Here is a 288,358-nt window from a genome sequence, read left to right on the forward strand (position 1 = left end):
CACATGCTCATAGAATATGTGTGTTTTTATCTGACATTAAAAGTACTTGTAACGCCAATATGACATCATATTCAACAATCGCCAGAAAAGAATGGTCATTTGACGTAACACTAGCTTCCAAATACTACCGGCAAGGAGTACTAGGGCAGTCAAAATTCACAACACAGCCAATGACAAGTTTAATACCCGACCAGGATAACTAGGTTCAATGATATTATACTTCAAGTGATAAAATTATGTCCGGCCACATTCACCTGTCAATCATTTCACATGGATCAATCAGAACGATTAATCTACTTCCGTGTTTTTCCGACGTTGTCAAATGGTGCCTATATATGAACTTGTCATTTTTCCTGGGGGTTAAGGGATTGAAGATGTCCCAGATAGAGGGAGGCCCTGTGGTAGTAAGAGGTGATTACATGGATCAGGTAGTCAGACTTGGAGATTTACCCGTGAAGACCCGGGGTAGAATAGGTCTTCAGCAACCAATGCTTGCCTTAAGAGGTGGCTCTGCTTGTAAGAGCCCCTAACGGGATCTGGTGGTCAAACACGCTGACTTGAGTCGATGCATGTCATCGTAACCCAATTACGTGGATCGATGCTCATGATGTCAATCACTGGATTTTCTGTTCCAGACTTGATTATTTACAGACCGACGTCATATAGCTGGAATATGCTGAGTGCGGCGTTAAACAACAAACAAACAAACACAACTTGGAGATATGGCTGATATCGTGTCTTCGTACCCCGACGGCGTGATGTTGCTGACACTAGCAATCACGGGTTTGTTTGGTCCAGACTCGACTATTTACAGGGCGTGGTGACAAACCTGGAATAATACTAAATGTAGCGTCGAGCAACAAACAAAAGAATATTACGACATTGAGCAAAAGAATAAATGGTATACTTAGAAACAGTGCCTGAAAAATATGAGGAAACAAAGGAACTTCATTCTGATAGTGTTTGTCCAGGGCCCAGTACCACGAAGCTGTCTTAGCTCTGAGGTGATCGGAACTCCGATACTTTGACATAGACTTACTTTACTCGTAACGCAAACATCGCTTTGTGGAACGGGACCATGGCATTTAAAGCACTAAATTTCAAGCATCTGCAAAATATTAAATATGTTACAGGCGCTATGACACAATCTCACAAAATCAGATCTAAGGTCTCGCTGTCGCTTTATTTAGCCATATCCCTAAGAACTGATTTTAATGAGATTGGCTATTACACGAAATGTTTACCCATCTTTCGGTATTGAATTGGCGTCATAAATAATCAATCTACATTGTTGGCATCGGTACATGGCTGAATGGCGAGTGCAGGACATGCATGCCCATTTGACGAACATCTGGTGTCATAACTGATTTTCAGTGATCCATTCATATAGTTTTCACGGCTTTATTGCCTTTTACACCCCAGGGAATCTGTTTCGTCCGATTATCGACTCTGACGTTGGCGTCTTATATTTAATCGATGCATGACAGATATTTATCATAAAGTATAACGGTGAAATATCCGTATCATGACACCATTTATGACCCACAAATAACCGAGTTTTAAAAATCGTATGTGCACTGCATTCGGCACCACTCGCCCCTTTCCGTAACCTGCGCTCTATTCGGCTTGTCCCGAATAACACGAGTTGTTCACGAAGATGTACACTGGTGCAAATATCACTTCACGCGCACTAGTGTATTGTTTACGTCATCCGGACGACATTCTTGACGTCATTCAAATCGTATTGTGACATAAGGTTGGAATGACGTCACACTAGAAATGATGTCATAGCTGACTTTCGTCGACGTCATTCAACATTTGTGTTTTTTCTGAGACGGCGGTCGTGTTGGCATTGCGTTTTATTAAAGGGGAGCTCAAAAGGATGAAGAAATAATTGGTGACGAAGTTTTATTACACTCGCATGTACGTCATAGTGATTAATCGAAACTCTCCCCGAAAAATACAAGGATTCTGACACCCGTTCCGTAAAATCAGTACTGCGACCCACATGTTTGTGTAAAAATCTCTATTCATGAAGTAGAGATGTCATTGCTGACGTTATGTGTAATGACGTCACAATATCACTCGTGACCAACTCGTGTTTTTCCGCCATTTTTGCGACTGGGTTCCGTCTACACGCAAACGGACATAGCCAAGAAAAATGTCAACTCGTTGCGTAATGAGTCACGTATATTTGCCCCATATATCATATAATATTCCAGATGCTATTGAAAACACATAGGGACTTACAGCATTATACAGTATGATTGAACACATTTAACTGTATCTTGGGTATATTCTTAAATGTATGGCATAATGTAAAATCAAAAATTATCCCTGAGGGATTCTTTGACCGAAGTACTTGAAGTCATACGCGCATTCTGATTGGTTTGTCGTATTTTCGCACTTTCGTCGATAGGGGGACGAGTCTTCTTTCAGGTTTCTGGAGCGAGTGTTGACGAATGGTCACAATATCTGAGGCGTCACAGCACAGAGTTGTTGACACTGGGTTTTTAGAGACGGTTTTACTGCTTCTTTAGTGCAGTCAGTCCTAAAGTGTGGACAATACAGAAATGAGCGTGTGCATACTCATGTTCAAAACTCGCCCACAACGTGATCTTGTCAAGGATCGCCACAGCTTATCGGAACGTTGATATATAGCCTGAATGGAAGCAATAACCAAATTGAAATTCATTGAGTCACGTCGTATATATTACGGCGATCCTACACTGTACGGTGGTGTTTTCTTTTGTTCTCTTGAAAAAAAAGTCTGAAAATGAGTTCGGACCAGATAGCATAACGACCCAGGCACGACATGACATATGAGCCAGGTGATACCATGACAATGTTATTATCCGATTTACGTCGGCTCTAATTATAGACTGATGAAATGATAAATATACAGCTCAAAAGAAGTTAAAGAACACACGATTTTTTTTTCATCATAACTATAATCTAAAAAAGCCAAGAGACTACTTCACTTTCAGGAACTCCATAAATCTAGACTTGCCACCTATTATAAACTTGCATTGGCTGTATTGGATATATTTGTTTCAGGGTCTGTATGACATACATGTGAACTGGTTTGTAGACGCCAAAAAAATGGAATATTTGAATAATACGGCGCTGGGTCGAAGCTGCAGTTGAGCGTACAGTATCTAGAAGCGTCAGTCCTTTTCAGCTGTAATCAGAATCATTCAAAGGCAGTAGATACAGCTATGTATAATGTACAATTGATCAATGCCATTCCCCGTGCTCGTCCTGTTGATTTGTCTAAAGCTGTGAACCAAATGTTTGTCACAAATTATTAAAGAATAAATCTGTTATCAGAAGGAATAGATTGTTTTCTCTTCTTGTTTTATAGTTATACATTTGTTTAAATTGTGCCTTTGTTTACATATGCATACATATTTTAAATTTTGTATGCATAGCCTTGTAAAAATACAAATACAAATGTAGTATTTAATTTTGTTGTTGTGTTCGCGCGATCTTTGAGCACATCTTCAAAGCAACAAATAACTTCCCTGTATATACCCACAGTTGAATATATTACGGAAAAATTTAATATTTTGTTTGTTAGCATTGGTTAAATCCAACATTGTTTAACGTTTATTGTGTAAATATTTGCATTTTTAGAAACGGTGATTTACATTTTGTTTACCAAAAAGTTGTAAAAACTCTAAACAAGCTTTCGTTGTAACATTGTATCGAAAAATGCAGTCATAACATTGTAACACAAGTAATGTCTTTGTCACGCTGATTCACATGGGCCTATCCCTCTCACCTGTATCTAAAAATAGATATTCAGTCACGTGATCACATATTTGTCACATCACGCACCTGATCGAGGCGACGTTGTGACCTAGTTGATTGCGAGATTTCAAACGAGAACACAGGTAACTGGATTCACGGAAACGGATCTGGGCAGGTAGACCCTCCGTGACTTACCTGCAAACTATGTAGAAAATACAGGTAAAACGATATGAAAACTACAGGTAAATCATAAATATTTACCGTCAAGCGAAAGGAAATATGGAGACTTCAAAGGGAATTACCTGTGTGTGGTTATTGTTTTGTTTATGTTGCTTCACGAGCGTTCGGATTTCCCAGGGTCAGGGAAATTTGTTTGTGACCCCCCCTCCGGACCTTGGTCGACCGGTAGTGGCAAATGGAATTGTATATTTCTTACACTACATCGACATCCCCGATCACTGCTTGGAACCTCGGGTGTCGAAGTACCCGGCTGGGGCCGTGATCAGGGACAGACGGGCGCTGATGCGAGTTGACAACCCCCACATCACGTACGGCAACCTGGAGATCGCACCCTCGGGATGCCTCTACATAGAACCAGGGGTGGAAATGAGGTTTGGCCCAGGATTTGGAATCATTGTGAACGGAACGCTCATATCCAGGGTAAGGGCATTCTAATGTCGTAATGACACAATCGATAACGGAAATGTTCAAAAGCAATAAATATAAACTTGGCAGACATGTTTATAACACTTGACGTTCTACAGTGTAGTCAATTGTTATTATCCACCATGACTTGTAAATGAAATATTATCAAGAATGCATCTAAAAGATAGCCCAGTAAGAAATATATACATGTATATATATGTATGTATGAATACATGTTTGGGGTGTTAAGTTTACTTTCATCAAGTTTTGAGCCCGAGTTCTAAATCTGAACTCTGTTAATAAAATGGATCTTAGAATATGTGTAATCCACTCTTCACTGATTCTGTAAATTGAGGCATATGGGCTGACTACAACAAGTACTTATCTAATGGAGTCATCGCCTTGTATAAATATCATACCTAGATGTAACAGTATTTGACAAAAATTGCAAGTATGTAAATGTTCAGAAAAGTTTATGTGGTATTTCACACTTTACTTATTTATTGTAAATAAGTCTTTTGTTTCTTTGGTTAAAAAGGTCATGAATAAATTGAATGCTTTGTTTCCTCACTGATTGACTTTTGCTGAGTGTTCAGTTTACTTGTGCATTTCATTACTTGTTGTAAGAAGCAACTAACGGGATTGGGTGGTCAGGCTTGCTGACTTGGTTGATGTATGTCATTGATTCCAATTGCGTGGATCGATGCACATGATGTCAATCACTGGATTGTCTGGTCTTGATTAAATTGTTTACAGACCACCGTCATAAAGCTGAAATATTGCTGAGTGCGGCGTTAAACAACAAACAAAGAAACTTAACATTTTATATACATATACAACTGCGTAATGATCAATTGAAGTGTTTGATAATTTTATTTGTGCTCATTATTTTTCAAATTTTACAGTATTTGCAATCAAAATCACTGAGATAGAGAACTTATGTTAATTTTGATATTATAAAATCTATATCTTTCCTTGTAATGCTAAATATGGCAGGAATCATCAAACACATTGAACATGTTGAACAAGCCCTGTGTATATTAGGGTGAAGGAAATGTTTGCACAATATGCTGTCATTAAGTGATTCCTGCAGGTAGTTTTATGAGGAAAGTGGTATCGGTTTTACTACCTCTGAATGTATTTATATAAATAAGCTGTAAGTAAGCAGTGCCTAACAGGGCATGCCACTGTTTACACAAGGAATTAAAGGTATGATCATAGGGGGCAAATCTCATTAAGATGAGAGGTTTGTTGGGACAGTGCCCCCCCCCCCCCCCCCCCCCGCCAGGGTGCAGGCAACAACGCCCTGCCAGCCAATTAATTATATAATTACCTGATTAGCTTAGGCAATTAAGATTAAGATAGTTGATTAAACCAGTGTTTCAGAATGCCTATCAGTTTTAAAGCTTATATATACAAACATTTATTTACTGTTTGAGTGACATTCTAGAAGTTGGTGAGTAAATAAGAAAGTTTATATTTACAATTATTATATTTTATGTGAATATGAGTGAGTGTGTGTAGAATAGGTCTTCAGCAACCCATGCTTGCCGTAACAGGCGAATGTGCTTGTCGTAAGAGGCGACTAATGGGATCGGGTGGTCAGGCTCGCTAACTTGGTTGATGCATGTCATCGTATCCCAATTGCTTGGATCGATGCTCATGATATCAATCACTGGATTGTCTGGTCCCAACTTGACTATTTACAGACCACCGTCATATAGCTTGAGTATTGCTGAGTGCGGCGTTTAACAACAAACCAACCAGCATTACAGGGCTAGATTTAAAAAAGTAAGGTGATATTCAATTTAATCAAACTAGCTGAAGGCCAAATCAGGGGCAGTCGGGTAGCCTAGTGGTTTAAGCATTCGCTTGTCATGCCGAAGACCCGGTGGGTACAATGTGTGAAGCCCATTTCTGGTGTCCCCCGCAGTGATATTGCTGGAATATTGCTAAAAGCATCGTAAAACCATACTCACTTAATCACTCACTCTCACGATTAAGTAACCTGTTAATTATATTTTATTTAGCTAAGTTAAGCCCTGCATTATCACCTGATAATTACAGGTAGAGACTGTTGGAATATTTTTCAAGGAAAGTGTACAATAGTCGAAATATTAAACTTACTCTACCTTGTGTACTTGGTTCCCATCTTGATGATGCCGCATCTCATCTCTGATGCCGCTGATAGCGGCCTGAGTGTAAATAAAGTTCAGTTCAGTTCACACAGAAGAAGTAAACAAAGGGATGTAAGTCTGGCAATAGGCAAGAGAGACTAGGCTTATTTCATTTACACACAGTAGAGTCCACATGAGAAAAGTTTTGTTGAGATGGGATTTGTATGAACTTGTTTTGAGAGTGATTGAAAAATGTAAGTAACAATAGCTTGTAGAAAGTGACAATGTTTCCACAAGATTAATTATGTTTTTAATTTCATGATGGCTTTCCATAATCAATGATAATGCATGTTACAGGTTTGTAGCAAATATATTCTCCTGCCATAAATAGCCTCTTTACCAAACCACAAAAGTAGAAAAATACTATGTGCATCCATAGACAATGATCATAATGATAGACAACAATTGATTGAAGAAAATATATATGTATAATTTTTGATTATTCCATTTTTTAATTAAGGGCAAAGCTTGGGTTACAAACATGACAAATGTTGCAAAACTTTCAAAATGGTAACAAAATCAAGTTTCAGTTGCCTTCAATTAAAATTTACGTTAAGATTAAATAATTTTGTAATATCTTTTATAGTCCTTTCAAGCCAATTCTCAGGGTGCTGACCTTAGTGCTAAGATGATCGTTAAGCCATCTGTAGCATAGGCTTACAACAATCATAATGCTAAGATCGCTTTGTGAAAGAAGGCACAGGGTTGCTATAATGCTAGCACAAATTTTGACTACATTCATGAAAATGATAGCATTGAAACAAACACTCCTGTGAAGATCCAGGTTGGAATGGGTCTTCAGCAACCTATGCTTGCCTTTAGAGACTACTAAGGGACCGGGTGGTCAGACTCAGTAACTTAGTTGATGCATGTCATTGTATCCTCCCATTGGTGAAGATCAATGCTCATGATGTCAGTCACTGGATTGTCAACCTGTGAAGATCTGGGTAGAGAATAGATCTTCAGCAAACCATGTTTGCTGTTAAAGGAGAATATGCTTGTTGTAAGAAGCAACTAATGGGATTGGGTGGTCAGGCTTGCTGACTTCGTTGATGTATGTCATCAAGGCCGTAGTTAACTTTTTTTGACAGGGGGGCAAATATTTGTACAAGTATCACCTGTCCCCAACTTGATTCAAATAAAACTGTTTTCTATAAAAAATCTGGGGGGGCAACTGCCCCCCCTGCCCCCCGGCTGGCTACGGCAGTGGTCATTGTATCCCAATTGCGAAGATGATGCTCATGATGCAAATCACTGGATTGTTTGGTCCAGACTTGATTATTTACAGATTACCAACATATTGCTGAATGCGGCGTTAAACATACAAACAAACACTGGATTGTCTGGTCCAGATGTTAAACAGCATTAAAAAACAAACAAACAAACAACAATTTTAAAATGCAGCAAGGTAACAGCCTGATTTCTCACTGGAACATCCCTTATAACTCCAGGGTAGCGACGAACCCGGGGGTCGTATCCTGATGACGAAGGACAAGGGGGAGGACACTGGGTACCCGTCAGGTGACTGGTACCATGACGCCCGATTGGTTGACGGAAACACCACGCAGGATGGGCAGCTCAACCTGTTATATCAGAACAAGTGGCGGGGAATCTGCACCAACTATGTCAAGTGAGCTATGAATATGGTTAAAGGGGCACTGTGCTTAGACGGATGGTTCCCAATGCCTGCCAAGTTCTAGAGTTTGTGATTAATACCCTGGATGAATCTGACAAGTTGTCTCTGTGTAATTTTGATCAACTTGATGACATACATATGTAGGACTGATTGCTGTGTCTGTCGGTAATAGACGTTGAGCTTACATGATGTCATCACAGGCAAAGAGTTGTGACATCATCTCAAGCATGACACCATAAAACAATTGAACTTATAGTCTGTTCATGGATAATACATCATTGCGAACAGAACGTCATGTTACAATGAGAATCTGCCACGGAACAGAGAGTCCGCCACGGATTAGAGTCCAGCAACAGATCTGAGTACTACATGTATATAGGAATTGGTTAAAAGTAAAGTGTAATATATTTTAAACATTTGGAAAAAAACCCCGTAACATGCATATTCAGGGTGATGTTAAGCTTCACAAATTTTACATATTATATTTCCAGTTTCACAGAAATGGATGCCAACGTAACATGTCGCCATCTTGGATTCCTTAAAGGCAACTTTACCTACCACTCATTTGCCAAGAACTACACCGACTACATGATGTTTGGGAGACCCAGGTGTTCAGGGCAGGAGAACTCACTGTTTGATTGTCCAGGCGTGACAAACATCCACCTCGGACAACACATTTGTGGTTAGTGTTGTGGTCCTGTTTCCCTGTGTTTTGTTACATTGTGTGTCCATGTTTGTTCTCCAAACACTTACTGAGGCAAGTGGAATGGCTGCGGTAGAAATAGATATTCAGTGTATGTCCTCGGTGTGTCGCTTCACCTGGGGTTCCTGTGTCAATGTGGAGGTTATGAAAGCAGATTATCACCACTGTGTGACCATGCTTGATCAATTGGTGAAAACAAAAAATTGGTCACAACATAAATGTTTGTGGTGGTCATCTTTTTAAAAAGAAATAAATATATTTTTGTTTCAGCTCTATGATAAGTCTCAAATGTGCTAATTTATGAATCTCATTAATGAATTAAATTAATTTTTAATATCTTTCATTGGTAATGAACTAAAAATGGATTGGGAAAATTATTAGTAAATCAACCAAGAAAAAAATTTTGATTATCATTTCTGTAAATTAAAATAACTTTTTTACAAATTATCCATTAGCTCCTCAATTTTGATAATTAAGTCAAATGAACAAATAATAAGTTGCTGTCTGCTTAACCTATTTATTGAACTGAAAGATAAAGATTGAAATGATGAAACTGGGATTCATTTTGAATATTTGCCTATAATGGTTCTCAGTAAGCAATAAGTTGTTTTTTGTATAAATTTGCCAGTTGCTACCTTTTTACAGAATATTGCAGAGATATAAGTCATAGTGTATGTTACTTTGAAAATATTGATTGTATTTTAACCCCATCGATATAATGAGTAAGGAAACTGTGACCGCACCAGTTCTGTTCTACTTAACTTCTTGGATTTTGTGAGGCTATGCTGTGCAGAGTTGCATCCCTTAGGCATGTCAGAATTCTATGATCATGGGTTCAAATCCCAGATTTGCTCTAATTGTGTGTATCTTGGTTCGTCAGCACCATACTCGTGCTTGTGGGTTTCATCAAAGTGGTAAACATCCAAGTTCTGCAACACTTTTGGCTTTATGCTTTAACATCGTGATATATATAATCTACTCTTCAAGTTGCTTAAACCGATTTCAACAACTCCTTGGTTTAGTAGTTGGGCTGGGATGGGTAACTCGGGTACTCGGGTTGGGTGGGTACTGAGTAGGACCCGGGTACCCACAGGACTACCCAGACCCGTGGCTACTCACGTGATATATTGTTTAATGAGCAAGCTTATCTAGAACTCCATAGTTACGCTACAAGCCACTGATGTTCGCATTTCTTTCTGTTTGTGCACACATTCCGTCCGACTTTCATATGTTTGAATAAAGATAAAACTTCTGTCAACTTCAGGGTATGCATGACCAGGGCCAACTTGCACAGAGCGATCTTAGCGCTACAACTATTGTAAGCCTATGTTAAAGTATGGGAGTTATAATCATCTTAGCGCTAAGATCGCTTTGTGCAAGTGGGCCCAGATCATGTTATACCTGTATCTAAATATATTTGCCAGGGCTACAGTCAAGCTATTCCCTATCGGACATTTAGTACCCATCTCTTGAGACCTACAGCAGGTACCTTGGTAGGGTCGGGTAAAAGGGGGGTACCTGGGTATTAAATTTGGACTCATCCCAGCTCTGTTTAGTAGGTACCATACAGACAAGCTAGTACTGACTTGCTATAATTCTTGTGAAAATTAGAAAGTATTGATCTAAACCTGTGTCTCATTTTACAAAGCACAGCGACTATTTAATTGTAAGTCTTTGTTAAAGTATGGGAGTTCTTACTCTCATACTAAATTACAGACTACTATAACAAGGTTTCAGCCATCACTGTGTTAATTTGTGAGTGTATAGACTATGAAGTATGACAAACATATGTATTTATCTAGACCTACATGGGTTTATCTAGACCTACATGGATTTAACTAGATCTGCTCCGACGCCAATATTCGGCCCAAAGTCTGAAGCATTTGTCAGTGAATATTCACAAATTGGAATAATAAATTTTAAGTAATTGGAGTTTCAAATTTTTGCTTTGAATGAAATATTAAAATACCGTATTCGACGTAATAAGCGCCCAAGGCACTCTCAAAATTAGAAATAGGGGGGCTCTTATTTTAATATTATTTTGGTGGAAAAAACAAAGTTGAAAGATAAATTTTGTGGTTTATGCTAACGGCCTGACTGTTTATATATGACAGATATATGTTTTAGTCTGTTTTCAGTCGTACAATTGGGTATCTCATACCTCTAGTCGCATGTTAAAAGGAAGCCAGAAGCTGGAATGTAAACAATAAACTTGTTTCCGTCCGGTTGCGCACGCACCTCCCGATCACATGCCACAAATCTCTCAGCGCGCCTCTGAGCTGGTCGCTCGAGAAGGACTTTCGCGATAGACTGCTAGTTTGTATTCTACTAGTACTTATCGTGTGTCTACAGTTGTTGTTCTAATACAGTAATAATACTATGTCTTACCTGTAGACTCCTGGAATGTAATCATTGGTAATCCATTGTTTGGGTTCGACACGTGTTTCACTTGATTATACACGTGGCAACATGTCGGGCATTTGTGCCTCGTGTCAAGGACAACTATCTAAAGTAGATCCTCACAAGTATTGTCCTTCCTGCATAAATAAGGACGGGTTTTCAACGTGTTCGTGGAATAAACGTTGTTAAGAATGTGAGCATTTGTCTTCTATCAACTTTAACTTGTATCTTCGTGCGTTGGCGAAGCGGGCTACTGACCAGCGCTACAGGCAGAGGAGGTCATCTGGTGGATCCTTGGACTCTGCACCCCCTACATCTGGCCCTGGGGGTGGCGCGTCGGCCACACCCAAGAAATCAGTTGAAAAAGACCCGCCTCAGTCAACTTATGTTTTTGACAAGACACGGGACCGTTCGCCTGCTGATGATACTACCCGCACGACTGATCTTCGTCAATCGGTTGATCGAGAGCGTCACTCAGCCACCCCCGTTACGACGGGACCGGGTGGTGACGAGGACCACGAGGGGACTACGGTCCCCAGTCGGTCCGTCTCTCGTCCTACCAACGACGATAGGAACGTCGTGCGGGTCGACAGTGAACACAGATCCCTCTCTAGAAGTCGTTCCCGTTCATGGGACGACAGGTCGAGGGCCTCGTCGAGTGACAGTAAACGACACGAGGACGTTCGTCGCCTTCGAGGTCGTCGGGAGTTCGATTCGGACGATAACTACGATGGGGATCGTAGTACTTCTACAGTTAGAGATCGTAGCCCTCGTCCCCACGGGGACGTGCGACGCCTTCGAAGGGAGTTTTTGGGAGATCAGCGTCGTAGAGATAATGATCGATCGTGACCCTCGTCTCACTTTCATATCGACCCGGCTTTGATAGGCCAGATGACGGCGGCGGTACTCGCCTTGATGGCGTCGACCGAGAAGGGTTCGTCTACGTCGGAGGTCCATGGACCATCGTCCTGTACACCGGTTCCTTCATCTACGCCTACACAATCGACGTCGACGATGGATTGTGACGACAGCGTCGTAGAGATAATGATCGATTGTGACCCTCGTCTCACTTTCATATCGACCCGGCTTTGATAGGCCAGATGACGGCGGCGGTACTCGCCTTGACGGCGTCGACCGAGAAGGGTTCGTCTACGTCGGAGGTCCATGGACCATCGTCCTGTACACCGGTTCCTTCATCTACGCCTACACAATCGATGTCGACGATGGATTGTGACGACAGCGTCGTAGAGATAATGACCGATCGACACCCTCGTCTCACTTTCATATCGCCCCAGCTTTGATAGCCCAGATCACGACGGCGGTACTCACCTCCAGGGTGTCGACCAAGAAGGATTCGACTATGTCAGAGGTCCATGGACCATCGACCAATACACCAGTACCTTCATCTACATCTACACAATCGATGTCGACGATGGATTGTGACGACAGCCTGGCTATGGCTTGGCTATCTCACTTTTCTGCCTGAGTTATCATGACGATGACAAACCGACGTGTGCTGGCTTAAAGGTTGGAGATACGCCGCAGTCTCTTCAGTCTCCCCTCCCAATGTCTTCAGAGCCATGGTTCACGATATGGACCAGAACTTGCCTCTGCTCTGCCGGGGCAGAGTTTCAGCAAACCACCTGTTCGATCGCGTTACCCGATCTATGGCATGCCGTTTTCGTCACCCATGAGTAGGGACTTGGATTGGGGGCTACTCTTCAAGAAACCAGCGCCCTCCAAGATTCTTGTAGTAGTTCTACCTAGACGAGCCGTCTCCTACAGGCGACAGGCTCACTAAAATACCGGAATTGCAGAAAATTCTACGTGCCTTCATGGTTGAAGATGAGTCACATTAATTCCGCCTGCCGGCCTGGGACCTCAATGTCGTTCTGCGCTACCTGTCTAGTTAGACTTACGAGCCTCTCGATCAGGTCGCCTTCGACATTGTCTCCGACTAGAAGTACTGCTCGTATTTTTTAGTTACCTTGTATACTGCGAGTTGCTCTGTAACTAAATTCTGCGCCGACCACACTTCGATCGCAATTCATCTGACGTGTGCAGTTGTCATGTCGCATCGATAATTTGTTGTGTGTCGAAGAGCATGAACCATGCTATTTTTCGTTACCTTGGATACGACGAGTCATTCTGAACCACTTTATATACCGTCCACACTTCGATCGCAATTCAACTGTCGTGTGCAGTTGTCCTGTCGCTTCGATAGTTACTTGTGGGTCGAAGAGCATTAAACATGCTGTTTTAGTTACCTTGTATACTGCGAGTTGCTCTGTAACTAAACTATACGTCGACCGCTTCGATCGCAGTTCAACTGACGCGTGCAGTTGTCCTGTCGCATCGATAATTAGTAGTGTGTCGAAGAGCATTAAACATGCTGTTTTAGTTACCTTGCCTACGACAAGTCGTTCTGTAACTACATTATAAGCCGACCACGTTTCGATCGCACCTCAACTGATGTGTGCAGTTGTCCTGTCGCATCGATACTTACTTGTGGGTCGAAGAGCATTAAACATGCAGTTTTAGTTACCTTGGATACGACGAGTCGTTCTGAAACTAAATTATATGCCGTCCACACTTTGATTGCAATTCAACTGTCGTGTGCAGTTGCCTTGTCGCATCGATACTTACTTGTGGGTCGAAGAGCATTAAACATGCTGTTTAGTTACCTTGTATACTGCGAGTTGCTCTGTAACTAAACTATACGTCAACCACTTCGATCGCCGTTCAACTGACGCGTGCAGTTGTCCTGTCGCATCGATAATTAGTTGTGTGTCGATGAGCATTAACCATGCTGTGCGTTCGTAATAAACAATTTGTCTCGTCCGTGCATCTGGTCGAATGTTCTATTGTCACTACAGGGGTGAGGAACTTGGTACATTCGACGTGCAAGAGGTCACTTCCGGATTACTTTCCAGACCCTCCTTCCAGTGTTCCGTCGAATTCTACCCAATTGTACGACTGAAAACAGACTAAAACATGGGTTTTTCAGATTAAAAACGATGTTTTATTGGTCTGTTTTCAGTCGTACGTTCCCACCCAGCCATCCCCACTGGGAAGTAATCCAGTCCAGTCCTGCTTGATGGCTTATTCTTCGAGATTTGTGGCATGTCATTGGGAGGTGCGTGCGCAACCGGACGGAAACAAGTTTATTGTTTACATTCCAGCTTCTGGCTTCCTTTTAACGTGCGACTAGAGGTATGAGATACCCAATTGTACGACTGAAAACAGACCTATAAAACATCGTTTTTAATCTGAAAAACCCATTTTTCCAGAATTTAATTGCCCATAATTAAGGGTGCATATAACCCACGAGTGCGTATTATACGCGAATAGATAAGTTTTGTGTACATTGATCAATAGGAAGGGTTGCTAATTGGGATTGTTCACTTGCCAATATACTGTAAAACGTGAAATTAATGCGTCTCCAAAAGAATGCGACCGCTGGCCCCTAGCCAAAAATGCGATATTAGCAAATATCGCCGTGGGCGCTTATTAGAGCGGGGCGCTTATTACGTCGAATACGGTACCCCTGAATTTACATCTTCCAAAGGCAAGGAAGTTAACTGACTATGAAAGTTGAGATTGCACCCTTGCCAAACTCAGCTGGAATTATGCAGTTATATTTTGGCTGTACTAACAAGTCTTTGCACATTCCAATCAAAATGGTGTTCGGGTTTGTAAACTGCCATGCAGATTTCGGATGATTGCAGAATTTGCAAAGTATGTTTAATCAAGATGCTCATATGACTTAATGCACTTTACGAAGTGACACTCGTTTTATTACAAAATTGATCTTGATTATCGATCAGATTGTTTTTACATGGTGACGCCATTTTATTTGAAGCAAATGCAAGTGATATGAGAGTTGGAATCTGATTGGTCAGTAGGAGGGACATAGAAGGGACATAACGCGTAATAGCCCCTGATGGTACTATGGTCAAGCCCAGACATTCCAGCCTAGTTTGGCAAGGGTGAAACTGGACTCCCTTGCCTCGTGAATATGCGGAATTTAAGAAAATAAGGACTTTTAAGGAAGTCCCAATTTTGAACAAAGCTGCATGGTTTTTTTCCTATTTGTCAGCCAAGTTTGGAATCCTCAATAAATATCCTGGTGTTCAGAATAGAGTTGATGCCATATATTTGATGAATGTGAATACCAAATTGTATGTTCTGCCTTCCAGATGGACAACAACTCATAGGATTTGAATGTGAAGGTTTACGGGACGGTCTCGCCATGGACCACTGGCGAGGACTAGAATTCTACAATTCCACTTCGGCATTAAAAAATATTGAGGATAATGTTTACACCAATTCCACATTTTCGTGGATAGAATACACAGATATTCTGTATGCCGGACTGGACATATTCCGGGGTAAAGGCATTGGCGTGAACTACCAGCGGGCAGCTATAAGTGCAAGTCCACATGTCCCGGTGTTCAACAATGTCACGGTCAAGTACAGTGCATACGACGCCTTCAACTTCACCAATATTGAAGGACCCATCCATGTTGCTAACTGCACTCTATACAGAAACAGAGGTTAGTGGTAGTTATGTCCCTTTACTTGGTTCTGCAGCAAGCTCCTTCCCAGCGCGTGACACCTTCGTTACACTCTCGGTAACATCGCTGCCACCAGTGTGGGCGCGGCCATTACAAGAATCTTGAAATTTGCCCTCTAACCCCAATATGGGAACGTTGATACTTTTGTTTATGTCTTTGGGAATGCCATCATATTCCATTTTCAAAAGGTGTACGACTGACCATGTTTTCCAGATGAATTTACTTTGTTGTTTTAATAATCAGATTGGTTCGAGATTGCAGACTAACGGAAAATCAACAAACTTCTCCCTTACATTCTTACTATATCAATAACACGATAGTTTTAATGAAACAGAAATTCAAATTGACAAACGAAGAAATTAATTTAGCAGCGATAAGTGTATTCGGCGTCACGACAGTCGTCGCTTGTTTGTAAACATAACGGTCATTCGGTTGCGAGTTCAACTCCAAGCATGGTTGTGGCCACAGTGGGGAGTTTTGACTGGTGGCAGCGATAGTATAGAGAGCTCCGCGAACGGGCTATTACTGTGAGGAGCTAGGGTTCTGCAGCACACTGGGGTGAGTCCTCTAGGCATGTGTTCCTGTGTACAACGAAGAGGTCACAGATCAGGTGAAGTTAGATAATGTTGGTTGCAGAGAGTAGGTGGAGGGGACTGTGTTTGACTCCTGACAATTTCTATGGCTTCAGTCCTGCCCCACACTGAAGCACATGTAGCACATGTGGATCTCCTTAGGCAAGTGACTTTGTTCAAAATGTGCCTCTTCACCGAGCTGTGAATGGGTACCTGGTAGGATGAGATGGGACCGTTAACCTTCTAGTGCCTCTCAGGCAGCTTTGGTTATATACTCCCCAGGGGGCTGAGACTTGGGGAATAATAATGTTATGTCTCTGTGAACAGCCTAGCTGGGACTTAGCACTATATAAATTTATTATTCTTATTAATACTGTTCTGATTATCATCGGGGCGGTCGGGTAGCCTAGTGGTTAAAGCGTTCGCTTGTCACGCCGAAGACCCGGGTTCGATTCCCAACATGGGTACAATGTGTGAAGCCCATTTCTGGTGTCCCCTGCCATGATATTGCTGGAATATTGCAAAAAGCGGCGTAAAACCATATTCACTCACTCTGATTATCATCTGACCATTAGGTGCCTAAATTCCACTGATCGGTGGTTCAAATCCCGGATTTACCGCAAGTGTGGTACTTGGTGATGTAACTGAAATGCCTACCTAGAGCGGAAGTTTGGGGGTTCGATCCCCGGCCCTGTCATACCAAAAAGGCATTAAAAGATGGTACTTGTTGATATCCTGTCTTGCCCACAGCATAAGGGGCTAAAACAAGGACTGGTCATCTCGGAGTCAGTAGACTGTGTCTGAGTGGGGTATTCATGTCAAAATGTGACATAGTTCCTCAGTGGGCTCGCATTAGTCTGGACTAGTATGAGCAGCCACACACACACATTCACGTCGCTATGTCAGTGCAATAGTCCTGAACACGACGTTACACCCCATTCACCTCCCCTCACACATCATTTAGAACAACCACAAACATAAATGCGAGTGAAGATGGTTTTACTTATTCGCCCTCTGTTGGCAATACAAAGCATTCTGAAAGGGGAGGTAATACTTCCTCATAAGGGTGGAATGATGATTGTTAACCAACTCTTCATAGTAAATTAATAATACTAATAGACTCTTCAATCTGCACAGGTTACGGTATGTACATACAAACTGCTGTCGGCAACGTCCTTGTCAACATGACCAACATCACTGAGAACTGGGGTGACGGCATCAAGATGTATATGTCAAACCTGACCTACTACGACTACCTGACGAGATTCCCACAAGAGAAGTCCTTCTGTAATACCCCAATCCTGACCGGCCAGACATACCCTGTGTATGTTTATCAGGATCTCGTCGACTTCGATGGAAACAAGATAGTTCCAGGCTTCTCATGCTCTAAGGTCAGCAAAACATTTGTTTCTATGTAAATTTGAAGGATATGTAGCAAATGTGGTGCCTCCTTTGGCCAGTGACTTTGTTTGAAATATACCTCTGTTCACCCAGCCTTGAATGGGTACCCAGTAGGAAATGAGAATGTGGCTGTTAACCTTCTAGCAGCAGCGCACAGGCAATTTGGGTTGTATACTTCCCAGGGAGCTGAGAATGAAAAATCGAATAGAAAAATAATAATGCAACGCCTTGAGAAGTCACATGGTGGATGGAATGTGTTGGTGCATGGTCCTGTGCACAGCACAGGTCTCAGTCAGGCGAAGTGTAAAAATGATGGTGTAGGTGTATGGGTGACTGTACTTGACAGCTTGACTCCTGAATTTCTAGGTCTTCTAAAGACCGCCTCCGTGGTCTAGTGGTAGAGCGTCCGCCTGGAGAGGGGAAGGTCCAGGGTTCAATACCCGGCCGCGTCATACCAAAAGACGTTAAAAGATGGTACTTGTTGTTACCCTGTCTGGTGCACGGCATTAAGGGGCTAAAACAAGGACTGGTCGGCTCGGAGTCAGTATACTGTGTCTGAGTGGGATATTCATGTTAAACTGTGGCATGGTATCTCAGTGAGCTAGCACTATAAATCGGCATCAGTCTGGACTAGTACAAGCACCCACACAAACACACACACGTACATGCACATCGCTATATAAGTGCAATAATCTTACGTTAAACCCCGTTTCACCTCACCTCACCTGACTTCACCTAGGTCTTCATGTTACATGATGTTTCCTTAGTAAAGTGAATTGTTTTGAAGTTTGCCTGTGTTCACCCAGCAGTGAATGGGTTCCTGGTAGGATGAGATGGTAATGTGATTGTTACCCTTCTTGCACTTGGGTTGTATACTGCCCAGGGAGCTGAGAATGACATTTTAATGCACACTGACCCAAAGGCGGGGGTAATAATAACATAGTGCTATGAGCATTGAATGGAATCTGACAGGTTATAAATGGCCATAATGTGTGTAGATCAGAAAACTGAAACAGAAGAAAACTATTTCAGAATTACATTGGATTTTTCCGATATTTTTGTGTCAGTGTCTGTATGAGAGAACTAGCTGGAATATTGCTGACTGCAGAATAAAAACATGGCTTCTTGCTTTGCACTACTATCTGATGTTTGATTGCGACAATACTAATTGTGATATTGGATGTCATTTGCAGAGCTATCAGACAACCGGGAACAAGAAGGTCGTGATTCACTTCATGGACTTGATACGAGACAAAATGGCCAGTGGCAGTATAGAAATACGAGAACAATCCAGTACGGGGACTCTCATTGGCACATACGATGTAACCAATGGCAGCTTCCCGCAATCAGTGACCACCAGATCCAACAGGGCATATATAGTTTTTAATTTTGATATTCCAAGGAACTACATATGCCACGACTTCAAACCCTGTGTTCGAATCCTCATGAGATTTACGACAGTTTTTGCGAATGGTAGGTTGCAATTGCCTATGAATGTTCAATTGAGTTGGAGGGACTTTTGAAGGACAGGATAGTTGGGTGGGGCAGTCGCCAGTGTTTCAACCATATTGCCAAGCATGATCACGCAGGCACCTATACTGCTAGCCGGAATCTCAACAGATCCACATAGGATATATATATAGGATGCAATACACAAATGGCATACGATGACATGCATCAACCATGTCAGTGAGCCTGACCACACAATCCTGTTAGTCACCTCTTACGACAAGCATGGGTTGCTGAAGACCAATTCTAACCCAGATCTTCACAGGGAGGTGCACATGTACTTGCTGATGAAACAGCCACCCTGAAACAACCTCTCTCTATGAAAATTCGCCCTGATTATGTTTCTAGGTTTGTCAGCACCATACCCGTGCTCGTGGGTTTCACCGAAGTGGTAAACGTCTGAGACCTGCATCACTTCGGGCTTTCCTCCCACATTAAGCTGACACGCCGCGATATAACTGGAATACTGTTAAAAGCGGCGTTAAACCCAACTCACTCACTCACTCACTCTATGAAAAACAACCAGAAAACACTCACCAACTTAGTACATTGACTGACCTTATGTGATCACTTTTACTTATGTACAGTGAACCAACCAGATGCAGTCACCATATGTTTAAATCTTCTTGTTTCAGAAACCGATGATGATTTCCAGCTGATCTACTCCGAGGTGTCAAATAATACAGGCTATGGCGTCAATATCCAAGACATGCGCAACAAGGTGTTCTTCAACACCAGCGAAGTCTGTGACAACAAGTACGGAGCCGGAATACGAATCTATCAAGGAGCAGGGGAGGTAACTGTCAACACCACCCTGATTGAGAGGAACATGGGTGCAGGCATCAACATTACATACTCTGGGGGCTTCCAGCTCCTCAACAACACAAGGATAATTGGAAACCATGGTTACGGTATCATCACTGAATATCTCCTGCTCAATCGGACCAGGATTGAGGCACATCAAAAGATGGAAATTGTCCGATCAGAATTTCAGTTAAATGAATGGCGAGCTGTGCGAGTCGGAAATTACTGTAAAGGAGGAAGCATATTGATAAATGAGAGTTCCTTCGCGTATAATTTTGATGAAACTATTGAATATCTGTCGTGTAATATCTCGACAACAAAACCAACCAATTTCAGTGTGGCATTCAATAAGTTTGACTCCAACTTTCGACATGCCATATTTGTGCGTCCGATGGTAAATACTGTCGGTATTATCAGCAATAATACTTTTCAAAATCACAGCCTGGGAGGGATATTGATTGACAATGGATATGATCTTCTTATAAGTCGATGGTATCAAAACTTTGAAGTCAACTATCACATTTTCCAGAACCTATTCACAGATAATTATGGACGCTATGCAACAAATATGAGGTTGACTCAAAACAGTCCGTTTCAGAAGTTGGAGTTTAAGTTTAACAAATTAGTTGAAAATAATATTCAGGACTCATTCATGTATCTGAACCCAAGGAGCAAGGCAAATGCAGTAGTGGTGGTGTCGTCTGGAAATGTCCTGGTGCAGCGGAACTGGATTCAGAATCCGAACTCTGTCCGTGAAATCGCCACCCATCTTGTGGATCCATCTATTACCATCAATGGCATGGAGAACTGGTGGGGAATCGAGGTCCTCAGTCAAGAACAGCTGGAACCGATCCACAAGGCTATCTTTGACCAGGATGACAGGTACAACCTGGCCAGGGTCAACTACTACCCTGTTCTGAAGACAGATCGTCTCTATGACAACATAGTCAGTGACAACGTGCCTCGGTTCCGGTGGCACTTCAGTCGACCTGGTAACGTAATTGGCGGAGTCTTGGAGGACAGTGACTTTACAGCGAATGAACGCACTGTGTATCATGTGGACAGAGATATTTTCATAATTCCCGGGAGATCCCTTGATCTTGGTCGAGGTGTGGTGCTGGAGTTTGAGAGTTCTGTTGGTATGGTAGTGCATGGTTGTTTGAGAGCAGACGGCCATGAAATTCCTAACACCATACAGTTTCGTCTGAGAGATGATCCTGACATCCTGCCTGTTGAGAACCGAACGGCTTCAGTTCGTCTGGTAGATGGTGAAGATGAATATGAAGGTCGTCTGGAGGTCGACATCGATGGTGAATGGGGTACTGTTTGTAATGAGGTCAGTAGCCATTAAACTCATATCTGGGAACACCAAACTGTTTAGAAAAGAAAAATTGTTTTAATATGAAGAAACATAAATAATAATTAGGCATGAGGACAGTGATTCTGTGATGAACTTGACAGTCTGTCTATTGAGTCTCCTAACCAGAACTGTATATTTTAGTGTATGGACAAGTATAATCTGAAATCATACAGGACCCAGTCTTCAGACTGATCGCTTAAGTCACAGACTGACATGATAATGTATTCAGAAATTGAAAACAGTACAACTGTCAACTCAGCAACAGTGTCCTTACGGTTCAAGTCCTCAGTACCTGAAAAGTCTTGGATAGTCTATCTGTAAAGCTACTATCTCCTGTGTAGGTGTATCATTGTGTTCAGTTTTGCTTGGGTCTTATAGATGGCATTTTCCACGTTGCCATGATCAAACTAAAACATTCACCTGAATATTCAACCCATGAAGATCCGGGGTAGAATAGGTCTTCAGCAACCCATGCTTGCTGTAAAAGGCATGAAGATCAACCTGTGAAGATCCGGGGTAGAAAAGGTCTTCAGCAACCCATGCTTGCTGTAAAAGGCGACTATGCTTGTTGTAAGAGACAACTAACAGGATCGAATGGTCATGCTCGCTGACTTGGTTGACGCATGTCATTGTATCCCAATTACGTGGATCGATGCTCATGACATCAATCACTGGATTGTCTGGTCCAGACTCAATTATTTACAGACTGCCGGCATATGGCTGGAATATTGCTGAGTGCGGCGTTTCACAACAAACAAACAGAGAAAGGACTGAATATTCACTCGCTCACTCAACAGGGTTGGTCGGAGCAGAACTCACTGTTGGCATGCCAGCAATTGGGCCTCGTCTACAACCCCGACATGCCGACAGCCAGACAGAAACTGTACAGCGCCACAAACCAGCCTATCCTGATGAGCTGGGTGAAATGTGATGAAGTGGACACTGACCTCACACAGTGTCGTGCAGTCCGAAATGGGGAGCACCAATGCACTCACAATATGGACGTCTTCCTCCGGTGTGAGCCGGCCACCTGGGCAGGTTGATAGCAGTTTTATGTTAGTGGTACTGGTGAATTATATGTTCTCTGTGGAGTGGAGACCTACCATGGGGATGGTCAGTCCAGTTGAACAAGGCACAGCAAGTTTGCTGTACTGGTAAACTGCCCGGATTGAGGTTGAGTGTAGTGGTCCCTTTATCCATGTATTGTTAAGAATGTGTTGTGTTGTGTTCATAATATCAATCACTGGATTCTTTGGTACAGACTTGATTGTTTACAGGCCACCATCATATAGCTGCAATATTGCTGAGTGCGGCGTTAAATAACAACAAACAAACAACAGGGATGCTGACAGTTGTGAAGGGGATCTCATTAGGTTTTACCCCTTCTCATGAGTATGTAGTATGGATGAGTAGTCATCAAGGGTAGGGGGCAGTCGGGTAGCCTAGTGGTTAAAGCGTTCGCTCGTCACGCCTAGGACCCGGGTTCGATTCCCGACATGGGTACAATGTGTGAAGTCGATTTCTGGTGTCCCCCACCATTATATTGCTGGTATATTGCTAAAAGCAAACTCAAACTCACTCACTCATTAATGGCAGGGACAGGAAAAATACATCTTTTCCCCTCTCCCCCACCAATAATCAATTATTATGATCCTTGGTTTGTGAGCACAATCCCTGTGGTGATGGGTTTTAACTATGTGACAATTGTCCACAACCTGCATCTCCATCAGCTCTCTTGCTGCCGTGATGTGACAAGAAATACTGTCTAAAGGGTCATGATATCTCACTCAATCACTTACTAAAAGTAAGTCTGTATCCAGTTGATGAATCCGAAACAAAAGTTGACATGAGAAAATATATTTACCAGTTTTTCAAGCTCAGTGGAGGGTCAAAATGTAGTCAAGGATAAGATGGCGGCCATTTGTCAGAATGAACAATATTGATGTGAAAATTATGAATACAAACTGATTCAGACTCATATCATGTACATGTTCTTGAGAAAAGTGAAATGTTTTACAGAGGTCGTGCTATAATATCCATGGATGGAGTATCATATGTTCATAATTATGTTTTTTGCTTTAACATGTTTGTTTATTTGTTTGAAAAAAACTCTTTGATTTTTGTTATTATTCAATATCTACTCTATTTCAGGTATAACGTTCCCTGCCACTCCGAAGGATGGCCAGTCCTGCACATCCCAGTTGCGCCACATCGCCATCCACAATGCAGGACTTCTAGATCACGCCACCATGGCACACACGCCTGCCCTCAGGATCGACTACAACTACTACCAGATCTCCTACATCACCATCACTGGTGCCCTGTCCGACGCCATCCACATCAAGTTTAACCACCCTCACACCGAGAACAAGCTGGAATATGGTAACATCACCAACGTGCATGGCAACGGCATCGTCCTGAGGAGCCCCCGGATGGACATCCTCTACACCCGAGTAACGAACAGCGACTACGCTGGCTTCTTATTTGACCCGTTCTTTACAGAATATGACTCTCTGCTTGTCCGGAACTCTATTTATGCCACCAGGCGGACATACATGACGGAAAATCCACAGTTGAACATTGGCGATAGAGGGATGATCTTCCTGCTCAGCAAGCCCGGGACTGCTATTGAGAGTAAAGCGTACTTCTGCCAGTTGTTTGTGACCAGCACGTTCCGCATCACACTGCAGGTCCTGGATTACTCTCCATTGACGGACATCGAGGAGGTGACCGTGTATGACTCAAGTCGGTCTGAGATTCAGCAGAGCACACACAGCTGGAAGATTGAGAAGGATCTGATTGATTTTCCAATTGTCTCCTCATCTCAGTACCTCACTATAAAGCTGGACATTAAGGGAGGGGTTCGTTCTGGCAGGCTGTCCTTTGCTGCTATATCATGTAAGTTCTCACTTTGTTGTTTGTTTGTTTCTTGATCCAGTTTATGCTTCTTGTAAGATGCGACTATGCTTGTCATAAGAGGCGACTATGCTTGTTGTAAGTGGTGACTATGCTTGTCGTAAGAGGTGACTATGCTTGTCATAAGAGGCGACTATGCTTGTCGTAAGAGGTGACTAACGGGACCGGGTGGTCAGGCTCGCCGACTTGGTTGATACATGTCATCAATCCAAATTGTGTCGATCGATGCTCATGATATTAATCACTGGATTGTCTGGTCCAGACTCAATTATTTACAGACCGCCGCCATATAGCTGGAATATTTCTGAGTGCGGCGTTAAACAACAAACAATCAAACAATCAATCTTGATCCAGTCCCTTGTCATAGCAGTATTTGTCGAAGGAGTGGAAGCTTGTTGATTAACCTTGCAATCAGCCTTATTCCAGTTATACAAAGGAGGATTGTCATTTATTGATTATAATATAATGATATTATGACCAATTTTCTAAGCCATCTGTACATGCAAGTCACTGAAAGTGACCACCTGTCAATTTAGTAACCTCGTACTTCAAACAAAGGCAACTGGAGAGCTATTTGGTTACCAGTTCTACCCCAGAATCCCCACATGGCCTAGTGGTTGAAGTGTCAGCTTGTTATGCTTGGTGTCCCCAGACATGATATTGCTGGATTATTGCTTTGTTTGTTGTTTCATGCTTTATGGCAGTCTGTAAATAATCAAGTCTGGACCAGACATTCCAGTGATTGACATCATGTGTGTTAATCTACGCAATTGGTATATGATGACATGCATCAACCAAGTCAGCGAGCCTGACCACCAAATCTCGTTAGTCGCCTTTTACGACAGGCACAGTCACCTTTTACGGCAAGCATGGGTTGCTGAAGACCTATTCTACCCCAGGTCTTCATGGGTCTGGAGTATACTGACAGCATACCATGCTCAAACTCACTATCAGAATAAATTATCAATATCAATTAAAAAAAGTTTCCAAAACCAACATTATTTTTCATATTCAGTTATTCCTTGAATTATTTCAATCATTGCCTTGACATTAGCAATACTATGACTTTGTCAGCATTCTGGAACTTGTTGAATATGGAATGTTGTTCATCATTATCAAGAGATAATATTTTTTCTCTCTGGTCCATTATGAAGATTATCATGTGCTGCAGAATTTCTGTAGAAGTCCTTGTTTTACATGTTTTAGGTCACTATTTCCATTTCATATCTGGTTAAAATGTTTAATTCACAACATATTCACAAGTGTGATTAGCTACAGAATCTCAAAACATGACCTGTGTGAGGATTACCACTAGAACAGGTTCTCAGTGTGATGCTTGTTTAGAGGAGGCAGCTGTAGTGAGTATTGGGTGGCCAGGTTCCCAGTGATTGATGCTTGTTAGAGGAGGCAGCTGTAGTGAGTATTGGGTGGCAAGGTTACCAGCGATGGATGTTTGTTAGAGGAGGCAACTGTAGTGAGTATTGGGTGGCCAGGTTACCAGCGATGGATGTTTGTTAGAGGAGGCAACTGTTGTGAGTATTTGGTGGCAAGGTTACCAGCGATTGATGCTTATTAGAGGAAGCAGCTGTAGTGAGTATTGGGTGGCCAGGTTCCCAGCGATGGATGTTTGTTAGAGGAGGCAGCTGTAGTGAGTATTGGGTGGCCAGGTTACCAGCGATGGATGTTTGTTAGAGGAGGCAACTGTTGTGAGTATTGGGCGGCAAGGTTACCAGCGATGGATGTTTGTTAGAGGAGGCAACTGTTGTGAGTATTGGGTGGCAAGGTTACCAGCGATGGATGTTTGTTAGAGGAGGCAGCTGTAGTGAGTATTGGGTGGCAAGGTTCCCAGCGATGGATGTTTGTTAGAGGAGGCAACTGTTGTGAGTATTGGGTGGCCAGGTTCCCAGCGATGGATGTTTGTTAGAGGAGGCAACTGTTGTGAGTATTGGGTGGCCAGGTTCCCGGCGATGATTGTTTGTTAGAGGAGGCAAGTGTAGTGAGTATTGGGTGGCCAGGTTCCCAGCGATGGATGTTTGTTAGAGGAGGCAGCTGTAGTGAGTATTGGGTGGCAAGGTTCCCAGCGATTGATGCTTGTTAGAGGAGGCAACTGTTGTGAGTATTGGGTGGCAAGGTTACCAGCGATTGATGCTTATTAGAGGAAGCAGCTGTAGTGAGTATTGGGTGGCCAGGTTCCCAGCGATGGATGTTTGTTAGAGGAGGCAACTGTTGTGAGTATTGGGTGGCCAGGTTCCCAGCGATGGATGTTTGTTAGAGGAGGCAGCTGTAGTGAGTATTGGGTGGCCAGGTTACCAGCGATGGATGTTTGTTAGAGGAGGCAGCTGTAGTGAGTATTGGGTGGCAAGGTTCCCAGCGATTGATGCTTGTTAGAGGAGGCAACTGTTGTGAGTATTGGGTGGCAAGGTTACCAGCGATTGATGCTTATTAGAGGAAGCAGCTGTAGTGAGTATTGGGTGGCCAGGTTCCCAGCGATGGATGTTTGTTAGAGGAGGCAACTGTTGTGAGTATTGGGTGGCCAGGTTCCCAGCGATGGATGTTTGTTAGAGGAGGCAACTGTTGTGAGTATTGGGTGGCCAGGTTACCAGCGATGGATGTTTGTTAGAGGAGGCAACTGTTGTGAGTATTGGGTGGCCAGGTTCCCAGCGATGGATGTTTGTTAGAGGAGGCAGCTGTAGTTAGTATTGGGTGGCCAGGTTACCAGCGATGGATGTTTGTTAGAGGAGGCAACTGTAGTGAGTATTTGGTTGCCAGGTTCCCAGTGATGGATGCTTGTTAGAGGAGGCAACTGTAGTGAGTATTGGGTGGCAAGGTTCCCAGCGATGGATGTTTGTTAGAGGAGGCAACTGTTGTGAGTATTGGGTGGCCAGGTTCCCAGCGATTGATGTTTGTTAGAGGAGACAACTGTTGTGAGTATTGGGTGGCCAGTTCCCAGCGATTGATGCTTGGTAGAGGAGGCAACTGTAGTGAGTATTGGGTGGCCAGGTTCCCAGCGATGGATGTTTGTTAGAGGAGGCAGCTGTAGTGAGTATTGGGTGGCCAGGTTCCCAGCGATGGATGTTTGTTAGAGGAGGCAGCTGTAGTGAGTATTGGGTGGCCAGGTTACCAGCAATGGATGTTTGTTAGAGGAGGCAACTGTTGTGAGTATTGGGTGGCCAGGTTCCCAGCGATGGATGTTTGTTAGAGGAGGCAGCTGTAGTTAGTATTGGGTGGCCAGGTTACCAGCGATGGATGTTTGTTAGAGGAGGCAACTGTTGTGAGTATTGGGTGGCCAGGTTCCCAGCGATGGATGTTTGTTAGAGGAGGCAACTGTTGTGAGTATTGGGTGGCCAGGTTCCCAGCGATGGATGTTTGTTAGAGGAGGCAGCTGTAGTGAGTATTGGGTGGCCAGGTTACCAGCGATGGATGTTTGTTAGAGGAGGCAACTGTTGTGAGTATTGGGTGGCCAGGTTCCCAGCGATGGATGTTTGTTAGAGGAGGCAGCTGTAGTGAGTATTGGGTGGCCAGGTTACCAGCGATGGATGTTTGTTAGAGGAGGCAACTGTAGTGAGTATTTGGTTGCCAGGTTCCCAGTGATGGATGCTTGTTAGAGGAGGCAACTGTAGTGAGTATTGGGTGGCAAGGTTCCCAGCGATGGATGTTTGTTAGAGGAGGCAACTGTTGTGAGTATTGGGTGGCCAGGTTCCCAGCGATTGATGTTTGTTAGAGGAGACAACTGTTGTGAGTATTGGGTGGCCAGGTTCCCAGCGATTGATGCTTGGTAGAGGAGGCAACTGTAGTGAGTATTGGGTGGCCAGGTTACCAGCGATTGATGCTTGTTAGAGGAGGCAACTGTAGTGAGTATTGGGTGGCCAGGTTCCCAGCGATTGATGTTTGTTAGAGGAGACAACTGTTGTGAGTATTGGGTGGCCAGGTTCCCAGCGATTGATGCTTGGTAGAGGAGGCAACTGTAGTGAGTATTGGGTGGCCAGGTTCCCAGCGATTGATGCTTGTTAGAGGAGGCAACTGTTGTGAGTATTGGGTGGCCAGGTTCCTAGCGATTGATGTTTGTTAGAGGAGACAACTGTTGTGAGTATTGGGTGGCCAGGTTCCCAGCGATTGATGCTTGGTAGAGGAGGCAACTGTAGTGAGTATTGGGTGGCCAGGTTCCCAGCAATTGATGTTTGTTAGAGGAGACAACTGTAGTGAGTATTTGGTGGCCAGGTTCCCAGTGATTGATGCTTGTTAGAAGAGGCAACTGTAGTGAGTATTGGGTGGCCACAATGGTCACACATCTTCGAAGACTAAGTTGTAAGCTATCACTGAGTACTATGTACAAGTATGTTTGTTCCAAGTCCAGCTGTCTCTGAACCCCCCAATCCTACTCTAATATTTTACAAATATTTCAAGCCCCTGTTGATTGCATTGTTCTGTGATGGAGTGGATATCTTTGTTCTGTGATGGAGTGGATTATTGCTCCTTCTAGCAACCACTGGTTAGCTTTAGCCAATATGTAGTTGAATGTTGCTAACTGGCATAAAATAACATTTATTCACTCACTTACAAACTTAGGAAAGGTAACGAGTGGTTAAAGTGTTTGTTAATCGAGAATGAAAATCGAGTGCAGACTGACCGGGGTAATAACGTAGCCAGGGCTTTGAGCATGCTTTAAGATGTGGATTTGGCACATTATAAATATGCTAATATGAATGCTATCTTTATTGTATGATCCCTAGGGAGCTGAGAATGAAATTTAAGTGCACACTGATCCATTGACCGGGGTAATAATGCAGTGCTTTGAGCATGCTTCAAAGTGTTGATTTGATGCATTATAAATATGCACATTATAATTGTTATATCTGTGACCTTGTCTGTTCCCTGTTTCAGATCAGTACGAGCCAACACCTCCAATACTGAGGACGCATATGCGTAACTGTACATTCAGCTACAACAACCAGGGCATCGTTACAAAGCATTACAACAACCCATCCAACAGGAAACTCGAGCTGTACCACAGACACAAGCTGGAGACGTTCGTCTTTGAAAGAATCAACGTGTTCCACAGCCGGAAGGAGGCCATGTACATGCCGAGCGTCACCAAGTACAACGAAGACTATGTCCCTACTTGGGAGGAGATGACCATTCCCCAGAAGGTGGCAACGATCGAGTATACCATTGACCAGTGCCACTTCCTCGACAATGAGTACGGAGTTCTGGCAGAGCATAATCATGTAGACTTTGCCAACAATGTCTGGCACTGGACGGTGAAGCGTTCCGACATCATGAATATTAACAATGGTGGGTTTGAGGTTGAACTGCCAAGGGTTAACGATGAGGAAGGAGGCGTGAAAAAACACAAGATTGTGTTCCAGGACAATATTGCCAAGAACAACAGGAAATTTGCTTTTACTGTTGCAGGATATTACGCCAATGTGAGCATTTTGAGTAACACCTTCATGAACAACTTGTGTCGGAAGGGTCTGATGACAATCTCAGGCATGGAGAAGGATATGCATCTGTACAGCAACAAGATTGAGTCCAACACGGGGACCTACATGATTGACTTGGACATCATAAGCCATTCTGAATACTCTAACCAAGTGTCAGGACTCATGGAGTTGAATGAAATATTAGGCAACAGGTACTATCAAGGACAGGTGGCTCCAGGCTCAGAATACAGCCCCAAGACCTTCACTGTTGCCTTCCGGGGCCTTCAGAGCATGAAGGCCAAAAAGAACCTGTTTGAGAATCCGGACCTTGGCTTTGAGCTGGTCGCTGCCACAACAGCCCTCTCCCTTGGGAACACTGTCGATGTGAAGGAGAATTGGTGGGGTTCAACTAACATTGATGTGATTAGGAAGAGAATCTTCGATTTTGATGACTGGAATAGCTATGCCATTGCGACCTACCATCCCTACTTGACCAAATCAGATGTTAATTCTGACGTAGCCACTGGCCCACCTGTGGATCTTCCTCTTGATTTGCGCCGTCTTGGTGGTCGAGTGACCAAATCGCTGAGTTTGCCCTACCAGACTACACCGTACACTGTTGTTGCTGACTTGACTGTCATGCCACAGGCAACACTGACTATTGCACCTGGAACCGTGCTGCAGTTCAGACCGAATGTAGGTATTCTCGTTCTCGGCAAACTTCAGGCTCGGGGACTTCCTTACAACAGAATAAAACTCCAGCCTCTGAAGGACACAACCTCACCGAGAGTGAAGAGAGAAGCTGAAACGTCGGAACACAGACAAAAGCGTCAAGTTTTGGGAGACGTGCACCTGAAAGGAGATGGAACTTTGTTCAACGATGAGGGATTTCTGGAAATGTACAACACTTCCACCCAGTCCTGGAATATCATGTGCGACAACCAGTTCAATGAGAAAACAGCAGAGGTCGTCTGTAGAGCTCTTGGCAAGGAAACCATCAATGTCCGGGTCCGATTCACTCACTTGTATGATCACTACATCTATGGCAAACCAAGCTATTTCCGAAAGGAGTTCTGGACATTTAGTTACTACTGTCGAGGCGATGAGACCTCGTTGGAGCAGTGTGAGAAACGATACAACTATAACCTCCTGCCATGTATCTATGCTGCCAACTACACCTTCATCACATGCGGGCCTAGGAACCTGGAGAGCGATGTGGACTACTGGGGGAACATTAGGTTCGCTACAGACAGCTACCAGGAGAAGTTTACTCTGGACCAGAACTTTTACCAGGACTCCTATGTGGAGTATATGGACATAGAAGGAGCTGGAATCCTACATGGGGAAAAGGTTGGGGCCATACAGACTACGTACGTCACTCCAGTGTTCAAAAACATCAACATAACCAAATGTGCTTCTAATGGCTATGACATCATTGCGCCCAGAGATATGATGGAGATTAGGAATCAGAACATATCCGGGAATCTCGGGTTTGGTGTGAATGTCCTAGTCCTAAACGGGGAGTCGAGTGCACGAGAGTCCTCCTTCACTCCGCTCGGCATCAGCACCATCCCCTACCATGTGTATGGACTGGTGGACATCTGTCGGATGGAGAAGGAGATCACGCTGGACAACAGGATGATCCTGTACTACAAGTATTCTCACAAAGCTGTTGACTGTGTCAAGATTATCCGCAGCTCCAACCCAAGGAAGACTGTCGGACTCCGCTTTCTGCAGCTCAATCTCTTCCATGAGGACTTCTCGTGGAATTCCGTTGAGTTGTTTGACGGTCTAGTAGTGTCCCAGGCTACCCTGCTGAAACAGATTCTGGCCAACACAAGTGGGTCGGAGGTGCTAAGGCAGTACACCAGTACAGGCGATACTCTCGCCATTCACATGCATGCCTCGGTCTCCTTCCAATATTATGGGTTTATTGCTGAAATCGTGACTGTGCCACCTACGGGACTGACTTATCCTGGTAAGTGAAAAATATTGCCCTTCATTTTTTTCAAAATTAACAACTGAAATAAGAAGGCATAGTTCTATTCAAAATATGATTTTATAAACACCTTTTGTGTGCATTTTAGTGGAAACTTTTATCTCAAGATAGTTACAATGTATTAAAGAAATTAACTTAATACACAACCCAGACATCATTTGGGATTGTTTAACCACAAGCCTCATTCCATATTGTTATACCAAGACATGTTTTCAAAAAAAGAAAACTTGACAGGTGATAAATTATATTTTCTTCACATGTTCTGTTGAACTTATATTGTTGCAGCTATTGTTTTACTGAAAGCTGATTTGTATTTAAATCATGAGAAAGGTTTTGATAACAAAGGAAATACCAAAGGCATAAGTTGTAATTTGCTGTTATAGCTTATGTCTTGAAGAAAGTTTGCAAGAAAGAATTTAATATTTTTTCAAAATGTCATATTTAGTTTTGAGTTTCTAAACAAATTTGAATAATCAAAAACCATTACAAGTGTAGTCTCTATTTATGATTGTAATATTGTAAATAGATGACATCCTGCTGGGATGAGAGAGATTTGAGATCATTTGTTTTGTATAACAGATAGCAACTACCGCCATGTGCTGCAGCAGACGGTCATAAGGAGTAACCAAGATGGCGCCATTCAGTACAAAAATGTAGGGGAGATAAATCCGTCACTCTTCATTGATCACTGTTGGCTTGAAGGTAATGGTGTATCCATTTTGAACCTGACATCTCCACCAACAATTGACATCTCGTTGCAAGGAACAGTTTTATTCGACTTCAGCCACAACTACATCAGTCAAAACAAGGGAGGAATGTATTTCTCTGCCAGGACGAAAACCATCGCAACTGCATTACGTGGAAACATTACTAATAACGTATTTGCATATGGCTCCCACGGAGAGGCTCTCAACATCTCAGGGCATTATTACCAGCGTGTTTTCCTGTTCCAAAACTACTTCTACAACTACACAACAGGGGACTACCGTGACGTCATCCACATCAAGGACGTCGTCGTGAACTTCACATACAATGTCATTACGAATAATGTCGGTCATTACATCCTGGCAGCCTATAATAGTCCCGATCCGCAGGCACGGCAGGAGTACACGCGGTGTGGCTTCAATGACAACAATGCGACGGCCCTTTATGAGAGTACTGTCAAGGTCGGCAAAGGTCGCCCGGTCTTCCACCATAACTATCTTGTCAATGAACTCAACGACTTCGAGTTTCAGTCAAGCTCAAAAGAAGAGTAAGAATCTGTTTTTTCTTTGATATACATATTTTTTTAACTGTTTTAAAGCTTCTATTTTTACATGATTTAAACTTTGTGACATCAGAAAATATATTTGTATTTTTATTCAAGGGAACAATTTTAGAGTATTCTGGATATATAAAAACTACACATTCTTGGAAAAGGATTAACCCTCTCTGTCTAGGTCCCATTTTGCTATGTGATCAGTGTACTTGCTGTCGTATGTCCTATACTTGAACATAGACTTACAGTTGTTGAAACTTAGATGGCTTTGTGAAGCAAGATGCTGTGGCTGTAATGAGGCATGCATGGCCCTGTGGTCTGTGGTCTGTGGTCTGTGGTGTTGCATCCCTTAGCTGTTCTGGGATCCGATGTGGGTTTAAATGCCACATTCACCCATGATATAATCCTTAGTCAGTGCCACTCACATGAGTACAAGACCTGTGACTTTCCTCCACTAGTGAGCTGGGACACTGTCATATAGCTGCAGCACATGACCTGTGACTCTCCTCCTCTAGTGAGCTGGGACACTGTCATATAGCTGCAGCACATGACCTGTGACTCTCCTCCTCTAGTGAGCTGGGACACTGTCATATAGCTGCAGCACAAGACCTGTGACTATCCTCCACTAGTGAGCTGGGACACTGTCATATAGCTGCAGCACATGACCTGTGACTCTCCTCCTCTAGTGAGCTGGGACACTGTCATATAGCTGCAGTACAAGACCTGTGACTTTCCTCCTCTAGTGAGCTGGGACACTGTCATATAGCTGCAGCACAAGACCTGTGACTCTCCTCCTCTAGTGAGCTGGGACACTGTCATATAGCTGCAGCACATGACCTGTGACTCTCCTCCTCTAGTGAGCTGGGACACTGTCATATAGCTGCAGCACAAGACCTGTGACTATCCTCCTCTAGTGAGCTGGGACACTGTCATATAGCTGCAGTACAAGACCTGTGACTCTCCTCCTCCAGTAAGCTGGGACACTGTCATATAGCTGCAGTACAAGACCTGTGACTTTCCTCCTCTAGTAAGCTGGGACACTGTCATATAGCTGCAGCACATGACCTGTGACTCTCCTCCTCTAGTGAGGTGGGACACTGTCATCTAGCTGCAGTACAAGACCTGTGTCTTTCCTACTAAAGTGAGCTCGGACACTGTCATATAGCTGCAGCACAAGACCTGTGACTCTCCTCCTCTAGTGAGCTGGGACACTGTCATATAGCTGCAGCACATGACCTGTGACTCTCCTCCTCTAGTGAGCTGGGACACTGTCATATAGCTGCAGCACATGACCTGTGACTCTCCTCCTCTAGTGAGGTGGGACACTGTCATATAGCTGCAGCACATGACCTGTGACTTTCCTCCTCTAAGTAAGCTGGGACACTGTCATCTAGCTGCAGTACAAGACCTGTGTCTTTCCTACTCAAGTGAGCTGGGACACTGTCATACAGCTGCAGCACATGACCTGTGACTTTCCTCCTCTAGTGAGCTGGGACACTGTCATATAGCTGCAGCACATGACCTGTGACTCTCCTCCTCTAGTGAGCTGGGACACTGTCATATAGCTGCAGTACAAGACCTGTGACTTTCCTCCTCTAGTGAGCTGGGACACTGTCATATAGCTGCAGCACATGACCTGTGACTCTCCTCCTCTAGTGAGCTGGGACACTGTCATATAGCTGCAGCACAAGACCTGTGACTTTCCTCCTCTAGTAAGCTGGGACACTGTCATATAGCTGCAGCACATGACCTGTGACTCTCCTCCTCTAGTGAGCTGGGACACTGTCATATAGCTGCAGTACAAGACCTGTGTCTCTCCTCCTCTAGTGAGCTGGGACACTGTCATATAGCTGCAGCACATGACCTGTGACTCTCCTCCTCTAGTGAGCTGGGACACTGTCATATAGCTGCAGTACAAGACCTGTGACTCTCCTCCTCTAGTGAGCTGGGACACTGTCATATAGCTGCAGCACATGACCTGTGACTCTCCTCCTCTAGTGAGCTGGGACACTGTCATATAGCTGCAGCACAAGACCTGTGACTTTCCTCCTCTAGTAAGCTGGGACACTGTCATATAGCTGCAGCACAAGACCTGTGACTTTCCTCCTCTAGTAAGCTGGGACACTGTCATATAGCTGCAGCACATGACCTGTGACTCTCCTCCTCTAGTGAACTGGGACACTGTCATATAGCTGCAGCTCTGTTTAAAGGGACAGTCAGCCTACTCATTCATTCGGCAGTAAGGGCATGACACAAGGAGAGGTCGGCTCGGTGTCTGTATAATGTGTCTGAGTACAGTGTCCATGTTAGCACTATAAAACTATCATTAGTCCGGCGAAGTACAAGCAGACAAACGTGTATGCACGTTGCTTTACAACTGTAATAGCCTTGAATGTGACATTGAACTCCATTCACCCAACTCATCTATTGGAAATAGCATGAAGGAGTCCTGTGGGTACTGCACCAATACACCAGTGTTCAGATCCTCACATTGGAACACGAACCCTGTTCTTGAATCCCTGTGACAGTGATATTCATCTGCCAACAGCAAAAAACCTTACCCAATCAGAAATTGTTGACGGGGTGGATGGGTAGCCTTGTGGTTAAGGCGTTCACTCCTCAGACCAAAGCCTGGGTCCAAATCCCCATATGGGTACATTGTGTGAAGTGCACTTCCACTGCGATATTGCTGGAATATTGCTGAAAGCAGTGTGAAATACAACTCACTTGGCCCTCTCCATCCAACTTTGCTCTCCATGTTTAGTGTGTTATTGGCCATGAATCGATGCAACATTGTTGATACACCATCAAGTAATGATCCCTCCTCTCTCTCTGTGTTACAATGTTGCTGTACCTACTGTTATGTTCTGTTTGCCAGTCCTTCAGAGCTGCCTGTGAATGCGACCCAGAACTGGTGGGGGTCGGACAGAATTGGGTACATCAACGGGAAAATCTGGGATGAATCCGACAACCCGCTGCTGTCTCCGGTAGCCTTCGTGCCACCTAAGCTGGACAACAGATCGGTCGTCGATGGTGAGATCAATAGAAATACTGATCAAACTGACACATATAAAATTCTAAGATATCTTTTAGATCATTTTCATACAGGAATATCTTTTCATATGCAGATTTGACACTGCAGGGACTTTGTTACTGACTTCCTAGAGTATTCTGTGAAGTGGCTACTATTCACATTTTATTTTTACTCTCTGACAGTTGCTTCTTTTCGTCTTACCCTTTCACCTATGCATTCTATTCCACATTCTTTCTGCATTTTCTTTTTTGAGTACAGTTATTCCTAAATTTTAAAATTAAAGGGTCCTCCCAGCCCTGAGGGTCCCTCCCACTTGGCTCTGTACCTTTTGATTAAAAATATGAAATATCTATTCATAAGTAGATTTTCCAATGCAGGGACTTTGTTAATGACTTTCTAGCACATTTCTGGTGTTGTGGCTATCTCTTTCTTTCTGTGGAAATAAAACTGCTATGGGATGACTGATGTGACTTGACTATGGTGTGTCTCCAGGGAAGTGTAGGCCGGGATGGAAACTAGACACAGGACGCTGCTACAGGTACATGGGCGGCGCGCTGCCCTTCTATGAGGCTAACGAGTTCTGTAAGGTAAGTTGTGGATGCTTCTACTTGAATGTTTGTTGGGACACAATGACATGCATCAACCAGTCTGACCACCCGATCACATAGGCATTGATCATCGGTTCTTGTTTTACGGGGGTTCTTGTAAATATGAGGTCTCTTTGCCTACATTTAAAGAACTCAGTTGTGAATAATAAAGCATTCAGAACTGAATTCCGCCTCTGTCGTTTCAGAACACGAAGAACATGTGATTGTTGAGGACAAAATATGTGTTTTTTAAATTTAAATTTAATGAAACACTGAGTTATTACCCAATTCATGATCATTAGACCTCAACAGAATGAGAATTGCCTGTGCACTGAAAAATGAAAGTGGCCAACTGATGGTGTAATTTTCAGGCTAATGGTGGTTTCCTAGCAGACCTGCGGGGTCGTGAGTATTTCCTGGAGTACTTAGTGCGGCTGATGCGTGCCGTGGACAAGCCAAAAATGCGCGTGTGGGTGATGGGGGACTTGAAGTCTGGGTACTGTGCAGCCCTGGAGGGGAACTACATGGTCATAGAGGATGACTGCACAAGACTCCTGTACCCCTTCGTCTGTGAGAAAGGTATGCAAACACACATCTTCCCGAGGCACCCTTGCCGAACTGGTGGCGCTTCTAGTGGCTTCTACCACTTATGTCCATCCCACTCTAAGGTTTGGTCTTGATCGAAGGAACATTTGGGTGACATGGTTTAAATTTAGGAAAAGGAAGGAAACATGGTTCAAATTTCCAGAAAAGATTGGATTGATTCATTAAAAAATTATGCATATTCAAATCGTTTCTGATATGTAATGTAATGGCATATAATGGTTTTGGCAAATGTCAAGGTCATTTTAAAGGTTATTCACACATGAAATGATTTAGTTATTTCCACTTACTTCAAGACAGTTAGAGGCGGTCATGATACAGCTGCAATGTTGTCAGTGGCTTAAAACATGCACTTATTTACTTCGGTCTTTGTAGTAAAGTATGTCGGGATATGCACACAAAGTATTGGATGACTCCCTGTGTTTTCAGATCCATACATTACCCAGCCTCCAGAGGTAACAGACTATGTGAAAGCAATAGCGATTGGTATTGGTGTTGGTATTGGAGGGCTGATTGTCCTTGTCATCCTCATCATCGCCATTCTGTGGTTCATCAAGTCTCGAAGACGAGGCAAGGAAAGGTTTGAGCGAGCAATGTCCATCAGGTCGTCAATCCGTGGAAGCATCAGAAGCAAGTCTCAGCTGACTGTCTTGTCCACTGGAACATCCAGACAACGGATGAACGACTTCAGGGATGAAGTGTCTCAACATTCTTATGCCTCAAGAACCTCCCGAGGTACAAGTCTTGGAAACAGTGTGGAGAGTATTCAATCTGCTCCTCGACCCGCTGTTGGCCGGACAATGGCTTCCCTCAGGAAACAGCCTCTTCATAACAAGGGTTATTACCATGATGAGAGCGTGCTGGAAGATGATGATGATGATGGTTTTGATGATACTTTTGATGATGATGATGATGATTTGGATGAGAAGGATGTGAAAGTGAGTCAGGAGAACATTGAAGGCCCTGTGTACAACTCGGGACATGTCACTCACCAGGGACAGGCTCCCAGGGTTAGGAATGGGAATCTACGTCATGTCGGGTCACAAGAAATTGCATACAATTATGACCATGGTGATGACGATGAAGATGATGATGATGATGATGATGATGATGATGAAAAGAGTTACCACAAACAGTCCTTGTCCAGCTTCAGTGCTCCCGAAAGTCCATCGACTCCCGTCAAGAGTAAAATCTTCCTGCCAAGAAGCACTCACAGCCTAGCTTCCCAGAGATCTGATCTCCGTTCACAGCCTCTACCCACTCCCCCACCAACCCCACCTGTCTCAGGTCGCTATAGCAACGTCCCAGGTTACAATTCTCCTCAACATAGACCTTCACCCAACATGTATGACGACGTTCCGTCAGAGACAAGCAGCAATCCAAGATATGGAAATGTCCCGGGCTATACCCAGAGTCCACAGAGAATGGCTGCAAGGTCCACTCCAGATCTGTACGATGACGTCCCATCCGAAACCAGCAGTGACCACAGATACAGTAATGTGCCAGGATATAGTCCCAGTAAACATCAACCACAAACAGCAGCCAGATCCACACCCAATCTGTACGACGATGTCCCATCGGAGTCTGGCAGTGACCGTAGGTATGGAAATGTACCAGGATATCAAGGTCCACAGATCCAACGGCCACAAGCCGTACCACGTACACGCACACCAGATATATATGACTACCCGCCAGGCAGTGATACGTCACGATTCAGAGAATCACCAAAACCTTCGGCGCGAGTGCTTACAGGTTCTCAGGATAGCCGTCGAGAGTCACCAGTCCCAGCAGCTCGTATAAAACCTGTCCCATCTCGTCGACCTGATCGACCCTCACCATTGACAGTGGCACCGTCGATGATCGCAGCATCGCCAACGGTGCTGCCGCCACCTCAACAGAGATTCTCTCAACCGCCCACCTACCGTACTGTGCCTCGGGACAATGTCTTGTACCTCCAGCAGAAACTCAATGCTCCCAATGAAGAGAGTGTGGAGACCGAGATCTAGAACATGGAGACAAAGAGGGAAAAGCCAGAAATAATCAATACCACTTACGTCACTTTGCACAGCCTGGTATAGGTGGTAGAAAGACAGATCAATAGAACATTGGACCTAGGTCTTGACCACACAGCAATACTTGCCACTTCAGGAATAGTAACACCCGAAGACCTTAACAAAGAGCTATGACAGATTTAGGTCTGTGATCACTTTGTGGAACAGATCCCTGAAACTAGAACTCTCATATAGAGCATTGTTTTAAGAAAAACTGGCCCCAGAACTTTGTCTTACATTGACCCGGATCGAGAAGAGACAGGAACTGTTCAATGAATCAGAACAATCTGATGGTATTTTGTAAAAAATTGAAAGGTTTGGCAAGTTATTTTTTGTCAGGTACAATTTCTAAGAAAGAGGATGTTGGGACCTAAGTTTTGAGGTGAATATTCAGGATAATGGTTATGTGGGTTTGTTTGTTTTCAAAGAGCCCGCACAGAGGGAGCATATGAAAAGCTATCCAACATGTGAAGAAGTGCTGTATCAGTTGTAATTATTTGCTGAGATTGGGAGGAGAGGTTGTTTTATTTTTTATCCAATATTTAAGCAAAAGTTGACATATTTATATGGGAAATGTTTTATTTACTATGCTCAAGTCTATATTTATGTATGGCCATTTCACAGTGAACTGCATGTAACGTGCTGAGCAAAGCTCGGTGCGCTGTTTGGTGCTGTCAAACATGAGCTGAACCTTCATACATACAAGAAGAAAAGGAAAAGATGTATTCTACCTATCGACCAAGGTTCCCTGATAATCCTTACTTTTAAGATATATTGTAATCAGCTTTTATAGAACATATGGCACATTCACTATCCTTTTATATCTGTTTAACCAGTATTGTACTTCTTCCCCTTTAATAATCTCCCAGTTTTCAGGGGCCCATTCCACAAATTTGTCTTAGCGCTAAGATGATCATAAACCCCCATACTTTAACATGGGCTTACAACACTCTCAGCGCTAAGATGGTTTTGTGGAGCATGGCCCTGGATGGAATATAATGGATTTGAATGTGAATTCCAATGTGAAATCACTTCTACCTCAGATGTGTATGTGATTAGGTAAAGTCTATCTTCTTCTTGGACAAAGTGTGCCTTAACAGAATGCAGTGTGTAGGGCATCATAGGACATGTGTAGAACATTGTAGAATATTGTAGAACATTGCCAGTGCCAGGTGAAGGCTACAAGTGCTTTGTCTCAAGGAATTGTTTTAATATCATTTTCCATGATTTTGTCATTTCAGATTTTTAAACTTATCACTTAACCTTTCCTCACTAAACCCTACTTCATGTCTTGTTCAATTCATTTTTAGCTATCCATACAAATAATATATTGTTTTATATATTTATATGATTCTTATCCATCAAATCAAAAAGTGCTCAGGTCATTCAAATAAATATTTTCTGTGAAAATAGGGAATTGCAAAAATTACATTAATAAAATGCCTGATGTTGAGAGGAAACTGATGAAGTTCTCTTTTGGTATTATAATTTGTCTGTTTTGTTTTGTAAATAAATATGGTGAAAGCCACATGGGGAGACTTTATTTGGATGGACAAGCATTTAGGTCACAAAAATTAATGACAAAAAATAAGGGGAAGTTTATTTGATTTCAGTGCAATAATGGATGAAAATCACCAGTTCCCCATATAACTAAACACTGCTTGGATAGGTTGCAAAATCATAATTATATTCCGTCTCAGTGTAGACATGACCTGATTTCTACAGTATTATCGTTAACGTGTAATATATATGGCGCATAATTAGTCTGCAGCTGAAAGGGGTGGAAAGTAGTTTGTACTAGCATTGTCTCCTGGAAAACATGTGAATGGTCACTTTGGGTGGGTTGAAACAAAAACAAGAATAGTTGTTCATGTCAATATATTTTATTCTAATTTGGAGTTACATTGTGTGGGATGGTATTTTTACTCGTTGAAAAATTAACAATAAGTACAGTGAAAAATGTATTTTGTGTGCCCTGATAGTGTATAATGAGAGAAATCTGTGACCATACCACAGCTTATGCAACTTTACATGTGTTCAACATGGATGTGACAATTCTTGAACCTAGTTTATTATTTGACAGCAACAGTTACTCTTTTAGGCCTGAACATGTTTACTATTTGAGCAGTGTAGACACTGAGGACACATAATCGTCAGCGTGAACACTCCTCACTCAAAGAACTTACATGGTTTTTCAATAATAAACTTCCCAGTGATGAAATTTACTGAATGCCATTTTGCCAAAATTAAAGATTTATTTGACCAATAAATCCACTTTCATTTCGAGTAGTGGAAATTAAAATTTTTCTGAATACAATTTTGTTTGGCAGATTTAAACTTGAGAAGACATCTTGTAATTCTGAAATACTAGATTAGTAATTTGACATCTTTACATGAAATTTGGTTGTGTTTGCAGAATTTCTGGAATAATATTTTGTTTAAATAATGGGCTCAAATGCTAATATCCTTTTCATCATTTATGTTACAGTTTAGAATTAGATTGGAACATTGATTACTGCCATGTGTGTTAAGCATAGACAAACTGTCCGCAGGTAAAGAGTGTGTGTATGTACATGTCCTATTGTCAACTAGCCTCCAAGGCAGCAGCAGCAGCAGCAGCAGCAGCATTTTAGCATTTTAATTTTGTACAGATACCTGATTCTTTCTTTTGTACGTTTTCTATGTGATTTTGTAAATACCATAATTTGTATGTGTAGATACTAGAATTCCTGGCTTCCTCAATGGTTTAGAGTTCACTTTGAAATTGCCTTGATTTTACTGTTTGAAAATATCAAAGGCATCAACCGTCAAAATTCTGTGTCGATAAATTGTTTGAATGTCTTAAAAACTAATTGGTCCTTTGTACATATGTTTGTGAAATTGTCCTATGTTCGGCAGGAGGGAGTCGAAATGTATGATTTATACTTTTCCAATTACATTGTTTCATTGACACCAATTGTTGAATGACTTGGAAACAACAATATGGCAATAACATATCACACATCATTCTGAGCACAAAGGGTCTTCTGCTTGGTCCTGATACTTTGTCCTAAGTGGCAGCCAAAACGGGGGGACAGGTGACTCCTTCAGAGCTGAGTTAGGAAAGCTGAAATTGAAGATAAGGAGAGACAACTCTCAGCTTGTTTTTTTTTTACATACTTCAGAAGTGAGGGTTATATTTCCATCTCACACTGGCTGCTCTTCCACAGTTCCTAACTACTTCTGCTTTACTTTAGGTAGATGTCATTTTGGACAGCATTAGTCCCAGTATTATGTAATTTCTGTCTATCAGTCAACACTGGACATTGCAATTCAGTGTAATGCACAAAATAACTCAACTGCAAAATATTGTTTATTTTCCATCTTTTTTTGCTTACTTAGTTTTCCATTTTTTTCCTTCTTTCTTTGTTTATAGGCAAGAATAGTTGTAAATATAGACACAAGTCCATTCCTGTTTCTATGTGATTCTGATTTAGAGTGTGATGTTATTCTTTCTCATCTGTATAAATTTTTCAAGCTCAATCATTCACAACAGAATCAACCATCATCGGGCGCTTTCTCCATCTTGTTATGGTATGATTTAGTCCACTGTGATCACACTGATCTCATTGTCAATTCCATTGTATATATGTCATTGTCTTGCTTGTGTCATCACTTTATGAAACGAGATCATTTATACATCTATTTGATAATAAACATTGAAAATAACCTAGTGTTTTGTTTGTTTGTTGTTTAATGCTGCACTCAGCAATATTACACCAATATGATGGCGGTCTGAAAATAATCGTGTCTGGACCAGACAATCCAATGATTTGCATCCACGCAAATGAGATACGATGACATGCATCAACCAAGTCAGTAAGCCTGACCACCCAATCCCGTTAGTAGCCTCTTATGACAAGCATAACCTAGAGGGGGCACAGGTGGCCCAGTCGTCTAAGGCGCCGTGATTCGCTATGCAGAGTTGTGTCCCTTGGGCATGCCAGAAATCTATGCTTGTGAGTTCGAATCCTGGTTTGCCCCGAATATGTTTCTAGGTTTGTTAGTACCATACCTGTGATCATGGGTTTCACCAAAGTGGTAAACGTCTGAGACCTGCATCATTTGGGCTTTCCTCCCACATTTAGCTGACATAACTGGAATACTGTTAAAAGCGGCATTAAATCAAACTCACTCACTGGTGTTTTCACTATCCGATACTAAGTTAAAGAGCCCCCAAATCAGAAATTCTGCATAATTCATATGAACGGACAAGGTAAGGAACAGCCTGTAAGAATATGTACCCAGTAGATAACAATTAAGTAGTGAGTTAGGTTAAACATTGCTTGAGTTTAGTACATAATCAAGGTCATATGTTTCTGGCAAGTCTAAGGGATGCAACTCTGCACAGTGAATTGCAGCGCCTGACATGACTTATCCACCCACGGATGTGTGCATGCAGTGTAAGAAACTGTTGCAGTTTGGAAATCTAAACCTATACTGGTTTCTACTATAGGACAATGAACCATTCTGCCAAGACCAACATACATCGTTCGGACAGCCTACTCAGATGCCAGTACGGAAAAACAAACAAAATGTTCATAGGGACATAAGCTTTAATGACCCATGTCATTGCATGATTCACATATACAAGTTAATATACACATAATATACACAAACATGTTAAAATAATCCACTTACGGAACAGTTAACAGGCAAACTGCATTTCAAAATAAAAGTTTCACTTGAATTGACAAGAGTGACATGACAAGAACATAGTTTGTAATTAGCAAACTTTTGAGCCAATATGTAACTATGGTGACTAGACTTGCTGAATGACTGACAAAATTGCCTTAAAAACAAAATAGATGTATATATATATATATATGTATATGCCTTGTAGCTGAACTGAAATTCAGAGAAGCCATGAATTATTGGTTACTACTTCTATCATGAATGTAATATTCTGTAAAGACCTGATCAAAATACATAAACATGCTTAAGATACTACAAGAAAAACTCAGTCCTCATCTTTTCATGATTCTTTTCACATATGAAATCCATGGGTACAGAAGCAATGCATGAATAAAAGTATGGAGGTCACAGAGACCAACCTGACATTAGCTCTCATGAAATGGACTCGATCATCTAATAGCACCTGTCCCCATGTAACTAAAAGATACAGAAAAACATACCAAACGAACCAAACAGTCTTTCTGCTATCAGAAAACGCATCACTGTAACCTGGTTGGTTAACTATACAGCCTAAGGTGTTTAACATCTGTACTTCCATAACCAACATAGGCTTTGCACTTCATTTATTAACCATAGGGCCAGAAATAAATGAGTTCATAAAAATCATATGTGCACTCATACAAAAATCACTTCTCGCACATCAGTGTATTGTTTCAGTCATCCAAATTGTATAATTGACATTATTCGAATCATATTGTGATGTAAGGTTGGAATGAGGTCACCCTAGAAATGACGTCATAGCTGAAGATTGTCGACATCATTGTGGTTTTCTTGGACAGCTGTGGTGGTCAGTGCATTTTTTTAAAGGGGAGCTTAAAATGATTAAGAAATAATGGCTAATAAAGAAAATATTACACTCACATGTGTGTCATACTGATTCTAAGACACCAGTGTACACTTGTTCCGTAACATCAGTATGACACACATGCTCGTATAATAATCCCTATGTTTGTCAGTGTGGCCATAGTATCAATATTAATCAAAACGAATGACTACACGCAAAACACATACAACTTTTTTTGTTTATATCCAGAACTAAACTAAATACTAAAATACACAGTGCTATTTGACATATTACAGTATATCTATGATTTAGTGTACCAAAAGTTGACCTTCAACGTGACTAGATTGAAAGCATTTCCCACAGATGGCGCCAATGAGATTACCATGTGTGCCAACTTTGTAGTGTCCCAACACTGCATGACTTAAGGCTAAAAGAATTAATAGTCTTGGTTCTCAGGCATCACCGGCATCCTCATAAAGTTCGTGCATTTTCATTTTTATTTCCATTATAAAAAAAACACACCAAAAGTCCATAAAGATTTCAAACTCAACTGAAGTCAAATACTGTATTTTAGTATTATACTCATCAAAGAATACATTTATGTAGGGAGGCCCTTTCCCAGGTTGATTGTACACAACTGTTTATTTGCTTACACAACTGTTTATTTGGTTACATACTAATTTGAAAAAACAACAACAAAAAACCAACAAAAAACCACAACGCCTTCCCACACTAAATTTTATCAAAAGCCATTACCTGAGAACCAATTCTTTTATCCTTTTAAGCCTAAGACAAGTGCCACACGAGAACACTCTCAAGACCTGTTTGTAATAGACTGTCTGAATATGCAGCAGAGAGACTTTGAAGTGATACTGTCTGATATATAAATCAACTGAATGGCCACACCTTCGTCTGAACTACCATGTTTGTTTGTTGTTTTGTTTTTTTGTTAAACGCCGCACTCAGCAATACTCCAGTTATATGACAGCAGTCTGTAAATAACTGAGTCTGGACCAGACAAAAAAGTGAGAGACATCATGAGCATTGATCCACACAATTGGGATACGATGACATGCATCAACCAAGTCAGCGAGCCTGACCACTTGATCCCGTTAGTCGCTTCTTACGAAAAGCATAGTCGCCTTTTACGGCAAGCATGGGTTGCTAAAGACCTATTCTACCCCGGACAATATGGGTGCTAAACTATGATGACAATAAAGAAATATTGTGTTGAGCATACCAGTACCATACATCACTCCATGTTTTACATGATGAAAAAGACTTTGCAACCATGTAACCAAGACAGCCATCATAATGACCATCAACCATGTCATGGGCACAAGCTGTCAAGACAACCTGGTCATGACTGCATTCATAGCATAATAAAACTCATTCAGTAGCAAGAACAGTATTATAGCTAAATAATGGCATATAAAATAGCATATTGACAAGTATATGTACAAAAAGAATATAAACATAGATAAAACATTATATACACATGACAACCTCTTATGATACAAAACATTAATTAGGGTAACAATGTTGTACATATATCGTATTCGACGTAATAAGCGCCCCGCTCTAATAAGCGCCCACGGCGATATTTGCTAACATATTGGCTAGCGAACAATCCCAATTAGCAACCCTACCGATTGATCAATGTACACAAAACTTATTTATTCGCGTATAATACCAACTCGTGTGTTATATGCACCCTTAATTATGGGCAATCAAATTCTGCAAAAATATATCCGTCGTATTTAAACATTTCAGGCTGTCAGCATAAACCACGAAATATATCCTTTAACTCTAATTTTGAGAGCGCCCTGGGCGCTTATTACGTTGAATACGGCAATGGAAATACACCCACACCTCATTGTAAACAGTCCTAAACTTATGTCGAGAAATGTAAAAACTATTGGTTCTCAGGCGATGGCTTTGGAAATGTTGGCCAAATTGATTAGCACTACGACTTTATCTTGACAGACATTCTTTCCTGGGTGTATTTTCACACAACTTAATAATGACATGCAAGCATGTTCTACTGATTCAGGATGTGCCTGAGAACCCATTTTTTCCCTTTCTGCACCTTGAACTATTCAAATACATACAACCAAGACTACAACTATGAAACTGAGCCAGGCTTGCTGGGAGGAGCCTGTCAGGACACTCGAGTAGACATCAGTGTAACAAGAGTCATAGGTGTGTCTTTCTTTTCTGTAGCCCATATTCAAGAACAAGCTCCTCTTTGTACCCCAAATAGACTATCTGTTTATTGCCACCTCTGTATGAACAAAGGCTTGAAACCTGTTTTCTGTTCAAAATGACAACAATACAATATCACATGGCAACAGTGAATTCCACATTTTCATGACATGATATTGTGATTCTTCTCTAAAGAACAGAGTAAATGATCGCAAGTCTGAATGTTGAACAATGTGGCTCAGAAGCAATGCTCACGAACAATATCAGTTTTCATCAATTTCTTCGGAGTAAGACGTTCAGCTCAAATGTGACATTTGAAGACTAAGTGCTGATCAGGACAGTTCAGTGGCATGCATATTTTTATTGGATTAATCAGGGTATTACTATTGAACATACTTTTATGTGTGGAGGCACTGGAACTATTTTTACATACAAGTCCTGGGTCATGAGAGGATTTAAACTCACAAAGTGAGTGAGTGTGTACGGTTTTACGCCGATTTTAGCAATATTCCAGCAATATCACGGCGGGGGACACCAGAAATGGGCTTCACACATTGTACCCATGTTGGGAACCAAACCCGCGTTTTCGGCGTGACGAGCGAACGCTTAAACCACTAGGCTACCCGACCGCCCCTAAACTCACAAAGAGTTTCAGACAAGTTCTTCAGTTACATCTGCTTATTTCCACCCTGCTGGTGCCATATATTTGGGAAACAATTTCAGTACCAATAAAAACCTTTCACAAAAAGATATTGACCTGTCATTGTTTCAATGTTCTCCAATAAACTAACTACTGTTCAAATCACTTACGTCTCTGTACATCAATCAAGTCAATGATGTTGAAGCCTCCTATAGCACTATCAACACATTACAGTGAAACCTGGTACCTTTTGAACATTATTTACGCAATACTGTCTCTGCAGAAACCTTGTCAAGTCATCATCATTTGAGCCAATGTACATCAAAATTGGATTGATTCTGAATTATTTGAAATATGGCCAGATAGATTGACAGAGTTCACTATACTAACATCTACTTGACAGGTGCTCACTGTTACTCTCAAGACATGCATCTGAAAATGCATCACATTTACACAGTATGAATACATCAGAGTGATAGCTCTACTTTATAGCTACCTGTAGATGCACCTTCACACTTTCATAGATCAAATGTGCTCAGTTTTGTACCTAGATAACTGTCTGTTTGAAATCCATGAAACATTCTTCTGTCCAGTATGATGATATACAGAAAACTATATTACTGCTGACTATATAACTGCCAATTAAAAAATGCTAATTCAAAAATGATTCTGTAACATGAAAACAGAAGTTCCTTGATTAAAGTGATCACATCGGATGTTTGTTTCAGCTTTCTGAGTGAGTGAGTATGGTTTTACGCCGCTTTTAGCAATATTCCAGCAATATCACGGCGGGGAACACCAGAAATGGGCTTCACACATTGTACCCATGTCGGGAATCGAACCCGGGTCTTCGGCGTGACGAGTGAACGCTTTAACCACTGGGCTACCCGACCGCCCTCAGCTTTCAGAACTAAGAGTCATCACTACCCTTATAATCGACAGGATAAAATAGATATTATTAGACGAGCATGTTTCTGTAACGTAAATATATGTTAGGAACACGAATTGTATTTTGCAAGCCTTTGGCGAGCATAATACAAATTTTATATTCCTGATATGATATTTATGATAGGGAAAATCATCAGGTTATTCATTTCTTCATCATGTCATTCCCAAAATAACCTTAGAAACCGGACATGAATACACTGTTGAGTGATTCACCCATCACGATATGCAGACATGGTTGTCTGCAGAAACACCAACACAATGGGAAACATCTATACGTACTGGGAATGTTAGTGAAACATTTATTGATCAGGCAGACATTGCATCGATGTATGGAGCTAAAAAGTAGTTTCTGATGGGGTACCTCAATTGTATATTTATTGGATTGTGAAACAAAGTTTATTGGATTGGTTTAACACACTGGTAACTCTATCCTTTATATTACAAAACTATGTATTAGTTTTAATTATTAATTTTTGGCATTTCAAAGAAAATACCAGTAAATCCTGATCCATTATTCATATTTGTATGCCTTCCTCATCTTGCCATAAAACAAAAATAAATATGACCTGGCCTCAATAAATATTGAGATGGTTATCAATAACAATGTTATTTTTTATCAATTTGTATTTTCAAATTCATCTTTCTCTTTAGGTACAAGACTCTTGAACAACTGTTGTGGTTTCTTTACATTGGCAACAGTTATGCAAGAAATAGCTTTGTATGTCAAGCCTGTGCTGTAGTGGTTACGTTATGAAAGGATTGGGAGGAGACCTATGACACCTTGATGCTCAAAGAAGGTCTCAGGAGACAATGGAGCACAAGCACCTGTCTCGATACTGCATAAGAGTATTTGTGGCATAGATTTAGTGAAAATATCTCCTCTGTAATCATTTTTTGTAATCATCAAGATTTTGTTTGCTTTGTTTGTTGTTTAACGCCACACTCAGCAATATTCCAGCTTTATGACGGCGGTCTGTAAATAAAGGAGTCTGGACCAGACAATCTAGTGATTGACGTGATGAGCATCGATCAACGCAATTGGGATATGATGAAATGCATCAACCAAGTCAACGAACCTGACCACCCGATCCCGTTAGTCGCCTCTTACGACAAGCATAGTTTCCCTTTGAGGCAAGCATGGGTTTGCTGGAGACCTATTCTAACCAGGATCTTCTTGGGTCCATGATAAGAAGCTTTATCACTGTAGATATAATACAGAGCAAATAATTTCACAAGGTCAGTTAATACCAATATATATTCCATTGGTGGATTAACCTGCAGTCATCAGTCTGTGCTTTCACTGCTGCAGCTTGCTCATGTGCACAGGTGTGGCAGAGAGAAGCCATATGTTCAGTGCTGGTATAGACACTGTATGGGTTCAAGGTCAGTACAGACAACTCAAGGACTCTTGGAAACCATGTAATCTCATTTGAGACAGACATGATTTCATCTTGTACAGACAAACCTTATCAACATCATCTGGTACAGACAACCCATATTGTCATATCTGGTACAGACAAGCCATGTGGTCTCGTCCGATACAGACAAGCCATGTGGTTATATCTGGTACAGACAACCCAATTGGTCTCATCTGGTACAGACAACCCATATTGTCATATCTGGTACAGACAAGCCATGTGGTCTCGTCCGATACAGACAAGCCATGTGGCCATATTTGGAACAAGTAGCCATGTGATCAGATCTGGACTGACCAACATGGTTTTATTTGGAACACACTAGCTATGTGATCACAGACAACCTATGTGGTCTCAACTGGTTCAGACAAGCCCTGTGGTCTCATCTGGTTCAGACAAGCCATGTGGTCTCATCTAGAACAGACAAGCCATGTGGTCTCATCTGGAACAGACAAGCCATGTGGTCTCATCTGTAACAGGCAAGCCATGTGGTCTCATCTGTAACAGACAAGCCATGTGGTCTCATCTGTAACAGACAAGCAATGTGGTCTCATCTGGAACAGACAAGCAATGTGGTCTCATCTGGAACAGACAAGCCATGTGGTCACATCTGGAACAGACAAGCCACGTGGTCACATCTGGAACAGACAAGCCATGTGGTCTCATCTAGAACAGACAAGCCATGCGGTCTCATCTGGTTCAGACAAGCCATGTGGTCTCATCTAGAACAGACAAGCCATGTGGTCTCATCTGGAACAGACAAGCCATGTGGTCTCATCTGTAACAGGCAAGCCATGTGGTCTCATCTGTAACTGACAAGCCATGTGGTCTCATCTGTAACAGACAAGCAATGTGGTCTCATCTGGAACAGACAAGCAATGTGGTCTCATCTGGAACAGACAAGCCATGTGGTCACATCTGGAACAGACAAGCCACGTGGTCACATCTGGAACAGACAAGCAATGTGGTCTCATCTGGAACAGACAAGCCATGCGGTCTCATCTGGAACAGACAAGCCATGTGGTCTCATCTGGAACAGACAAGCCATGTGGTTTCATCTAGAACAGACAAGCCATGAGGTCTCATCTAGAACAGACAACCAATGTGGTCTCATCTAGAACAGACAAGCCATGTGGTCGCATCTGTAACAGACAAGTCATGTGGTCTCATCTGGAACAGACAACCAATGTGGTCTCATCTAGAACAGACAAGCCATGTGGTCTCATCTGGAACAGACAAGCCATGTGGTCTCATCTGGAACAGACAAGCCAAGTGGACTCATCTGTAACAGACAAGCTATGTGGTCTCATCTAGAACAGACAACCAATGTGGTCTCATCTGGAATAGACAAGCCATGTGGTCTCATCTGTAACAGACAAGCCATGTGGTCTCTTCTAGAACAGACATCCAATGTGGTCTCATCTGGAACAGACAAGCCATGTGGTCTTATCTGGAACAGATAAGGCATGTGGTCTCATCGGTAACAGACAACCCATGTGGTCTCATCTGTAACAGACAACCCATGTGGTATCATGTGGTACACACAAGCCATGATGAAATCTAGTACAAACAAACCTTTGAGGTCTGAAAAGCAACCAGATGCTCCAGTCTGTCAGTCATATGGTATGGTCTTTATCAATAATAATGTGAAGAACAATCTTAGAAAGATGCTTGGCATAGCTAGAGTAAAGTTCCTCATGGCTTCCTATTGACTGTCCCATCATCCCAACACATGGCAGCCAGGCTTGATTCTCCTCACTGCATACAGGACTACAGCTGGGTAGTTCTTCCATTGACAGTCCTGCTGCTTTGGCATCTTATCACTGATATTTCACATGGAAACCATTCTGGTTTCAACGTCATCCTTTCTTCAGGTTTTCAGCTTCTGCTTTCTTTTTGCAATTGCTGCTAACCTCTTCTGTTCAATCTCATCAGGGGAGCAGCTGATTTTATCATCATTTGTCTCTAATTTAGGTTGTTGAGTTGCCTCATCTAAAATAGTAAGCATGGTTTGTGAACATCAGAATCAGAGATCATCAGAATCTACACATTGCATGGCAGTATTACCTATAAAAAGGTGATAGAATTTTGGTGCCTATAAATCTCCTCAGGTTTTATTTTAAGCTAAGCCATTAAACATTTGAGGCCATTGCTATCAATATATCAAGGATGAATTGTCGAGAAAAGCAAATATCAGAATGAACAACATTTGGGATACTGAGGCTGCTGAGAACGCTACATAAAGATATTTGAGAGAGTACCATTTCTGGGTGTCCAGTGCTAGTAAAGCTTTAGAGATATACTTTACTTACATTCCACCTCTTCCAGCATGGCAATTATCTGGGACTCAAACAGAGCATCATCCTTTAGGAACGAGTCATCCTCCAGTAACGTCTGAGTGCTCAGCAGATCTAAAATAATCAGTTTGAAAGTTCATGCAAATAGTTCTATGAGAATAAGATCACATTATCATAATCATTGCTTATACTGGGAGAGTGATGCTGTGTAATGCTGCAGTCAGCAGCATATCAGCCATATCATTGCGGACTGTAAATAATCACATCTGGAAGAGGCAAACCAGTGACTGAAAGCATGAGCAAAAACACTTTGCATGACCATCCAATGTTCTTTTGCCATGTCGGACTCAGAACCTATTCTTCCCTTGGGGACTAAGGGGACTAAGTGCCTCTTTCCAAACTTGGTCTATCCATCATAATATGGGTCCAGTGTCAATGATCCCTATGAAAACTATTTCCAGAATAGCAAATGAAGCAAGGCAGTGTTCTACAGTAAAAGGGTCTTGTGGACTACTACGCTATTTGAATCTAGGGCCCCCTTAGTCTTTAACTTTGGACATTGGGGTTATGACAATGATCCTTTGGCTTTTATGCTTAATTTTGAACATTGCATGGATTAGCAGATCGGATTCTTAAGCTTCCGGATTCAACATGTTCAAACTTGATGGTACTTCAATTTTGCCTATGACAAACCTACTTTCTATTTGGTCTTCATCTATTTAACAGTAAGTAAGTGTAAGAGTTTATATTTTGATGCAGTCACATCAAATATTTTACCAATGTCGTGGTTAGACTATAGCATTTATACACAACTCTTGCTTTCAGTCAAATCCACTTGCACAACTGCAAGGTTACTTTCTCCAGATATCAACAATGTTCTTCTACTAACCTTCTGTGGGGCCAGGTTTGTTGTCAGCCATGGCATTAGATCTCTGTGATGTCTGCGGTCTTAACACGGAACTGTTCATGGCCCCACTCTTCACTACTGCCGGTTTGGATGACGATGCACTTGCAGACACAGTGCTAACCACTGGCTGTTTTGTCTTTAACACAGTTGTATTGGACAGATTATTAGAAGAACTGGTACTGTTGCTGACACATGCACTTGTTTTCTTTGGAGCGGCAGACCGAAAGCTGTACCTGCTTTGAGTACTAGACTGGCTTGAAGAGGTCTTCCCAGGTGGAAAATATGTTTTAGTCAAGTTTGGGGCAGCACATTTGGAAGCTCCATTTGTTACTGGAACAAGATTGCTTGAGTGTTTGGGAGAGCGTTTTGAAGCTACTTGTTTAGTTGAAACATTATTTGTCAACTTTTGATGTGGAAATGTGTCACAGTTTCTTTTTGGTAATGTACTAACGCTTAATGTTTGTGCTCTTTTAGAGTCCAAACACTTTGCATCATTGGAATGTTTTGTAGTGTTTTCACTTACAATTGTCTCATTAATGCTGAAATCACAGTCAGAATCAAAGAAATCAGCATATTCTTCAAAGGACTTATCAGACACAACCTTGGCAACAGGGGCTGTATTCACTTGACTTTCCAAAACTTCATCTGGCTCAGCTAATTGTTTTAGAATTTCATCAGACCAACTAGTGTCAAGATTACTCCTCTTATAGCTGGGTCTAGGAGAAACCTTTTTGTTGGCAGGAAAAGTATTTTGTGGAGGAGCTGCTCCCTTAGGCATTTGTCCAGCTAGTTTCACTGTGGACTGTCTGTTACAGTTGCTCACGACATTAGATGCACTTGGAACACTCTTGGCTGCTGTCTGTCCCCGAAACAAGGAACTCTGAGCCCCACTACCACAAGTGGCAGGTTTAGAGACAGGAGCATGTGATGCACCTCTTCCAGAAAAGCTGCTGGTCTTCCTCCAGGGAGATTTGCTGCTGGTAGAGCCATTGCTTGCTTTGTCTGATTCGGCTTCTGTATTCTTTGATTCATACCCTGAGAAACTACTGTGCTTTCTGAAAGGACTTGTAGATCTTCTGGACACTCTCTCAGAGTTCTTATCACCCATTGTGGAAAAGCCACATGAAACTTGTCTACTATAGACCACATTGTTGTTTTCATTTATGTGTGTCTTACCACTCAGATTATGTTCATTATTAGAGAGGCCATTCTGATTAAGTGTGGACACTCCAGACGTGCTCTTTTTACCATGAGTCAAGATATTTGACCTTGTTGCACAGGTTGGGGGAATAACATCATTGCAACAGGACTCTTTCTCCCATTCTGGAGATGCAGCACATCTTTTTGTCTTATTCTTGGGCTGGTCTAACACTGGTGACATCTGTTTGCGTTTGCCTGCAAAGAGTGATGGTGTGAAGCGAGCAATCTTCTCCACTGGGAGTTGAGTTGCTTGAAGGATGAAGGAGTTGTCTTCAAAGAGTTCGTCATCACTCCACAGATCTTCCTCCTCATCCAACAAAGCCTGGGCTGCATCTTTTGGCAAGAGACTGGACTCCCCGATCGTGTGGGCAGGATTTAAATTATTTAATCTTCTTTGAGACTTGAGAACATTTTTGTTTTGATCCTCACTGTCAGTAGAAGACTTGCTGGACCTAACGACAGAGATCATATATTTATTAACACAGTTGACACTTGTTGTTACAGGATTGTAATGTGTGTGTTTCAATTAGCAGACTGAATAGCTGTCAGGCAAACAGTTCCAGTCTTGTAAAATGATCAAATTATCTATGAAAAGTAACTCAAGTGACCCAGTATATGTATATAGTTTATGGGTTTCTAAATTACATGATTCTATTTATCAGGAATCAAAAGATGCTAAATATAACACATGTCTGAGACCAAACAGAAAGACCTAGTTATCCTTTTTCCTTGTTAAATACTTAATAAACACCAAATATTTGATATTTTCTTTTACTCGTGAGTGAGTGGGATTGGTTTAATGACTCTTTGAACAGCTTAATGTGAGAGGAGGAAAGCTTGAAGTGATGCAGGTCTCAGACATTTACCACTTTTGTTTAACCCATGAAGACGGGTATGGTGCTGACAAACCTAGAAACATAATCAGGGGTGAACCGGGATTCAAAACCATAATCACAGGTTTCTGGCATGCCTAGGGGAGGCAACTCTGCACAGCGAATTGCGGCGCCTTAGGCATCTGGGCCAAACATGCCCTACTTATACTTTGGACAATCCTCCTGACAAAACACACAAGGATAAGAAAATACAAACCTTTGATTTTCTCTCTCATTTTCTTCATCTGAAAATGAAATGAAACATACTTTAATGCACATGAAAGAAACTATACTTCCTTGAAAAGAAACATTTACTGTGAAGGAGTATGTGCACTCAGGAACATTTAGGCTATATGACTGCAGTCTGTAAATAATCTAGTTTGGACAAGACAATCCAGTGATCGATATTCTGAGCAACAATCCACACCATGGTGATACAACGAACGCACCAAGCCTGTCCACCCAATCCATTAAGTCACCTCTTATGACCAGTCAAACATTTCCTAGATTTCTAGGGAAGTTGAAAGAGAGACAATATTGATTGTTTTTATATAAAGTTCCAAGGATCAATACATGTCTCTACAAACAAGGTGTATTTTGAGATAACCAGTAAGATTGTGAAGTACTTACCATGCGAACTAGAGATATTGATAATTTTAATTCCATCCTGCCTATAGATATTATTAACATCATAACTTGATATTGATGTACAACTATGAGGTCATGGACAATTGCAAAGCATCAACAGAGGAGTTTGATCAGTACATTACTCCTTTACACATGCAGACACTAATCGTATGTCAATCAAGTGTAGTCAGTATTAGCATGGGGAGTGAGTGAGTGAGTGAGTTGGGTTTAATGCCGCTTTTAACAGTATTCCAGTTATATCGCAGCTTGTCAGCTTAATAAGGGAGGAAAGCCCGAAGTGATGCAGGTGTCAGACGTTTACCACTTCGGTGAAACCCACGAGCACGGGTATGGTGCTGACAAACCTAGAAACATAATCGGGACGAACCTGGATTCGAACCCACAATCATAGGTTTCTGGTGTGCCCAAGGGACGCAACTCTGCGCAGCGAATCGCGGCGCCTTAGACGACTGGGCCACCCATGCCCCCTAGTATTAGCATGGAAATGATAAACAATTGAGAAATCGGTAAGAACACTAAACATGAATATGATTGTGTTACAAATACAAATGCTGCTTGGAGTTGCTCTCAGGGTGAGTTACCTCACTGGACATTCTCACATACCATCAAGTCTGTTTAAACACTGGTGGAGATTACTGAGAACATCATCAAATTTCTGAACATTTGATCTCTTCTTTTTCTTCACACCACTGAAAAAAACATGGTGGAACATCAACACAACATATGCTACATATATACGCAATATATTGAAAGACAGAATGATAAATGAATAAAACTGCTAACAGATTAACTTGTGATATGAAAAAATCAGGTGTTCTTTAACTCCTTTTGAGAACTAAGACAAAATTGTTGTTGTTGCATTAAGTGTTTAAAAGGTCGCCTTCTGCCTAGGCAATTTCGGCTGACCTGTCCCTCTTTGGGACTCCTGTGTGTGAGAAGGGTACACATATCTATTGTGAGTTCGGTGTTCACATAATTTCTGTTTTTGCATTGATATGATTTCTATTTTATCCTTGGCTGCTCTGTTTATATACGTTCGAGCAGCTGTCCATCTCTCAAAATTGTTATGGATGAGAAGTATATATAGGGCATGCACGGAAAAGAACAGGCTCACAGACAACATCCTGCCCACCATCTTGACACAAAGGTTTTTTTCTGATTGTTGTTTAATGCCACACACAGCAATATTCCAGCTATATGACTGTGGTCTGTAAATAATCGAGTCTGGTCCAGACAATCCATTGATTGACATGCACATCGATCTATGCAACTGGGATGCGATGACATGCATCAACAAAGTCAGCGAGTCTGACCACCCCAACCAATTTACAGGCCCCTTTCATTGGGGGGAAAAGAAGACTGATAAGGCCCATCTTCGAAAGTTGGAAGGTATGCTTGTATTCCACAAGTATTACCAGTAAAATTCACATATATATGAAGTAAAGAGTTGAGATGCCTAATTAATTTCTTGACTACAAAATACAATTCATACCGTTTAAATCTGTGGTTGCCCTTAAAGATTTGTCCTTCAAAAGGCATGTTATGGCTGGTAGCTTTATTGGCTTGGAGCCAGGAGCATAACAGAGGTGGAGTGCTGGACATTGTCTCAAACTCTTCACCCTGAAAACACAACATATGCTGGTTATTCAACTATTAGTGTTACACAAGAATAAGAAATACACAGAATCATTCAAGCGGGGACATTACTTGCAACTTACAAATACTACTGACGACTGATCAACAGATTTTTACCTTTATCAGACACAGAGATAGGGTTAATATTATGTACACATACTATGAGAAGCAGCAAATGATCCTGGAAGAAAGGAATCTTACATTTGCACCAACAGCTGGGGCCAGCCTGCATACAATATCTGACAAGTCATCCTTGTCTTGTAGAGATCCGGGTTTTCTATGAACTGGAAACAGAAGGATGCAAAATGCAATAAAATTCAACAGCTACAAGAACATGAAAATAATGTGAAGGATCGAGTGACAAAGAATCCGTATTCTCTTGACAATATTACAAACAGTCTGGACAAAAAGCTGATTTCTTCTTGCCTGCAATGCTTTGAGCGTAGTTGGCCTCAGACTGGGGAGTGAGAAGGTTCAGGGTAGTGTTGAGGATGCAGTTTGTACAGACGACATGCAAGATTAGTTTTATTGGACAGCAAACTTCTCAGACAATGTTGTCACCAATTCCCTTAACCATGTTAACATGGTAAATACTAGTGTTAACAGCTTGAACAATCAAATCAGTCAAGAAAGCAAGGCAGCATTCATTTAAGGTTGTATGTCGTAGTAACACTTCCAACAAAAGCACACATTTCTCAGAATCAGAATGATAAGCATCCTTTACTTCACATATGTCTTTGATATGTGTCAATGAACTTAAAAGTTTGGCCATGCAAAACAGGAAATAAACATGATAAAGCAATGAATGTCAGTGAAGTATTAGTGTGGGGCAAATTGTTCTGTTTGGGCAGTTGTAACCTTGCACTGTAGATGTTTTGATGTCATGAAAATGGTTAATCAGATTCAAATCCTTAACAGGCAGTCCAAAAGTGAATTTTACTTGTCTTGGGCTAGCTGATTTGTTTTAATCTCAAACCCTGGTCAATAAAATACTCTTGAAAAAATCCAGTGCAGACAATGTTCCCGGCTTGTGACCTTAGAATATCATCCGCTGATCAACACGAGCAAGTCAACATGGTCAAACTTCAAGGAAACTATGATTTTTGTTATGTTATTGGATTATTAGCTGAACGTACCTCTCTTCAGATGCTTATATGCATCTGGTGATGTATGATCCCATCGAACATCCAGTTGAGAGTCTGCTGCTTGTGATGATAGAAATTCATCTCGGAAATACCCTTTCATCCGAAGACCAGTTGGCGTATCACGCAGAGCAAGGGAGATGTCATCATCAGTATCTGACGTTTTGGCAAAATAGATACAAATCATAAATAACAAACAAGACTTAAACACAATGTGCTCAAAGCAGACAACTGAAGTTAAACAATTCTCTTCCACTACCCACTGGCTAGAATGTTATTTCTTTAGTCAAACATAAACAACAAAAATCATGTTGCTTATTTTTATGATTGGAACATTAATTTCAATGCACATATTCAGTTTTGTATGCTTATGTCACATACCACTATATACAAGTATTTTAGGAACATCAAACAAACATTGTAGTCTTTTAACAAGTGTGACATACATTCAAAGGAGGGCCTACTGTCAAAGTTATAGGCCTAGACATTTCTAAATAAACTTACATGGATCGGACGTCAGAAAAATGAGAGATAGTCAATTATGAACATACAACATTGAATTATAAGATTCCAAAAATTAATTACCACTTAATGTTGTATCATTACACGTCCTCGTTGACTGTTTAGCTGGAGTAGATGTTGTCACAAAAGTGAGCGTCTCGTCAGCTCGTCTAGACAGGTGCTTTCCTGTCCAACTATCTGAAGACTTGTTTCCACTTTCCACGGCATTTGAAGCCTTGTTAGATCTCGTTAATCGTTTACCTCGCATGATTTACATTTTGTGTCATGTACAAATACGTAGGTGTGTTGTTTTTACAAGGTTTATCGCAAATCAGCAAGAAATATTGCGAAAATATGACAGATTACGGTGTTGAATCTCTTCCTCCATGTTTTGTTTTTCCCTCTATATGAAAACGAGGCTCTGTTTTAATGATGTTCGCCCAGAATATTTTATAGTCATCAATATGTTTTATATTAATAAATGAAGCATGTATTAAATCTAATTTATCGACATAGCTTTTCTACAACGTATTTGTTATTTTAGGAGTATATTTTATTACGATTAACCATGTGAAAAGAAATCAATTATTGTATGTGCGAGATCATCATGTCAAAATGGCGTAGCCGGGAAAAATGAAAACAAGATGTTTGAAGACACCGATATTTAACAACTAAATCTGCACAAAAGATAAACATGAAATTAGAATTGTACAATGAAATTGTCAAAGCAATCCCCGTTAATACTTCTCGAGGTTATCTTTCGCAAGTTGCAGCAAGGTTCCCAGGGTAGGCTTAATTGATAATATAATGTTGATGTTTACGATGGCAATAGACTACAAATGGATGCAGAACACACAACTCAGAAAGATAGTCTGAGAAGAACAGGATTTCAGATTGTTCCATAATTGGTAGATGGGTTTTATTGCAAAAAAAGAAGAAATAAAGTTGGTAGAAAAACATTTTTTTGCCAAGAATAGAATCTAGATCATTTTGATAACATTGGTGTCTGCAAACCAGATTTCGTTCGCGAAACGGCACTACCATATATATTATGGTGAGTGGTAAAACATTCATGCATGGATTATTTTGTGGACATTTGTGATATAACAGTTGCTTTCCTCCTTAGGCTATTTAGATGATTGAAAACAACAAGTCTTTTTCAGTAAATTTTAACTTTATTTGATTACAATAGTTTATGTTTATACGATATTATTGATAACACAATTTTCATATCGATAATCAATAATATTTCTTCCCATCGACAATAATTCAGAATATCAATCTTTTTTAACCAGCCCTCATTTCATACTATAAGCTGAACCAATAACAGTCATGTGTTACCATGGTTACAGGGAGATATCTAGGATTCCACACGAAGGTGTTTGTGGCAGGCATATTTTGGGGGGAAACATGTCCAAAATTAGGGTTTTTCTCAAAGTTCTTAATTGTATGAAAAAATGTAAAATATTAAAGACAACCTGTGGAATAAAGGTTACAGTTTTAGTTAAGCAGGACCAAAGATCCAAGTGAAGTCACTTCATGGCACCTTGTCTGTTGTCATCTGTCCATCAGCCTGTTCATTAACTTCTCCAAAGAAGTGACATAAGACAAGAAGCAGAACACATTCAAACGAATCTATAGCTTTAGCTGAAGTCAAAATGAGATGACGGCGTTGTTACAGCAATGCCATATGTAATTTACCTGTCTGAAGGGAGCACTCTGTCTAGCAGCATTATTTTCTGACATGGAATATTAATGGAATTTTATCTACATAATATTATTTTCCAGAGTTCCAAAAAAGACTATAGGAAGCATCTTATCTCAAGAATACCAGGTTTGTAGTACTTAGTTACTAAAATTGTGAACATGTTCTTTCAGCAACTTGGCCCAGTTGTCTAAGGCGCTGCAATTCGGTGTGCAGAGTTGCATCCCTTGGGCACACCAGAAACATATGATTGTGGGTTCGAATCCTGGTTCGCCCTAATTATGTTTCTAGGTTTGTAAGCACCATACCCGTGCTTGTGGGTTTCACCAAAGTGGTTAAACGTCCGAGCCCGTCACTTCGGGCTTTCCTCCCACATTAAGCTGACACGCTGTGATATAACTGGAATAATGTTAAAAGCCGTGTTAAACCAAACTCACTCACTTACTCTTTCAGTATGTACTACAGTAAGCTGGCTTTCATTTATTGTTGAACTATCATGATATAGGCATGATAGGGAAACCCATTTTTGAGGTTTACATAATAACTGACAAACTTGACTCAGCTGGCTTATCCCAGATTGAACACTGTTATTTATTTCAAAGTTGTCTGCTCAATATGGTGTCTTGATATGATATGTGTCATGTGAGGCTGGGACGAGTCCAAATTACTACCCAGGTACCCGACACCCTATTACCCGTCCCTACTCGTGTACCAGTTGTAGGTCTTAAGGGTTGGGTACAAAATGTCTGAATGGGAATTGTTTTACTGCAGCCCTGGCAATAACTATTTAGATACACATATAAAATGATCTGACACTGAAGTTGACTGAAACTATCTTTACACAAGGATCTGAAAGTAAGAATGAATGAATGCAGTCAGAAAGGAATGTGAATATTAGAGATTTATTGTGTAATCATAGACTTTTATTGTTATTATCATTAAACAGTATATCATGTGACTAATCTCGGTCTGGGTAGTCCTGTCGGTACCGGGTCCTACTCAGTACCCTCTCAACCCGAGTACCTGAGTTACCCGTTCCATCCCTAGTATCATGATACAGAGAGGATGCAGCACAAATGGACCAATTGGACTTGTGATTGCATACATAGCCCAGATGACGAAAAAAAAAATATATTCAGAATTGATGAAAATACTACAACAATGCAGTGATGCAATGAAATTTACTGTGAACATCCAAAATACTGGCAGCATTCTGATAGATCTGTCTCATATCATTCCATGCATTGTTCTGTTGTTTGTTCCCAAGACAGTTTTGTGATGCTACAGTTGATCAAAACCTTATGTTTCATCATGCTTCAATGTATTGGTTAGTTGTCCCACCCTTATCTAATGACTACATATTTTTGGCCATTCGCACAAATAATGTAATATGTGCATTGCAGTGTTTTTTTTGTGGCTTGACAATACCAAACAGTCTGTGTGTCTTTGAGAATGTGATCAATCAACATTTATAGAAGCAATGGCTACCAGAAGAACATATGTTTAACCGTATTGAATGTACATTACAGAGGAAGACGAGGAAGAGCCACCATTACCACTCCAACCAAGATGCTCTTGAACATGACTACAGCGTGTATGTGTTTTACAAATAAATAGTTTTTGGTTGAATGATTCTCAATCTCATTAAAATCAGATCTAAGTTCTACCGCTAAACAAAGATCTGAGGACATCCTATTAGGGGTCACGTCAGACCGACCTTTCATCCGACCAATCAGAGCGACTCTTACCAAATCATGAAAGTGACAGTCGGAATGTGATTTCTAATCATGCAACCAAGAAAACTTTACACACAGGGTATTCCGAACGATAGTTATGGGTTAAACGACTGAATCCATACAATCTAGACCATCTATTAGCCATTCCTGAATGTCCTTTTGTTCAGGTTTCCAATTTGTAACCGATAATTTGTCAAAATATGTTTCGAAGCGTAGTCGCCAATTTGAAATTAGTGCCGTAAAGCACGAGAAAGCACCCTTCTGATTGGTCAATCCATTGGTCGGTCAAAGTTTGCGCAAGGTCAGTCTGACGTGACCCATAATGGGATGTCTTCAGATCTTTGTTTAGCGATAGCGAGAACTTAGATCTGATTTTAATGAGATTGAATGATTCTATTAAGACAATAAGGAGTGTAATGAATGATAGAACTATCGATGCAATACCAATTTGACAAGGCCAAATGGAAATGCATTGATGGCAAAATATAAAAGTAAACTTTGGTGATGTGCTGTGTTATTGACAGTACGGAGGCACGTATGGCCCAGTTGTTTAAGGCATCGCAAATCCCTGTGCAGAGTTGCACCCCTTGGTTGCTAGAAACCTATGATTGTGGATTTGAATTCTATGTTTGTCAGCACCATACCCATGCTTGTGGTTTCACCAAAGTGGTAAATGTCTAGGATGTGCATCACTTCGGGCTTTCCTCCCACATCAAGCTGACACTGGTTGATGTAACTGGATTAATGTTCAAAGTGGCGTTAATCCCAACTTACTCAAAAGTAAAAGAAATTGTTGACAGTACTGATATTATTGACATTATTGATGTTACTGGCAGTATTGACATTATTGATGTTACTGGCAGTATTGACAGTATTGATGTTACTGGCAGTATTGACAGTATTGATGTATGAAAGAAATGAAATCTATACTGGCAATCATAACATGTCGCTTTCAAACTGATTAAGATTGTTAGGCTTGTTTGAAATAACTCTTTGGTTCCCCAAACCATGCATGCAGGAAAACAACACATTTATTCAAAGTTCGACACTTTTTTGGTAGCAACATGAACAAAATAAAACAAATGTATATTTATTTAGCTTTTCCAGAAAAAATGGAAAATTGAATCATAACAAGGTGTGTATTGAGTATGAATTTTCAAACTTAAAGTTTGTTTTTGGGCTTTGCATCTACCCTGATTGGTCCAAATTAATAAGACTTCTGAAATATTTGTGTGTAAAATATATCATTGCAGTTACCTGACAGGAGTGGAGGCCAAACAGGAGCACATTCTTCTGACACTGGCAGACACGGTAAGTGAGGGATGTGGGTGGGATCAGATAGTCATCTTTGTAAAATCTATCACTGTATCAATGTCGTTTTCTATGAACTGTGTGGTGTAGAAGCCTAGTGGTTTAAGCATTTGGATCCCAGTTAGGTTCCCCACATCATCATGATCATGTGACTTGATTACTATGTGTGAAGCATATTTGTGGTGTCCCCTGCCATGATATGGTTCTGATATTGTTAAGGTGATGTCAAACCTACTCACTCAAGATCCTTAGAAGTGGTTTTCTGATGATGACTCTCTTCACGATCTTTCATTACAGACTGATCAGAATGCGTCAATGTTAGCCCGCAGAATTCTTGACAAATATTTGGCCGAACAAAATGGAGGAAAGAGTGGTAAATATTTACAAAGCCATATATTTAGCTGATTATGTTGACAGGTTAGTGAGCTTGTCAAGGTATGTTTATCAGGCACCGGCACTGGGAGCATCAGGATCTGTAAACATCTCTTTAACATCATAGAAATGAGGAGAGGTTGTCATTGATTCTGTGATTGTTTGGTGTCTGACTTAATGATAAATTCATTCTTTTATTCTTGTTTTACTTTGACTTGAATAAACAGATGACTTATAATGCTATTTGATCGTTTGATATCTTGTAGGGGAGACAACTCTTCAACGTGTGCTCATTGAATCTAAGAAACTTATGCCACGTTCATTGATAGAAGCAACTAGATGTGAATAAATATTAAATTTTGATCGCTTATTGTACATTACTACTGATTTGTCTTTTGGAAAAGTAAATTACTATTGTATTGATATGGATTCTTTGGGTGACATTTGAGACTGTTAGAAAAGTATGATGACATGAAATCAGGTGAGCTGCAATGCCACGACAGTCTACCACATTCATGTGCATAAACCTTACTCTTCAGTATCTGAATGTGTGGTATAAGTTGTCAACTCAAGAAATATATTCAATGTTTTTATGCATTTATGAAAACAATCATCATGAGCTAATAAAATTGATTGATGATCATGAAATGTTTATTCTGGAAAATAGTTATTCTTATTTTGTATGTGGTGTTGAAGAGTGTTTATGTAAAGAAATTTGTGTGTTCAGTTCACAAGAGCATCGTGAGTAGCATGATTAAGGACCCCAACCTGATTGATGACCCAGTACTGGCCAGGGAAGTGTTCGAAGTATGTATTTATACACTGCGTCAAGTTCATCCTTGATTGGAAGAAAGCCAGGGATTTATCTCGACCTGCTCAGAGGCAAATATTCCAAGTCTTTCATAAAATGACAGTATAAATTCCCAATCTGAATATGGAAAATGCCAAATCCTGAGAATTTTTGAAAATAAGAACATTAAAGTATTTCTAGTTTGAAAAATATCCTGTTTTCCCTACTTGCTGCCAAAGACACTTAGTTTGGAATCCTAGATAAATCCCTGACAGCAGTTTCAAATGATGAAACGAATCTAATTAAATTTTGTTTTCAAATGATTTTCAGAAATCATCACTTGTTTAGAGGATAAGGCACCATGGGTATTCTGGAATAGAATAGGGCCCCCATATTTGGAGCAAGCGCCAACTTAAATGGGTTTACCAGCTGGCTTATTCTCAGTCAGTTTTTAAATTTGGTACCAACTTTGATGTATAAGGGATTGTGAGATTTGTCAATTTCTTATAAAATTTCAACATCAAACACAGTGTCATTATTTAGTCTAACTATAGAAACATGGGACCAACATGACAGAGGATCTGTCAATGCTGTTTTCTATCTTCCAGTGTATTGTGTGTGATGACTACTATGGACCATACGTGGAAAGTATCAAGCGGTATCCTTCACCGGTTTGGTAAGGAGTGGCCCCACCACACTGGAGTTACCTCCCTTGGTGCAACTTAAACATCTCGCACTTTGTCATTTGTGGAACTTGTGAAGATAATCTTTCATTTTCGTGAAGAGATACTTTGGTTTGGTGGTGGTCAAAGTATGTCAATAGGTGAGGGAAAGTAAATTATTTAGAGTTTACTATTGTGAGCAGTGGGTAATAGATATATGAGCAAATTTGTACATTTGATAGACAATAGACATTTGAGTTCATTTACATGGCATACACTAATGCTTTCAAAGAAAACTAACTAATGTGACTAGATGTGACTTTTGTAGCAGTTAAATATTCGAAATGTATTACAATGACTAGTTCCATTTAACATCTTTATGTAAATTGATTTGAGATAAAACACATGGTTTGACAGAAGTTGTGATCCTTGATTTGTAAAGTTCTGTTGGCCATGAATACGAATTCAAGCTGACAAAGACTCTGGATGAGCTCGGCCTGTCCTACATTGGTAAGATTCTTCTTTTGTCTTTGTAACTGCTGCGTAGTTGAATTTCCAGTTGTACACTACACTTCTGTCCTGACCCCAGCAAATGTATGTTCAGTTATTAGAGTACTGGTATTTGGCCATAGATTCTACCGTGACAGTAAAGTTGTCATTGTCTCAGACAGTATGTCAAGACCATGACTTATGTTTGTGGTAGAGCAGCCAGAAAACAAATGTTTTGTGACTAATTAGTCATTATGTCTACCAGTAAATATCAAGCAAATTCTACCTTTAATATGAATTTGAAATAAAAATTTCCAAAAAGGTACATTGGATTCTATTTTTTTATACACATTTACTCAAATTGTAAATTTCAGTTATTTAGTGTTGTCTGTTGTCAGTTCACATGCCCTGCATGTCAGCACTAGATACAATGTTTGTCAGTACTATATACAATGTTTGTTAGTACTAGATACAATGTTTGTCAGTACTAGATACAATGTTTGTCAGTACTGGATACAATGTTTGTCAGTACTAGATACAATGCTTGTCAGTACTATATTCAATGTTTGTTAGTACTAGATACAATGTTTGTCGGTACTAGATACAATGTTTGTCAGTACTGGATACAATGTTTGTCAGAACTAGATACAATGCTTGTCAGTACTATATACAATGCTTGTCAGTACTGGATACAATGTTTGTTAGTACTAGATTAGAATGTTTGTCAGTACTAGAAACAATGTTTGTCAGTACTGGATAGAATGTTTGCCAGTACTAGATACAATGTTTGTCAGTACTGGATACAATGTTTGTCAGTGCTATATACAATTTTTGTTAGTACTATATACAATGTTTGTTAGTACTAGATACAATGTTTGACAGTACTGGATACAATGTTTGTCAGTACTGGATACAATGTTTGTCAGAACTAGATACAATGCTTGTCAGTACTATATACAATGCTTGTCTGTACTAGATACAATGTTTGTTAGTACTAGATAAAATGTTTGTCAGTACTAGAAACAATGTTTGTCAGTACTGGATAGAATGTTTGCCAGTACTAGATACAATGTTTGTCAGTACTGAATACAATGTTTGTCAGTGCTATATACAATTTTTGTTAGTACTATATACAATGTTTGTTAGTACTAGATACAATGTTTGACAGTACTGGATACAATGTTTGTCAGTACTGGATACAATGTTTGTCAGTACTATATACAATGCTTGTCAGTACTATATACAATGTTTGTTAGTACCAGATACATTGTTTGTCAGTACTGGATACAATGTTTGTCAGTAGAATGTTTGCCTTGTTTACAGAGGAGGACCAGATGCGGGAACGAGGCTATGACAAAACTCCTGATGTCAAACTGGAGATTCCAATAGGTAAATCTTTACTCATCTGTCCTCATGTTTGAACCCCGGGCAAAGAATAGGTTCTCAGAACTCAATACTTGTCATAATAGCTGAATAAGGTATCGGTGAATACAACATGTGACCTGGCTGTAGTTGCTGATGTATGTTGTGGCTAGTTGCTGATGTAAGTTGTGGCTAGTTGTTGATATATGTTGTGGCTAGTTGCTGATGTAAGTTGTGGCTAGTTGCTGATGTATGTTGTGGCTAGTTGCTGATGTATGTTGTGGCTAGTTGCTGATGTAAGTTGTGGCTAGTTGCTGATGTATGTTGTGGCTAGTTGCTGACGTATGTTGTGGCTAGTTGCTGATGTATGTTGTGGCTAGTTGCTGATGTATGTTGTGGCTAGTTGCTGATGTATGTTGTGGCTAGTTGCTGATGTATGTTGTGGCTAGTTGCTAATGTATGTTGTGGCTAGTTGCTGATGTATGTTGTGGCTAGTTGCCAAAAGAAATTAAAATTCTGCAGTCCTTTTTTGTAAATTCTTCAACCACATTTTGATAATTCTGCACACAGCTCTGAAAACTTTAAAGCTTAGTTTTCATGAATTAACTAGTTTAGCACCTGAAAGACTTGTGGCAGGCATTTTCCTCCATGGCTAGAAAAGCTTATTGAAGTGAATCTGGAGAACGAGTGTATACTTACAGACATGCACTTTTGGTAACAGTAAGCAATAATACAAATGTCAACTTCACATCTGTAGTGTATGTGACCAACTCTGCGGCAGATAAATGCAAATTCTTCATGTGATTTTCTGCAACACAGTTACATTTCTCCACTGAGTGGGCATTTCTGCACAATATTTTGCGGCCGCAGAATACAGTGATGACTGATTTACAGGCTTCATAGTCTGGAAAGCCTCTGCATATACAATTACCAATGGAATGTGACATATATATATTTCCAGCTGTTGATGGACATATTGTGAACTGGGTGGAGAGTAAGGCATCGTTTGGGGATGAGATGAGTCATCGAGGTTACCTCAAGGACCAGTTCTGGGCCTACTGGAATCGGTATGTTAATCATCTGTAGTGAAAATCATGCTATTACTAGTAATTCCTCAACTTGATGTGCTGGTTCATGTCAATAGGATCATTTTGATAGGACAGCTTGTGTTCAAATGAATGTGATAGATGATTGTCTGCCCTCTTCTTCTCAGGGCTTGGGCAGAAGAGGCAAGGCTGGCCCAGTCATCTTTGGCGCTCATATTTGCTGTTCTCTCCTCTAGGAATGCCAGAAACCTGTGATCATGGCTTCTGACCCATCTACCTGAGGCAAGGGTGATAACTGTCAATTAAAGTCCAGTTTCCAGTTAATGCCCTTGCCTCAGGAAGATGGCCAAAAACCTGTGACCATGGGTTCAGGTCTGTCTGCACCTATTCTACTCCGGAATCTTCACGGGGCATATCCATTGGGAAAACTGCCCCTTGTACTGGTTGAGGTCACTCACTTTGCTTGATTGTTTGAACAGATCTTAACAATTTGGTCAGAATAGAACCCCAGTATCTCATGCTTGTTGTAAGAGCTTCCTTAATGGGGAACAGGCTCACTGACATGGCAGGTAAAATGGGGAACAGGCTCACTGACATGGCAGGTAAAATGGGGAACATGCTTATTGACATGACATATTAAAATTGGGACCAGGCTCACTGACATGGTAGATTAAAATGGGGAACATCCTCACTGACATGGAAGATTGTGTGTCATTGCTTGCTCCTTCCAGTTACTAATTTACCTGATCCAGATGATTACCATGATATAGCTTGAATATTGCTGACTAGGATGTAAAACAATATTCACACGCTATTTAACACAGGAGAGAAAACATTGTTTGGGTCCTCCTCAGTCTTGTGGTGAACCTGACCTTGTTATTGAGCATCCTATCCACAACAGAAAAAACCCAAAACATTTGTCTTTAATTTCTTTCTTCTTTTGCATTCATTCCCACTGGAGAATTAAAAAAATATCATACAATTACGTAGTCTCAAGCTGTCAGCCTCCCTGCCTACTAAGGGACACGATGTACAGAATGCACCTTGGGAAAGCTTGGGACCATGTATACTAGAATTTCTGTATTTATTTTTCTTGTTAGATTTAAGGCAAATATTGTGTGAAAATGTTCAGTTTGTTTTGAAATGCATATTATTTTTGTTTATATTTTAATTGTTGCGATTACACTCTATTATTAGCTTTCTATTGTCCATGTTTCCTAGATTTGGCCCCGGCATGGTGATCTACTGGTTTGGATTTATTGACGAACTTGATGTGAACCAGGATAAAGGAATTATTCTGAGGGACAGTTTCCCCGAAAACATTGTTAAAATGAACCCTCTCCTCAAACAGGAAGTCACTGGGCAGGGAAAGAGCTGAGAGTTATCTCCCTTAGGAAATGTACCTGTGATGGATTGGAGTGACAACTTACTGTTACATACTTGCTGAAATAGATATTGGATTATTACATTTGATAAAGTATAGAAATATTTATAGTTTTATTTAACTAGTTTTACTGTAAACCCAGACGTAAATTTACTTCTCAATGATTGAGATGAAAAGGAAAATTTGTTTTGTTATATATTTAAAAACATACTTTGTTATTGTGATAAGCACAAAAGAAGTGAAAACACTACTTGTAAAACATTGGTGTTTTATTAATTCATAGCACATGAACAATAAGTCATTTTACACTTTTTTACAAATATGTACAAAATAACATTGAACTGTATCTGTATCATTGTATGTCCATATTAAACATACCTTGATAAAGGTCATGAGAGAGAAACTGGAATTCTTTGACCTATCTTAGATGACATGTTTTCATTATTCAGAAATAATAGTGCCCATTGCCATTGCTGTTCATCCTACACTGGTCTTTTCTTTTGCAATAATAATAATAAATATCGACATACCATATTCTCTGTAATAAGCGCCCTGTTCCCATAAGTGTCCTCTGACCAACTTCTAGACCAGTATGGAAGTACTCTTTATTCATGTATTAATTAAGCGTCCCAAACTAAGACCAAAATGTTACATGACGGTCCGTATATTTTTGTGTATATTTGCAGGATATTTACCAAAAATACTGTAAAAGGGGAATGAATATATTTCCCTGGTAACTATTATTGAAATCATTAGGTCCATTGACTTGGTAAGTTTGATCACTACCGCTCAATCTCTGACAACAAATTTAACTCCTTTCATAAGTCCCCCCCCCCCCCCCCCCCATCTCCCATATTTTTCAATTATCTAATTACCCAGGGCACATGTTATGGCGAATACTATAGTTGACAAGAGGCACATAAGGTACCCTTTCTGTATACAGTCTGTGATTTCAAGTGACCACTGATGGCAAGGCCAGACAAGACAAGGACAAAGTTATTCAGCCAAAAAACATATAGGCTTGAACATCAACAAGATCATTGACACTAACACAATCATTAGCATATTTTGGATGTATTCATTGATTGACTGTTCGTTGACACTTGAGATCATACATCACAACATCTAAACTTCTTATATATCTGGACACACAGTTTGATAACATTTCAATAAATATACTCATGTCGAGGAAGTTATCAGCCATACCAAACAAGACCTGACTTTTCCTTACAAATCAAGGTACAACTTGCATTCAAAACACACAAAGTGTAAATATTGGCCATGTAAGGAACTGAATGATTGAACTGAACAAGATATCAGTGTCACTTCTTTCGGGATGTCCTCTTGGATGTTCTCTGTGACCTCAACCTTCCGGCAGGACTAGGGGACTTGCTGCCAGTGCGGCGAGTCTTCTTCTTCTCCACCTCCTGGACATGCACATGGTAGTTGGGAAACTGTTTGGCATACTCCTCCAGGAGGGGCATGTACTGGAAGGTAGGGGTGGGGGTGGAGGACCGGTCCCCAGGGCTCAGTTCGTTGTCCTGCACCACCTCCTTCTGGACCAGGATGTAGGTGGTGTGAGAATCGAGGAACTTGGTGGCATACTCGTTCTTGTGGAGATCCAGATCTTTCACCAGGCCTGGAATGAACACAAGCAAAAATATGTGGGTTGTCTTTACAAATTACCAACTACACAAAGTTTGCTTTTAAGACTTAAGGTAATAACTAAAGAATATGTTTTCAGATGCATCAAGTTTTGATGATATGAAAAAAAAATATCCAACAAATAAAGATTGAAATATCCTGGTACACAATCATTAGGCAACCCCATAGGTCCTCGATTTCATGATGAATATGGACAGAGTGGAAGTGGAAGTGATTGAAAACCTGTGTTCGGATGTATGAATCATTGCACATCATTATCAGAGAGCACAACATTTGCTATTGAAGATTGCAACAGCTGAATGCATTTATTCCCCCTCCAGGTCAAAGATGTCCTTTGACAAACGAAGAATTAGCAGATGCATAGGCATCCTTGAAACTGGGTCAACACAAGGTCATGTTGCAGACCTCTTTTGCATCAGCCAAAGCATGAGGAACTCGACAAAGCTTTGCTGAAGAGTTGACCCATCTTCAATCCAGACACTGGGAGCATGAGATGGCGGTGCCAGGCTGTGATTGCAATACGCGGATCACATACGCGCTTCTGAGAGTTGTTTTTTTTATTTGTTTTTGTGGTGTTTTGAGGTTTCAGTTTTGGTCCAATACTCTCATTTTGACTGGTGATCTGACTGATTATTGGTCACGTGTTGTTGTTGGCGTTGTGTGGCACATGACCACGGACTTGTTCATTAAACATGTCTTCAAGCAATATTGTATTTGGCTATTTCAACAGATGCACACAATTTGACGTAAATGTATTATCTTTTAAACTGGTGATCCTTAGCTAACTTCGAGTAGTTAAAGCGTATACAGCTAAGATAAAGATATAAGGCAGTTTATATTATACCCATCAAGGCATAAGGTTTACAATATTCCTTGATACCCCGTTCATATGGGAAGATATCCATTAAAGATTTGACTTGTTCGTTGCCATCAACCACCAGTTTCATAAAAATCCCGTACATATAGATGCCCTTAACAAAGTGTGCTTGTTTACGCCGCAATCAGCTACATTCAAGCTTTTTTTACTGCGGTCTGTAAACAATCTAGTCTGGACAACCCAGTGATTGACATCATGAGCATCGATCAAGGCCATTGGGATACGATGACATGAATCAACCAAGTCACCAAGCCTGTCCACCCGATCACGTTAGTCGCCTCTTACGACAAGCATGGGTTGCTGAAGACCGTTTCTCTACCTGGATCTTCAGGGTCCAATTACAAAGTGTACCCTGTTAAATAAGGGCCTGCCAATGGCTCAAAGTGTTTTGGGTGACAAACATTAGACTGTAAACTGATCTTGACAGAATAATGCGTGGCAGAGAGGCGTGAGCCTCGCTTTAAGTCTTGATTGTGTAATACAGTCAACAAGTCGCATGCTCAAGCAACGCCGGTTAATCTCGATGTGCCATGTTATCGCATGGCCGTGACGACTGCATAACAAGCCCCAGTTTGTCGTCTAGCATGCACAGAGTTGTTGTGTTACGTAATTACTTCACTGTCGGCAGATATCGCCAATGTGACAACGTTCATACAATCGACCTTGATATTGTAAAATCAGAGGAGATTGTTTGCGCTATTTCCCCGTAGGAGTGGAAATAAATCCTGGTACGGATTTTCATGGAAAAGGGCATTTCTGTTGCGTAACACTATGCATAATTGATCCGAATATTGGCAGTCGCGGAAAGAAAATCAAGACAGGCACATATGTTTTTATCATTTGCTTCATCAATTAGGTTGGTTTTTTTGGTGAAAGTCAGGCCACCCAGAAAATTGGCAATTGTCCAAAGTGCACAGTCACTGTAATGTGATAAATCATTATACAGATATAACACTTCTTTGACTGAATCTGGTCTAGATGCAATTTTGAGGTTAAACCATGTGAATTTGTAGCTGCATGCAGACATTTTGTTTAAATACCTTACACAGAATGTGAACTCTACCCAAACCACAACGCCAGTGGGTCTCCAATAACCCGATCATCAATCAGCCATATTTGCTTCTTACACTGAACCCTGACACTGCCTCAAGTGAAGGCAAATATGCTGTCTGGCTCAGGGAAGCTCTATGTTAACACATTAACCTTTTATTCAAGCTTCTTAAGTGCCTCTAAATGGGAGACATGGATGTGTTTGAATTTCCAATATTATTTCCAAACAGTGCGAGATAAGGTATTCTCCGGTACATTTTAACAATGGCAGATCGTCAATCTGTTAACTCAAGTTTCAACACCGAGCAACAGGAGGTCCGTGTAAGCTGATATGGCGGTGGGGGTGCCGGAAAGGCATAACAATTGACTCACGATTTCATCTAATTCACGTGAAGCACGTAGACTTGCTTAATGGAACGAGGAAATAGAAACTTTATTGAACATAATAACAGTAGGAACGTATTTCAACTTCATTATTTGACAGGCAACTTTTGGTGAAAGACCCATGTCGTTTTATCTGTTTTTAGTGTTATCATATCTAGAGCATGATCACAGGACCTCGTTATTGGCCACCCGTGAAGATCCGGGTTACAATAGGTCTTCAGCAACCCATGCTTGCCGTAAAAGGCGACTATGCTTGTCGTAAGAGGCGACTAACGGGATTGGGTGGTCAGGCTCGCTGAATTGGTTGATGCATGTCATCGTATCTCATTTGCGTGGATCGATGCTCATGATGTCAATCATTGGATTGTCTGGTCCAGACTCGATTATTTACAGGCCGCCGTCATAAAGCTGGAATATTGCTGAGTGCGGCGTTAAACAATCAACTGACATCAATCGTTATTGGTCAGTAAATAAAATATTTACCCCCTCAAAAATATATATAATTGAAAGGATGGACCGGCAATGCATACATATATAACCTTTGGAGGGGAATACGGTCGTAATTCTTACCAGAAGAGTAAGTGAGTGAGTTTTGGTTTTACGCCGCTTTTTGCAATATTCCAGCAATATGACGGCGGGTGACACCAGAAATGGGCTTCACACATTGTACCCATGTCGGGAATCGACTAGGCTACCCGACCGCCCCCTTACCAGAAGAAGAAGAAGAAGTATATTCATGAATGAAGGCCAGAGTAAATATACGAGGTGCCAGACAGTCCCAGATAACTCTCTTGGGAAATGTGATCATGTGTTGTTTTGACCTTCCACGCATTTCTTTTACCATCGATACTGAAATGAACACTGCCGGCTCCTGGCGCTTTGAGAAATAACTATATTCTTGTTGTTAGATCCGGGTTGGAATTGCTCTTCAGCAACCCATGCTTGTCTTAAGAGATTAACGTTGGTCAGGCTTGCTGTCGTCGTATCCCGTAGATCGCTGCTCATGATGTAAATCACTGGATTGTGTGGTTCAGACTCGATTATTTATAGACCGCCGTCATATATATTAGTAGCTGGAATATTGCTGTGTGCGGCGTTAATCAACAACAAACACAAATCGTTGTTGCACGCAGGAAACATATGATCATGGGTTCGAATCCCGGTTCGCCCCGATTATGTTTCTTGGTTTGTCAGCACCATACCCGTGCTCTTGGGTTTCACCAAAGTGGTAAACGTCTAAGACCTGCATCACTTTGGGCGTTCCTCCCACATTAAGCTGACACGACGTAATATAACTGGAATACTGTTAAAAGCGGCGTTTAACCCAACTCACTCACTCACTATTTGTACACACTGGTCCTAAACATGTCCACCTTAATCCGTGGTTGGAAATTTACTGTTACCCATGGCACAACAACATCATTATTAACACACGGCGTTGTGACGACCCCCGTGTGTACGGCGAGGCTCCTCTATGGTGTCCCGCCACAAAGCACTCCTAAAGTTTGGACCAGGAAGGTGGACATGGCAATGAATAAACACTTTCACAGAGCACAAGGGAAGGTCAGATGTGAGATGGCCAATTTATTAAGCCTGTTGTTGTCCCGAAATATGCGGGAGTGTTTATTTATGTCCCTTCGACCTCCCGTGGTTTCAAAAACATTTCTGCGACGACATTAACAAGACATTTTCTACGCGGTAGTATGGCAGTTATAGTGCTTAGAAGTCATTTACTTTCAAAGGTTTGCTAATCTCTATGTGACGTAGGGCAACGAATCGGTTTATCATCGGGTTATGCGTACTTGAGTAGGGGGCAGCAGTACACTTGTACTTCAAATGAAGACATGTGTATACTAGTATATGCAATAAAGCCTCGTTGAAACGAACTCCATTTTCTCGATATATCGTTTAAGTCGAAGAAGAAACTTTATGATCCGTCACTAGGTGGTGTGGTAGCCAAGTGTTTACAGCGTTCGACAATTTGTGAAACCCTTTTCCGATTTATCCTGTCGTGAAATTGCTAAAAGCGACCTAAAACCTCACTCACTCACTCAACGTCACTGTGGTCTAAAGCGCAACTAACTGCCCTTGTCTTGGAACTATGGATATCTCGATTGTGGCAAGGACTTCGAGTAAACCAGGTCTCAATCTGCACTCTTCAGAATAATTCTGTTTGGTGTTCTACAGCGTAGACTGTCGTAACACCGAGATCGCCTTCATATACAATTGATTGAGCTGTGGATGTATTGCAAACATCGATGACAAAAAGCAATAGTTCACATGCATTGGGAGCCTATGTTGTGTAACGTCGCACTCGGAAAAAGTCACGCCATATGAAGGCGCCCTGTGAATAATCAAGACTGGACTACATGAACAAGATAAAAAATCAGTGATTTTATGAGCAACGTCCCACGAAATCTGGTTACGATGACACGCAAGTCACTGAGTCTGACCCCCCACCAACCCCAACCCCTACCCTCACGATCCATTAGGTCACCTCTTACGACCAGCATTGGTTGCTGGGGACGTATTCTAACCCGCATTCCCCATGTGCTGTTTCAATGTACGCTGGCTGATAATTACAGTCAACCAACACATGACCTTTTGGTTTTGTTTACAACATATCATGAAGACAACTTCATAACTTTACATCAATTTATTATTAGAGGGCAAGGTCGGTCCAATGCGTCGCATTTCACTGTGCAGAGTTGCGTCCCTTAGCCACGCCAGGTTACGCTGGTTGTACCCCGATTATTCATGGTCCAAGGTCTGTTGTGTGTTACACCAAAGTGGCAATAGTTACTTCCGCTGACATGCCGTGAAATACCGGTTAGAACACCATAAAACCACTCACTTACTCATCTTTGTTTGTTTGTTTGTTTGTTGTTTAACGCCGCACTCAGCAATATTCCAGCTTTATGACGGCGGTCTGTAAATAATCGAGTCTGGACCAGACTATCAAGTGATTGAAATCATGAGCATCGATCCACGCAATTTGGATACGATGGCATGCATCAACTAAGTCAGCGAGCCTGACCATCCGATCCCGTTAGTCGCCTCTTACGACAAGCATAGTCGCCTTTTACGGCAAGCATGGGTTGCTGAAGACCTTTTCTACCCCGGATCTTCATGGGTGTCACTTACTCATCTACACGTATATACGAAAACTAGCAAACGTGCACTTGAGCCACAAGGGTGCCTCGTTCCACAAAGCGATCTTAGTGCTAAGTCGATGGTAACTTCCGTTCTTTTACACAGACTTACGATAGTCTTAACGTTAAGATCGCTTTGTGGAACGGGCCCCCGGGGTCCCGTCGAAGCATGCACCCTTGTGTTATCATAAACAGGCAATGTGAAATACAACCCTGCATGTTTATGTTGGCTGGCTGAGGCAGATTTGAGTGTAGTGTTTTGAACGTTGATAGTGCACAAGCCTCATGGGGGGCGGTGTTTATTGGATTGCGAAGAATCTTTGAACGTTTTGGTACCAATCGATTGGTGATGCTCGATGTTTGCCAAACATTAGGATTTGGCAACCGTGGCTTGATATAACGGTGTCCTTATTAGATCGTATCGCCTTAACTTTGGTAACACAATGACGGCTACGTGCTCATGAACAGGTAATAATGTCATAGTGTTCAGAACATATTGGTTTAAGATAACTCGATAACAGTGCCCATGTTGGGATAACATGTTATTATGCCACTCATTAATGAGATAAAACAATGATAGCAGTGTGCTATATGAGATAACTCAATGGTAGCAGTGTACTACATGATATAACACAATAGAAGCAGTTTGCTACATGAGATAATGATATCAGTGTGTTACATGAGATAACACAATGGTATCAGTGTGCTACATGAGATATAACACAATGGTAGTAGTATGTTACATGAGATAACACAATGGTAGCAGTGTGCTACATGAGATAACACAATGGTATCAGTGTGCTACATGATATATAACAATGGTAGTAGTGTGCTGCATGAGATAACACAATGATAGCAGTGTGCTGCATGAGATAACACAATGATAGCAGTGTGCTGCATGTGATAACACAATGGTAGCAGTGTGCTACATGAGATAACACAATGGCAGCAGTATGCTGCATGTGATAACACAATGGTAGCAGTGTATTGCATGTGATAACACAATGGTAGCAGTGTGCTTCATGAGATAACACAATGGCAGCAGTGTGCTGCATGTGATAACACAATGGTAGCAATGTGCTACATTAATGAATTAGCATATTGATAACAGCGCACTTAATAACATAACACATTGATAACAGTATATGAAATAGCACATTGATCACAGTGTCATAAATAAAATAACACATTGACGACAGTCTTTAATGAGACAACACATTGATGACAATGTCCTCAATCAGATAACACATCAATGGCAGTGTCGAAGTGAAACAACACTTCGCAAGCAGTGTCACTACAGTGTCATTGCCGAGGCGACACATTGAAACACGAGCGTCCTGAACGCGACCACGCAATAACATTGCTGGATATGTCAATTGCCATTTCTTCTTACAAATGTATACTACTCAAAAAAAATTAAAGAACACCCGATTCTTTTCATATGACCTTAGTTAATCTGTCATGTCATGTTGTTTTGTTTGTTTGTTGTTTAACGCCGCACTCAACAACATTCCAGCTACATGATGGCGGTCTGTAAATAATCGAATCTCGACCAGACTATCCAGTGATTGACATCATGAGCATCGATCCACGCAATTGGGACACGATGACATGCATCGATCAAGTCAGCGTGCTTGACCACCCGATCCCGTTAGTCGCCTCTTACGACAAGCATACGAGTGTTCCTTGACTTCTTTTGAGTTGTATATATACAATCTGCTCAAGCAGGCCGATTGTTATCTGCGTTGTTGACGTTATTGATGCCAGATGTTGCACAAGGCATTTTTAGGATAAACACTTGCTTTAAACACTTGTTTCCAATTGACTGAATTCATGATTGCTATCCCTTACTTTTGAGTCAAACAATTGTTGACATTCAGGTGTGTCTTAATGCCTTTGTTTGTTTGTTGTTTGCGGATTCCGGGTAGAATAGGTCTAAAAGGTGACTATGCTTGTCGTAAAAGGCGACTAACGGGATCGGGTGGTCAGGCTCACTGACTTGGTTGATGCATGTCATCGATCCCAATTCCGTGGATCTATGCTCATGATATTAATCACTGGATTGTCTGGTCCAGACTCGATTATTTACAGACCGCCGTCATATAGCTGGAATATTGCTGAGTGCGGCGTTAAACAACAAACCAACCAACCAAGTTTAACGGCGCACTCATCAACAGCTATATGATAGAGATCAGTCTAGTGATTGACATCATGAGCATCGATCTACGCACTTGGAATACGATGACATGCATGAACCGAGACTGCGAGACTGACCATCCGATCCTCTTACGACAAGCATGGGTTACTGATGACCATTTCTAACCCGGTTCTTCACAGGTGTGTCTCATTGGTATGGTGTACGATTGTTACCAACAAAATATTCAGTTGACGTCAGATAAGTGCACCTGATGTAAAAGTATTACGTCAGACTGTTCTAGATAGTACATGGTTGACGTCTCCTAAAAGTGTGTGGCACTTGTGTGACTAGATATGACGTGCGGTTGTTAAATACTCTCCGTGGCCTTACAAATGTCACAATACACATCAGATCGTTCAAAAAGCATGTATCGTCAAGAATTCAATAAGCGGAAGAAAAACAAACAAGTTAATTCGTTTCGTTTGTAAGCAGATGGCAGCCATACATCTCCGATAGGTCATTCGGAACCTTCAGCAGAGAATGAACGTGTAACGGCAGCAGTAAGCACGTCGTGATTTATTGTGCCAATAATTGTTGGAAGTACATGCCATAAATCACACGAATTGGAAGTATTGTATACGTCAAGTGCACACTTTATGGTTTTTGCCCGATGTCGTATTACCTATTCGAAACATCTGGGAACTGGTCACACACCATTCCGAGATATACCGACATCCGGGTACTTTGACGTGTAACCTGTAAGGTTAGCTGCGTGGGATCACCGGTTGTATTGATGGCGCGGGTCGTGTCTTCGTGTATCTGGTATATCTGCTTCTAGCGACACTGTATGATCAACGGAGCATAGAGGAGACAACACCACATAGAGAATCGTTGGGAAGTAGTGAGTGAGTTGGGTTTTACGCCGCTTTTAACAGTATTCCAGTTAAATTACGTCGTGTCAGCTTAATGTGGGAGGAAAGCCCGAAGTGATGCAGGTCTCAGACGTTTACCACTTCGGTGAAACCCACGAGCACGGGTATGGTGCTGACAAACCTAGAAACATAATCGGGGCGAACCGGGATTCGAACCCACAATCATAGGTTTCTGGCGTGCCCAAGGGACGGAACTCTACACAGCGAATCGCGGCGCCTTAGACGACTGGGCCACCCGTGCCCCTCGTTGGGAAGTAATGAAGGGGGCGAACATCGGAATGAAGGAAAGAATCGACTCGTTTGGTTAAATATCGTCTTCACCGGCATACACTGATCTGATATAGCGACCCTTGATTCAAATTTAACGTTAGGGTCGTTTAACACCTTCAATTCACTCCATTCGGTATTGTCATGCGTATACGATTATACAGTATTCCAGACACGGTACGGAGACACTTATTAGTCTGAACCTCCATTAGTTTAACCTTACCTCCATATTTTCAACATGTCGGCCTGAATACGCGGGCGCATCCATGCCGCTTTTGTACGGTGACTTATCTATCGGCTTTTGTACGGAAACGTATCTATTGGCTTTTGTACGGGGGCGTATCTATATGTTTTTGTACGGAAACGTATCTATTGGCTTTTGCATGGAGGCGTATCTATTGAATTTTGTACGGAGACGTGTCTACTGGCTTTTGTACGGAAACGTATTAATTTGCTTTTGTACGGAAACGTATCTATTTGCTTTTTGTACGGGGGCGTATCTTTTAGCTTTTGTACGGAGGCGTATCTATTAGCTTTTGTACGGAGACGTATCTATTGGCTTTTGTACGGGGGCGTATCTATTGGCTTTTGTACGGAGGCGTATCTATTGGCTTTTGTACGGAGGCGTATCTATTGGCCTTTGTACGGAGACGTATCTATTTGCTTTTGTACGGGGGCGTATCTTTTAGCTTTTGTACGGAAACGTATCTATTGGCTTTTGTACGGAGGCGTATGTAGTGGTTTTGTAAGGAAACGTATCTATTGGCTTTTGTACAGGCGTATCTAGTGGTTTTTGTAAGGAAACGTATCTATTGGCTTTTGTCCGGAGACGTATCTATTGGCTTGTCACTTACGTACAGTGCTGCATTCTATCAAGTTTGTTTTAGTGTGTTAGTAAGTCTCAAATATCGGGACCAGTTTCACGAAGCGCTACGACTGTCGTAGTGCTGCGACAGTTTCGTGAAACAATATCCTGTAGAGGAACGTGGCATATGTTTGCAATTGTGAGTGGTCGGCTGGTATTAATTCAATATCCTATTTGGTGACAGATGTTATTCGCATTGCAACAGTAAACACCTAAAGCAGTGTCCTGCGAATCGTGAGGTGCCAAACATTCTGCTGGATCACACACATACAGTAAACTACGGTTATAACGAACAAGCATATAACGAACTGACCGATATAACGAACATATGTTTCAGTCACGACCATTTGTTGTATAAATGCTGTATATATGCTTATAACGAACTACGGTTATAACGAACTAAAATTAGTGGTCCCTTCGAGTTCGTTATAACCGTAGTTTACTGTAGTATTTAAGTAACTTCGTGTCCGAACACATGCCAAACATATAAACAAACTCAAAACAAAACTGTCAATAAATAATACCAAAATGATAATAAAGTGGTGTTTTGTTTGTAATTAATACTTTAGCATTCCTTTTATTTGATTTGTACCTTTGATTTGTTGCTCATATAATGATTGATATGATTCACTTAATAAAACATTACGAAACTACTGAAATAAATGGTGTGAGAGAGTCGAGAGGCATACCATAATGGAGGATAGGTACATGCTCCAGATGAAGCATACATTTACATACTAGCACTGTATATTTGAAGGCGAGGTGGACAAGCGGTCCAGACAGCCAGGCTAGCAAGCGCCAGGCGCTGAGTGAGTGAGTGAGTTGGGTTTAACGCCACTTTTAACAGTATTCCAGTTATATCACGGCGTGTCAGCTTAATGTGGAAGGAAAGCCCGAAATGATGCAGGTCTCAGACGGTTACCACTTCGGTGAAACCCACGAGCTTGGGTATGGTGCTGACAAACCTAGAAACATAATCGGGGCGAACCGGGATTCGAACCCACAATCATAGGTTTCTGGCGTGCACAAGGGACGCAACTCTGAACAGCGAATTGCAGCGCCTTAGACGACTTGGCCACCCGGGCCCCCGCCAGGTGCTGAGATCGTATCCCGTTAGTGACCGGGTTGTTATTCAACTTTGGGATCAACAACTGTACAGTCTTTACATGCAGTGTTGTTGATATCCCTAGTGGACAGTACATACACCTTGTGCACCAATTATTAATTACGTATATAACTTGGACACAAGGGTAACCGGACACTGGATAGTCATGTGCTATCTGAAATATGGAAAGAATGTTTAAAGCTTGTGTGTGTCGTTACCATAACAACCATAGGTTATCGTCTTTATTTCGGGTAATATTGTCATGCTAGTATTATTCATGTTCTTTTTATTATCGTAGTGTTTGGAAACACATGAAAATCAGTGTAGGTTAATGCCAATTCCGATGCTGGGATAGATGATGCAACTTGTCCATCGATGTACAACCCCTTGATAAGTGTGGGTCGCCGATGCAAATTCCGCAATCTGTTGATGGCTGGGTTTATAATGCTGCATATTCAGACACTAATGCCGAAGATTCAGTCAAATATCACTTAGATCCAAAGTAAACAAATGCATTAACGTATACACCTCTCATGGCAATAACACAGCTACTACTAGATGTAATAATAATATCATCATCATCTTTATTATCGCCAGCGTCATCATCATCGTCATCAGCAATGCTCATGATATCAATCACTGGTTCGTATTGTCTTGACTCTATTACATACAGAATGACGTGTTACAACTGGAATAATATTGCCTGTGTTGTAACACAACATTCATTTAGGTGTTCCCCGTGAAGTGAGGGTTACAGCTGGTCCTCAGCATCCCATGCTTGTCGTAATGCCCCCTTTCACTACAACCACGAATACCCCGAATCACCCCGAATCGAAAACTTTCGAAATGTTTCCTTGGTGTGAGATATTGATACTCACTGTTTCCTTGGTGTGAGCTATTGATACTCAATGTCTCCTTGGTGTGAGACATTGATACCCAATGTGGCTAATCGGGTTGAAACATATCAAGAATGCCAGGAATGGGTTAAGAAACATGTACGAATTACAAGATTCATGCACGGATCATGCACGAATTGTAAGAATCACCTACGACTAAGTTACGAATATGCCGAATGTTGTTCTTACTAACGTCTTATTATTCTTATTCTAAATTTTGACAAACAAAAACTTTCTCGTCGATTCGACGAACTCCCGCGAAGTGTACGAATGTTTGGGGATCAAATAAGATTCATTTAAGAACTTCAAGTAATGATTGAGATTTATCTACGAACTTGAAACATTTCCTATTCGGGGTGATTCGAGATATTCGTGGTTGTAGTGAAATGGGGGTCTAAGAGGCGACTGGGCATGTAAAAGTTGTTGTTGTTGTTTCGACAAGCATGGGTTCTACACCGGATCTTCACGGGTCGCTTGTTAGAGGCAACTAACGGGATCGCGTGGTCAGGCTCGCTGACTTGGATGATGCATGTCATCGTATCCCAATTGCTTAGATCGAATCTCATGACATCAATGAATGGATTATCCGGTCCAGACTCGATTATATACAGACCACCGTCATATAGCTGGAATGTTGTTGAGTGCGGCATTAAACAACAAACAAACAAAACAAACACATTTTGATGTCCTCTTCCTTCAGATTTGGCTATCGTTGACAAAGACACTTATAACGCTGAGCTTAAATTGACAGTTTACATGTGCATTCTGTACCTCAATCCTACATTCAATAATTCTATCGAACCCTTCAATCCTCTCCATACTAAATCAGTAAATTATTTATATATTTGACAAGATGGTAATGGCCACAGAATGACCAGCTTTGGCTCCTGAATAATATGTAGGTCAATGGAACTCAATGTAGATCAATATCGATCAATACTATCGATTAAGTAAGTCCCTGATTTGTTCCGAGATTGTCGATGGTATATTGTGCTGGGTACTGAAGCGATATTGGTTTCTTTATGTGACTCGAAGCCCCAGTGACATATTCAACAAACAGGCATTATATCATTCAAGTCTGATGGATAGACCGGTGACACGGCCAAGGCAATGCTATTCCCCTATTCATATGTCATATGTGTGTTTGAAGACGTACTGATAAGAAACTTGTCTTTGATAAAACAAAATGTTTCAATGGAGTTAAAGTTGGAAGTGGATTGTGGTGAGAGATTGGAATTCTACATGGGGTAGATGTTGGTTCTTTGATATACACTCAAGGTATAGATCTGTCGTCACCTGCATGTCACACAGTTGTGTGTTAACATGTACCGCTCAGTTAAACTATTGACAGGTATTGCTATGTCGAGGTTTCAACAAATTCGCTTCAGTTGCCATTGGGGGGCCTCTTGTTCGCATTGTTGATGTAATGTTTTAAAGGTTACTTTTTGTTTGTTTGTTGTTTAACGCCGCACTCATCAATATTCCAGCTATATGAAGGCGGTCTGTAAATAAACAGTCAATCCAGTGATTGACATCATGAGCATCGATCTATGCAATTGGGATCGATGAAATGCATCAACCAAGTCAGAGATCCTGACCACCAGAACCCGTTAGTCGCCTCTTACGACAAGCATGGGTTGCTGAAGACCTATTCTATCCCGGATCTTCACGGGTGGGGTTACATTTTAAAACTATGTTTACATAGTTTATTACCTGTTGATAAGACCTGCATTAATTCGGGCTTTCCTCCCACGTTAAGCTGACACGCCGTGATATAACTGGAATACTCACTCTCTCCGTCATAGTCCAGTTCCTTATGTACTTTTGTTGAAAAAAATTGGAGATTAGCAAAACTATACATATTCTGAAAGCTTTCAATGTACAGATGAAGAAAACCAATGTTTCCAAATTTTCCCATCATTCATTTGGCGGCCATCTTGGATTTCAAGATGGCGGCCATTTTTGCCCATATTTGTCAAGTCTAAGGCTTCCGAGGTGTTTATTTTGTCATTTAATTGTTTATATGTGATATTATGCTTACTCATATGTAATTTAGACATGCTTAAGGTAATGATTTCACATTCTTAACAAAAAACTACCTCAACTTTTCTAATATCTTAGTTGGATTTTGCAATATATTATCAGCAGTGTGGATAGAATCCTATACGTTACAACTGTCTTTCACAAAGTAAAATTGTTAAAGAATATATTGTACCTTAATTATCATATGACCCCTTAAAAACTGTCATTTATCCAATAATTACCTATGGTTATATGTTTCTCCAGCAACTCAGCAACATAAGAGCCATCTGTATCAATGCCTTGGCATTTAAATTTTCAAAATGTCACATAGAATTGTCATAGTCACTTTACACCAAAATAGGTCCCTTGAAGTCTTGAATAATAAAGTCACAATTTTTGATATGTGTCTTGATATCATATTCACAGAGAGTCATCAAACATGTCATTGCTGTCATCACCATCATTAGTTGACATATTTGTGTCATCGTCGTTCTCACACACTGAGGTGCAGAGGCAGAGTTCTGTACATGACAAGTTGTATGATCGACATGTACATCTTTGGGTCAAACAGTCTTTCCTACACTGACACCTCACCATCTCAATAGCTTTGGGGGCTGGGAGAACATCCATTGTTGTTGGTTGGATCCGGTTATCTTTGTCCTTATGGAATCCATGTAAAAGTGGATCTAATTGGATCTGATGGGCGATATTGGCTTGACCCCACACATAAGCTTGAATATGAACCCTCAGAATGTGCTGCTTTAGAGCACCCAGTGTTGGTGGTAGCTTGTCACTCTCTGCCATATGTTTGCAGAAGAGATACCATCTGAGCTCTGGAATATCTGTCACAGAGAGGACTTTTGGACAGTAAACACTGCATACAAATCTGGCCAATGTTGAAATTATTTGGTCACAGAGTTCATCACTTGTAGTCAGCACAAGGAAAGCATTAACAATATCATCATCCGTTTTCAAGTATTTCTGAAACCATGTTGCTTTTCCTACTCGGGAAAATCTGCCTGTATTGTCAGCTCCTGTGAAGGCATGGAAGGCTGGCAAAGCTGATGATTTCTTCACACCTAGGGCTGTCCAAAGAGGCTTTATTGGAAGAACATTTGAGGCCATTGAGAGTGTGGTGTTTTCCAGGAGACTGCTATAATTTGCAATGGTCAAAACAAGGACATCAGTGTCAGGAGAGAAGATTGTCAACTGCGAGTTCCTTGGATTGCGCTGTGAAGCTGAAATAGCAAGATATATCATGAGTATGTCAGCTTCTTGATGATTGTTAGCTTCAAACTCCAAGTCTCTGTTGCTCCTGGTACAGCCGGATGCAGATGCAATAAAGGTTTGAGACGAATCAGCATTATACTCCAGTGTCTTTTCTGCCAGGTAGTCTGTCAGATCAGCTTTTGTTTGGTCATGAGACAGAAAATGATTTAACATGATGTGCTTGACTTGCTTCATAGTTCATTGCTTCTTCATTTACAAACTTTGTAAGACTGCTGATCAACTTGGACTTGTCAGTGCATGGTAACAGCAATCCACTTGGTGAAAACAGTGACCTTGGAGTCAGCGTGAACTCAAAGTTACCAATTGCCTGTTTCAAGTCAATGTCTCTACTTGATCTGGCAAGAACCATCAGCCTTCCATACAAATCTTTTGTTTCTCTGAGATCCACATTCTTATCTCGGAGACGAACTGTTTGCTTTTGGCATCCTGACATGTACATCTTGTTGTTTTCCCTCTTCATTCGTGCCCAAAGACTCACTGGCCCGTTGATTCGTTGAGACACGTACTCTTCATAGAGCTTCTTTCCTGTTTCATCAATGTGTAGGATCTGAGACACAAACTCTTCAGGGACATAGGCGTGCGTCATTGAGTTAAAGATCTTGTCACCTTCAAAAGCAAATGGATTACCATGATCCAGAACAGCAGATTTGATCTTGTCAACTGCAGTGTGATCCCGACAAATGACTCCTGGTGAAAGGTCATGATGTTCTTCCATATCTTTGGCCTCTCGATGAAACTGACTTTTGTACTCACTAGCAAGATGAGAGAGTTCTGGAGAAAAAGAAACGCTGCCTGGCATTGGAATTGTTTGAGATACCAATCAAGCCTGAGTGAACTTGCATTAATCTGTTCAGATGTTCACATGCATGATCAGCTCCTATGGATGTAAATGGAATGTCATTCTTTGTAACTGATATGTTTCCAGCTTCAAACTCCTTCCAAGTCTCGGGGAAGTCGATCTTCAGGGCATGCATGTCAGCAATATATCGGGGCCACAGTCGTTTGTACTTGAGTCGGTCCATAGCAAAGAATAATCCGCTCAGTTCTTCTCCAGCCTCAAGATGAAGCTTCAGATCCGCATTGCGAGAAGCTGCTATGAAGAACAGAATTGTCTCAACTCGATGTAGATAATTCATCAGTGATTTGAACATAGCATTCTTTGATTTCTCAGTCTCCCATTTCAGAAATGATTCCATGACTTCTTCATTCTGAATTTGACCAATCAGATTAGAATGTTCATCTTTGACAATTTCAGCCTTTGATGATTTATCAGTCATGCTCTTTCGATTTCAGCTGCTGTTTCCACACAAACTTCTTGAAGTTGAGGATATTCCTTGAAGAACTCTTGCAATGCTAATTCATAGAGTGCCATGTAGGTATACATATGAGCCCGTGTAATGCGTACATGTAAGAACCTGTCTTGTTGTTGTGGGTCCAAAGACATCAGCTTCCATCCATGCACCATCAATGCCAGAGTTTTCTATTGACGTGCCTAAAGCTCTCAGCGCAGCCATGACAACATGCAGTTCTCCCAGTCGTGGCACAATGTTTTCTTTCACTTCAGGCTTAGCATCTAGGAGTTTAATTACCTTCTCATAAAGGGCCATGTTAAATGTGATGACTGTAGGATGTTCATTTCCAACTGCTAGTTCTTTCAACTTCTTAGCTTGCAATATGACAGTGAGCAGAGTAGACCATTCATGTGCGACTTCTGGAAGGAGTGGTAGGGCACCAACTCTAGTTGTTGATTGTCTCTCTGACAACAAAGACATATAGCCAGCCCATCCAGGAATCATGCTAGCTTCTTTCTCATCATCTGTTCTGGCTATCATGGAAGCAACAACCCAGCCAAAGTGTCAAGTGATAGGACTTTCCAATACCTGCTTTGTTGGTTATAAATTCTTTGTCTTTTGAATGTGGATGGTTTCTTGGATTTGGTTTTTCACAGTGAAGCATCTTGGTATGGTAGGGAGCCACAGAGAGACTGTTTGCTTCAGTGATCTCAAGGGGTGGTGATATCTGCTGTCCAGTTGCTCCAGTGCTCTGATATAGAGCAGTAATAGTCCCATGTGTGGTGCCTTTGCCATCATGAGTGTCCTCATCAAAGTCTGTGTTGTCAACAGCAAAAAAGACAAAGGAACCTTTCCTCAGAAATGGTGGAACATATAACCCTTGGAACTGTCTGGTGTTCTTCACAACTGCATTGGCCAGAGCTGTTTCCAACATTAGAGAACGTCTGTTTGGAATGCAATAGTTATGTGCACTGAGTAGATCCATGATCATCTTGTTTCTTGTGTCATGGTGGACTGTAAGGCCTAATCCTATTATTTGAGGATTTTCTCTTCCATTGTGAGATCTTAATGTTTCACATTCTCTTTTCTGTGTATATTTAACTTGTCTTCTTGACTTGAAACCGTACATTATGTTCTGGCATACAGTCAGTACTGTTCTGTCAACAACGCTGGCTTTTGCTTCATTCTGAAGGTTTTCAACAGTTCCCACCATCATCCAGCGTATCAGAGTGTACAACTCGATTGGGACGTCATTAATGTTACTTGTAACAGATAGGGGATTGTTGATTTTGTCATCTCTGTCAAAGGCTTCTATACTCTTTCGTACAAGCTGTGCTGACTTGTACATAACCTTCATGTTGTCCATGCCCTGGTCGTTTTCAATTGCAGCATGCACCATCTCTTTCTCGCAGGCTTCAGGGGAGTAGAGAACAGCCGGTTTTCTTCGGTCTTTTTGCAGAACAGATCTGACGGATGGTAATTCTGTAAGTATCATATCTTTCAGCCACTGCCTGGAATAAGTAGGTACATGGTCAGACAAGCAGTCTTTACCTCCCAGCATGTTGATATATGTAACTTCAATATCTCCCATTGACAGATAGGCCTTGTTGTCTGTCTGTCTACATACCAGATTAATAAGTTCGGTTAAACAGGCACTTTGATGTCCAGATTCAGATTGCTTGTTTTCTTTGTTGGCTTCCTGGCGCAAAACATGAAATACATTTGTAGTCCAGCAGTTTTTGTGGTATCTTACATCAATGGAATGGGCATCACTTGGAGAGATTGATGAATAAAGTCTGGTCTTTAAGTCAGGATTGTTTGAAATTTCAACGGCATATCTTAAATCTTCCCCAGCATTTAAGGTCCTTACATTAAAAAGTGGCTGTCTGTCCTCTTCCTGGCAAAAGAAGCACAAGTCCTTGACCAATGGCATTGAAGACGACCGTGTAAATGGTGCGGATGTTTCCTCATGGAGATCTGTTCCTTTCCTTTTACGGCCTCTCTTTTTTGAAGGTGTGGAATCATCAAGTATTCCTTTCTGTGTCCTGTCTCGTGCTCGCTGTATTTGATCGCTGTTGGTAGCATTGGAGTAGCAAGTCCGATGCCAGGCAGCACTGTGAGATGATAAAGTTTCTCTGTCACAGCCTTCAAGTCTTCGCCATATACCAGTATATTCACCATCATGGACATTCGCTCGTTCAAACAAAACATGGAGTAAGCGGTCGTAAGAATACAATCTTGGTTGCGATACTAGTATGGATGATCAATGATGGGCATTCTTTTGGCACAGAATACAAAGATTCCAATCTGTAGTGACTGATGTTGATATCTGCTGACTCACTTGCCCAAGCTGTGGTAATGGTATCATCATTTAGGTTGAAATGTTTCTGAAACAAACAATACAGATCATAAAGTAAAAATAGAAGAAAATAGAAATAGTATTTTTTGTTTGTTTTTATAATCAAACATACTTTATTAAAAATATATGTCCAGAAATATTTTTAAAAAGTGTTTGTGCTCTTTAGTAATTTAGTAAAAAGATTTATTTCAAGTCTTCATACTAGAATTTGCTATTATTCATAGTTGTTAGGAAAACATTACTAAAAATGTTTCATGTATACTACAATATCTTATGGGTTTTATTTTGCAAGTGAAATTACCAAAATATTAAACGTATCATCTGAGGTCTGCAAGCAAAAGTAATTAGTTGTCTGGACACAACAATATGTGACATGCACAGACCATTGCAGTGGGGCCCTTTTAAGGATGTATTGAAAATTGTTTTTAATGCAAGCATATAAAATAATTACCTGTACATTTAAAAGATTGGCATACTACGTAAAAGTATATAAATTATCTATGAAAAATTTAAGAAACAAGAATAATTGCAATATTTAACAAAAATAATTATACTGAATCCCTAAACGGGCCCCAAGGTATCAGACAGCATATAACTTTTATGTAGCATAACTTGAGCTAAATAGGATAGTTAACACTAAAATTGAAATTTCCTGAAACTGAATATAAGCTAGGAGCATTCTAGTTAAGTTTAACATGTAGCAAATGGTTGCAATATACTTTTAATGAAACAGATCAAGCCTATGTTGTCAGTCATGTTATTATGAAGAAATCATTGCCATTCAATTTCTCAATAATTATCAATGAACCAACATAGATAGCAAGCGTCATAATATTCTATAAATATTCACTTACCTATTTAGATGAATTTCAGCGGGTCTTGGTTGATGATAAGCCTTCCTTGATGATGGAAAAACTCTTCTTGTCAGAGTTGTCTCAGCCATGTTGACTTGAAAGGTCAATGTCACAAGGGGAGATAACTCATTTTCATAATATTTACCTACAACTAGTCATTATTGCTGTCATTTACCCTGGCATCAAGTGGTCAAGTTTGAGCGTCATTTATTCGCAAACTATGGACCCCAAAAATTGGAAACATTGGTTTTTATGTTGAGTAGCCTCTATAGTATGTAAAAATATATACAAATGCAAATCTCCAAATTTTTTGAACGAAAAATTAAAAACGTACACAATACAATGGACTATCAGTGGTGTGTTTTGACGACAATATAATATGGGTTATATAACTTATCTGTTTACGTCTTCTTAGTTACGTCTTTTCGCCAGTACTCTGGGATCAGCGAATGGCGTGCGCGACAGCAGTCGGTGGATGGGCACACCTCATTCCCTGGGACTGAGACAAACACCGCAATGTCTCCTAGGAGTAACTGAGATATGTACTGCTGAGTGTTCTTATTTGAGTAAGTGGGATACTTCCAGAAGGTTATCAGTGTTGCCTTTGTGTTTCAAATGTACTCAATCTTTCCTTGGTGAGAGACATTGATACTCAATGTTTCCTTGGTGTGAGATATTGATACTCAATCTTTCCTTGGTGTGAGATATTGATACTCAATGTTTCCTTGGTGAGAGATATTGATACTCAATGTTTCCTTGGTATGAGATATTGATACTCATTGTGTCCTTGGTGTGAGACATTGATACTCATTGTGTCCTTGGTGTGATACATTGATACCCAATGTTTCCTTGGTGTGAGACATTGATACCCAATGTTTCCTTGGTGTGAGACATTGATACTCAATGTTTCCTTGGTGTGAGACATTGATACCCAATGTTTCCTTGGTGTGAGATATTGATACTCAATGTTTCCTTGGTGAGAGATATTGATACTCAATGTTTCCTTGGTGAGAGATATTGATACTCAATGTTTCCTTGGTATGAGATATTGATACTCATTGTGTCCTTGGTGTGAGATATTGATACTCAATGTTTCCTTGGTGTGAGACATTGATACCCAATGTTTCCTTGGTGTGAGACATTGATACTCAATGTTTCCTTGGTGTGAGAGGGGCGGTCGGGTAGCCTAGTGGTTAAAGCGTTTGCTCGTCACGCCGAAGACCCGGGTTCGAATCCCGACATGGGTACAATGTGTGAAGCCCATTTGTGGTGTCCCCCGCCGTGATATTGCTGGAATATTGCTAAAAGCGGCGTAAAACCAAACTCACTTACTCACTTGGTGTGAGACATTGATACCCAATGTTTCCTTGGTGTGAGACATTAATACTCATCATTTCCTTAGCGTGAGACGTCGATACGCAATGTTTCCTTTTTGTGAGATATTGATACTCGATGTTTCCTTGGTGTGAGATATTAATACCCAATGTTTCCTTGGTGTGAGACATTGATACTCAGTGTTTTCCTTTCATATAAATTAAAGTAAATGGTTCGTTTGCTGTGTATATGTCTTGTTTGTTCCTTTTCCCGCTTTTTTATATATTATATATCCTATGTTGTAAACTACTCAAAAGTAAAGTACCACCCGATTCTTTCATATGACGAAAGTTAATCTGTCATGGCAGTCATAGTTATTATATGGCATGACAGATTAACGGTAGTAATATGAAAGAATCGAGTGCTCCTTAACTTTTTTAAAGTAGTATATTTTATCACCGTTGTGCACTCCACTGTTGAACAGTCTACTACTGGGAAACCCACCGTGTTCATACGCGCAACATTACTTATTAAAAAGTAGAGTGAAACGCAATACTCTAATATCGATCTAACAGCGATAATTTCCCTCAGTAGTTATATTTTAATAACCGAACACATACTTTGCTCTGCGTTAAATCAATACAGGAACTTAAAATGAAAACATGTATAATTTATGCAGCCAATATATATTTATATTGATATTTCAGAAGACGCTTCCTTTGTCAATGGAAATATATCGCGCTGACATACAGAGGTGACAGCAAGTCCACACACTGACAGCGCGTCTACACCCCATACAGCACAGCGAGAGATGATCAAGTGTGTGATCTATGCCTCTTTGATGACCTCAGAGTTAATAAGGAACAAGCAGAGCCAGGCGGTGGGTGACGCGGGACTCGGATGAGCGAGCAACGGTAGTGAATTCTCCATGGTTGGGTCCACTCAGCATAGATTTTAACAATTGTTTGTCGGATACTGTAGAAACTAACAGTAAACAGTGATGTTTACACACCGAGAAAGAAATGTAATTTGTATTATGTTTGGCTAACGGTTCAGAAAGGTAATGATTAAAAAGAGTATTATTGTCAAAGTGTTAAGTACTTATTCTGGTAAACATGATAAAAACATATATGTTGATCAAACGTATGTGGTTATATAATTTCACAATTATGTAATACAAGGCAGTAATGTATACATACCTACATAAATTCATAAAATATTTGGTATTAAATATACAATAGATACGTAATTTCTATTGCACACTTTCCAAACACAGGTAACTGTACTCTTAAAACTTAGGCTTGAACACGTCTGAGAACGGATCACAATCGTTAATACCAATGACCAGCTTATAATATACGGGTAATCCAAATAATGTCGTGTAAAACACGGGTTGTCCAACTATTGTAGTGAATCACCGTGTGTGGCCAACAGACATTAACCTGATCTACAACACCCGTATCAAAACTACCCATTTATCAATACTCCTGATTGACGACTTACGTCAAATGTGACTGATCGCTTTACGTCAGCTGGGCTCGTTCTTAAGTCAAGAGACTCCCAGTACCAGCATAAAGCGCACTTATTAAGTGCAGGTCAAATAAAACGCTGGTTGCTAATACTCTTACTGGTACATGCGGATCATAGTAATCCGTCGGCTTAGCTGCAACAGAGGCACGAAGAAAATATGTGACACCAGCGTTATGTGAGCATGTGTGCAGTAAAAAAACCTTACCTGTTTCGTCTGATAGATCGAGTATCAGTCCCGTGTTTCCATATCCTGCGCGCTTCTTTATACTGTTAAGCAGGTTGACCACGGCACAGCTAGGGTTGCACAGCAGTGATTCATTATTGCCGTATTTCACAATAATAAACATTTTTTGGGTATTTTTTCACTAAAAATATGATAAATCCACAAAGTTGTTATTTTGTGTCGTCAGTTGAATATAATGTTCTTTTTCTCACAAAAGACATCATTGACTAGACATGAAGAGTGTTACGGTGTCATTAAACCGTACATATACACAGTCCCATAGATAAAGTATTGACGGCCCGTCTCACGTCTCTCTCGCGTCGACCTCACACATGCTATGAGCTTGTCGCGTTGCAAGGGACGCTCTGGAGGGCCTAGCGGCCGTTGTAACGCCAGCTCTGATTGGTCGGTGCGTTGTCTGGTATCTTGAGATCGGCACTGCCTGACCCTCCAGGCAAGTTTATCATATTCGGTGGTGAGTTACACTCCGTGGGGGTGTAGATACGAAGCGAACTCTAAAACCAGTGTCGTGTTTACCCGGTGACCTACATTACTGAAATGAAATCAGTGACTGAAACAAATACATGGACTTCGAAGCTAGAGATAATATTACTCGTAACTTTTCAATCACATAATTAGATAGTATATCAATGAGAGATCGATTGTTCAATTTATTTCGAGTTATGGAAGGATGCTGACTCGCTTTATGTGTTTGTTTGTTGTTTATCGCTGCACTCAACAATATTCCAACGATATGACCAGGCAATCCAGTGATTGACATTATGCGCATCAATGTACGTCATTGGGATACGATATACTGCATCAACCAAGTCAGCGAGCCTGACCACACGATCCCGTTAGTCACCTCTTACGGCAAGCATGTCGACCCCCTTTAATTATTGCCTGTGTGAATGAGATTAATAAATATGTTTTCAGACGAGTACACGTAAAACATACTACTCAAAAGAAGTTAAAGACCACACGATTCTTTCATATTACTAAAGCTAATCTGTCATGCCAACTATAACATGAAAAAAGTGTGTTCTTTAACTTCTCCTGAGAAGTATATGTTATTTTTTTCATCACAAAAGATCAGTATGCGCCAGGAACTAAATATACACAGTACATATATCATAAGCGGACTAATGAATATGACACTAGACTTGCACAAGTCTCTAAGGCAATGTTTATTAGTACAAATCACAATCCATTTATTATATTAATCATAGAACCAGTTGTCCCTATAAAAGAAGTACAGCCTCCTTGGTCTAGTTGTAGAATGTCTGCCCGGAAAGCGGAATGTTCGGGGCTCGATCCCCGGTCGCGTCATACCAAAAGACGTTAAAGATATAGTACCCTGCCTGACGCTCAGATTTAAGGGGCTTAAACAAGGACTTGTATGCTCGGAGTCAGTATACTATGGCTGAGTGAGGTATTCATGTTAAACTGTGGCATGGTGGGCTAGCATTATAAGATCGTCATTAGTCGGGACTAGTACAATCACACACGTGCATGCACGTCTGTATAGAAGTGCAATAATCTTGAACGCGACATTTCACCTTACCCTATGAGTTAGTGAGTGAGTATGGTTTTACGCCGCTTTTAGCAATAATCCAGCAATATCACGGCGGGGGACACCCCAAATGGGCTTCACACATTGTACCCATGTCGGGAATCGAACCCGGGTCTTCGGCGTGACGAGCGAACGCTTTAACCACTAGGCTGCCCGACCGCCCTTACCCTATGAGGACTGGCGTCCGTAGAAATGTACTGTCGGTTTATCTAGACATGCCTGGGGCAGTGGGATAGCCTAGTGATTAAAGCGTTCGCTCGTCACGCCGAAGACCCGAGTTCGATTCCCCACATGGATACAATGTGTGAAGCCAATTTCTGATGTCCTGAAAATATTGCTAAAAGCGGCTTAAAACGATACGCACTCACTCTAGACATGCCTACTGTAAGGATAAAATTACAATACAGCCATGGACTTATCATTCAGTACAGACTTGGAGCAACTCTAACCGTGTTACGAATAGACGAGATTCTACCCTCTCTTTCCAGCTGACCGCGGAGCTATTGTGTTATTCATGTAATTCCTAGCGACACCATGACAGACAACAGTATATGATCATATAATTACTGTTCGTCTGTGGCATTGTTTGCTTCAAGGAAACGAATCATCCAATCTCGCGTTTTGTAAATACAATGTAAATAAAAAGCAGATTGCAACGTAATGCATTTCCGACCATCGCTCTCCGAGAAGCCGTCCCTTTGTATTCCTTGTGGGGATACCGACTAGAGGGGTCCCACTGGTCCCAATACATACCCCTATGATCCAAAGTTTGTTTGTTGTTTAGCACCGCACTCAGCTATATGACGGCGGTCTGTAAATAATCGAGCCAGACAATCCAGTGATTGACATCATGAGCATCGATCCACGCAATTGGGATCGATCACACGCATCAACCATGTCAGTGAGCCTGACCACCCGATCCCGTTATTCGCCTCTTACGACAAGCATGGGTTTTTGATGGGTTGCTGTATGGGTACGCCGCTTATAGTAATATTCCAGCAATATCACGGCGGGGGACACCAGAAATGGGCTTCACACATTGTACCCATGTCGGGAATCGAACCCGGGTCTTCGGCATGACGAGCGAACGCTTTAAATAACCACTAGTTGCTTCTTTGTTGTTTAACGCATCATTCAACAAAAGTATCGCTATATGACTGCGGTCTGTAAATAATCGAGTCTGGACCAGTCAATCCAGTGGATGGCATCATGAGCATCGATCTACGCAACTGGATATACGATGACATGCATCAACCAAGTCAGCGAGCCTTACCACCCGATCCCGTTAGTCACCTCTTACGACAAGCATACTCGCCTCTTATTACAAGCATGGGTTGCAGAAGACCAACTCGAACCCGGATCTTCACGGGTCTATATGCTTTATGTAACATGTACATGTGATAGAAAAAGTATGTCAAGTGTATGAAAGTTTAAGTGATTAAGTGAATCCTACAACGTTACAGCTGTCACACCGGCTAGCCCAGACAAACTTAGGGTTGATAGCAGGAGCATCGTCCACGCCGCCGCCGAATCCAGTCACATGTCATACATCAATAACTGACATTTGATATAATTCATTTATTTAGATTTAAATAATTATTGCGCGGAATAATCTTTTAAAAAAATAAACAGTAGCGCAGCAGCAGCAACAATAGATTCTGGCCATCGATCCAATCTAAACACATTCACAGATTCAGTAAAGCGGACGTAAAATATATGGATTACCGGTTCAAAAAACAAGCCTCCGTTCGATTCATGTCATATCATTGTGTGGTTTGTATGTAATTGTTAATTTGGAGTAGTTTATGTATCGATTGTATGTTTATTAATCTCACATTACCGTTTTGAAAAACCTTATCATCTTTATATGAATGTACAATTTGATAGATTATAATCCAATTAATGATTTTGAGTTGTGTTCTTGGCGGCCAAGATAATTGAGGGGGAGAGGTTGTGTGGATTGTGTAGAAAGGAATATCAATATGTAGATGTAATGGGCTGTTTAGCATTTACACGAGAAAATTATGGATATTGGATTATTGTAAATATCGAACCCATTACTAGGAGAAACCGGGATGAAAAGAATATCGTGGCCATCAGTTGGAGTAGCTTGACTCAATGTGGCGTTGGGGGTTTCGTTCCTCAAAGCGATCTTAGCGCTACAATGATCGTAAGCCTATGTTAAAGTATGGGAGTTACGATTACCATAGCGCTAAGATTGCTTTGAGAAACAGGGCCCAGGACTGCGTTTGGCAAAGCGATCTCAGCGTTACAATTAGGTAAGTCTGTGAGTGAGTGAGTCTGGTTTTAGGCTGTTTTAGCAAAATTACAGCAATATCACGACAAGAACACCAGAAATGGGTCTCACACATTGTACCATGGGGTAAATCGAACCAGGCGACCAATCGCCCTTCACGACCGTGGATACCCGTTAAGAATCTTGGTTAGAATAGCTCTTCAGCAACCGGTGCTTACTGTAAATGGCGACTATGCTTGTCGTAAGAGGCGACTAACGGGATCCGGTGGTCAGGCTCGCTGACTTGGTTAATGCATGTCATTGTATCCCACTTGAGTGGTGGACCAATGCTCATGATGTCGATTATTTACAGACCGCCGTCAAATAGCTGGAATATTGCTGTGTGCGGCGTGAAACAACAAATAAACACGACCGTTAAGTATTGACAATGTATGTGATGGAGGAACGTGGTGTATACACGACCGTTAAGTATTGACAATGTATGTGATGGAGGAAGGTGGAGTATACACGACCGTGAAGTATTGACAATGTATGTTATGGAGGAACGTGGTGTATACACGACCGTGAAGTATTGACAATGTGTGTGATGGCGGAACATGGTGTATACACGACCGTGAAGTATTGACAATGTGTGTGATGGAGGAACGTGGTGTATACACGACCGTGAAGTATTGACAATGTATGTGATGGAGGAACGTGGTGTATACACGACCGTGAAGTATTGACAATGTGTGTGATGGAGGAACGTGGTGGATACACGACCGTGAAGTATTGACAATGTGTGTGATGGCGGAAGGTGGAGTATACACGACCGTGAAGTATTGACAATGTATGTTATGGAGGAACGTGGTGTATACACGACCGTGAAGTATTGACAATGTATGGGATGGCGGAACATGGTGTTTACACGACCGTGAAGTATTGACAGAGTATGTGTTTGGGGAACGTGGTGTATACACGACCGTGAAGTATTGACAATGTGTGTGATGGAGGAACATGGTGTATACACGACCGTGAAGTATTGACAATGTGTGTGATGGAGGAACATGGTGTATACACGACCGTGAAGTATTGACAATGTGTGTGATGGAGGAACGTGGTGTATACACGACCGTGAAGTATTGACAATGTGTGTGATGAGGGAACGTGGTGTATACACGACTGTGAAGCATTGACAATGTGTGTGATGGAGGAACGTGGTGTATACACGACCGTGAAGTATTGACAATGTGTGTGATGGAGGAACATGGTGTATACACGACCGTGAAGTATTGACAGTGTATGTGATTGAGGAACGTAGTGTGCACACGACCGTGAAGTATTGACAATGTATGTTATGGAGGAACGTGGTGTATACACGACTGTGAAGCATTGACAATGTGTGTGATGGAGGAACGTAGTGTGCACACGACTGTGGAGTATTGAAGATGCCTTTATTCGTGGAACATTGTTAAATTCTTTGCGGTAGAGATTGACATTGACTCAGGTTTTATGGAAATTGGCTCGGGTCTTCTAGTGGAGATATATTGGGGTCTTGTGAAGGAAACTGACACGGGTCTTGTGTTAAAGATTTAATTGGGTCTTGTTTTGGAGTTTGACTCTGGTCTTGTGGTGGAGATTGCCTCGACTCAAATAAGCTTGTAATAGGTAAAGGCAGGGTGATACGTTGTTTTAGGTGATAGGCACGTGACTGTATGTGAGTAAATGTTGTTTTACACGGCATTCAACATTATAAAGCTATTCCAAGAAACAGTTGTGGGACCTACAATGTATTATGTATATAATGTATTTAGCAATGAAATAGTATAGTTATCTGGGGCGGTCGGGTAGCCTAGTGGTTAAAGCGTTCGCTCGTCTCCCTGGAGACCCAGGTTCGCTTCCCCAAATGGGTACAATGTGTGAAGACCATTTCTGGTGTTACCCGTGATATTACTGGATTATTGTTAAAAGCGACGTGAAACCATTCTCACTCACTCACTCACAGCGGTGTTTACTAAATTACTATATGCAAGTACATATATTTGTAGATTTGCACAAGACAAGAAACACAATTCAAGTTAAACATACATTAAATCTCAAAAAGAACATTTACGGACAACCTTATGACACACTGTAACATCATATACTACCGAAAACAAGTTATAGAACACCCACAATTATAAGATTGTATTTTTGCAAAACAATCAGCCATGACTAATTAACCATAGTCTTCTTAACTTCTTTTGAAAAGTATATATTTAGATTTTAACCTGATTTATTTAGAGCGTATTGCCATGATCTGCGACACGCTTTCGGCGTGATGGTCACATACAACTGAAGAGGGCCATAAATCAATCAATTACATTTTACGCAAAAATCGGTGGATTGTTTTAAAATCACCTACGTCTGTACAGTTAAATTATGTTTTAAGTAAATAGTGAGAAAAGTTCAACATTACCTCCCAATTGCAGCAGATATCACATGCGGCCCCTGTAGGGGTCGAGAGGGGATATTGCTTAACCGCGAGAAAGCGATAAAGCGATAGAGCGAGAAAGCGAGAAAGCGATGTCCCCTCTCGGCAAACATACATTCCTGGTGTCCCCCGCCATGGCATTGCTGTATTATTGCTAAAAGCGGCGTAAACCAATACTCACTCACTATAATAATCTGCAAATATGTAATTGAAATTTCATACGAGTGAAACAATATGGTTCAGTCTGCCTAGATGACACTGGTGACAAAAATCAGGAAGTAAATAAATAATAAATAGAACAGGTTGCTTTTCTTACGAAACAGCATGTTTAACTGCTCTCGTGGCCCAAAACTATAAACTTGTCGTGTCACTCGATTAAATAAACACACTGTTTGACAGTATCCTCTATATATGTTATGACTATGGACGTTGTTTGTTTCCCTTGGGCGTCTATGGTGGCCCCATGTACAGTTACTGTCTAGACCAACTGGTGTGGGCTAAATACAGCTAACTCTTTCCCACAATTACTTCCGGGTTTTTCAAGGTGTGAGTACGTGAGGTGAAATTGGGTTTAATATCACGTTCAAGATTATTGCAGTCACACAGCTACGTGCATGTGTGTGTGTGTGTGTGTGTGCGTGCGTGCGTGCGTGCGTGCGTGTGTGTGTGTGTGTGTGATAGTACTAATGCCGCAATGCCGCTTTACAGAGCTCGCCCACTGAAGATACCAACTGCAGTTTAACACATGGATTCCACACTCCGTGCCGAGCCGACCAGTCCTCGTTATGTGTTTTTTCTCTCTCCTAAATGACGAAGCAGGGTAACAAGAAATACCATCTTTACCATCTGGTATGAAGCGGCTGTGTATTGAACCACCGACTTCGTTTGTTCGTTTGTTGTTTAACGCCGTACTCAGCAATATTACGGCAGTCTGTATATAATCAAGTCTAGGCCAGGCAATTCAGTGATTGACACCATGAGCATCGATCCACTATATTGGGATACGATGACATGCGTCAACCAAGTCAGCGAGCCTGACCACCCAATCCCGTTAGTCGCCTCTTACAAGCTTGGGTTGCAAAAGACACAAAAAATGTAATCCTGATCTTCAAGGATGTCATCTTAGAGGATGGGGAATGGATGCTTCTGCCCAATAACTGTTCACAGGCAATTTAGACCATCCTTCCTCGGATCACAGGCAATTCAGGCCACCTTTTTCACAGATCACAGGCAATTCAGACCACCCTTTCACAGATCACAGGCAATTCAGACCATCCTTTCACAGATCACAGGCAATTCAGATCACCCTTTCACAGATCACAGGCAATTCAGACCACCCTTTCACAGATCACGGCAATTCAGACCACCCTTTAACAGATCACGGCAATTCAGACCACCCTTTCACAGATCACGGCAATTCAGACCTCCCTTTCACAGATCACAGGCAATTCAGATAACCCTTTCACAGATCACGGCAATTCAGACCATCCTTTCACAGATCACAGGCAATTCAGACCACCCTTTCACAGATCACAGGCAATTCAGACCACCCTTTCACAGATCACAGGCAATTCAGACCACCCTTTCACAGATCACTGGCAATTCAGGCCACCCTTTCACAGATCACAGGCAGAACAGACCACCCTTACAAAGATCTTAGGCAATTCAGACCACCCTTTCACAGATCACAGGCAATCCAGGCCACCCTTTCACAGATCCCTGGCAATTCAGACCACCCTTTCACAGATCACGGCAATTCAGACAACCCTTTCACACATCACAGGCAATTCAGACCACCCTTTCACAGATCACCGGCAATTCAGGCCACCCTTTCACAGATCACGGCAATTCAGACCACCCTTTTACAGATCACAGCAATTCAGACCACCCTTTCACAGATCACGGCAATTCAGACAACCCTTTCACAGATTACAGGCAATTCAGACCACCCTTTCACAGATCACGGCAATTCAGACCATCCTTTCACAGATCACAGGCAATTCAGACCACCCTTTCACAGATCACAGGCAATTCAGATCACCCTTTCACAGATCACGGGCAATTCAGGCCACCCTTTCACAGATCACTGGCAATTCAGACCATTCTTTCACAGATCACAGGCAATTCAGGCCACCCTTTCACAGATCACAGGCAATTCAGGCCACCCTTTCACAGATCACAGCAATTCAGACCACCCTTTCACAGATCACAGGCAATTCAGACCACCCTTTCACAGATCACAGGTAATTCAGATCACCCTTTCACAGATCACAGGCAATTCAGGCCACCCTTTCACAGATCACAGGCAATTCAGGCCACCCTTTCACAGATCCCCGGCAATTCAGGCCACCCTTTCACAGATCACGGCAATTCAGACCATCCTTTCACAGATCACAGGCAATTCAAAACACCCTTTCACAGATCACGGCAATTCAGACCATCCTTTCACAGATCACAGGCAATTCAGACCACCCTTTCACAGATCACAGGCAATTCAGATCACCCTTTCACAGATCACAGGCAATTCAGGCCACCCTTTCACAGATCACAGGCAATTCAGACCACCCTTTTACAGATCACAGCAATTCAGATCACCCTTTCACAGATCACGGCAATTCAGACAACCCTTTCACAGATCACAGGCAATTCAGACCACCCTTTCACAGATCACGGCAATTCAGACCATCCTTTCACAGATCACAGGCAATTCAGACCACCCTTTCACAGATCACAGGCAATTCAGATCACCCTTTCACAGATCACGGGCAATTCAGGCCACCCTTTCACAGATCACTGGCAATTCAGACCATTCTTTCACAGATCACAGGCAATTCAGGCCACCCTTTCACAGATCACAGGCAATTCAGGCCACCCTTTCACAGATCACAGCAATTCAGACCACCCTTTCACAGATCACAGGCAATTCAGACCACCCTTTCACAGATCACAGGTAATTCAGATCACCCTTTCACAGATCACAGGCAATTCAGGCCACCCTTTCACAGATCACAGGCAATTCAGGCCACCCTTTCACAGATCACAGGCAATTCAAAACACCCTTTCACAGATCACGGCAATTCAGACCATCCTTTCACAGATCACAGGCAATTCAGACCACCCTTTCACAGATCACAGGCAATTCAGATCACCCTTTCACAGATCACAGGCAATTCAGGCCACCCTTTCACAGATCACAGGCAATTCAGGCCACCCTTTAACAGATCACAGCAATTCAGACCACCCTTTCACAGATCACGGCAATTCAGACCACCCTTTCACAGATCACAGGTAATTCAGATCACCCTTTCACAGATCACAGGCAATTCAGGCCACCCTTTCACAGATCACAGGCAATTCAGATCACCCTTTCACAGATCACGGGCAATTCAGGCCACCCTTTCACAGGTCACAGGCATTTTTTAAACCCATTTCACTATCACGGATAATTATCGTGTAAATTGGTTCATTTTTATTTAATAGAGATCTATTCTTACTTATCAATCTGATAGTGTTTTAAAACACATCATTGTCCAGTTTATGTTTTACATAATAAACAAGGACTGCGTATCATATTACTGTAACATTTAAACTTCGTAACAACTTGTCAGACTATCTCGGACCATCTCGGGCGTTGCTCGATATTGTTAGGCAACTGTTCTCCACATTGTCTACATGTACAGTATTACCGGTTTTGTATAAAAAAAACCAACGAAACGAATAATATCGATTCACGAGAAATTACATTTCACAGAATTCATTTGCAATTCACTATGACAGGACTCTTGCGAAATAACGTATGACAGCTAATTCTAAACGTGAAATATCAAATCGCGGTAAATTAAAAGATCCAAAGATGCACAATTATGATCGATTTATTGTCTTTGGTGGTAATTTATACAGAAATAAAGATTTTTTTCGAAATAAAAAGAACAAAATCGAGTTTTATTTTTTAAACAAGAACCAAGAACTCTTAATGTCAGGAGTTATTGATGAAACTATATTACAATGAAATCTTACCTTGACATTTGTTTCGAATAACGGTAGTGTTGAAATTACTAAATCACAGAAAGTAAGAATTTACGATAATTTCATTTCCAGGAGACTTTGTCCAGGTTTGACTATATACTAAATAATGTCCTTTGTAAAACTGAGATAGTGTTCATTATAAAATTGGCACATAAACAAAGAAAATTGGCACATAAACAAAGTGGTATTGAAAGGCTTGATCAAGCTTGCAATGCGTGCCTACCATTTGTCCCAGCCTAGACCCTTGGGAATGTTCTTTACTTTTATGTATGTACATCATTTGGAGCTCAAAGTTATCTATTGAAATATATATTAGAAAAATCCAAACAATTATAATGGAAGACTTCATAAGCTTTTAATTCATGAACTTTCAGATCCTTTCAACTGTTTTCTTTATAACGGATTGGCTCCACTCGTAGTTGTAGATAATTGAACGTTTTATGACAATGACATCACATTTAATCATAATTTAATGTAGAGATCGTTGTATATTTCTGAATAAGCATATGACAAAGAACAAACATTGAATTTTAAGTTAGTTTTCTGCAAAACAGCCCAAACAAGTTATCACAGCGCGCACCTGCAAATCAATGTAATGAGCATGTGCGACAATCTGTGTACCCAGGATGCATTGCGTCTGTACGAGCACATGAGCCTCCATATTTGTTTACGATGTCAGATCGCCTCGTTGTTTTTCTGTGTGTATAGCTCTCGAATAAGCATTTTTAGAATTTTCTCGTCATGCGAAAGAGAAGAGATTGGAATACTACATGAACCGAAAATAATTAATTTCTAAGAGACCTTAGCCAATATAATAAGGCTAGACCACAAAGTGTTCAGCTGCCTAAGTCGGCTTGTTTACAACGTCAGACCTCAAGTCGAGCTCAGGAATCGGGACTATATTTACCGACCCATACAATTAAACTGGGTCTGGACAAGGTTTGATTATATTCAGACTGATCACACCTTCAGACGCATTGACATATTACAGCGATGGGGAACAGCAGTTCAGCGAAAAATCGCCATGCATCTGGAGACGACACAGCTCCAACACTCACTGCTGGGCGACTTGGAGACTCGGCGATCTCGGACGATGGAGAAATGTTTGCAGGCAACATTGGGACTTACCAATCAAGGCCTCAGGTATAAATTTTGCATTTCGTTCACATATCAATCATCATCAATGCGATCAATCAGCTGTCATCCTAATTGTTGTTGACTGTTGGCAGTGTTGCATCTATAATGTAGCCTACACGTTTTCCTATTTGTGTCTTGAAAAAGTCGACATTTACACTGTTTTTCAATGTGTATGATATTTTTTAATGTGTCTACTTTATTATCTGAATGCTACTTCACCGGAGCGGATGTGAACCATGGACAATGAATATGTAAATAACAATCCCCACTGAAAGTACATCGCAGCAACGACATGTGCTTGACCTCCAGGGGTCAAGGGCGCTGGAGACTGGGACTTGTTATTTGAATGCTTACGCACACAATAATTCGCCCAAACATAACTTAAAAAAAACCAACAATATTTTACACAACAATATTGTGTAGAAATGGAGATGTTACCTTTGTCTTGTGAAGATACTGAGGAAAGGGATAAACGTTTAGGTATCCTAGTCAAGGATTTTGTCGACAACAGAGACCAAGCCCAATACATTGACCTTGATCATGATGACTATGGCACTGCCCTTCATGTTGTGAGTTAGATGTAACAGGATATAAGTACATACTAATACCTGGCATATTTCTATACATTCACCTACAACTCACTTAGTCATTGATTAATGTGTTTATGTATTCATAACATGGCGTATGGTATGCAAAGTTGCCCTTTTGACATGGTTGAGGTCATCTTTTAAAATGATTATTTCCCCACATACCTATTCCACCTGTAGTTTTAGGACAAGGTAAGAATGGGGTATTTATCCAAACATTTTTATAGAAAAAATGATAGGGATCTATTTGATCATGTTGATAACAGTGCCTATCATCAAGGTTCACATGGCAAATTTAAATTTTAATATACACTACGGAGTATCCTTGAACTTTACCATAGTCTCTTGTCATCATCATGATTGTAAATAGTCAAAATGTGCCAGTTCAGCATGTTCAGTTTAAAATGTTTTGAATTTTTGTTTTCAACATAACTGAAATGTTCAGGTGTTGACAAGTTGTTATTGTATTTGTTAAGAGCTGGAAGTTTATCATGATATAATGTCTGTATGTTACATCAATTTCCAGAGATATTTATACAACCATGTTGCTTTGTTGTGCTGTACCTTCCCTCCACAGAATGTACAGTGTGGTTGTTTGATAACAGACAGACACAGAACTATGAAAACAAAATCACAAATGGTTTCCCTGTCTGACTCAGGCAAGTGATATATGCTGAATGAACTGTGAAGTTTTGACAGTGTTTGAGATGGAGCCATACTATCCATAGCTTCTGTTCGCTTGTACTCCAAGCGGGTGGCTCAGTCTACTAAGGCGCTGCAAGTCGATGTGCAGAGTTGCGTCCCTTTGGCTTGCAAGAAACCTATGATTGTGGATTCGAATCCAAGTTCATTCCAATTATGTTTCAACTTTTGTCAGCACCATACCTGTGCTCATGGGTTACCGAATTGGTAAATGTCTGAGACCTGCATCACTTTGGGCTTTCCTCCCACATTAAGCTGGCATGCCGTGATATAACTGGAATACTGTTCGAGGCGGTGTTAAAACCAACTCACACACTCAAATTAGGGAATTGCGAGGTGTTTTCCTCAATCAAAACAAGTTTTCAAAATTTATCTTATATTAGACTAACAGTTAGTCTATGAAATCTTGTATCACACAAAATCCTTCTCGACTCTAAAATTAAACAAATAATTTTCCCGATGCTGATTTTTGGGGGAATAGAGCTGTCTAGAGCAGGCTAGATTTGCTTTTGTATACATATCTAGAATGTTTTTTTTCCATAAAATAGATATATTCAACAGTCATGGTGCACGACTAACCTTATATATGTACTCTTTCACTCTTTAAGCATGTTAAGGTTTTCTATGTTTTATTGCCAACCTCAAGCAATGACTTACATTACAAGGGAACTTCGATAATTGATAATAGTATTATTACCTGTACTACATGAAAATCTCAAAAACTATGAAACATGGTTGGCTTTAAGCATGTTAAGTAGATTACGGATTACTTATGATACTTTGAATTAGCTATTTTATTAGAATTAAACTGTTTAATAATTGCAAAATATCATGACAATTTAACTTCAGTGATATGAAAGAAGCGGGTCTTCTTTGACTTCCTTTGCTTGAGTCGGTATTGGTTCTTCCTTCTCTTCATTGATGGGAATTTGGGATTGATGTTTATTTCGGAAATACTGTACATATTGTCATTCTAACTGCAAAATCACACAACTGATCATGATTGATGTTTAAAAGATTTGCAAGTTAATGATTTCTTTTGCGAGAACTCATTTTATCATGTTTATCAGTTTATACAGAATGCATTACTCCTTGCTCATACAAGGCAGTTGTGACTATTAATCACCATGGTAACACCAATGAAAAAGAAATGTGATAAGTTTCTATACATATTTCTTTTTTTGAGAATCTAGGATATACTTCATTTATAGTTGTAGGATTGTCTTCATTTAAACTAATGTTACTCTTCTTGGAAGCCAATAACTTTATAAAAAAGTGAATCTATCTCTAGATATGTCTTACAATAGGTCAAAATTGACTTCAGCATGTTCAGAGAAACTGTTCCAGTAAGTCAGTTGTCTTATTAAAATGATAATCTTATTTCTAGACAACGTAGACCTTAGCTCTAAGTTGTATCTTATCATGCATTTGCAACTACATGTATAACATTTTTGCCTGTCTGTGAGATGCATCACACAAGTCATTTATGTTGACACTTGTTTAGGCTTCTTGTTCTCATTGTTAAGTGTGTTAACTATATTTTTATTAACTACTGTTAGTGTCTTGAGCTTTTTTGTAGGCAACCATTATAAGACGTTCATCTTCAGTTTTGGAACTAGAATATGAAATACGATAGAAATATGTAAATAGTTATCAAAATAAGAACCTTGTTTTATATGCTTCATCATGTTAAACCATCATTACTATCTTCTGGTCATTGTCATGGAAACCTAACAGAATCCTGATACTTTTTATTTTTTGGCATTTTCTGTCTTCTTGAAACTTGCCAGATATATCAAGCATACTCAATGACAGCGGCCAGCATTACTATTGAAATATCCATTCTGAGCCAGAACCATTTGAGTCTACTCGCCTGCTATGAGTGTCATTTTCTGTAGATTTTGATGTTATTATTCTACTATTGCTAGCTGTCAGAGCTTACAACACTGAACAGCATTTCACTAGACTCTGGCTTCACAGTAGTGGCTAAAGTTGCAGACTGAATATCTGATATATTTGAAAGTTTTTACATTGTCAAGTTCAAATTGGCCTGGGGGGTTTGTGTCTTTTAAAGGATTACCATGGTTGCAGAAGTCTTTCAGACAGTTTATTGACATTGTCTACACCAACATCTTAACCATGCCATGTATGTTGTTCATTAGCTATTTGTTTTGGATCTGATTTTGCTGTATATTTCAATCCAACTTTGAACTCGTGACCTGATAAGGTTAATACTGCTTGGTTAAGTTACCCATGACTGTTTTTGTTACATAGTACAGGTGGGTGTTGTTTTCATCAGATTTGTTACTCTGTTTATCAGTTTTTATCTAGCAGCTGATTCTTACACAGGTTGAGACGTTCCAATCCATTGTCAGACAAATGTTAAAATATGTTCTGCTTTATCAATGTTAAATAATAAATGTAAATTTTAATATCACTGTTACTTTTATTTCTTATGTATTGTGCACATGGTGTAAGCATGGTATTACAGGTAAGTTATTGTCAAGGTTGGAACATAACATAACTTGTTTCCATGGTTGAGTGCTTCTGTTGTGTTGCTGTCTTTTCGACAGTTTATGACAGGAGAAATCCTTGACATGCATCAGAGTTTAATCAGTTTACAGCCAGGTGTCATGGCTGAACAGTTCTCATTTGTTAACATGTTTTGAACAAACCCACAAATAGCAGAAAGATGATACTGGGTAAACAGCTTATGTTGTGACTACCTTTGTTAAATATCAAATGCCAGAGTATGCCATCATTTTCAAGGCCTTTCTTAAGGAATAATCTTATCAATATGATTAAGAGTTTTGGAAAAGTTTTTCAGCATGTATAGATGATGAATCTGATCATTGTGTTGCAACTTGAGGAATGTCAATATGAATATAAAAACAATAATAGCAAGAAACCTCAGGAAACCCAGGTTCTACTAAATTTTAAGCTTAGCATTTCATGAGTACTTTAGTGTGTTTCTTATTGTTTAACACCACATTCAGCAATATTCAACCTATATGACAGTGGTCTGTTAATATTTGAGTATGGACCAGACTATCTGGTGATTGCCATTCTAAGCACTGATCTATGCAGCTGGGAAAAGATGACATGCAATCCACCAATTCACTGAGCCTGACCACCCAGTACATTCAGTCACTTCCTACGACAGACAAGCATAGGTAGCTAGAGACCTATATGTTATTCTTTTCCAGAATCCCCATGAGTACTTGAGCATGTGACCAGTGAAGATCTGGGGTAGAATAGGTCTTCAGCAACCCATGCTTGCCGTTAAAGGCGACTATGCTTGTCGTAAGAGGCGATTAACAGGATTGGGTGGTCAGGCTCGCTAACTTGGTTGATTCATGTCATCGTATCCCAATTGCGTGGATTGATGCTCATGATGTCAATCACTGGATTGTCTGGTCCAGACTCGATTATTTACAGACCGCAGTCAGATAGCGATACTTTTGTTGAATGCTGCGTTAAACAACAAAGAAGCAACTAGTGGTTATTTAAAGCGTTCGCTTTACAGACCGCCGTCATATAGCTGGAATATTGCTGAGTGCGGCGTTAAGCAAACAAACAAAAAACTTGAGCATGTGGAGACTCATAGGAAACCTGCTTATATTCTATGTTGTGGCACATAGTCCTGTGCACAGATCACAAGTCAGTCAAAGTGAAGCAATGTTGGCCGCAGTAACTGGGTTAGAATAGATCCCCAGCAACCTATGCTGGTCGTAAGAGGCAACCAAACTGATCAGGTGGTCAGGCTCTGTGACCTTGCTGATTGCATGTCATCATACCCCAATGGCGTGGATCGTTGCTCACAATATCAATCACAAAGTGTCAGGATTATTCTCAAATATCTTTAGGCTGTATATAGCCTGAATATTGCTGAGTGTGGCATCAACAATAACATTAACAAAGAGGTACAGTGTTGTACACTGAAGAATTTAGACTTGAACACAAACAGGAATCAAAGGGATGATCAGATGATAGCTTTATTAAACAAGTCCAAGGAATTTCTGTAGTCACCATGCCCTCATGATTCCATGCACAGCAAGGGGCAGGTCACTTTGAGCATGTTAAGTACTCCTCAGTGGAATGGCTTTATGGAAAGACACATATTGCTAGGTTACGCCTTGATCTGTCGTATAAGAAGAATGAAGTTGATCCGATTGGTTGATAAACTTTGAGTGCATTCCTTCCCAGTCGGTCAAATCGGTGTAGCTAGCCAGGCGTGGAACCTTCATGGGATCAACCAATTTATTTTGTTAGGGGTGTAAGACAGTAGTGAATGGTGGTGATTAGTGACCCAATGTTCATACAGCTATCTTTCACAATCTATATGTTCTATTATAACGAATTACAACTCTTTTCACCAAATATTTTATTCAACAATTTTAATAAATACTTTTACACTTATTTTCTTTATCTCTTAGTCATGCTCCCAACATTAAATATATTAAATATGAATAGGTGGTGATTGGCGACCTTGCCTCATTCAGTTTTAGTGAGCATGATTTGCAGTCTTCTCAAAGAAAAAAGAAAAAAACATCATTGCATTGATTTGGCTCAAACAAAAAACATCTTCTATTAGGCTTTCTGTTGCTATAATTATTACTGTTTGTTACTGAACATGATATAATTGTATTTGTTGTCACCAAATCCATATCATTTGGTTAACAGGTGTGTTAGAGAAGTACACCCAAAAGCAGTAAACTAGAACATGTGAACCATACGCCAGTCAGCAACATTTTCAAATTGTTTTTTAGCGTGTGGCCTATGACAGCCATGATAGGTTAGTAAGCGTGTGTTATTCTAACCCAACATGCCCAACTGGAGACGATCCCAGCATCCCGCGAGCTGACTGTAACTAGTCCACGTGTGTAAATAAGTGTCGTGAAGGCCCTTGTTGTAAAGACTCATACCTTATCATGCATCGCTGTCTAGTGTCACACCAACTGCCTTTCAGAAGGAAACAAAAACTTATGCATCACTGCACACAAGAAAGAGCTGTTTATAACAGAATATTTATATGTTGGAGTGTTTTTTTACTGAAAATATGTATGTTGCTATGTTACTTACAGGTATTTTGAATACAATATGTCATGTTCAATTCCATTCTGACTTAATTCAGTAATTCAGCCACATTTTGTTTTTCTACTAACAAAATACAATTTGGATGGAAACATTGTGTTGTTTGAGTATTCATTTGCATAAGCAAGTACTTCGCTGTGTTCATATTGATAATAGGGTCTTGCGATGATAGTAGTGTATTAAACTTCAGAATATTTGGAAAGATGTAAAATTTAGATTCTATGTAACTTAGCAATGCTTAGTAAGATGCTATAAGCTGGACAAATTAACAAAAAGTTGCATTCATTTTTTATATAGTTTAAGTTACCAAGGTTTCAAACTTGACATTTTCTGAATTTGCAAGGAATATTAAAATGGTTTATCAAATGTATCCAGTGACTCTGCTTGAACTGACACTAGCTGTATAAGCTTTAGTGGTATAATATCAACTACACCAACATCTTAACCATGCCATGTATGTCGTACAGTGGCTATTGGTTTTGTTTTGGATCAGATTTTGCTGTATATTTCAATCCAACTTTGAACTTGTGACCTGATAAGCATGATAAGTGGTTAAGTTACCCATGACTGTTTTTGTTACATATTACAGGTGGGTGTTGTTTCATCAGATTTGCTGCTCTGTCTGTCAATGTCTATCTAGCAGCTGATTCTGACACAGAGGTTGAGACGTTCCAATCCATTGTCAGACAAATGATAAAATAAATGTTCTGCTTTATCAATGTTAAATGTATATACAGGCACATTTTAATATTACTGTTACTTTTTTCTTATATGTTGTGCACATGGTGTAAGCATGGTATTACAGGTAAGTTATTGTCAAGGTTGGAACATAACATAACTCGTTTCCATGGTTGAATGCTCCTGTAGTTTAAACATGGACACTGGTATTATTATTAATACACAATGTATGGATCACAGGGTTTGAGATCAGGTTTCAAGATTTTGAAAGTGTTTGTTTTATCTCATTGGGACAGGTTACAGGGCTGGATTTAACTATATGAAACATGCACCAATGCAACCTATTATTGAAACCAAGTGCACCAAGTGCATGTAAAAAATAATATTTTTGTGTCTGACTAACCCTTACATTTTCACACAACATTGATTTGTGAACACAACACACTCTAAGCTTTCTGTACCATACTACATCCGTGAAGATCCGGGGTGGAATAGGTCTTCAGCAACCCATGCTTGCAGTAAAAGACGACTATATTTGTCGTAAGAGGCGACTTTGCTTGTCGCAAGAGGCAACTAACGGGATCGGGTGGTCAGGTTCGCTGACTTGGTTGATGCATGTCATCGTGTCACAATTGCGTGGATCGATGCTTATGATGTCAATCACTGGATAGTCTGGTCCGGACTCGATTATTTACAGACCGCCGCCATATAGCTTGAATATTGCTGAGTGGGGCGTTAAACAACAAACAAACAAGACATCACTAATCCCACTATTTGTAATTAGTCATGCCTTCTTGGGCTTGACGTCACCAAACTGGGGGTACTGCAAGATTGTGTGCACATTATTTTATTATGTTTTACAACAATACGTTATTAATAGATATAGAATCACGACACAGTCATCAGTAGTCTGAGAGATTTAATTTATTCAGACTAGTTAATGAATGCATCAGTCATGTCTTTGTTTCAAGTTGATAAATTTATTGGATGCAACCTGTCTTTGTCTGGTTTTTATGTCAACGTGCACCCAGTGCTCTTTATATGAAGTTCTTTAAATTGCATGTATTTTGCATTATCCAACATGAGATCAGATATATGTTGTTTATTCTTGAGTACAGAACCAAGCACTCTGATGCACATATTTCAATATTGTACATGTTGTAAGTGGGTCTGTTATTACACAAATGACACTTTTGATGCTTATAGCAATGTCATTGTATACTACTCAAAAATAGTTAAAGAACACCAGATTCTTTTATATTACTAATATGAAAGAGTCAAGTGTTCTTTGACTTCTTTTGAGTAGCATATATCGCATTATTGGTGTATCAATACATTTTTAATGTTGATGCTGTATCGATATAATGTTTTGAATATTGTTTCTTACCAGTAAGTAAAGATTTACAGCCGCAGAAATGGTTATGTTTATTGCGATTACTATGCACATGGACAATGAAAAGGCAGAAACTTCAATTTTGAACTTGTGATGGATAAATCTAGTTCATATTTATTTTTTAAAATGTTGGTCCATATTGTTAAATTTGATCTATACACATGCACAATACTAATTTTATTATCAATATATCAGGATATTTTTGAGTTGATATATTGCTATTTAAATTTCCAATGAATGACACTCCTGACACTACTGTCAATGATGGTAGTGTTTTGTTAGTGCAGTGGTGTGCCGTGTTGTAGGTTCGTGTGAACACCAGAATAGTCAGTGTGCAGCACTGTAGCCTACTCTGTGGTCTGGATAATTCCCCTCGGAGAAAGAGGGCCATGTACATGGCCAAGAAGGCAAGTTCGTACAACCCTCAGTGGGTTGTCATGGCTTTCAGTGTTGCTAGGTAACCACTGTATGTCATAACTTATAATAAATTGTTTGTCAGTTTGTGCTATATATTCAAGTCATATTATTGTGGGGCTGTGTGCTGACTCCTTGAAATAGCTTCTTCAGCAGTTAGCGAGCCACTAGTCCGAAGCCTGAGTGAAATCAAATTGTGATCAGTCTTGTACCCCTTATAACTCTTATCCCCTTATACCCCTTTATACCCATCCAAAGTGGTAAATGTCTAACATCACATTTGATGTACCCCCTACACCAGGCTGACACACCATAAGAAATAAGCCTTTTGTCGTGGAGAGTGGTTCAGTCCTCCAACTCAAATTACTGAGAAATTGGGGGGAAAAAAGAATAAAAATAAAAACTGATTTGAAAGACTTTTGTATATCCGAATAGAAAGAAGATTTCTAGAATTTTGTAATGCAATAGCGCAACAACTTTACCATGAAAACTCACCACTGTGCTGAAGGGAATACTTCTGCAATGATTTACGTGACAAAGCAGTGTTGACAGTTTGGGGTAGTATCTCCATCCACATCTGGGTATCGTACCTTGTCATGTCAGAATTTAAATATTTAATTTAATTATTTAATCATTTTTTCCTGCCTAACTGCTATAGGGAAAAATCCTTAAATCAATTTGAAAAAAAGGAGCAACTGTACTGTTATAAAATATTCGTGAATAGTGCTGAGATATTTATGGACTGACCACACCTACATCTGGTGTCTATCATCTGCTCACGGCTAGAAGAAATGTAAACCACTGGCTTTTCAAGTTTCTGTCAGTTAACAATGGTAACCTTGCGTATTCAACTTGTTAAAGAAAATATTCTCATACCCAGTGAAAGCAAATGTCATGTGGCCTACCAGTCTAAACCTGGGTCTAAGCATCATTTTCAGTAGATTATAGTGTTAAATATGGACTATTATTGCTGGACCAAACACAATGTTACTGGACTCAGGCTTCAGACGAGGTGATACATTTGCAGACTGCTACCATTTCTGTCAAAAACAACACCAAAATATGAGGTGATAGTCAACCAGATACTATGTACTCACAAAGGGCATTGTGTCTAATTGGGGAGTCCTGAACTTTGGTTCCTTATATTATATACCACTCAACTTTTGATAGGGACAATTCTGTATAAATCAACAAATAACAGAAATAATCATATCAAAAGTTCCGTGGTATATATACTTACTGCGGTATGTAGATTGTGGTGAGTGCAGATCATTGACTGTAGGGCTTGCATGCTGGACAGGGACTTAACAGGTGCACACTTAAGCTTAACATGTTTATGTGTTTATGTACATGGTGACTAAATGGTGATTGGATGGTTAAGATGGCTTTGAGTAGCATTTAGATCAATGACAAGATGGAGCCCTGTTGATTGTACAACTACCGCCTCCATGGTGTATCGGATAGAGGGACAGCCTGGAGATACCACCTGTGTGGTTGCCCGGAGATGGGTGGCCTTGTTGCAGTTTGCTGACCAGAGTCAGTTCGAATCCCAGTTCAACCCAATTATGTGTGTAGGTTTGTCAGCACTGTACCCATGCTTGGTTTCACCAAAGTGGTTAACATGGTCAACGTCCGAGACCTGCATCACTTTGGGCTTTCCTCCCACATTAAGCTGACACGCCGTGATACTGTTCAAATCGGTGTTAAACCCAACTCCCTTGTTCATGTTGTTCACTCACACTCTTGCTGTCATAGCACTTGATTAGCAGTGACAGTGTGTCTCTCTTGCACATATGTGTGATAAATTACGTCAGCTATTTTCAGCATTCTCACATGAATTAGACTTTTAACATGTCAAAACGAAGCTATGGCAGCAAAACGGTCCATACTATTTATCATAATTATGGTGATGTTTTACACTGGACAATTAAGGATCTCATTAAAGTAAGAAAAGTTCTATGGATGAACAACTTCTTTATTACAATTAGTGCGACGTTACGGTGTAGATCCTAACACCTTTATCGAGTGATCACTTGCTTGATAAAGGTGTTAGGATCTACACCGAAACGTCGCACTAATTGTAATAAAGAAGTTGTTCATCCATAGAACTTGTCTTACTTCATCACACCAACCTCTAAATGCCACTTAAAGAAGAAAGGATCTCATTCCCTGGCTATTTTGTGTTCTGGTCTCTGAAGTATGATGCGTGGAGATACAGCCACATTTATTTCAAGACCATTTAATATAAAAAATGAACGATACATGAGATGTGACTTTGTGTTTAAACAGACTTGACTTTTCATGAAAAATATTTTGTTTTTGACACAATTTATGTGACCATCATGATAAAGTCATGTGTATTGTGGACTGTAGCCTGATCACCATGGCAACAGCATGTATCATCTGGTTAGTATTCACATCCTTGTTTCCCTGGTATAGTTTGACTTGTTTGAAATTATGTGTATACAAGGAGAACAACTGTAGGAGTGAACCAGTATGGTGGCAGTTGTAGTCAAGAGAAGCTGTTGTTTCTGGAAGTAGGTTCTATGAGCCCTGAATAAGCCTGTTGATTCTACTTCTGGAATTAGCAGAGTCAAATTATTTCTCTGACTTAAACTATGTCATGGTTGATGTATAATTTTCCTATCATTTTGCATGATGACCTGTAGTTGTCAGGTTCATTGGTTTGGATTCACATTCAGAGTGATCAGTGAAATCCTGGTTTAAGCATGGTTATTCAGATCTATGTGGAGGGTGGTTGGGTAGCCTAGTGGTTCGCTTTTCACGCCGAAGACCCAGTTTCGATTCCCCCACATGGGTACAATGGTGTCCCCAATTGTGAAATTGCTGGAATATTGTTAAAAGCGGTGTAAAACCATATTCACTCACTCACTCAGATCTATATGGACAGTGAATATGCCATTTACACCCCCACTAAGCCACAAAGTACAGATTGGGCAGTATTCAATACCAACACAAGCCACATCAACTGATCCTTCACTTTGGGACCAGTTCAAACTTTTGATGTTGGATAAATATCTTAATTCCTTAAGTTTGGGGGTGAGGGGTTAATGGTCCTGCAAGTTTTCCCGCCGACAAGATCAACTTACCTTTCTCAAACTAAAACGATCCATTTTTCATTCACATGATGTAGAAAAATTGTCCTAAATACATCCAGTCTTCCACAAGGTAGGGTTTTATTGTCCATCTAGTGCAGTGCTTATACAGCATGGCCGATTTGACCTATACAAACCTTTCAACACTCAAGAATTTAGTCGATAAATGTTCGGAAAAAGCAGTGGTAGACACCAATATGTGTGACAAAAGAAGTCATGACTCCAGACTTCAACATCAAACTTTTGAACTCGTCCCTTACCTGGTATGTGTTAGCTGCTGCTGCTGCTGCTATAACATTGTACCTGTGCTTATCTACATAGCATGTGGCATGGTAAATATTACCAGTTTCATGGTCATGTATACATATATATATTATATACTGTTTTCATTGTCTTTCAAATGCAAAAACTACTTGTAATAAATTGTATTGTATGCATGATAAGTATAATGGACTCACAATTGTCTAAACATGATCAAATAGACATTTTCCTAATGAAATGGATACATAGCCATGATCAAACAGAGACCCTGCCTTGATCAAAATGAGACATTTTTGTCATCATCAAGTGGAGTCATGATCAAATGGTCAGGTGGTGATGCTGGGTCAGCACTACTAATAACAACAATGTAACACTTGATATGCATGTGTTAAAACAGTTGATTGGACTTGGACTTCATAAATTCTTGCCAAGAAATCTAATGTTTTGTTGCGTTATGTTTCAGCGAGTACGTTCAAGCACAATCACACCTGGGGGTGACCCGACACTTTCGACGGCAGGCCGTGCTCTCCCGACAGTCATCAAGTGGGAAGGAGGGGGGAAAGATGTGTATATAGCCGGTAGTTTTAACAACTGGAAATCTAGAATTCCTTTAGTCAAAAGGTAAGAAGTTTGATTAAATATTCTGATGTTGATATATGCAATGAGTAATGTTGTGGAAACCAGGTAAAATCAGAAAGAGACACACTGATGTAATGTTCAGTGGAGTTGAGTAAGCATGATGAAGATCATGTTTATCTTTCATAGAATGCAATATGATGAAGTGCTGATCCACTTCATGATGGACTTTGATAAACATGATTACTGCACACAAGTTACTCAAAGTAATTTTGAACATTGCATTTATACTTCTGACCAATTACCAGTAAAGATCCAGGTTAGAATTGGTCTTCAGCAACCCATACTTGTCGTAAAAGGCTACTAACAGGATCAAGTGGTCAGGCTCGCTGACTTGGTTGATGCATGACGTTGTATCCCAGGTGCGTAGATCGAAGCTCATGATGTCAATGACCGGATTGTCTGGTCCCGTCTTGTTTATTTACAGACTGCCGCCATTTAGCTGCAATACTGCTGAGTGTGGCCTTCAACAACAAACAAACTAGAAGGTTAGAAAACAGAAGGTTAGAAATACATTGCCTTGCCTTCACCTTCAATTTGTATCAGAAAAAATGCTCCAGTTTAATTTGTTCTTGTACTGTTTCCCATTTTTCCATTTCAGCCATGGTGATTTTTATACAATAGTAGACTTACCAGAAGGCGATCACCAGTATAAGTTCTATGTCGACGGTCAGTGGATTCATAATCCTAATGAGGTAAGACTCCCTTCCACATATCGAGAGACAGTTTTTGTTGTTTGTTATGTGTTTAATGGTGCATTCAGCTATATGATGGCGGCTTTTAAATAATCAACTCTGTCAACATCTTCCCGAGGCAAGAGAGTTAACTGACTATAAAAGTCCAGTTTCCACCCTTGCCAAACTATGCTGGTATTATGGATTTACATTTTGGCTGGACTAACGAGTCTATGCATAGTCCAATCAAAATCGCGCAACGAAATTGAAATCTGGTTCGTAAACTGTAATGCAGATTTTGGTTGATTGCAGGATTTGCAAAGCATGTGCACTGTCAACTCATCAACAGATATTTTCTTTTCATGTTTTTAATCAAGGTGCTCACGTGATTTGATGCACTTTGTGATCTAAGAACCGTTTTATCACAATTTAGACTTTGATTATCGATAAGATGGACTTTTACAGTCAGTTAACTCTCTTGACTTTGGAAGATGGTCTGTCATAGACAGTCCAGTGATAGATAGTGTGAGAAATGATCCATTCCTTCCGACTCACCATCAACCAAGTCACCGAGTCTGACCACCCAATTCACTTGGTAGCCTCTTACAACAAGCATTGGTGGTACCATCTTCCTAAGGCAAGAGAGTTAACTGACTGTAAAAGTCTAGTTTCCACCCTTGCCGAACTAGGCTGGAATTTATGGGCTTGATTGTAGCGCTACCAGCGTCTATTACAAGTTACATTTTTCTCTGTTCCTCTTATTGACATATAAGATTCCACCTCACATATCACTTGCATTTGCTTCAAACAAGATGGCGGCACCCAGTCCAGACAATCTTGTAGCTATTCAAAATCTGTATTGTGATAAAACGGGTCTCACTTCGCGAAGTGCATCAATACACTTGATTAAAAACATGAAACGATTGGAAAATATCTGTAGACGCTGAGTTGGCGGTACACATTCACAGACCAAAATCTGCATGACAGTTTACGAACCGGTTGTCGATTTCATTACACAATTTTGATTGGACTATGCATAGACTCGTTAGTCCAGCCAAAATATAACTCCATAATTCCAGCATAGTTTGGCAAGGATGGAAATTGGACTTTAATGGTCAGTTAACTCACTTGCCTTGGGGAGATGGGTTGTTGAGGACCTACCAACACCCGGAATCCCCATGGGGGTGAACCCTGACATTTCACAATATATTAGCTGTTTAAATATTAGCTAAACTTGACATTTGAATTTTGAGTTAATGTATTGCTTTGTGAATGATTCACGCAAACATGGACTGAATTGACTTGCAGTATGGTGGTGTTTGTGTTGAGACAATTCAGTGATAATGAGATTTGAAAATATTTTGATCACATAAAATACAATAATCCTTTGCATATGTATGTGTCAGACTCAAGCTTATTGCCTAGTCAATAAATATAGAGAATTCTGTTTCTTTTGTTTTTGAAGAGTTTATAATTATTCTTAGACACTCGTAAAGATCCGGCACTATGCTTGTCATAAGAAAATGACTGATGGGATAGGGTGGTAAGGCTCACTGACTTGGTTGATGCATGTCATCGTATCCCAATTGCATGGATTGTTGCTTATGATGTCAGTCACTGGATTTTCTGGTCCAAACTCAATTATTTACAGACAGCCATAATAAAGCTGGAATATTGAGTGCAGCGATAAACGACAAACAAACAAACATCTAAGAGACAACTAGAGACAATCAATGAAATATTTGATGTCTGAGTGGAACTATGACGTCTGCAAATGTTTGAGTCATAATGGAGTTGTCCCCCTTTGATCTAGCAGATTAACCTTTATGTGTTGATTTTGGCTTGTTGGTGATATCTTGTTTTTTCTTTTCAGCCTACATCAAATAATGAAATGGGTACATTAAATAATGTTGTGAAAGTAAAAAAGACAGATTTTGAAGTTTTTGAAGCACTAGCGATTGATAGTAGGACAACCAATACCTCCCGCAAACATCGTGAGTACTTGTGTGTCCTAATTGTCTCTCTGTCACTAGAAGTAATTTGTCTATCTAGCACCAGAAGTAATTTGTCTGTTTAGCACTCAATGTAATTTGTTGCCTATCTCGCACAAGTAATTTAAATGCGTCTGTCAGACTTACTGCTTGATTGTGAAAGTGATTAATAATGTTTATCATGTTGATGTTGGTCAAATGAAGAATCAGAGTTAACCTTTTGTCTCGCTTGATGTGTTGCAACATATGAAGATTTGAAATGTTTGAAAAAAACCCTGACTTTTTGCAGAAGAAACTCCTGACACAGGTTCGCCTCCAACTGATTACGGTCAAGACATTCCTGTACGGAGAACAGACATCAAACAACCTGGTCCCCCCATCTTACCCCCACAGCTTCTTCAAGTCATTCTCAACAAAGATACCCCAGCTCATGTAAGCTATTGTCACTTAACACTGAGGGGCAGGGGTGGCCCAGTCGTCTTAGGCTTCACAATTAGCTGTGAAGGGTTGTGTTCTTGGACTCGCCAGAAGCATATGGTTCTCGGTTTGAATCCCGGTTCGCCCTGATTATGTTTCGAGGTTTGTCAGCACCATACCCGTGCTCGTGTGTTTCACCAAAGTGGTAAACGTCTGAGACATGCATCACTTCGGGCTTTCCTCCCACATTAAGCTGACATGCCGTGATATTACTGGAATACTGTTCAAAGCGGCGTTAAACCTCACTCATTCACTTCACAATGTTCAAATTAGTGAAATGTTCTCAAGGCAAAGATTTCAAACTAAGTACTCTAGGCAAACAAATTAAGAGAACACTTGAAGTTTGTTCAAAATTGAAAATTGGTTTAACATTGCACTTAATGCAATGAAGTTAAATTAACCATCAGAGCCTCTTCCTATTTATTTGGCCTGTTGTCAGTGAAATACAAGTAAAGTCATTACTTTACTTATAACTATCAGCAAGAATTGGGAAATATTTTATTCTCATTTGGGAATATTTACTGGCATTCTCTGCAGACTTTGGGCCAAATATTGGCCTCTGAGCATTCTGATAGACTACTATTGTTTGAAGTGTAGATGTTGCCTTCCAAGTAACCAGTTGGCGGCCCAGAATAGGCTCACGGAACACCCTTGGTTGTCTTTAGGATGACTGCTGGTAAAAGTTTATGTGGGCAACACTAACTGTTGTGAATTTTAAGTCTATTGCTAAGATGAGTTGTTGTTTAATGCTGCACTCAGCAACATTCCAGCTATATGACGGCGGTCTGTAAATAATCAAGTCTGGACCAGACAATCCAGTGATTGACATCATGAGCAGCTATCTACACAATTGGGATATGATCACATGCACTAACCAAGTCAGCGAGCCTGACCACCGGATCCTGTTAGTCGCCTGTTACGACAAGCAGAGTCGCCTTTTATGGCAAGCATGGGTTGCTGAGGACCTATTGTAACCCGGATCTTGACGGGTTTGTTGCTAAGATGAAGAAGTGCATAGGTGTATGCTTGGTTGACTTGAGAGCTATGAGGATGAGTTGGTTACAATGTGACCAGGCTGATGGTGTGACAAAGAACCCTGGTGTTTCCAGGGACGGAACTTGGTACAAGTCCCGTGGGGACCTCTGATCCCAGCAACCTAAGTTGGTCGTAAGAGGCGACCAAATGGATTGTGTTGTCAGGTGACTTGGTTGATTGTGTGTTGTCATTACCCGACAGCGTGGATCGTTGCTCACAATATCAATCACTGGATTGATATATGGTCCAGACTTGATCATATACTGACTGTCTTGAGAAAGCTGGAATAACGCTGACTGGGGCATTTAACAATAAACAATATGTGTAACATTCCCACCCTAAAACGGTAATTTTTAAACTTATCCTATCTCACACTATGCATTTCTTCTTATTCATCGATCTTGGTGTGGAAACGTTCCAGCTTCAGAAACACTTTGTCCGAGGTAGTTTCCACACCTACATTGAAGAATAAGATGAAATACATTGTGTGAGATAGGATAAGTATATAAATGTACAATTTATTAGGAAAATTTACAAACTGTTTGTACATTTGCAGAGAATACTGTTTGTGTTGTAGTGTGAGCCAACTTTACTGCCAGAGCCCAATCATGTGATGCTCAACCATCTTTATGCCTTATCAATAAAGGTAAGCAGCATACTCAGTACATTCCTGTAGGATTAAACTCAGTACAGGCCTGTGGGATTAGATTCAGTACAGGCCTGTGGGATTAGACTCAATACAGGCCTGTAGGATTAAACTCAGTACAGGCCTGTAGGATTAGACTCAGTACAGGCCTGTAGGATTAAACTCAGTACATTCCTGTAGAGGTAAACTCAGTACAGGCCTGTGGGATTAGACTAAGTACATTCCTGTAGGAATAAACTCGGTACAATCCTGTAGGATCGACTTGATACAGTCCAGTACATTACTTTCAACATTTGCCACAATCTTGTTTATAAATAGTTTTCTTTAGAACTTTAAAATTCCTGTTTTAGCAAAATTTTAGCTTTGTACTTACCCTTGTCAAAGTTGATCGATCCATGGAACTGATAGAAAGAAAACATTAATTTTTGTAAATGTCAAAGTTCTCATCATTTTAGATTAGTTTATTTCAGTAAGCCAATTACAGCCCCTGTGGCTTATAATAGATTGTCCTTATTGTTCCAAATGCTTTTCTATTAGATATCTTATTTTGTAAAATTGTTTAAAAAAAATTATATGTGAATTAATCATATCTATTTGTGTAATAAAATGTATTTTTTTCTTTCCAGGATGGTGTGATGGTTTTAAGCGCTACCCACAGATTTAGGAAGAAATATGTGACAACCTTGTTATACAAGCCGATCTAGCACTTTAACTCTTAACTAGACATTTTAACATAGGATAATTCAAATAATATGGACAATTTTATGGAGTAATGGTGTTTTTCACCATGTTGAGTGATTCTTATTGTATTATATTGTATATAATGTAAAGTTAGCATTGATCAGTGACCTAGGGTCATCACTGTTTGCGTCATGTTTGTGTACAGATAAGTTATCACTATTGAAGTGTGCTGCTACTGAGTGCATACCCTTGGTATGTGGAGAGAGGTATGGGGTATGGAGAATACAGTCAGTGTATGAATGAGAATCGTCCTTTTAGTAAGTAGTTTCCCCTATACTTAATCTGGTCATTTTGTTTGTCACCATGGCAATAATGAGACGAGAGGTTGCCAGGCTTGTTTAGGACTTGAATGTTGAGGCCATTTCATGCTCCAAGTATGAACTGCAAATTGTATGTCATTGTACAGTACTTGTACTAATCAACAATTCCAACTGTGTGTTTGTCTTTTGAAATTATGTATTTGTGATTCTCCGATTGTTTTAGTCATGTTTTATTAAGAGCATCATTAACATTTCAAGGTTTTTATCTGCTGAGGAAAAAGCATCATAACCATTATGCCCCAATATCACTTTCTGAAACCAGAGGAACACATCTAGCTGCCCTGAAATATGAAACATATATTTATTTCATTTGTCAAGAACACCCATTATGGTGAGGATTCACATCTGTATTGGGCTGTAAAAGAGGAGGATCTACAATGGTAGGGTAGAGGGTTATGTGTTAGCTTGTCTCACTTAGGCCTGGGTTCAACTTCTCCACTTGGGTATATGTAAACCGTTCTTTGTGCCCTGTCGTTGTATAGCTGCAATGGACTTTGAGTTTTCATCACATACTTAAGGTCTTATTTTCTTAATCACTTAATTAGCAGATTTATTTTCTTAAAACATAAGGAAATGTTTGAAAAAATCTTTTTCATTGAGGTATTGTCAGTAAGGTGAAATATAGAGAGAAAAATCTACATCTTTGAAATTTTGGCACAAGAGCAAACTAAATAATAGAAATTAACATTAAACATTCTCTAAAAAAATGTTGAAATAAAGAAGTGAAAATGATTTCTAGTTTAATATAATTTAAACATAACTTAAATTTTCTTTCATTACTGTAATATGTTTACAGACTGCATGATTGTGAAATTTGTGAAAATTTATCAAAATTTGAATTTTGGATCCTTAAGCAAAGTAAATAACATAATTGTGAAAGTAACGTAAGATGGTTAATGGGTGGTATGCTTGATTGCCATAAATCCATGAATAGAGGCCATGTCCTTGAACTTCAGCTACGCCCTTGAACTTCAGCTATGCCCCAGAACTTCAGCTACGCCCTTGAACAAGCCACTACATGGTCGAAGTACAATGGATGCCCTCTATTAAATTTAACTTAAAATGTCAAAATAAGTGACAAATCAGATATGTTTTCCATTTTACTATAATAATTTGCATTCTGTCTTGTTTCTGCCTTTTCCCTGTAGCAGCAGTTTCTGTCCAAGAATTATCCTCTGGTTGAGACTTTTTATGCTACTGCCAAGTAATACATTTTATTTTTTCGCCAACATCAGATTTAAACATTGAAATGTTGTGATCTAAAAAAAATAATTTGTTTTGAAAATTTTAGTCTTCTGTGTATTCAATTGATATTGCTAAAAATAGTTTCTGTTTATTACCTGCATAATTGGATTATCTTTCTCAGGTTAAATTTTTGGTCATATTATCTTTGGTGCCAAAGTAGATAGAAAAAATGGGGTAATATGTTGTCACACGCTGTTAGTGATTTCGGCTAATTTGATGAAGAATGTAGGTTGCACCTAGTAATCGCTGTCGGCTGAACTGTCTTAAGTTGACAGTGTATGGCCCACCTTGTGGTGTCAAGGAAACTACTGTTACTAACCTGTTGTGTCAAGGCATTCAGTGGGGCGGTCGGGTAGCCTAGTGGTTAAAGCGTTCGCTCCTCACCCTGAAGACCCAGGTTTGATTCCCGACATGGGTACAATGTGTGAAGCCCATTTCTGGTGTCCCTCGCCGTGATATTGCTGGAATATTGCTAAAAGCGGCGTAAAACCAAACTCACTCGCTCACTCAAGGCATTCAGTTCATGGGGACACATGGTTTGTCATTTTCATTGATGTTACTAATCAGTTTATTCTCATTAATATTAGGGGGCACGGGTGGCCCAGTCGTCTTAGGCGCCGCGATTCGCTGTGCAGAGTTGCGTCCCTTGGGCATGCCAGAAACCTATGATTGTGGGTTCGAATCCCGGTTCGCCCCGATTATGTTTCTAGGTTTGTCAGCACCATACCCGTGCTCGTGGGTTTCACTTAAGTGGTAAACGTCTGAGACCTGCACCACTTTGGGCTTTCCTCCCACATTAAGCTGACACGCTGTGATATAACTGAAATACTGTTAAAAGCGGCGTAAAACCCAACTTACTCACTCACTCACTCTCATTAATGTTAATCAGTTCCAGAATGTATGTTTAGGTAAAGATTTTCTATTTCAGATATTGTGACCAGATATTTTCTATTAGGCTTAAAAAAATAAAAGAATTGGTTCTCAGGCAATGGCTTTAGAAAATATAGTGTGTGTGGGCGGGTTTTTGTTGTTGTTTATTGGGGGGTTGGGGTAGGGGGTGTGTTCAAGCTAGTATGTAACTAAATTTTGTTTACATTAATTTCGGCGAAATGATGTTGTTCTTAAGTATTGTAGCATTTCACAGCTGGGGTTGTGTGTTCGAGACTCGTAATATTTAAAGATTTATGGAAATAAATATTAAATGTGCAGCGGACTTTATGATGATGCAGATGCTGTCTGAGAACCAAGACTATAATGTTTTTTAGCCTTAATACCCCTTTGGGCATTCCGGGTTACTAGAGGTCCCCAGCAACCTATTCTGGTTGTAAGAGGTGACGAAATGGATCGGGTGGGCGGACTTTGTGACTTGTTTGATTGAATGTCATCGTACCCCGGCGGCGTGGATCGTTGCTTACGATGTCTGGTCCAGACTCGATTAGTTACAGGCTGCCGTCATATAGCTGGAATATTGCTGTGTGCGGCGTTAAACAAGGAACAAACTTTAATATCAGTGATCTGCCTCAAACCTGAATCTGGTATCAGTACTGTGTTCAATATTGAGACATACCTGCTCTCTCTACACAAATCTGACATGTGTACCTTATATTTGAAATGATATTCTACAGCTATTTGAACATAATGTTTCGTTGTAGGAAGATGAGTTAATTATGTATAGTCTCCGAATGTATCTTGTCCTCAGGATGTCATGTTTGTCCTGATATCAGTGGATATCTGCCACATCTACTGGAGCACTGTACATACTCGCATGACTCAACAACTGATGTTGCACTGTAGAACTGTGCCTTTGATGACGTAGTGATTGCTTGTGATTGTCTATTGATTGGTGATGTTGTATGTGTGCCAAACGAATATTAAACAGATTTACAACAGTTCTATGTATGTTAGAATAGTCTTTAGGTAGCCTTCTGAAGATTAATTAAGGATAAGACTGAAAAATGGCATTTTTTAGAATATTTTATTAAGAATAATTGGACTTTTTTTTTATCACATTTATCCAAGACACAGGCCAGTTGAATTCTTTTCAGTTTTAATGCCTTTTAAGTGTTGTGAATTGTTTAAGTGTTTGGTTGCTATTTGTGTAAAGGGAGTTAAAGGCAGATTAAGTTAAGTGGACGGAGAGTGAGTGAAAGTAAGTCCTTAGTTTAGGTTTTCATGTCGGTGCACAGATTTTAGAAGAAAATATATGTCATTTGTTTTACTGAAGATGTTTGCAAATGATAATACTATTATTTTGTTTCCCAGCTGGGGAGATGTTGTGTAGTAGTGGACCAAGGATAATCATCTTCTTTTAATACAGTGACTGCTGAGATATTTCCGGGTCAACAATTATCTCATGAACATGATGAAAGATGTGAAAAAATAAGACAGGAATCAGGAGGTGGGTGCCCCGAGGCAAAACTGCTGGGCAGCCATTGATAGATTGTAGGGGGATGTGTCATTATACAAAATACATTAAATGAAATAAAACCCATGGGTAAGGTCATGAAGTTGGACCAGAATTTCAGGAGGGGCAGTGTTGCAAAGATATTCATAGGCAAGTCATACATTTAGCAGTCTTGATAATCCCTAGTCCACACCTCTTTGTAGGTAATACTTGGTCCTTTAGGAAGTCCCTGTTTTTGTACGGACACATTTATTCAAGGCTGATAAACCGATCACATGCTGCATGTCAAATAGCCCTCCTGGGGTGTGGTTCTTCCCTGTTATTTCATGTGAAGAGTCTATTTTACCCAGAAGATAAACAGATAACTATCTAATATTTATTAACACAATGTGCTTCATCCTAAGCTGGATTACCAACATTCATGTACAAGTATTCTTTATTGACGTACGGCAACCTTCCCAGGTCATCACAAAGTGCTGTTTTTATGAGTTGTTTGGAAACAATTGTTTTCAAGCTTTTTAGCCCCCGATTTGAGGATAGATCGCCAAACTCGATGTTGATTGCCCAAACTGTTGCTGTCTGCCACCTTCTTTATTTCAGCCCACTACATTATGCTGATGGACAGATTTCAAGTGGGTCAAGAAAGGCATTTATTTCAGTATCATGAAGTGTTGTTTAGAAATCTGTGGACTGATTTGGAGAGTTGGTCAATTCTTGGTAGGGGAAGGAGGTGTCAGAATGTCAACTGGACAAGGAGCTGATTCTCATGAAAAATATGAAGCTCAGAAATTCTAGTAGTGAGCTAACAGAGATCAAAACACAGAGTATTGCAAACTAATTCATGAATCAGAATTCAAAAGTTATAAATGGTAACAATCGCCCAAGCCGCCTGTCCACTGCCCCACTTTATGTTCTGCCTCAGCAGAATCTTCCTGTGAATAATTCAATTCTTTGTTGTATATCCCATGTGGAGGATTTAATTATACCAGTTCTTCACCAAGAAAAAACAATTTACCTGTCAGTGTATGTGTCTATTGTTTATACCACTGAAAGTATATGATGCAAGACATCGGAGTTGCACATGAACGCACTGTCCGGTGTTGTTGGCCTGTTACTGATCGTATCAGGGGTGATGATAAGCAGGATCTGCCGATCTCCATGGTAACGGCTCTGAAGGACTCTTTGGCATCACAGAATCCTTACTGATTCACAAAAATTATTGTATATTTTTGCAATGCTTCATACACTTTTGAATAATCAGTATGTGCACCTCAAGTCTATTTCCATTGAATTTGGGGACTGGTGGAGTGGGAGGGACATCTGGATTTCAGTTGTCAGGCCAAGATTTTTCCTGAGTTTGTTTGGCAGTGATACACCTTATTATGTTTCAGTCTTGAGAGAATCCACACCTTACACATCAGTAGTCTGCATTCATGAATGAAATTTCATCATGGAAACACATTTTAACAATCAGGACTTTTGTTACCATTTTCAGTGCTAATCAGTATAAATTGTCTCAGTTGTATTGGAGGGCATGACTGGCTTACAGATGATTTTAATCCAAATGGATTTTGTGTACATTTGTTCCTAATTTTAATGTGAACTTTAAACATTTATTTGCAACAAAAAGTTGTTATTCTTTTATTTTTAACAGAAAACACAAGCATGTCTTGCAGAATTCTGTGGAATTATTCTTTGCTGCAGAATTCTGTGGAATTATTCTTTGCTGCAGAATGCTTCAGGGACCTACACTGTCATGACTTACCTCCCTTCTGTATTGTAAGGTGGCTATTTCTGATTTCTAAGGATGTCGTCAGATTGTCAATGTAGACGTTTTAGCAGCTTGTGCTTTTGTTCATCGCATAATAATATTTTTTCTCCAAGGAAAAGTGCAATTCCACACTCTTTGAGAAGAATGACTTTATGTTGCTTTATTTAAGGGTGGGAGAGAGACACCGTCGTGTCAAGTTTTAGAAGAAACCTACTATTTTCTTAAAGCTGGGTCAATAAGAATCTCCTTGCTTTCATTGCAGTTGTCAGACTTGAAGATTATGGTTGAGTCAGGTGATATCGTATGTCCTGCAACATCTGTTGTCCTGCAGTTCCTGTTTTCACGTGTAACTGGGTGGGTTGTGTGTGAGGATGTCATTGCCTTGATGGTTCTATTGTACCAGAGAAAGGCTGTGTGGGGCGGGTGTGCTTGGAGATTTTGAAGTCACAATTTGCATACAAGTTTGTGAAGACACAGTGCGTCGGGTTCAGAAATTGTCTGAATTCTCAACCTGATCTGTAACAATCCTGGCAGTCCACCAAATGATCTCAGTGCTACTACAGTCATAAGTCTATATCAAGGTATTAAGTTATGGCAGTCCATGGAGTGAGAGGGTCTGGCCTCATCCCTCAAAGTGATCTTAGCGCTCCCCTACATAGATTTATGGTAATCATTGAGCTAAGATCGCTTTGTGGAACAGGACCCTAGGGCAGAGGTGATCGTAGTCCGGTACCATAACATAGGTTTGCGATAGTTGTAGTGCTAGGATCACTTTGGGGAACATTACCCTGGGCCTCATTCCATAAAGCGATCTTTGGTGATTTTAATTCCCATACCATACCATAGATTTACGATAGTTGCAGCGCTAAGATCCCTTTGTAGAACAGGACCCTAGCAATGAGGTGATGGTAGTCCGGTGCCATACCATAGATTTACGATAGTCGCAGCGCTAAGATCACTTTGGGGAACTGATCCTTATTGAACAAAATTATCTTGGCACAAGTCTATGTTAAAGTATTTGAGTTGGGATTACCTTAGCGCTAAGATCGCTCTATGGATTGCGACTTTGGACTTGCAAGGTTGCACTGTAGTCCTCGACAGCTTGTCATGCCAAAAAGACCAACAAGTCTCTTGCCAGACTCCCTTCAAACAACTGCTGTGAGGGTCACATGATCGTACTTCGAGAACTGTCATGTTGTAGTACCACAACAGCTGATGCAGCAATAGCCATAGGAATTGGTACTACATAGGTCCAGTGTTTTTATGTAAAAGACCAATATAATTATTGTAGTGAAGTTTTGTTTCCTATAAGCATGGTAAGAATGAAACCTACTGATCAAGATAATAGGATTTATTTGAATAATACCCCAATATTTATCAAGTTTGTTACTAAATGTTTGATTTTATGAATTTAATATCTTTTAAAGCTGAAGTCATCGCGATGTTGAGTAACGACAGATCTCACTTTTAGCGTGACAGCGCAAAAGTAGTCCTAGAGCCAGGATAATATATGACAGTGCAATGTGTATATTAATATTAACACTATTTGATGCTGGACAGTTGACGACTAGCAGAATGTGAGATTCACTCACACCGATAAACCAATATGTCATCCAGCATTATTCTCGTGTCTGATTGGTTGAGAGATAATCGCACAAAGAACACCCAGATCTGAACACACCTGTAATAATATTTACCGCTTAATAAATTATGTTCCTGTTAAATATTTGCCGTGAATAGCATGTACAGCAATATCCAACCTTAATATAATCAGCAAATTGTAGAGCTAAGTGAAGTGCCATAAAATATCCACTTGTGATATCGGGAGACTGACAATCTTAATTGTATACACAAAATTATTTGTGCACAGTATACATGATCACCATAGTAACCCAAGATGCCAGTTAACTTGGCAGTAGTGTTGTTCCTGTACACATGACAAGGTAAACATACTTACTTGCATCAGAAACAAATATTTATCCATCCAAATATAACCCACAATGGAACTCGTTTGCAGAGATTCAGTCTTGTCTGAAACTTAAGCCAGCCATGATATGAACCATAGTCGGGTGGCCCACAAGATAATGTGTTTCGTCAAGCCAAGACCCAAGAACCGAGGTTAGGTCACACATTTTTGTATTTTTCGTTTCACAGGCCCAACGCCCCTAATGAAAAACAGCTGGAAAGGAAATAAATTAAACAAAAAAATATTTATTTTTATTATGTCTCATGCAAGTAATATAGACCCCTTTATACAATATAAAACAGAATATATAAATTTCATGTCTACATCACTATCGGTGATTCAAGAAGCCAGCTGCAGCTTTAACTCCACGGCAGAATGATTTTCATATAAATAAATAAATGATTGACTTAGCTATTTATTTTCACCGACCTTGCATGAAAAAGCTGGAATAAATCCCTGAAACATCAAATTAGAAAAGTGTGGCCTCAACTTACCAACATGGGTACAGCATGTCAAGCCAATTATTTGCGTTCCACATCGTATGGCTTAAATTTTGCCGAAACAAGGCCTAAATCTGAGGGAAAAAATGGTAAAATTTCAACAAGACTCGAACTAATTCTAATTTGAATATTCGATACACAGAATTGTCTTCTCTCTACACTCCAATAATAATGTAAATTTGAAATCAAGCATATTCTAAAATCAATTCCTTTCATTTACCGATAAAGACAAAATACACATGAATTCTTATATGACGTGAAACATGATTACCCTGTAGTTGGCCCAAACTAAGCATGGATGTATTTATTTAAGTCTGTGATAATGACTCTGTTATCCATGTTCTGGGGCCAGGGTGTCAGATCTGGCTGTTCATGGCTTTTTGGTGTAATGTAAGACTGACCAAAAATGTATTCTATATATATGGGATAAGACAACTTTGTTCAACAAGTACCATGTACAGGATGTAAGCTTAATATCATCTGCTGGATATGTTTTGTACTCTGTGTACAGAAATTGGAATAAAACTATGCAGATAAGACAGTTGTGTTGTTGTCTCTGATCCCTTTGTAAATGTGACTCAGCAATAGTCCAGCTAAATAATGGCGGCATGTAAATATTCAAAACTGGACCGACAAGGCAATGATTTATATTATGAGCACAATTAATAATATAATTCCCCTAATACTTTCCCTTTCAAGCAAACAAGCATTTCCTCTTTTCTGTCATTTGTTAAAGTGGCAGGTGTAACAGCTGTTATCTTGAAAGTTTGATAAGTCATAATCACCAAATGCATAACTTCTGTCATGTTTTGTGATGTAGTTTGTGTTTTGGAAGGTTTCAATACCCTAACTTAATGACACAATAATGAAAGTCACATCCATCGTCAATGACAGTATAATCATAGATTTGGACACCTCCATAGGTCAGCTCAAGTGAACCCTGAACACACCTTGACTGTCCAATCTGGAGGAAGGATATGAGGGTTCCAGAGCCAATCAGATGTCAGTTTTCTAATACGATTCAGCTTAATTTCTTTCCCATCTGAATTCAGCATAATAGGCAGATCCTTAGGGTCCGGACCCCCACTGACAGAGGATTTTGATATTTTGGACCCCTCCCTTTTGAAAATGCTGGATCTGCCCTTGAGCATGGCCACACTAACAACCATTACCAGATTTCCTTTGCCATAGGAAGTACCACCTCCAATCTTCCACAAGCAGTTTTTATCAGCGTGCTCCAGTGGCATTTCCTCTTCATTTTTTTCCATCATCAAGGAAGCCTTGTGTAGGGTCCATGCAACAACCATGTTGTATTACAGATATAGTTTTGTTTATTTAATGCTGCACTTGACAATATTCAAACTATATCACGACACCTGTGAATAATCAAATCAGGGCCAGACAATCCAGTGATTTATTCATAAACACCGATCTACGCAATAGGATACGATGACATGCAAAAACCAAATCAGCAAGTCCGACCACCTAATCTTGTTAGTCGCCTCTTACGACGAAAATGGGTTGCTGAATCCCAATCTTGTAAACACGGATCTGTATAACTGACATGATTTGACTAGAGGGAAGTAATGAGTGAGAATTACATCGCTTTAAGCAATATTCCAGCAATATCACGGCAAGGGACACTAGAATTGGGCTTCACACATTGCACCCATGTGAGGAATCGAACCCGGGTCTATGGCGTGACGAGCAAACGCTTTAACCACTAGGCTAACCCACCCCCCCCTGAAGGAGTGAGTGAGTGAGTATGGTTTTACGCCGCTTTTAGCAATATTCCAGCAATATCACGGCGGGGGACACCAGAAATGGGCTTCACACATTGTACCCATGTCGGGAATCGAACCCGGGTCTTCGGCGTGACGAGCGAACGCTTTAACCACAAGGCTAACCCACCACCCCCTGAAGGAAGGAGATCATGGTGGATTGTTGTGGCAGGTGATCAACATGAACTGATGTACACAGCCACACTTTTCTCACTACTAATTCTCACATTCAATCCTTTGTCTGGCGTGTGGTGTGGATGTCATCCACTTCACACTACAAATCAAACAGATTAAGATTACTTGAAAACAAAACACATTTTCTACATTAATAATTTTAATATTACAATCTTGTAAGACTATCACCCTGGAAATTTCAAACAAACAACTAGACATTTGGAAATGTGATCAGAAGATGTGTGATCAGACCGGCAAGTATCCACAAAAAAAACATCTAAAATTTGGATTTGGAATTGTCAGCTTTAAGATCTTTATAGATGCTGATAAAAATTGTGCATAAAACATGAATCACTCCATAAGGGTTTTTCAAGAAACATTGAAAAGTCATGTCCAACATTGTAACATCATGTTCCCATTGGAAACTGATTAGATATGGCAGGCTGTCCAATTGATATCCGTGACATGAAGAGTTATGTACACTCTAACAAAATATCAACATGTTTGTTTATTCTGACTGAGAGACACACATTTTTTCCCAGATACATACTTCCAGATCCTTTGTGCGATAAAGGTATATGAAGATCTTGAGTATAAAAGTCAAACCAAGGAAATGTCGACTTGAAATTCACAACCTGTAAAATGGCTGTAACAAAATCCCAGTAAATTAAAACCAGACACAAATGTGTTTAAATAAAGTAAGCTGGATGGAACGTAGAGACGACAGCTAGGGAGTTGTGCAGGGAGCACTGATAAATTAATTAAACAAAAAATTATCTGAAGGACAGGTAACAGTAAGGATAAATGTATCCTTCCAACATCTGGAGGTAAAAACAGACTGCCTTATTATCCAGATGAATAAAATTACTTCTAAATTCTGTACCTTTTATTTTTATGAAACAAAACATCTCTGTCATAAATACAACTTCACTTCTGTTAAATACCGGTAAGTCAAATTTGCATTTGTCAGAAAACTAAAAAAGTACTTTGGAGACTTGATGTTTTCTCCACTTTCCATTTCTTAAGGTCTTGGAATCCTTAAACCAAATGATGAAAAAAGCCTGGTCTCACTGTCACCACACGAGTGCTTCCTACAAGAGCCTCGTCACCTCAGTAGCAGTGCTTCCTACAAGAGCCTCGTCACCTCAGTAGCAGTGCTTCCTACAACAGCTTCATCACCTCAATAGCAGTGCTTCCTACAACAGCTTCATCACCTCAATAGCAGCACTGCAGGCAAGACCAATGTTGTCCGGCTCGGCCTTGATGGCCTTCACAACGCCATCCTGCACAACCATCGCATACCTAGAGGAAATCATTGCAGACATGGCTATTAAAAAACATAGCGGACAGAATGGCCTCTAACTACTGGCAAATTGTATCAGTTACTGTTGATAAATTACAATTGATAATTTTGTATAGAAAAACAAAATGCCTTATGTATATAGTTATAGAGTTATTTTAAATAACAGGCTTTGTTCTTGTTAATAAATTTCATTCATATATTTTCATGTCTTAATGTTAGTATTGTTAGAAAAAGTAGTGTTAGTTTCCAGACTATTTATTCAAGAATTGCTAAACAGATGAAAAACAATGAAAAGTACAGACCGTGAAAGTGAAGAAGTCAAAAGTTAAGAAGCCAACAACAAACCACATCTACAAGGACAAATCTTCTAAACTCTACCTTGATACCTTTGTTTAATAGATTAATACTGAAAAATCCATATCCCTTGTAGGTTCGTCAAAATAGCAGGCCAGTCAAACTAAGCTGGCTAAATAAAATTTTATTAAAAAAAAAAAGATAACTATAATCCTCATGGATATTCAAAATAGAAATCATATTAATGTTAATATTAAATATTTGGTGATGTTATATACCAAACAGAGTTAAAAGCTGCCACAAATCCATTATTCCAAGACCAGTAAATATCTAGCTGTTTCACATTCCACACTACTTCAAAATTTAATTGACTATGTTGGATATGACCAATTATACTACTCAAAGAAAAAGTTTAGGACCACCAAATAATTAATCTGTCATGGCTGATTGAAACAGATGTTCCCGAAATTATTTGAGTAGAATACGTCTCCGGATACTCCTGCCAAAGTGAGAAACTTTGTCCACTGATTATCTGACATCAGTCTTATCAAATACAATGCTGGTTTCATGTTAAATCTTACCTCATATATCTTATCACTACCTCAGAAAGGTCAGGGTTTAGCTGGTTATGGAGTTTAAGCTGTAGAACTTAATGTAGTTTTTGTCTCATATTACCCTGATCACTTGTGCAAAACACAATACTAAAGAACAGACAATAAAAGAAAACAGGTAGGACAAAATATTAGCATGCATGTGGTGAAGATTAAATACAGTGTACGAGAAGAGTATGGACACTAGGACTGTAACAATACAATCTGTATCATGATAATAAGGTTTGATACACCCCCTCATCACACATCCCATCCCACCCCATCCTGCTCCACCCCGCCCCACCAGACACACACATCATGTCGTATTGTTACATGTATGACACTGTGATGTGTAGTAATACACGGATACAGGAAGTTATCACCTATACATCCCACCATGTTGTATTGTTACATGTAGGACACTGTGATGTGTAGTAATACACGGATACAGGAAGTTATCACCTATACATCCCACCATGTTGTATTGTTACATGTAGGACACTGTGATGTGTAGTAATACACGGATACAGGGAGTTATCACCTATACATCCCACCATGTTGTATTGTTACATGTAGGACACTGTGATGTGTAGTAATACACGGATACAGGGAGTTATCACCTATACATCCCACCATGTTGTATTGTTACATGTATGACACTGTGATGTGTAGTAATACACGGATACAGGAAGTTATCACCTATACATCCCACCATGTTGTATTGTTACATGTATGACACTGTGATGTGTAGTAATACACGGATACAGGGAGTTATCACCTATACATCCCACCATGTTGTATTGTTACATGTAGGACACTGTGATGTGTAGTAATACACGGATACAGGGAGTTATCACCTATACATCCCACCATGTTGTATTGTTACATGTAGGACACTGTGATGTGTAGTAATACACGGATACAGGGAGTTATCACCTATACATCCCACCATGTTGTATTGTTACATGTATGACACTGTGATGTGTAGTAATACACGGATACAGGAAGTTATCACCTATACATCCCACCATGTTGTATTGTTACATGTAGGACACTGTGATGTGTAGTAATACACGGATACAGGGAGTTATCACCTATACATCCCACCATGTTGTATTGTTACATGTAGGACACTGTGATGTGTAGTAATACACGGATACAGGGAGTTATCACCTATACATCCCACCATGTTGTATTGTTACATGTAGGACACTGTGATGTGTAGTAATACACGGATACAGGGAGTTATCACCTATACATCCCACCATGTTGTATTGTTACATGTAGGACACTGTGAGTGTAGTAATACACGGATACAGGGAGTTATCACCTATACATCCCACCATGTTGTATTGTTACATGTAGGACACTGTGAGTGTAGTAATACACGGATACAGGGAGTTATCTCAATACATTCCACCATGTTGTATTGTTACATGTAGGACACTGTGATGTGTAGTAATACACGGATACAGGGAGTTATCACCTATACATCCCACCATGTTGTATTGTTACATGTAGGACACTGTGAGTGTAGTAATACACGGATACAGGGAGTTATCTCAATACATTCCACCATGTTGTATTGTTACATGTAGGACACTGTGATGTGTAGTAATACACGGATACAGGGAGTTATCACCTATACATCCCACCATGTTGTATTGTTACATGTAGGACACTGTGAGTGTAGTAATACACGGATACAGGGAGTTATCTCAATACATTCCACCATGTTGTATTGTTACATGTAGGACACTGTGAGTGTAGTAATACACGGATACAGGGAGTTATCTCAATACATTCCACCATGTTGTATTGTTACATGTAGGACACTGTGAGTGTAGTAATACACGGATACAGGGAGTTATCACCTATACATCCCACCATGTTGTATTGTTACATGTAGGACACTGTGATGTGTAGTAATACATGGATACAGGGAGTTATCTCAATACATTCCAGAACGTTGTGTTGTTATCTCATCAGATAGTGACGTGTAGTTAATCATGGAAACAGGAAAGTGTTACAGTCCCATAGCATGGAAAAGACAGAGTTAAAGGCAAGCATCTACAACAGCAGCTACGTCTACGGGAGACACTCCCAGGCGACATTTTACACTAACCTCTTGGACCTTACTCCCCCTAAGACTGCCGTCAAGTCAACATCCATCTCAATTTTCTGAAATACAATGAATTCATTAGTTTCCTCTAGTGCCGAACTAACCTCTTGGATCTAATTCCCCCAAGTCGTTCGGTCCGGTCCATGTCCATTCCAACTTTCTGAAACAGTTCAATAAATTGAGAAGCGCCCAACCAGACTGCCATCTTTGAGGCACACATATCTATGTGCCACCTGTATTCATCAATAATGCAGCAGCCATTTGATTTTCAGGGTCAGGATGTTTGGTTTAGATCATATACTTTATTATATTTAGGAGCTGAATAATTTTTTCCAACATAACAGGTGCTCTTTATTTTTATGACAAAAACTATTAGCACGTTCACAGTTAGTAGTTTTAGTGTTAATAAAAGAAGTTGTAAATTATAACAATGTATAATTTCTCTAAATATTCCAATATGTCTGCAAGATAAGGACACATTATTTGTTTCCTACTCAGCAAGGTATAGGAGTTTTTTTCCAGTAAATCTGGAGCTAAATTATTATTTTTTAACTTTTAAGGCTGCATCAGAGATGCTTGTGTCACTGATGACAAGGAAATGCCCTGATAGTGAAACAGTGACGCAGTGAGAGTAGGAGGAAGTATGGAGGGTTCACACTCGGCGTTATCTCCTGTGTTTCCTTATTGAGCCATCACCACTACCTGACTGGTTTGGGAGGACACAATGGCTTCTACAGGCCCACAATTCAATATCTCTATCCACTTATTGTGAGGAATTGTGCAAAATTGAAGTTTAGATAAATTTTCTTTCAATTAATTTTTTTACCTGAATTTGATACCCCTCTTGTCTCAGAGCAGATATGTGTTAATTTCCAAGTCTGATTTATACAAGATTTCTTTTATTGTTTGTTTGTTGTTGTTTAACGTCGCAATATTGACAGTGGTCTGTAAATAACCAACTCTGGACCAGACAATCCACTGACTGATGTCATGAGCATCAATTAATGCAATTGGGATACGATGACATGCATCAACCAAGTCAGCAATACTGACCATCCGATCCCTTTAGTCGTCTCTTATGACAAGCATAGTTGCCTTACAGCAACATTGGGTTGTTGAAGACAATTTTATCCTCAATCCTCACTGGGCGATTTTTACAAGAATTCTAGGGTATTTTAGTCATTGGTCCTAATGATGCTAAATCCTATGTCCCCTGTATATCTTATCCATTATTTGATGTTGGATTAGTGTCAGATTCTTCTGTCAGCTATCATAATGATTACACTGTATGCAAATACTGAAATATGGGGTTAAATAATGCATAACGTGAAGAGAATATATATTTACCGTATTCGACGTAATAAGTGCCCAGGGCGCTCTCAAAATTAGAAATGGGGGGGAGGGGGATTCTTATGAGAATATTATTTTGGTGGAAAAAAAACAGAATTGAAAGATAAATTTCGTGGGTTACGCTGACAGCCTGAAATGTTTATATACGACAGATATATTTTTCCAGAATTTAATTGCCCATAATTAAGAGTGCATATAACACACGAGTGCGTATTTTACGTGAATAAATAAGTCTTGTGTACATTAATCAATCGGAAAGGGTGCTAATTGGGATTGTTCACTGGCCAATATATCAGCAATTATATCGCTGTGGGCGCTTATTAGAGCAGGGCGCTTATTACGTCGAATACGGCATCTGAAAAAATTAAATTGACATCTCACTGAAGCTGAATAACAATTCAGTAGAACAACAGAGTAAGATCCTGAAGACCAGAAAGAAAATACATAATACAAAAAACACTAGTCAGCATTCTTATCAAATACCATGTTTTACTCATCTCGTGATCCGATAAAGTTCTCTCGTGAAATGGACCACCCATAAAAATATCAACTTTGCAGGTCATTCGATGGGACATCTTCCCTAGGCAAGGGAGTTAACTCACTTTAAAAGTCCAGTTTCCACCCTTGCTGAATGAGTCTATGCAAAGTACAATCAACATCACATAACGAAATTGACATCCGTGCATATTTAGGTCGATTGCAGGATTTACAAAACATTTGTACTGTAAACTGGGCATCCACAGATATTTTCCAAACATTTTCATATTTTAAATCAAGGTGCTCAAGTAATAAGATGCATTTTGTGAGGTAAGACCCATTTTATAACTGAATAGATCTTTACTATCGATCAGACTGCCTGTACTCGGCTGGAACAATACACCAACTTTGGGATCCAATGTGTATCACAATACCTTGCTCACAATCCAATACGTATCAAAATACATGCATGTGCTATAATCTGTGGTGCATAAGCCATCTTTTTCATAGACAGGATGGCCAAATAACTGGCACACTAACCATGCTAACGATCTACCGTTGACAGTGTCAAGTGTGGCGAAATGGATAAAAATATTTACATTTCCACTGCTTATTTTCCCTAGTAATAAGTGTTTGGTGTAACATTTATTAAAGAATACATTTAAGGTAATAATCAATACTTTTTACTTAGTGTGTGACTGTGATCGATACTTGTATCAAGAAGTAAAATATTGTGATCGACTGATGCATCTGTGTATCATCCCACAACCAGCAAATACATTATCATACTTACAATCATCATCACACAACTACCAAACATACCTTAGTGAAGGTAGCGCCTGTGTCTGCCAACATTCGCACCTGTAACCCATTTCAGACAAGTGATGCAAATGGAAGATCAAAAAGCTGTTTATATGATTAGCTTAAAAAAACAATTGTTCATACAAGTCTTATATATATTTAGTAATGGAAACTCGGAACTATGGACAATGTTGGTTGGTTGGTTTGTTGGTTAACGCCGCACTCGGCAATATTCCAGCTATATGACGGCAGTCTGTAAATAATTGAGTCTGGACCAGACAATCCAGTGATGAATATCATGAGCATCGATCCACACAATTGGGATCGATGACATGCATCAACCAAGTCAGCGAGCCTGACTACCTGTTCGCTTTCGTCGCCTCTTACGACGCTCTTAGTCGCTTTTTACAGCAAGCATGGGTTGCTGAAGACCTATTCTACCCTGGATATTCACAGACAAGGGTCAGCAAGTAAGTGCATGTGGTTTTACGCCGCTTTTAGCAATATTCCAGCAATATCATGACAGAGGACACCAGAAATGGGCTTCACACATTGTACCATATGGGGAATTGAACCCATACTGTCAGTGTCATGAGCGAACCATTTAACCACTAGGCTACCCCACCACCCCTTAAGATTTGAGGTTGTTTTAACGCCACTCTCAGCAATACTCCAGCCAAATGATAGCAGTCTGTAAAGAATCAAGTCTGGATCAGACAATCCAGTGATTGACATCATGAGCATCAATCTATGTAATTGGGCTACAATGACATGCATCAACCAAGTCATCGAGCCTGAACACCCAATTATTCACCTCTTATGACAAGCACAGTCGCCTTTTATGGCAAGCATAGGTTGCTGAAGACCTATTCTAACCCGGACCTTCACGGGTGTATGAAATACATCATAAATCATAATAATATCATTTATAGTTTGGATACAACATTATCCCAAACAAACATTTCATAACAATGTGTCAAAAAGATTGGAACACCATGAATAATCCATTTTCATTGAACAGGGGACTGCCATGGAGTGCTACCTTCCATCGCTTCTGAATCAAGGAAATGCCAATACTACCCTTTCAACAAACCATGGTGTTGTGTATGGTCAACATTTGTTTTGTTTTACACCATTATACCATACTCTCCATTATAACAGACACAGAAAGTGTGTAGCATAGCTACTTTGTAAGCCAATACGAAGTTGGCACCCCTTAAGAAATGAAGAAAGCCTTGCAAGGTTTAGTTCTACACTGCATGCAACTATAATAATGCAGAGCTCCAGATAAGCTTTTGGTGCTGTGGGTATTTTACCCATGCATTTTAAAATCATTGGGTATCAGTAATTGTATCTGGGTATTCAAATTTCTGTTGCCCACTAGTTTTTACACATGTGGGTATTTAAGGTAAATATTTAAAAACACTATTCATCTAGTCCCTGCAAACTGGTGTCGTGTGGGTTCGAGAGCTTTATAGGACTCAAAACTACCACGATACTTCCACAAGAAAGTGTGATGGCAAATGATCATGATGTAACTGTCATCGTGGAGTTTGGCAAGGTTGACGAAATGTCCGTTTATAATTTCAAAATAAGTTGCTGTTTGCTAATCGAATACGCAGGGTTACTTCACAATATTTTGATGATAGGCACAAGTTTTATTTTTGTAGCGTATCTGTAATGTTCGTTGCGTATTTGATACGCTTGGATTGTATTTTACTGCATATTTCTGCATTTCTGATGCGTATTTTACGCAGATACGCAGCTTATCTGGAGCTCTGATAATGGTTTTAGAGTTTCAGTCCATATATTTTCAATTTTAGTGATGGTATGGAATAACATCCCATCAAACTTTGCTGAAATCATGAAAATGACCTCATTACATTTGCCTCCAGCAAAATCCCTATACATCACCCATTGTGACACAAAACATATGATGTCACAGTCGGATATAGAAAGGCCCCAAAGTTCATTGTTGTCCCTCCGTCAATTTCTATACTGTTTTTCTTCCCATCATCTATTGCCACATATACTTTAAACAAGTGAAACTTATAACCTGTCACTGTACATATAATTATTTCACACTTCCTCCCAACAATGATTGAGAAAGAGGTTCTCTTCTTCCACAGTGCTGCGCCTGTTTCAATCAGAGGTGGTTATTGTGATTTGATTGACCTCTGATTGACAAATCCGAATTGAGTATGTTGCAAATTCAATGTAGAAATAGCATTAATATGCATGACAATAATATTGCTGCGTTAACTTGTCCCAGATACTTTAAGAGTTGTGCACCTTGTCATCTGCTCCCAGTGCCTTGCCCCAGGCGCCCATGACGAAGGGGTCGTTGACACCTATGCACGCCACTGTTGTCACTCCCTTGTCCCTCAGCTGGGAGATATTCTGGATAAAGCCAGGAGCATGTTTCTGAAACAAAAACATGGTTCATTCTCAATACCGCATTTTATTAATTTACTTAACAAAATATGGTACCACCGAATTCTTAATATTACTAATAATACTACAGTGAATCTGTCATGGTGCACAGTTTCAAACACAATGAAACTTGATATATAAAACAATGCACTTGTAACATAACCATTATTTCAACTAAAACACAAAATTCAAGATGCTTGTCACGACCCAAGTGTGGTTAAGCACCTCTTTAAACAAGGTTTAAGTTTCATCACTGCTTGTCAGCTTGTGAGAGAAAATCCTGAAGTGTTGCAGGTCTCAGACATTAGATGTTTACTACTTTGGTGAAACCCAGGAGCACTGGTACCGTGCTGGTATCCACAGGAGTTAAACTGGGATTCAAACCCTCCCTCATAGGTTCCTGGCACTCCAACAGAATGCAATTTTACAAAGACTTCAAGCAGCTTAGACGACTTGGCCATATTGTTTATTGTTTAACGCCGCACTCGGCAATATTCCAGCTATATGACGACAGTGTGTAAATACTCGGGTCTGAACAAGACAATCCTGTGATTGACATGTGCATCGATCCACGCAATTGAAATACGATGACATGCATCAACCAAGTCATCGAGCCTGAACATCCGATCCCGTTAGTCACCTCTTTTGACAAGCAGAGTAGCCTTTTTTACAGCAAGCATGGGTTGCTGAAGACCTATTCTGACCCGGATCTTCACAGGATTTGGGGGGATGCAAAAGGATGTAAAATTATATTTGTGTTTGTCATTCTGACACACCTTGTTAAGGAAAACTCCACCTTTTTATCACAAGAGGGACCCTCCTTTTCCCCCAAATAGAATGAACACTAGATACATAGACAGTGTAATCATGTACAGACTTTTCATGTTGACCAAAGGCTGTGTAAATTACTTTCGATAATACAGCATGTTGTATGTGATGCACCTAAGTTACAGTGACATTCAAGGTGCAACTCCCTCTTGAATGACGTGCTTGTTGGCTACAGCTTTGCTAAGTGGATTTTCTTGGTGGGATAGGCGTTAACCAAGAAAGTCTCCTATCCCGAATTGTGACAACATGCAGCAATATCCCCCAAATTTCTAAAAATTTTACCAGCCCTGAGGATACCTTTACATAAATAAAATTGGCCTGGGCTTGCAGGCTAGTGTTAATTTCTACCCCTGTAAGACTTGTTTTCTGTCTTCAATTATTTGTTTAATATTTACTTTTACTTGGCCTTAAAAACACATTGGAGTTTGTATTCAGTAAGCCTGTGATGGGTAACTCAGGTACTCGGGTCGGGTAGGTCCAGAGTAGGACCCGATTATCCACAGCACTACCTGAACCTGCTGTTAGTCACGCGATACATTGTTTAAAACATGATAAAAACTTACTATAGCTCAGTGGTTACACTACAAGCTAATGTTCGCATTTCTTTCTGACGACACACACAATCCTTTTGACTTGTATATGTTTGAGTTAAGATAAGGCTTTTGTCAACTTCAGTGTACACATGATCTGATCGCTTGATAAATGTAACTAAATTCCCAATCAGATATTTTGTTCCCAACTCTTGAGACCTGCAGTGTGCCCCAAGGTGGGGTCAGGTAATAGGTGGTTCGATACCAGGGTAGTAAATTTGGACTCGTGCCAAACCCTGGTATACGGATATTTTCAAATCACAATAATAAAAAAAAGTTATTACATAAATGGGATGACATTTGCCTGCTGTGACCTGTACTTGGCATTTCCTCACTGCATCCTCCCAGCCCTTTCCCATGCTGAACAGTGTTTTAATGCCCCCCCCCCCCACTGTAGTTTTTTAAAGACTTGCAGTCACTGCCACCTCCTCCCCATTTCGCTTATGTATGTGCTGATACTATAAGAGGCAACTTCCTGTTTTAGCTTCTGAAAAAAATATTTATGCCCAGGCTGTGTTTAATTGAAATGACCCTGCTACAAACATGCTCCGATGAAAACTGCAGTATGTAAATTTTATATTATTCTAATATTGCATGGATTCATCCTGTTTGTAGGTGGTGTGCGTCCTTTATTTCATTCTTAAGGGTCTGGGAGACTAATGTTTATTACCCCTAAGGTTGAAAATAACCAAGTTCATGAAAATGGTATGTGCACTAGTGCAAATATCGCTTTACATGCACCAGTGTATTGTTAAAGTCATCATCACTGACCTCATTCAAATCTTATTGTGATGTGAGGTCGGAAGCACTAAAAGGTTGTTGACGTAATTTGACAATAGTGGTTTTCAAAGACGGCGGTTGTGATCATTACATTATTCTAAAGGGGAGCTTAAATCATTAAGAAATAATGAGTTATAAAGAAATTATTACACTTAAACGTGTGTCATAGTGATTTCACGAAACTCGTGTAACAATTAAATGAATTAATGTATTATCCCATTTCATCCCATTGTGACATCAGTATGACACACATGCGTCACGTGACTAATTCATGCGTAAAGAAAAATCCAATAACACGATGATGCACATTCTGTTCTGTCATAGCTTACTACCTGTCTGTCATATTTTCCCAAAATTACAATTCCAAAACCAATTTGAGCTGTTTTTCAAAAAATATATAACCCTGTATATATCGAGAAATCCATAGCACATAGTGTGGAGGATAAGCATGTGTAAATCAAATCAAATTTGGGTGTACGTCAATTTGCAGAGGACAAATTGTTAATAATTGTAATGAACATAAAAATTCCAGTGTGAGTGCGTTTCCAGAGAAAAAAAAAAAAAATTGTATAAAGGAAACAGTGTGCGTGATCATGTGGCACTTGCTGTTTAGACGATGGCAATAAATGGTACAGTTGGTCAAAGGGAAATTTCCATTTACACTGTTCTGATTCCCTATTGTCGCGTTATACCAGGGCCCACTTGCACAAAGCGATCTTAGCGCTAAGATCACTTGCACAAAGCGATCTTAGCACTAAGATGATCGTAGCTCCCACACTTTAACATAGGCTTACAATAGTCGTAGTGCTAAGATTGCTTTGTGCAAGTGGGTCCAGAAATCTACAGAAACTTTTTCCACGCACAGAAATAAGCACATTTGCTCAGTTTCACACAAATAAAAATTATTGGCAGAGTTAACTTCATGCAGGGGGAATATTTTAGAAATAACATGTACAAAACTGGCAATAACTGGTCATATAACTGGCGATAACTGGTCATATACATGTATATGAGACTCCACAGAGAGAGCAGTAGGCAGTAGGTCTATTGATATACAAATCCCATTAACATTAACAACACATTCAGGATATGTAATCTCATCAGGAAAGTCATTGTGTTTGAAAGGGACCTGAAAGTGAAAAACACGTGAACATAATGAGACATTACAGCCAAAAAACCTGTTGAGGAATGTAAAGGGTACCGGTAACGTATTTACAACTGTATATTTATCTGCAATTAGTTCAATGTTTGAGTGAGGACCTGAGCTCTTTTCTACAAAGCGATCTTAGTGCTATGATCATTGTAAGTTTTTGTCAAAGTATTTCAGTTACATAATCGCCTTAGCACTAAGGTTGCTTTGAAGGGGGGACCCAAGGACTTATGACCAAATGAACTTTGTCAAAATATTCCAAACTGTTTATCTTCGACTGCATTTACCGTTTTGTTTGTTTGTTTGTTGCCGCACTCAACAATATTCCAGCTGTAAAATAATCGAGTCTAGACCAGACAATCCAGTGATTGACCATCATGAGCATCGATCCACGCAATTGTGATCGATGACATGTATCAACCAAGTCAGCAAGCCTGACCACCCGATACCGAAAGTCGCCTTTTACGACAAGCATAGTCGCCTTTTGCGGCAAGTATGGGTTGCTAAAGACCTGTTCTACCCCGGAATCTTCACGGGTTCTGCATGTACCGTCTCAACTGTCTCCAATACAAGCCATACACAGATATTGTCATGATCAAAACAGTTTTGAATTTGATCAAAATAGATCAGATGTGTCAATGCATTAATACATTATTCCTAATATTAAACACTCATTTGCAAGTCTCTATCAAGATTACAAACTTTTACATAAATATGTTTGGACACTCCAACAAAAAAAGATATATTCAAAATTAACAAAACCCTTGTTGGTTTTACAATATTTTAAGGTAATAAAATTTGACAAATCTCCAGTGATATTTCAAGGCAAGCTCAAAGGCCGATATTCAGCTCCAAGTCCTCAGCAACGAAAATGTTTGCAAAAATTCCCAAATTGGAATTACAGATATCCAAAGTTATAAGATTATCATAAACTATAACTTAATATTTCATAACTGTGTACATGTGACTTTGGTATTACTGCATTCAATGCAATGTTACAATACTTCCGAATGCAAAAATAGCATTTAAAAAAATTTAAAAAATCATAATGTTTTTGCTTTTCCAAATTTGCTAGGGCTGTACATAGACAACATCTAGTCTCTGAAATGAACATATTTTACAGAAAAAAAACCCAGTTCTTAAATTATAGTTATTAAATATAATAAAAAGGAGCCCAGAGACTTTCTTCATTTTCAGATACTGCAGTAATCTAGACTTGCTAAACATTATAGACTTGCATGGGCTGTATTGGATATATTTGTTTCAGGGTCTGTATGATAGGCTAAGCTGCACAGTACTACCGGTTTACCAGTACACGGTGATCGAAACCTTCAACCATACATATTGCGATGTGCTCTAAACATGCCAAATGGGTTGGAATATTTGGGCAAATATGTAAATAAAGCTATTTCTTTGGGTTCTTCAATAATGAAATAAATGCATTAAATCCTGGTGATGCTAATCTCTGACGAATAATATTTCTGGTATGCACTGCTATGTGTCAATGTGTAAACTCCCTTGATTGAGCATTACTATGGTTACAAATGGCAGCCAAGCCCATTGATTACCAGATCATTCACAACAAAAGCAGAAAAGCCAATATATGGCTCTATTTTGGTCACGAAACAAGAGCAAGTCGAAAGTGGAAGAAACAATAGCACTTGGTGGCAATATATTGCAATTCGAATCACAATACAGACCTGAGAATCACAATAACTGCATTGTTATACAATCGAATCAATACACAGCTCCCCACCACCCCCTCCACATAGTCTGACCCCTTGTAAATCCTTCATGCAGACATGTAGAAAGATATTTTGAAAGATGCTTCATGTATACCAAGCTATCACACCTCAGAGCTCCAGATAACTTTTTGAGCAATTGAGTTTTTACTCGAGGGTTTCTATTTTAATTAAATTATTACATTTTTCATTGGGTAACCAATATTTTTTCACTCATCTATATATCAATCTACTGAGTTTTTCCCCAAATTAATGAACATTTTAAGATTTTAAAAAAAAGGAAATAATGTTTTAGATGTATATAACTGTTCTAAATATATAGGCTTGACTCGGAAAGTAAATTAGCTCGTAATTGTGTTTTGGAAATTATCTCCTTTGTACGCCTTCCGAAAAAGCTTCATTTTGTATTTATGCGCTCTGTTTTTATACATTTGAGTTCTTCATTTAATGCATGAGTTTCTGTACGCAAGTTAATTGAAAGTAATTGAGTTTTGAATATTTTTTGGGGGGTGGGTGGGGGTATTTTACACAAATAAGATGCTTATCTGCAGCTCTGACACCTGCAGACAAACCATGGATGTCTTACCTCTGAACATGTTGGTGTGAACGCTCCAGGAACAGCGAAGATGACACTCTTTCCTTTACCAAACAAGTCCTTTGTGTTCACCTTGGTGCCAGGGTCACCTTCATAAAGGTCAACTGCTGGGAGTTTGTCTCCTTCCTGGAATGACAGACAAAATGAGTGACAACCAATATACCAGCCATTGTTTGACAACTCGGAGCAAGCTCCTTCCCAGCAAGTGACAACTTCGTTACACTCTTGGTAACATCGCTGCCACCAGTGTGGGCACGGCCATTACAAGAATGAAATTTGCCCTCCAACCCCAAATGTAGTAATGTTCATACTTTTTGTCTTTGGGAATGCCATCATAGTTCGTTTTGAAAAGGTTTACGACTGACCATGTTTTCCAGATAAATTTACTTTGTTGTTTGTATAATCAAATTGGTTCGAGATTGCAGACTGATGGAAAATCGATCAACTTCTCCCTTACATTCTTACTATATCAGTTACATGATTGTTTTAATGAAATAGAAATTTAAATTGACAAACAAAGAAATAATTTAGCAGGGGTAAGTGTATTCGGCGACACAACAGTCGTCACTTGTTTGTAAACATAACAGTCATTCGGTTGCGAGTTCAACTCCAAACATGGTTGTGGTCATCTTTCACAGTGGGGTGTTCTGACTGGTGGCAGTGATAGTTTAGAGAGCTCCGCGAACGAGCTATCGCTGTGAGGAGCTTGAACTAGGAGTTACCATGTAAGAATATACGGGTCACTAATTCTTTAACAATGAATGCAAAGACACTCTGGGCAAAGACACAATGTACAATGACTCCTGCCGGACTTTGCCGAATGGTGACGGAAGCTGGAAATTAAAGGAGGGGAGCAGTGACTAGACTGGATTTTTCGACCTGGGGACAAGGATCTCCTGAAGCCTTTTCTTTAGAATTCAGAAACCATCAATTTTACAAACACTTCACTACATCCTGTGACGTTATTTGTGAACTATTGTGCATGAAGTACAAGCAACAAAAAAACTCAGTGATGTGAGCCTAGCAACAGGGTTGCTGGGGACATCGAGTGCATAAGCTGCACTGAGTCATATATTATCTCTACAAGCTATGTCATAAATCAGCCGAGCAATGTGAGGTTGCACATTTCTGCAAAACCAAAATGGAATGGATTTAATGTACAGGATACATCAACAAATTCACACCGAGACAATAACTGTATAATTACAGACTGCATTTTTTAATTCACTGAAATATGACACAACATAGACATGACATGAAAGTTAAGAAAATAAAGACACAAGGCATATCATATCTAGGATCATGCATACAAAGTTTCAGCTCCATAGGCCTTGTAGTTTCAGAGATTGAAAATGTCAAAGTTCACAATGGATGGACAGCTACTGAACGGACAATGTGCAAAAACTTTCAGTCAGTCTAAAAATACATACAATTTTATTGTTTAATCAGAATTGTTGCTTGACAATCAGAAGGTAACAGTTTGAGATGAGTTGAGGTGATAAATTCTACATATGCTATTGGGATACTTACTTGGTATGAAGTTACTATGATTCATGGGAGAGACATTATTTGGTGTCAAAACTGCCACATCATTAATATGAATAAAATCTCCAAAGTATTCAAACATCAAAATGAAATTATCTTGATTGTGAACCACCACTGGGAGTTTGGTCAGAACAGGTATGTGCTTGTCAATGAGAATCAACTAGAATTCAACAGATATTAGATCAAAGGGGTTGAGTGAGTGAGTATGGTTTTATGCCGCTTTTAGCAATATTCCAGCAATATCACGACGGGGAATACCAGAAATGGGCTTCACACATTGTACCCATGTGAGGAATCGAACCCAGGTCTATGGCTTGACGTGCAAACGCTTTAACCACTAGGCTAACCCACCACCCCCTGAAGGAAGGAGATCATGGTGGATTGTTGTGGCAGGTGATCAACATTAACTGATGTACACAGCCACACTTTTCTCACTACTAATTCTCACATTCAATCCTTTGTCTGGCGTGTTTGATGTGGATAGTTATCTTGATAGCCTACCCCACTTGAATTAAAAGTCAGATGGGAGTAGGTGAGTGAGCAAGAATCGGCTCATTGACAATATCTCAGACTGGTAAACCAGATTATTTCTGAGGCATAAGGACAGTCATTCATCTAAATTATGTCATCCATCACACTACAAATCAACAAACAGATTAAGATTACTTCAAAAACAAAACATATTTACTACATTACTAATTTTATTATTACAAACTTGTAACACAAACTTGTAAGACTATATCACCCTCAAAATTTCAAACAGTAGGTGAGTGAGCAGAGTTGTCTCATTGACAATATCTCAGGCTGGTAAAGCAGATAATTTCTGAGGCATAAAGCCTTTTGCATCTAGGCAGCTAAGGTTACCCCACTGACCCGGATCCAAGTGAAGCAAGGTTATAACCTCTTGATATGGGTGTATGTCATTGTACCAAAATGGCCCGGACCTCAATTCTTTATAATTTGCTAGCTATGGAAAATTGCTGAATCACACCTCTCTCAAATCAATAATACACAGCCCACACTTGCCCAATCAATAATATAGGTCATTACTGGAGAGTATTGATAATATCGTGTATTGCATTCGTCAAATATGAATTGAAAATTATCGAGACAATCACTAAAAATTCATGGAAGTATTGGGTAATGAGTTTTCTGAGAGACATGAATGACTCGATCCTATACCGTTACATTTGTATATATAGATCTATATATCCTTTAATCAATGTTATTGACACATGCACACTATTTGACGTATTTGTGGTATGAAATATCAGTATCCGTTACAAACTTTACTATCCCAATTTTAAACACAAGATCTTATAGTAAGATTTATTACAAGGAAGTCATGACACATTACTGTAGACACTTCATTTGCATATCAACTCAGATCCAGGTTCACCTGTAAGGAATGTTCGATGCAACGGGCACCTGCTAAAAACAAAAGCCGAGCATGACCGGTCTACCCCTATTAGGGTCTAAAAAAAACTAACTGCATATAATAAATAGAAATGTTAAGCGACATCAAAGCGTCTTTACCTTGATTGGCATATTTAACGTTGCTGTCGTTGACAAGTACCGGCCCGTTACTGCTCGTGGAAGCGACGAGATAACGAAATGCCGTATGCTCTGCATAGCGGTAACTTTCAATGTCAACGAAGAGGGTTTTCCTAACAACAAGTTATCATGTGTATGACTTAATTTGTTTACGCTTTTGCGAAATAGATTTCTGAGATCAATTAACACCTAAATGCATCTATTAACACTTAAATGTACCTTTCTTAAATATTTTCATGATACAATATCTTAAATATAAACAGAAAACAATTTTCTGAAGCTGTTACACAATCTGAGGAGAGACTATCATTCGTCACTTGTAAGAACTGCCTTTCCTGGGTCCATATAATCAATCGGTGGGGGTGATAGTTGGCCAATAACATGTTTGTTTCAACGTGCGTGTCACCTTGACAAAGTTAATATTTTTATGACTTCCGAGATACCATACGTTCCACACATATATGTATGCGATATTAGTTAAAGAAAACATAATATCATATAACTTCATGTTGGTTGGTTTGTTGTTTTACGCCGCATTCAGCAATATTCCAGCTATATAACGGCGGTCTGTAAATAATCGAGTCTGGACCAGACAATCCAGTGATTAATATCATGAAGCATCGATCCACGCAATTGGGATCGATGACATGCTTCAACCAAGTCAGCGAGCCTGACCACCCGATCCCGTTAGCCGCCTCTTACGACAAGCTTAGTCGCCTTTTACGGCAAGCATGGGTTGCTGAAGACCTATTCTACCCCGGATCTTCACAGCTTCATGTGCTTAATGTAATTATTCATTTCACAATATCAGGAAATGTATAACCAATGTTATATTAGGGATAACACTTTCTTCGTAAGGTACATATTCTCGTACTTTTTGGGGGGCGAGTCCCGTCCGGGATTCTAACCAACACTGCCAGAGCGAGCCACCTAATCGCCAGCACACAAAGTCAGCGATCTAACCCACTCAGCCACCGAGGCTTCGACTAAAAAATGAAAGTCCGACAACTAGTAGTCTAGATAAAAAAAAAAGTACGAGAATCTGTACTTTACAAAGAAAGTAACATGTGTTACATTTGACAACTTTGTAAATAGCATTGTGTGTTCATAGGAAATGTATACCTTTTAACACTTGTATGTGAGATATTTAATCTACAATGTCACCTAAGGACGGGGCAGCGAAACTTGTTCAGTGTCAATTATGAAATGCACGAGTAGGCTAATTTTCGTCTGCGCATAATTTCCGAGGCATGGATATTCAATTAAACAATTCTTTGAGCGAAACCATACAGTTGAAGTAACGTTTATTTTCCAAATTTCCCATGACGCGACATACCTTGTTTTGGAGCTGAACACGCCCCCTACACTCCCCGAAGAAAACGGTCGACATTAATTCATAAGCGAAGGCTGGAAAGCTTTAACATGTGTTAATGCCAGTGAATGTACTGCTACTATCTGGTTGGAATTAACAGTTGAAGTATTAAATAAGGATTTAAGGAACTTTAAGTAAGATACGATTGAGTTGATGCCCAGAGTACATTGTGAATGTGTATTTAATGAGTGAGTGAGTTGGGTTTAACGCCGCTTTTAACATTATTCCAGTTATAACACGGCGTGTCAGCTTAATGTGGGAGGAAAACCCGAAGTGATGCAGGTCTCAGACATTTACCACTTCGGTGAAACCCATGAGCACGGGTATGGCGCTGACAAACCTAGAAACATAATCGGGGTGAACCGGGATTCGAACCCACAATCATAGGTTTCCAAGGGACGCAACTCTGCACAGCGAGTCGCGGCGCATTAGACGACTGGGCCACCCGTGCCCGTGTAATTAATGACGTCCTTAGTACATGTAGTAACAACCGGTATTTCTGTCCGTGTTTGAGAATTGTTAACCCTTGATATTCTACATACAAAGGAAATTAACACTTTTAAGTAATGTATGATGATCATTCAGATAAACTGTCGAGACAGGATTTTTGTGTGTTAAGATTCTTTTCGCGGTTGGATTAAGTTTTTTCTTCTAAATTTGAGGGGGAACTACACAAACTTGTTTATCCAGAATTTGTTGTGCTGCATGATTCTACCTTAGATTAATTAAATACAGCAATTACACATGTATTTTAAACAACACGTAGGGATGTTGTTAAGTGAGTAGGTATGGTTTTACGCCGCTCTTAGCAATATTCCAGCAATATCACGGCGGGGGACACCAGAAATGGGCTTCACACATTGTACCCATGTCGGGAATCGAACCCATCGAACGATTACATTTGACGATTTTGTAAATCGGTCTAAAAATATCGGCACTCAAAAAATGTTTAGGAAATAGGCAAAGAAAACTGACATGTGCATAGTGAGTGATGGTTTCAGCACGCAATGTCGTACAGCCTTAGGAAATTGGACCTCAGCGCTAACGTTGACACACCGAATTAAGATTGAGCTACGGTTGCTTTGTGAAACGTGTGTAACTTCAGGCTAAGGTAGTGGTTAATCTTAGTTGTTAAGGTTCACATAAGCTTAGATTACTTTGTGTAATGAAGCCTTGACTGTCCACAAAGAGGTCATGTGTAAATAATTCCAAGAATGATTCATATGATATACTAACAAAAGGGATGGGGAGGTCTGAGCCTGTCTTAATGGTTTTAAGGATAATGTTTAAAAAAAAATTAGTAACAAGTGTCAATCCTGCCATATCATAGTAGCAAATACAGCAACGATAAACTGTTACAACAGCAATTTATTACATCAATGAAATGCTTGTATTTTATATAAGAATGTATAACAATATTTCTTTTGTATCCACGCAAATGTTTTAGATTTGTAACTGGGTTCTTCGAAAAATGTCATTTTCCTTCATATTCTACTCTTTCTGTAATTGTTCACTTATATCTTGGCGTGTTTGCACATGTTGCCATTCTTTTCTTTTAACAGCTAACGCACACAGAATTGGAAAAAATAAAGTTTGTGTCTTTATTACTTTCAATCGACAGACGGTCTCAATGTTGGACGTCATACATTTAATAAGTTCTGTTGCTAACAGTTTTTCATATCAAAGGTGAAGGCAGAAAGCAAGGCTAAAGTTTGCAAAAAGAGCAGAAAACTACACTTTGAAAGACAAAGAAATGAAATATTTGCCAACTTGCAGCTTATGTATAATGTGCATAACGTAATGTGCATAATTACTTGTATTACACTCTTAAAATTGATTAATACACTAGTGTTTTTACCGAAGGGCATATGTCCGGAAATACTCACTGCGCATGTGCACGTCAATGGCGGAATCTTCGAATTGTCAGAAAGTGTTTTGAAGAAATAGTAGGGCCTATTTATCCTTGATAAGTGAGTAAACATATAGGATCTTCTGTCAGTCTGACCCCAAAATGCCAATGTTAAGTTAGTAGGGAATTTGGGAGTAACTCTTACTTTTAGATACAGAAACGCAATTAATCAGATGATTATTTCAGGTTCAATATTCAACCGATCTTTGTTGACAAAATGACATTTGAAAGTGAAAATAATTTTCTCTGTTTGGGGTGTGATGCTATTTTGGTGCATGCTCCAGCATTGAATGTATCCTTCACTGCGTCGTTCTATCTACCCACGGCCATAAAACTTATAGATGTTCAGTTTCGCACCCTTACACTTCCGTAATAATAGAATTATTATCTGGCCCTGATATGTATCTAATAGTAATAAGCAGTGATCAGGGTGGAATGACGTGACCAATGTTTCATAAATGTGACCAAGATATTTAAAGAAAACAACTAGTCACCCTGGATTTTCACTAGCAACTGGCTAACAGACCAGTGGTTCCTGATAATTATTTATATTTTAGACATTTTCATTGTAGATTTGCATAGGGACAGGAATGTCCCAAGTCAACTAAGGTGTTGCAATTTGCTCTGCAGAGTTCTGTCCCTTAGGCATACCTGAAACCTATAATTAAGGGTTTGAATTTAACAGGCATGACATCACTCTGGAATGCAAGGACATCAGTTACAAGGGATGACCAGGATTTTAAATTAAGCGTCATAGCAGACAAATTGTGAATAATTGACGCCTCTTCAAAGCCATTGGTCATAAATATAACAGCATGAATTGGGGAATCTTTAATTCTAATTTTGGATATTTTTCTGACATATGCTTCAGATTTCGGTCAGAATACTGGCATCTAAGCAGGCCCAGATATATCCCTGATGATATTCTTCCGTTAAAAGATGAATTTCTGGTCAACAGAATGTCGAAAAAACTAGTGCCTTCTGTTCTGATAAAGAATGATTAAGATTGATTCAACTTGCTATTTAATTTATGTGGTATCCATTTCCCCAAGCCAAGCCAAGATGGCACTTTCTTTCAAATTTGTCATATATAAGAAGGGGCTTATCAAGAAAAGTATTCATCCTCAGCAAAAAATCCAAAATGTTCTGCGATCAAATCCTATTAATAACGTTTTTCAACCATTCAGTTTGCTTCATACACTACATACACCCATTCATTTTACAAAAAATATGTACATGATGTAGGGGAAAGGTTTCTATTCACGTTGAAATGTGAGCAAACATGGCAAATAGATGAGGTTAAATGGTAACTTATTCATACAATTTACTATAATCGTTTTCAATGGCCTATGCCTCTTAATGCTGTTCAAAATGTTCAAAATGTGTTAAATTGTTCACAACATTTAGCAATTAAGTTTACTTCATTTGTTAATTCATCAGTCTAACAAATTTATTTTGAAAAGTTCATATTATTGAAATAGATGAGTTCTTCAGCTTTATGTATATTTAGCAACCAATCTCATTGCTGCAGAATACAATGGACACTGTCCCAGAGAACAATGAAAATGTTTGGTAAGTTTTCATCACATTGTGCATTGTAATAAACGTTTTTGAGATTGTTTTTTCAAAACTGATTATGTTGACATGCAGGAATGTGATTTTGTCTTGAAGAGAGTTTTATTATGCGTTCTATTTTAGAATAAGTCACCATGGTGAACATAAATGATCCTTCCCAATTTTTTCAAGCATGACAAGTATATGTTACCTTTTTGGATTTGTCATTCCACTGAATGTATGCTTGCAAATTCGGATTCCATCTGAAATAATTAATTATTTTAGTTGATGTATATGAAGATGATTTCTCATTTTATGTCTTTTCTGTTTCAATCAGTAACGTCTTCCGTTATGATTCTCTTTTACAGGAAAAAGAAGTCTAGTAGTAGAAGATCATCAGTGAGTACTATTACTAGTGGATAAACCCTTAAGCATGAATATGTTTTATGCAAACAGATGATACTTAAATCGTGATAATTAATATAATAATATGTGACCAACCACGAGATAAGAGACCTTATCGGTGCAAAATCACATTTTGACTTCTTATTATATTTTAAAACTACAGTATCTTCCGAACACAAAATTACAATTTGCAAGCTTCAATTCATCCTTATTACAGAGATACATGACATCAAATATTTGGACTCATTGTCTGACTTATTACTGTTTTTGTAATAATTGCAGTTTTTAGACATAATGTCGGATAAATTGAAAGTAGACATGTATTCTGGAAGGTTATGAAATAATGTTTTTATTACATTAAGAACTTGCGAGAGAAAATATGTTAGTTTTGTACGTCCTCACATCTGGCGATCTTCACTGAAGTAAGTTCAGGTCAAATGTCTTATCAGGTCACAATTGTATCCTGGTGTCCATAAGGACCCTTTTCTCCTGGGGAGTCACATATAATCACATTTATTCTAATGTCACACAAATGCTGTGGGGAAGCCTCAACACTCAGTATTGATGTAACTCTCAAAATAACTGACCAAAACTCTGAACATGCAGCAAACATCGATACTTATGCTTCAAAATGTCCTAAATAGGGTTATTCTTTCGTTATTTAAGTACAAAATACATACATTGTCAAGTATCGCGATGCAGCTTCTTATGTATTGTGTATTGTATCGAAGCCCGCATCAAAGTTCTTTGATGGTTAACCATTATTTCACCCTTTGTATTATTCCCATAGTATGAAAATCTGTTTAAAACAAAAAATAAAACCCCTTCCCGCCCACCCCTGACCCAGATGATGTGATGCATGTTAAATGACCTGAAAAATTCTCTTAAAGCTTCATTAATAGGCACAGTGAATACTATTCATAACTTGTATGCCATGCAGTGTGTATGTAATGTAACGTGTAAATGCTTTAAACTTTCACAATACTCACAAACAATAGAGAATTATTTCTCTTTCTACCGACCTTACATTTTTATACACATGCACACACAGGCACACACACATACTCTCTCCCAAAATATTTGAATGATCTAACTTTTTGTTATAGCGTCCACTGACAAAGGTTTTGAAAGAAAAGTCTGTAAACCTGCTAATGATAAAAACAAAATGACCACAAAACTGACTAACATGTCCTTTCCAGATTTTGAAACTTGACCGTCCTACATTAGCAGATCTGGATGTGAACAAGAAGGTGAGAGACAGTGTCTACTCAAGTATTTTAGCTGTTGACATGTGACATACTCACCTGTATGTGTGTACTGTGTAGTTTCTGTAAAATTGTGACAATGATTCCAGACGAGTATAATTGCTTTACATTGGTAGCCTTATTGGACATGATTCTTTCAAATTCTTTTCCGACAAGGCAAAGGGGTAGGATGGTCCTGTCGCCGAAGGTGCTGCAATTTGTTTTGCAGAGTTGCATCCCTTGGGAACGCCAGAAACCTATACTATGGGTTCAAATCATGGTTCGCCCCAGTTATGTTTCTAGGTTTGTCAGTGCCATACCCATGGTCATGGGTTTTACCGATGTGGTAAACATCTGATACAAATGAACCTGCATCACTTTGGTCACTAACTCACTCACTCACTCACTCACTCTGGTTTTTGATTTTGACAATTACTGTTCCTGGCTTCTCTTTGTGATTTGTGTTGTTTTCTGATTATATTATTCCAGACAGAGACAAAACTTTCAAGGAGATCTTCTAAAAGAGTCAGTTTTGCTGAGACCTATCAAGTAAAGTGAGTAGGATACTTTAAACCAATTACTAACTTATTAAAAGCAGGCCCATGTAAACCGTCACCTGATCATGTTTCTTCTACATGGAATGCAAACACCTGTCTGGTTCATTTCTAGCTCACCAGGCCCATTGTAAGACAAAACCTGTGTAGTACTGACTGTGACCGTACATTTCTGCAAAATATTACACAGGCAAGGAATCTCGGAATGCAGCGAGGTCTGACTTTTGGTGTTGCATAGATCTGTCCAGTCGAGACACTCCACTCGTATTATTAGAAGTTTCTGTAGTCCAAATAGAAAGTAAGCTTTAAAATTATCATTCTGCCCTCTCACATCAAACAGACCAAGTCAATTAGTATCCACACTCTTATTGTGTGATGGCTGAAGATTTCACTTTGATTGCACTATGGGAACTGGTAGAGATTCAACAGGACCAGTAGATTTTTCCATGTGCTGAAAAACAGTGCCTTGGTGGTAGTTTTATTAATTTAAGGGCATCCTTTAACTTGTTTTATAGTCCATAAGTATTGAGGAAGCTTTTGCAGGAATTTGTCCAGGATTTATAACTAGGTGCCCTTAGGAAAGAAAATTGTTATTTTGCTCAAATTGGTCAGTGAAAAGCATGTCACATTAGTTATAACAATGTATAACAATGTATCATGAGTTTGTAATTCCAGTTTGGGAATGTTTACTGAAATTTACTGCAGACTTGGGGCCGACTTTCAGCTGAATCTCAAATTAGATAAATCCCTGTTATGTTGAGAAATGATTTTACGAATAACATATTAAGTCTGCCCCAAGGTATTGATCATTTGTGTCAGCAATGACTAACCAAGTACATGTATATTTAGTATTTCATATTAATGTGTTCCAGAGAATTTCCAAAGGATTCTCCTCAGCGATGGCTCCGAGATCTTCAGACTGACATAAGCTCAGGTTGTTGAAAAGTGATAATGTTATTTCTGTTCATCATCATGCTCATTGTGTTACAAATATCTGATCATTCCCAAATATTTCTCTATTTTTACATGACCCTCCACGATGGAGACTCTGGGTTAGAACAGGTCCCCAGCAACCTATGATTGTTGTTAGAGGCGACTTAATGGATCGGGGGTTGCTCACAGTATCAATCACTGGACTGTCTGGTCCAGATGGATTATTTACTGGCCAGTATAAAACAGCACGCACACGTGTGTTGAAACGTGGCACATGTGTAGTAAGCAGTGGGGCCCAACGCTATCTAATGTTCTTACCTTGATTAATCTTTTGCTCTTTGACCATGGCAGCCATATCAAAAAAGCTATTTATTGCCATTACTCAGTCATTGTTGTTGAAGACAGAAAGACGTTTGGTACATGGGTAGCTAGTGGTGGGTCTCAACAAATGTTTTCTTTTATTTAACAGTTATTAAACTTTAGAGCTTATATTGACTATGTTCTTACATTCCCTCAAAGGCAAATCGTCTCGGAAGCTTTCTTCTCTCCAACTGAACTTTAGCTTGCAGGGGTGTTCAGTTAGCTTGCCCGACCTAAGTGCTGGGCAAGTGGGAAAACATAACTGTATACACTGAATAGCTCCTGTAATATTAGTGTTTTGAGATGGTTCATATGATCATGACATGAAATTTCTGTTTCAGGCAACGAGAGCCTAACAGAGGATAAGAGGTTTGTATTTATTGTTAAAAGATATTTACAACTTTAGCTATTTTATCAGAACGCAATTACATTAACTTACATTTAAAAGACCAGTAAATATGAACTTAAAATGCTTGCATACTAATTAATCTTTGTGATAAGTTGTCATACTTTTTTTTATCTCAATTACAGTAAAGTGCTAATCAGTGATTGTACATGTTGTAGATGGATGTGTTACAAAATGATTTCAACAAAATAACCTCAGAAACCTTTCTCTGTTACAGTTCAGGCAGTGGCCAGACACCTACTGGACATGAGATTCTAGGTGAGCTATGAATAGTATTTCTTTCACTTGTGTCAATGTGTAATGTTCAACATGGGTCCTTGTACCAGTATTGTGATGCCAGGGTCACAGTGTTATCTAGTGGACACAGGTGTCCCAGTCTTTTGATGTACCAGTAGTGTGATGCCAGGTCACAGTATTATCTGGGGGACACAGGTGTCCCAGTCTTTTGATGTACCAGTATTGTGACGCCAGGGTCACAGTATTATCTGGGGGACACAAGTGTCCCAGTCTTTTGATGTACCAGTATTGTGATGCCAGGGTCACAGTATTATCAAGGGAACACAGGTGTCCCAGTCAATTTATGTACCAGTATTGTGACGCCAGGTCACAGTATTATCTGGGGGACACAGGTGTCCCAGTCCTTTGATGTACCAGTATTGTGATGCCAGATCACAGTATTATCTGGGGGACACAGGTGTCCCAGTCTTTTGATGTACCACTATTGTGACGCCAGGTCACAGTATTATCTGGGGGACACAGGTGTCCCAGTCTTTTGATGTACCAGTATTGTGATGCCAGGGTCACAGTTTTATCTGGGGGACACAGGTGTCCCAGTCTTTTGATGTACCAGTAGTGTGATGCCGGGTCACAGTATTATCTGGGGGACACAGGTGTCCCAGTCCTTTGATGTACCAGTATTGTGATGCCAGGTCACAGTATTATCAAGGGGACACAGGTGTCCCAGTCCTTTGATGTACCAGTATTGTGATGCCAGGTCACAGTATTATCTGGAGGACATAGGTGTCCCAGTCCTTGGATATGTGCCAGCATTGTGGATTCGAATCCTAGTTTGTGATCCTTGGTATGTCAGCCCCATACCCTTGATGGTCAGATTCATCAGTGTGGTAGACATGGTAAATGCCAATGATCTTCATCACTGAAGTACTGTTGAAATTGGCATGGAGCCTCCTGCAACACAAGTAGTTAGTTAATACTGTTAGGACACAAGCGGTGAATTTGCTTGAAAAAAATGGCATTAAGACACTTTTATGACTTTATCACCTTCTGTAAGAATAACTTTTGAGATCGTAAGTTTGGAAAAATTAGTATGTCATTGTCATTGAAAATGAACCATGCTAAAATCCTGTTAAGCAAACATGATACATTATCAGTACGACTGATGCCATTCTATGAAAGAGTTGTGCCTTGGAGTACTTGATCATGTCTGATTGTATTTCAGGGCTAGAACAGCTCCTCAATGGCCAGATACAAATACAGGGACAGGAAGAAGATGCTCAAGTAAGTATTGCTTGTCTATCATTTAACTAAAATCAGATTTAAGAAAGTGTTTAATACCACCAAAACTTTCATAAATACAAGATCTACAGTCAGTCTTTATGATTGTGTGATATGCTTTTGGGGATGAGAAGGTGGGAATCACACTCTTGGGGCGGCCGTGGAGCCTAGTGGCTAAAGCGTTTGCTCATCACGCTGAAGAATCGGGTTTGAGTCCCGACATTGGTGCCCCAGGCTGTCATATAGCTGGAATATTGCTAAAACCATACTCACTCACTTACACACTCACTGAAATCACACTCATTGGATAAGTAGAATCAGGATAAGCTTGTAAGTCAACTAAAATGGATTGGGTTGTAAAACTTGGAGATTTATTGTATCCTCATAATAATAATCACGGTTTTATCTGGTCATTACTTGATTATTTACATGTTGGTGTCATACTGAAGTACATGTAACACATGTGGTGTCTCCTTGGGCAAGTGACTTTGTTGAAATGTGCCTCTGTTAACCCAGCAGTGAATTGGTACCCAGTAGGATGAGATGGTAATGTGGTTGTTACCATTCTAGCACCTGGGGCAGCTAGGATTGTATACTCCTCAGGGAGCTGAGAATGATTGTTGAGTGCACCCATCCATCCATCCATCCATCCAACCATCCAACCATCCATCCATCCATCCAACCATCCATCCATCCATCCATCCATCCAACCACCCACCCACCCACCCACCCTTCCATCCATCTATCCATTCGGGGTAGAATAGGCCTTCAGCAACTCATGCTTCCCGTAAAAAGTGACTATGCTTGTCGTAAGAGGCGACTAACGGGATTGGGTGGTCAGACTCGTTGACTTCATGTCATCATATCCCAATTGTGTAGCGTTAAACATCTAACAAACAAACCAAAATCTATCTATCTGTTATTATATAGCAGGAATATTGTTGACTATGGTGTTGAGAACATTCACATACTCCGTGTGTAAGATCTTTGAGGCCTGCTGTATGTGTATGTTGAGTATCCCTAAGTGCTGTGTTGTGTGTCTACCAGGGCATTAACAAGACTGTCTTGGATGGTGCAGACATGGAGGAGACCATGTGTGCCAACACAACCATCGCACAGAACACCACCCTGTCCAACCCAAAGTATGACGAGGATTCAGACGTCGAGGATAAGAAAGTGGACACTCTTTCCTTCCTCACCAAACTGATGAAGGCCCCCAAGAGGTAAGAAGATGCCGTTTTCACCTCATCAACAGTTCCAGTTATGATTCTTATTAGTTTATTGTGTTTCATTTCATTACAGCGTATGGACATATGAGATATTTATTTTGCTTTTGAAAAACATTTCTATTTTTCTAGTTCATTGATGCTGTTTAAAAGGTTTAGTGAAACAGTTTCCATTTTGAGACATTGCAAATGTTCTCAAGAATGTGGAAGCAGGTTATATGTGCTTGAAGACATAAATGTGTCTTAGGATATTTGAGTAACAAATTTTCCACCTTCTAGACCAATCTTTATAAGTGTCCACTACTAACACTGAAACTGTTCATCACAGTCCATGTTTTCATGTGTGTAGTACAGACTTTTTATAGAAACTATCCTTGAAAAGTTTTAGTTTCATCTACTTTTGAACTAAGCTTATTCACTTCTGCTCGATCTCTGAAAGCAAATTTAACTTGTTCTGTGTTTAATAAACGCCTTCCTCCCTCTCAATTTTCTAAGCGTCCAGGGAGCTTATTACAGTGAATAGGGTATCCCCTGAGTTAATCATCTGCATCACATCTGATGCAAGTAGATTACCCCAGGAATGTGAATTGATGAGTTATAAGTGCCTGAAGGACTTATATTAATGGTTAAAAGACTTGTGAAAGAGATGCCTGACACATTTCAAATAAAGTATGGACATGTAACACTGTTATTAACTGATGATCTATTTGTGTGGGAGACATTGTGACGTTCAGAGTCAAAGGCGAGAACATATCCTGTAAAATATAGTAGTAGCAGTTTTTGAAGAATATAGATCCCCAGCAACCCATTGTTGTCATAACTGGCGAGTAAACAGATCGGGTCGTCCAGTTTGGTGACTTGGTTGATGCATGTCTTGTAACTCAATTGCATGGATCGATGCTCATGATGTCAATCATTGGATGTTTGGTCCAGATTCAATTATTTACATGCTGCTGTCATATACATGTAGCTGGAATATTGCTGAGTATGGCATTAAACAACAATCAACAGAAAGAGGGAGGACAAGATAATTCTTCCTTGAGTGAGTTACCCAATTGAACCGGAGACTTAAGCTCCCTGATAAACTGGCCACATGTTTACAGTTGTGATAATGAGCCACTTATCAAGGCCCTGGAAGACTCCGATGATGAGGAGTACAAAGCTAGCAGCTTCTTCAGAGGCGGCAAAGGAGGCTTCTTCAGCAACAACGTCGACTCTGATGACGAGGAGGAACCAGTGGGCAAGATCGACAACAAGGCTTTCCTCTCTAAACTGAAAAGTATCACAACAATGTCCAAGCAGTTTGCACACGAAGAGGAGAAGAGAAAGGAGAAAGAGAATCGGACAGTTATTTTTGATGGTTTGGATGATGATATGGAAGTGACGGCTAACTTCACAGGCATGTTGCAGAGCATCAAGAAGCGGCAGAGCACGGGGAATGTGCTGGAGTCAACACGTATATTTGCAGAGAATGACGATGGCATGGAAATGACAACAAATTTAACCTCGAACCTGGAAGTGGTGAAAAGCAATTTGCCAATATCGGAATTAAACGCAATCAAAGGTCAAGTCAGTCAGATAAGTCAGTCCAAACTTGGAGCAGGCACCTCGATGGGGAGGAGCACTAATCATGGTCTTGAGGAGACGAAGGTGTTCACGGATTATGAAGATCCAACCACACACATGGATTTCACAGTTGCAGGAGGTGAGTTTCAACTGTCCACAACAGCTAGCAGAGAGATTTAATACACAATTAACACTTGAAGGAACTAAAAAGAAGGCAAGAGCATTAAATTGTTTGAACTTTTCCCATGGTTATAAAGTGTGAAGTCTATGTATGGTTACTTCCTGATACAGTGTCAAAATTGCGTGACTCACTCATTCACATTTTCACTGCATTGACTGCATTTTGTGCTTCATGTTGTTAGGTTTCTAAAAGCTCTCAAGGTGAGACAGTCAATCAGAAATGACAAACAAATTCTCCACATACACAGCACATGATAAAGAGGCTTCTTCTCTTTTTCCTTAACCAACTTTTTTCTGGTCTGTTGGGTATAAGTTTGAGGGCAGAATAAGAAAGAAAGTTACAGTGAGCGAGTTTGGTGAAACCTGTAAAAGATGAAACCCCCAAATGGTTTTCAAACCTCTACAAAATTTATTCCAACACTAATCCCAGATTTGATTTTAAAACTCATATGTGCAGTCAGTGACCAAAAAATTTAAAACCACTCGCCCAAAATTGTCCCTTAGCATTATTTTCAGCATCTTCCCGAGGCAAGCGTGTCCACCAACCTGTATCAAAGCCTAGTTTCTACCCTTGCCACATCAAGTCCACTTTCTTGACTCGACCCTGGTGCCACCTCGAGTAAATCACAAGGTGTGCCTCTTGTACTGAAAATGTAATACCCAATCAGATCGCTGTTATGTCGTATAGCTTCACAAGGATGGCGACTACCATTGGCGACGACCTATTCCATCAGTTAACAAAAACATTCACGATTTCATCCCTGACACAAAAATATAGGCAAACGTTGGGTTTTTTAAAAGATCAAAAAGACATATTTGTGTCAACAAAGACAGGCAGCTGTAAATCATTTTTATACGAAGGTGTACCAGTCGTGAAAAATGATTTTGTGAATCGTTCTCTGATTGGACTATAGATATGTGCGATAGTCCAATCATATTTAGCACAGGAAAGTGGGCTTGATGTGGCAAGGGTGGAAAAAAAACTTTGATAAAAAGCCTAGTGCACACTCTTGCCTTGGTAAGATGTATTTGCAGTAAAATTTAGTGTTATTATGTAGACTATTATTAGCTGAGGTTACGAGACCAATCAGAATTTTACTAGACTATGTTCAGACTGGCGAGAAAAGTTGCACAGCATGTGAACCCAAAAATATTACCTTTGTATCCCCTGTTATCCTTGTCTGAATGTCTGATTTGAACATCCCCCATCCCCACTGAACATCCCCCAACAATTCAAAATGTGAACCAGTCACTTTAAGAAATTCTCGATCTGCCTCTGCTGTGTGCTTTTCGTAGGTTTTAGCGGACCCACCCTGTCATGGTGACAATTATTGTAGCAAGCGGCATTAACTCCAACCACTTGCTGACCATTCTATCTGTCTGATACAGGGGTGATACTGAGCGGCACCCACAGTGCAGCTGCCGGGACAGAGGGAGCTGGCCCCCAGGAGGGAGGGGACAGAACTGCCAGTAGTGTGCAGGGCACTGCCACACCCAAACATGGTGAGTTACTCTCATGGGTTCATGCCTTTAAAACGTTACCAACCCGTGAAGATTCAGGGTAGAATAGGTCTTCAGCAACCCATCCTTGCAGTGAAAGGTGACTCTGCTTGTCGTAAGAGGCTACTAACGTGATCGGGTTGTCAGGCTCTGACTTGTTTGATGCATGTCATCGTTCCCAATTGTGTAGATAGATGCTCATGATGTCAATAACTGGATTGTCTGGTCCAGACTTGATTATTTACAGACTGCTGTCATATAGCTGGAACATTGCTGAGTGCAGCGTAAAACAACAAACAAACCAGCCAACTAAAACATTACCATGCCAACCTGAAACCTTACAACAGGTGACTAACGGGATCGGGTGGTTGGTTGATGTCAATCACTGGATCGTCTGGATGATTTACAGACTGCTGTCATATATCTGGAATAATGTAGAGAGCGGCGTTAAACAACAAACAAACAGATCAATGTGCTGTATGTTTGCCTTGTAGAAAACCTTGTCTGTCAGTGATGAGTATTAAAATCAAGCAAAATTGGAAATTTTCATTGACAACATTTCATTTGCTCAGAAGTTTTCGTAACACTTGCCTGAGAACTGATTTCATCATGTTCATTTTCTGAACACAATTGTTATAAGTGTGTGCAGTATAGTTGGTATACCGGTATATTGCAATACGTCCGTCAGCAATACAATTTTTGCAATACAACGCGTGTATATCAATATTTTCTGATACAGTTACAGAAGAATAAATATTTAATTATATATATTACATCTACTATCTTGGATGGACTGGTTTCCAATGTAAACCATGTAAACAGCACATGCTTCACACTGTTGACATTAACATTCCATATTGATGACATAATAGGAAGTCTCGTTTATCCATACTACTCATCTTGCAATCTAAAGTCATGATTATTGAATGAAGAAGTACTATTTGAAAAGTACAAATATATTTAATTGGACCCCAATACGTATTGCAATATGTATCGCTATACAGCTCTCCATATTATGATATATTGATATATGATCTATGTGCCAATATGCCAATCGTAAATATTATTTTCTCATTATTCTTCAGCAATTGTAGCCGCAGGGAAGGCTTCCTCTCCGTCTGAAGTTACCATACGCTTCGGGCATCAGGAGATAGATGCCGACATGGAGATGACTGAAGCATTAGACCCAAAACTCATCATCAGCAGCAATGGCGGGGGAACCACCATTGTGAAAAAGGCACCAGATCTTTTATCCAGATCTCATAAGAGAGCTCTGACGGATGTCACAGCTGATTTTGGGGCCGATGGACTCAAGACTCGGAGGGATGAGGGGAGGCGAAGAATACCAAGTATCTCTCCCGTGGACATGGAGAAAGAAAACATCACTGTGCATTTCAAGACAGCAGACACGCAGGGGGACATGGACTTCACCTCATGTTTGACCACACAGGTGGAGCGGCAGGACAAAGAGGGGGTGGTATCTCAGGAACACCCCACCACCAGTGTCTGTCTTGAGAAGACCCAGATTTTTGGGGCCGCAGGCGATGTTGGCAATATGGAGTTTACAGCTTGCCTTGAAACTATTGAAACAGCAAATAATGTGAGACAGAATGTTACCACTCATATTGATGACACTGTATCGTTTAAGCAGAAAGTACCTCTGCCTGATGGAACAGGGAAGGCTGAAGGTAGGGTGGCTGTCTCGAGTTCCACCTGTCAAGATGTGACGAGAGTTTTTGGTAAGGAAGACATGACCGCAGCCATGGAGTTGACAGGATGCCATGGAGTGCTGAGTGTCAAGCAACAGAACCCTGATATTACATGTTCAGAGAAGACCAGGGTTTTCAACACCGAAGATGTGACTGCAGCCATGGAGTTGACAGGATGCCATGGAGTGCTGAGTGTCAAGCAACAGCAACAGCCTGACATTACATGTTCCGAGAAGACCAGGGTTTTCAACACCGAAGATGTGACTGCAGCCATGGAGTTGACAGGATGCCATGGAGTGCTGAGTGTCAAGCAACAGAACCCTGATATTACATGTTCCGAGAAGACCAGGGTTTTCAACACCGAAGATGTGACCGCAGCCATGGAGTTGACAGGATGCCATGGAGTGCTGAGTGTCAAGCAACAGAACCCTGATATTACATGTTCCGAGAAGACCAGGGTTTTCAACACTGAAGATGTGACCGCAGCCATGGAGTTGACTGAGTGTGTCAGTGCTAAGGTAAAGAGGGAATCGTCAGAAGGTAAAACCGATGATAAGACTATTCACTTTGAGCGACGAGGAGGATCTATGGAACTTACATCATGCCAGCCAGGAGTAATGTCGGCAACCCAGGGTGATGTTCAGTCTGACACAACCAGAATGTTTGGTGCCACGGATGTGACAGCAGCCATGGAGATGACAGAGTGTGTCAGTGCAGTCTCCACAGCAACAGCAGCAGCAACAGATCAAGATGATGTTCAAGAATCTAAGGATAAAGATAGTACCAAGGCGGAAGTGACTGAAGATGGCAGGGAGGCTAGGAGAGGTGAGAGTGGCCGTTCTTTGCCAGGAGAATCGATGCCAGCTGACAAGAGCCTGCAGCAGAGGAGGAGTCAGTACAGTGGGATGGTGAACGCAGCTCCTCCTCAGGTGGATGGTTTTAGCACACAGAGCCTCAAGCGCAAGCTCTACAGCTTCGACATGATGATGGCTGGAGCGAAGGCCAAGACGGTGAAAGTAGCCAAGTTAAATAAGGAAGAAAATTGTGGTGACAAGGCTACAGAAATATGTTCAGACAATAACACAAAGGTTGGACAAAGTCATGAAAGAGAGCCTCAGATCCCATCTACAGACTCAGCACCGTCTTCCACCAAGACAGGAGACATGTCAGGAAAGGATATGCCTAAACCATCTCCTGTTGGCGCCACAGTGGACCAGGCTGACCTGACTCACACAGCTACTGACATCCTGAAGCTGGGTGTTCCCGAGGGTGAGTTGAGTGCCCTGGAGATGCTGAAGATGGCTGCCCTGGAGGAGGACACAGACATGCTGGATGACACCAAGCTGCTGGAGCTCCACATGATGGCCAAGAACACTAAACACAAGCCGAATACTGACTCACTCTCGCAGAAGTTTCAGGCTGATGATGGTCATGTCAGAGCTGAGAAAACAATCCTGGAAGAAGAAGAAGAAGATACTAAATCTCAGACCATCGACTCGGAGGAACCACCTGCCTTACTTCTTGATGAAGACATGAACCTCACACTACATAATACAACCACAGGACTGGCGTTGATCCTGGACAAGATGAACAAGTCAAGGGGTTTGACACAAGGGACATCTCCTGTCTCGGGCAAAACTCCAGCAAAAGGGAGGACGACAGTTGCCGTGGGCAAACATGGCAGTCCCGAGCCGATCTCCTCTGCTGACAAAAAGAGACCTAAACTTGAAGTGGCGGACCCTACTGAGGTGACACAAGTTGGTAAGTGGTCAGGTTGGCTTAGTTGGAAAATAATTTTTTGAATAGATTGTATGATTCAAGGAAGTAATCATGGTCATTTATTCTTGTTTCAGGATTTATTTGAAGTGTGACTTTAACTTCTCTACAATATTTGTTCTATGGATTAATGATGCTGAAACTACGCGTGCGAATTTCAAGACAAGACCTCTGAATATTTTTCTCATTTTGCTCAGCCCCGTTACTTTGTTTATTATAATGAAATGATCAAGGTCAACCTGGTTTTGACTTTGACTTTCAGATTCACAACCTGCAGATATTCTTCCGATTGGTGACAATGACACAGTTACCTCCCTTGATTCTGCCAATTCGGAGAGCAGTGAGGAGCACACTAGGGGGCACCACTCACAGTCTGCCATATCTCTGTCCCAGTCGCTGCTGTCATTCAGTTTGCTGGACAAGAAGGTGAAGTAGTGTGGTTGATACCAACTTATGTAATCTCTTAGCATGCTGAGGGAATGCCATATTTTTTAATTTCTGAATTACATCACCTCATTGTTGTTGCTATATACAAAAGTTGTGCATGTTGAAAAAACAGTGATTAATGCATAAATTACCAATCTATATTAAGTGACATTCTGAAAGGATTAGTTGTTTTCTCATAAAATCATTATTGAATGGTATTAACATTACAGATTAGAACCCATGCAGTAAATGTACTTTGCTCACAAGGTAATATTCTGCAGTGATGGTTCCATTACATCAGTCTGCTGCTTGTCTTGTAGTATGATGAGAATGATGGTCCCTGGGACTTCGGAACATTCTGTGAGAGGACTGGAATATCTCAGTTCAAGCCCAAGTGCAACAGAAGAAGTAGCATCAATATATTACCGGTATGTACAGAACATCCAGGTACCTTGAATTTTACTTTGCTTAGAAAGGCTTTTGGGTTGGGGTGATAGAAAAGTGGTTTAGACATGTTAGAAGAATAGATTAAGTTTAATAGTTCACAATGTGTGGATGTTACAAAATAATGAATCCGTGATCATGTGGACAGTGGTCATGATTGATGGATGAAATAACAGACACCTATAACTGTTCTTGATCATCTTCCCGAGGCAAGAGTGTTAACTGGATATAAAAGTTCAGTTTCCACCCTTGCCGAACTAGGCTGGTATTATAGAGTTACATTTTGGCTGGACTAATGAGTCTATGCATAGTCCAATCAAATTCGCGCACCAAAATCGAAACCGTCAAACAGTGCAAGTGATACAAGAGGTGGAATCTGATTGGTCCATAGGAGAGGCTTAGAAGGGACAAAACTGGTAATAGCCACTGGTAGCGCAACGATCGAACCCAGGAATTCCAGCCTAGTTCTGCAAGGGTGGAAACTGGACTTTTAGTCAGTTAACTCTCTTGCCTCGGGAAGATGGCTCTTGATGAGCTGTAGGTACAATGAATATAACTTTGTGTCCCTTGGGACGCAGTATATTTTTTTTCTACCTATCTTTAGTGATATGTTGAACCTGCTTGCTTCTCAGCACAGTTCCACATGACAGCTATTGTGGTTATTAAATGAAATATCATATCCATATGTGTATTGTATTGTGTATGTGTATTGTACAGAACTTGTCCAAATCCATATTTTTTTCTTGTTGTCCCCCGCCGCGCGAAAGCGCGAAGCGGGGGATATAGTATTCACGACCGTCCGTCCGTCCGTCCGTCCGTCCGTACGTCCCACCTGTTTGTTGCCGCGATATCTCAAGGACTAAACTCTGGATTGTCTTCGTATTTGGAACTATGGTGTATATACAAGTTCCGCAGACACCAGTCGGTTTTGGTGACCTTGACCCCATTTTCAAGGTCACAGCAGGCAAATCTGCTTTTGGAGTTGGAAAACGGTGTTGCCGCGATATCTCAAGAACTAATCGCTGGATTGTCTTCATATTTGGAACTATGGTGTATATACAGACTCCGCAGACACCAGTCGGTTTTGGTGACCTTGACCCCATTTTCAAGGTCACAGCAGGCAAATCTGCTTTTGGAGTTGGAAAACGGTGTTGCCGCGATATCTCAAGAACTAAACACTGGATTGTCTTCATATTTAGAACTGTGGTGTATATACAGACTCCGCAGACACCAGTCGGTTTTGGTGACCTTGATCCCATTTTCAAGGTAACAGCAGGCAAATCTGCTTTTGGAGTTAGAAAACGGTGTTGCCGCGATATCTCAAGAACTAAACACTGGATTGTCTTCATATTTGGAACTATGGTGTATATACAGACACCGCAGACACCAGTCGGTTTTGGTGACCTTGACCCCATTTTCAAGGTCACAGCAGGCAAATCTGTTTTTGGAGTTGGAAAACAGTGTTGCCGCAATATCTCAAGAACTAATCGCTGGATTGTCTTCATATTTGGTACTATGGTGTATATACAGGCGGGGGACATTTCGTCACTTTGTGACAAATACTTGTTCTAACATTTGGGTTCCGTGAAGTTTCTGGGTTACAATTGTCCTTCAGCAACCCATGCTTGTCTTAAGATGCAACTAGCAGGATCAGGTGGTCAGATTCGCTGCTTTGGTTGACGCATGTCATCGTATCCCAATTGCGTAGATCGATGCTCATGGTGTCAATCACTGGATTGTCTGGTCCAGACTTGATTATTTGTAGACCGCCGTGATTTAGCTGTGATATTGCTGAGTGCAGCGTTTAACAACAAACAAACAAACAAATAAACAAACATTTGGACACTTGTTTTGTGAAATCAGTACTCCATGCAACATGTTTTGATCTGTATGGGTGTCTCCCTGCAGGCGCTAGAAGCAGACAGTTTGCAGGAGGTGCTCCGTCTCCAGACACTGACGGCCACCGAGACACAGGTGAAGGACGACATGTACGAGAGACTCCAACAGCAGATAGAAAGGTCAGTGTCTGCATTCAGAGAGATTCCAGCGTAGTGTTGATCCTCTGTACATGATGCTTGTCACAAGAGGCACAAAAAAAACCCATTGCATACATTGTTCAATGTATGAAACAACCTTTGATCTTGATATTGTTAATTGTTATTTTAATTAATCAATCTGTAACAAGCGTTTAATTACTAACATCCTGTTTGAGTAAAAAAACACCAACTTCCCGCAGCCCTATTCCACACAGTAAATGCCTGTCAGGGATAAATCCCCTGAGTAAACATGAAGGCATCTTCAGTTTTGTTACATAAGTTGTGGACATGGTAATCAAATGGATGTGCAGACAGAAAGAAGACATAATGTCTTAAAGAATCAGTGGCAGAAGCAGGCAGCCTTGCGTAGCGTGTCAAACATCGGGGAACCCATTTTAACACCACTAAGGGGAATCCCCACAGTGGCAGAATTTTTCATTTTGGGGACGTTTCCCCTTTTTTTCAAATATAATTTGGTCATGCATTTGTGATTAAGTATGCCTTAAAGTATCAAAATGTGCAAAGTGCTATGACAGAGTAATGTTGTACTGACATCAATGTCTCCCTGACAGGGATGAAGAAGAGGTGGAAGGACAGCAGCACATTGTGTCAGAGAAGGAACCGATGCTCTTCAGTCAGCTGAGAAACTCACAGATTACAAAGGTACAGTTGGTGGTTAGCCTCGAGAGTGACCCCTCATTGATATTGATTTATCAAATCTATTTCTCACAAGGGTACAATTTGTGAAGCCCTTGATGTCAAGCACCTTGTTATCTACTGCTTGGGTGCCTGTGTTACATGACTGCTTGCTCCGTTTGTCCACCCAGTCTTCTTGAATGTTTACCCGTCTTGATCCAGGTTCGAAATTGGTCTTCAGCAACCCATGCTTGTCGGAAGGGGCGACTATTTGGATTGGGTGGTCAGACTCGCTGACTTGGTTGATGCATGACATTGTATCTCAATGGATCGATGCTCATGATGTGAATTACTGGATTGTCTGGTCAAGACTCGATTATTTACAAACAGCCATTGTGTAGCTTAAATATTGCTGAGTGTGGTGTTATACAACACACAAACAAAATTTGAATGTTGGTCCTTGTTTCAGGAAGAGGTCCACTCCTGCTACAAGGCGTGTCAGCGCTGGGCTAAGGCCAAGATGAAGAGGGAGCGTGTTGCCATCTCTAAACAGTGTCTGCACAACCTCAAGGTAGGGATGTTGCCATTTCTAAACAGTGTCTGCACGTCCTCAAGCTAGGGGTGTTGGCATCTCTGAACAGTGTCTGCACGACCTCAAGGTAGGGGTGTTGCTATCTCTGACATTGTCTGCACTATCTCAAGGTAGGGGTGTTGCTTCTAAACAGTGTCTGCCCAACCTCAAGGTAGGGAATTACTATATCTAAACAGTGTCTGCACAACCTCAAGGTAGGGGTGTTACCATTTCTAAACAGTGTTTGCACTATCTCAAGGTAGGGAGTTACTATATCTAAACAGTGTCTGCCCAACCTCAAGGTAGGGGCGTTGCCATTTCTAAACAGTGTCTGCACAACCTCAAGGTAGGGAGTTACTATATCTAAACAGTGTCTGCACAACCTCACGGTAGCGGTGTTGCCATTTCTAAACAGTGTCTGCACGACCTCAAGGTAGGGGTGTTGCCATTTCTAAACAGTGTTTGCACAACCTCAAGGTAGGGAGTTACTATATCTAAACAGTGTCTGCACAACCTCAAGGTAGGGGTGTTGCCATTTCTAAACAGTGCCTGCACAACCACAAGGTAGGGGTGTTGGCATCTCTAAACAGTGTCTGCCCAACCTCAAGGTAGGGATTTACTATATCTAAACAGTGTCTGCCCAACCTCAAGGTAGGGATTTACTATATCTAAATATTGTCTGCACTATCTCAAGGTAGGGAGTTACTATATCTAAACAGTGTCTGCACAACCTCAAGGTAGGGGTGTTGGCATCTCTAAACAGCGTCTGCACAACCTCAAGGTAGGGGCGTTGCCATTTCTAAACAGTGTTTGCACAACCTCAAGGTAGGGAGTTACTATATCTAAACAGCGTCTGCACAACCTCAAGGTAGGGGCGTTGCCATTTCTAAACAGTGTTTGCACAACCTCAAGGTAGGGAGTTACTATATCTAAACAGTGTCTGCACAACCTCAAGGTAGGGATTTACTATATCTAAACAGTGTCTGCACAACCTCAAGGTAGGGGTGTTGCCATTTCTAAACAGTGTCTGCATGACCTCAAGCTAGGGGTGTATGCATCTCTGAACAGTGTCTGCACAACCTCAAGGTAGGGGTGTTGCTATCTCTAAACAGTGTCTGCCTAACCTCAAGGTAGGGATTTACTATATCTAAACAGTGTCACCCAAGGTAGGGGTGTTGCCATTTCTAAACAGTGTCTGGACGACCTCAAGGTAGGGGTGTTGCCATTTCTAAACAGTGTCTGCACGATCTCAAGGTAGGGAGTTACTATATCTAAACAGTGTCTGCACAACCTCAAGGTAGGGGTGTTGCCATTTCTAAACAGTGTCTGCACAACCTCAAGGTAGGGATGTTGCCATTTCTAACCAGTGTCTGCATGACCTCAAGCTAGGGGTGTTGCTATCTCTAAACAGTGTCTGCCCAACCTCAAGGAAGGGAGTTACTATATCTAAGCAGTGTCTGCACAACCTCAATGTAGGGGTGTTGCTATATCTAAGCAGTGTCTGCAAAACCTCATGGTAGGGGTGTTGCTGTATCTAAACAGTGCCTGCACAAGGTAGGGGTGTTGCTATTCTCTCTCATACCACTAGTGTGTGTTATGCCCATTGTTTCGGCAGGTTGTTAATCTATCTTAGTGACCCCATGCGTGCAATGTGCTGAGGTCAGGTAATTCGATTCCTATGAGAGGGGAGCAAGCCTCGGTTCATGGTTTTGCATCCTTGTATAAGGCACATCGCGGTTGGGGTATAAATTGGTTAGCCCCCACCTCTGCATGTGATATATCCATGTTACCCTTGAGGAGGGCGTTATGTATACATAATAACTGGCTTAATTCAACAGAGGTTGTTTATGATGTTACGCTTTGTTAAATATATCTTGTAGACTGAAACTCAGGCATTATTCTCTAGCCTCTGCTAATGACTCTCAATACATATATGACCGCCTCTGTGGTGTCGTGTTAGAGCATCCGCCTGGAGGGCAGAAGGTCGTGTGGTCGATCCCCCACTGCACCATACCAAAAGACTTTAGAAGAAGGTACTGGTTGTTACCCTGCCTGGTGCTCGGCATTAAGGAGATAAAACAAAGACTGGTTGGCTCGGAATCAAGATACTGTGTCTGAGTGGGGTATTTATGTTAAACAGCGGCATGGTATCTCAGTGCACTAGCACTATAAATTGGCATTAGTCTGGACCAGGGGTCCGGAAACCGTCATATGCGCCGGATTTGTCCGATTGGGAATCTCAAATGTCCGGTTTAAAATATTGCTTACCGGACATTTAAATTTTTCTGTCCGGACATTTTAAAAAGTATTGTCCGGACATTCTTAAAGTTTGACCGGACGTGATCAACAGTTAGGACTGAGCAGTTTCTGTCTGCAGTTGTAACACAATGAAGATTATCTACACTGACAAGCTTTGTTTGTTTTGATTGCTGTAAATACATTGTACCTACATGATAGTCCAATCGGTCAATCACTGTAATAGGCAATAAACTGAGTTGACACTGATTAATCGAGGATTAATTACTGAGAACATCTTGTTAATTTGAGTAAAATGTGTTAACAACTGTACATAAATACCTTGTATCATCGATGTACCTCATTATCCTCACAATGCTACGATACGTAACCTCAGACAAGAAGCGAAAGCGTGACGACAGCCAGTCGACTGATGCAAATCAGTCGAGCGGATCTGCCAAACCCTCAAAGTCTGAATGATCATTTTGTAAGTCGTGGCTAACGACTTTCACTTGGTTGACATACAATGAGGATTTGCAGATTTTATTGTTTTCAGTAGCTGGTCGTATATTGAATCTTGATTGACCGCCATTTTGCTTTCTGTGACGATCGATATCAAATTTTTTTATGGTCAGTAATTAAGAACAGATGAAAAAAGTATTCAAATAACTATTGCTATCAACGATATTTTAGTATTTATGATTATATTATCTGTCTTGTTTTTAAATAATCTTTAGTTTAAAAAAACCCTTTTCCCGTGAGGTCACGTGATAACCAAATATAGGATAATAGTCGTTATTATAACAGAAACAAACGTATGTTTTCCATATATATCTAAAATGATATTATTTGTTATTAATTGTCCGGTGAATTAAACAATTTAAATTGAAACAATTCATAATTCATCATATTATGAATACGTAACAACTTGTAATGTGTGTGTAAAAAGTCGTACTAAAATACGCTATTTGCAGGAGGCGTGGCCTAAATGCAAATGTCCGATTGGGATTTTAAATTTTCCGGACCCCTGGTCTGGACTATTAAAAGCAGTCCCCCCCAACACCCACACGTCGCTATGCATGCACGTCGCTATATTAGAGCAATATTCTTGAATTAAACCCCAACTAACCTCACCTCACCACAAGACACATGCAGGGAATTCTGATGACCCTGCAGTGGATCTCACATCTTTAACTAAAAATGTATGTTCTTTGTGTGTAGATTGCTGTGTGTTATTGCAGGACGAGAAGGAGAGACTTTGTATTGGGGTGAATGAGGTGGTGACGCAGGCAGAAAGAGTCATCTCCGACCTAGCATCTATAGACAACTGTGAGTACATACTACTGGTTGTGTCACATCAACATCTAGCTGAACAGTCTCACCAGGGAGGGAATTTAAATGCTGGCCCATATGCCCAAGGCTTGTAGAAATTACCTTGGGCTAATAAAATTATGATTCTACTGGCCCATTTTGCCTGTAAATGTTTTCACACATGCTATAAATTACATGTTGCCCTCTTGATTCCCACTGTCAAATCTCTGCGCTAGACATTTAGCACAATCTTCCGGGTCTTTCTTGTAATGAACAATGTTAAATATTTTTAAAACACTTGATGTATATGTTCAGACTGAGTCTTAATATTTGAATGTATTTGTCATAAATTAAAGATTGAAATTTGCAAGTCTTCTTATTTTATAAGTACAAGTAATATTTTGCAGGTCTTGCAGAAAACAATTCTGACAAGCCTTGTTAGTGTTTTGAGTTAACTTTCCTCCCTGATCCCTGATTGATTTTATGATGTGATTGGTTTGCCATTTTGGATATTAATGGGTACAAAGCAGGACACAGTGATGATAAATGTCATTGTTTTTGTGAGTTGCCTGTATATACATGGTTGAATGTGAATGTTTCCATCTTTTTACTTCTGAGATTGGTGTTATATCATAGGTACTCCTTAAATATTACATTATGTTACATTACAGTCTTTTGAAATTATGTTATGTGTCTCATGTATTTCACATTGTAGGCTTCAGGTTGTTTGCCTCATATCACATGTTTCACATTTTATGGGTTTCACATGGTATTTTTCACGTTGAGGGATTCACATGGCATGTTTCACAGTACATGTTCTTATGATGTGTTCCATATTGTGGGATTCACATGGTATGTTTCACATTGTGGGATTCACGTGGTATGTTTCACATTGAAGCATTCATGTGGTATGTTTCGCATTGTGGGATTCACGTGGTACGTTTCACATTGAAGCATTTATGTGGTATGTTTCACATTGCGGTATTCATGTGGTATGTTTCACATTGCAGGATTGACATGGTGTGTTTCACATTGCAGTATTCATGTGATATCTTTCACATTCACATTGGGGGATTCATGTGGTATGTTTCACATTGTGAGATTCACATGGCATGTTTCACATTGCGGGATACACGTGGCATGTTTCACATTGCATGTTCCAGTGCTGGCTGACATTGACAGTCAGCTGGAAGACCTGGGTGAGGAGCCTGCTGTGACAGAGACGGAGGCTGAGGAAGTGGCCCGCCTCAAGGAGCACCTGCTCATCCAGACTCAAGGTGACATACAGAGAGAATTCTATACCCATTCTCGTTAGATACCATTTTAAGAAACAAGTGGACTTTCTATGGTATCTCACTGAGCAAGAGTGAGGTCAGATACCATAGAAAGTTCATGAGTTTCTTTAAATGGCTGTGCAATCAAAATTGTTCGGTTTCCCTGATCTGTCAGCTGAATTTATATCCTGTCCGTACCATTTTGGAAGAAGGAAATCAGAGTGCTTGCCAAAGACGTTTATGTTAACTGTAAGACTATACTGAAGACATAGAAATCAACAAACTCATATGCTCGCATGTTAGTGACAGCTTTGAATGAAGTGCAAGGAATAAAAAAAGACAACCATGATCTACGCAAGAGATAAATAGGGAATGTTATTTTTCACATTTGGGGTGCTTTGGGCCACAAAAACAGACGACAGGCACACTTCCACAGAGTTTTCGAATGATTTGTATAGGTTCACTTGGAATGATCTGGTCGTGCAGTCGTGTATGTTTATTCATAAACAAACATCTTTGGAAGCAGTGTCACAAAATACGCTTCGAAGGGGACACTGATGGCACAACCGGAGCATCCAACGTAAGTCTACATATCTGTCCAGATAGTTTAAACTGACATCATTTCACCATGCTTAACCTTTTATGTTAAATCAAATTGAAAGTTGCGAAAGTGGTCGGGTGTGTCACGCTCATAGAGACCCTCGATCTATCAGGAGTCGTACATTGCAATGGATATACATGTAGCTCGTGTATATAACGTCTGTATTAGCTGTATGCATAACGAATATAGAATGCAAAGTGAAGTTGATGAGTGTGACTGTCTTGTTTGGTTTGCATTCATGAGATTCCTTTAGTTCTGCCTTGTAGTTGTAAAAGTTAATGACGTCTCGTAATGTTTTTATGAATGCAAAAAGTAATTCAGGTGTGATAAGGGTACCGGTTATCCAATCAAACGAAACAAAACGAGGTCAACCTTGTACAACACGTGTGATGTACGGATTTAGTATCTTACCACTTGTATATTCACCACGTGGGTAATAAACAGTACTCTTTTACCTCATACATCATGAGACATAAATCTGATTCGATGCATGTTTGGGCTGGAATGGACGTGGAAGCCTACATGCATTTGCACATAGCTCATACAACTCATTGTAGTGCCTATCATTCATGTTTGACACACTGTTTCCTGGATTAGTGTAAACCTTTGGTACATTTTCATGTAAGCCTTTGGTTTACAGTCTGCAAAAATCTAAAGAGTATTCCTAGCATTTTAAAACGAAAAATATCGATATTTCTGAGGTTTCTGAAGATGTTTATGAATCTCATCATGCCGATATCTTTGTATATGCTTCTGTGAGAGCGAAGAAGGAAACGTAATTCACTGATCCACCAGCCCCACATAGATCTTGTTTCAGTAGGGGCGGTCAGGTAGCCTGGTGGTTAATGCGTTCGCTCATCCCCTGTTCGAATCCCGACATGGGTACAATGTGTGAAGCCCATTTCTGGTGTCCCCTGCCATGATATTGCTGGAATATTGCTAAAGGCGGCGTAAAACCATACTCACTTGTTTCAGTTTCCAGTGTTATTAGTTGCCATCATGGCTGTAGGACAGTGATATAAATATATTTACTATTTTCAGAGTTGAGGAAGAGTGAAGAGGAGAAGGCGCTAGCATTAAGGTAAAGACTTTCTATGGTGTTTTGTTCAATAGGATTTAGACCGCCTCCGTGGTCTTGTGGTAGAGCGTATGCCCGGAGAGCGGAAGATCAGGGTTCAATCCACGGAAACGTCATACATAAAATGTTAAAAGAATGTACTTGTTGTTACCCTGTCTGGTGCCTGGCATTAGGGGCTAAAACAAGAACTGTTCAGCTCGGAGTCAGCATACTGTGTCTGAGTGTCAAGTCATTTTTGTGTGTGTGTGTGCGGTTGTGTGTGATTGTGCGTGTGCTCTTTGTCATTTTGGGGGGATCAGAATTATGTTTATATTTCTTTCTCCTTGCCTCAGAAATGTCTGAATTTTATTTAATTCCCATTTGTGAGACCAAATAAAAAATATAACTGAAACTTTGGCATGATTATCTCATTTCTCCATTCGATGATATTTTGTTTCCATGGCAACCATATTGCTATTTTGCACCATTTTTTTGTGTAAAGCTCAGTACGAATGATTTATGTAGCCATGGAAACAGCTTCCAGTGTTTTACTTGTCTGGTGACAAGCAGACTGGTGGCTGACTGTAACTCACCCTTGTGCATGGAATCACTGTTATATAACTTACATCTCACATGTCTCCAGGTGAAAGAAGAACGTATTGTTTGCTTGATTGATAAATGGTCATTGGTTAACAGTTAATGCAACCTACAAAGATCTTATGACTTTGATTGATTGATGTTTGATTCGTATTGTGCATGAAACGTAATTCAACAGAAACTGTATGTTATGTATGAAACATGAAAAGGTCTTCTAGTTGCCACAATCACACTACTTCCTGAATGTCAGGATATGCTGGTCAACCAGGTGACCTGTAATCCTCCATAAGCCAAACTGTCTGAATGTCAGACTTGTTATAGAAAAAAATCTAGTTCTGCTTAGAACCGACTTAAGAAGTTGAGGCCTGATTTGTTTTAGCTCTTTGGTTAATGAAAGTCAAGAGAGCTGTGTCATGGCCTGCTTGTCCAGAGTTATGTGTCGTCTGTAAAGATCTTCTCATAAAAATGACTGGACCAATGAAGCTGAAACTTGACATGTTTGTACTCACCACTGACATCACCTGAATCTGAGGCTCAAATTCAATTTTCAATATCCGAGCCATATTATATTGAAACTAACTTTCATACTTAGCTGACACCACACCACACCACACCACACCACACCACACCACGCACCGCACCGCACCACACCACACCACACACCACACACAACACAACACAACACAACACAACACAACACAACACAACACAACACAACACACAACACACAACACAACACAACACAACACAAATTCAGAAAAACAAGTTCATAGTAAGGTAGCACAGAGCTTGATTTTTATACCACTCATTGTATACTGCAAGTTTCTTGATACGTCTTTTTGCTATGAAACAGTTTGGTGTCATTATTTTCCTTATGGGTGCTTTTCTAATAGCTATTTTAATTTGTATTTCTCCCCCAAATGATTTTCTTGTTACTTTAAATGCTATGCTTTTTAAATTTCTTTGGAGTGATAAACGAGACAAAGTAAAGAGGATTAAAGTTTGTCAACCTGTTAAGCAAGCGGGCTTAGGTATGGTGAATATCTTTTCAAATGTAACATCTCTTAAGGCCACATGGATAAGGAGACTTGTGTCCTCAGGTGATCAAAAATGGAAGCACCTATTTAAATCTACATATCCTTATTTGTGTAAACTTGGTGAGTTTGGTGTGACGTTTTTTTAAAGAAAATTATCTTTGATAAGTAATGAGTTTTGGAAAAGTTGTTTTCAGTCATTTATAGTGCTTGATAAGAAAATCAAGCCAGAATCTTTCAGTAGTTTTTTAACTGAACCAGTTTTTTATAACCCTAATATTAAAATTAATAGGAAATCATTTTTCTTGAAATGCTGGTTTGAGAAGGGCGTCTCCCAAATTAATCCCAAACAGAATTCTCACCACTAATACTTCTCTGTATTTACTCAATTATGCTCAGAATGATTTGTGCTTCTTCTGTCACAATGAAAAGGAAACAATTACTCACTTGTTTTGGGAATGTGATGTAATAAAACAATTTTGGGATGAAATGTCATTGTGGATCGACCAGTGCTTTCATGTTTATAATATGACATTTTGTGCAGAATTGATACTTTTTGGAGTTAAAGAGAACATAAAAACAGATAAAGTGTTTGATTTACTTTTACTAATTGCAAAATACTATATTTATAGATGCAAATTCCAATATACAAAACCTTATTTTCATGTTTATAAAAAGGAAGCTTTTTCACGATACAACATTGAAAAAGATATTGCTTTCAAGACAGGTAATCAACAGAAATTCTATGGTGCTTGGATGCTGTATCATCAACTTTTCGAAAATGAGGAGCAGCTTTCAATTTAATTTTAGTTTTGTACTTAAGATTTTAATGTTTGAGACCATGTACTTTCCTAAACTGCAATATGATATATAAACAAGAGTGAATGTGTGAGTGAGAAGTATGTTATTTTCTGTAAAAAAAACAACAAAGTAAGATGTACTGATAAGTTGTGCTTTATGTCATGGGCTTTCTGCTACCCTGGGCATAAGCCCATTTATGTAACAGGTGCGTCTTTCTAAAAACAATAAAATAAAAAAAATAATAAAATTGTATTTCTGCTGACCAAACTAAAAAAACTCAAACAAACATGGTTGGCATACAAAGAACCTGAAGTAGTGCAAAAAGTAACTTGCCTGGGTTGTGAGAAAAGGTGGTCCCTTGGATATGCCAGAATCCACAGAATTTGGGTTTGAATCCGATATTTGTCCTCATTATGATTTTTGGTTACCCTTCCCTATGCCATGGATGTCAGCAAAGTAGTAAATGTCGAGGAGCTGCATCACAAAGTTTGCCTCTTCCATGAAGCTGAGATGCTGGGATGTACCTGAAGTATTATTCAGTGTAGTGTAAGAAACAACTCACTGTGACATAAGACACATAAAGAAGTTTATTTGTGAGATGGTTCATGGAGCCATTTGATTATGAACAGAGGATATTATTTTGAGGACAATGAGATTGTTTGTTTGATGTCGATCATCTAGGAAAACATTTTCAATGTAAACATCAGAATCATGACATTAAATTGAAGGTTGATTTTACATGTTCTAGACAGTAACTTGTTTTATTTTGCACAACAAGGTTTTCAATTTATATTAACACAAAACCTTATTACTTGTAGAGGTTTATACTGAGTGTTCTTGCATCAGATTTTTGTTGCTGTGACTTTGCAAAACTTAGGGAGACATCAATAGAAACAGGAAAATAATTTGTTTGCCCTGCATCACAAGGCTGCTATTCTTTACCAGCAGTAAAATATAGATCAGTACACTATAGCCCCACATAGCCCCACATAGCAGGGCTTAAACGTGATGTTAAGTAGCCTAGCTTTCAAGCTGGAAACAGAGGAATGTTTTGGGCTTGACTGTGTCTATAAATAGCCCATTGATATACGAGTCCCCTGACAGGTGCTTGTTGGCTTATGCTATCTCAATGAGAAAACTGACATGAAGGAGAACCATATCATGCTGTTGCCTATTATAAAATAGCAACTGTAATAAAATTAAATGTTGAAATTGTGCCAAATCCAAATCGGTATACATGTACCAGAATAATCCATTTTTTAAGGATAAATATGGAAAACAAACCAACGTACTGATCTTAGATATGTGTAAGTAAAACACTTCAGATCTCTCCCACAGCTTGGCTTGTTGGTCTAGGGGTATGATTCTCGCTTTGGGTGCGAGAGGTCCCGGGTTCGAATCCCGGACAAGCCCGAGTAATTTTTTATTGGCACTGATGTGATTTGTTCCTAATTTTCACAAAATCTAGTTGACATGCAGTGAAACCTGAATAGTCCATGTTATGTAAATCTAGTATGAAGAGGTTTATTTTTTTACAAGATCTTTGTTTTAGAAGGTTTATGAATGTTAAAAGCTCTGTAGCTCAACTGCCATTTTGTGGTGTATTTGGAACATTTAATTATAATGGTTCACTATTCAGGGTAATGATCAATCTCATTAAAATCAGATCTTAGTTCTCCCTAACACTAAACAAAGACCTGAGGACATCCCATTACGGGTCAGGTCAGACCGACCTTGCGCGAACTCTGACTGACCAATGGAATGACCAATCAGAAGGCAGCTTTCTCGTGCTTTACTTCACTAATTTCAAATCGGCGACTTCGCTTCAAAACATGTTTTGACAAATTCTCGATTACATATTTGAAACCTAAACAAAAGAACATTCTGGAATGGCTAATAGATGGTCTAGATTGTATGGATTTTGTCGTTTAACCCGTAACTATCGTTCACAATACCCCGTGTTAAAGTTTTCGAGGTGGTATGATTAGAAATCACATTCCGACTGTCACTTTCATGATCTGGTAAGCGACGCTCTGATTGGTCGTTCTGATGTTACCCCTAATGGGATGTCTTCAATTCTTTGTTTAGCAGTAGTGAGAACTAAGGTCTGATTTTAATGAGATTGGGGTAACGATAAATATAAAAGTTGAAAGCACAGAACATTCTGTACCACATGCCAGCAATATGCATGTACATGGAATAACACAAAACATGCATACATGTCTCCATGGACGAAAATAATATTTACAATAAGGCTGCCATTTTTAAAATAGGATCTGAATTCTATAGACACCACATACTTGGATCATCAATGCAAAGTTAACTTTGTAGCCAGAGTGGTTTCAGAGATGCACGCATGTCACTATATAAGTGGTTTATTGGTCTGCCTACATGATGTCATTTAATATCAGTTGTCAAATTGAGAACTTGAGCAGCAGACAAATGACCTGACAAGAATAGGCTAGTCTGATGAAACAGGAGGCTTCACAATGGTTACCCGTGAAGATCTGATTTAGAATAGGTCTTCAGCAGCCCATGCTTGTCTTAAGGAGCAACTAACGGATCGAGTGGTTAGACTCACATATCATTATATGCCAGTTGCGTGGATCGATGCTCATGATGTCAATCACTGGATAGTCTGGTCCAGACTCGATTATTTACAGACCGACGTCATATAGCTGGAATATTGCTGAGTGTCGCACATGAACAAAAAACAAACAAATTTCAAAATGGTCCTGGTGTGTTATCCACAATGGGATCTTTATGGTAAAGTATGTGATTTATGATCTTAGCACAATGACTGTGTCTGTCTCTGCAGTCAGGGTGTGTAAGCCAGTGCTGTGTATGTATTGTATCTCCAGGCAGCACAGTGAGTTGAGACAGAGGCAGTCGGACCTGGAGGCGGAAGGCCAGAGACAGGAGCTACAGATGCTGGAGGGCACACACACTGCCGCCGCTGATGGAGTGGACGAGTTGGACAGGCTACAGCACAGGCTTGGGGCACTCCACAGGTCAGTCAGTGTCATGGTTGTATCTTAGGTTGAACCGTAAAACAAATGCCCTGTTCATACTTTTAGCTCACCTGACTGAAAGTCAAGTGAGCTTATGTAGTAGCATGTTTGTCTATCGTGTATTGTCTGTTGTAGTCTTCTTCTCAGAAACCACTGGACCCACCATTGCTTGTCTCCACCAGTGATGTTAGAATCCGATTTTCATTATGGCCACCTAGGCAGCCTTATAATGATATTGAAAAACCTCTTTATGGACCTTTCTCTGCCATTTTTGTACAAAATGTAATGATATTTGGTACATGTGTAGTTAGCATGCTTGGTAGTGGGGCTCAATATATGTGTTCCATTTTTCATAGATTTTTGGTGACCATGCTCTTAAATTCTCCCAATGCATATTTGGCCCAGTTACTCTTCTCGCAATGAGAGAGCCAAACTTGAACTGGCCTCTATGTTTTAACTTTTATGATGATATCACGTTTTGTTCAAATCATGGATTTAAGTGTTAGCTTTACTACAGTATTTACAATGAAAATGATTGAATATCAATGCTGACAGCAACTTTTGTTAAGTGGCTAACTTTATTGTCTACATATCCAGGTGAGCTACAGTGGTACAACATTTTATGTTATCATGTCTCCCAACACCTGGTGTTCCTCCCATGTTGCAGGGTGCTGGAGTGGAGGGTAAAGGAGCGGAGTCCTGCCCGAGATGTATTCCTGTTCCTGTACGGCGGAGTGGAGATGTCTGTCACGTACGACGTGGTGCAACACAAGACAGTAGACTCTGTGGTCCTCACAACGCATCTAGCAGGTACCGCTACTCATCAGACACTTGGCTGTAGCTACTGAAGTATTCAAAATAACAGATTGTTTTATCAATATCGTTATTCATCAGGAAAGGTTGTTGATATATTTTGCTCTACACCAGGGGTGTCATTGATTTGAAAGTTTAGCATTGATATCATGACTCAAAAGTATCATAATATATCGATATATCAATTAATAACAAAATTAGTTATTCTGTATGTGTATAGATACAAATATTCCTATCTAGACCTTCAATTAAGCAACTGAATGCTAACTATGAACTAGGCTGATCAGTCAAATGTTTAGGTATGAATTTTTGCGTTGTATTATTTAACCATGGTTATCTTAACAAATGTAACAGTGGTTGTGGCATTGAATTAATAATATAGTTTTGATATTCATAAATTTGTATTGATACAGTAAGAACATTGAAAATGTATTGATACATCGATATTGCGATATACGATGACATTCCTACTCCATAATTGTCACTAGATTCCTCTTCACCGTGGTCGCACCTAGCCGGTCGTCTGATTGTGGACGGTGTGGACTGTGCAAGACTGAGGGACAGCTACTCCAGCAGGGATAAGCTACCACAGGTAGGGCAAGTTGGCCATGTGGTCCACTCCGACAACGAACTGCAGAAAATTCAGTTATTATTTGCATATGCTATTTCAATAACCTTGTGCTGCAATGTTTCCACCTACAGATGCTGAATGAGATCTCTAGGTTGACAGCAGGGGCTCGAAATCTCGCAACCCAGATCAGTGATGCTGACCTCAGGCACAAAGTGGCCATTAATGATTACTGGTATGTAATAGATGATGATCCTGTGTCTGTGGTCGTACTTTGTTGTGTAGATGCTGGAGTTACAATCTTACTTCTACATATACAAACTAGGCTATGCGACATAGAAAAGAATGTCAAAATACTTCTACAGTCTTGATACTTAAGGCCCAAATACAAGCCCTAGTCTTGTCAAATTTCCTTTTGGTAAAGATTCTGCTGATACTGGTAGTATTCCAACCCAATCTATATTAGAATCAGATCAAAGTTCTCACCACCTGCTAAACAAAGATATGAGGACATTCCGTTACAAGTCAAGTCAGAACAAACCTTTCGAGAACTTTGACCGACGAGTGAATTGACAAAAAATCAGTTGACATTAGCCAATCCAAAAACTTCTTTCTCTAGCTTACTGCACTAGTTTCAAACGGGTGACTTCCATTCCAGACTCACTTTAAAAAATATTTTGACAGTGTTTGATTCAAAATTTGAAAGTGGAACAAAAGAACCTTCGGGATATGTCTAATAGATGGCCGAGATTGTATGACAGTATTTCCCACGTGCTTTGGGAAGTCTCCCGTTTCAAATGTTTATCCCATTGAAACGAGCGATAGACAATGATTTTGATGATCGGAATCGGTCATCGTTCAGCATACCCTGTGTTAACCTTTTCGAGGTTGCATATTTGGAAAACACATTCCTACTGTCCCTTTCTTGATCTGGTAAGTGATGTTCTGATTGGTCGGACGAAATGTCATAATGAGACTGTATTTTTTACATTACAGTAGGGTTATGGATTTGCATGCTTAATTACCAACGCTGCCATATGATAAGACTAAATTTAATGAGGAAACACGCACAAAGTTGTATCTTGTTGAAAGAAATGTATTTGGCACAGAATGCTTCTGTGATTTTGTTACCGGTAGGTTAATGGAGGAAATGTTTGACATTGTGCTTGTTCCTGTATGATGCTGGCTGAGATGGCATCCTTCTCCTTCCAGTGTGAGTGTCTCGTTCCTGAACACACGGCGGGTACGGAAGGTGGTGATCACCTTCCTGTTGGAGCCTAGCACCTCCTCCTGTAAACCAGTGGACTGTTCTGTGGATGTTGTCATAGGAACGATAACGTGAGTTAAGAAATCTGCGGATGTTGTTATTGGATTGCTGACAGGGACCAGTCTTGACTTTGCTGTTGGTTCATACTAGCTTACTAACTTCAATCAAGTTTCACTTTAACTGTTTGGTGGTTCAAGAGTTAGAATTTAGAAAGTGAAGTGAGTGAATGATTTCCACTGCGACTGAAAGGCAGACAATGACTGAAAGTATGACACACAATCAGTCACAGAAGCTGACCACAAACCACAGTTAACTTGAACAAACACCTGTAGGTTAGGACATAAGCAAAGGACCAATTCTATAGTTATATTCAGCACTTCTCCTCCATCTCAAATATTTATCATCAGGTTTGGTATGAAGAAAGACTGTGTAGTTGTACAGAGTTCTGTTTGAAATAATGCATGGCTTGGTTCCTAAACCGCCCCGTGAAGATCCGGGTTAGAAACGGCCTTCAGCAACCTGTGCTTGTTGTTAAAGGCGACTATGCTTGTCGTAAGAGGCAACTAACGGGATCGGGTGGTCAGGCTCGCTGTCTTTGTTGATGCATGTCATCGATCCCAATTGCATGGATCGATGCTCATGACATCAATCACTAGATTTTCTGGTCCAGACTCAATTATTTACAGACCGTCATCATATAGCTGGAATATTGCTGAGTGTGGCGTTAAACAACAAACAAAATACAAACAAAACTGTCCTCCACCACCACTGCTATTACTTTCAGAAAAGAGACGATTGCAGATGTGATAAAAGAGACGATAGGCGGACCAGAGTTCCTCACGAAGAGCATTAGCCGAGTGCAGACATTACTGGACAGCTGAACACACCTTGTACACGTGTTGTTACCCATGATTGTGCTCAGGCTAGGGACTTGTAGGGGCCTTAGCAATATGGAATAATCTTCTAAGATTATGTTAACTTATATGTCATTGCTGTGAATAGAATTTAATGTAGATAATTTTATTTCTCAAAACATGTAAACTAGAAAACATGATTTACGTAATGAAACATGATTATTATTTTGACAAAAAATGTAAATTTATAAAGTGTCAACGTATTTAGGTCATGATATATTCACAATTTTAATTAGGGCTGTAATGATATACTGCTGTTTTAGTTTACCATTATACAAGTATCATGAGGTCATGTATCAATACAATACATGTACAACACAACAACACAATACAATACAATACATTTATATACTGTTATGAGGTGATTCCCAAATTGAAATGCAAAGGTGTAATCCAGGAATAGGTTCGTACAGAATTAAATTGTGAGGTCAGTAAATGACCACATAAGATCAATGAATAATCAATAAATTAGTTTTAAATACAGTTTTAGGATACAATCAAAAAGGCATGACAATGGGTCAAATAAGTGCCAGGTGCAATAAGTAACAGACCCTAGAAATTATTAGTGCAGAATGTCCAGAATAGTGTCACTGTGGAATGTCTTGAAACAGGCCGGGCTCAGGTCTTGAATCCAGAATAGTGTTGGAAGCTGGCAGGAATTCAGTGTTTCCAGATCACCTTGGCAAGGAAGTCAGAAACAAGTTCAAATCTCCCTCTTGGCACTCTTATGTATGTCTTTTGGAAACGGTATACCATATATACACATACAGTATGTCCAAGTGTTCTCAAGCCACTTTAATTAATTCAAATGTACAAAGCATGTTTTGGTTGGGCCTCCACTGATTTTAGATGGTGATGGTGATGGTATACTGCACCATGGTAACAGGACAAGTGCAGAGTGTTTATGGATCATTGCATCCTTACCATTAAGATATATATTGTATCTAGACAGTGTATCATTACAGCCCTAATTTGATGACTTTGGACATGATCAAAGAGGATTTATCTGTCAATGAACAGGTGTATCTTAATGAAGGGCATCAGATGTCTAAGACTAGAAATTAATTGTTGTATTTATTATGCCTTACTAAAATATCACATGCAAATAACAGGCAATCCACATGTGTACAGAATGTCCCAGCTGTTAGTGCTTGTATACCCATGCCAGGAATAAATTCACTGTCATTCACTGTGTTCTTGCGTTGTTTTCATCACTGGACAAGATTTTGAAACATAAAAAAACTCTCTCTGTCCTTGTGAGAGAAATTGAATGAGTTATGTTTTAAATACTTCTGATTACCAGAATACTAATGGTGACGTGATCAGTTACCTGCGATATATGATGGCCATCTGTAAGAAGGTTAGGGTCAAGGGAACCAATATAATGCTCACAAATGTTTGTTCCTGTTTTCATTGGTAAAAGACCTGGATACCCCGTAGGTAAAAGAAAACTACTACACGACATACCAGCCATATGTCTTCATGGAGGATGGAGGAGATAATTGGAAACAAACTAGGGGCAACTATCGAGGCTATTTTCACTATGAGATAGTATTGGAATAGTATGAACCCAACTTTTAGGCTTGATAATTATACTTATCAGTGACAAAAATGAATAAAGTATTGCCGACAATGTCAAAGTTGACCATATATTTTTCCCTTTTTGCTACTCAAACCAAAGGGAAGTAACTCTAATCCAACGTTGTCAGTCATTGCTTATCAACATAACAGGTTTGAAATTAGACTGTAAAAACTGAGTTTTCTGACACAATGAATGTTATATATACAAAGGCAAAAGTTACTGTGAAGTAAGTTTGTATGTGAAAAGAATCCACAACACAAGAACTTTTGCCTTTGAGTGTACTTATATAACTAATTGCAACTTTTGATTGTGGTGAATACTATTGACAATACCATCAACTTTTTAAATTTCCAATCTAGTATCTACATAGTACAATCGTAAGGCAAACAATTGCAACACGTGATATATAGATAGTTTGCTACATCACCACACCCCTAAACAAACCCAAGTAGACGATGTATGTATTGTTAGAATCACTTGATGAAATGGGGCTGAGGAGGAATAATAATTCATAAAACATTAAAGAACAAAAAAATGTTTTGATTTACCAATCTTTTTTATCATTCACTCAACATACATTCTGCATGCTACACTATCATCATTACTGACGAAAATCTAAACAAATCTAGTAGCGATGGAGAGAATCTTCGTAAAGTCCCCTGATTTCCCCCGCAACACGGAGGGAACTGGTACAGCTATCCTGGTGCCAGTGGGGGCACCATTGTCCTCTATCAGCACAACATTATTACTGTCAAATCGGGGAACGTTAGCTCTCTGTTTCTGTTTCACGCCCACAACATAGGCACGTTTCTTCTGCCCTTTGATAGCCAGGAGAACTTTGTCTCCAATGGTTGCAACCTCCTTCTTGTTGTACACATGAATGACGCGAGGTGGTTTTCCTGAGGCCAGTGCAGCTTTCCCCAGTGAGCTGTTGTCCACTACCCTCATCCGGGCCATCTTCCTGATCTCATGCAGACAGGCCGTAGTGCTGTAACACACACACACAGCACCTTAACAAATATGATGCATCAACCTTATAAAGTGGCTTCTATGTTGATATAAATGAGATAAATTGGTGTATCACAAGCGGTGTATCATAAGCATTGATCCTTGCAATTTGGATACAGTGAGTGAGTGAGTGAGTTGGGTCTAACGCCGCTTTTAACAGTATTGCAGTTATATCACGGCGTGTCAGCTTAATGTGGGAGGAAAGCCCGAAGTGATGCAGGTCTCAGACGTTTACCACTTCGGTGAAACACACGAGCACGGTGCTGACAAACCTAGAAACATAATCGGGGTGAACCAGGATTCGAACCCACAACCATAGGTTTCTGGCGTGCCCAAGGGACGCAACTCTGCACAGCGAATCGCAGCGCCTTCGACGACTGGGCCACCCGTGCCCCCTTTGGATACAATGACATCCATTAAACCAGGGATTAACCAAGAAAGTCGACTAGCACGAACAGTGATAACATGTAGAAACACCTTCAAAACTTTTGAAATTCTACTAGCTCTTAGAATAGCTTTAACATTAGTGAAATTGTCTCATTCTAGCTGTCTTGTGCTAATTTCTATCCCTGCCAAGTCACCAAGCCTGACCACCCAATCCAGCAACCAGCATAGGTTGCACGGGACTAATTTAAACCTAGAGTCCCAACAGGGTAGCTACTTCTTATGAGAACCATAGGTTGCTGGGGACATATGATCCTTAATATATTTGTCTCCAAGTACCTACAGATCATGTGCGTTGACTTATTTCTTTCCCGATGACCATACACCATATTGTTTCACAAAACATTCATACTTAGTTTATCTAATTGAACAACAGTTCATGTACAGATGCTTTGAACAGTTTGAAAAACTAACAAGAATACGAAGTCATCTATAAAAGACAATGATATGTGCAATCAAATGTGACATTGTCAATTATCAGATTGTCCACCTGCTTGTGGAAGAGGTTGAATACAAGAGCTACTGTAGAGCATCTCCATAAAACTTTGTACAAAACGTTGCTTTAGTAAAACAGTAATTATAAACAAAGGTTATAATCATCTTCCAGTATATCAAGGCTATACTTGAGCACTGCACAATTCACTCATTCAGACATTTTCATGAACTGTTAATGTAGAGCATTGTCATACAGGCAGGTATTGTTGCAGCCCTCCAATTACGGGCTAGTTACCCGAGTAAGGTTTTGTTTGTTTAACGCCACATTAAGCAATATTCCAGTTATATGATGACGGTCTGTAAATAATTGAGTCTGGACCAGACAATCCAGTGACTGACATCATGAGCATTGATCCATGCAATTGGGATACGATGACATGCATCAACCAAGTCAGCGATCCTGACCACCTGATCCCGTTGGCCGCCTCTTACAACAAGCATAGTCGCCCCAGAGTAAGGTAAATGGTTAAGACACTATAACAGCCTCAGACTGATATTGTACAAAGTTTCATAGAGAGTCACATAACAGAACTGAGGTAAAAAAATTAAGATTGCTTCCAATCAAATCAAGTCCAAATTTATAAAATTTATATAAAAACAAAATAATTGGGGAAATCATAGGTAGCACATGCATCTACACTATATGGTGAATGTGTTTACCAAGTTTCTTAGATACATCTCTTAAATGATTTTCTAGTTCTGCTCCGGAAATGAAACCCACTACTTTCATTCAGTTCAGGCACTAAGTACAAATTTATAAAACTTATATAAAATAAAATAAAAAAAAATTCAGAGGAATCATAAATAGCAAAGGGAACATCTACATTATATGGTGAATGTGTGAAGTAAGTATCATAAAGATATCGCTAATAACTTTGAAGTTCTCTACTCCGGAAACGAAATGTGACAGACGGACAAAGCCTGTTTCTATATCCTCTGCCACCTTTGTTGGGGCAGGGGATAATCATTAATGTACATGAATGTGGGATTATGTTAGTATGTGCATATATACCTATGTCAAGTGATAGTCCCACCCACCTGAAAGCAAGACTCCCTGATGGTACTGCAGCCTGGACAGCAGCCTGCTGCAACACCCGCTGTAGTGCGCTGGACATGTTTACTGAAACACCATAAGTGAGGTGAGGTGAAATGGGGTTTAATATTGTGTTTAAGAATATAGGGATTTCTCTAGGATTCCAAATTAAGTTGCCTGTTAAAACAAGCATAGTCGCCTTTTACGATAAGCATTGGTTGTTGAAGACCTATTCTAACTCAGATCTTCATGGGTAGATGTGATAATGCACTTATGCTCATAATAATTAATTTCACACCCAACATGCACCTTGTTTGAGTGAGTGAGTTAAGGTTTTACATCACATCGGCAATATTTCAGCCATACTGTGACTCACCTTGTTTGAAGAGGCAATTGGCTATCCATTAAGAATTTGTTCATAACTTACAAACTACAATATTCAGAGGTACACTGCTTAACTTCATAAGAACTTTCCTGGAAATCTACAAAATCTAGGGAATGGGGAACATGTTAGGTTTTGAAATCACATCAAATTATGAAAGGAAATGTACAGTATAGATAGATACTTTGGAAAATAGTTATTCAAACATTCCTCCAACAGTCCTAGAACAATGCATGCATATCAGCAAGTGGGTCTTTACAATCGGGTTCCCTAACTTTGTTCTGTGTTATGGAACAAGTAGATCTATCTCAGTATTAGCCCAGAGCCGCGATGGGGTCCTCGTCGAAAAAAATGTTCTCGGCGGTCTCAAATCCGTACTGTGCATAACAGACACCAAGTGGCCCGTCCACACTTCCCGTCTGCAGCATTTGTATCACTTGTAACTCTCAAAGTCAAATGTTTTACGCTTTAACATACACTTATTATTATTGTCTATGTTTCAAGGGTAGCGAGGAAATAAGATTGAGGTCTTAAACTCAGCCATAGATGTTTGCTCCTGCAAGTTTGATATTTTCAGAAAGTATTCTTTCCTATGGCAATGCTTGGATAGACATTATCAATATCTTGACGACCTACTATCAAAAAGTCCACCATGCTTTTTCCAAGCTCCTCACAGCGATAGCCCGTAAACTGGTTCCCGGCTCTCTATGCGCATCATCAACTTGTGATATCAAGAGACGGGGCCCAACGTGTCACGCGTTGGGAAGGAGCTTGATGCTTTGACTGGGCTCCTGGCTACGTAAACTAGTAAAAGCGTCAAGTTCGCAGCGCGTATCAACAGTGGAACCAGTTTATCTGTTTTTCGAAGGGAGATCACTCTCAAATAAGTGATATCGTGAACGAAGCTAAAGATATCTCCAATGATAAAGTAAGATAGCAATGGACGATAATCAACATTTTGTTTCCATGTCATGACAATTCCCAGAAATAATCTAAAAGTGAGGTATCTAGTACATCTATATTGTTTCGCAATATTAAGAATAAAAATGGATTATGGCATTTTGAATACGCTCCACAAGAACCACGTGTACGGTTAGAAACAACACGTTTTACAAGATACATGCCGCTATCCTTAATACTTCAATACGTAGCCCAGGGGTTTTAGATGTAAGACTGAGCCAACTCACTTATTGCGTTAAGTCGATATCCGTTCATTTATTTATGTTAAATACAGCCTGGAAAATGTGAACCAAGCGGTCGTAAAATATCTAATCTTAAACATTTCGCACAACAACGTTATCCTTCTTGGTTACCCGCGAGACTCACAGACGCTGCTATATTTGTTCTGGATATTGCGCGTTGATGTGAATCAAGTTAACAGAATCATAACAGTAGCGCATTACCGTGTCACTCACACAAGCAAACACACATGAATTATATACTTTATTTCATATACCGGGACATATGCACGAAGCTGGCTCTTGTATTGAAATACCTGTCGCAGTGAATAATTTGATTTTAATGAGATTGTGGTTTCGCCTTCCTCGATAAAAAAATCGTAAAGCTATCTACTCGTAAACGTAAAATCGCATGTAACATCAAAGCCAGCGCAGCATTTTTTTTTAATTTGCACTTTTCGATATTAAGCTACACATATAATATTTCCATCAACATATACTAATACCAACTGCATATTCCAAAAAGATAACTGTCCCTATATGTATTTTTATGCTGGGACATAATTCATTCTTCGGGGACTCCAAATTGACAAAGCAATTAGTTATCACATGCAATCTGTATCGCTAGGGGACTCCAAATTGACAAAGCAATTAGTTATCACATGCAATCTGTATCGCTACGAGAACTAAGATCTGATTTTAATGACATTGTTATCACACGCTTATTGTTAATATGTTCATATCGAAAACAGGTGCACGGATAACCCGGTCGTCTAAGTTAACCAGATTAGCTCCCGTCACAGTTGTTTTCCTTAGGTGTGTCAGGATGCTATGATCCCCTGATATACGATGAGTTTCATTCTTGGTTAGTCAGCGCTATCGTCTTGGAAAGTTGGAACATTAGTGCATAACATGTATGCTTGTTTGTTTGTTGTTTAAAGCCGCACTCAGCAATATTCCAGCTATATGACGACAGTCTGTAAATAATCGAGTCTGGACCAGACAATCCAGTGATTGACATCATGAGCATCGAATAAACGATGACCTGCATCAACCATCAGCAGCGAGCCTGACCACCCGATCCCGTTAATCGCCTCTTACGACAAGCACAGTCGCCATTACGACAAGCATGGGTGCTGAGGACCTATTCTACCCTGGATCTTCACGGGTCGTATAACATGTATGCATTCATGTTTTTTTATTTCACAGTTAGTCTGTCATACTGACCTGAAACAAATATACCCAATACAGCCCATGCAAATCTATAATAGTTAGCCGAAACAAATATACCCAATACAGCCCATGCAAATCTATAATAGTTAGCCGAAACAAATATAGATTTGCATGGGCTGTATTGAATATAATAGTTGGCTTAAACAAATATATTCAATACAGCCCTTGCAAGTCTTTTATAGTTGGCTGAAACACATATATTCAATACAGCCCATGAAAGTCTATAATAGTTGGCTGAAACAAATATATTCAATACAGTCCTTGCAAGTCTATAATAGTTTACTCTGAACATGAAGAGTCGCTGGGCTCCCTTGTTTATTACACTTCTTAAAATAACTTAACTGGTTTTTTCTGTAACATATTTATATTTCAGAGACTAGATTTATATTTCACAGTGATAAAATACGACTTCATGCATGTGATTGTTTTTTTTAATTCTGCAAAAATTCTTATGACTGTACAATGTCCCCCTCTTGTAATGTAAACATTTCATTCCTCTTCCAACGATTCGACAGCTCCCGTCAGAAATCACCTAAACGTGGGTGTGCAACGTTCTCAGTTCCATCCTGCAAGGACTAACCTGCCTTTTGTATATTGTTTTTCGCGAGCGCGGCTGTGATGCGTGCCCCCTGCCGGCTCCAGTTTGCTTCTTCCTGTTGTGTCAAGTCATAGATTACCATCACACACCTCTTCTTTGTAGACTTCTTGTTGGAGTCGAGTGGTGTAGCAGCGGCTTTGGTCTCGCCTCATTGGGGGCGGGGTGAGCGATACCACAGCCTCCACCGACATGGTCGCAATACTACATAGACTACTTCAGATCACATCATGGCACAGGTGTAGTGAGAGCGGTGCTGGCGTAGAGGAACCGTGGTAGTCTCGCTGCGATACCGTAGCCGCGAGAAGCTCCCCCATGACTGTCGGACATGTATGCTCGAGATATATTGATGGGAATAAATAACGGGACATGTATAAATATATTGCAGAAATAATGCAGTTTGTCATACTGAAGATGAAATCTTTTTGTTTGTTTTTTTGTTTTTTGTTTAACGTCGCACACGGCAATATATCAGCTATATGAGGACGGTCTGTAAATCGAGACTTTACCAGACGATCCAGTGATTGACATCATGGCATCGATCTACACAATAGGATGATGACATACATCTACCAAGTTAGCGAGCCTGACCACCCGATCCCTTTAACCGCCTCTTACGACATGCATGGGTTTCTGAGGAACAAATATAGACAGATCTACACGGGTCTAAAAATGCTTGGACTAATATCACGGGTGGGCGTCGTGTCGTATAGTTGGGCATGTCTAGATTTCGTCAATTCCGGGAAAATCTTTGTTTAACGCCGAACTCTATATGACGGATGTATATCATGAGCATGTATCAACCACAACAGCGAGCCTGGCCAACGTTAGTCACCTCTTACCACAAGCATGGGTTGCTGAAGATCAATTCTAACCCGGCTCTTCACATGCAGGGGTCCGTAAAACGAACCACCAGGGCTTCCTTCCATTACATATTAATAGACACTTTAATCATTTATTTTTCATTTCAAATACTAAATACTAGACTAATTGCAGATTAACGTTTCCGACTTCTTTCAGTAAAACGCCTTCTCGATTATTCCAATTATCATAACTGGATTCTATTTTGATATTGGACCATGATAATATAATACTCTGGATACCCAAGGATGAATAAAATGTCACGGAGTGTTAATGTAATGCGTTCACTCCACTACCGAATGAAATCGTGATTGCTTCGAGCTACTGAAATACAGACCCTGATATAAAAACCAAAACAACCAACGCAAGCCTATGGTATTTGGCAAGTCTAGATTATTGCAGTTTCAGTTTCTGAAAAGGAAGAAAGTCTCTTGGCTCCCTTTATAATATTTTTTATCATAATTCAAAAATTGTAAAATATGTTTATTTCCGAGACTAGATGTTAGTCTTTAGAGCTACATAATGGGTAAATATCCCATTTAAGACAAGGTCAGCATACAAACGGATATGAATGATGAGAAAATCCGCGCCACGGCTACATCAGCCACAACCTGCAGACTCTGCAGTGGACTACACATGCTCCTGACTTAACTCTCTAACATATTCTTGTGACAGCGATATGCACGGCAGCATGAAGAAAGACCCCAAGCTGCGGCAACAGCAGTTGCCATCAATATAAGACAGCTTGCTGTTTCAATCATGGTATCAAAAACTGTGTGCATCTCATTGTTCGCAAACTGTGGGACTCGTTACTCGAAATTATTAATTTTTTCCAAATGTTGCTATGGGAGCCAACGTAAAAAGCCGAACCCTGTTATCTCGAACATGATGGGAAATGGAAATATCATGCATTCTGAAATCATAGCTTTATAGTTCACGATTAGTTCTTTGTCATGTACCAGCAAACATAACCCTTGTTAATCAGGACACCGTTTATCAGGACACCCATCCTGTCGATAATTACTGCTATGGTCCATATACGATAAAAGGGTGAATATTAGGCATTGCATCCAAGAATCATTCATCCAAACATTTGTTAATTGGGAAAATGTCATTGGTCAGGGTATTGTCCGGATATAAGGAGTTTAATTATGCAAAGAACCTAGTTGTACACCGTTATATGTCATAAGACAATACCATCAACCTATCAGGGGTTTCGTCATACATGAGACGCTTTTCAAAACCAATAGCAAATTCCCTTACATGGTAAATATACACCATCGAATATCAGCTTTAGCATGTTACGCCACACACATCTACACAGATCACCGTTTGACACAGGGGGCTCGGGTGGCCCTCTCGTCTGAGGCGCCGCGATTCGCTGTGCGGAGTTGCGTCCCTTGGGCACGCCAGAAACCTATGGTTGTGGGTTCGAATCCCGGTTCGCCCCGATTATGTTTCTAGGTTTGTCAGCACCATACCCGTGACCTGCATCGCTTCGGGCTTTCCTCCCACATTAAGCTGACACGCCGCGATCTAACTGGAATACTGTTAAAAGCGGCGTTAAACCCAACTCACTTACACTCACCGTTTGACACAAGGAATTATGGAAAGATATACCGAATACGGGACCATCAAATACAAAACAACACATATGTGAGATAATAAATTATCCAGTGTAATTTAGAAAGCAAGCCTCTGAAAAAAGTAATGTTTAAAAACGAATTTCACGGTCTGCCACAGGTACGTAAGTCGCACTACTGGCTGTGAAAGTTCAAAGATTCGGAAGCTGCCGTTCATAAAAACATACGTCTTCAATTTTCTACAATCCCGGGAAAGTGAAAAAGCTCCACGCAGCGTCTCTAGTGTTACACGTCTCCCGAGAGCACTATAGTCTAAAGTTACGAGTTGTGGAGAAGAAATGGCTTGCAATTTGTTAAGAGCGTTTGTTTTTTCAGTAAAAGTGGGAATGTTTCCTCTTTCCTAGTATACAGTTTCAAGATTATCTACTTCATTTTTCTCCACGACTCGGACGATAATCATTGATTTAACGTAAAATCTGTTTGATATATGTAGCGTGAAATGTTATTCTGGCACATGCGCTAAAAGCGAAAGAAACGTGGAGTTTGTAAGCAATATCAAGGAACCGTCGTATATCTCATTCATTCATCCATATATCCTTCCTTCTATCCTTCGATCCATCCATCTACCGCAGCCTTGCATGCCGACACATATGGTGGAAGGGAAAATGCAAGACGCACTGCATTTTTCTTGGAATCGTTGTATAAAGCGTCAACCAGTCTTACCTGTCTACGCAGACTGGGCTCTTGACATCACTGTACATTACAGTACTGTTGTATATGCATGTAGGACGACATGACCTGTTCTGTGCTAGGACTGTCTACAGGACGACATGACCTGTTCTATATGTAGGACGACATGACCTGCTCTGTGCTAGGACATTCTATATGTAGGACGACCTGACCTGTTCTGTGCTAGAACATTCTATATGTAGGACGACACGACCTGTTCTGTGCTAGGACATTCTATATGTAGGACGACATGACCTGTTCTGTGCTAGGACATTCTGTATGTAGGACGACATGACCTGTCCTGTGCTAGGACATTCTATATGTAGGGCGACATGGCCTGTTCTGTGCCAGGACATTCTATATGTAGGACGACATGACCTGTCCTGTGCTAGAACATTCTATATGTAGGACGACATGACCTGTTCTGTGCTAGGACATGCTACATGTAGGACGACATGACCTTGATATATGTAGCGTGAAATGTTATTCTGGCACATGCGCAAAAAGCGAAAGAAACGTGGAGTTTGTAAGCAATATCAAGGAATCGTCGTATATCTCATTCATTCATCCATATATCCTTCCTTCTATCCTTCGATCCATCCATCTACCGCAGCCTTGCATGCCGACACATATGGTGGAAGGGAAAATGCAAGACGCACTGCATTTTTCTTGGAAACGTTGTATAAAGCGTCAACCAGTATTACCTGTCTACGCAGACTTGGCTCTGTACATCACTGTACATTACAGTACTGTTGTATATGCATGTAGGACGACATGACCTGTTCTGTGCTAGGACAGTCTACAGGACGACATGACCTGTTCTATATGTAGGACGACATGACCTGCTCTGTGCTAGAACATTCTATATGTAGGACGACATGACCTGTTCTGTGCTAGGACATGCTACATGTAGGACGACATGACCTGTCCTGTGCTAGGACGTTCTATATGTAGGACGACATGGCCTGTTCTGTGCTAGGACATTCTATATGTAGGACGACATGACCTGTTCTGTGCTAGGACATTCTATATGTAGGACGACATGACCTGTTCTGTGCTAGGACATTCTATATGTAGGACGACATGACCTGTTCTGTGCTTGGACATGCTACGTGTAGGATGACATGACCTGTCCTGTGCTTGGACATGCTACATGTAGGACGGCATGACTAGGACATTCTGTATGAAGGACGGTTGAGGACTGCTGTACTATGGTGCTAGGACCACCGTACGTACATCGTTCAAGCATATGAGACGATAATATTTGATAATGTAGGAAATGTGTTCATGCATAGATAAAGAGGAACTCATTGTATCGGTGTGGGAGATGGGAGATGGGAGATGGGTGTGTGTGTGTGTGTGTGTGTGTGTGTGAGGGTTGGGGGGCGGCTATGTGGTGGGGGGGGGGGGGGGGGGGGGTATGCATAATATTAAATTGTGGGTCCGTTAGGTCTACACGTGCATGCATATATGGTACTGGTGCTCTGGGAACACGCACGTGCGTTTGACGACAATCCTGTGTACTTGCCGTATAATGTTCTTGGACAACACGAGTGAGTGAGTGAGTAAACCACTTTTAGCAATATTCCAGCAATATCACGGCGGGGACACCAGAAACGGGCATCACACATTGTACCCATGTCGGGAATCGAACCCGGGGCTTCGGCGTGACGAGCGAACGCTTTAACCACTGGGCTACCCCACCGCTTTTGGACCACACGAGGATGCATATTGGACGAAAGAGCGCGATAAGAAGCATCGGCCACACGTGCATGCATGTAGGAGGAAAGAGACTGATAATATGCCAGGAACAAGTACATCCACATACTCCTATAGTGCTAAAAGTGTTCATCTTCCCCCCATTACCGCATTACCCTTTCCATGTGTTTATGGTTCGACACGCAGTCGTGGCATGCAGTCAAATACTAGTGAGTGATTAGTCAAGGCAGTAAGGTAGTCGATGATCTACTGGTTGTACAGCCGCCTGCGGGACACAGGGAAACCAACTGCCACCGTATTTCACCGCGGTGCATATCCAGCAGCATCTTGTGTGCGTTCTCGTTACACGAACAATGCCTACAATGGTGTGCGTTTACAATGCGTACATGTGTTCCTCTCATCTATCTCACACACGGGAGCTAGGGGGACTGCTTGGCTCAGTCTTTTGTCAGTAGAACCTTTATATTTGTTCCCGAGTGAGTATGGTTTTACGCCGCTTTTAGCAATATTCCAGCAATATCACAGGGGAGACCAGAAGATGGGCTCCACACATCGTACCTACGTGGGGAATCGAACCCGGGGCTTCGGCGAACGCTTTAACCACCAGGCTACCCCACCGCCCTTGTTCTTGACTGGATACTGACCGAATGTGCTACTGTCCACTTGTCACCGACTATACAGGTGGAGAACCCCCATGGGCGGATACAGCTTTTTTGAAAAGGGGGGGGGTGCACAATTAAGATCTATTTATTGTCTTTGGTGGTAATTTATACAGAAATAAAGATTTTTTTCGAAATAAAAAGGGAGGTGGGGTGTGCACCCCCGCACCCCCCCCCCCCCCCCCTCTGTATCCGCCCATGAACCCCCCAGTTATTTCTACAGACATCCCTAACCCCAGCCCACCCCACCCGCGACGCTCATACTCCCCATTCCCGTCCCCCTCACTTCCTCAGCCCCTTAACATCCCAACACATACATCCCCACCCTAACCACACAGATCCCCTGTACACAATTCGCCCTACTCCATCCCAGTATATTGCTATACACCACCTTCCTCTTCTATCTCCTAGGCCCTGGAAAATGAACAAAAATTCCAACTCTAGTTATAGTTCACATGGGACTTCCTTTGATTTGATTTTGCATTTTGTAGATTTATATTTTTAAATAAAATAATTTTATTCCTGAAACTAAATGTTCTTCCAACTCAATCCCTCAGTTCCTCCTTCCAAGACATATACATAACTGCTCCTTTCCGACCCCCACCCCCCACCCCCATCACCGGGACGCCCGTCACCCCCCTGCTCAGATCCAGCCTCGCTTTCCTATCTTTCAACGTTTTGACAGCCCCGTTGAGTTATGGTGTGGCTGTGACAGGACGGGGTGTTGTCTCGCCTCTTCTGTCGCTCACCCAATCAGGAAAGTAGAATACCAGGCGAGTGCAGGGAGGAAGGAATTTGCTTCATTACCTGAAACACGCGCGTCAACTTCAGCAGCCTCGGCGACCCCTCCCCCCCCCCCCCCCCCCCCCCCCCCCCCCATCGCTGCTACAGCTCCACCTGGCGGAATTCCTCCCCAACATACGCCAGAATTATATAATTACTGTGATGACAAATTGCTCCATGTGACTGGTTAACATATCACATGCCCTGGTCCATAATGCAATATATGTCTACTTGACTTGGTTGTTAAGAGCAGAATGAAATGCATTAACAAGTCACGACATAAGTAGATCCTCTTAGAACTTTTTCGCTCCTTTACTCCTGTTTAAAACTGAAATACAGACTTCGGGTTATAACAGATATGCAATAAGTATTGAGATCAATGGCGTAATCAGGATCCCGCGCACTCAAAACAGAAAACCAGTCAACAGACGTTTATCTGTGAATCTCAGCCTCCCTGCACATATCCCTGCCCCGTGAGTGCGTTCTGTACAATACATATGTTATATTCTATCAAGACAAATATTTGCGTATAAAAAGACAAACACATTGGAAAATTGTTCAAACAGATATATTATTTGGAATTTGTTACAGGTTAACATTAATTTACTTTATTCCATAACGAAAGTTCATTTTGTCCAATGCAGCGGCTCATAGGTCATTCAGCCTTCTCGTATGATATTCACGTAGACGTTTCAGCTGAATATTTGGTGGTTGTACATTAATCATCAATATGCCTACATAATCCCAGCCAAAACATACTACACGTGAAAGCTGAGACTGCGGAGTAGTTCCACTGGTATGAGTTTGGGGGCTTATATGTTTTTCCACGCTCTTGGGTTACTAACCCTCGGCGCAGAGAATTAGTGAAAAGTAAAATGAAGAGTGTTAATTTGTGAAATGGAGCGGGGTCTTAGAAATCATATATGCTCTGATCCACCCCAACAGGAAACCGTATCTCGGGGACGGGAGCGTAGGGGAGTGGGGACGTATTTTCCGCGGATGCCGATGACAGGTTAATCCTGTTAAAAGTTGCACAGACCAGCAGACCGTATTTGAGAAAGATTCTCCCGACAAAAAAGCCCCGAGTGGTAGCTTAATCCGCTGGGTCTAGAGTTACAAGCAACTTGTCAAAACATATCAGGCATTTTGTTCCAAGTGTGAAGAAAGCCGCAATGGACATTTGATACGCTTGGTAAGGTGTTCGGCAGGGGTGCCTGCTACTTCGGATCGCTTTCCTTTCCACGGCGCATGTATATTTGTGTTTAGCCTCCCCGATAGTCCTGCACCATGACCGTGGAATATATTTATTTTATGAAAAAATAATAATCTAGAAATGCATACAAAAGCAAGTCTAGCCATCTCAAGCTAGCTCTATTCTGAAATCAGCATAGAGAATTGTTTTTATTTTTAGAGTCAAGAAGGATATTGTGTAATATAAGATTTCAGAGACTAAATGTTAGTCTACCTCCCCGACAGCGTCAAGGGCTGGATAACGTTGTCATTGCTCACGGGATTCTGAAATGGGCTATTAAAATGCATTTGGCGTGAGAATAAACTTTTAATAATTCATTTTCGTTGCTGTTTCTTCCGACGTGTCAATCTTGACCGGTCATCGCGAGGCCATGCTGGATGTCAAACTACATTCTGACAGGAGGTATGACATGCTTAATGACTGCCATATTTGCCTTCTTCAGCTGAAGACGCTTCACGATATCGCACAAGTAAGAATGTCATAAAGCCTAGTCTATTTGTACATTTTCAGTATTTTTCTAAATCGCTTATAAACGATCGTTGGTTAAACATGAATTGAACATGAAAAAGATATTAGCGATCTACTGCACATATGGTATCATGGTAACCTTTTAAAAACAAACAAACAAACAATACGCTGGAAAACATGAATACACAATATGTACAGAAACAAAAACAGGCGAGTGATTTAAAAACTATAACATCATGTGGAAATATTGTGCTTACAAAAAATAATGCAAAAGATAACAAAGACAATAATTATCACTCCCGAAAATATCTTTAGTTATAAATGTTAGACGCGGTGTTCGAGAACATTCCAGTGCAATTCCCGTTATGACTGCATCTTTGAATACTGCGCCTAATTCGACATGTATAGGGTGTATAAGACGTCGAGTTAGCCTAGTGGTTAAAGCGTTGGTTACTCACATCGACGATCCGGGTTCGTTTCTACACATGGCTACATTTTGTAAAGAAGATTATCGGCGTCTTCCGTCGTGACATGGCTTGGGCTTTGCTAAATGCGGCGTAAACCCATACTTTCTTAATCACTTTATAGGGATAATCGTTAATGATATCCACTTGAGGACTCCTGGTAAGAACAGCACCCACTTTAAAGATTCTCTACCTGATTTCCTCATGCGGATAACACGGCCAAATTGCCCAGTAGCACCTGCATGCCCGACAGAATGTGTATCAGGTAGGTGCATCATGTCACATGACTTATGTTATCGCTGGTTGCTCATGCTATCAACTACTGTTTTGTCTGGCCTAGACTCGATTACTTACAAGCCAATTTGATATACTGTAGTTGTCATATTACTGACTGCAGCATAAAGAACAAATCGCGCACTCACTCATTTGCCCATGTAAATTATTGAAGAAGGTTGAAAACCTGTAACCTGAGTTTATAAATCACTGAGTACGTGTCAAAATCCTAGATTCGTGGTGCTGTATATTAATGTGAGGTCATTTGATAATGATGCAGTGGGCTAGCCAATTACCTACAGCGATGTCTAACCGCTTACCCGGGATAACCCGGGATAACCGGGTCTTCAGCATCCCATGCTTGCTGTAAAAGGCCACTATGCTTGTCGTAAGAGGCGATTAACGGGATCGGGTGGTCAGGCTCGCATGTCATGGTATTCCAAATGCGTAGATAGATTGTCTGGACCAGACTCGATTATTTACAGACCGCCGTCATGTAGTTAGAATTTTGCGTCGTTAAACAACAAACAACAAAACAAGCAAGCTTACCCAGGTACGATTCCCTTCATGTGTAAAATGTCTGAAGGTCGTTAGTCGAGTCCCCTGCCGCGACATACATTTCTCCCAACAGTGAAATTGACACGCCCTGATCTAAATGAAATAATATTCAAAACGGCGTCAAACCAAACATGCCAAACTCACTCACTCGTTATTAGCCATAGCTGAAGCGGAGGCGTTTGGCTTCCAAATATGACCGACTATTTAAAAAAAGTTTCAAAACAAGATCAAAGGACGTTGGCATCATAAAGACATCATGGCGGCGATTACATATAAGGTCATTATCAGCCAATACAATGGCGCTCCGCTCTCAGACCTGTGAGGCCAACAGTACTTCATCAAAAACAACCAGTAAGACAATAAATAGGCTTTCTGAAAGCATGTGTGCTCTACCCCAACCCAGATGAAGAGGTTTTTCTTTGTAGAACGCCATTGATTGTGTTTCCAAGTTTGCTGTTCTAGACTTACAACGTCAGACATAGTATGATACAAAAACAGCCTTTCTTTGCTGTAATATATTTGCCACGCGTCTCCAGCTCTCAATCGTGTTGTTTTTCTATCTCGAGTTGAAATGTAACTTTCAGGGTTAATTTTTTGCTTTGTCGTTTAAACACGCAACAATGCCGCTGGAAGCCAGACTACAACTCTCGCTCTCGTGAATGAGATCTCGCGAGACTCGAGGGGGCCAGAGGGTATGACGTGTCTGCCTTCACACTGTCCCGAGGTGGCACTAGGAACACTGGATTCAACATATACCCATGGGTATTTTTTAGATAAAAAGGCAAGACGAATAGGAAAACTGAAATGTTTGAAATTATTTCAATTCCTTCCAAATGTTTTTTGTGCCCACAATAGATTGTTGTCACGAAAGAGAAAAGTTTAAGGAGAAAGACAGCAGCGTTGTGTGGGATACTAGGAAAGACTGCGAATGGAAACAGTTTGGCATGAACACGCATCGTCACAAAGAAATAATGTATCATTTTTCAATCCTGCCTCGTCATCAGTTTTACTTTTAAACCTAATTTTACTTTTTGAGTGTGTCAATGTTAAAACCACTTGCGGCAGCTTAATGTGGAAGGAATCCCCATGTGACGAAACTCAAGCACGGGGATGGTGTTGACCAAGGAGGTGAAATTAACGTCGCGTCCAAGATTATTGCACTTATATAGCGACGTGCATGCACGTGTGTGTGTGTGTGTGTGTGGCTGCTTGTACTAGTTTATAGTGATAGCCGAATGAGATACCATGCCGCAGTTTAATATGAATACCCCACATTCAGCCACAGTATACAGACTCCGAGCTGACCAGTCCAGGTTTCAGCCGCTTAATGCCGAGCGCCAGACAGGGTAACAACAAGTACCATCTTTTAACGTCTTTTGGTACGACGCGCCAGGGGATCGAACCCTGGACCTTCCGCTTTCCGGGTGGATACTAGACCACAAGACAACGGAGGCGGTCGTTGACCAATGACCACTTTGGAATTGGAACCACAACCTCCTCACCCTTGATAGACCGGCTGCAACCACGATCTCCCTGATGGACCGGCTACAACCACGACCTCTCTGATAGACCGGCTACAACCTCGACATCTATGATCGACTGGGCCCGGGTTCGATTCCCAACATGGGTACAATGTGTGAAGCCCATTCCTGGTGTCCATCACCGTGATATTGCTGGAATATTGCTAAAAGCGGCGTAAAACCATCCTCACTTACTCACTATGATAGACTGCAGTCGAACATGCAGATGCAGCGAGCGTTTGTAATCATGCAAGAGCTGTCTAATAACAGCATCTTGACGCAGATGCACTACTTCCTCCTCGGTCCTGCTTCGGCCCCCTATGCCATATATTACCTGTTGAATCATGCCGGAGAGGGTCTGTAAGGAAAGGTGAGGGCTTTTTTTCTTAAGTACCCACGTGAAGTCTAAAGTTGGAGACAAGCCAGAAGTTTACCATATGTTATTAAACCCCCAACAGACAGGGAGGCTATTACAGAACAATGTGCCAGCATGGTTATACATTAAAAAAGGAGTAAAGTTTTTTAATGATTTTTGAAGTGCAGACACATGTATTATGGTTTGAACGTAAGACGTTATGGCGTTGACGGTAAAAGGAATGAATAGATTAAACTGTACTTCAGGTTCCGTTCGATAATCCCATAGTTTTCAAATTTATTTATAAATGTCTATGAATATTACTTGAGAGATAAAAAACGTTTATTGACTGGTAAATGGTACATAGCTTAACGCGAACAAAACTGTACCACCTCTTAATGACACTGCCGTTTATTTCGCGTGAGTGACGTCGTTGTCGGTAACGTCATGCGTTGACCCCTTGCGACGTTCACGCTTCGGTGTGTGGCAGACGTAAACCCATACAAAATGCCGAGTCACACACTGAGATAGATGTCACGTTGCGCGGAAGAAAGTAGTTATTGCGCCATATTGTTATCGCAAACCTATTAAAAAGAATTAGCAGATTTCATAGCTAAATGCAGCCATCTTAATGTTCAGGTTCCCGGCTGTGCGACTGTTAGGAAATCTAACAGTGTGATTAATGTCTCATGAATATTCAATGAAGCTCATTATAAGAAAATACAGAGTTAACGTTGTAAATCCTCCACGGGTGTTGTACATGATAAAGTCCATTTGAACACAAAGGAATACGACCTTGCCTTTATGAAGTCGAGAAGTCCTCTTATCTGTCAAGTGGAAACGATGGCCAAATATCTCCTTGCCCAACCCCTACCACCCTTGTGACTTCAGTTTGTGATGGGGGCATCAACCACCCGTGTCCTTCCGCCGCGGAGTGATCGCCCAGACTACCAGCATGCGCATGACCCCCAACCTTACCCCCCGCACTAACGAGGCAGAACGGAGTAACCTGCAGTTTAATGTCGTTCATTTGCCATGTCAGAAACAAATTACTCGTCATGCCGTATAGTTTCGTTTTTTACAGCATGTATTTAAATCAGATAAAGACGTTTTTCATTATCATTTATTTGACAGAGCGTTGATTACTGACTGCAGTTGATGACATGACTTCAAGGATGGCGAAACCAAAAATGGTGATTTTGATTTCTCAAAGCAAATTCCTCTTGTAATTCGCACGTTAACGATTGTTGAATTGAAACATAAAATGAAACTTGTTATCAATATGCAAATAAGAATCCCGAGATAATTTAATAGAGACAGTTAAATTTACACCCGATTGCATATTCATAATGATTTAAAATCTGAATTTCTTTCATTGACTAAAGGGGTCAGGGGTGGCCCAGTCGTCTAAGGCGCCGCAAATCGCTGTGCAGAGTTGCTTCCCTTGGACACGCCAGAAACCTATGATAGTGGGTTCGAATCCTAGTTCTCCACGATTATAGGTTTGTCAGCATCATAGTAAAGTGGTAAACGTCTGAGACCTGCATCACTTCGGGCTTTCCTCATACATTAAGCAGACACGCCGTGATATAACCGGAATACTGTTCAAAGCGGCGTTAAACCCAACTCACTCACTCCATTAACTAAAACAAGATTCGTCGGCTTCTCACGGGTCGCAATGTTTTACGCTTAAACCACTTCTGGGTGGGTTATGTAGCCTACTGGTTAAAGCATTCACTCGTCACGCCGAAGACCCGGGTTCGATTCCCAACATGGATAAAATGTGTGAAGCCTATTTCTGGTGTCCCCCGCCGTGATATTATTGGAATATTGCTACAAGCGGCGTAAAACCATACTCACTTACTCCTACCCACCACCTCTTAAACAGCATGAATCAACTTGCAGTTGTTCACCTATTCCAAATTGTATATCATCATAAGTTGAACAGAACTGTACCCACTGTCATCATGGGAACGTGGCACTTCTTATTAACAATTTCTTCATTGATACAAGGAATACAGAAATTGTTATCCATAAAAAAGTGTCATGTCCTAATGTTCTTCCAAATTCGAAATGCCTATCAAAAACTAAACTTTCATCAATCTCATTAATATCAGATCTTAGTTCTCGCTACGGCTAAACAAAGATCTGAGGACATCCCATTACGGGTCACGTCCGCACGACCTTTCATCCAACCAATCAGAGCGTCGCTTACCAGATCCTGAAAGTGACAGTCGGAATGTGTTTTCTAATCATGCAACCTCGAAATATTTAACATAGGGTATTCCGAACGACAGTTACGGCTTTCGTGATTATATCCATACAATCTAGGCCATCTATAAGCCACTCCAGAATGTTGTTTTGGCCAGTTTTAATTTTTTTAATCGAGAATACGTCAAAATATGTTTCGAAGCGTAGTCGCCAGTTTGAAACTAGTGCCGTAAAGCTCGAGAGGTTAACGTGTACATTTGGAATGTATTAAGAAATGCTTGAAGACCTTCGGGATTTAGTTATGACATAGTTATATTCACATAAGTGACAAGTGATTAAAATAACACTTCATCAATATCCAAGTTCAATACAACACAATATGGCTTTAATAGGCTATTCATACAGAGCTACAGATAAGCAGCATATTTGTGTACAATAAACCCCCAAAATATTCAATACCCAATTACTTTCAAGTGACTTGCGTACAGAAACGCATGCTTTAAATGAAAATCTCAAATGTTTAAAAACAGCATGCGTAAATACCCAGAGAAGCTTTTTCAGCATGTCTTCATAGGAGCTAATTTCCGAAACACAATTACGAGCTAATTTACTTTCCGAGTCAAGCCTATATATTTATAACAGTTATATACATCTAAAACATTATTCCATTTTTTTTAATCTTAAAATGTTCACTTATTTCAGGAAAAAAGCAATAGAGTGATGAATAGATGAGTGAAAAAGTATTAGTTACCCAATGAAAAATGTAATAGCCCAATTTAAATCGAAACCATAGAGTAAAAACTCAATTGCTCAAAAAGTTATCTGGAGCTCTGATCCATACATGTGCAATTGAAAGACAAGAACAAAGCGCCTGCGTTGTCTCGTGAACATGGCAGGTTTAACGTCATAACAAACCTTGTAAAAATAATGGCGAAAGAATGATGGTGATGATCACGTCATGGTCTTTGTAGACCGAGACAAAAACATATACCAATGATAAAACACATGCATGGATAGTGTCCAGATTCTGAATGATCAAAATACATTGTATATATCATTTGGAGGGCACTTAACTAGATATTGTATAGATTCTGAAGTGAGTGAGTATGGTTTTACGCCGCTTTTAGCAATATTCCAGCAATATCACGGCGGGTGACAGCAGAAATGGGCTTCACACATTGCACCCATGTCGGGAATCGAACCCAGGTCTTCGGCGTGACGAGCGAACGCTTTAACCACTAGGCCACCCGACCGCCCTCCAGATTCTGGAAGAACAAAATACATGTATATATCAATTGGAGTGAGTGAGTGAGTGAGTTGGGTTTTACGCCGCTTTTAACAGTATTCCAGTTATATCACGGCGTGTCAGCTTAATGTGGGAGGAAAGCCCGAAGTGATGCAGGTCTCAGACGTTTACAACTTCGGTGAAACCCACGAGTACGGGTATGGTGCTGACAAACCTAGAAACATAATCGGGGCGAACCGGGATTCGAACCCACAATCATAGGTTTCTGGCGTGCCTAAGGGACGCAACTCTGCACAGCGAATCGCGGCGCCTTATACGACTGGGCCACCCGTGCCCCCTATATCAATTGGACGACACATGCATGGATAGTGACCAAATTCTGGAAGACCATGAAAAAAACATATATCAATTGAAGGACACATAAACGAATAGTGTCCTGATTCTGGAAGGCTGAGCTCAATCAATGTAAACACACAGGCATAGATTGTGCAATGCTTGTTTGAAACTGAGATCTCTTATCTATGCTAGTGATAGAACAAAGGATGAGGTGAGGTGAGGTGATATTGGGTTTAACGTCGCGTCCAAGATTATTGCACTGATATAGCGACGTGCAGGCACGTGTTCGTGTGCGTGTGGCTGCTTGTACTTGTCCGGACTGATGCCGATTAATAGTACTATGTCACTGAGATACCATGGGGTGAATACCCCACTCAGACACAGTATACTGACTCCGAGCCGACCAGTTCTTGTTTTAGCGAGCTTAATGCCGAGCGCCAGACAGGGTTACAACAAGTACCATCTTTCAGCTTTTTTTGGTATGACGCGGGCGGGGATCGAACCCCGGCTCTCCGGGCGGACGCTCTACCACAAGACCACGGAGGCGGTCTCAGAACAATGGATGAAGCTATACATGTATTTGATAGTATTAATTGCCACTCTCCTAATACATCATGCAAACAGTTCAGATTGAAAGCAAGTGTAAAGCAAATTAGTGTCAATGTGTGAACATGTTTAGCTGTGTTAAGCTGTGTTAAGCTGTTTAGTCGGAATTGTTTGAAAATTGTTTCACTTTGTGTTCAGTTATAATTTCTGAATGTTTTGAGCACCACCGTCACAGTGTCGTGTCATGTCTCAACAATCAGGCAAGTCTGTAGCATGACATTGCCTTTGTGTCATGAACATGTCCTCGACCAGATTGAACAATAACTACAGCATCTGCAACCCTGACCTCTGGTGTCGTTGACACTCCAATCAGCCTCGTTCTGATTCACACTAAGCCATTAGCTGCACGCCCTCATTAATAGCAACTCTTTGTTAACAAAACCAGACAGGCATGATCTAGTAATCGGGCTGAATAAATATCCACACTCTGACGCAGCGAACTTATACCAATGGTAACAGTCAGCTAGAAATAAGACTTTTTTTTAGGAGATTTCGAGACCAAGTTCAATGACCCGTGTCATCAATTACATTTGCTCCTTTGTTCAACCGAGTCTGTCTCGAGAAGATAAAAAGACTATATTCCAGACGACTGTCAAAATAATAAAGTAGCATGTGTAAGACTTGAGCCCTGTTCGATCATGCGTAAAGGCACAACAATATGAGGGGCGTAGGGATAATACTTAGCAGCATTTACACGGGTCCACGAAGGCCAGTGAATGTACAGCACATCTGCCGTCCTTTGCTGAACGTCAAGTAGTCGACACGCAAGTAGCATTTATGCATCAAACCAGTGTGCGATCTGTATATTGGTAGTGTAAAGGTTGCTTTGTGAGGTGAAGACTGCTTGTGCAGGTATCATAATAAAGGTTTGAAAGCTCTGAGAGGTTTATCAAATATGAAGAAGAAATTAAACGACAAGTTCAAATACCTGCTGGTAGGGAAAGGGCACTGCCTTTGTTAAACGACAATACGTTGGAGGTGAACGCGGCGTTGACTAAACACTGGGGACTGACTAGCTCCTAACTTGTTGCAATACTGTTTACACAGTGTTGTTTAGGTGTAGTAAAAACACTAAATTAGATTTGGTTGTTGTAAAACATTAGATAAACTGACCTTTGAGCATAAGGCTTTCACGAGCGTTTCCGTGAAGCTCTTGAAAGTGAACAGGGACGCAAACTAGAGGCGCTTCCCATCACGGGTATACTTGCGCACAAGGCAGCTAAGTTGTTGATTCAGAGCGTACAACGGCAAACAATGCCAGGTCTCGGGGGGAAAGAGCGGCGGGGGTGGGGGGGATTTGTTCACGATCGGTACACAAAATTAGTTCAGGTGTTAAATGTAATTTCCAAATGGGCAGTGCCCCCGAGAGCAGTCCCTCAAAGTATATTTGTTGCCAGTTAAATAGATGTTGTTTTCGAATTTTGATCGATGGGGAAAAAAATCTCACCAGAATTGTGCCGGACTAATGGGACATAAGAATGAGATACAATCCGGCGTCTAGATAGCGTGAGATACAATCCAGTGTCTTGATAGCGTGAGATACAATCCGGCGTCTAGATAGCAGGAGATACAATCCGGCGTCTTGATAGCAGGAGATACAATCCGGCGTCTAGATAGCGTGAGATACAATCCGGCGCCTTGATAGCAGGATATACAATCCAGCGCCTTGATAGCGTGAGATACAATCCGGCGTCTTGATAGCGTGAGATACAATCCAGCGTCTTAACAGTGTGAGATACAATCCAGCGCCTTGATAGCGTGAGATACAATCCGGCGCCTTGATAGCAGGAGACACAATCCAGCGCCTTGATAGCAGGAGACACAATCCAGCGCCTTGATAGCAGGAGATACAATCCAGCGCCTTGATAGCAGGAGATACAATCCAGCGTCTTCATAGCAGGAGATACAATCCGGCGTCTAGATAGCAGGAGATACAATCCAGCGCCTTGATAGCCTGATATACAATCAAGCGCCTTGATAGCCTGAGATACAATCAAGCGCCTTGATAGCAGGAGATACAATCCATCGCCTTGATAGCAGGAGATACAATCCAGCGCCATGATAGCAGGAGATACAATCCAGCGCCTTGATAGCCTGAGATACAATCAAGCGCCTTGATAGCCTGAGATACAATCAAGCGCCTTGATAGCAGGAGATACAATCCATCGCCTTGATAGCAGGAGATACAATCCAGCGCCATGATAGCAGGAGATACAATCCAGCGCCATGATAGCAGGAGATACAATCCAGCGCCTTGATAGCAGGAGATACAATCAAGCGCCTTGATAGCAGGAGATACAATCCAGCGCCATGATAGCAGGAGATACAATCCAGCGCCTTGATAGCAGGAGATACAATCAAGCGCCTTGATAGCAGGAGATACAATCCAGCGCCATGATAGCAGGAGATACAATCCAGCGCCATGATAGCAGGAGATACAGACCCTAGATAATAAATTAAGAAATAAATCCAACGTCTAGAATGTTTGGCAAGTCTAAATTAATAAGTCGAGTCTTGAACTTAAGCATTGCTCTGGACTCCATTTGGATTTGATTTTATATTTTTTAGATATATATTTTCAAATACGATTACTTTATTTCTGGGACTCAGTATAGCGTACAATGTGTGAAGCACATTTTGTGGCGTGCACGCCCCCCCGATAATGCTGGAATATTGCTTAGAGCGACGTAAGACTATACTCATTCACTCATTGTTTAATGGGCGGTGTCTTGTTGGGCCAGTGGATGCTATCTTCAGAAATTCTCAAAAACGTTTGTTGAAGGTGGAAACATTACGCTTTTTTATATATTATTTTAAGCAGCCAAATGTTTGGCATGATGTTTAGTTCAATTGAGGGTTTGGAAAATCACAGGTACAATATACTATGGCCTAAAACTCGAGGTGGAGTTCCAATCTTACCCATATTGAAATCATCTAAAGTTGAGTCTTTGATATAAGTAGAGATGACCCCTTGCCACTTATCCGTTATCAGGTAAATTCGACACTGGCAGTAATTCAATCATCCCTGTGGCGCGGTAAGCGTTCGAGGTTTGAAATAGTAACGTTTTGTTTTCTTGCTCACCCTTTCACGGCCCTTGCGTGTCGGCCTCTATCGCTGGCATATCACCTTACACCGCAGGCGTTATCAAACGAGATCTGGGGCCACGTAGGGGTGGAAGAGTTACTCCTGGTTTGGATCAGGTGAAGTATAGAAACATTCCAATTGTTCGGACTCCTGATTCCGTTAACTGATGTAACCCGGCACCCAGTTTCCATTGTAAGGTATGTTGTCTCAACAATGGCTGCCGAGGGAGCGTTTTTTACAATGGTGTAGGATTGCGTGTCGCCACGTTGAAGAAACACTAATGATAGTGTCAGATGACAAAACAACTATTATGAAATAACTCGGTCCATGAGATGTTATCTTGACGCAAGTATGGAGATGATGTACTTTGTGGAAGTCCCGTTGTTTCGTCATCTCTAAGTCATAGGTCAACTTGACTGCACGGATGGGTTGGCGTCCTATTAGTATCCTGTGTTAAATTGGAAAGATGTCTGTTTTTGATTAGAGTAACCGGTTCTTGTTAGATTAAACAGTTAACTTTTGATTTGCAGACGAGGAAATTGGTGTATGGATAACCGGGGATCAGCGAAACAGGTCAAGGTTACTGGCGAAGATTACAACGTGGTTCTCTTGGCATTCTGCGCTGCGCTCAACACTCAGCGCGTCGTACGAGTGCAACAAGACTGGGTATAGTCCTCTTCTCTGGCAACAACCACGAATCGGCTTCCATACAATCTAATTAAAATCAGATCTTACTTCTCGCTTCCGCTAAACAAAGATCTGAGGACATTACATTACAGGTCACGTCAGCACGACCTTTCGCGAACTTTGACCGACCAATGAAATGGCTAACAAGAAGTTGGCATTAGCCAACCAGAAAGCGTCTTTCTCTTTCTTTAGGGCACTAGTTTCAATCCAGCGACTTCCATCCCAGAAAAATATTTTCACAAAGTTCGCGACTCAAAACTTGACACCTAAACAAATGAAAATTCTGGAGTGTCTGATAGATAGCCGAGATCGTATGGCAATACTTCCCTCGGGCATTGAAAAGTAACTTCCGTTTCAAATCTTTATCCCATTGAAGCGAGAGATAGCCGATGATTTCGACGTTATCAGTCGTACAGCCAGTAACTATAGTTACTATAGTCATATAGCTGGAATACTCCGTGTGAAACTTTCCGAGGTTGCATGATAAGACGGATGAAAGGTCGCGCTGACGTGACCCTTAATGGGATGTCCTTAGATCTTTGTTTATCGGCAGCGAGATCTAACTTTAATGAGATTGAGCTTCTACAGACTAACAATTAGTCCTAGAAATAAAGTATTTATTTAAAAATTATATATCCACAAAATAATAATTAAATTCGAGCCCAGATCAATGCTTAATCTCAGACCTGAGGCAATCTAGACTTGCCTAATCAGTCTAGAGCTGGGTTCAATTTCAATTTATTCTCCAGGATCTGGGAGGCAGACCAGCTTCTATGATGTGGTGCCAGTTTGTATGTTAACATTTGCTGAGGGTAACACATGTGAATCCTATTGTACACACGAATAAGCCATAGAAGGGGTCTTCAAACGCTGGTATTAAACTTCCCAGACCAAGCTTACACCAGGTCTTCGTCTAAATAGATTCGTAACCATAGCTATTCATATGCAGGAACACATAGAAATATAGCCGCGAAAGGGTTACTGCTACGTTCAATATCAATGTTTCATAAGTATTTAAAATAATAAACATGATAAGACACAGAGTGGAATATTACCATCTGATATGTCACATTATATCACATAATATCATGTATGTCATCATCTGGTTACCTTACCGTAGGTGCCTCGTATCATTTCAGATTAATTCCTTCCGCGTTACCCGTTCCCTTAATTCTTGCAATCAGTAAGTCATTTTAATAGAATCCTTGTCGGGATTTTAGTATTATATCGGCACTCTGCTTGTCTCGAGCTCGGATAACCCGACATACCGTGACACCTCGTTCATTAGAAGTCATCGGTACATCAAAACGACACCGAGTTTTCTCGAATTCGAGACTCGCAAAACTATTGTAAACATACCATAAAGTTAAAACTTCGAGTTAAAGGGGTTCGAGTAAAAGAAGGTTGTACTGTATATGTCCAATGGTCCCATAGACTTCCAGTTAACGGGTTTCACAGTCTGATGACCCGAATGCTGTCCACAAACATGCAATAGTATGTATATTGAAAGTGCTGCGTTAAGTACTGATTCAAACTACGCCCTTCTTCCGGTCTGCTGAAACCAAGTCATCTCCACGTGCAGCACGTGGTGAGATGGATCCCCAGGGAGACCGCATCCGACTCCCATAACAAGCCTCTCCACTGAGACAAGACTTCCTCCCGCAGCCAGACGATGATCCATATAGTGACCTAATGTACACAGCTTGCAGGAATGCATGTAAACATTATTTAATTCATTTGTCCTCGTTATGTCCTCCACGTGTCTCAACTGGTCCTCCGGGATCTGCCCTCTGCCCGTGACCCCTCCTAACGGTGCATCCAGATGCAAGATGAAGGTGCTTGTGTTTCTGCAGCCGACCTTTGGATGGGCGCCAAACGCCATGTAGGTAGTTATTGCCTTGTGGCGTCCCCTTGGCGCCCCAAACAAATCAACTGCTAGTCATTGATCATGGTATGTGCGATTGCGCATGCAGATATCCCTGTTTATATAATGTTCAGGTTATACGGTTGTGTATGCATGGCACGAACCAGCAACCTATGCCTGCCGTTTTATGCAAAACTTAGGGACCGACCATTTTATATTCTGGTTCGGGGCTGGGGGAGAGTTTTGGGGATTTTGTTTGGAGACTAAATCTTTTTTCAGATACAGCGGTGGTTGTTAAATGGCTCGCTTGTTTTTGTCTGTTCACATTGTATATTCACGTTTTCCAACGTATTCGTTGTTTGTTGTCAAAAGGTAAACATGATGCGGTGTGCTGTAATCCTTTGCGATTTTTTTCATGTTGATTTCATTATTAGCCAGAGTTCGTTTATAAACGACCGACCATTTGATATTCGGGGTTGGGGGTGTTTGTTTGGAGACTATTTATGTTTTAAATTTAAACTATAAACCTAAACATTTCTTTCTAAAAAACAAATTGCATCAAAGTATTTTTTCTGGAAGACAATTTTATTTCAGCATGTATATTTGTTTCGAGAATTTATGGGGACAATTTAGTTTTTTCGTAGGTATTTGACTGATGCTTATTTAATTACGTAATTGGAGACGTGTGAGTGAATGCTCCTTTACGCCGCACTCAACATTCCAGCAATATCACAGCAACCTGTACATAATCGAGTCTGGGTCAGACAAACCAGAGATTGAAATCATGAACAACGTCGGCTCCTACGACAAACATGGGATGCTGAGGACATATTCTTCCCAGGAATTCCCTCGGGGCACCTGGAGACGATGTGTGGGGGATTATATCAGAAATCTACTCACAATAGTCACAAAGCAAATTATTGTTGAGGCATAACTACCACATGTGACAGACCAGCCATGAATAGCATGCCCTAATGCATTGACGTTGTCATTGAAGTTGTCGCATTAACAACTCGTTGTGAAACGGGGGCAGTTATCGTCCTCATCCGTCAGCTTTAATCGCCATTATCTTCTGCCTGGTCTGAAATGCACCAACGATTTTTTTACCAAATGAATTCATTTAAACATTCAAATATAAGAGACGATTAAATTTAAATTGAGTTTTAAAGAGGCAATAAAAAGTTTCTGTATAACCCTTGCAGCGATTTCTCGATACCACACCACCGTGTTACGGTTGAAGATTTGGAGACCACCGCGATACGTGTTCATGCTAATGCAGTAACACAAATAATTATTTACCTCAACTGCTGGCTAAATTACCGTTTCTTCTTCACGTTGGACCATGTTTCCCAGCAGAATGAGAGATTTAAGACTAAATGTCCCGGACCGCACCATCACACTTCCATCTATTTCCTTCGTGTATTTATTAGTTTTCAGCCTGTGGGTCTTTATCACCGCAACACGGCACTGAGGTAGCTGGGCATCCAACATGGCGCATAAATACAGGAGACGATCAACGAGCGTGGCGGGACACGTGGAACTGCTCCCCACCCGTACACGCAGTGCTCCAGAGTTCTACAGTGTTTAATTTTCACGCTAGGTGGCGTATTAGTTTATCAGCGTGGTGTAAAAGTTCCGCCATATACCAGATCCTTGATCTGCACGTGCTCAAATGTCACAGAAACATTTCCTCTCCCTCCGCTGCCAGTACTGTGAGGATCCGGGTCTTCAGCACCTCGGGTGGTCAGGCTCGTTGACGTTATTGATGCATGTCATCGGATCTCAACTGCGTAGATCGATGCTCGTGATGACAATCATTGGATTGTCTGGTCCAGACTCGATTACTTACAGACCGCCGTCATATAGCTGGGATATTGCTGAATGCGGCGTTAAACAACAAACAAACAAACATGCACGTTACCATTCGTGACCACTCGTGTCATTCCGGGACAAGTCGATTGGTCACGGAAAGGGAGCACATGTTTCAAGAGTTATTGTATTCCCCATGGACAAGTAATTTCAACTCTTTTTCATAAGAAAAAAAATACATGGCCTCGTTTCGTGAAGTTCCCCGTGAAGATCCGGGTAAAGAATAGGTCTTCAGCAACCCATGCTTGCCTCAAGAGGCGACTATGCTTGTTGTAAGAGGCGACTAACGGGACGGGATGGTCAGTAACAGTAACAGCTTCTTTCGGCATATTTCACAATGCATGCATGCATTAAAGGTCAGCGTGTCCTCGTTACCCGACTGGTTATATTTTCTTTAGACTTGTGAAGATCCGGGTTAGAATTGGTCTTCATCAACCCATGTTGTCGTAAGAGGTGGCTATGCTTGTTGTAAGAGGCGACTAACGGGACGGGATGGTCAGTAACAGTAACAGCTTGTTTCAGCATATTTCACAATGCATGAATGCATTAAAGTTCAGCGTGTCCTCGTTATCCGACCGGTAACGTGTTTTTCAGACCCGTGAAGATTCCGAATTAGAATTGGTCTTCAGCAAGCCATGCTTGTCGTAAGAGGCGACTTACGGGATCGGATGGTCCGGCTCAATGACTTGGTTGATGCATGGTAGCATATCCGAATTGCGTAGATCGATGCTCATGATGTCAATCACCGCAGTGTCTGGTCCAGACTCGGTTATTTACAGACAGCTGCAATATTGCAGAATGTGACGTTACAAAAATCCAAAACCAAAAAGAAACGTTTTGTGAAAAAGGTTGGCCAGCTTGTTTTGATCGGGTTCGTGCTTATTAACTGATGGTTTGTCTAGTCCTATCTCGGTGACTTGGAGACCGGTGCGATAATGTTGTATTGATTTATTGAATTTATTCATTTGAAATACAATATTTGGCACATTCTGAAATGACCTCCCTAATTAAGCCTACAATACATGAGGTAGTTGTTTGGTAAGGGTAAAATGATGATTGACACATAACGAAGGGCATTTCCTGCACAGTTATTGACTAAAAAAGACTCATGAAACCAGATAGCCCAAATAAACCGTCTCCACGAACCATGACGGTTGCTATTTTGGGCATTCTATACATGACGGTCATTAAAAAAACAGACCGAGTATGAGGTGATATTTATTTAGCGTTGTTAAAATATTTTAAAAAGCTAAAAAAAATTTAAAAACATTCCCAGCAAAACGTTTGCACTTTTAAAATATCCTAGTTCCACAAAGCAATTTGTTGTTACCGTCCGGGGAGTGGGACAGAAGCAGGTCTAAGGAAGCTTGTGGAACGAGTCTCGGCGCGAAACACATGACGCCCTTGGACAACAGGAAATGGGCACCGATCCTCTTCTGTAGCAACTTTAACGTTCGTGGATGGTGTTTCAACCTGGAGAAACTACACATCCCCTATTGTTCGCTAGAGTGCAGTCGACATAATTATGTGAATGCACGTGTTCCCCATTCACACCACACTGAAATAGCTGGCCAGTGAGTGAGTGAGTGTTAACGCGTATTCCAGTTACACAACGGCTTAATGTGGTAGAAAAGACAAAAGTGATCTAGGTCTGGTTAGTAATAGTAATATACACCCGTGAAGATCCGGGTTACAATAGGTCTTCAGCAACCCATGCTTGCCGTTAAAGGCGACTATGCTTGTCGTAAGAGGCGACTAACGGGATCTGGTGGTCAGGCTCGCTGACTTGGTTGATGCATGTAATCCTATCCCAATTGAGTAGATCGATGTTCATGTTGTCAAACACTGGATTGTCTGGTCCAGATTCGATTATTTACAGACCGCCGTGATACAGCTGGAATATTGCTGAATATTACAGTGAAAAGTACCCTATGGATCTTACCCGGACAGTAATCACGTGATAAAGACTCAATGATGATGTTTATCGCTAGCAAAATGGATATTTCTTAAAGGCGCACTTTGCTCATTTGTCATTGCTGTAAGTAATATTACTTATCGGCGGAATGGGTGGCTTTCACTTCATAAGTACTAGTAAATGCAACTATCTTAATTAATTAATCATGGCGAAATTTCGTGATTCTATTTCAATTGGCGAGGACTAGTACTCCATGCTTGTTACTATAGGATCCGTGTGATGAGAATGGCGTGGTCTATGTGATGTGACTGGGCGTCATTGTTCCCTGTGTCGTGGACCGTTCTTATCGTATTTCCTCTATTAGACGCCGGGTAAATTGTTCAGTGCAAAAAATAGAAGCCGGGCCTCTAATAGACGCCGGGTCGATCAATTAAAATATTTCCATTTCGTGACGATTCGGGACATTCGTGGTCATAGTGAAATGGGGGTAAAAATAGAAGCCGGGCCTCCAATAGACGCCGTGTCAAAGGCTTGTCCGAAATGAATAGAAGCCCGGGCGTCTAATAGAGGAAATACGGTATGCTTTCAGTCACAGGTTTGCCTGGCCCATCATGGGTTTCTGAAGAGCAATTCGAACCCGGATCTTCACGGGGGGGATATCCAGTGGTGAAGGAGGACATATTTTCGCCGTTAATACCTTGAATAATGCCGAGTGCGGCATTAAACAACACTCACAGAGATCATGTACAACCATACCACAGCGTCTTCTTTACCCTTTATAAAGCACAGTTCGGAAATTAGTTCGCTCAAGGCCGTTGACAAAGCTCGGACGTTATGTTCTTTGACACCACAAACTAAATTCAGTTGGAGGACGATGCGAGTGCACGACAAGCAGGCAACTGGCTCATCTCACCTTGCTGTAACGGCCATTAAAAAATCGATTTACGTCCCAGTTTTCTATTTACGACAATAACTAAGATGCAAATCTTCAGTTTTATTGCTGTGTTTGTTTATTTTCAAACATATGCCAACAATATAGTCATGCCATCATGGATACCCGAAGTGAATACTGAATTCTACACGATACTGATCTTCCTAATTCGACCATTTTTTCAAATTCAGAAAAAACGGATGTCTTTGTTCTCTAAAATAGACAGGGACGGGCACTGTTTGTGTGCACCTCTGTTCTTGATTCAGACTAAAGCATTGCTACAAACGTAACAAATTAAAAATATTGGCGGACTGGAGGTAACACACCATTAGAAAACAGATACCTGGCATAACCAGTCCCTTTGCCCTCGAGTGCTAAATAGTTAAATATGAGCAATTTTCATTCTACGAATTCTATTTAGCGTAAATGTGAAATAAAAAACGTCACATATTTGCTCGCTTTTTTCAATGTGAGCGCCATGCATTTGACCTTGACGGGATGAAGCTCTGGCTGTTGCGCTCGTTCAACATCAATGGCACGTCGGGCTTAAAACACGGGAGAGACGGGGCATACTTCCATATTTAAAAGCCTGATAGTAGCAAGTTGAGCCCAATAGTGCCGCGAACCGCCGAAATATTTGTTGTCGTCATTCTCTCACGATGAGGCCGCATGTCGCAGCTAGCTGGCGACCTAGAGATCCCCCCAGAAACACTGGTATGTTGTGCCGCCACACAACAAACCGAGAGAGCATATAGACTGAGGGGCCCTGCTAAAGACCTGTTGGTTTACTGGCTTGGTCAAAGCCCGTTTTGGTCGAGAAAAGGACGGAGATGTTGAAAGTTGACTTGCTTCCCGACCTTATTCAATATTGACACAAGCGGGGACTCTATTGTCGGCGCAGGCTGCGCCCTTTTATCTTCTCGCGTTTGGCAACACATATTTTTTGTGGGTGGGTTCCAGATTCAGACTCGGATTTACCGAGCCTTTCTAACCATCACGGACCACGGGTATTTAATGTGGGTATGATATCCGCGCTGGGTGAGGAAAACGCGGCCAAAGACGACGCGGTAAATTAGTGCCACCCAGCAGGTGCTTGTGACACGGTGTTGACCAGCCATTGCCCAACTCGCTGGACAATAGGACAATACAACAGCGACATCTCTTCCTTTTAGCCCAACCAGTCTGACAATACAACAATACAACCATGCTGTCCTGTCCCCAACACAGGCACGATCCTTAAGCTCTCGGAACATAAATCTTACAAAATATGAATACACGATATATTTGTTTTCATAACGAATTACATGATGTAGCAAATGGTTCTATTCCTTTGAGAAACTTTTAACAGCGTGTAATACGTTTTGAACACGTTCCTGTCGGTGATGGTCTTTAAAGTTCGTCTAAAGCTTAATTAGGTCTACAATTTTCACAAACGTCGGCACCAGTTTGTTTGAGTTCAACTGATTTATGCATATATCGCTTGTGTGTTGACCGGTGCATTTGCGAAATGTACAAACACATGCGCTTTAACAGGATACTTGTCGGCAAATGTAGAAAAGGTTCAAAAACAAATAAGTAGAACTAAAGATTCTAAACACCGGGACTGAAGCTCACCTGTCTTCATATATCCGTGAATAAACCCACTCGGAAATGACATTAAAATTTACAGTCTTTCTCCTGCAGTATTCAGGTTGTCTATAGGATTTGATTGTTGACTGTAAAAGTTACGTGATTAAGACACTAGAACGTACATCGTCTTTGGTATAGCAGTCATAAGAGACATGTTAGATGCTTTGTTCGTATCGACCCTGTATGTTCAGCAACGCCCAGTATATTCTTTATATGCTATGTAAATAACGTCTCCCAAAATGTTTGAACAGTTTTCATGTTTGGGATATATATACATGTATTGTGTGAGAATGCTGAAAACATTTGATCGCTGTTCAGTTTCCATTGAGTGGTATAAAACACGGGTGGGTGTTTTTTTAACACCTGTACATTTTGGTATTTTAAAAACGTATTTTTTTCACGTTAAAAGGTTCAACACATGCAGTTTGTATCAACAAGTCAACAAAGACACGTGCATATCGGTCGAGTGACATGCAGGTGTTCGTATAGTCCTGCGCCATGACTGTGGAATATATTTATTTTATGAAAAAAACCCAACAATCTAGGTATGTATACAAAAGCAAGTCTAGCCAGCTCTAGCAAGCTCTTTTTCATAAACAGCATCGGGGAAATTATTTGTTCAATTTTAGAGTCGAGAAGGGTGTTGTGTAACATAAGATTTCATAGACTTAATGTTAGTCTAGTGGTCGTAAAGGGGTACCACATTTTAGCTTTTGCATTCGTGTTAGGTCGTAGTCAACAACATGACGTAGCCTCATCATAAAAATGTTCGATCTTAAGGCAGAATAAAACATGTTTGATTCCGAAAATGGGTTTAATGCGTGAAGTTATTTTTTGGTGTTTCCGAGAGTTGGGATACTAAAATGCCGGTCAAAGAAATAATACACTTGAAAAATGATTTTGCCAAAAAAATTTACAAACGTCATCAAAACGTTCCTAGGCTGAAAACTGTCGCCGAAACACTTCAAATTTAAGGTCTAAAACACAAGTTTACCCGTAGGATATACAGCGACTTCGAATAACCATTTCTTGTTTGTTTCATTTTTAGCCACCATCAAGCATGTATGTATACTTTCTTTTGCCCGGTAGTGTATAATATTCTTTATAAAGTCATTCCGAGTGAGCGAGTTAACATTTTTCTCCTCATCAGCATTGTTTCAACAATCTACCGACGTTATGGATTTTCTTTTTAAAAGCTGTAAACAGTATGATGTAGTGAGTGAGTGAGTGAGTGAGGGAGTTGGGTTTGACGCCGCTTTGAACAGTATTCCAGTTATATTACGGCGTATTAGCTAATTGGGAGAGAAAAGTCCGAAGTGATCAATATGTTATAGTGGAATCCACATCAAGAACTTAGACAAGTTCAAAGTTACCATACCAAGTGCTCCTTTTCAGACATATTCTTTCTGTTGTTTTGGAATTCTGTCGATTTTGGAAAAGGCTCCAAGGCACAGTGTGAAGGAATATTTGTTTCATCGTTTGTTCCGTCGTGCTCCCAGGTGCAGGAAGGCATCAATTAAACCAGCAGAAACTGATGATGTATCGCACGAAAATAGAACCGTTGTTTAAGAACTCCATCTTTTTTCTTTTTACTTTTAAACAATAATGTTCACTTAGTTTGCAGACTGGCGCATCTAAGTGCAGATGCGCTAAGACCACTCGTACAGCGTGAGAACTTTGGATGGAAACTAATATCTTAAAATAAATTCCAATCAATTCGTTCGTCCTAAAGATGCTAAAAATACATTCAAACGAATAAGAATTCGAGAAGTGTCGTCATAGTGTTGATAATTCATGCTCGCTTTTCTGTGCCATATTTTAAAACAGCTGATTTTAACCGAAATCATCTGTGTTTACATAAGCTGCCCTGTGGGTAAGGCATTTGGGCGTGAATATTTCTCGGTAAAGTTTACCTGTCATAACGTCTATTGCTTAGTAAACTGAATTTGGAATAAGCATCAACAGTTCATTTATGAGAAATGAAGGATTCTGCTGGGAAGATAAGATGTCCATTTAGGATAAAAAAGGATTCTGTTGAGAAATTAAGGTGTCCATTTATGATAAAAATATAGGATTTCGCTCGAAAGATTATGGGTCAAATAACAAAAAATTCTGTTGGGAAGATTATGGGTCTAATTTTAAAGGATTCTGGTTTGAAAACTATGTGTCTAATAATAAAGGATTCTGCTGGGAAGATTATGGGTCAAATAAAAAAATGGATCCTGCTGGGAAGATTATGGGTCAGATAATAAAGGATTCTGCAGGGGAAATTATGGGTCTAATAATAAGGGATTCTGAACAAATATCCTCACTCACTCTCTCTCGTTAAAGGAACGGTGGGCTAGCCTAGTGGTTAAAGCGTTCGCTTGTCACGCCGAAGACCCGGGTTCGATTCCTCACACGGGTACAATGTGTGAAGCCCATTTCTGGAGTCCCCCGCCGTGATATTGCTGGAATATTGCTAAAAACGTCGTACAACCATACTCGCTCGCGCTGGCTCTCCCGTTAAAGTCGGGCCAACACTCACATCGTTGGCAAAAAAGGCCCAGATGGGCTTTTAATTTGTTACCTTTTTGTAGTTATGTAATCTACTCGTTTATCTGTTCCAGATTCGACCCCATCACTTTCAACAATGACATAATTCACCTTTCGCGCTGAATTCAGACTGTTCTGCAGCCGCATCAAGCGCGACTCTGTAATCTCCTATATGACGTCTATATACACACATGTTGACGGTTACAGAGGAGCATTGTATAACACAACGCAGCTATCAATCGTTAAAGTTGGTAAATGTGGGCCTCTTTTCTTTCTTATGTACGACTATGGGTGTTTGTTCACGTGTGTGTGTTTAGGGCGCGGATTCTGTGGAAATGTTGCTGTTTGTTCCCGCTCTTAAGGCACTTATCAATAAATTATGTATTGAACAACCGCTATTTCAGGAAGAACAAAGCTTAACTATGCCTTATGCTATCGTCAAATGAAAACCGTGGGGCTTGGCACCACCTCTTCTCTATTTTTGTATTTCCGAACTTCCTTGTGTCCCGATCTTCCATCTGACATTGGTCTGAGTTTGATAAATACTTGTCATACCATCGATACCTAACACAAGGCTGGTACAAGAACACTTAGACTAACATCTTGTCCCTGAAATGAAAATATTTTACAGAAAAAACAGTCGTTAAATTATTTCAAATAAATATAATAAAAAGGAGCCGTGACATTCTCAAGCTACAGTCATCTTGACTTGCCAAATATTATAGACTTGCATGGGCTGTGTTGGATATACTTGTCTCGGGTCTGTATGGCAGACGAAAGAGCACTGTATGGTTAGTGATTCCCGTTTCTGTGTTTCGATGTGCGTATCTCACTCCATAAAAATAACTGTGTTTTGTCAGAAAACTATTACTAATATTATATTCCAAAACATATCGCGATACTTGTCACTTTACGCCTACGTCAGTATCGGTACATATCGCGATACTTGTCACTCTACGCTTACGTCGTCAGTATCGGTACATATCGCGATACTTAAGTCACTATACGCCTACGTCAGCATCGATACATATCGCGATACTTGAGTCACTATACGCCTAATTCAGTATCGATACATATCGCGATACTTGAGTCACTATACGCCTACGTCAGTATCGATACATATCGCGATACTTGTCACTTTACGCCTACGTCAGTATCGATACATATCGCGATACTTGTCACTTTACGCCTACGTCAGTATCGATACATATCGCGATACTTGAGTCACTATACGCCTAATTCAGTATCGATACATATCGCGATACTTGAGACACCATACGCCTACGTCAGTATCGATACATATCGCAATACTTGTCACTTTACGCCTACGTCAGTATCGGGACATATCGCGATACTTAAGTCACTATACGCCTACGTCAGCATCGATACATATCGCGATACTTGAGTCACTATACGCCTAATTCAGTATCAATACATATCGCAATACTTGTCACTTTACGCCTACGTCAGTATCGGTACATATCGCGATACTTGAGACACTATACGCCTACGTCAGTATCGATACATATCGCGATACTTAAGTCACTATACGCCTACGTCAGCATCGATACATATCGCGATACTTGAGTCACTATACGCCTAATTCAGCATCGATACATATTTGGCAATGCACTGTTTATGCTTGAAAATCTCAATTTTCGACGTGACCTGGTTCATCTGAAGTTTTTGTTATGAAGCAGTTTAAGTTTATCTCGAGTGATCTGTAAATTTGGGTAGTTCTGATAGTTTATATTTGCAATTGTGGCTCTTGTGTCTTCAGCAACCCATGCTTGTCGTAAGAGGCGAGTAACGGGATCGGGTGGTCAGGCTCGGTGACTTGGTTGATGCATGTCATCGTATAACAACTACGTGGATCGATGCTCATGATGTCAATCACTGGATTGTCTGGTCCAGACTCGATTACTTACAGACCGCCGTCATATAGCTAGAATATTGCTGAGTGTGGCGTTACAACAAACAAACAAACGTGTTTCATGATTGGCAGTAGTGTAACACTGGCCCGAGTAGTCAGGCCTGATTAATGCAAAAATATGAAAATGCATGTATTTTTGTTTTATATCCACACAGAATTAAAACAAGAATCGATACATGGGTAGGCATGTCGTATATCTATTGCCATGTGCACATTTGTGATAAATTGGGGAATCGTGACACCCTAATGTATATCGACGTAGCGTCAAGATATCATAATCAGTTCCTCAGAAACGCCTACCCATTTAGCGGGTTCTGCCTGTCGAGAGTGTTGGGACAGGCCGATAGCATATCGCTATGCGGGAAACATTGACCCAGTTTCCATGTAGCGAGATATTAGCACTTCTGGACGCTGTAAATAATTGACGTGTCAGGCTATAGGAATAAACATATTACAATTAGGGAGGTAACGCTCATGGTGAAGTATAGTTCATGGTTACAAATAACGAACGCACTCAATTTGGGTTTTCAATTTTAACAGTACCTGCATGTCCCCACAGATTAACTTCGTTTTAAAATGATATTACAACAATGTAGTTATTATTTTGAAAATATTAATTATGAAATATATTAATGACGTCAACAGTTTCATGTATACCACTATTATTGTGTCAACTTAATACCCCTTGTTCCTTGAAAACAATATATTTTCAGGAAGTCATTGTTGTGAAAACATATTACAAGTTCGTTTTCATGTTTGTTTTCTACTTTTATATCACATAAATATTTAAACCATATGGATATTCTAATTCCTGATTCTGAAAGTACCACATGCAAATGTCTTATAGCATTGAGTTTCGTTTGTTTCTTAATTTTTCTAAATAGTTCTCATATCCCTATAGTTAATGGCTAGTCATTCTTCTGCGAAGTAGGAAATATTTGAATATTATAAACTTCACGTGGTTAAATGGATGACGATTTTAAGAAAACATGGTAATTCCATCGTCCAAATGTCTGTATTCAACACTTAACTTAAACAGAATAGTCAATCACTTTCTGATCGAAAACTTAAGTAGGATATACCATATCGTAATGAAATAAGTACACGTATCCATGGCAACGGTCTTGTGACGTCATTTTGACATAAAGGTGTCGATTAACAGCAATAGAAAACCACAACACGGACGAAGATGAGCAAGATTGTCATTTAATAGACGTTCATCATCACAGTTACCACATATGTACAATTCAGAGAACACAAGTTCTCTCACACATAAAATACTGCTCCGTCTCACATACACCAGCACGGTTTTCACCCACATTGTAATACAATACAAAGTTCCAACAAAGACATTCTTACTTCGCCAAAGTTACACATACTGTTTCTTTGTTCAGACCGCCAAACTTCTTTTTAAAAAGTAAATGGCAGCTACGGTTTCGACTATAAGCCCAGCACGTACTGATTGTTCTGTTTATTAATAAAACATCTTTACGTATTGCGTGAGTCATTAAAAATCCATTGGTATTTTTTTTCCAAGATTTGGTTGGCCGTTTTTACCACCAGCCGTCACGATGGCTGGGCCCAAGTCTCGTAAAATCTCGAAACTTATAAGTCACATTGCACTTGTTGTGTGTACATTATCCCCCTCCGCACTCGCAGTGAAGGTCAATAACCAGTCATTCGTCATCCAAGTCCTTTTCCTCACATCCTAACATTTCCAAACCGAAAATGCCAGTTCCCCCTAGCCACAGAAAGTTTCCTTCTATCAAAGAGAATGTACACCATATGGGAAGGATCTAAAAAAACTATTGACTTTTTCTTTTATGGCAGCGGAAAGGTTGCTGAATCATGTTAGAGGCAAAAAGTAAATGTTAATTTTCAAAATCATGCTTTACACTTACGCTGAGAAAATTCGCTAACAGCACAGTTCACGGCGTTGCTATATGGAAAGGCCGAAACATCACAAACTACATATTTAATACATCAGAGAATTCGTCAAATGCCAGTTTTGGGTTTCTAGAAGCATGTGTCAAAATCGTAGTGTTTCAAGAGTTCTATTTGACGTGAAAATGGCAAGCTGGTACCTGCCATAGCGCATACAAGCACCTGGGAAGTAAGAACAGGCATGTTACACGTCGCCGGACTCAGTGACCTGAGAGCATGTCAAAAGCACACAGCCTGAACACTGCATATCAGAATACATTTTGCTTCTTGCTTCCGACATAAAATGTTCAAGACAAAAGACTATATATATCTGTTAACGCTCGATAAAAAACATTGCCATTACAGCTTCCATTGTTACGGTGTGTAAACCTGTGCTGTTATGAGCTTTTGATGTTAAAAATCACATCAAAGGCGAGGTGGAGAGCGATAACGTCTTAGCAGCATAATGAGCGTAATTCAAGGTACAGTTCTGCCGAAATGGTTTGATAACTTTGGATAATACTTAGGTCAGAGGTGAAAAATATGTTTCGGGTCCCGTGATAAGTTGAAAAGTGGCCGTTGAAGAAGTTACAGATTTACATCACAAGGCACAGCTAAGTCGCTGTGTTCTCGGCATTACCATAAGAAGGGAAACTTAATCCTTGGCGCAAGAATGGGCCTTTGAATCCAAGCGGGTAGCAAAACACTGGCGGGGGGTACATGTAAACCAACACCCCCTTCTGGTACGGAGGGGGTGATAAGGGGAAGGGGTCAAGACTCCACCCAGCTATGGTCCTCGGGGGACCCTGTGTGGCAACAGGATTTGTGGACAAAACTTTTCACCTCGTACACAACTGCTTGCAAGTCCCCAACTTGGTTGGTCTTTTTAACAGATGCACTGCCATTGTTACCGCATGGCGTCGTTGGTTTATCAAGTTTAGTAGTTGGTGCATTGTGGTACAGCAGTATGTTGGATGTGTACGTCTTTTGAAGTACATTATTAGCATGGAAAGCACGCTTCTCCATGAACTTTTTAGTCTGTTTTGGTGAGGCTAGATTGAGCGTATGCGTGTCCTGGTCAACGTGAGATTGGGATTTGTGTTTTAACTTTTCCCTTTTCCCCGTACCTGGCACTGTTATGATTTTCCTTCTGGGTCCTTTACAATCACATCGTAACGCCTCCCAAATCATCCGTCCATATTTGTGTTTAATCCGACCGTTATGCTGGGCATAGATGTACGGATCCAGAGCACTATTGAGGAACACTAGGGCAATACCACACAGCTTTACCTGATACAGAATGATAGATTCTCCTGTAATCAACTCCACGAACTGAGATATCACCAACGGGCTCCAGCACAACACTATAGTCAGAATAACCACTAAACACATTGTCACCGCCTTGTTCTCCTTGTCAAGGATAGCTTGGTTGCTGCAACACGGGCAATATCTTCCGGGATACAACCTCTTTCCTTTGTCCTTTGGTACCAAGGCTAACGGCCGTTTGTCTAGAGGTTTCTTGTCATTGGACTTTGGTTTCGGCGGTCTGTATATGGTGGTCTGAGTGCCAGGAGATTTTATTGCTCGGACTTGACTTTGGGTCCTCACAGCCCGTGCGATGATTAAATAGGATACGATGATGATTGCAAAGCCAAGTAAAGCCACGGGGCTGATGAAAAACAAGATGAAGTTGTGGGTTTTCAGATTTGCACTGTTGATGATAACTTGGCAGTTGTGGAAGGAGTCGTTCCAGTTTGAAGTCACATGCATAGTGCCACCTAACGCTGTGGAGAGGCTAATAAACCACACTGTTCCTAGAATAACGGCGGTCTGGGTGGGGGTGAGCGTCCCCTTGGCGTGTCCCACAACACGGGCCTGTCTGTGGATGGCGATGGCGACTATGGTCAGGAGAGACAACATGCCACACGCTGTCCCGAGGAACAGGAAGCTCCCGCAGAAGAGTTTCGGTGTGGGCGGGTCTGTGAACAACAGGTATAGAAACACGGGCGACAAACAGGTACACAATATAAAGTCCGTACCCGCAAGGTTCACAATCAGCAGATCGAAGTTCGATCTCAGTTTTCGACATTTGATGGCCGACAGGATGACGACTCCGTTACCCACAGATCCAAGGATGAGCACAAACAACACAAGGACGGTACACACGGCCAGGGAGGCGGTATGGACGGACCCCTGGAACACGGTGAGCTCCATAGCCGGTCGAGTACAGTTGTAAACACGAAGAACTGCCATCACCCACGTGGCTAACCGTCAGGGGTGGGGATCCAGGAAGAGGTGGGATGCATCATGACGCCATCTTACTTTTGTATGTCCATCTGAAGCATGTATAGGGCACACTTTCTGTATATATTCTGCACAACTGTCCCGATCCTCTATCCACAGTCCGCTCCTTCTTGTTGGGAGCGCCTAGCGTTGGCCGTCTCGCCCGTACTGGTGTAGTATATCGCTTCTGCTTCAGTGGTACTCAGCAATAAGTCCGGCCGGGCTCGGCGAGGCTCGTCAGTCGGCACTGGAGCGTGTTGCGGCTTCTATAGTCTCGACTGTAAAGCCTGCGAAAGAAAATGAATACATGCAATCAACTGGAAGTATCTCTTAAGAACTCGCCAAAAGTTTTAGCCTTAAATTTCCCACAACTTCTACGTGAGCGCGCGAGGACTGCACCCGTGCACACCCTCGAAATTTATCGTCTGCTACAAGCTCCAGTCTCGTGCTGGGATGACTGACCGAATTTCTTTCAGGATCTCAAGCGCTTTACGTTATTTCTTCAAGTACCAAATATACGAATAATTCGGCCTATGCTTCACATGCCTTTGTTGACGGTTTCATTGATGATATTCCTGCTGAACATGATACAAATAAGCTCAATTCAATCTGTAAATATAAGCCTTCTCAATGGACACACAACAGCTGATATAGAAAACAGGGACGCCTGGTTTTCAAAGCATTTGCTAAAGGGACAAGTATCGATTCCTAAGACGAGTTAGAATAATATTTTGATTTTAAATGTTGAAAGCGTACTTAATTGATGTGTGTGTTAGTTTCAACAACAATACACAAGGACGCTAGTAGTATCGCCTGTATGGCAAATACAGGACACAAACAACTAAACATTAGTCTGGTGATGCTAAGGTTGGAGCGTATTGGCTCCAATGTAACATGTATTTAAAGCCTGTCAATATTGATCACTTTCTGAATAAAATCGTTTACCTGAAAACTCAGCCATTTTAAAAAATGCCCCCTTTCTGTTATACCGTTTGTCACGAGTTAAACTGTTGCACCTTAAAGCCACGTGTGTTTTGTCTCCTCTCCATTACTGTCCTGTGATCGAGTTTATTTATTACTTATTTTAATATTACATACTCCCTTTCACTGAAGACCGGACAGGGAAGCAAGACTTGCATAAACTATTTTTAAAAGTGAGTTTTTTATGCTTTAATCAGCATTATTTCAATGAGTCTGGGCAAAACATAAAACAGTGGTTGATAGCATACACACCAAGCCAGGTGTCAGGGACGATGACATGCTATTGCCAGGTCTCATACAGCAACCCCACAGTCATCGTGTTTGTCGACTTACACAAGTAGGAGTACTGGCAACTATTGTTTCCAGGGTTCATCACGACAAAGCGTTCAAGAACTCAATAAATATATTCGGTGCTTCTGAGACACAATGTTGTGTTATGTGGTTTAAAATATGAAATATTAGCTGCGTGTCAATCTACCTTAACAGATCATAGAGCCTTTTCTTGTTTGACTATAGAATAAATGATTGAATTATTTCCACGACACTGAGCGAAATACACAAATATACAATTTTAACATTTTCGAAAAAACCCGTTCTCTTTGATAATTAACATGTTAAACTGTCTGGACAAGATTTTAATAAATAAGTTTGATATTGTCTAAACCTGAAAACAGCCCAAAAGGGACAAAAGCATGATACACAAAGGTCGACCTGTTATCCTTGTTATGTATGCAGAGTGCCTCCATAGACTGCAATTCTCTTCACGCAGTGTTGCCCCGGAAGAAATCACTGTGTCGGGACTCCAGGCGAGCCAGATTACTTTTGGCGTCAAAATAACGTCGAGTTAATACTGGTACACTTAGGCTTAGACTTAGGGGACATACGTATTATTCCTCTACAGCTCACATGAACGTACACTGAAGTAACTGTTTTCAAAATGAAGTTTGATGTGTGGTTCATCCTTATCTTGCCCTGACGTAAATACTGGTTCAGAAAATACATGTTTTCTTGTACTGATAATATTTTCAAATTGATTCAAATAAGATATTTCAACGGCTGCTGCATACCGCACGAAGAATTGCACTCATTAGTACTGTGGTTAACATACCATTCGCTTGAAAAGAGGCAAGATGGTTGTATTTGTCCATAAATATACCAACATTCTTCCTGTCCACGTTAACGGGTAAGCAATTAAACATAACCTTTAAAATAACATGTTTTCCTAAGGACGAAAAACCAAAGAGACTGTCCCTACAACGGAACAGTACCTCGAGAATTATTGGCTTCGAAACAAAAGAAAACAAGCGAAGTTCACAGTTCCTTTGTCCGTGTAAACACTAACACCACACCTACTTCGCCTATCTTCATGTAGAAGATAAGTAAGAAGTTAAAGTATGGAATATATATCATAATTTTGATAAAAAAAAAGTGTTCACCGATCCTACCTGTTTCAAGAAAAAGTCAGAATACACAACATTTGACAGGTCACATCCTAGTTCCAGTCTCGTCTGCTATCCATTGACGTCTGCTCTGATGGAGCTCGTGCTGCACGAGACATGGTGCTGAGGTCGTGCACTCTTGAGCTCTCAATACCTGTGTCCGTTCTATCGCTACAATCTCTGACAGGTTGTCATTATCGCCCTTAAACTTGCATGGAATTCAGAAAAAAATAGTTTTCCCGTGCCTTGGCCCTCTTTCAGTTCATATGCATAATTATGGCGGAAAATAACAAGTGAATACCCTCCGTCCGGGCCCTTTACAAAGAAATGACTTTAAAAAATAATGATCTCTCCCTCTTCTTGCCGCAAAGGCTGAGCCTCAATGGGGTAGGGAATTTGATCGTGTTCCTTTTGAAGCGCGACTCTGCTGAGAAAATTGCTGTTCATTTCTACCAGCTCGAAACTGCCCTCTATGAGGTCGCTGGTGCTTGGCTGGCGATGAATGGCAGAACGAGAAGGGAGAGGACTGCGCCGTGACAGGCTGTCATTAGACTGAGGGATAGAAGGCAATTTGATATACGGGGAAACTAGTCAATAGACGTTGAGGCTAGGGCTCCCCCCATTGTGTCCCGACAGGACAGGACAATTACCGGACTTCATCTTTAACATCACCTCTTCTGCTACATTAACTTCGCTCCCCCTTTGTAGGACTAAATACTTGTTTCATGCACCAGGACTCAGTGTTAAAGGGTGGTAATGATAGCAAATGAAAAGTGGCTCGGGTTTTGTACTAGGGCTTGTTCCATTCACGACAACGACAAAAGTGCTCTCTCAAAATATTTGTCTATCGTGCGTTCTGAAGCAGAGGGGATCTGCACTATGTGCGCCGCTGCACTTCCATCGTATCAAGATTCGTGGATATTGTCGGGACAAGCCTCCTTTCTTCCACACGGAAGAATGGATTCTTTTAAATTTGTAGTCAATTAGAGACTCGGGACATGATCTGCAAGTTCTAATTATGTCTAAATGAAATTAAAGAACCGATCGATCCAAACCCGGCGCCACGTTGGAGCTTGAAGCAGACGACAGACCATCTTGATCAATCTCAGTTCATACTGCCTTTGTCTAGTTTCAGTTTAGTTCACTGGGACCCCCACCTCGTCTTGAAGATCAATTGAAGGGCATACCCTCCAAGATTTTTATGTCGCGACATTCGACTAATAACGCAAACAGTTCTGATTGATAGAATTACAAGATGGCCCCCTGCTACAGAATGATACAAAATGGTTTGATCGGTACGTACCATCTGGCGATTCCTGTGAAATATCTTCAATTAAAACCTTTACACGCTCAGATGTGTGACGAATGAGTCCAAGTCGTAAACTGACGTGGATAAAAACGTAACACTAACTTTATATACCTTCCACATTTACGGTTTGAAGTTAATCCACTTTAACGAAAACACAGAGATCAACTCGTTTAATTGAATAAAAAGTATTCCTTGAATCAATAATGGAAAGGTTAATTACAAGCGATTGTCCATACGCTTATGCGGGATTGAGTAATTAGCAGGAATGCAACTCTGTCTCGCGCCCTCTGTTACCACAATAGCAGTTTGTACGAGGGAGGTACTGCACGGCCATGCTTCGTTAAACCGGCTTACCTTGATGGGATGCAATCGGTATCAACTACACTAATTAGCTTTCTGCTAATTAGCGCTCCATTTCAGCAAGTGTTGGTTTAGCCCACGCATCGTGTGTTGACCTAGTGTGTAGAATAGTACTGATGGTTGAATTTTAATTGTTCTGAGTTGTAGTACATTATTTATTTATTTATTTATTTATTTATTTATTTATTTATTTATTTATTTATTTATTTATTTATTTATTTATTTATTTATTTATTTATTTATTTATTTATAATTTATTTGTGAAGTACTTCATTTTGCATAACGTGCGGTTGGTACTGGTCACATGGCCTAGACACTATTAAAACATGCTTTGCTTCAAGTGAATCAACGAAATGACGATCACTATATACACATTTAAAGGAACGTGAAAATGCGTTTTCATTTATTTTCAGAATAGTTAAATCTGCACAAAACATACAATTTGACTGAATTAAAATTAATAATCAAAACAGTGTCATAGTTATGTATTGCCCTTAAATGAAAACAACGCTGGGGGTAATGGAAACAGGATGTAAAATAAAAATAAACGAAAAACGATCCGATGTTTGGCATTGATCTGCTCAAGTGGAGGGTCAATTCATTGTCTACCCAAATGGAGAGTCATTTTATAGTCTACCCAAATGGTGTGTCAAATCATAAACTATTGAGGATAGTGACGATGAGACGAGAGTCTGAGTGATGGCCCAAACAGCATCTACCTGGTGAATGGGATGGGTTCTAGAGCGATAAGTACCATCTAAAGTTGTGTGAATAGAGGAAGGATGGGTTCTGTAAACCCGAACGGTACGGAGAAGATCGGCAATCTACACAAAACTGATGGATACACGTACCCTCCATCTACGGGGGACGCTGGGAGGGGCGCCCTCCCCCACCTATGTAGATGATGGTAGTATGTGATGTGATCAATTAGAGATGGGAGATGGGTATTTACAGCCAGCTACGTGAGGGAAACAAAACCGAGCTTGCCCGCTTTTCTCTCCTGTTCGTCAAGCTTGTTTGTAAACATGGTGGGATGAAAACACGTCAAATGGCTGCCGTAAGCACCGGGTCGGCTACAGCCACTCAGCAAACAAGTAGCCACCTTTGAACAAGGCACACCGGGCCTCTAACATAGCCCCCTTTCACCGGTCCTCGACTTCTCTGTTTGTTTCCAGGCCGTGTACTCTACCTTGGGTCGCAAGCTTTTGTTACTCGCCAGAAATGCAGTTTGCAAATGAAGTTTTCGAACCTTCTGTCCAAATTTTCAAAAATGCTTAAAGGTTGATGGCCTTTTGAAACCGAACATGACACAGGTAGATGTCTGTTTGGCGTGATATCAACAAAATAAAATTGCTGAAAAAGCATGTTTGCCTGTCTCAAAATTTCCATAGACGTTTGTCGTTGATCTGGAGAGTTCGGAACCTGGTATAGTGTGTGGACTTAGATAAAGGATGATTCCGGGACGACACTGCTGCAGTCTCCGCATTCATTTCCAATCCTCCCCACACATCTACGGGGCTATTTACTCACATAATTCTCCCCCATTCCCACGAATTTATTCCCCCGGAGACGTCTCCACTGAACGCTAGGGTGGCAGATCAAACAATTGTACTGTGTAAATCATGAGAATCAACTGATAATTATATACAAAATGACAATGTTAAATCTTTTAAAAACTGCAACTCATAATTCTTTTTCAGATGAAACATATATTTCCTGTTCAAATGGCCGGTCGTACAAAACGCAATGGTTTTGATATGCGACAAGATGTTCAAAATAATATCAATGTTTGATAGGACATTCTTGAATACTATTCCCAAATTTTAAAAGAATGTTGGAGAATATATTGATTCATGACCCAGAACATGAGTGAGTGAATCTTGTTTTTATGTGACTTTTAGCAATATTCAAGGATAGTGAACCAATCTATAACCTAGACTGAGTGGGAGAGTGAGTATGGTTTTACGCCTATTTAGCAATATTCCAGCATTCTCACGGCGGGGGACACCGAAAAAAGGGCTTCACACATTGTACCCTTGTTGGGAGTCGAACCCAGGTCTTCGACGTGACAACCCAACGTTTTAATCCCTAGGCTACCAAACCGCCCCTAGAGTGGTCTGACATACGTCCCGATAAGGTAAAACACTTGCCATGGTTAAGCAGATTCTAGGTACAATGTATATATTTAGTTTTAGATTGTATCCGTCCCTGGTGTTAAAACAGTGCGGCGGCATAATGGCTGTGATACCTTTAAATGTCAATCAGGATTACACTAGTTTCAGGGCGGGACTGGTTTAATCCCGTCTAATGTCTACCAGCTGGGCTTCAGTTTCTGGACAGGACTGGTTTAATGTCTGTCAATGCTCTTTTTCTGTAAAATGTTACTAAATAGGGTGGCCCCATAGTCTAATGGATCGCAGGCCACTGAGCCTAGCGGTGTTCGTCCACTGGTCTAGGATCAAGCTTTCCGCAGGAATCCTCATGATCATGACTGTCAACTTCCTTGTTCTGCGCATGCCAAGTTTGGAAAGCAGCGGTCTATGTGTTTTAGTGCTGCCGTTTCCATGTTTTCGACAGCGTGCTCTCAGATTTATGATGCTGTTTCTTAGTTTTTGATTACGTTGTCATTGCTTTATGTTGCCGATTCCTCGTATATGTAGGCATATGACATACATATTTTCTGTTGCAGTCTGTCAGTTTTCATTGGTAGGCCTGATCATTCTCCAAACAATGAACCTTGTTCGACCAGCAATATACTGGTATCCGCGCTCGTCGGTTTCAAGAAAGTGGTCTGTGACCTGCATCACTCGCCTCCCTCACCTAACCGACATGCATTAACTAAAACACTGATCGATGCGGCGTTAAATCCAACACACCCACTCATGTATCAGAACTACGTCTGTCGAGATATCTGGCTCGGTGCCAGCACGTGCCAATCAGTCCTCGCTCTCTATTTCTGCACAACCTATTACGTCCTTCCTACCCTGCTTCACCTCGGGTTTCACACAAGCCTGCTTCACCATCGCCAAGTATTGTCCCTCTACACACTCGAACCTCGGGTCCTACACAAGCCTGCCTCACCATCGCCCATTATTGTTCACCCTACACGGTCGAACCTCGGGTTCTACCCAAGCCTGCCTCACCATTGTCAAGTATTGTTCCCCCTACACGGTCGAACCTCGGGTTCTACCCAAGCCTGTCTCACCATTGTCAAGTATTGTTCCCCTACACGGTCGAACCTCGGGTCCTACACAAGCCTGCCTCACCATTGTCAAGTATTGTTCACCCAACACGGTCGAACCTCTGGTTCTACACTAGCCTGCCTCACCATTGTCAAGTATTGTTCACCCAACACGGTCGAACCTCTGGTTCTACACAAGCCTACCTCACAATCGCCAATTAATGTCCCCCTACACGGTCGAACCTCGGGTTCTACACCATCCTGCCTCACCATCGCCAACTACTGCCCATCCTACAGTCTAACCTCGGGTTCTACATGCCCGTCTCACCATCGCCAAATATTGTCAAAACTGACCTACCTCCGCAACCGACCCGAGATACGTCTACAGATATATGGGGCTGATTATCGTCATGTGGCAAGATGGCATTCATAAACTCAGCATACTTTTTATGTTAAAGATAGAATTGTGGGGCGAGTTGTAAGTTATTTTTGAGAACTTGCTAAGTGCATTTTCCCCATTGCATAACTTCTTCCGGAAATGCAATCATCTGGGACCAATATCAGGCTACTCGGCGGAGTCTTGCTCCCGTGTCTCAGTCTGGCTCGCCTTGTGGGCCTACGCAGTCGAACGGGCCTCTACATCCATCCGTGTATTTTTTACATACTGTTCCGACAGTTTTTTGTAATGACAATTTTATTTTTATTTCTGCCCTTATTGGGCGTTTCTCTTAAACATATACGCAAATATCCATATTTTGAATATCAAAATAACTTCACGTTTGTAACATACAATGAATGAAGTCCGTATTTTAAAAGATTTTGTTTCCATTAATATCATGCCCAGTAGGACCCAGGTTAGATAGGTCAGCACCCTTTTGCTGCCTGGAATAACCACTTAATTGGACCCTGTGGCGATTATCTGTGATTGGGTGCGCGCCATCGTGCACAATGTCTTGGCTCTTCGCTCTGGCTTTCAGTCATTGGTTTGCCTAGTCTAGACACGATTATTTATTTATTATTTTGTGGCTGGCTACGAGTGAGTGAGTATTTTTTACGCCGCTTTTAGCAATGTTCCAGCAATATCATGGCGGGAGACACCAGAAATGTAGTGCTGACTACGGCGTAAAACACGTACTTTTACACCAACACGCATCTGCAGTGAACAGTGCAGGGAATATGCACAGGCCCCCCTTGATTCATTTGGAGTGCTGCTTTAACACTTTAAACACGCGTCGCCCTTTCTAACTACACCAACGTTGTTGTTTTTCGTTCTACATTTACAGCAAGGCACCTCTAGCAGTATCTTCACTGAATTCTCCAAGTAGCGTTCATAGATTATTGTGTAGCTCGTTGTCCCGAAACCTTGGCTATGGCGGTGGATCAATACATTACGCTCTGAGGCAAACAACTAACGTTGCGGGTCAAATTTCTAAACAAAACCATTTACATTATATTATACACAGATGGAAGACAAAATGACTAATTTTGAATGGTTTAGTAATTAATCAATCGGTAACAAAACACTCATGAAAACACCAAGTGTACGCAGTAATACATCTTATACTGAAACACTTTGAAAACACAGATTCTGACTCTAGATACGTAAGAGACTGGAAGCTTTTGTCCAGGTATGACAACGTGAATGAGGATTCAAACTCGGACACTATTATTGCAGTGTTGCTTACCTTCAGGCCTACCACATACTAAGTTCTTTGTTTTCCCAGTTCGCTAAAAATTATTTCCAAGTTCCATTTTGCGTTTTCATAGCGTGCCAGTACAACTGATTTCTAACAAAGTAGACACAATCTATGGATAACCTCTTTGGTTACCGTAAAGGCGACAGGGTCTTTACCGAAACGGCGCCTTTACAGTATACAAAGAAGTTGTTATCCGTACATTGTGTCTATTTTGTCATCCCTCAACTTCTGGGGATCGATGTTCATGATATTAATCACTGGATTGTCTGGCCCAGACTCGATTATTTACAGACCGCCGTCATATAGCTGGAATATTTCTGAGTGCGGCGTTAAAAAACCAACCAACCAACCAACAACTTCAACTTATGCCTATCAAACAATAAATGATTTCTGCCTAACCAGCCATGACGATTTCGATATTCATTTAAAAAAAATTCTAGACCTTGATATGTTTATGGTGATAATTCATCATCGGTATGTTACAGCACGAAATGTTAGGTTAAAAATGAATTCATGTGCATGTTGTATGTTTACGATGGCACTGACTCGGATGTAGGAACAAAAGAATATATGTCCATAGCGAAAGCAATATCATCTTCTCGCAAGACTTTTATAGCCATCGTGTTTCACGGCGGCTACCACTTTGCCGGACGCCTATGTGTTTGTCCTCTATAGTTCTCTCTCACTAACTATTTTAATATTCTGCCTTGAAATTAAACACTTCTGCAAAGCACATCACCCGCATCGCACAACACGTAATATTTATCAAACCAACAAAATGATTAACACACATGTGAATCAAATATTCCTCCCAACATATTGCCCCCAGAGATGTTGCTTTGGGTATATTTACTCGGTACACAAGCGACAGAGCCTTATGAAAATATCCACCGATTTATTGGACAAACATCCCGCATATATATTTGTCTAAGAGGGTGTAATGGCTCGTAAATGTTCCCAATTTCTTTTCAAGTGGCATCTCCGAAAATATCTTACCAAATTCATAGCTTAAACATCACAGAACCTCTAATACAGTCAGTCGGGCTTGTGATTAAAAACGCTTTGTTTGATGCGCCAGTACAACATAGAGCCGGGAACCAATGCAAATATCAACACGGACCCGTTTGGACATTGCTGGTCTATGTTGTATGAACAGAATGGCAAGGCAACCCCACGGAAGCGGCCCTTAAAATGCGGTAATGGGGAAGGATTCTACATAATCCTGGTAAATTAGATTTTGATAGTCTCGGTAGATTGATAGTAGCACGTGTTTGGACGGGTAGGGTCTTGACGATGTAATAAATGAGGCAAGTTCGCATAAGTTCTCACACAGTGACGTAGATTAATACGAGAATTTTAAGCAGTGACACAGACAAAATGGTTCCCCCGAGGGGAGACTGGGGAGGGGTGGGTGTACTGGACGCTACAGACGGGTAATTATGTCGATATAAATGAGAGCGGGTTTATTTTACGGTGCCCCTCAGTGGGTGGCAACAAGCCGAGCTAGTCAGGTCCCAGTTTGACATTACGCTGTGACACGGGGTACAATACAAGGGATGACGAATGATATCTAAGTCATGCGAGATAGTGATTTAAAGGCAATTACAATTCGCTTATCGGGTGGGATCTTGACATTATGTACCCACCCGCAGATAACAGCGACTAGGGTATGTTGGTGAACGAAGGGCATGTTGGGTGGATTAGAAACCAAGTGTGTTGTAGTAGAGGTAACGGCTAGTTTATATGACTCGTTATCCGCCATGTTGTCTGTTGTGCACGGAGTGATGGCGAGAGCCCGAACTACAAGCATACCGGGAAACAATCGGTGGTATATATTTTCGATTTGAAAAAAATGTAGTGATTTTAATGCATCTTATACTTTTTGAGTCAAGTGGACTCTTGAGTTTTGGGGTCCCAGAGTTAATACCAACAGAAAATATATATATAAAGTATTTCTGAAGTCTTACGCAAATAATGGATGGAGTTTTCCTTGTCCGAAACAAAATTAGTGATTCATGGGAAAAATCATTTAGACAGTTAAGTGGGCGCATAGTCTGTCCCCAAGACCAAAGAGAATAAATCAAAATACGAACCCAACTCCAGTCTAGAATGATTTGGCAAGTCTAGTGTGCATCAGCTCTATAAATTCAGCATTGTTTTGATATCCATTTGGATTATATATTTTATTTCGAAGATATACATTTTTAAATAAGATAACGTTATTTCTGGGGCTAAATGTCAATCTAATGGTCACCCTGATGAGGATGCATGCTACCATGGCTACAACTGTATTAGTTTTAACGATTCAAATACCCATATATTTTTACATCCAATGGGAAGATGCCCAGAAGAATGTGTGTCTATTCTCTAGGTGTATGCGTATAGGAAGCAGTATGGTATACCCTGAAATGTATATATTCCTAAACTGATTATGAAATCTACCGTTTACTTTAAATATGGATGTGTTTATTAGCACCTCAACCGGAAGGGAAGTAAACACTTCTAGGACGGACAATAAACTACTGTCGTATTACATTACGTAATTACATTAAGTGCTAAGTAGATATATATATGTTCGGGGAATTATAAGTCATTACTGACGGGAGGGACGTCAGTATTGATGTGGCGAGCAAGCACACAGTTTGTGTGAGAGAATCACCACACAACCTAACAATAATAGTTTTGTTTGTTTGTTGTTTAACGCCGTACTTAGCAATATTCCAGCAATATGACGGCGGTCTGTTAATAATCGAGTCTGGACCAGACAATCCAGTGATTGACATCATGAACCGTGATCTACGCAATTGGGATACGATAGAACAGACAGAGAAAGGGGGTAGACTATTGTTGCCGGATACAAGCTGTTATCATCTCTGTGTCTCCTTGGCTCCGATATCAAACTTATGTACAATCCTTCCCGAGTAAAACTGTAGTGTCCTTGTTGTTGTGTAGCACACACACACACACACACAGTGTTTATAGATGTGAAGTGGTCCAGTCTCAGGGTGAGCTCAGGAGGTATTTCAAAAATAACTTCTTATGTAGGATAGGCCTTGTCCATTTCGAATAGTACACGCTATATATATCGTTAATATATCATGTTATCCATGTTATGTCATACTGTTATCTATATCAGGTTATAAGTTTATATATCACCTTGAACAGTTTACAACTCATGATGTACGATCTATAGGTAGACTAACACTAACACATTTCTTTAAAATAATTGTATTTTTTTTTCAGAAGGACATATCCTCTTTTGCTGTTTTCATCAAGGTTACGAGACTTAGCTTAGTTTGATCTAGACTTGGCAGGACACAGTCTAAAGAGTATTGTGTACGGTCTCTATATCATTACTGTCTATATAGTTTGTTGTACGGTCTATATATTATTAAAGTACATACACTATGTACCGTCTATATATCCATACAATGCATACATCATGCTGTAAGGTCTATATATCATTAGTCTAAGTATACTACTCAAAACAAGTAGAAGAACACCCTCAAGTGGAAGGCGGCGTGTTGCAATACCCACAACCCATGACAGATTAACTATAGCCATATGAAAAGATGGAGTGTTCTTTAACTTCTTTTGAGTAGTATATTATTTTGTACGGTCTGTATGTCATTACAGTCTAAATTTTGTTGTACGGTTCGTTTATTACTACAGTACATACATCGTGTACAGTCTACATATCTATACAATTCATTCATCATTCTGTACGTCACTATTAGTACAGTCTATATATTACGTTTTACACTCTACACGTTGTTTATAAGCCTATAAAGAAAAAGCTGTCGGCTCGGAGTCAGTATACTGTGTTTGAGTTGGATATCCATGTTAAACTGCGGCATGGTATCTCAGTGGGCTACACAATAAAACTGACATTTGTCCCGTACTACAAGCAGACACACACACACACACACACACACACACACACGTGCATGCTCGTCGCTACAAAAGTGGAATAATCTTGAAGGCGACTTTATAGCCCATTTCACCTCACAGTCCATATATCATGTTATACAGCAAGACTAAGAACATAAGACGTGTAAACCCCACACTCGTTGAGCCTCTATACAGAAGGCTTTAGTAATTGGCCTTGTCCCAAGTATTTACTCCTTCATCAGACTATGACAAAACCACGCTGCTGCACGTATCAAATACCCATCTTATATCGTCTAATAGGAAATAAATAATTCCTACCCAGGGATGAATCCTACAACTATCCACCAGAAGATTGAATGAATCTACTCTGTCCTCAGCAATGGTGCAACACCCTCTTATGTACAAGAACCAATGCAGGGCATGTTATATTATACCATGGTCTTGTCCAGTCCCGAGGTCGAAAAGACTCGGGGAACATGGACACACAACTATGGGTTGTACTTACTGTAGACAATGAGTCCCGGACGAGTGAGAAATGACAGGCAGCTATCCAGTTGTGTGAAAGACTCCTGTCTCGAATTCACTGCTCCACAGCGCGATCCGACTCCCCGCGAGCATGCTAGGGTCGCCTTGTCCTGACTTTATGCGTTGTAAACTCTCGTGTGCCCCTCTCTATCTCACGTTGCTGCTATGTGTTGTAGGTAATTGTGCTCTCAAGTCACCCACAACACAAGCAGACGACACAACACGTCTGCAACTTCCCGACCAGCAGACGATAATGAACGTCTGCAACTCGTAGCAGACGACAACGTTATGGTGTGGAGCCCCCTTCAGTGAATGGGGGCTGGTGGCGAGTCAGATTGCCTGGCTAACAGTTGGGGCCTAGGTTTAGAGCAAACACGACAGGCCGTGTGGCCGATACTCCACAGTAATGGCGCAGTCAGAGGGGTCGAGCTGCTGTTTGGTTGTCTATCCTATCACAGCTTCTCTGATGGCACAGCCTCTACAAACAAACCCCTCCAACCACCGATCGGAACAAGACCAGACTCCCTGTTTCCACAACATAGAACAACACACGAGGTTACAGCAAGACAAAGGGTTACATGAGAGCGGCCGTCTGTTCTCAATCGATTACATAAATACAAGCCTAAATGTGCTTAGGTGGATTATAAGCCTGCGGTGTTCGATTGCAGTGCAATGATAAGATTGTCTCCTGGCGGCAAGAGGATTACTATCTTACCTCTCATTGTACACTTCTTAATCAACACGACTGATAATAATTAAGCAGCGAGTCGCTGTCTTTAACGTTGCCTCATAGCCAGCCACAACGTACATGGTATGGCTCGCTGGCGTTCACGTTGTAATTATTTAGTGCAGTCATGGGATTTTTGGGTGACGGGATACTTTCTTGTTCACATTTCCAAACGGATGATACACAGGAACGATTGAGATAATAAAAAACACATTCTTTTCTCACTAAACTTATTTTACTGATGATACAGTTTTAGCAAGCGCTCATGATGTCAATCACTGGAATATGTGGTCGAGACTCGATATTTTTACAGACCGCCGTCATATAGCTGGGATATTGGCGAGTGCCGCGTTAAACACCAAACAAAGCGAACAATTCATATGAAGTTTATATATTTCAGGTTATCTATTGCTAATCCGTTACAAAACACTTACTTCACCCCACGTCCTCTTCCATCTTAGACTTGCACAAGTCTGTAGGGCAATAATTATCAGTTTAAATGACAATTTCTAGATTATGTAACAAATAAGAACAAGTTGTCCCTATGTACTGTCCACATATCTAGACTCGCCTATTGTGAGGATAGAATTACTGCACATCCATGGACTTTTCTTTCAGTACAGCCATGGAGCAAGGCTACTTCAGCCTCTACATCAGGAGGAGCAGCAGCAGCAACAGCAGCCCGCCACAGTCACGACTACCGAGACTGGAGATGATGCTACATTAACATGTAGAGTAATAATGACACCTTGCAGATGAAGTTAAAGACTCAATCTTTCGCACAAGTTTCCCTCGTTCCAATCCCCAGGAGATGGTGAACACTTTCATCTGTTTGGTTGAGGGAAAGGGAGAAAGTCTTCCCGAAAGGGTTCCAGAATTATTGTACATACAGTATATTGTTATAACAGCTTTTCAAAACCATCTTGATTTAACTCTGAAAAGACCACATACGTGGTAAAATATAAACTAAGTACGTACTGCCTAGTTCCTTTAAAAGCGACATCAATACCTGTCTCATAACACACGCTTGAACTTCCATATACATTGACCTGGATCCACACCATAGCCTTCGAAAATTAACTCTACTTTTTAAATTATTCCAATTTCACCATCTTGTCATTTGCTAACAAATGAACAGCATCAACGACACATGATACGGGGTTTCATTTCCGAAATGATATTTTGGTTAGCGTTAATGGTGAAAAAACATAAAAGACTCGCATCATGAATAACCGGCATTGATGCTGGATGACGCGAAAGGGCCACTCCATGGCCCCAGCCTCCAAACGAAGCAATTTCATTTTTAAATGGGCACTCTTAAGATTAATGGACCCAGATTACAAACACCGCGAACCGTGAATAATCCATGACGACACACGATGTGAAAATTTGAAAAAAACATAAACTTGGGGTTACGTTGCGTGTGACCTTTTCCGTACATCGGTTGTAGACTGTCTGTTAAACTATGCAATGTTTTCATACACCTCTCCCTATTCTGTAGTTTAGAATGTCGTCGCATAGTTTCCGCTTCGTTAGGTCAGGGATTATGCCTGTGTTATGATATCACTATATTTATGGGGGCTCGATTTAATGTTCTGGGCATGGAAGGATGTAAAGTTTCGGGGTGATTTCAACCAAGACGGCCCGGCCCGTACACGTGGGTAGCTGTGCGTAACCCTGAACCAGGGAAGAGGTTGGAGGGAGGGAGGGAGGGGTGGGGGAGCGGTGGTTGATGGGGTTGTATGTGTGTGGTAGATTGTCAAACATAATGGGTTTTTTAAAACTTCAACATCATATTCGTGTAGAGGCGAAATAGTCCAGAACGTCGTTTGCTGGATAGTTCATTACTCAAGCACGCACGCACGCACACACGCACGCACTCGCGCACTCGCGCACGCACACACGTAGACACGTACACGTACTCCCTGGACATTACAGTCTTGTTCTCGCCTTGTCAGCACCATACCCGTGCTCGTGGGTTTCACCAAAGTGGTAACTTCTGGTACCCGTATCACTTCGGGCTTTCCTCCCACATCAAGCTGACACGCCGCGATATAACTGGATTACTGTTAAACGGCATGAAACCCAACTCACTCACTCACTCTTATCTTTGTATGATTGTAGCAATGAGTATTGGATGGTCACAATGCGTGTCCGGCATGATATGTTTTCGTGACATGGTGTCCTGCCGGCAAGGATCGTTTCTCGTGCTTTCAACCACAGAACAGCCAAGCCAAGATTCAACTATTTCCAGGCTAGCGTCACAGCTGTAACACTGCTGACATCTGCGTAAAACAACATTCACTTACCCACTCTTCTGTACGTGAAGAAAAGAGGTGCAGCATCAGTCCTCTCCAAAACGAAACAAAACAAGTAAACAAGACAAATATATAGATATACCACGTGAAGATCGGGCTAGAAATGATCTTCAGCAACCTATGCTTGTCCCAAGAGTCGACTTACGGGATCGGGTGCTCAGGATCGCTGACTTGGTTGATGCATGTCATCGTATCCAATTGCGTTGATCGATGCTCATGATGTTAATCACTGGATTGTCTGGCCCAGATTATATATTTACCGCCGCCATATACAGCTGGAATATTTCTGTGTACAGCCTTAAACAACAAACAAAACAATCTACAGTTAACTACGGTTATAACGAACTCAAAGGGACCACTAATTTTAGTTCGTTATAACCGTAGTTCGTTATAAGCATATATACAGTATAACTACAGCAAATAATCGGGGCAAAAAAAGTAAGTTCGTTATATCCGTCACTTCGTTATAATCGTGTTCGTTATAAACGTAGTTTACTGTATATCAATAGAAGAACCAAACCTAGCCTTGCTCCAATTGGATGTACAGTAATTCTATCCTTATAATAGGCAAGTCTAGATAAGCGGACATTATAAGGACGCAAGTCTTTAGTAGGGACAACTTGTTCTCAGTATTTCTATAATCTAGGAATTATGATTTAAACTTATAACCATTGCCTAAGAGACTTGTGCAAGTCTGTCCCAATCCCATGACTTCAGTGGCTACCATCTAGTCAAGACGCAAACGCCATTGACCAAGGGCAGATAATTCGTGTGAATGTTTTGCTTTTATCAAACGTCCCTAATTGTCCGCGACAAGAAGGAAGATTAGTGTTATCATCTGCAGTTAAGTATTTCCGACCTTAATGTGTTTGCTGCGGGTTACCTATGGAGTCGACTGAGTGGTGGACTTAGCCGTCGCAGCATGACGGGTCGGATTAGGTACGGGGAGGTCACGTGGTGGGAGATACCGTGGTCGACGATGTCGCTATGTCGTTGACAACGAGGTATACACCCTGGTGGTGTTTGTAGCAACGTCGGTATCCTGGCTATCAGACAGCGATATTCTCACTTTCGAGAGCAAAGAAGCTAACAGCGTTGCCCCATGTGATTCCACGGAAGATCAAAGTTTGCCTGTTGCTGAGACAGTCCCTCAAGCCGCTTCAGCCCCTACTCGTGCGTGACAGGCTCACCGTCTGCACGAACCCTACTTAGCGGCGCAAACTTAGCGATATAAATGAGAGATGAGATGAGGGGTCGGGCACCCAGCCCAGGGGTCAGGCATCTGTGGTGTCGCCCCCACATGGCTCGCAACGACTTTGTCGCCGTTGCTATATTAATTAATGACATTATGAAGGTTGCACAGCAAGGTCATCGCCAACGGAGGCTGTGGGTAGTCTAATGGTTAACGCGTTCGCTCGTCACGCCGAAGGCCCGGGTTTAATTTCTCAAAAGGTACAATGTTAAACCCATTTTTGGTTTCTCACGCTGGTGGAATATTTAAAAAAAAGCGACGTAGAACATCACTCATCGTCACCTGTGAAGATCAGGGTTAGAATTGGTCTTCAGCAACCCATGCTTGTCGTAAGAGGCGACTAACGGGATCGGGTGATCCTGACTCGCTGACTTTGTTGATGTATGACATCGTATCCCAATTGCATAGATCGATGTTCATTTCTGGTTCTGATTCGAGTATTTGCGAACCACCGTCGAGTGTTCAATAACAAACAAACTCCCATCGTCATTACTCTCACACAGGAGAGGTTGGGTCGCCTTGTGGTTAAAGTGTTCGTTTGTCACGCAGAAGACCTGGGTTCGATTCCCCAAATGGGTCAATTGTGTTAAGCACATTTCTGGGTTATGGCTGGAATACTGCGAAAAGGGCGTAAAACCATACTCACTCACTACTCTCACACATCACCATTATTCCCACTATGCTTGTGATTAGAGGCTACAAAATGGATTGGGTGGTGCTGGCTGTCTTAGTGTATCATCTTACCCAAAAACCCTACACTCGCGATACATTTTACTTGATTCAAAATATCTGTCATATTCGACGGGGTGTATATGAGACTATTTCATTGACATAAATAAATATTTTGGGGCATGTCAAAATAGACTACCGTTATCTTTAGTATACATACGAAACGTCATGCCAAAACACGTTACCAGTCATAGCCGTTCCCTTATTACTTTTCATCAGTATATAAGCTCATATGAACGTCATTGAACCCCCCATGGTATTACGCCGCTTTCAGCTATTCCTGATTTCCAGCAATTGTACTTCGGGTAGCCTTGCTCCAAGGCTGTACTGACTGGTAAGTCCATTGATGTTTAGTAATTCTTTCCTTATTACAGGCAAGTCTAGATAAACCGACAGTACTGGACGCCAGTCTCTTATAGGGACAACTTGTTTATATAATCCAGAAATTATGATTTAAATTAATAATTCTAGCCATAGAGACTTGTGCAAGTCTATACTTCGGGCAGCCGAGTCGGGCCTCATACATTGTAAATCATAAGGTTGAAATACACAAGTCCGTCAGTACTTAATCTGAGGACCGTTTAGCAAGTTGTTGATAAGAGCGTAGAGTGTTGTTTCGTCCCCGGTCCCGTCCTGCACACATTCCCCGCCCCCTTCCCCTCATGTCCGTCCCACCCCACTGTCCCCTCGTCCCCTCCTACATATGTTACCCCATGAATGACGAGGTTTTGTTTGGGTGGCACGGCAGTAATGGGGGACAGCGTCTAATCCCGTCTGTCATTCACAGCAGCATGTCTCCCCATAACCGATATCCACTCACTAACGCTCTCTCACAACTCAAATATTTCTCCAGTGAGTAGGAAACACGGAGATGTATGTGAAAACAGCCGTCTTTTTATGCGCATGTTGAGCGACCCCTTTAGGAGATTTATACCCCGCTCCCCTCACCCCAGCGTTACCCGACGAGTGTGTCAGGTTTGGGAGATTATGTGTTATGTGCTGTGTTGAGGTTGGTCATATGGTGCCCTGTTTACTGATTCTGGTGGCGAGACGTAATCTTCAAGAGATAGCAGTCGGATTATAGCAAAGGTCATGTCGAAGTGGGTATTATAAAGTTCATTTTATTCAAGGGACACAGCAAGCCATACAAGCAGGTAATCGGTTATATCGTGCTGCACCACACTGTGTTTGTAAATAACGCCCATTTAAACTACATTACATCGTACAATGTAGTTTTAAATAAGTTAAACATCACATGAGTGAGTGTGTGGTTGAGTGTGTGGTTGAGTGAGTGGTTGAGTGAGTGGTTGAGTGAGCGGTTGAGTGTGTGGTTGAATGTGATGTTGAGTGTGTGGTTGAGTGGTTGAGTGAGTGTTTGAGTGAGTGAGTTGTTGTTTGTTTGTAGTTTAACTCAGCAATATACCTTTCCAGGCGCTTGTTCTTGTACATTGGGCTTCTGTGAGTGAGTGAGTGAGTGCTGACGGCATCACATGCCTGATGACGCGATTGCGAAATCGGCACCGTTGGAAGCGCTCGTTAAATATCTAAAATCACCATCATCATCATCATTATCATCATCATCATCATCATCATCAACTCCGTACAAGCCCCTCCACACCAACCAACTCTCATTAAAGGGCACCTCCACCACACCATCAAATCCTACCCACCTCTACTCACTCCACGTCCCTACTACTCCATAACGGAACGCAGCTTACTCCATGGCCCCACCACCTCGCCCCGCCCACCTCCACTCCACTACTCCATACAACTCTTGATTCACCCACTCCCGTTCCCGATCCACCCCACAAATCTCAACCCTACCGACCTGAAATTTCGGGCCCAAAATCCGTAAACGAAAACAATGTCTGGCCTTAATGTAGATAGAAAAGTTCTTCCCGGGCCGTTCATCATGGGTACTATTTAAAGTCTCAAAGTCTCTCGCTGGTGGAATTTAGTCCCGACGATAGTATAAGCCTGTCAATTATCGAGACGTGTAACTGCAACTCAATTATCGCTTAGTAGATTCTTACAAAGGTGGAGCTGGCCCGAAGGGGAATAGTCTCTATAAGCCTTGTAGTAAATTACACAAGATGACTGGTTCTATGATCAGCAACCGTTCCCCGCCATGGCGGCGTTTACGTGACGAAGTCTATCAGACCGCCCATGTCGCCAGACGTGAGTCGGTCAAGACTACTCAGAATGGCCGAGTTTACACGCTTGCTTGACCACACCAACAAAGGACCTATGACCCTTGACTTCCTAAGCTTAATAGAAAGGACCGTTTGACCGCAAGTGGACAACAGAACCGTGGCCTAGACCGCCAAAGGGTAGTGTTAGAACATTAGGATTTGTTTGTCCTGGGAGGATGTCAACATAGCCTGGGCCGGTTGCAGTGGCCAGGCGACAATGTCCGTGTATGGTGAATGAACTCGTCTCTGTCTGTGGCCACTGTGTAGAGAAGAACAAGTGATAACAGACCATGATCATATCCCCTGGGGGCAGTCCCGGGGGTATCCAGTCCAACTGTCACCCTCCCACTTCACAAGGTCCATGGTAACTCGAGCAGGCTGCCCGTCGCTGACCACTACCCCGCGTAACCTGACCGCCATGTCATTATATTCGGTAACTAGATCTCGACTTCGGGGGAGAAATTCAAACCAATTTTTCTATTATTCCAGAAATTTGATCGATTTCTCAAGGGTGTTCTTTAGATTATATTTTACATTAAACATGATGTCATTTTATCTCGATCTTTCAAAACAAAATGACACGCATTGGATGCTGATAGGATTCCAAAAGGGTATTTTAAAATTACAATAACCAGTCGGATTTTATTTCTGGTGGAAGGGATATTGCGTTACCATACATGGAGATCTTATCGTCGCGAACACAGATGAATTCGAACTACCGTATTTCCTCTATTAGACTATTATGGATTTCCAAAACACGTCGGCCACTAATCGGCGCCGGGTAATACGCTCTGTTCAAAATAGAAGCCGGGTCTCCAATATTGTGATATGTTGATGATTAATGATGACTGTTTCCTACAGATGTACCAATTCGGTAAGCATAAAACAGAACAGATAATACAGGAAAATACGGTATTCTATTGACAATTAAGTTAAACAGTGAAAAGGTTGGGAAAACAGGCCAAAATAGGCTTACAAGAACGACTACGATAGTTTCAGTGTATAGATATTAACCAGAATTAGTGATGGGTAAATCATCATTTTCATCAGGAAATAATATGATGGATGTCAGACAAACAGCTTCATCATGAAGGCTCTCTATTAAGAAAGACTCGTGTTCATAGCGTACATAGCCCGTAACTGTCTGTAGTTAACATTCGTCGACTGAGTCATGTTTAATGATGATAACGAAGAGAAAAATGAAAGCATTTTAAAGTATAATGCCACGCCCTACATCGTTTTCTGAAAGGCCGGTGAGCTCCGATGGTAGAGGGGTGAATACAGAATACAGATTCTTGCATAGTTTCGTCTAACGCCGGCGCCAGTACGAAGATAATTTCTGACAAAATAATCTCTTATTATTCCGTTTCATATTTTGCCCTGCATGCATGCACACCTGTTGCCGTACCAAGCGGTGCCAAGGGGCTGTGCCTGACAGACGGGGTGCAAACACCCGCGCCTGTATACAAATGTTGTTTTTTTTCTCATGCTGTGTTATTTTGTGGTTATGCTGTTTTCAAGGTTTATGTGACGTTCGCACAAAATAACCAAACAAAAACAATATGGAAGTGACGTCATTTCAGATTGTGACGTCATGGTTGACGGTCACGCTTTTAAGCCCCGGTTACACTATCAAAAACTTTGATTAAAAACTTGGTTAAAGAAATATTTCTTGGTCCAATTTGGGCTGTTTACACTCATGAACATTTTTGACAGACCGTCAAAGTTTTGGCGTGAATTATATTGCCAAGATGGATGCTACTGACAGAATGTTTTGCTGTTGTCATGTGTATTTTGTGTATTGCCATGTTGAGAAGGCGTTGTCGGGGTAGGCAAGGGCATATCTGGTCCCGAAAATAGCTGCTCGTTGTTGAACCAGATCAATTAATTCTTCCAACATCTCGCCAGTCCAAAATAGTTGGCTCGTTTTGACGTGACTCTGTGCACTTCCGGTTGAACAGGGGTAAATGTTCCTTGCTTTCTGATTAGCTAAACTAAATCAACGTCATCAAACTTTGATCCAAGTTTCACGAGAAAATAGGATCGGTTTCCTTTCTATCAAAGTCAATACGGCAAATAACACGCGGCATAAAACAGTACTCACTCATGCACTGTTCAGTGAGTCCGCAGTCATAGTGCTAATATCACTTTGTTGAACGGACCGTGATCACCCGAGAACACTGACACAATAATCGTTCTAAGGTTTCTCCATATACCAAGAATCACGATGATTGCAATAACTGGGATACTTCATTCTGTCTTAGTTGATGCATGACATAGTATCCCAATTGCGTAGATAGATGCTCATGATATCAATCACTGGATCCAGTGGATCTGGTCCAGATTATGTACAGATCGTCGTCATATAGCTGGAATATTGCTGAGTGCGGCGTTAAACAAAAAAACCCAAACAAACAAAACCTCATTCTATCAAACAGCTGCAATTCTAGTTTACGACAAGGGGTTAACAAATGCTTAAAGAATAATTTAGTACATGTCTGTCTGTAAATAATAATTTTAATTGTTTGTATTTACTTTCGAAATTTCAAAACCAAATAATATTTTCATGTTTTTTTCTGACAGTTATTTATTGTTCCCTGCTAAAAAATGCACAAAACTGACAAGTTGGCACAAATGAAATTAAATATAAGTATGTAATTATCTATGTTTATCTATGCATCTAGTAGCATCATAACTCTCATCATATCCCTTGGCCAGGATATTGAAATATTGATATCCCCATCATAAGAGGGTGGATTCAGTGGCTGGTCAGCGTCCGGCTGGCGTCAGGTAAAGTAGGCGATAGATTGCATTACAGGTGAGTGTTCCAGGTCAGACCAGGTAGACCTACCTGAAACATCACAGGTGCATTACAGGTGAATGTTCCAGGTGAGGCCAGGTAGACCTACCTGAGACATCAGAGGCTGAGTGAATTTGTAAATGACGTCGTTAATCACCTGTTGATGATCAAAGGTTAACTTGCGATGGTGTAGATGGCCAGGAATGCGTTGTGGCCTCGGACAGGGGTCATTTTCACGTGATCTGGTTGATGAGAGAGGTGAACATGCCAACACACTGGAGTGGGGAAACACTAGCTTCTGGCGTCGTCTAACAAACCTTACTCAGATATCTGATACAACGTGTGGATACAAGCCAACATGTTCTATCTTTCTTTTGTAAATTTATCTCAAAGGGATAAGCTTATCTTCTTTATGCAAGGGAGCGATCTTTGTGAGCCACTGGTGGAACGCCGCTCTGGACTAAAATGTTACGTCATTTGAAAATGCGTTGTGCGCTTGTGGGCTTCGCCGTATTAATATTAAACTAAGTTTAAGTGGGTGAGTTTGGTTTAACGCCGCTTTGAACAGTATTCCAATCCTTGTGTCAGCTTGGTGTGGGAGGAAAGCCCAAAGTGATGCAGGTCTTGGACTTTTACCATTTCGGTGAAACGCACGAGCACGGGTATGGTGCTGACAAACCTAGAAACATAATAAGGGCGAAACGGGAGTTGAACCCTCGATCGGCGACTAACGGGATCGGGTGGTCAGGCTCGCTGACTTGGTTAATGCATGTCATCGTTTCCCAATTACGTGGATCGAGTCTCATGATGTCAATTACTGGATTGTCTGATCCAGACTCGATTATTTACAGACCGCCGTCATATAGCTGGACTATTGCTGAGTGCGTCGTTAAACAACAAACAAACAAACAATGTTTCCGGCATGCCCAAGGGACGCAACTCTGCACATCGAATAGCGGTGCCTTAGGCGACTGGGCCAACCGTGCTCCCAAAGGTTTAAACTCGACGGGGATGTTTGCATTGAATCATATTTGATAATACGTTTTGTATACTGCAATGTACAAGATGCCATACAAATGTGACCTGTATGAACACTATGTTAGCATGTGAACTGTACACACCCATTACAGCACGCCATTTCTTTTTCTAACAGTGTCAACATGTCCGTAGGTACGAAGGCTGGTCAGAAAGTTCTAAGCCTGACTAACTTTCAACTATGAGCCATAACAAAGTGAACTAGTCAATGTAGTACATTGTTTGAGTAGTTCATTGCAATTGTATTTAGTCTGTTGAGGCCGTTTGTATATTAGTGACAGCCAGTTGAACGTGATTGAGGTCCAAATCATGGACACAGAAATGGAAAAGAACGAGTACAGATCAGTCATCAAGTTTTTGACTTTAGAGAAAAGTGGTCCCCAAGAAATTCATGACCGCGTGTCACAAGTGTATTGGGATAAGTACCCTAGCTATTTCACCGTTACACGTTGGAGAGCTATGTTTAAGGCTGGGAGGACAAGCCTTGATGATGACCCTAGGTCGTGGAAAGCGCTGTAACGACAACGATGACCTCAAAGGTGCCGTGAATAGGTTTTTCAGGGTGGCTTCAGAAAACGTCTTCCTGAGTGGAATTGAAAAGCTTCACTATCGGTATGAGAAGTGTGTTAAAAAGCATGGAGACTTTGTTGAAAACTAAATCTGAAAACACTTTCACAATTGTTGGTTTTGTTTGTTAATCTCAGCACTTTTTGACCAGCCCTCGTATAACGGCCTTGTACAACATATACAGACAAATTTGAATTATTTTCTTGGTCTTTCAGAAAAGCTGAAATGGATATTTGAATGTTTACAGATATGTGCTTCAAGTTTAATATCAACCGTGTGACAGGTTTCTGTGTACAGTCCTTCTAAAACATAAGTGACATCATACACATCAATGCGGTAACTATGATGATAATAATTTATGAATCGCCAGGCTCCAATTCGCGTATTTGTAGCAGGCTATTACCTTGGTGAGTCAGTGTAAGTCAAATCTCATTTCAGTTACCTTCACAGTATACAATCCAATCACCATACTAGGAACAAAGAATTTTCAGGTACATTGCTATCTCCTCCTACCGGGTACCCATTCATTGCTCGGTGAAACACATGCACATTTCAAATGAGGTAATCTTGCAAAAGGGGCACCACGTGTTTAGCATTCTGTGTTAAATAACCCGACTGCATATTTATACAAACTGTATCTAGTAACGCAGGAAAGTAATTAACTCGGACATTCAATTATCTCAATGAATAACATTTCGGAGATTGTTTGCATTGCTTTTCCACCACGTCCAACATCCCGTGTCTATATCATCAGGCGAAACTCTCCCTCGTATACAACACGTGCAACTGGCTTAAAAAATTACAAAAATCCAATTTTCCGGCAAATACGTGTTATTTTACGAAGCGTGAAAAAGAACCGTTATGTTTGAAAATGTTTCTTTTAATTTATTTCCAGGCAATTTTTTCCCACTTACACACAGCTGACTGAATTTCGATATATTTGAAATCAGCACTTTTTAAAGTCAAAGCTTTCAAGAGCTTATGTATACTCTCCAATCTATTTCACATAAATATTTGGTTTCCGTATTCAGGTTCCGGCAAGCTTGGCGGTAATTAACAGAGAAGAGATTCAGAGACGTGAAGCAGATCCTTTCGCTACTGCAGTGGAGCTTAAATCACATCCATATGAGACGTGGCCTAACACAATTAACACATATAAAACACAATAACACATGAAGAGACCTGGTCTCACAAGGAAAATGTCAGAGAACAGAAGGGCATGCTATATCGGCGGCTTGCTCCCGGGGCAGGGCAGACTAGCATACAGACGCGCCAGTTATATTGAGGACTATGCCATTATAGAAACAATGGCAATAAATGCTCTCGCAGACAAATAAATACCGGAGAATTGGCCACATCTGGGCAGTTTTGCCAAAACAGTGGAACCATTTCCGTAACGCCAGAGCTCGGAGGAAACCCCCTCTCGACAGAGAGAGGTCGGCAGGGGAAGACTGAGCGACGTATATCGACTGTTTGACGCGATCTCGGACATTCCTGATAGTCGGTAACCCCTTCCCCTCCACGATGGCGCAATGCCCGCCAAGTCTGCTATAATCCCTTAAACATGTCACACACAGTGTTAGACCGTACAAATATAAGCATTTGTCAAGCGGACAAACCTTTAAGAAAATATGTTAAATATTTAAAACTATTTATCGACGGGTACGCATTTATAAACGGCGTTTTATCTCAGGGAGGTTAAATTAAGGTAGATGCGTATTTTTATTTTTGTTAAGAGGGGGTCATTTTGGCATGGTGTTGATCATACAAATATAAGTATTTTAGCGAGCGAACCTTTTAGAAGATATGTGGAATGTTAAAACAATTCATCGATTGGTACGCATTTTTGAACAAAGTTTTATCTCCTGACTGATAATGGAAGTCATATGTGGTGTTTTTCGGAGGGGATAATTTTGGCAACTTCGGTGTTCCATATGATGTAATCATACCTCGTCGATAACGACAGACAATCAGCTTGTTGTAGTCTGAGAACCAAAGGCTGTTCTGCCATTGGGTTTCAAGACCGGAGACGAAGACAGACGATCGGGCGGCGCGTACATTGATTAGGTAAACACATGTTACAGCATCTTGCCCGTGGGGAGAGGGGTCGGGGAAAGCGCGCATCCCCTCCCCAGGGATGGGCATTAGGTCGTGACGTAACCCCCTAACACGAGTTCGTGTTTCTTTGTTCGGCCCCTTTCATGTTGGGGCGTCGGAAACGCATGGATGCAAAGTATCGCTGGAATAGCAACGAGCTTCCTTACATAACTAGCGGCTATTGATTGTAAAGTTACGCCTGTTTTGGAGTATCGCTGTTCAAATGCTATGAAAATAGTGTGTATGGTAAGGTTTTGTTTCTGTTTCAAGGCAGTTATATTTGAAACGAACGAGTTGTAAGTAGAAGGACAGATGGATTCCTGTGAATGATTGACAATGACGAGGTCTTCGCCTCAGCAACAGGGGGTTTTATAGCTTCGTCGTCGTTGTCGTTTCTGGTAAAAACACACACCAATAGTTTAAACCTGTACAATGAAGCCTGGAGCTTTTACATGCATCTAACGAAGGCGTGGATGCATGTTCCTATGTTCCTATAAGCTTGAAAGTTGGATTTGATCAAACATTACAAACGTTATCAGAGCGTTACTAGTCTGAAAACAGTCGCCGAAACACTGCAAACTTAAGGTACAAAACTTTGATAAGCTCCCCGTATCTAATACATCACCATCGAATAACCATTTCTTGTTTGTTTAATTGTTACCCAACATCAAACATGGGTGTGTTCCTTCTTTGGCCCGGTAGTTTATTTTGAACAAATAAAACATTTCAGGCTACAGGGCATAAACAATTATTTCGTCGTATATATTTGTCAGCTCTAAGGAACTACCGAGTGTGTTTGAAAGGAAAAGAAAATACCCCGCGGTAAATGTATATTTGTTTATTTGATATCTCCTAATGTAGTAGTTTGTCCTTGATTGTGAAATCACAATTTTAACAACATTCTAAACAAGGAGGCCGCAATTTTGTCGAAAATGTCAAACTATTCTTTTGATGTTAGCTCACAGGCGCAAAAGCAACCGTGCTCTATGCAGAGGTTAGATACATCACCGACGCGCTTGTTTATTAGTCGCTATCTTCCCCGAGGCATACATGCATTTGCTGTGCGTGTATTTCAACTTTCAGAATAGGTCATTATTTTACGGGCGCTTCAACGACAATGACTCAATATAAATGTTTGTTTGTTGTTTAAAGCCGCATATGACGGCGGTCTGGACCAGACAGTCCAGTGTTTGACAACATGAGCATCGATCTATGCCATTGGGATATGACCTGCATCAACCAAATCAGCGAACCTGACCACCTGATCCAGTTAGTCGCCTCTCACGGCAAGCATGGGTTGCTGAAGACCAACTCTAACCCGGGTCTTCACGGGTTTATGTAAAAACATGCAAGTATATGATACAAGTAAAACCAGTGAACGAGAGAAATGTATATCACATTATGACAATTGAATATGAACATGAGGTATTTTGAATCGTGAAGTGTTTTTCCTTTTGATTAACGGCATTTTAGCCTATTTATACAGTATATTGCGGCTTCAGTCTGTTATGACAAATATGCTGGACCCATTCGCCACAGTGCCTGCGTTTTGAGTCCGATTCAACTGACACGTCGCTAAAAATAGCCCTCTTGTCCCATTACATCCACGTGTGAGATACATTCTCGGGAAAATCAACGACAACAGTGTTGGATATGGTATGAATCATAATAAGATGAGATATGTATGATACACTTGATAATTGAAGGTCGTGGAACCCTGATAATGACATTGTAACCAGGACATCCAGAGTTGTTCCCCTTAGAAAATACTCGTTTGTACTTTCAGTAGCGGAACAAGCCGAGAGGGTCCGAGCGATTGAACTCGATGCGAGGACCATATATTCAGATTGTGTGACCCCCCTCTAGTCATGACTGATAGTGTGGTGCTGTTTCTATAGCGGTCAGTATTCCAACTCACTCACTCTGAGAGTGGGTATTCTTTTTTTAAGAACCTTGGCATAATTGCACAACCAGCTTTCCGCTATAAGTTATACGCTGTGCTCAAACCTATGTCAAACACTTTTATTTAGATTTGACGAGAGACTTTCACAGAGTCGTAAGAAGAAGAAGAAGAAGAAGAAGAAGAAGAAGAAGAAGAAGAAGAAGAACAACAACAACAACAACAACAACAACAACAATGATACGTTATTTTTACCCCGGTCAATGGATCAGCGTGCATTTGATTTTCATTCTCAGCTTCCTGGGGAGTATACAAGCCAAGCTGCCTGTGAGGCGCCAGAAGGTTTAACGGTCACCATCTTATCCTACCGGGAGCCAATTCACTGAGGCATATTCCAAACAAAGTCTCTTGCCTAAGGAGACGCCACCTGTGCTGCAGTGTGGAGCTCAAGAAACCCTCAGAAGTGAAGCTGCCGAACACGGTGAACCATTCAACTACTCTCCGCCGTATTAAATTCGCAGTTGATATGCACATTCCTGTGGGGATAAGTGCATATGTTAATTTCATAGCTAGGCTATCTAATGAAATAATAACCTATCTTTTTACTGATATCAATAAATAATTCGAAATAATTCGAAAACGTGATCCCAATCAGAGCTTCACTACCAAATGCTCGTGTCAAAACTCATTGTCAACGAAGCGTCGTAAAATATATACCTTTTACACGTGAAAAGCACTTTTTGATCATGAAAAAGTACAAGAGGCTGATTTTACACCCAACATCTCAGCCAGTTCCTAATTTATACATATTCTTTAAAATAGTAAGGGATACACTGAAATAACTTGTAATTGACGAATTAGTTTCTAGTAATAACAATGAACTTATTTGGAACACATTACTACCGGAAGTAAAGCATGGCGTTAGATGTTAGGAACGCCAACAATGTTAAGGGAGGATAGGTATAAGATCATTCATCTTCCCGAGGCAAGGGCGTTAACTGTTTATAACAGTCCAGTTACCACCCTGGCCTAACTAGGCTGGAATTCCGGAGTTATATTTTGGCTGGATTAACGAGTCTGTGCATAGTCCGATCAAGATTACGTATCAGACTAGACATCCGGTTCGTAAACAACATGAATTTCAACGTGTAGATTTCTGTCGACTGCAGGATTTGCAAAGCATGTGTACCATCAACTGGGCATCGGCAGACATTTTTCCAAACCTTTTCATGTTTTGAATCAAGGTGCTCAAGTGATTTGATGCATTTCGCGGGGAAAGACCTGCTTTATTACAAATATAGATCTTGATTATCGATCAGATCGTTTTGACAGGGCGCCGCCATTTTGTTTGAAGCAAATGCACTGATATGAAAGTGGAATCTGATTGGTCAATAGGAGGGACACAGATCTACGAAATTCCAGCCTAGTTCGGCAAGGGTGGACACTGGACTTTTAAAGTCAGTTAACTGCCTTGCCTCCGTAAGATGGGGTAAAATGGGAAATTTCAAAGTTGAGGTTATTGGATCAGTAGTGCGTAATACCGCCACGATTTGTCAAACATTCATTCACCTGACAAGGCATACTACGTATGTGTCTCCCAATGGCGATTTCAGGGCGTCTGTCTCACTCCTCTGGTAGCGCTTGGCCAAGGTCAGCCAACGTGGTCGGCGCCCTGTGACGTTGACGCACACGTCTTCCTATCATGACCCAGACGTGTTCAATGAGGGAAGGGTCTGGTCTCATTGCTGGCCATGGCATTATGTGGATGTCGTGTTGCGGGGGTCGAGCATTGACGACTCGTGCACGGTGAGCATGGGCGTTGTCGTCTTGAAAGACAAAACGTCGACCCACACGCCTTGCAAACGGGACAAGGAAAGGTGTCAGTATGTTGTGCTGTTAGTAATGTCCTGTGACCCTTCCTTGCACAAAAGAGAGTGGGATTCGCTCAGTCATAGTGCTGCCACGCCACGCCATAACGATCCACCGCCAAATCTGTCATGAGGTCTCAGGTTGACATTGGCTTGACATTCATTTCGACGTCGCCAGACACGACCACGCCTATCAAAGAAGTACAAAGAAAATCGGGACTCATCTGACAGCATGACCAGCGACGATTACCACAGTTTCGACGTTGAGTGCACCAATGACATCTGTTGTCAAAACGACGATTTGTAAGAGGCGTCGAGCAGGGAGTATACGATTTCTAATCGTCTGACCCGTAACTCGTACTCCATTAGCCTGATGAAAGTTTGCAGCAATTTGATTCGCTGTTTGGGCTCGATATCGTAGAGCCTGGTTTCGAAACAATCGATCCTGTACTCTTGTCGCTGATCTGGGACGCCCTGAAATGGGTCGATCGTCATTTTGGGTTTGCTGGTACCGGTTCCATAGTCTGCTAATCAAAGGCTGTGTAACATTGAACGTATTGGCCACTGTACGCTGACTTCTGCCGGATTCCAGCATGCCAATAGTCGGTAGACACTCCGCGCGTTGCAGACGCCGCATCGCTCGTTCATACACAAACAATGAACGGAATCAAGTAAATCACAATTGTATGGTAAGCAATGGTCCACAGAAATTAATCGACCTTCCTTGAAAGTGTCGAAATCAGGAATGACATCCTACGCACGTGTGACGCTACTGCGTGAGGCACGTGCAAACTATAGGATGTGTTTGTTTTGGTGTTTTACAGACACAAACGTTCTTACATAAGATCTTTGTCGTCAACACTTATATTTGTTCTAATACTTAGTATTAAGGTTTATTTTTCAAGATCCTTACTTCTTTATTAGAGTAGATATTCGGCCCACTAAGCATCATAAATATAGATTACTGAACGAGTCCCCCGTTAGATACCGTTTTTATTGCAGCGGGTGTATTTCAAAACGGATGAGACTTGAAACGAATTATGAAATACACGAGTTGTAATAAAAACGGTGTTTTACGGGGAGGAGTGTAGTAATTTACTTATAACTCAAGTAAAAATTATCGAAATCCAACGTTGAAAACAGACGTTGCCGGAGAAAGGGTGGCGTTTGAATACCACATTCGTAATTGGAGATTCGACCTTAGACTGTTCTCTCAAAGTGCACCAGGCAGTACAGTGCGTAGCTACGTCTACTTGTTTTTTGTTTAACGCCGCACTCAGCAATATTCCAGCTATATGACAGTGGTCGGTAAATAACCGAGTCTGGACCAGTGCGTAGTTTGTTTGTTGTTTTACGCCATACTCAGCAATATTCCAGCTATATGACGGCGGTCGGTAAATAACCGAGTCTGGACCAGTGCGTAGTTTGTTTGTTGTTTTACGCCATACTCAGCACTATTCCAGTTATATGACGGCGGTCGGTAAATAACCGAGTCTGGACCAGTGCGTAGTTTGTTTGTTGTTTTACGCCATACTCAGCAATATTCCAACTATATGACGGCGGCCTGTAAATAATCGAGTCTGGACCAGACAATCCAGTGGTTGATATTATGAGCATCGATCCACGCAATTGGGATACGATGACATGCATCAACCAAGTCAGCGAGCCTGACCACCCGATCCCGTTCGTCGCCTTTTACGACAAGCATAGTCGCCTTGTACGGCAAGCATGGGTTGCTGAAGACCTATACTACCCCGGATCTTCACGGGTCAGCAAGTGCGTAGCATTCTCTGAGATCGATTATAAGAAACGATAAGATGTCGATTCTAAAACATGTTCACAAAAACATTAATATACACAGATATTTTGAAGTTAAAACAACGCAAACGCAAAAAACTAACTTATATGCATCTCTGGTATTTTGTGAAAATGATTGTGTCTACCGGAAGTACCGTATCCGTCCAGGCGGTGAGTAGACAGACCTTGCAGAGTACAGCTGCGCAGTGTTACCGACGCCTTCATTCGAATGACCAGCCGATGAAAGAAAGGTGTCTTCTTCTGTATGGCTTTGAGGTTTGGGGTTACGAATCAGTGGAACCCATTGAAAAGGTACATCAAATTTTAAAAAATGGTATCGGGTCTAGGGAAAACCCCAAATTTGGTATATGGCGATTTGGGTCGTTTTCCACTTCACATAACCATAGCTAAAAGAGTAAATATGTTTGTCCCAAACTGGAAATTCATGATAACCCTATTAAATTATCACAATATGTTCTTAGCTTTATCAAAATAAATATTTCTGTAAATCTAAGAAATAATAGCTTATTGAACAATTTCCAGAAGATATTTGATAACTGTGGCATATCACATCTGTTCAAGAACCCATACTTGTACAGCAGTGAGTGAGTATGGTTTTACGCCGCTTTTAGCAATATTCCAGCAATATCACGACGGGGGACACTGTACAACAGTAAATTGCTAGTTTCTAACATAGAACTAACGTTAAAAGATCAGTTTACACAATCATGGCGGAGTACTGTGTACAATAGTTTAAAAGAAACTTTCTATAAATTACTTGAAAATATCTCCTTCCAGGAACAATATCTTTCCCTAGAGAAGAAAGAACCCGTAGCCTTTGTAACTCACCAGCAATTACTGACGAGCTCCACTATTTATTTAAATGTCAAGCTTTTGATATAATCCGTAGTAGATATATATACCAGAAAAGTTTTATTTATGGCGTAAAATTTATATACTCAAACAACTACGTATACTTTGTACAACGAAATAGCAGAAATGAAGAATTTGTCAAAGTTATTTTTCAATGTCTACAAATTCTTTAGAAATAATACTTAAATGTACTCTTTGAATGATCAGTCTAGTTGCACGTATATTTGAGTGAAAAAAAAATCGCTCTTGTATCACTGTGGGTGGTTCCGTGAGAATAAAGAATAAAGAATTGGGTTAAAGGGGTGATCTCTTCACAGGTGAGAAATAAGGTCTGCTTCAGACTGGTGCTCGCCATAATGTCCGGCCTGTTGTCCGATTGTTTGACGCCAACGTGACGTCATGTAAACGCATTGTCGTAAAGAATTCAAGATGACGTCATCGATGTTTATTCAATTTATACCACGCAACGCGAGTCAGTGTGACGTCAGCTCAGCGCAGATGCTACAACAAACCCTCTGACGTCATAATGTTCTTTTGATCGTGAAGGTGGGAATCCATCTCCCACCATCTGTCGTATCTACAATCTGCAACTGATTTCTATTTTCTACACAGAGCTTAGCGTAACATCTTGTTGTCATCGATCTTCTCTGAAAATATTCACAGCCACGTCGCTCACGCAGCGATTTGACTAACATGTGGCTATAAATAGAAGTGCGTAAAAATGCCCACCTGGATTGTTCTCAGTTTAACACACCATTGTTAATGTCATCAGCACCCGGCAGTGCAGCTGGAGTGTTGTGTTCGGCCGTACGTGATGTATATCCACCTGCAGTTGAACCACGTTGGATTTGCGCCGCGCATCATGTAACTTAAAGATATATATGTATGATCTTCATACGCCACAGTCTACGAACAGAAAAAACAAATAAGGGTTGTCCTGTCATCATTACCCACTGCGTACATTCACAATACGGCTCAATCTATCTATCTATCTATCTATCTATCCATCCATCCATCCATCCATCCACCCACCCATCCATCCATCCATCCATCCATCCATCCATCCATCCATCTATTTATTTATTGAAAATAACAATGTAAACTACGGTTATAACGAACTCGAAAGAATCACTGATGTTAGTTTGTTATGACCATAGTTCGATATAAGCATTTATACAGCAAAAGGCCCGGGACCAAAGATAAGTATCCGGCAGTTTGTTATAAACGTATATACTGTAACTGTGATTTCAAAATACCCTTCTTATTTTGACATTATGATTACTTTGTTGTTTTTCCTATTTATGACATACACACCAAGAAAATATGGACATTTGATATGTAATCAATACTTTCGCCAACCAGATCACGCATACTGTCATTTACTATACGTACACCACCCATGCTGCCCTTTTGTATTAAACTAACCTCTTTGTAAAGATGAATTGATAATATGTAGGATATGTTCGAGTAAAATCATAGTTTTTAAAAATTACCCCCTCAAGTGAAATTAACTCGACTTATCGGAGAGGTGCACACAGCATTACCTGCTGTGTCCGCCATGAGAAGACCAAGCACTCGGGAAAACGACTGATGATTGACGTCACGTTTTCCTCGTGCTTGGTCTATGTATATTTCAGCTTTTTAGTCTTTTGGTGTACACATGCGATAAATAACAGTTCTGTTGTTTGGGACAGATCTTAGATTTTTTCCCTTTGGTAGGTCTGCTGTTCATATCTAAAAAACAAATCAAGTGTCATTATTATGTGTCCATCAGCTGGAGCCACAAGTAGATGCCTGGCGGACGTACAGCCACCATTGGCGTTCAGCTATTGTATCGTACGTCAGTCCGGACTACAAACAACGTATCATACATACGTCCGTTTGACGTACAGCCACCGCGTCGTGAGTCTACGGTACAACCACCGCATCGTACGTCAGTCTGGCGTACAACCACCGCATCGTACGTCAGTCTGGCGTACAACAACCGCATCGTACGTCAGTCCGGACTACAAACAGCGTATCATACATACGTTCGTTGACGTACAGCCACCGCGTCGTGAGTCTATGGTACAACCACTGTATTGTCAGTCTGGCGTACAACGACCGCCTCGTACGTCAGTCTGGCGTACAACAACCGCATCGTACTGGCGACAACAACCGCATCGTACGTCAGTCTGGCGTACAACAACCGCATCGTACGTTAGTCTGGCGTACAACAACCGCATCGTACGTCAGTCTGGCGTACAACCATGGTGTATTCAGGATAGCGGCGACTCAGTAAACTTCTAGAAGCCCGGCAGCTGGAAATGCAATCCTGTTGTAAATAGCCCTTCAAACACAATAAACCCCAATAGATGATTGGAATTGTTTGTTTTCCTTGCTGATCGAAGAGTAACACCTCACGATACCATCGCTACGTTCCCGTTTTCCTATCAATAACAATCGACTTCTCGTGACAGTCGTGACCGACAGACTATTTCATCGGTTGGTTTCATTATAAATCTGTCTGGACTATGAATTACAAGGTAAACACAATTTTAGGGATAACAACTTCTTTGGTACTGTAAAACACGAAGTTTCGGTATTGATCCTAATACCGTTGTCAAGCAAGACTGAATGAGGGACATTGTACGGAATATATATAGTAGGTGGAGGATTAACAGTAGAGGATTAACAGTAACAACAATTGCATACATGAGTGGGATAACATGAGTAAGTGATGACAACAGAAGGATATATAGAATACTAAACGAGCTCCCGTGTAATACCTATTTTATGAAACGAGTGAATAGTGTGGTATCTGACGAGCGAAAGCACCTACACGATCCACGGCATAGTCCAATTGAGTTTAACAGAATAATACTTCAAACACGTCAAAAGTTGAAACGTATTAATTTAATACCATACAACGGTCCACCTTTAGAATCCACAAAATTATCGTAGGGCTAAGGCTATTGCAACTCACATACTTTAACTTAGACTAACGACTGTCGTTACAATACGACCGCCTTGTGGAACGGGCCTTGCACCTCAAAGCTTACAATAACGTCACACTACCCGATGACGTAATTTGTGGAATTGTGTTGCAAGAGATCCATCGGCGAAACAATGCCATGTGACGTCAGCCTAGCAACAAGGTTGCTGGGGTCATCGAGTGTGCATAAGCTCCTCTCAGGGATCTATCAACTCCACACGCAATGTCGTTGAATAAGCCAAGGGATGTTGAGAGCTTTCAATATTTGATCGTGAAACGTGTTCCGAGAGTACATAAGCACACGTTTTGGTATTACACAATGTGTAGTACAGCTGTATGTTTATTAAACGGGCGATCTCTTCCCGGGCAAGTAATAAAATACTGTCACAACACGATGGACGGAGTCTTGCTTGACTACGGTATAAGGATCTATACCGAAACGTCGCTTTTTACAGTATTAAAGAAGTTGTTATCCATACAATTGTGTCTACCTTGTCATCCGTCAACTTCTAAGTAATGCCTATCAAACAGTTGGACTATGGATTGTAAAGAGGGAGAAGTAACCGGGATAAAGTGTCATGTTTTCACAGTAAAGTAAGTAAAATCTTCTTCAGTTAATGTTGGTGCATTGGTTGTGTTTTCACTATAAATCGGACTACTGATCAAACGTTAAGTAATACCGATGAGCAGGTCATTGATTAATTAACAACATATTCCGTCGGTTTGGCTCTAAGTAATAAACGGTTATACACATGTAAACGGTTTTTACAGTAAACTGCAAAAATAGAACATTCCCAACATCATTACCCTGCCACTGCCAAATCTGTCGACGTCATGTAAGTAGTTGGCGGTAAAACGTTCTTGGCGACGTCAGTGAAGCCTGGCTTTTATTTCCCATAAGCTCGATGCAGCGTTGATCATCACTCACCGCTGAACCAAACACTTCTCAGTCGCTGTTTAGGCCAAAGTCTGCATGTTTGACACAACTGACGTCACAGTTGACGCTGTTGCTGCGTCAAACCCTCACGTGGCGGTTCCGCAATATTTGCGCAGATATTCTTCGGAATCCTGTAATAGGTGCTGTGGATGGTGTTGTACGCCATCGTCGCAAATACAGGAGGGTTGCTGTGCAACACGAGGTCTGATCTCAGTTCGTCACCTGACGTACGATATATGATGCCGATACTTAAGTCTGGAGATGGTGCACTGGGATTTATGACTTGCCCGTGAAGAGATCACCCGTTTAATAAACATACAGCTGTATTACACATTGTGTAATACCAAAACGTGTGCTTATGTACTCTCGGAACACGTTTCACGAACAAATATTGAAAGCTCTCAACATCCCTTGGCGTATTCAACGACATTGTGTGTGGAGATGATAGATCACTGGGAGGAGCTTATGCACACTCGATGACCCCAGCAACCTTGTTGCTAGGCTGACGTCACATGGCATTCTTTCGCCGATGGATCTTGCAACAAAATTCCACAAATTACGTCATCGGGTATTGTGACGTCATTGTAAACATTGAGCTGCAAGGCTCCGTTCCACAAGGTGATCGTACTCTAGCGTAACGAGAGTCTTTAGTCTAAGTTAAATTATGTGAGTTGTGATAGCCTTAGCACTACGATAATTTTGTGGGACGAACGCCTGAATTCTAAAGGTGGACCATTGTAAGATATTAAATTCATACGTTTCAACTTTTGACGTGTTTGAAGTATTATTCTGTTAAACTCAATTGGATTATGCCATGGATCGTGTAGGTGTCAGCCTATTTACACTCAACAGTATAATTCTAAAAACATTATAAATGACAAGTAATAAATAAAATACTAAACTCTCTCTCGTGTAAAACCAATTTTATGAAACTCGTGAATAGTTGTGGTATCTGTGGTAAATTGGTATTACACGGGAGCTCGTTTAGTATTCTATATATATTGAATACCCTGGCATTCGACTGTGATTCACCGTTGAACTTCAGTTTGCCATGGCATGACTTTGTAGTTGATCAGGTTTTAGCCGAGGGCCACTGAAAACCCCCTTTTGTTTGTTTGTTTGTTTGTTGGTTAAAGCCACACTAAGCTATTTCCAGCTATATGACGGCGGTCTGTAAATAACAATCATGTATGGACCAGACAATCCAGTGATTGACATCATGAGCATCTATTCATGGATAGATGACATGCATTAACCAAGTCAGCAAACCTGGCCACCCGATCCCGTTAGTTGCCTCTTAGACCTGGGCCCACTTGCACAAAGCGATCTTAGCGTTAAGACTATTGTAAGCCTATGCTAAAGTATGGGAGTTACGATGATCTTAGCGCTAAGATCGCTTTGTGCAAGTGGGCCCTGAAGACCAGTTCTCACCCGGGTCTTCGAGGGTCGAATTCCCCTTTTGTAACAAATGTAATATTTGCTCCCATACCGCTTAGAACAAATTAGACGACACTCAAGCAGCATCTTGTCGCTTTAACAGATATGACAGTTTCATGGAATGTGTAAACAGATGTAGCTATATTGAATTGATTCACCTAACCAAGTTAAGTCCACAACACCTCCAAGTGCACTCTCTTCAGTCATCTGTACACATCCTACAATGTTCACACAAACCTCGGTCGGCGATGCGCCAGTTGGCCAATTTCCCTCACAACATCGCTGACTGAAATCCCCTGAAGAAAGAACAATGGTCTTGAGACTCCTCTCAAAGAACCATCCGTACGCGAGTATATTTGTAAACATGGATGTCTGTAAAATTACCAGATTACTTCTTATCGGCCGGCTGAATGCTTCCATCACGCGCACCCTCGTTATCAGCCTCATCACGCAAGGGATGCAGTTCATTGGGGATTCAGATCTTTTCATACAATGTTGACACGTTGTCACGTGGTCAACTCGGGCAATTAGTCGTCGATGGTTCTGCAATGAAGTAGCGCCTCATCAGCATTGCAAGGAGATTAGGTCATGTATGTACTCATCGGATTTTTCTGGTGCAATGTTTGGAGTTGATTAAGCCCGATGGAGTCCTAGAAGATATTTTGTGCCGGTGGAAGAGAGTTGTGCAAGTATCAGTTGATTAGATGATAGGGTGTGTCAGCTTGCTTAAACTATGATAGGGCACATTATCTTAACTTAGGGCATATTATCTTAACTTAGGGCATATTATCTTAACTCAGGGCATATTATCTTAACTCAGGGCATATTATCTGAACTCGGGGCCTATCATCTTAAGTCAGGGCATATTATCTTAACGTAGGGCATAATATCTTAACTTAGGGCCTATTATCTTAACTTAGGGCATATAATCTTAACTCAGGGCATATTATCTTAACTCATGGCATATTATCTAACTTAGGACATATAATCTTAACTTAGGCCATATTATCATAACTCGAGTCCCCACCTGGGTTATCGACACTTTTTCTTGATATATCTTCGATGGGAACTAAAGCTTTATTTGTTGTTACTCGGGAATCCTTTAAAAGGGCTAATTATGGTTGAACAGGAAATGTACTGGTTGATAAGGTTACCTGTACAATCGGTTTATGTTACCTGTAAATCAATCTGTTACCTGTATACATTAGTGTTTGTTAAATATGTAAAATTGGTTTGTTTTGCGATATCTTTTCGTCGTGATATAGGAAACTCACTCACTCACTCCCGATTGCGTGGATCGATGCTCATGATGTCAATCACTGGATTGTCTGGTCCAGACTCGATTATTTACAGACCGCCGTCATATAGCTGGAATATTGCTGAGTGCGGCGTTAAACAACAAACAAAAAACACTCACTCACTCACTCACTCACAAGCGCCTGGAAAGGCTAACATCTCAAAGAACCAGTTTCTGTTTAAATCTGGACATGGTATATTCTTGCTATTCTCAGTTACAAATACAAAATGTTAAAAACTGTCGCCCTAAGCAACCGCGATGACAACTCAGCAAAGCCGCCATCCTCCCCTTTGGGAAAATATCCGCCAACATGGACATTCTGTAACGGAAAGGTTCCCGATGACGATAATAGCGGGACTTCATGGGATTAAACATGGCCATATTATGACAGATATGTATTCATGTGCCACCAGACACCTCATGTGCCACCAGACACCTCATGTGCAACCAGACACCTCATGTGCTTCAACTGGACAACTATACCATACAACTCTAGGATCGACTTCGCTAAATGGCGAAAACGGATCTCTAGCGTGTTTTTCATTAAATGTCAACCACAGTTTACACTGAATTATCAGGACTGTATCGATCGCCAAGCTGTCCGACACTGAATCGATCTCGCCTGGTGTTTTGTAAGAAATATTACAACTGCATCTATAGAAAAGTCGATAACAGCAATATCTAGGTAAGAGTAACATATTTGTCGTTTCCCGCCAAACCCTCAATCAATGCGGTATGGCCATCTGCCGCAGTCCGTGGGATGAGATCGCACAAGGCTCCTAGTTCGCGGAGAGATTGGATGTGTTCCTACACAACTGTTGCATAGATATGTCTAGTGGTGATGGTCGTGGATCCAGGTGTGTGAGGAAGTGTCATACCAGCGAGCAGACGACAATGTTTCCAGGGTGGAAGTAAAGCTTAAAGTTTTTCTGAGGGACGGGAACGTTTTGTATTGAAAGGACGTACAGTGTTCCAGATCACACGACGTATGTAGACGTTGTCGGAGTTTACCAAACAACAACTACCGGGACGGTGAATGAGAGAACGTGTTCATCGTTAGACACAGGAATGGTGTGAATTGAACAGGTAGGGACATGTACGTATTATTGTTGGCTATTAGTCACTGAAACCTACTTTCCGTGACATGTAAACGGGATGTTCACACACTGCAGTCAATAAACGCCACATGTGGCCGTGTCGTCCACGAGACGATGTATGGAAATGTACACGTGTGTCCATGTATATGGTGATAGTTTATGTTGATTGAATATTGTAATTCTATAACATTGGTGTCGATCGTCCATTGGAACATGTGTCCTCTTTATCCATACAATGCAAATGGGACATTGTATTATGAGGCTGTTCAACTGTTGTGAACAGCTGAGGGGCTGCCAAACCTACCCTGCACTGTGTGACCCCCATTAGCACCAGTTGAAAGTTGCTATGACATCAATAGATATAGATGACAATACCCTGCATACCCTGTTGTGAGGAATGTCCCCACCATGCTGTCCGTTTACTCCTGTTTACTTCTGTTTACTCTCTGCATACATACATACTTTAATAGTCATTACAGAACGAGAACAAGGAAGTGATTTCCCAAAGGTAAACATGCGATAAATGGCATCCAAGGTTCATTTATTTCGCTTAAACAGTTCGTTGAACGTGTTAGACTATAACATCCAGGTTGATAGTATTGAACATGGCAGGTGTAATTACTACGTGTGCACAGGGATATACAGACACATATTATTATAATTTCTCTCAGCCATTGGTCTGTTAATAGATACGGTATTGTGTTCAGTATGCCTATAGTGGATGTCTGGCATTATCGATAGGCGTGTAACCGGCCACTCTGTATTGATCACGGTAGCGTCCCGGATGTGAAATATGCACGGTAATGATCTATGACAACCATGTAGTGGTCAGTATCCTTTGTGTTGACCTATGACAATCATGTAGTGGTCAGTATCCTTTGCGTTGACCAGTGACAACCATGTAGAGGTCAGTATCCTTTGTATTGACCTATGACAACCATGTATGGGTCGGTATCCTTTGTGTTGACCAGTGACAACCATGTAGGGGTCAGTATCCTTTGTGTTGACCAGTGACAACCATGTTGAGGTCAGTATCCTTTGTATTGACCCATGACAACCATGTAGAGGTCAGCATCCTTTGTATTGACCTATGAAAACAACGTAGAGGTCAGTATCCTTTGTATTGACCTATGACAACAACGTAGAGGTCAGTATCCTTTGTATTGACCCATGACAACCATGTAGAGGTCAGTATCCTTTGTATTGACCTATGACAACAACGTAGAGGTCAGTATCCTTTGTATTGACCTATGACAACCATGTTGAGGTCAGTATCCTTTGTATTGACCTATGCCAACAATGTAGAGGTCAGTGTCCTTTGCGTTGACCAGTGACAACCATGTAGAGGTCAGTATCCTTTGTGTTGACCAGTGACAACCATGTAGAGGTCTGTATCCCTTCTATTGATCTATGACTTCACGTAGAGGTCAGTTTCCTTTGTGTTGACCTTTGACATCATGTAGAGGTCAGTATCCTTTGTGTTGACCTTTGACATCATGTAGCTGTGAAAAGTATATGAATTGACCTCTGAAAAAATCACTGATGATACCGGGTGTTCGTGAAAAGCGATGTCCCCAAAATATTAAACGGAGGCGGTCAAATAAACAGAAACATTCAGACGACGTGGATGTGAAGTTTCGAAAGTAAAAAAAGATTTTTCGATCCACCCTTTTCGTCATATGGATGCCTATTGGTTTAGTTAGGATTCAATCCTTTATCTATGAATTATGCGAATGTGACACTACAACCAATAGTTGACAACCGCCCCATCGATATCATCCACTCAGTAAAGCGATTGTGACCAAGTTAAAGCGTACTTTTATGACGACACAATGCAAAACAATTGTTGTGTTGAATGCAGACATATGATACACGCTCACTCCCATTATCGTCCCGCACACGGGGAATATATTGATCATCTGCAGGGGAAATGGGTCGTCATATCACCCCGCATGGAATAAACACGTGGTTCCCCAACACCTGGACGTAACAATATAGGGCTAAGAGGGGGGAAGGGCTAGGGGAAGATGGATGGGTGGGTTGGTGGGCTTCACTTTGTTGTATTGTGTTATGTTGTGTTAAGTTGTATAGGTCCAGGAGGTTATCCTTGAAGGTGTAGAATATCAGACATCCAGAAGCTCGCAGGACAAAAGTGTATTAACACAACCTGATATTGTGTTCTATACCATGCCAAAATTTGATTGTTTGTCGTGTCGATAGAAGTCGTGTTGTGATATTGTTCTTTTAGTTTGTTGTGTCCATTGAGGTCATGTTGTGATTTCGTTCTTCAAGTTGATCGTGTCCATAGAGGTCATGTTGCTATATCGTTCTTCAAGTTGATCGTGTCATAGAGGTCATGTTGCTATATCGTTCTTCAAGTTGATTGTGTCCATAGAGGTCATGTTGTGATTTCGTTCTTCAAGTTGATTGTGTCCATAGAGGGCATGCTGTGATATCGTTTTTCAAGTTGATCGTGTCTATAGAGGTCATGCTGTGATATCGTTCTTCAAGTTGATCGTGTCTATGGAGGTAATGTTGCTATTTCGTTCTTCAAGTTGATCGTGTCTATAGAGGTCATGCTGTGATATCGTTCTTCAAGTTGATCGTGTCTATGGAGGTCATGTTGCTATTTCGTTCTTCAAGTTGATCGTGTCTATAGAGGTCATGTTGCTATTTCGTTCTTCAAGTTGATTGTGTCCATAGAGGTCATGCTGTGATATCGTTCTTCAAGTTGATCGTGTCTATAGAGGTAATGTTGCTATTTCGTTCTTCAAGTTGATCGTGTCTATAGAGGTCATGTGGTGATTTCGTTCTTCAAGTTGATCGTGTCCATAGCGGTCATGACGTTTACAATGTAATATTGTCATGACGTTCATAATTTAATATTTTGACGCTGTTCTTCAAGACTGTCATGCCTAGATATAACATATTCTGACGTCGGCAATGTCTTTTCGTGCCCTACATGTTTTACTTTATATAGTCACCTTCCTGCATGTACACTAACAGCTTCCTAAAAGCCATGCTGTATAAATCGGAATATAGTTGTCCGAATAATGTATATATGGAGAGATCGATAATGGCAACGTGCGTGATACCATATATATCATAGACAGATCGCTCAAACGTTCCATGCTACTGGACGTCCATCAGATCGACCAACATATAAAACATTATCAGTGATCAGAGAATAGAAGACTTGTAAATTATTTAAGTGTTGAGTTTCTGAAGTACGCCAGCAGCACAATAATAGCCCACAGGGGGCCTGCTACGTTGTTCTACTGGACATACACGCGGATCAATACTCGTTTTCCATAACGCCAGTACAAAGAGCAATATGTTTTTCATGAATTGATTCAATAAATTGACTTCATGTTGCAAGCAGAATGGTTTTTCGAACCAATTGTTTTGCTTATATCTCCTAGATGCAATATATTAACACACAGACGCTGTCATTTCAAACCCTGTATATGTTAGTTTGATAACATAATATGTCCAAACTACCCTCCCTATGAAGACACAGTTGCTTATTGGTTTAGGCAATACCATATAGTGATTACTTATCGATGTTCTTACTATCGACAATCGACCTCGTGTTTGTCCGCGCCACGTTTTTTTTCTAACGCGGAACTAGATTCAGTGGAGGAGGGGTGAGGTGAGGTGAGATGGGGTTTAACGTCAAGTTAAAGTTATTACATTGACATAGCGACACGCATGCCCGTCACATAGTGCTAGCCCACCGGGATGCCATGCCTCAAATTAAAATGGATACCTCATTCAGACGCTCCTTAGTGCTGAAGGCCAGGCTGGGTAACAACAAGTACCATTTTTTAACGTCTTTCGATATGACGCAGCCGGACATCGAACTACCGACCTCCCGCTCTCTGAGGATCGAACCACCGACATCCCCTCTCGGGGCAGTAACAGTATACTGACTCTGAGAAGACAAATCCTTGTTTTATCCCCTTAATGCCGAGCACCAGGCAAGGGAGCAAGTGTACCATCTTTTAGCGTCTTTTGGTAAGACGCGGCCGGGGATAGAACCACCGACCTTCCGCTCTCCGGACAGACACTCTACCCCCTAGACCACGGATGCGGTCAAGACCGCCTCCGTGGTCTTGTGGTAGAGCGTCCGCCCGGAGAGCGGAAGGTCCAGGGTTCGATCCCGGGCCGCGTCATACAAAAAGACGTTAAAAGATGGTACTTGTTGTTACCCTGTCTGGCGCTCGGCATTAAGGGGCTAAAACAAGGACTGGTCGGCTCGGAGTCAGTATTCTGTGTCTGAGTGGGGTATTCATGTTAAACTGCGGCATGGTATCTCAGTGAGCTAGCACTATAAATCGGCATCAATCCGGACTAGTACAAGCAGCCACACACACACATACACATGCATGCACGTCGCTATATAAGTGCAATAATCTTGGACGCGACGTTAAACCCAATTTCACCTCACCTCACCTCACGGATGCGGTCAGGTTCAGTAGACGTAACGTACAATTGCTATGGCTGTGCCATCAAGTAAGTTCAAGGATGGCATCGGTACAAGGCGTCCGGCAAAAAAGCAAACGTGTGCTCTCGGCAGTGATCGTTCGTGAGCTGATAATGACATAGAAATATGTCTCCGAATGAATGGTTACAAATATAAGAAGCCGCACAATCATACACAATGTCACTCCGTGAACAATAATATTGCACAATTGAAAATATTCCTGGGCCCACTTGCACAAAGCGATCTTAGCGCTAAGACTATCGTAAGCCTATGTTAAAGTATGGGAGTTAAGATCATCTTAGCGCTAAGACTATCGTAAGCCTATGTTAAAGTATGGGAGTTAAGATCATCTTAGCGCTAAGATCGCTTTGTGCAAGTGGGCCCTGGTCATTATCAGCGTTCTTTCAATGACATTTATTCATGTCCGTGAGGCTCTTGTTGGGAAGAATGTATTTTCGCAATTTCTTATCCTGGTAAATGTCAGGTATCACCGACACATTAGCAAAGACACAGTTCAATAAATATTTTAAGGCTTTTACTTGTGCTAATTATGAATATAATGGGTAGAAGGTATCACTGTCCAAATGCAGTCGGAAGTTGAACACCTCCATCCGTTTCAACGGTACAGAAGGCATTATTGGCTCTCGAGATATCACATAATGTCAAGATTGTAATGCACACCGTTACCAAGTTCAGAGACATGCACAAGTAACCAATGGCAACACTCGCCGCATTGGTCGACATTGTCGTCTGCCAGGTAACGACGCCAGGTAGACAACCAGGATGCCTTCCAGGAAACGCTTCACACGTAGAGCGTAAAAGAATGGAAACACTATTGTAATGACACGTGCTCACAAAACGAGCGCGTTTCCGGTCCAGTCATGGCGAGATCTCAAGGAAGGTCGAGGTCGCTTTGAAGGCACGCAACAGAGAAAACTCAACCGTTAAAAGACAAAAATAAATTGAGTGAGTGAGTTGGGTTTAACGCCGCTTTTAACAGTATTCCAGTTATATCGCGGCGTGTCAGCTTAATGTGGGAGGAAAGCCCGAAGTGATGCAGGTCTCAGACGTTTACCACTTCGGTGAAACCCACGAGCACGGGTATGGTGCTGACAAACCTAGAAACATAATCGGGGCCACAATCATAGGTTTCTGGCGTGCCCAAGGGACGCAACTCTGCACAGCGAATCGCGGCGCCTTAGACGACTGGGCCACCCGTGCCCCCGACAAAAATAAAATTAACTCCTTCAGGGCTGTACCTGTCTGACTGCACCCGGTTGTACAAATACGGAAAAGCTTTCACAGTGCTGCCACACGCGAAGGTTGATTGCAGAACTTGTAGATGACCACAGACCATGTATCTTTTATCATAGGGAGTATTTATAGCTTAAACTGTACTTGCCATGAATGGCTTCACGTCTTCAACGCCATGTCACGATGCGGTGCTGTTGTGGTAGGTTCTCAACGGGCTTGCTTTAATAGACGCGAGTTTGTATCACTTTAAATACTTCAAAGATATTGATATAGCACCAAGTGAGTGAGTGAGTGAGTTTGGCTTAACGCCGCTTTTAACAGTATTCCAGTTATATCACGGCGTGTCAGCTTAACGTGGGAGAAAAGCCCGAAGTGATGCAGGTCTCAGACGTTTACCAATTCGGTGAAACCCACGAGCACGGGTATGGTGCTGACAAACCTAGAAACATAATCGGGGCGAACCGGGATTCGAACCCACAATCATAGGTTTCTGGCGTGCCCAAGGGACGGAACTCTGCACAGCGAATCGCGGCGCCTTAAACGACTTGGCCACCCGTGCCCCCGATATAGCACCAAGAACAATATGCCTTATATTACTTACTTAAAGGAGTGAAGTGGGTTTTAATTGAAATGTATTCTCTTGTATTGCCTTGTCAATAGCTGTTATAAATGGCGTTTCATTGTCCATATCTTAAGAAGGATCACTATTATTTGGAAATTAAAAAAACGGCAATGCCAGAGAATAACCAGTCTCGATTTTCCACCGAAACAGATTCCATTGGGCGTAAAAGGCAAAACAATTTTGAAAATTTAATGATTCAGGATTCACACATACAATAAATTAACGATGGTATGAAGTAATCTAGTGATACGGGGGCACGGATGGCCCACTCGTCTAAGGCGACGCGATTCGCTGTGCAGAATTGCGTCCCTTGGGCACGCCAGAAACCTATGATTGTGGGTTCAAATCCCGGTTCGCCCCGATTATGTTTCTAGGTTTGTCAGCACCATACCCGTGCTCGTGGGTTTCACCGAAGTGGTAAATGTCTGAGACCTGCATCACTTCGGGCTTTCCTCCCACATTAAGCCGTGATAAAACTGGAATACTGTTAAAAGCGGCGTTAAACCAAACTCACTCACTCACCCACTCTAGTGATACCTACAACTAAACATACCCTTTGTTACCAGCAGATCGGGTGGCCGAGTAGTCAATGCCATTGTTCGATTCCTCACATGGGTTCTCTTATATTGGTCTCATAGTGCTTAAACTGGCATATGACCTCTCCCCTTCACTCATGGTATCTCAAGGTGTTGTTATAGGGTTGGACCGCCTCCGTGGTCTAATGGTAGAGCGTCCGCCAGGAAAGCGGAAGGTCCGGGGTTCGATCCCCAGCCGCGACATACCAAAAGACGTTAAAATATGGTACTTGTTGTTACCCTGTCTGGCGCTCGGCATTAAGGGGCTAAAACAGTATATCGGCTCGGAGTCAGTATACTAGCTGTGTCTGGGTGGTGTATTCATGTTAAACTGCGGCATGGTATCTCAGTGAGCTAGCACTATACATCGGCATCAATCCGGACTAGTACAAGCAGCCAAACACACATACACGTGCATGCACGTCGCTATATGCAATAATCTTGGACGCGACGTTAAAGCCCACTTCACTTCACTGTTATATGGTTGAAAAGTCCCAATACAAAATGCCATAATAATCGGTTGTCGAATCCATTCATGAATGGGTCTGTGTAATGGTTATATTACATGTTCTTGTTCAAAGTTCCAAGACAGTCATGTTCGATGATGTCGACTTCCGACCATGCGTGACAAGCTGGGAAGACCGACCAGTGATCTATATTGACATTTGGTTTTAACGACAGTCCAGACGGTATTGACCTCCACACAGTGATACTAATGAACACTTATGGCTTTACTTGCATGTACATTCATTGTCGTAATTTGAGCCAATCGTTGATGGACTATGCTAAGTACTTCCGGTGCGGGATAGGATCTGTCTTGGAGTAAGAAACTTTGACCTTAGCAAGTTTCTTGTTGAGAGCTGGGACCATATCCTGCTGAGACGTAACTTGTCACAGAGATCTATGACCTGAGTCTAACTGACTTAAATATCCAACAATGAGTGAGTGAGTAACTGACAAATATGTTACTCTTACCTAGATATTGCTGTTATCGACTTGTCTATAGATGCAGTTGTAATATTTCTTATAAAACACCAGGCGAGATCGATTCAGTGTCGAACAGCTTGGCGATCGATACAGTCCTGATAATTCAGTGTAAACTGTGGTTGACATTTAATGAAAAACGCGCTAGAGATCCGTTTTCGCCATTTAGCGAAGTCGATCCTAGAGTTGTATGGCATAGTTGTCCAGTTGAAGCACATGATGTGTCTGGTTACACATGAGGTGTCTGGTGGCACATGAGGTGTCTGGTGGCACATGAATACATATCTGTCATAATATGGCCATGTTTAATCCCATGAAGTCCCGCTATTATCGTCATCGGGAACCTTTCCGTTACAGAATGTCCATGTTGGCGGATATTTTCCCAAAAGGGGAGGATGGTGGTTTTGCTGAGTTGTCATCGCGGTTGCTTAGGGCGACAGTTTTTAATATTTTGTATTTGTAACTGAAAATAGCAAGAATATACCATGTCCAGATTTAAGCAGAAACTGGTTCTCTGATCTGAGGTGTTAGCCTTTCCAGGCGCTTGTTCTTGTACATTGGGCTTCTGTGAGTTAGTGAGTGAGTGAGTGAGTGAGTGAGTGAGTGAGTGCAATGTTGCAATGTTGCAATGTTGCAATGTTCCAGACATATCACAAATATAGTTTCTCACGTTTTATCCATGTGGGTAATCAAACTATGATTGCCTCTCGAACTTAATTGCCAAAGACCTACGGATGCCTGACAGAACACAATTATTACAGATTTACAGCTGCCTTACAAAACAAAACTATAACAATCTTACAGCTGCCACACTGAACATGATTATAACAGAATTTCAGCTGACGCCAGAACATGTAGCTTGGATCATGTTATCTACCACCAGGTCATGTGACCAACAATGCGCATAATCCTTATGAAATATGAATATTGTAATTACAATAAAACCATTTCTATAATCATAAAAGCAACCTGTGCTGAAAGAAGAGTTCGTTGTACGTGTTTATGAATCACTATCAAATAGTGAGGATACCAGGTGTTCGCGAACAGGTGAGCGTATCCTGCACCACCGGTCGTACCCGTCAAACACATGCAAAGGCAAGTCAAATGTTCACCTGGACAAAAACCCATAGTAACATATGGTACAAAATATAGACATCATTTCTGTCACCGATGTGTCATTTTTGGAAATGTCCTCCACATGTCTACCATAAAATGTTTTGAAAGCTTTACTAACGCCTTGAAAGCTGTAACCCTGATCAAATTCAGAACAATATTGTTAGACATAAATTGAGTTGACTATTTGAAGGTAGAAATTGTCTATGTGATCTCCAGACCACATAGACCACGTGACTTGCAGACCATATGGCCAACGTGGCCAATTTTAAGTCTAAAGAACATGACCTATACAGGTATGGTTACTTTAAGCCAGACCCGTGAAGATGCGGGTTAGAAATGGTCTTCAGCAACCAATGCTTGTCGTAAGGGGCGACTAACGGGATCGGGTGGTCAGCCTCGCTGACTTGTTTGATGCATGTCATCGTATCCCAAATGCGGAGATTGATGCTCATGATGTCAATCTCTAGGTTGTCTTATCCGGACTAGGTTATCTACAGACTATTGTCATAGAGCTGGGAGATTGCTGAGTGCTGCGTTAAACAATAAACAGTAAAGAAACAGTAAAGAAACAGTAAAGAAACAAACCTCTGAGAGCGTACCCTTTGGCCAGTCGAGAAAGGCAAACATACTTATAAGAGCAGATCGACAGATAGATACAAGCAGATATATTATTTCCAGAAAGTCGTTGCATAGCTGGAATATTGCTGAATGCGGCGTTAAACAGGTATACGCAATGTCAATATGATAATACAGTTGATTTCATTACAGACATTAAATTGAGTTAACGTGTAGAATTAAAGTTATAAATTACCAATAACCGGTACGGGACTTTGGACAGCTTAATATTAAAATTCACAAGTTATCCCAAAATGATTAATGTCAGACTGAATGTCATCTCAAACTGAATATTCCAATCCCATTACACTGACGTGAGCCAGTCGACCCTCATCAATGGCGACTATACAAATGTGAAGCACTCGGGATAATTCGATATCTCGCATTGTGGATACCAATCTGAATTCCGAGGAGTAAAAGGCTGAACAAGACAGACATAGCGAGGAGGTGTTGGAGATTTAATGTCGAAATTATTCCATAACAAACATACTCTGTACCGGGATGAAATGCTACGTAGGGGTCTGACCTTTCCGCGTTATTCAGTTATGTATAATGCGGACAGTGTGGGTGTATCAGTAATAGCTTCATCTTCCATCTGCTTTAATGAAACGTCCCGAGTGCCATCATTGAAGTTTCGTGATGGAAACTCTATGGCCATTAATGTCAGGTTCAGCCCTGAAACGTAAACTTAAGGTCAAGGTCACCGTACAGGTGGCAACGTGTCTTGGAATGAAGTGTATACACTATCGATGTCATAAAATATAGTTTATTTTTATTTGCCGTTAAAGTCCCGCTATTATCGTCATCGGGAACCTTTCCGTTACAGAATGTCCATGTTGGCGGATATTTTCCCAAAGGGGAGGATGGTGGTTTTGCTGAGTTGTCATCGCGGTTGCTTAGGCCGACAGTTTTTAATATTTTGGATTTGTAACTGAAAATAGCAAGAATATACCATGTCCAGATTTAAGCAGAAACTGGTTCTCTGAGGTGTTAGCCTTTCCAGGCGCTTGTTCTTGTACATTGGGCTTCTGTGAGTGAGTGAGTGAGTGAGTGAGTGAGTGAGTGAGTGAGTGGAATGTTGCAATGTTGCAATGTTGCAGACATATCACAAATATGGTTTCTCACGTTTTATCCATGTGGGTAATCAAACTATGATTGCCTCTCGAACTTAATTGCCAAAGACCTACGGATGCCTGACAGAACACAATTATTACAGATTTACAGCTGCCTTACAAAACAAAACTATAACAATCTTACAGCTGCCACACTGAACATGATTATAACAGAATTTCAGCTGACGCCAGAACATGTAGCTTGGATCATGTGATCTACCACCAGGTCATGTGACCAACAATGCGCATAATCCTTATGAAATATGAATATTGTAATTACAATAAAACCATTTCTATAATCATAAAAGCAACCTGTGCTGAAAGAAGAGTTAGTTGTACGTGTTTATGAATCACTATCAAATAGTGAGGATACCAGGTGTTCGCGAACAGGTGAGCGTATCCTGCACCACCGGTCGTACCCGTCAAACACATGCAAAGGCAAGTCAAATGTTCACCTGGACAAAAACCCATAGTAACATAAGGTACAAAATATAGACATCATTTCTGTCACCGATGTGTCATTTTTGGAAATGTCCTCCACATGTCTACCATAAAATGTTTTGAAAGCTTTACTAACGCCTTGAAAGCTGTAACCCTGATCAAATTCAGAACAATATTGTTAGACATAAATTGAGTTGTCTATTTGAAGGTAGAAATTGTCTATGTGATCTCCAGACCACATAGACCACGTGACTTGCAGACCATATGGCCAACGTGGCCAATTTTAAGTCTAAAGAACATGACCTATACAGGTATGGTTACTTTAAGCCAGACCCGTGAAGATGCGGGTTAGAAATGGTCTTCAGCAACCAATGCTTGTCGTAAGGGGCGACTAACGGGATCGGGTGGTCAGCCTCGCTGACTTGTTTGATGCATGTCATCGTATCCCAAATGCGGAGATCGATGCTCATGGTGTCAATCTCTAGGTTGTCTTATCCGGACTAGGTTATCTACAGACTATTGTCATACAGCTGGGAGATTGCTGAGTGCTGCGTTAAACAATAAACAGTAAAGAAACAGTAAAGAAACAGTAAAGAAACAAACCTCTGAGAGCGTACCCTTTGGCCAGTCGAGAAAGGCAAACATACTTATAAGAGCAGATCGACATATAGATACAAGCAGATATATTATTTCCAGAAAGTCGTTGCATAGCTGGAATATTGCTGAATGCGGCGTTAAACAGGTATACGCAATGTCAATATGATAATACAGTTGATTTCATTACAGACATTAAATTGAGTTAACGTGTAGAATTAAAGTTATAAATTACCAATAACCGGTACGGGACTTTGGACAGCTTAATATTAAAATTCACAAGTTATCCCAAAATGGTTAATGTCAGACTGAATGTCATCTCAAACTGAATATTCCAATCCTATTACACTGACGTGAGCCAGTCGACCCTCATCAATGGCGACTATACAAATGTGAAGCACTCGGGATAATTCGATATCTCGCATTGTGGATACCAATCTGAATTCCGAGGAGTAAAAGGCTGAACAAGACAGACATAGCGAGGAGGTGTTGGAGATTTAATGTCGAAATTATTCCATAACAAACATACTCTGTACCGGGATGAAATGCTACGTAGGGGTCTGACCTTTCCGCGTTATTCAGTTATGTATAATGCGGACAGTGTGGGTGTATCAGTAATAGCTTCATCTTCCATC

The 288,358-nt window shown here is 40.8% G+C and overlaps 8 protein-coding genes and 1 non-coding gene across 20 annotated transcripts; 5 read left to right on the top strand and 4 right to left on the bottom strand.

Moving 5' to 3' along the window:
• The first annotated feature begins 3,854 nt into the window (after positions 1-3,854).
• LOC124118749 (protein bark beetle-like) lies at positions 3,855-43,116 on the top strand. The gene is made up of 15 exons (XM_046481003.2): positions 3,855-4,413; positions 8,027-8,205; positions 8,703-8,893; positions 15,514-15,870; positions 17,601-17,854; positions 19,058-19,337; positions 20,009-21,513; positions 22,335-22,575; positions 23,689-24,435; positions 29,335-31,854; positions 32,455-33,127; positions 36,012-36,166; positions 36,660-36,754; positions 37,126-37,333; positions 37,787-43,116. Exons 1-15 carry the CDS (start codon positions 4,033-4,035, stop codon positions 39,361-39,363), a joined length of 9,363 nt encoding a protein of 3,120 aa, XP_046336959.2. The 5' UTR covers positions 3,855-4,032; the 3' UTR covers positions 39,364-43,116.
• Positions 43,117-49,779: 6,663 nt separating this feature from the next.
• LOC124118741 lies at positions 49,780-59,731 on the bottom strand. The gene is made up of 9 exons (XM_046480990.2): positions 59,421-59,731; positions 58,830-58,991; positions 57,895-57,977; positions 57,551-57,678; positions 56,662-56,747; positions 55,628-55,655; positions 53,321-54,990; positions 52,447-52,545; positions 49,780-52,126 (listed from the first exon to the last, which is right to left on the bottom strand). The coding sequence occupies exons 1-9, from the start codon at positions 59,602-59,604 to the stop codon at positions 52,005-52,007; spliced, it is 2,562 nt and encodes an 853-aa protein (XP_046336946.2). The 5' UTR covers positions 59,605-59,731; the 3' UTR covers positions 49,780-52,004.
• Positions 59,732-59,942: 211 nt separating this feature from the next.
• Positions 59,943-70,299, top strand: LOC124118724 (CDAN1-interacting nuclease 1-like). The gene is made up of 11 exons (XM_046480968.2): positions 59,943-60,122; positions 61,125-61,170; positions 62,571-62,635; positions 64,031-64,088; positions 64,386-64,461; positions 65,188-65,267; positions 65,859-65,908; positions 66,355-66,422; positions 67,725-67,790; positions 68,725-68,830; positions 70,031-70,299. The coding sequence occupies exons 1-11, from the start codon at positions 60,031-60,033 to the stop codon at positions 70,185-70,187; spliced, it is 864 nt and encodes a 287-aa protein (XP_046336924.2). The 5' UTR covers positions 59,943-60,030; the 3' UTR covers positions 70,188-70,299.
• An 824-nt stretch (positions 70,300-71,123) lies between these two features.
• Positions 71,124-94,765, bottom strand: LOC124118732 (uncharacterized protein CXorf65-like). 2 transcript variants are annotated; one of them, XM_046480980.2, is made up of 2 exons: positions 94,390-94,765; positions 71,124-71,832 (listed from the first exon to the last, which is right to left on the bottom strand). In XM_046480980.2, the coding sequence occupies exons 1-2, from the start codon at positions 94,529-94,531 to the stop codon at positions 71,516-71,518; spliced, it is 459 nt and encodes a 152-aa protein (XP_046336936.1). In that variant the 5' UTR covers positions 94,532-94,765; the 3' UTR covers positions 71,124-71,515. The 2 variants fall into 2 exon arrangements, with proteins under 2 accessions (XP_046336936.1, XP_048258877.1); XM_048402920.1 differs by lacking the exon at positions 94,390-94,765 and adding an exon at positions 73,781-73,937.
• Positions 94,766-105,340: 10,575 nt separating this feature from the next.
• Positions 105,341-133,040, top strand: LOC124118716 (5'-AMP-activated protein kinase subunit beta-2-like). The gene is made up of 7 exons (XM_046480957.2): positions 105,341-105,858; positions 118,561-118,718; positions 119,335-119,428; positions 121,281-121,401; positions 121,688-121,830; positions 123,488-123,556; positions 124,183-133,040. The coding sequence occupies exons 1-7, from the start codon at positions 105,709-105,711 to the stop codon at positions 124,258-124,260; spliced, it is 813 nt and encodes a 270-aa protein (XP_046336913.1). The 5' UTR covers positions 105,341-105,708; the 3' UTR covers positions 124,261-133,040.
• A 1,560-nt stretch (positions 133,041-134,600) lies between these two features.
• LOC124118708 (peroxiredoxin-5, mitochondrial-like) lies at positions 134,601-152,720 on the bottom strand. Of its 3 annotated transcripts, none has more exons than XM_048402921.1 (7): positions 152,595-152,719; positions 149,505-149,639; positions 143,688-143,819; positions 141,417-141,455; positions 138,771-138,826; positions 135,673-135,760; positions 134,601-135,637 (listed from the first exon to the last, which is right to left on the bottom strand). In XM_048402921.1, exons 1-7 carry the CDS (start codon positions 152,688-152,690, stop codon positions 135,620-135,622), a joined length of 564 nt encoding a protein of 187 aa, XP_048258878.1. In that variant the 5' UTR covers positions 152,691-152,719; the 3' UTR covers positions 134,601-135,619. The 3 variants fall into 3 exon arrangements, with proteins under 3 accessions (XP_048258878.1, XP_048258879.1, XP_046336903.1); XM_048402922.1 differs by lacking the exon at positions 138,771-138,826 and adding an exon at positions 138,872-138,927; XM_046480947.2 differs by having other exon boundaries at positions 134,601-135,760; positions 152,595-152,720.
• Positions 152,721-155,689: 2,969 nt separating this feature from the next.
• LOC124118645 lies at positions 155,690-191,606 on the top strand. 2 transcript variants are annotated; one of them, XM_048402924.1, is made up of 27 exons: positions 155,690-155,954; positions 157,404-157,465; positions 157,816-157,846; positions 159,052-159,102; positions 159,586-159,650; positions 160,523-160,584; positions 161,285-161,312; positions 161,567-161,607; positions 162,809-162,867; positions 163,912-164,087; positions 165,194-165,795; positions 167,226-167,339; positions 168,422-170,806; positions 171,084-171,247; positions 171,568-171,675; positions 173,600-173,709; positions 174,300-174,390; positions 174,833-174,934; positions 178,411-178,498; positions 179,644-179,757; positions 181,397-181,436; positions 186,706-186,855; positions 187,523-187,665; positions 188,157-188,260; positions 188,371-188,471; positions 189,449-189,574; positions 190,288-191,606. In XM_048402924.1, exons 2-27 carry the CDS (start codon positions 157,431-157,433, stop codon positions 190,382-190,384), a joined length of 5,187 nt encoding a protein of 1,728 aa, XP_048258881.1. In that variant the 5' UTR covers positions 155,690-155,954; positions 157,404-157,430; the 3' UTR covers positions 190,385-191,606. The 2 variants fall into 2 exon arrangements, with proteins under 2 accessions (XP_048258881.1, XP_046336806.2); XM_046480850.2 differs by having other exon boundaries at positions 157,425-157,465.
• Positions 185,186-185,257, top strand: Trnap-ugg. The gene has a single exon. It is a non-coding gene; the product is annotated as a tRNA-Pro (tRNA).
• Positions 191,607-192,536: 930 nt separating the features above from the next.
• Positions 192,537-248,618, bottom strand: LOC124118670 (39S ribosomal protein L14, mitochondrial-like). Of its 8 annotated transcripts, none has more exons than XM_048402925.1 (3): positions 248,008-248,600; positions 194,985-195,066; positions 192,537-192,987 (listed from the first exon to the last, which is right to left on the bottom strand). In XM_048402925.1, the coding sequence occupies exons 2-3, from the start codon at positions 195,059-195,061 to the stop codon at positions 192,615-192,617; spliced, it is 450 nt and encodes a 149-aa protein (XP_048258882.1). In that variant the 5' UTR covers positions 195,062-195,066; positions 248,008-248,600; the 3' UTR covers positions 192,537-192,614. The 8 variants fall into 8 exon arrangements, with proteins under 8 accessions (XP_048258882.1, XP_046336836.1, XP_046336844.1 ...); XM_046480880.2 differs by lacking the exon at positions 248,008-248,600 and adding an exon at positions 215,104-215,210; XM_046480888.2 differs by lacking the exon at positions 248,008-248,600 and adding an exon at positions 195,998-196,151.
• Between the last annotated feature and the right edge of the window lie 39,740 nt (positions 248,619-288,358).

Source organism: Haliotis rufescens, unplaced genomic scaffold (genome assembly GCF_023055435.1).
Source record: "Haliotis rufescens isolate VD_foot unplaced genomic scaffold, xgHalRufe1.0.p SCAF_3, whole genome shotgun sequence".
Taxonomy (NCBI): Eukaryota; Metazoa; Mollusca; class Gastropoda; order Lepetellida; family Haliotidae; genus Haliotis; species Haliotis rufescens.

Bases quoted from the DNA above. Each gene is read 5' to 3' on its own strand.
- LOC124118716 (XM_046480957.2), top strand. From the start codon at position 105,709: ATGGGGAACAGCAGTTCAGCGAAAAATCGCCATGCATCTGGAGACGAC. The intron at 119,429-121,280 runs GTAAGACTCCCT...TTTTCTTTTCAG, and splicing joins GGATTCATAATCCTAATGAG to CCTACATCAAATAATGAAAT. The intron at 121,402-121,687 runs GTGAGTACTTGT...GACTTTTTGCAG, and splicing joins CAATACCTCCCGCAAACATC to AAGAAACTCCTGACACAGGT.
- LOC124118732 (XM_046480980.2), bottom strand. From the start codon at position 94,531: ATGTTTATTATTGTGAAATACGGCAATAATGAATCACTGCTGTGCAAC. The intron at 71,833-94,389 runs GTAAGGTTTTTT...TGTTCATTCCAG, and splicing joins CGATCTATCAGACGAAACAG to GCCTGGTGAAAGATCTGGAT.
- LOC124118741 (XM_046480990.2), bottom strand. From the start codon at position 59,604: ATGCGAGGTAAACGATTAACGAGATCTAACAAGGCTTCAAATGCCGTG. The intron at 56,748-57,550 runs GTATGAATTGTA...TGTTTTTTTCAG, and splicing joins GGCAACCACAGATTTAAACG to TGGTGTGAAGAAAAAGAAGA. The intron at 54,991-55,627 runs GTTTGTATTTTC...CTCTGTCGTTAG, and splicing joins AATGAGAGAGAAAATCAAAG to GTCCAGCAAGTCTTCTACTG.
- LOC124118724 (XM_046480968.2), top strand. From the start codon at position 60,031: ATGAAATTAGAATTGTACAATGAAATTGTCAAAGCAATCCCCGTTAAT. The intron at 65,909-66,354 runs GTATCCTTCACC...TGATTTGTAAAG, and splicing joins TACGTGGAAAGTATCAAGCG to TTCTGTTGGCCATGAATACG. The intron at 67,791-68,724 runs GTAAATCTTTAC...ATATATTTCCAG, and splicing joins CAAACTGGAGATTCCAATAG to CTGTTGATGGACATATTGTG.
- LOC124118645 (XM_048402924.1), top strand. From the start codon at position 157,431: ATGGACACTGTCCCAGAGAACAATGAAAATGTTTG. The intron at 171,676-173,599 runs GTATGTACAGAA...GTCTCCCTGCAG, and splicing joins GTAGCATCAATATATTACCG to GCGCTAGAAGCAGACAGTTT. The intron at 173,710-174,299 runs GTCAGTGTCTGC...TCTCCCTGACAG, and splicing joins CTCCAACAGCAGATAGAAAG to GGATGAAGAAGAGGTGGAAG.
- LOC124118708 (XM_046480947.2), bottom strand. From the start codon at position 152,690: ATGCAGAGCATACGGCATTTCGTTATCTCGTCGCTTCCACGAGCAGTA. The intron at 149,640-152,594 runs GTAAAGACGCTT...CTGTCATTCCAG, and splicing joins CGTTAAATATGCCAATCAAG to GAAGGAGACAAACTCCCAGC. The intron at 135,761-138,770 runs GTTAGTGTAAAA...GATTTCCTCTAG, and splicing joins GGGGGAGTAAGGTCCAAGAG to GTATGCGATGGTTGTGCAGG.
- LOC124118749 (XM_046481003.2), top strand. From the start codon at position 4,033: ATGGAGACTTCAAAGGGAATTACCTGTGTGTGGTTATTGTTTTGTTTA. The intron at 21,514-22,334 runs GTCAGTAGCCAT...CTCACTCAACAG, and splicing joins GGGGTACTGTTTGTAATGAG to GGTTGGTCGGAGCAGAACTC. The intron at 31,855-32,454 runs GTAAGTGAAAAA...TTTGTATAACAG, and splicing joins TACGGGACTGACTTATCCTG to ATAGCAACTACCGCCATGTG.
- LOC124118670 (XM_046480861.2), bottom strand. From the start codon at position 234,614: ATGGCAGTTCTTCGTGTTTACAACTGTACTCGACCGGCTATGGAGCTC.